Here is a 262,877-nt window from a genome sequence, read left to right on the forward strand (position 1 = left end):
ATGTCCATTTGTCAAAATCAAAGTAGCAGGCGGAGCACATTTGTATGTGAATACAACCTGGTTGGAAGCCGTGAACGTCCGTTCACCTTGGCCCCTCCCAGAAGGCGTCTTCTTCTATCAGTGTGCATGAAATGTTGCATGAAAGCGGACCTGAGAAAGAGTGTGTGAAGAAGTTGGGCTCTGCTGGGGCGTTGTCCCTCTCTTGAATCTCACTGTCCATTGTTCCTTTCTTATCTTCTCTAAAGATGGCGGCCTGTTCCTTGTGGCGCAGTTAAGTCAGTAATCTCCCTCCTTCTTCTTCCTGGCCCTTGTGTATGCTGTGGGCACTGTATGAGTGGCTAATAGAGCTGCATAAGCTAATGGTTATTAAAACTACAAATATGCTAGTGATTAATTAAACTGTATATAAGCTAGTTGCTGATTAAAGCTGCATATAAGCTAGCTGCTGATTAAAGCTGTATATAAGCTAATTGCTGATTAAAGCTGTATATAAGCTAATTGCTGATTAAAGCTGTATATAAGCTAATTTTATCAACAAAGAGATGATGGAATGTATGATTGGAGAGAGAGAAGTGAAAAAGTTGGACGTGATCCCGGTGTCCAACAACACTGTCGCGTGCATCGATGCTTTGTCCGAAGACATCCTGGCTACATTGGTCGGTCGCGTGAAGAAGAGTGAGTTTTACTCTCTGCAAGTAGACGAGCCTACAGATGTGGCCAATCTGGCCAATCGTCCGTTACCTCCGTAACGTTACCTCCGTAAAGTTACGTCCGTTACCTTTTCGAAGGCACGAAAACAAACGCCACGCGCGAGCAAACTGTTCTCTCATTCGTCCGATTTTTATGCGGCTCTGTTGCTTTTTTTTTTTAAGGTGTGTGTGTGTGTGTGTGGGGGGGGGGGGGGGTTGGGGGTGCGTGAAGCCGGTCGGGATGTAGAAGGGGGTGCGTGGCCTAAAAAGTTTGGGAACCGCTGACTTACGGTATTACCGTTTTTTACATTTTTTTTGTTTTTTTTACAGTTCTACAAAACTTGTTCCAAGAGTTTTTTTGTGTGCGTGTTTTTGAGTGAGAAATAAATCATCTTGGTTTGCAATAGAACTCTGCTGTCCTGCATCTGCATTTGGGTCCTTCAACACACCACATCATGAAACTGTAGGTACCGTACATGTCCGACTTGCTAGCTTCTAAGCTAATTTTAACATTACGGCCAATGGGGAAATGCTAACCGCGATTAGCATTAGCGAATATAATATATCTTCGTACATCTTTTCATGCAGACATACTTACAGACTAAGGTCTCTCAAGGCTACCAAACAGAAGAAGTGAAACGAAGCAGCGTGTCTTCTCATTAGAATCTAAAAGCAACGAGGCAATAACTTGTTGCTCGTAGCAGTCTGCAGTTAGCCGTAAATGCTATTCAGAGCTATGAGCAACGTAGACACGCACTCTGCATGAGAAGATCAGCTTTTTCTCAAGTCTGCCAGTGGATCCTAACAGCTCGGAACAGTGTGACAGAATCCACCATCACCAAGGGCTTCCGAAAGTCTGGGATAGTACTAGATTAAGGGGACAGCGTAATGCGTGTTTTTGTGTGCGTGTTTTTGAGGTTTGCAATATAACTCTGCTGTCCGGAGTCTGCATTGAGGGAAATAAGTAATCACCCTTACAGGTTCCATGCCTGCAATCATAGAAATACAATTACCAAATCTACAGACTAAAGTGGAAATATGTCTTTCCCACATGTTTCTGCAGAACTGATCATGTCTAAAACTTGCCAAAACACTATGGGTTTCAGCCAGGTACAATAACCCTCCATCAAGCAGACACTGTGCAAGGGAGGATGTATTATTTCACCAAATGTCTTGGTATGCTGCTACCATCCAATGGACATACACATCCATATGCACATCCATGGGACATACCCCGGGCTTATTTGAGCATTTATTGAGTTTAATTTGGTTTGCTTGTCACGGACAAATTTGGGATTATACTGATTATATGTGTAAAGTTGCTCTTCCCATACTGTATATGCATTAAACTACAGCGTGAACCCTGTATTTTACAACAAGATGTTTTCCTAGAAGGTGAAACAGTCTCTACGTTATATGCAACCTGATATACATATCAAACTCAATTGACATTCAAACAAACCAATAAACACACAATATGCCTCAATACAAAATCAATCTCAAATGAAATGCAATTTAGGCCCTGCCCTTACTTTTGCGTATGCCCTGGTGGGTGGTGTGTAAGATTAAACAATACTGCAAGTGAATAAAAGGGCTTGGTGATGGACCAGTCAAGGGGTAAACAGGGGGAAAGTCATGTGGGCATTTTTGGATATCAACCTGCTCTTGTTCGTATACTTCCTGTTGTTGTATTCCTACTTTTCTTCTTCTGTGCCCTCCCATCTTTATTTCACCTCCTGCCAGCTACAGGGACAATTTCATCTAAATGGGATGCACAAGGCTGGAGATGTGGTTCTGGGTGGGCTATTTGAGATACACTTCTTTTCTATCTTTCCTGACCTGTCTTTTACCTCAGAGCCACAACAGCCTACCTGCCACAGGTTAGTCTGTCAGGGAAACATTGAAAAGCAAAAAAGTGGGGGAGGTCAATCTCATGAGAGCAATGTATTTTATATAATAAGAATTTACTCTGAAAGGAAAAAAAAGGCATTTTGTATTTGTGCCATTTTGGACACATCACTTTTTTGCACAGCCTCCTTTAGTATTGTAAAAACTGTTGCTATTCAACTGGCTTAATTGTTTTCAAAATATGTAATTGTGCAACCTGTATTTCTACACAATTGCTAATTGATGTTGTTTTTTCAACGGTGGTATTTTTGTGTTAGTTTTGATATTCTAGGATTCAGGCAGGCCCAGAGCATGGCCTTTGCTATTGATGAGATCAACAGAAACACCAACCTGCTACCTAACGTGACTTTGGGATATAGTCTTTATGATAACTGCGTCAAACTAGGAATTGGATTCCGTGCAGCGTTGTCATTAGCCAGTGGTCGAGAAGAGCAGTTTATATTAGACGATACCTGTGTAGGAACCCCTCCGGTCCTCGGAATTGTGGGTGATTCTTCCTCTACACGTTCTATTGCCATCTCCACTGTCCTAGGTTTGTACAGAGTACCTATGGTAAGTTTTCTGCCGTAAATCTTTCGAATTATTTTGATTTGGTTTCAAATGTAATGTAAATTGTAAACATGGACTAATCCACTTGAAAAGTTTAAAGGGCTGGTAAAGGCTTTGAATGTTTTTAGGCTGTATAGTCTGTTTTTTTTAACAGGTGAGTTACTTTGCCACATGTTCGTGCCTGAGTGACCGGCAAAAGTTTCCATCCTTCTTTAGGACGATCCCAAGTGATGCTTTCCAGGTGAACGTCTATCAGTAAAATAAAAAAGCAGAAAAAAGCTGTTGCACCTAAACATTCCTCAGAAAGAATATCCCTCTGCTGCAATGAAAAATGTATTCCTTTAGTGTAATACCTGTCACATTCCTTGTGCCATTGACGGAGCTGTTTTGTCTGAGCTAACAATGCTGAAAGGCAACGGTTAAACATGGACCATTGTAGAACCTGTTTATCAGGTTCCCAACTGAAAGATTATTCCAGCCTCTGCACTAATCCCACCACTCTGCATTTACTTAGGTGCATGCTATGATTCAGATTCTCCGGCACTTTGGCTGGACTTGGACAGGTCTGCTGGTCAGTGATGATGATTATGGACTCCATGCTGCCCATTCCTTCCAATCTGACATGGCTCAGTCTGGTGCAGGGTGTCTGGCCTACCTTGAGGTTTTGCCCTGGGGCAATGACCCAGCAGGACTAAGGAGAATTGTGGATGTGATGAGGAAATCTACAGCTCGTGTGGTCATTGTGTTTGCACATGAGAGTCACATGATTAACCTCATGGAAGAGGTTGGGCTTGAAATACTTTAATCATAACTTAATATAATTATACACCTTAATGTTTTATTCATCAAACCGAAAAATGTAAGTGTCAATAAAACTGTCTGTAAAAAATAGATTTAATTGAATAAATAACGTCTTATTGTTCAAGGCGCTGTAAGCAGGGTATTATACTGAGATCACTAAATGAGACAAATTACATTGCCCTCTAATTGTAATGACATGTATTACTTTGCTCATAATACTGTGTAAAACACATATTTGAATGACTAAGGCAAGACACCAACCGTGTCCTGACAGTATGAATTTACATATTTGTAATGCAATGCACAGGTGGTGAGGCAGAATGTGACAGGCCTGCAGTGGATGGCCAGCGAAGCCTGGATTGCAGCTACTGTGCTTCAGACCCCCCAACTCATGCCGTACATAGGTGGCACTCTGGGCATTGCCATCCGTCGAGGAGAAATACCAGGTTTCAGGGACTTCCTGTTACAAATACGACCTGACCTACAACACAACAACAGCTATGGAAATAGCATGGTGAGTTTAACCTTGCAATCTGATCTGGTATTTTGCAATACTAATACAGTATATTGTCATAATTTAGGACACTCTGTTTTGAATACATTTCAGGTAAATCAGTTTTGGGAATACACATTTCAGTGTCGATTTGCGCCACCTCATGCAGGTTGGGTGGAAGCTGGGGGATCACTATGCACTGGACAGGAAGATCTAGAGAATGTGGAGACTGAGTTCTTGGACATTTCAAACCTCAGGCCAGAGTACAACGTGTACAAGGCGGTGTATGCCCTGGCGTATGCTCTTGATGACATGCTGCAGTGTGAGCCGGGGGGAGGGCCTTTCAGTGGGAACAGCTGTGGAACTTTGCAAAGACTGGAGTCATGGCAGGTGGGATATCAGTTTACACTCCACCTGTTTAGGTAACTAAATCCTGTGCTTTAGCATTTATTGTGGAGTAGCGTTTAGGGTATAGAATTAAATACAAAGCTGTGTGTTTCCTAATCTTAAAGCAAATAGCTGAAAGGATGTTCCATACATGGGTAACAGCAGTGGATAACAATATCAGGTCAGAGCCAACAACTGTTTTCACTGGGTATACGGTATTATCAGTGATGTGACTTCTCTTTGAAGAAAATGCTATGTTGGAATTGTTGGAAGCATGTCTTCAAATGTTCATAAGTGTAGTATCCAGTTGAAAGATTGAATACTAAGCACTGATGTGTCCCCATGGTTATTTTTTATCTGTCCTTTTTTATTTTCCTCTGTCCCTTTTTTTTGATAATTATAGCTTGTGCATTACCTGGAAAAGGTCAACTTTACCACACCATTTGGTGATCAAGTGTCATTTGATGAGAATGGTGATGCCAGACCAATATATGATGTCATGAACTGGCTGTGGCTCCCTGACGGAAGAACTAAAATTCAGAATGTGGGTGAGGTTAAAGAGTCAGCCAAAGGTGAAGAACTCAGACTTTATGAAGACAAAATCTTCTGGAACTCTGAATCCAAAAAGGTTATTCCTGATTATTCAGACAACTATTTTGTATCCCATGGATGACTCATTATAGCAGTGTAGAGTAGTGTAGGGTAACAGATATTTATTTTTCTACGTACAGGCACCCAAGTCAGTGTGCAGTGAGAGCTGTCCTCCAGGTACCCGGATGGCCAGAAAGAAGGGGGAATCTGAGTGCTGTTTTGATTGCATCTCTTGTTCTGAGGGAAAGATCAGCAATAAGACTGGTTGGTATTCAGTTTTAAACAGAGCAGTTTGGAGATACAATTTAAGCATGTATCTCAACACTTTCCCTGTCTTCTTAGACTCCATGGAGTGCACCAGTTGTCCGGAGGATTTCTGGTCCAGCCCCCAGCGTGACCACTGTGTTTCTAAGAAAACTGAGTTTCTCTCCTACCATGAGCCTCTGGGTATCTGCTTGACAACCATCTCGTTGTTGGGCACATTCACCTGTGCTGTTGTCCTGTGGATCTTCATATATTATCACAACACCCCTATAGTACGCGCCAACAATCCAGAACTTAGTTTCCAGCTCTTGCTGTCACTTAAATTATGTTTCCTTTGTTCACTGCTGTTTATCGGCCGGCCCAGGCTGTGGACATGCCAACTGAGACATGCAGCATTTGGGATCAGCTTTGTGCTTTGTGTCTCATGTATTCTGGTAAAAACCATGGTGGTTCTGGCTGTGTTCAAGGCCTCCAAGGCAGGAGGTGGTGCCAGTCTAAAGTGGTTTGGTACTGTGCAGCAGCGAGGGACAGTTATGGTTCTTACTTCTATTCAGGCAACAATCTGCACTGCTTGGATTGTCTCTGCCTCACCAGCTCCCCATAAAAACACTCAATACCACAACGACAAGATAGTTTATGAGTGTGTAGTTGGGTCCACCGTTGGTTTTGCAGTGTTACTGGGCTATATTGGCTTACTGGCTGTCCTCAGCTTCCTGTTAGCATTTCTGGCAAGGAATCTTCCAGATAGTTTCAATGAGGCCAAGCTCATCACTTTCAGCATGCTGATCTTCTGTGCTGTGTGGGTGGCCTTTGTCCCTGCTTATGTCAACTCTCCAGGCAAATATGCAGATGCAGTGGAGGTTTTTGCCATCCTGGCATCTAGTTTTGGTCTCTTATTAGCACTATTTGGACCCAAATGTTATATAATCCTGTTGAGACCAGAGAGGAACACAAAGAAAGCAATCATGGGTCGGGTCATCCAGTCATAAAACATGCACTTAGATTACCAAGGCATAATTGATGCATTTTCTTTATTCAATACAAACGTTCTTTTGAGGAAAAAGGTTGATACTAACAGCGATGTTTAGTTATTGTGAAAGCTGGGCTGATGACTTGACTCATATATGAAAGAATCAGTGTTTCAAACAGGATTTAGTGAGACTATGAAGGAGGACATTGGACCCTCTAAGGGGTCCAGGGGGATGCATGTTAAGATTGTTTGTACATTTTAAAGTTAAATGAATCAATCTTGCGCACTTTGAGAACTAATTTAGGAGACTAGATCTATGAAGAACTTTGTGCTCTTGTAAACAATTTACAAAAAACATGAATCTTTCCATTATTTTAACAGTTCAGTATTGTATGCAAGATAACAGATATGTTTATTCATGGCAGCGGCACTAATAGGCCATCACTCATTTTACGTTTCCACATCTATGTTTAAAATAAAAACTTCAATTTGAATAGCTTGTATGCATGATTATCATGCAATTGACAGACAATGTTGATATTGGCATTGGTATCAGCTGACAAGGTATGTTTCTAAATAGCAGTGTCACGGCCACCCTACCTTGCACATGTTTAAAATAAAAACATGAATATATCAACCTGTGTATTATTTAATAGCTTAGTATTGAATGCATAATAACAAGGTATGTGCATGGCACTCCGCCCAGTTTAATACAAAACACAATTTTATACAATATATATAGTCGGGGGTCCCTGCTCCATCTCTCTATCAGTTTGGGGGTCCTTGGCCTGAAAAACGTTGAAGACCCCTGTTCTAGGCTATTGCAGTCCACTGAGCTCCCATTACCACTGTAGTTATTTGTCTTCCTGATATTGATCACAAGCACTTCACAACAATGTATGCAGGTATCGAGTATAGAAACCTTGAATGTACCTCCATAGTACAGTCTGTAAAATCAGAACCCAGTACGAGAAATATTTAACATAAGACGACAGGTACCTGCTTTCACTCTGTGATTGATCTTTTAACAGAGACTACAATAAAGACAATTTAAGATGAAATTTTTTTTTTAATAATGTCAAATATTATCTTCAGTAATTATAGATATGGCATTAGGCAATGACATTTAGAGATATGCTAAACACTAAAGCAACAATAGTTATAACATACAATATTTCTTATAATATTTCTTATCAGCCATGTCACACAGATGGTAATCTGTATTAAAATAAAATGTAATCAAATTTATGTAAAATATTGTATAAGTTTATGTACATATTAAAACAAATTAAAATAAAAAAAAATGTTTAGTACCTGTACACAAGTAAGAAGACAGACGCTTCCTCCCTGTTGGCCTCGACCAAACCACCGAATCAAGGCTTCAGCACCAGGCCGAGCTGAGCGGAAAGCTGCCAGAACAACTATAGTCTTTACTTGAAGGCAGGAAACACAAAGTACAAAGCTGATCCCAAAAGCTGCCTGTTGGAACCGACACGACCAGACTGATGGACGACCAATGAACACCAGTGAGCACAGGAAGCACAACTTCAGGGACAGGAGAAGCAGGAAGCTCAGTTCTGAATTGTTGGCTCGCACCTACAATTGAAAAGTAATATTTAAAAAAAAGTCAAGCACATTAACCATAAGCCAAACAGGACATGTTTAAGGTGAACCTAATGTTTTGTTCTCCAACTTACCTTGTAGAAAAAATGGCATGGTGGGATATTAAATGAAACAGATTGATCAGCTAAAGCTGCACAATTACAATTTGTTGAAAGTGTACAGTACGGTATTGTTTACATTATTTAAGGATCTCACCACAGGTGTTTGACGGTAACAGAGAAACAACACAAACACAGCTGTTGTCACCGCTGCACCAGACAGAGCTGCTGTAGTCAGGGTGATGCCCAAGGTTTCATTAAAGGAAAGGAAGTCCAGCTGACGAGGGATGCAGGCAGTTTGTTTAGCATTGGACCAAAACTCAGATGGACAACGCTCACAGTGAAGGGAATATGGGAGAGGAAGAGAGAGGAGTTAAAGAAAGTAAAACACAAAGAGGGTGTCTTATGGAGACATTTTCTCACCAGTTTGATTGCTAATCTCCCCTTCAGCACATTGGATACAGTCAAAGCAGCAGAGAGGTTCTCCTTTTTGTTTGCCTTTTGGGTACCTGGGGGACAGCTCTCAGTGCACACTGAAACAGGCACCTGCACAACAAATGAAAACAATATTCTTAAGACATAATGCCTTGTGAATCATATTTTAGTACTGGCCTGAATCAATATTGTTCATTTTAAATCACCTGGTTGGATCCTGTGCTCCACTGAATAGCTGATTCATTAAGGTGGAGGTCAAACCCGTCCACACGACCGATCAAAACAAGTTTGAGTGACCCCTCAGGGGTTTCTTGCCAGTTGACAAGGTCGTACTTTGCTGGAATGTCTGTGCCTTGGAAATAAAACATTTCCCCCTGTGGCGTGGTGAAATTCACGTTGTTCAAGTGCTGCATCAGCTGAAAGTATGAAGATATTGAATATAGTCATATTGACACACTGACAGCATGTACAAAAATAATGCCTATGACAAACCTATTTGGGGGTTTATTAACATCATTATTTGATATGGAATTTGAAAAACAAAGGGTAGAATATCATGCTAACCTCTTTGGGTTTTATGTGTTTTGGAGAAGAGCAGGTGGAGCTGTTGTTTCCAGATGAGCTTTCTCTATCAGGGCAGGAGAGAAGGCTGTGAAGAGCATGAGCTGCAGCATAAACAGCAAGGTAGACGTTATATGCCACCCTAACCTGGGAGACATCAGTGAAGGGATTCTTCACTCCCTCCAGGGACTCTGTCCCACTGCAGAGTGGCAAAGAAACTTTCTGAGAAAATCTATTGGCAGGAGATGATGTAGGAATATTTAATGGGGTTAAATATTTGAATGATGGAGAGGAATGTGAAAAGAGAGGTGAGGCCCCAGAACTGCACCCAAATTCCTCTTCCCAGAATTCTCTTAGGAACTCATCTTCAGGACGATGAATTGGGTGCAAACTTCTGATATAATTTTCAAATCCAGGTACAGCTGAACTTCTAATAGCAACACCAAAAACCCCTTTTGCTACTTTAGTTGAGACAACATTTTGGAGAAGATCACCACTGGTGCTCCAAGCCTCACTTGCCAGATATTGTCTGTCAGTCACCTGGACGAATTGCGACCTTAATGAGAGAGTGCAGTCGCTTTGCTGCTTGCTCTTGCCTCTGCTTGCCTCTGCTTGCATTTTCTTGCATTTTCTTTCTTCAATTTGCCAGATATATCACATATATCTTGCCAGATATATCACATATATCACTCTCTAACGTTTGAGTGAAGACAAATCCAGAAAGTCGTTGAGCTATTTGGATTGTTAGCTAATGCTAACTAGCAGCTAAGTTGAAGCTAAGTAGCAGCAAGATGCCTCCCTTCTCCACGGACAACTACTACAAACTCCGACAGAAGATTGCAGTCTTGGAAACAAAAATCCACCGACTAGAAGTAAACGTGGCGGTAAATGGACTGTGCGGGAATGATACCACTTTACCATGGACTCAAAACACTGGACAAACGCAAGCTAAGACACAGCTTACTAGCACAACCAGGCCTACCAAGAAGCAGGAGGAGAGAGCAGATAATGAATCTTCAAATGGTAGTCCTCCCTGGAACTCTCTCGGTGCAAAGCCGAAGAGAAAATATGTGGGAGGACGACTAACAGGCAGAGCCCAGCGCCCTGAGATTTGTGATGCGACAGGCTGGCCTGCATTAGCACACAGGCAGAACTCCTCCTCAACCCCTGCACCCAGACGGCCAAAGCCAAGGACAGCTGAGAAAAGTAAAACCTGCAAAACACCTCCACAACAACCAAGCCTACAACTTCAAAACAGATTTGCTCCATTGTTGCAGGATCCTAAATCTCCATCTGATGACCTGGATAAGCAGCTATCTCCTCAAAGCGGGGTAAGAACTGAGAGTCAATGTGAGAGTAAAAGGCCGCAGGCAAAGCTAATGACTGGGCCTGAGACTCTGATTGTTGGTGACTATGCTGTAAAAGATGTCAGAAAACTGTGCAGCAAGAACACCAAAATACTCTGCTTTCCGAAAGATATGGTTTCTGACATGAGAGACAAAATCCTGGACATCGTGGCTGACTATCCCACAGCGAAAAACATCATTGTGCATACAGGAAGCTGTGATATTGTGAAACAACAGTCTGAAGTTCTGAAGCGAGACTTTATTGATCTGTTAAACACAGTCAGCTCTGTCAAGGCTGAGGTGTTCATCAGTGGCCCCCTTCCAGCAGTCAGAGGAGGAGATGAAGGATTCAGCAGGCTGTTTGCACTGAACAAATGGCTGTCAACTGCATGCACTGACCATTCAGTACATTTTATCAACAATTTCTACCTTTTCTGGGAGCGCAGATATCTTTTTACAGTGCATGGAGTTTGCCTGAACAAGTCAGGGGTTAAACTGTTTACCTCTAACCTATTTTTCTCCCTGCGTCACCCGTCTGTCCCTACTGCCAAGGACAAGACACAAGAGGAGTCTAAACAAGATATAACCACACAGCATCGCCATGGAGACCTTACGGGAAGGATGCCCCCGCCTAACGACAGCCAAAAGGAAAGGAGGAGTCTCCAACCTCATTATCAGGGACCGCCTCCGATCTCCCACTTTCCCTACCCTTCCTAAACGAGGAGTCTTTACCTCCCTCCCCAGCACCTACTTCTATTTCAGGTCCATAATTTGGACTGCTGAGCTGTCAATCCTCTCTCACACTCTCCCCATCCTCCCCCCCCTGGAGTTCACTGACCACATGAAAGAGCTGGTCATTGCTGGAACCAAACACACTCCTCGCCCCACTCCTTGACGGTTCCACAACCATCCTCTGTCTCCCCTACCTGATATAGGAAATAATTGATATCTTCTGGGTCCAGGCTACAAGGCTAATGACACCAATGACTCTCTCCAGGAAAAGTCGGGGCCCTGTATGCAGCTAGCCATTTCAATTCCTGTCCTGCAAGTTTATAGAAAAAGAAAGGTGAGGCTGCGAAGAAACAATAGTAAATGTGGAAGTTTGAGTCTGTTCCACAGCGAGGAGGCCAGAGCACGTGTCCGGCTGCTTTGTACAGTCGACACGCTGCAACAATAAATCTACCAAAACTGGTTTACAATTAAAAGGAATTTAATCCCACTGATGCAAGTACGATTACAGTTACACAATGGAGTAAATTACTCCTAAGAAATATTACAATATTAACCCACTTTGGAAAAAACTACCTCTGGTCCCAGGACACAGCCGTCCCAGGCAACCACACGCTAAAAAGAGGCAGAAAAACACTTTCTATCTCCCGCCCTCATATCCGTTCGCAACTCCTCCCCTTCCGTTTATCCCAATGCCTATTAGCTAACTTCCCTGTGCACTTCTGTAAATGCCTGTCTTCATGACTCTCTTTCCCTGAGCTCCTAACACATTCAAAGACTGTCAGTTATTGCTTAATCCCTTCTATTATAATCCTTCAGTATAAATGTTAAACTTCTGCAACTTTGCAACTTTGGCAAAAGCTTCATGTCTCAAATTCTACTTCTAGCTGCTTATCCTAAAACACTTTATGCTTATCTTAATTATGCATTTCCAAAACACTTATGATTATGACTAATTATGAATTCTTAATTATGAATTATTAAACACTTTTATTATATCTACTGAACACAGTTCTTTGCTCAAATTTCTTACATAAACCTGCAAACTTATCAAACTTAGCATACATTCCTCGTCATCCTGTCCAAATAAATTGGGCAAAGAAAGCTTTAACCACATTAAACTTAGCTTTATTAAATGTCAGGTCTCTGTCAGGAAAAACATTTTTAATCAATGATTTTATTGTTAGGCACAAACTGGACATTTTGTTTTTAACTGAAACTTGGTTAAATCAAGATAACAGTGCAGCTGTTCTTATTGAATCAACACCTCACAACTTCAGTTTCATGAGTGAAACAAGAGCACATAAGAAAGGAGGTGGAGTTGCTATTTTATTTAATGATTCTCTTCAATGCAAGCAGATGTCCTTTGGTCATTTTAGTTCTTTTGAATATGTGGCTCTGAATTCCACTCAAGCTTTATTCCTAAACATTTACAGACCGCCTAAATACTGTGCAACCTTCTTTGATGAGTTTACTGAACTGCTGTCTGTAATCTGTATTGATTTTGACTGTGTTGTTATTGTTGGTGATTTTAATATCCATGTTGATAATACAGAGAGTCTGTAGAACTATGTGGTGTCCTTGATAACTATGATCTGACTCAGCATGTGACAGGACCCACCCACAACAGGGGGTACACTCTGGACCTAATCATCACCAAAGGTGTAAACATTTCCAAGGTTGCTGTGACTGATGTTGCACTCTCTGATCATTTCTATGTTTTCTTTGACGGTGCAATCTCCTTGCACACAAATGTCCAAACCAAGGTTGTGACAAAGCATTACATCTCTGAAAACACCAGTGAACTATTTATTCAGAAGTTCTCCTCCACACCAGCCCTCTCTTGCCTCTCAGTCAATGAGCTTGTAGATGGCTTCAATTTTAAAGTTAAAAATAGTATTGATGCCATTGCACCCACGACAGTGAAGGTTGTCTCGGGTAAGCAAAGATCTCCTTGGAGAAATGCTACGCTGGTCAAAATAGAGAAAGGAGAGTGTCGGAGAGCTGAGCGCAGGTGGCGAAAAACTAATCTCCAGGTTCACTGTGACATCTATAAAGAGAGACTTCGCAATTATAATTTGGAACTTAGAAATACAAGGCAGTCATTCTTCTCTGACATCATAACCAAAAACAAGAACAATACACGTGCCTTATTTGCTACCGTCGACAGGCTAACAAACCCTCCAGTGTCGGTAGCTGCTGAGCTCCAATCCACCTGGGCATGCAATCAATTTGCCTCCTTTTTTACTGACAAAATTCAGAAAATTAGACAAGCAGTCAGTGCCTCCACACCAACCACAGGATATGTGTTGTCCCGATCTCTGAATAACATCCATTCAAATATCATGACACAATTTCATTCAATCGACCGTAGAAGCCTAGAAGACATTATACAACATCTGAAGTCATCCTCCTGCTGCTTGGATATTCTACCGACACACTTTTTCAAAAATATTTCAAACTGCATGACCACTGATCTTTTACAAATTGTAAACACATCCCTTCTCTCAGGTGTCTTCCCACAAGCCCTAAAAACTGCAGTTATTAAACCACTCCTAAAGAAGGCTAGTTTAGGCTCCGCAACGATGAAAAATTATAGGCCAATATCAAACCTCCCATTTTTAAGTAAAATAATTTAAAAAGCGTTTTTCCAACAGCTGACCAACTTCTTGGCCGTAAATAACTGCTTTGATGTTTTCCAGTCAGGCTTTCGACAGCACCACAGTACTGAAACTGCTCTTGTTAAGGTTTTCAACAACATCCACTTAAACATAGACAATGGCAGAATTTCAGTCTCAGTGTTACTGGATCTCAGTGCTGCATTCGACACAGTCGACCATGCCATACTCCTAGAAAGACAAAAAATCTGGGTGGGACTCTCTGGCACAGCACTTACCTGGTTTGAATCCTACTTGAAGGACCGAGAATACTTTGTGTCTGTAGCTGATTACACATCAGAGCTGACTAAAATGACATGTGGTGTTCCCCAAGGTTCAATACTGGGGCCTCTTCTGTTCAACATCTACTTGTCCACGCATTCATCTTCAGCAGACTGGACTACTGTAACGGTGTGTTTACAGGTCTCCGTAAAAAGTCCGTCAGAAAGCTGCAGCTGATTCAGAACGCTGCAGCTCGAGTCCTCACTAAGACCAGGAGGGTGGATCACATCACCCCAGTTCTAATGTCTTTGCACTGGCTTCCTGTCCAACAAAGAATTGATTTTAAAATCCTGATGTTGGTTTCCAAAGCACTGAATGGTTCAGGGCCAAAATACATCTCTGATCTGCTGCTACCTTATGAACCATCCCGACCCCTTTGGTCGTCTGGGACCGGTCTACTTTCTGTTCCCAGAGTCAGAACTAAACATGGAGAAGCAGCGTTCAGTTTTTCTGCTCCACATATCTGGAACAAAGTCCCAGAAAGCTGCAGGTCTGCTGAGACCCTCAGTTCCTTTAAATCAAGATTGAAAACTTTTCTGTTTGCTGCTGCCTTTAATTGAACCACATTCAATTAATATATTAATCAATTTCCTGCATTTCTGCATTACTGTTGTTGGGAACGTAAAGGAGCGTGTTTGGGTTATCAGCATTTAAGAAACTGAATTCATGACATCAATAGGATTATTGATGTATGTAACAATTATTAATGATTATTAATAACAACGGGGCACCACCCTGCGAACAGGGACCAATAACCAAACGATAAAACTGAGTCTCATAATTAGTAGTCACTCATAATGTCAATAGTCTGCGTATACATTCAGTGACAGTGAAGGTTTTTAAGTTCGAGCACAGGCTACTACATACAGTCTTATCAAATACATATGCACAAGTAATAACAGACGACTGCTCCTTAAAGTATAACAGAGTTTATTAAATCAAAATAATAAATGATCAAATCAATTAATATTGCAACCAACAAACGTTATCATACAATTTTATATGCCTAAACTAAAGAATGAATAAAATGGATGAGGGTGTATGTCTGTGTGTGTGTGTGTATGTGTGTGTGGGTCTGTGGGTGAAAAGGAAGGGGAGTCTTACAGCTATTGCTAAAGACTACAAAGATGGCGGCGTTGGGTGACTCGGACAAAAGGGGAGGGGCGTTGTGAGGCGATCGTTTGAACGGGGTTTCCCCAGGGGCAGAGATAGGAGCTGTGTGTGTTACGTGACAAGAGGTAGAAAAGGAAAAGGAGCGAGAACTCGACGTGCATCACACTTCGGCATGCGATGTTGTAGGGAGCCTGAGTATCGCTTGCCTTACCATGCATAAGTATGCCGTTGTCGGGTTGAACTACCGGCAGCTTTATGCAAGGATAAGCACGACTCTCAGTTCACTCAGAGTCGATTTAATGAAGAGAGAAATAAACAGAACGAAATGAAATAAATCAAAATAAATCACAAAAGCAAACAGTCATAGCAGTTAATACACAAATACAGCGGAGCTTCTCTGCTCCATAATGATTGCGCAATACCTCCGTATCACGCGACAGTAACTTAAACACACAAAAACACGGGAATATCAACGTATAAATGAATGGCCAGAATTATACTTAAGTTAATTTAAGCTAAACTATGCCCAGATACCAAGAATCTTACTTGTCGATGCTTCGTTGCAACGTTGGAGTGTGTTCGTGGCAAAGTGGTCCGTTTTCCTCGTCAGGAAGGGGGAGCAGGGGGAGCTTTCAGCGCGGCCTTGTAGCGGGCGCTGTGTCTCGCACGGCTTTTGCTGGTGCGGCTTCGGTCCGTTGTGGCGTGTCTCGTGTGAGCTCACGCGGGTCCGATCTGTACTCGCTGCAGGGAGTACCGTTTTACTTCGGCTGAGACGACGTGGTCCGTACGTCTCCCGGTAATCATCGGTCAGGAGAGGATTAGACGTCTTCCTGCCGGAGTGTGCACAAAAAGAAAAAGAAGCGCAAAAAGCGGAGAACGGATCGCTGAAGCGGATTCGTTATCGCGGGCGGAGTGGGCCTTTACTCAGCGTGGAACACGGCTGATTCGTCCAGCGAAATGGCTTGTGACCTGACAGGGTTTGAGGAGGGGAGAAGGCCGTTGCTTCCTCGTGGCCAGCGTCGCGCTGGTGGGGAAAGCTGGATCTTCTGTGGCCTGGACGGGGGGTCCGAGCGAAGAGAGCGTTGTGTGCTCCCTGTCTCAACCGAGGTCGAAGGGAAAAAGCCTTGAGGTGTGAGTTACAGACAGTTTTGTAGAACAGTGGTTGAACCACAGGGGTCCTGGGGTCTCTTGGCCTTCGGCCAATGAGATTGCAGCGGTGTATTCAGGTGACTTCAGGAACCATAGTTTTTTTTGGGGGGGGGGGAATTCACACCCGAGTGTGAAATTCCTTTGCTCTTATCAAACTACAAATCAGGATGAAACCTTTGCTTGAAAAAGTGAAGGCCTGATTCTCTTTGTCCACAGCACATGTTGAAGCCATATGGTCAGACCCCAACACTATTTTATTTCTTACACTGTTTTTAAAATGTTTTTATGCAATGAATGTTCTTAATTGTTTTTAAATCTCCTTTTCTTTGCCTTATGTTTTGATGCTTTTAATGCTTTTATGTGAAGCACTTTGAATTACCTTGTTGTTGAAATGTGCTACACAAATAAATTTGACTTGCCTTGCCTTGCCTTGGCTAGTGATGGCAAGAAGACAAGATCACGATCAAGTTAAGAATTATTTTTAAAAAACGATATCGTTATAACATAAAATGTCTCAATTCTCTATTGCATTTACTATATTCAATACACAATTGTATTCAGTTTGCTCACATTTATCTTGGCTAGTTGCAGAAACAGTTCTCTCACATCTGTGTACCAGGTAAAGATCAGAATCACTTTTGCAGTCGAGGCCTGAATGTCAATAGCTGGAGGTTGGTAGTGAAGAGCAAAGAGCCCACCAATCACTACATCTCCATCCTGCAGCAGACCCTGGTTGCCGGGTGCCCCCCACCGAGAGCAAGTCGCCGTCTGAACACACTGCAGTCCCACCCTGAGCCCCAGCTGTCTGCCCACAAGCCAGACTAGGAGCAGAGATGGGGCCGAGGAGGGCCACCGAGTGAAGAGACAGGAGAACCAACACATGGATGCAGCTGTTCTGGACACTTAGAATATGTACAATATACTGAGTTAGATTTCTCAGTGGCAGTACATTCAACATACATAAACAGTTGTGCAATGAAAAAGTAAAATCCCTCACAATGCAGGAGGAAAAAGTTATATTTCTAGACATCCACCGAGAGCAAAAACACTTTGAAGTTCAGTTGCATAGCCAACTGACAGTATCCAAACTGTGACATATCCCCATCGTCTTCTGAACAGTTGAACCATTGATGTGGGTACTTATAATATATGTCAAGCCTTTTTGCAACCAAGTAAACAGGATGGCACACAATCCCAAATTACTCCTCTCAAGAGTGATAGTAAGACAATAACAGCATGATGGCAAATGATTAGTGTGTGTGTGTGTGTGTGTGTAGGTGGTGGAAGTGCAAAGTGTGTGTACATGAAAGCCAATGTATGAGTTTTTCCTTTATTAAATTGAGTTCTTCATTATTTTATTTTATATGCAGGAAATCTATGTTTTCTTGATACACTGTTGCTACGTATTTCCTGTGTTTTTTTAAGTGTTTTCGGGAGGAAGGGGGCAGACCGTGGGGGAAGGGAATTCACTTTCGGAAAATCCGTTTTTATACAGGGTGACGCACGGCGCGGTTTTGTTTTTTTCCGGCTAACGATTCTGTCAATCAGGCCCACGTGTCCCCCAATGCATTCCTGAGACTCTGACGCGTCGAACGAGTGATCATGGTCTGGAATTGACCAATCACAGGCTGAGAAAAGCCTCACATAGACACAGGCAGACGAGAATGGATCCATGGTTCACAGACACAGACAGGGTTTAGAGAGGATTATAGCTCTCGAGATGATGCCAAACTGCTGTATTTGGATAGATGGAATACCATTAGTGATAAAACAAGTGCAATATATAGTTATATAGTATATAAAAGTACAATGGAATAGCTAGAACAGCTGGTTCCAAAATGACAATTCTGCTTGACCTCGCATGACCTCTACTAAAACCTCTACCTCTTTTTTTGCTCCACTTTATCAAAGCAAACATTTGAAGAGAGACTGCTGACATGTTGTGCTGTGATATTAGGCTTTCAACTACATTATTTCAAAGAAATAATATCAATAAAAGTGCTTTTTTTTCAGGCGAACTTGAAATTTTTCTATTTGAGCTGTGTGCCATCTTCATTTACCATTAACCAGTAACATATACACAATATTTACACATCTGAACAAATCTCACAAGTGTTACCTGTATTATAACATCACAATTATTAAATTAGACCTTGTAGTTATCGAATTACAGTATTTTTAGTATGGGTATGCAATTTTCGAGCAGAGGCCTAAAAATAGGGCTAGGGCCCAGCAGTTGACCTCTACAGTGACATTAGTTGATGTAAGTAAAAATGATCTTATATTGCTTTGTTCTTGTTTATCTTTTACCTCCACTGTGCTTTCAGAGTTTACCCCTTGATGAGTATTTGAGGTAAAGAAAATCAATTTAAAAAAAAGTTAAAGATGAGCTTCAATAGCACAAAAATAATTAAGAACTCAAAAATGAAAGTGATAAACAGACAACACATCACATAATTGATGTTATCACGATGATATGAGTTTGTCCTGCCTCCCACATGACTGCCTTTGCCCTGATGGGTGGTGTCGAACTATGACCAAAACTACCAAAGGGGATGACACAGACCTGCATATAAAAGTAAATAATTGTTCATGAAGCTCAGAGGGTGAGGAGGGCAGATATGGGGGCATTTCTGGACCGATTTTTGTTTTTGTATGTCTACCTGATCTTGATCTTGTTATCTTCCTCCTCTTTCGTATCAGAGTCTTCCTCTCATTTCTCATCTTGTAAATTAAGGAGACAATTTTATCTTAATGGGATGCACAAGCCTGGTGATGTGGTTTTGGGTGGGCTGTTTAACATCCACTACACCTCTGTCTTCCCTGAGCTGTCGTTCACCTCAGAACCAAATCAGCCCACCTGCCAACGGTATGTTTCATACTCATATAGCAGACAACATGCGTGGGTAATTATAAATAATGAATTGCTTTTTAGTGGTTAACCGTGACATTTTATGTATTAGCTTTGTCACTGCAGGGTTCAGATATGCCATGACCATGGCCTTCGCCATTGATGAGATCAACAAAAACTCCCATCTTCTACCTAATGTGACTGTGGGATACAGTCTTTATGACAACTGTGGCACACTTGTAATTGGATTCCGTGCAGCGTTGTCATTAGCCAGTGGTCGAGAAGAGCAGTTTATATTAGACGATACCTGTGTAGGAACCCCTCCGGTCCTAGGAATTGTGGGTGATTCTTCTTCTACACGTTCTATTGCCAGCTCCACTGTCCTAGGTTTGTACAGAGTACCTATGGTAAGTTTTCTGCCGTAAATCTTTCGAATTATTTTGATTTGGTTTCAAATGTAATGTAAATTGTAAACATGGACTAATCCGCTTGAAAAGTTTAAAGGGCTGGTAAAGGCTTTGAATGTTTTTAGGCTGTATAGTCTGTTTTTTTTAACAGGTGAGTTACTTTGCCACATGTTCGTGCCTGAGTGACCGGCAAAAGTTTCCATCCTTCTTTAGGACGATCCCAAGTGACGCTTTCCAGGTGAACGTCTATCAGTAAAATAAAAAAGCAGAAAAAAAGCTGTTGCACCTAAACATTCCTCAGAAAGAATCTGCTGCAATGAAAAATGTATTCCTTTAGCGTAATACCTGTCACATTCCTTGTGCCATTGACGGAGCTGTTTTGTCTGAGCTAACAATGCTGAAAGGCAACGGTTAAACATGGTCCATTGTCGAACCTGTTTATCAGGTTCCCAACTGAAAGATTATTCCAGCCTGTGCACTAATCCCACCACTCTGCATTTACTTAGGTGCGTGCTATGATTCAGATTCTCCGGCACTTTGGCTGGACTTGGACAGGTCTGCTGGTCAGTGATGATGATTATGGACTCCATGCTGCCCATTCCTTCCAATCTGACATGGCTCAGTCTGGTGCAGGGTGTCTGGCCTACCTTGAGGTTTTGCCCTGGGGCAATGACCCAGCAGGACTAAGGAGAATTGTGGATGTGATGAGGAAATCTACAGCTCGTGTGGTCATTGTGTTTGCACATGAGAATCACATGATTAACCTCATGGAAGAGGTTGGGCTTGAAATACTTTAATCATAACTTAATATAATTATACACCTTAATGTTTTATTCATCAAACCGAAAAATGTAAGTGTCAATAAAACTGTCTGTAAAAAATAGATTTAATTGAATAAATCACGTCTTATTGTTCAAGGCGCTGTAAGCAGGGTATTATACTGAGATCACTAAATGAGACAAATTACATTGCCCTCTAATTGTAATGACATGTATTACTTTGCTCATACTACTGTGTAAAACACATATTTGAATGACTAAGGCAAGACACCAACCGTGTCCTGACAGTATGAATTTACATATTTGTAATGCAATGCACAGGTGGTGAGGCAGAATGTGACAGGCCTGCAGTGGATGGCCAGCGAAGCCTGGATTGGAACTACTGGGCTTCAGACCCCCCAACTCATGCCGTACATAGGTGGCACTCTGGGCATTGCCATCCGTCGAGGAGACTTACCAGGTTTCAGGAACTTCCTGTTACAAATACGACCTGACCTACAACACAACAGCTATGGAAATACCATGGTGAGTTTAACCTTGCAATCTGATCTGGTATTTTGCAATACTAATACAGTATATTGTCATAATTTATGACACTCTGTTTTGAATACATTTCAGGTAAATCAGTTTTGGGAATACACATTTCAGTGTAGATTTGCGCCAGCTCATGCAGGTTGGGTGGAAGCTGGGGGATCACTATGCACTGGACAGGAAGATCTAGAGAATGTGGAGACTGAGTTCTTGGACATTTCAAACCTGAGGCCAGAGTACAACGTGTACAAGGCGGTGTATGCCCTGGCGTATGCTCTTGATGACATGCTGCAGTGTGAGCCGGGGGGAGGGCCTTTCAGTGGGAACAGCTGTGGAACTTTGCAAAGACTGGAGTCATGGCAGGTGGGATATCAGTTTACACTCCACCTGTTTAGGTAACTAAATCCTGTGCTTTAGCATTTATTGTGGAGTAGCGTTTAGGGTATAGAATTAAATACAAAGCTGTGTGTTTCCTAATCTTAAAGCAAATAGCTGAAAGGATGTTCCCTACATGGGTAACAGCAGTGGATAACAATATCAGGTCAGAGCCAACAACTGTTTTCACTGGGTATACGGTATTATCAGTGATGTGACTTCTCTTTGAAGAAAATGCTATGTTGGAATTGTTGGAAGCATGTCTTCAAATGTTCATAAGTGTAGTATCCAGTTGAAATATTGAATACTAAGCACTGATGTGTCCCCATGGTTATTTTTTATCTGTCCTTTTTTATTTTCCTCTGTCCCTTTTTTTTGATAATTATAGCTTGTGCATTACCTGGAAAAGGTCAACTTTACCACACCATTTGGTGATCAAGTGTCATTTGAAGAGAACGGTGATGCCATACCAATATATGATGTCATGAACTGGCTGTGGCTCCCTGACGGAAGAACTAAAATTCAGAATGTGGGTGAGGTTAAAGAGTCAGCCAAAGGTGAAGAACTCACACTTTATGAAGACAAAATCTTCTGGAACTCTGAATCCAAAAAGGTTATTCCTGATTATTCAGACAACTATTTTGAATCCCATGGATGACTCATTATAGCAGTGTAGAGTAGTGTAGGGTAACAGATATTTATTTTTCTACATACAGGCACCCAAGTCAGTGTGCAGTGAGAGCTGTCCTCCAGGTACCCGGGTGGCCAGAAAGAAGGGGGAATCTGAGTGCTGTTTTGACTGCATCTCTTGTTCTGAGGGAAAGATCAGCAATAAGACTGGTTGGTATTCAGTTTTAAACAGAGCAGTTTGGAGATATAATTTAAGCATGTATCTCAACACTTTCCCTGTCTTCTTAGACTCCATGGAGTGCACCAATTGTCCGGAGGATTTCTGGTCCAGCCCCCAGCGTGACCACTGTGTTTCTAAGAAAACTGAGTTTCTCTCCTACCATGAGCCTCTGGGTATCTGCTTGACAACCATCTCGTTGTTGGGCACATTCACCTGTGCTGTTGTCCTGTGGATCTTCATATATTATCACAACACCCCTATAGTACGCGCCAACAATCCAGAACTTAGTTTCCAGCTCTTGCTGTCACTTAAATTATGTTTCCTTTGTTCACTGCTGTTTATCGGCCGGCCCAGGCTGTGGACATGCCAACTGAGACATGCAGCATTTGGGATCAGCTTTGTGCTTTGTGTCTCATGTATTCTGGTAAAAACCATGGTGGTTCTGGCTGTGTTCAAGGCCTCCAAGCCAGGAGGTGGAGCCAGTCTAAAGTGGTTTGGTGCTGTGCAGCAGCGAGGGACAGTTATGGTTCTTACTTCTATTCAGGCAGCAATCTGCACTGCTTGGATTGTCTGTGCCTCACCAGCTCCCCATAAAAACACTCAATACCACAACGACAAGATAACTTATGAGTGTGTAGTTGGGTCCACCATTGGTTTTGCAGTGTTACTGGGCTATATTGGCTTACTGGCTGTCCTCAGCTTCCTGTTAGCATTTCTGGCAAGGAATCTTCCAGACAACTTCAATGAGGCCAAGCTCATCACTTTCAGCATGTTGATCTTCTGTGCTGTGTGGGTGGCCTTTGTCCCTGCTTATGTCAACTCTCCAGGCAAATATGCAGATGCTGTGGAGGTTTTTGCCATCCTGGCATCTAGTTTTGGTATCTTATTAGCACTATTTGGACCCAAATGTTATATAATCCTGTTGCGACCAGAGAGGAACACAAAGAAAGCAATCATGGGTCGGGTCATCCAGTCATAAAACATGCACTTAGATTACCAAGGCATAATTGATGCATTTTCTTTATTCAATACAAACGTTCTTTTGAGCTAAAGGTTGATACTAATAGCGATGTTTAGTTATTGTGAAAGCTGGGCTGATGACTTGTCTCATATATGAAAGAATCAGTGTTTCAAACAGGATTTAGTGAGACTATGAAGGAGGACATTGGACCCTCTAAGGCAGGGGTGTCAAACTCATCTCCACTCTGGGCCACATCAGCATCACGGTCACCCTCAAAGGGCCGGTTGTAACTGTAAGACTGTACAACTAACTTCTCCTAACATATTGTTAAATAACTCTCTGCATTTGATTATTGTTTATTCAAGTGTAAAAATATTGTACATGCAGTTATATAAATGAAAAATGATATTTAAACACATTTCTGTTATTATAACATAAATCATTTTTAATTGAGGGTTAAGAAATCCACATGACTATCAAAGATCAAACTATTAAAGAAAATAAAGACAAATATCAAACACAAGTTAATACATTAACTTTGTTCAAAGCTGTTCGTGTCACCTCTCTGCATCACTAATGTTCCTCCCTGTCGTCGTCCTGTGCATGGCAGCTACATCCAAGAGCTCCTCACTGAGAGTCAGGTCTGATAAACATGGATAGATGCTCTGTATCCGTGTTGTCTGTGCTTTCATCAACAGTTCATTAGAAACACAAGTACCTGCTCGTCTCTTAGCTAGCTGTGTTGTTAGATTGCTGCTAGTTCATGAACTCGGTCTGCGATGGTGTTTCTTCACAAACTGACATTTGTAAAAGTCTGTATCAGGTCGGAGCTCTGCTCACATACCTTTAGCATGCACTGGGCTGTAGCTGTGTAAATAGATTCTGCTGTGACTGCAGTCTGCCTTTTAATTCTTGGACAATTTGATGTTTTTCTTGGAGGCTAAATTTAGCTCCGTGTTTGGTGTCAAAATGCCGACGTGAATTGTATCCTTCATCACCGACACGCCTCATAACACAGAAGACAGACACGTTTTTCTCCTTGAAGCACAAACATGTATTCGCTTTCCCATCTTTCATTACATTTTCTTCCCTCTGCATATATTTTTCTCTCCGTGGACATTTTGGGATTATTTGTCGATCTTTTTCAATCGTTGGAAAACCTCTTTTCGGGCTGTTGCCTCTCCTGTCCACTTGTTGTGATAGTTTTAATGTCGGTACACAGACAACATGCTATCACATAATTTCAACTTTCTATCTCATAATTTCGACCATGGGGATACTTTTATTTTCAAGTCTAACTTTTAATTATTTTTCCAAAAAAAAAAAAAAGAAATCATTTTTTGATTATAATTTTTTTTTTGCTGGCGGATTCGCGGGCCACATGAAATGACGTGGCGGGCCGGATTCGGCCCGCGGGCCTTGAATTTGACACATGTGCTCTAAGGGGTCCAGGGGGATGCATGTTAAGATTGTTTGTACATTTTAAAGTTAAATGAATCAATCTTGCGCACTTTGAGAACTAATTTAGGAGACTAGATCTATGAAGAACTTTGTGCTCTTGTAAACAATTTACAAAAAACATGAATCTTTCCATTATTTTAATAGTTCAGTATTGTATGCAAGATAACAGATATGTTTATGCATGGCAGCGGCACTAATAGGCCATCACTCATTTTACATTTCCACATCTATGTTTAAAATAAAAACTTCAATTTGAATAGCTTGTATGCATGATTATCATGCAATTGACAGACAATGTTGATATTGGCATTGGTATCAGCTGACAAGGTATGTTTCTAAATAGCAGTGTCACGGCCACCCTACCTTGCACATGTTTAAAATAAAAACATGAATATATCAACCTGTGTATTATTTAATAGCTTAGTATTGAATGCATAATAACAAGGTATGTGCATGGCACTCGGCCCAGTTTAATACAAAACACAATTTTATACAATATATATAGTCGGGAGTCCCTGCTCCATCTCTCTATCAGTTTGGGGGTCCTTGGCCTGAAAAACGTTGAAGACCCCTGTTCTAGGCTATTGCAGTCCACTGAGCTCCCATTACCACTGTAGTTATTTGTCTTCCTGATATTGAGCACAAGCACTTCACAACAATGTATTCAGGTATCGAGTATAGAAACCTTGAATGTACGTCCATAGTACAGTCTGTAAAATCAGAACCCAGTACGAGAAATATTTAACATAAGACGACATGTGCCTGCTTTCACTCTGTGATTGATCTTTTAACAGAGACTACAATAAAGACAATTTAATATGAAATTTTTTTTTTAATAATGTCAAATATTATCTTCAGTAATTATAGATATGGCATTAGGCAATGACATTTAGAGATATGCTAAACACTAAAGCAACAATAATTATTATAACATACAATATTTCTTATTTTTGGAAAATCAATCAACATTTTTTATGGTTTCATAACATTACACTTAAGGAATATGATAAATGCATAGAAATTGAAAAAACTAAAACTAAGAGGAGCTGAAGAATAGCTGTATGGGGAATATTGGTCATATTTGATTTACCCATATGTGTGTACTGTTAATTTATCCCTGTCATCGGGCCATCAGGTGTTTTTTTGTGTTTTTCTCAGGCCTCAAGAGAATGATGAAACATTTGGGGGTAAAAATGCAGAGCAGTAAACCATAGCTAGAGGCCAGGGTTGCAAAAATCTCCACAGCAACAGTGTATTTCCCAGGAGAGGTAATATAGGCAGGGACAAAGGCCACCCAGACAGCACAGAATATCAGCATGCTGAAGGTGATCAGTTTGGCCTCGTTGAAGTTGTCAGGGAGTTTCCGAGCAAGAAAGGCCAGGAGGAGACAGGTGCAGGCCAGCAGACCAATGTAACCCAGAACCAGAGAGAAGCCCACCACAGAGGCCATGGCACACTCCAAGGTGACCGTTGACCCTTGGAAACCCAGATCACGTTGAGGCACAGGGGGGCTGAGGGACAGCCATGTCACACAGATGGTAATCTGTATTAAAATAAAATGTAATCAAATGTATGTAAAATATTGTATAAGTTTATGTACATATTAAAACAAATTAAAATTAAAAAAAGTTTAGTACCTGTACACAAGTAAGAAGACAGACGCTTCCTCTCTGTTGGCCTCGACCAAACCACCTAATCAAGGCTTCAGCACCAGGCCGAGCTGAGCGGAAAGCTGCCAGAACAACTATAGTCTTTACTTGAAGGCAGGAAACAGAAAGTACAAAGCTGATCCCAAAAGCTGCCTGTTGGAACCGACACGACCAGACTGATGGACGACCAATGAACACCAGTGAGCACAGGAAGCACAACTTCAGGGACAGGAGAAGCAGGAAGCTCAGTTCTGAATTGTTGGCTCGCACCTACAATTGAAAAGTAATATTTAAAAAAAAGTCAAGCACATTAACCATAAGCCAAACAGGACATGTTTAAGGTGAACCTAATGTTTTGTTCTCCAACTTACCTTGTAGAAAAAATGGCATGGTGGGATATTAAATGAAACAGATTGATCAGCTAAAGCTGCACAATTACAATTTGTTGAAAGTGTACAGTACGGTATTGTTTACATTATTTAAGGATCTCACCACAGGTGTTTGACGGTAACAGAGAAACAACACAAACACAGCTGTTGTCACCGCTGCACCAGACAGAGCTGCTGTAGTCAGGGTGATGCCCAAGGTTTCATTAAAGGAAAGGAAGTCCAGCTGACGAGGGATGCAGGCAGTTTGTTTAGCATTGGACCAAAACTCAGATGGACAACGCTCACAGTGAAGGGAATATGGGAGAGGAAGAGAGAGGAGTTAAAGAAAGTAAAACACAAAGAGGGTGTCTTATGGAGACATTTTCTCACCAGTTTGATTGCTAATCTCCCCTTCAGCACATTGGATACAGTCAAAGCAGCAGAGAGGTCCTCCTTTTTTGTTTGCCTTTCGGGTACCTGGGGGACAGCTCTCAGTGCACACTGAAACAGGCACCTGCACAACAAATGAAAACAATATTCTTAAGACATAATGCCTTGTGAATCATATTTTAGTACTGGCCTGAATCAATATTGTTCATTTTTAACCACCTGGTTGGATCCTGTGCTCCACTGAATAGCTGATTCATTAAGGTGGAGGTCAAACCCGTCCACACGACCGATCAAAACAAGTTTGAGTGACCCCTCAGGGGTTTCTTGCCAGTTGACAAGGTCGTACTTTGCTGGAATGTCTGTGCCTTGGAAATAAAACATTTCCCCCTGTGGCGTGCTGAAATTCACGTTGTTCAAGTGCTGCATCAGCTGAAAGTATGAAGATATTAAATATAGTCATATTGACACACTGACAGCATGTACAAAAATAATGCCTATGACAAACCTATTTGGGGGTTTATTAACATCATTATTTGATATGGAATTTGAAAAACAAAGGGTAGAATATCATGCTAACCTCTTTGGGTTTTATGTGTTTTGGAGAAGAGCAGGTGGAGCTGTTGTTTCCAGATGAGCTTTCTCTATCAGGGCAGGAGAGAAGGCTGTGAAGAGCATGAGCTGCAGCATAAACAGCAAGGTAGACGTTATATGCCACCCTAACCTGGGAGACATCAGTGAAGGGATTCTTCACTCCCTCCAGGGACTCTGTCCCACTGCAGAGTGGCAAAGAAACTTTCTGAGAAAATCTATTGGCAGGAGATGATGTAGGAATATTTAATGGGGTTAAATATTTGAATGATGGAGAGGAATGTGAAAAGAGAGGTGAGGCCCCAGAACTGCACCCAAATTCCTCTTCCCAGAATTCTCTTAGGAACTCATCTTCAGGACGATGAATTGGGTGCAAACTTCTGATATAATTTTCAAATCCAGGTACAGCTGAACTTCTAATAGCAACACCAAAAACCCCTTTTGCTACTTTAGTTGAGACAACATTTTGGAGAAGATCACCACTGGTGCTCAGTCACCTGGACGAATTGCGACCTTGATGAGAGAGTGCAGTCGCTTTGCTGCTTGCTCTTGCCTCTGCTTGCATTTTCTTGCATTTTCTTTCTTCAATTTGCCAGATATATCACATATATCTTGCCAGATATATCACATATATCACTCTTCAACGTTTGAGTGAAGACAAATCCAGAAAGTCGTCGAGCTATTTGGATTGTTAGCTAATGCTAACTAGCAGCTAAGTTGAAGCTAAGTAGCAGCAAGATGCCTCCCTTCGCCACGGACAACTACTACAAACTCCGACAGAAGATTGCAGTCTTGGAAACAAAAATCCACCGACTAGAAGTAAACGTGGCGGTAAATGGACTGTGCGGGAATGATACCACTTTACCATGGACTCAAAACACTGGACAAACGCAAGCTAAGACACAGCTTACTAGCACAACCAGGCCTACCAAGAAGCAGGAGGAGAGAGCAGATAATGAATCTTCAAATGGTAGTCCTCCCTGGAACTCTCTCGGTGCAAAGCCGAAGAGAAAATATGTGGGAGGACGACTAACAGGCAGAGCCCAGCGCCCTGAGATTTGTGATGCGACTGGCTGGCCTGCATTAGCACACAGGCAGAACTCCTCCTCAACCCCTGCACCCAGACGGCCAAAGCCAAGGACAGCTGAGAAAAGTAAAACCTGCAAAACACCTCCACAACAACCAAGCCTACAACTTCAAAACAGATTTGCTCCATTGTCGCAGGATCCTAAATCTCCATCTGATGACCTGGATAAGCAGCTATCTCCTCAAAGCAGGGTAAGAACTGAGAGTCAATGTGAGAGTAAAAGGCCGGAGGCAAAGCTAATGACTGGGCCTGAGACTCTGATTGTTGGTGACTATGCTGTAAAAGATGTCAGAAAACTGTGCAGCAAGAACACCAAAATACTCTGCTTTCCGAAAGATATGGTTTCTGACATGAGAGACAAAATCCTGGACATCGTGGCTGACTATCCCACAGCGAAAAACATCATTGTGCATACAGGAATCTGTGATATTGTGAAACAACAGTCTGAAGTTCTGAAGCGAGACTTTATTGATCTGTTAAACACAGTCAGCTCTGTCAAGGTTGAGGTGTTCATCAGTGGCCCGCTTCCACCAGTCAGAGGAGGAGATGAAGGACTCAGCAGGCTGTTTGCACTGAACAAATGGCTGTCAACTGCATGTACTGACCATTCAGTACATTTTATCAACAATTTCTACCTTTTCTGGGAGCGCAGACATCTTTTTACAGCGCATGGAGTTTGCCTGAACAAGTTTACCTCTAACCTATTTTTCTCCCTGCGTCACCCGTCTGTCCCTACTGCCAAGGACAAGACACAAGAGGAGTCTAAACAAGAGATAACCACACAGCATCGCCATGGAGACCTTACGGGAAGGATGCCCCCGCCTAACGACAGCCAAAAGGAAAGGAGGAGTCTCCAACCTCATTATCAGGGACCGCCTCCGATCTCCCACTTTCCCTACCCTTCCTAGACGAGGAGTCTTTACCTCCCTCCCCAGCACCTACTTCTATTTCAGGTCCATACTTTTGACTGCTGAGCTGTCAATCCTCTCTCACACTCTCCCCATCCTCCCCCCACCTGGAGTTCACTGACCACATGAAAGAGCTGGTCATTGCTGGAACCAAACACACTCCTCGCCCAACTCCTCGACGGTTCCACAACCATCCTCTGTCTCCCCTACCTGATAAAGGAAATAATTGATATCTTCTGGGTCCAGGCTACAAGGCTAATGACACCAATGACTCTCCCCAGGAAAAGTCGGGGCCCTGTATGCAGCTAGCCGTTTCAATTCCTGTCCTGCAAGTTTATAGAAAAAGAAAGGTGAGGCTGCGAAGAAACAATAGTAAATGTGGAAGTTTGAGTCTGTTCCACAGCGAGGAGGCCAGAGCACGTGTCCGGCTGCTTTGTACAGTCGACACGCTGCAACAATAAATCTACCAAAACTGGTTTACAATTAAAAGGAATTTAATCCCACTGATGCAAGTACGATTACAGTTACACAATGGAGTAAATTACTCCTAAGAAATATTACAATATTAACCCACTTTGGAAAAAACTACCTCTGGTCCCAGGACACAGCCGTCCCAGGCAACCACACGCTAAAAAGAGGCAGAAAAACACTTTCTATCTCCCGCCCTCATATCCGTTCGCAACTCCTCCCCTTCCGTTTATCCCAATGCCTATTAGCTAACTTCCCTGTGCACTTCTGTAAATGCCTGTCTTCATGACTCTCTTTCCCTGAGCTCCTAACACATTCAAAGACTGTCAGTTATTGCTTAATCCCTTCTATTATAATCCTTCAGTATAAATGTTAAACTTCTGCAACTTTGCAACTTTGGCAAAAGCTTCATGTCTCAAATTCTACTTCTAGCTGCTTATCCTAAAACACTTTATGCTTATCTTAATTATGCATTTCCAAAACACTTATGATTATGACTAATTATGAATTCTTAATTATGAATTATTAAACACTTGTATTATATCTACTGAACACAGTTCTTTGCTCAAATTTCTTACATAAACCTGCAAACTTATCAAACTTAGCATACATTCCTCGTCAGCCTGTCCAAATAAATTGGGCAAAGAAAGCTTTAACCACATTAAACTTAGCTTTATTAAATGTCAGGTCTCTGTCAGGAAAAACATTTTTAATCAATGATTTTATTGTTAGGCACAAACTGGACATTTTGTTTTTAACTGAAACTTGGTTAAATCAAGATAACAGTGCAGCTGTTCTTATTGAATCAACACCTCACAACTTCAGTTTCATGAGTGAAACAAGAGCACATAAGAAAGGAGGTGGAGTTGCTATTTTATTTAATGATTCTCTTCAATGCAAGCAGATGTCCTTTGGTCATTTTAGTTATTTTGAATATGTGGCTCTGAATTCCACTCAAGCTTTATTCCTAAACATTTACAGACCGCCTAAATACTGTGCAACCTTCTTTGATGAGTTTACTGAACTGCTGTCTGTAATCTGTATTGATTTTGACTGTGTTGTTATTGTTGGTGATTTTAATATCCATGTTGATAATACAGAGAGTCTGTAGAACTATGTGGTGTCCTTGATAACTATGATCTGACTCAGCATGTGACAGGACCCACCCACAACAGGGGGTACACTCTGGACCTAATCATCACCAAAGGTGTAAACATTTCCAAGGTTGCTGTGACTGATGTTGCACTCTCTGATCATTTCTGTGTTTTCTTTGACAGTGCAATCTCCTTGCACACAAATGTCCAAACCAAGGTTGTGACAAAGCATTACATCTCTGAAAACACCAGTGAACTATTTATTCAGAAGTTCTCCTCCACACCAGCCCTCTCTTGCCTCTCAGTCAATGAGCTTGTAGATGGCTTCAATTTTAAAGTTAAAAATAGTATTGATGCCATTGCACCCACTACAGTGAAGGTTGTCTCGGGTAAGCAAAGATCTCCTTGGAGAAATGCTACGCTGGTCAAAATAGAGAAACGAGAGTGTCGGAAAGCTGAGCGCAGGTGGCGAAAAACTAATCTCCAGGTTCACTGTGACATCTATAAAGAGAGATTTCGCAATTATAATTTGGAATTTAGAAATACAAGGCAGACATTCTTCTCTGACATCATAACCAAAAACAAGAACAATACACGCGCCTTATTTGCTACCGTCGACAGGCTAACAAACCCTCCAGTGTCGGTAGCTGCTGAGCTCTAATCCACCTGGGCATGCAATCAATTTGCCTCCTTTTTTACTGACAAAATTCAGAAAATTAGACAAGCAGTCAGTGCCTCCACACCAACCACAGGATATGTGTTGTCCCGATCTCTGAATAACATCCATTCAAATATCATGACACAATTTCATTCAATCGACCGTAGAAGCCTAGAAGACATTATACAACATCTGAAGTCATCCTCCTGTTGCTTGGATATTCTACCAACACACTTTTTCAAAAATATTTCAAACTGCATGACCACTGATCTTTTACAAATTGTAAACACATCCCTTCTCTCAGTCCCACCCTGAGCCCCAGCTGTCTGCCCACAAGCCAGACTAGGAGCAGAGATGGGACCGAGGAGGGCCACCGAGTGAAGAGACAGGAGAACCAACACATGGATGCAGCTGTTCTGGACACTTAGAATATGTACAATATACTGAGTTAGATTTCTCAGTGGCAGTACATTCAACATACATAAACAGTTGTGCAATGAAAAAGTAAAATCCCTCACAATGCAGTAGGAAAAAGTTATATTTCTAGACATCCACCTAGAGCAAAAACACTTTGAAGTTCAGTTGCATAGCCAACTGACAGTATCCAAACTGTGACATATCCCCATCGTCTTCTGAACAGTTGAACCATTGATGTGGGTACTTATAATATATGTCAAGCCTTTTTGCAACCAAGTAAACAGGATGGCACACAATCCCAAATTACTCCTCTCAAGAGTGATAGTAAGACAATAACAGCATGATGGCAAATGATTAGTGTGTGTGTGTGTGTGTGTGTGTGTGTGTGTGTGTGATGGTGGTGGAAGTGCAAAGTGTGTGTACATGAAAGCCAATGTATGAGTTTTTCCTTTATTAAATTGAGTTCTTCATTATTTTATTTTATATGCAGGAAATCTATGTTTTCTTGATACACTGTTGCTACGTATTGCCTGTGTTTTTTTAAGTGTTTTCGGGAGGAAGGGGGCAGACAAGCCTGTGGGACCGTGGGGGAAGGGAATTCACTTTCGGAAAATCCGTTTTTATACAGGGTGACGCACGGCGCGGTTTTGTTTTTTTCCGGCTAACGATTCTGTCAATCAGGCCCACGTGTCCCCCAATGCATTCCTGAGACTCTGACGCGTCGAACGAGTGATCATGGTCTGGAATTGGCCAATCACAGGCTGAGAAAAGCCTCACATAGACACAGGCAGACGAGAACGGATCCATGGTTCACAGACACAGACAGGGTTTAGAGAGGATTATAGCTCTCGAGATGATGCCAAACTGCTGTATTTGGATAGATGGAATACTATCAGTGATAAAACAAGTGCAATATATAGTTATATAGTATATAAAAGTACAATGGAATAGCTAGAACAGCTGGTTCCAAAATGACAATTCTGCTTGACCTCGCATGACCTCTACTAAAACCTCTACCTTTTTTTTGCTCCACTTTATCAAAGCAAACATTTGAAGAGAGACTGCTGACATGTTGTGCTGTGATATTAGGCTTTCAACTACATTATTTCAAAGAAATAATATCAATAAAAGTGCTTTTTTTTCAGGCGAACTTGAAATTTTTCTATTTGAGCTGTGTGCCATCTTCATTTACCATTAACCAGTAACATATACACAATATTTACACATCTGAACAAATCTCACAAGTGTTACCTGTATTATAACATCAAAATTATTAAATTAGACCTTGTAGTTATCGAATTACAGTCTTTTTAGTATGGGTATGCAATTTTCAGAGGCCTAAAAATAGGGCTAGGGCCCAGCAGTTGACCTCTACAGTGACATTAGTTGATGTAAGTAAAAATTATCTTATATTGTTTTGTTCTTGTTTATCTTTTACCTCCACTGTGCTTTCAGAGTTTACCCCTTGATGAGTATTTGAGGTAAAGAAAATCAATAAAAAAAAAAGTTAAAGATGAGCTTCAATAGCACAAAAATAATTAAGAACTCAAAAATGAAAGTGATAAACAGACAACACATCACATAATTGATGTTATCACGATGATATGAGTTTGTCCTGCCTCCCACATGACTGCCTTTGCCCTGATGGGTGGTGTCGAACTATGACCAAAACCACCAAAGGGGATGACACAGACCTGCATATAAAAGTAAATAATTGTTCATGAAGCTCAGAGGGTGAGGAGGGCAGATATGGGGGCATTTCTGGACCGATTTTTGTTTTTGTATGTCTACCTGATCTTGATCTTGTTATCTTCCTCCTCTTTCGTATCAGAGTCTTCCTCTCATTTCTCATCTTGTAAATTAAGGAGACAATTTTATCTTAATGGGATGCACAAGCCTGGTGATGTGGTTTTGGGTGGGCTGTTTAACATCCACTACACCTCTGTCTTCCCTGAGCTGTCGTTCACCTCAGAACCAAATCAGCCCACCTGCCAACGGTATGTTTCATACTCATATAGCAGACAACATGCGTGGGTAATTATAAATAATGAATTGCTTTTTAGTAGTTAACTGTGACATTTTATGTATTAGCTTTGCCACTGTAGGGTTCAGATATGCCATGACCATGGCCTTCGCCATTGATGAGATCAACAAAAACTCCCATCTTCTACCTAATGTTACTGTGGGATACAGTCTTTATGACAACTGTGGCACACTTGTAATTGGATTCCGTGCAGCGTTGTCATTAGCCAGTGGTCGAGAGGAGCAGTTTATATTAGACGATACCTGTGTAGGAACCCCTCCGGTCCTAGGAATTGTGGGTGATTCTTCCTCTACACGTTCTATTGCCATCTCCACTGTCCTAGGTTTGTACAGAGTACCTATGGTAAGTTTTCTGCCGTAAATCTTTCGAATTATTTTGATTTGGTTTCAAATGTAATGTAAATTGTAAACATGGACTAATCCACCAGAAATGTTTAAAGGGCTGGTAAAGGCTTTGAATGTTTTTAGGCTGTATAGTCTGTTTTTTTTAACAGGTGAGTTACTTTGCCACATGTTCGTGCCTGAGTGACCGGCAAAAGTTTCCATCCTTCTTTAGGACGATCCCAAGTGACGCTTTCCAGGTGAACGTCTATCAGTAAAATAAAAAAGCAGATAAAAAGCTGTTGCACCTAAACATTCCTCAGAAAGAATATCCCTCTGCTGCAATGAAAAATGTATTCCTTTAGCGTAATACCTGTCACATTCCTTGTGCCATTGACGGAGCTGTTTTGTCTGAGCTAACAATGCTGAAAGGCAACGGTTAAACATGGTCCACTGTGGAACCTGTTTATCAGTTTCCCAACTGAAAGATTATTCCAGCCTCTGCACTAATCCCACCACTCTGCATTTACTTAGGTGCGTGCTATGATTCAGATTCTCCGGCACTTTGGCTGGACTTGGACAGGTCTGCTGGTCAGTGATGACGATTATGGACTCCATGCTGCCCATTCCTTCCAATCTGACATGGCTCAGTCTGGTGCAGGGTGTCTGGCCTACCTTGAGGTTTTGCCCTGGGGCAATGACCCAGCAGGACTAAGGAGAATTGTGGATGTGATGAGGAAATCTACAGCTCGTGTGGTCATTGTGTTTGCACATGAGAGACACATGATTAACCTCATGGAAGAGGTTGGGCTTGAAATACTTTAATCATAACTTAATATAATTATACACCTTAATGTTTTATTCATCAAACCGAAAAATGTAAGTGTCAATAAAACTGTCTGTAAAAAATAGATTTAATTGAATAAATAACGTCTTATTGTTCAAGGCGCTGTAAGCAGGGTATTATACTGAGATCACTAAATGAGACAAATTACATTGCCCTCTAATTGTAATGACATGTATTACTTTGCTCATACTACTGTGTAAAACACATATTTGAATGACTAAGGCAAGACACCAACCGTGTCCTGACAGTATGAATTTACATATTTGTAATGCAATGCACAGGTGGTGAGGCAGAATGTGACAGGCCTGCAGTGGATGGCCAGCGAAGCCTGGATTGGAACTACTGTGCTTCAGACCCCCCAACTCATGCCGTACATAGGTGGCACTCTGGGCATTACCATCCGTCGAGGAGACATACCAGGTTTCAGGGACTTCCTGTTACAAATACGACCTGACCTACAACACAACAACAGCTATGGAAATAGCATGGTGAGTTTAACCTTGCAATCTGATCTGGTATTTTGCAACACTAATACAGTATATTGTCATAATTTAGGACACTCTGTTTTGAATACATTTCAGGTAAATCAGTTTTGGGAATACACATTTCAGTGTCGATTTGAGCCACCTCATGCAGGTTGGGTGGAAGCTGGGGGATCACTATGCACTGGACAGGAAGATCTAGAGAATGTGGAGACTGAGTTCTTGGACATTTCAAACCTCAGGCCAGAGTACAATGTGTACAAGGCGGTGTATGCCCTGGCGTATGGTCTTGATGACATGCTGCAGTGCGAGCCGGGGGGAGGGCCTTTCAGTGGGAACAGCTGTGGAACTTTGCAAAGACTGGAGTCATGGCAGGTGGGATATCAGTTTACACTCAACCTGTTTAGGTAACTAAATCCTGTGCTTTAGCATTTATTGTGGAGTAGCGTTTAGGGTATAGAATTAAATACAAAGCTGTGTGTTTCCTAATCTTAAAGCAAATAGCTGAAAGGATGTTCCCTACATGGGTAACAGCAGTGGATAACAATATCAGGTCAGAGCCAACAACTGTTTTCACTGGGTATACGGTATTATCAGTGACGTGACTTCTCTTTGAAGAAAATGCTATGTTGGAATTGTTGGAAGCATGTCTTCAAATGTTCATAAGTGTAGTATCCAGTTGAAATATTGAATACTAAGCACTGATGTGTCCCCATGGTTATTTTTTATCTGTCCTTTTTTATTTTCCTCTGTCCCTTTTTTTTGATAATTATAGCTTGTGCATTACCTGGAAAAGGTCAACTTTACCACACCATTTGGTGATCAAGTGTCATTTGATGAGAACGGTGATGCCATACCAATATATGATGTCATGAACTGGCTGTGGCTCCCTGACGGAAGAACTAAAATTCAGAATGTGGGTGAGGTTAAAGAGTCAGCCAAAGGTGAAGAACTCAGACTTTATGAAGACAAAATCTTCTGGAACTCTGATTCCAAAAAGGTTTTTCCTGATTATTCAGACAACTATTTTGAATCCCATGGATGACTCATTATAGCAGTGTAGAGTAGTGTAGGGTAACAGATATTTATTTTTCTACATACAGGCACCCAAGTCAGTGTGCAGTGAGAGCTGTCCTCCAGGTACCCGGATGGCCAGAAAGAAGGGGGAATCTGAGTGCTGTTTTGACTGCATCTCTTGTTCTGAGGGAAAGATCAGCAATAAGACTCGTTGGTATTCAGTTTTAAACAGAGCAGTTTGGAGATATAATTTAAGCATGTATCTCAACACTTTCCCTGTCTTCTTAGACTCCATGGAGTGCACCAGTTGTCCGGAGGACTTCTGGTCCAATGCCCAGCGTGACCACTGTGTTCCTAAGAAAACAGAGTTTCTCTCCTACCATGAGCCTCTGGGTGTCTGTCTGACAATGACCTCATTGTTGGGAACATTTATCTGTGCTGTTGTCCTGGGAATCTTCACCTATCATCGCAGTACACCCATGGTACGCGCCAACAATTCAGAACTAAGTTTCTTGCTCTTGGTGTCACTTAAATTATGTTTCCTGTGTTCACTGCTGTTTATCGGCCGGCCCAGGCTGTGGACATGCCAACTGAGACATGCAGCATTTGGGATCAGCTTTGTGCTTTGTGTCTCATGTATTCTGGTAAAAACCATGGTGGTTCTGGCTGTGTTCAAGGCCTCCAAGCCAGGAGGTGGTGCCAGTCTAAAGTGGTTTGGTGCTGTGCAGCAGCGAGGGACAGTTATGGTTCTTACTTCTATTCAGGCAGCAATCTGCACTGCTTGGATTGTCTGTGCCTCACCAGCTCCCCATAAAAACACTCAATACCACAACGACAAGATATCGTATGAGTGTGTAGTTGGGTCCACCATTGGTTTTGCTGTTTTACTGGGCTATATTGGCTTACTGGCTGTCCTCAGCTTCCTGTTAGCATTTCTGGCAAGGAATCTTCCAGACAACTTCAATGAGGCCAAGCTCATCACTTTCAGCATGCTGATCTTCTGTGCTGTGTGGGTGGCCTTTGTCCCTGCTTATGTCAACTCTCCAGGCAAATATGCAGATGCTGTGGAGGTTTTTGCCATCCTGGCATCTAGTTTTGGTATCTTATTAGCACTATTTGGACCCAAATGTTATATAATCCTGTTGCGACCAGAGAGGAACACAAAGAAAGCAATCATGGGTCGGGTCATCCAGTCATAAAACATGCACTTAGATTACCAAGGCATAATTGATGCATTTTCTTTATACAATATATATCTATAATTACTGAAGATAATAAACCTTTCGGTGTGAATTCAGGGAATTCACACCCTAATGTGAAATTCCTTCAGAGGAGGTTTGATCTCATCAAACCACAATCAGGATCAAACCTTTGCTTGCAAAAGGGAAGGCCTGATTATCTTTGTTCACACCACATGTTGAAGCCATATGGTCAGACCCCAACGGTATTGTATGCAAGATAACAGATATGTTTATGCATGGCAGTGGCACTAACAGGCCATCACTCATTTTACGTTTCCACATCTATGTTTAAAATAAAAACTTCAATTTGAATAGCTTGTATGCATGATTATCATGCAATTGACAGACAATGTTGATATTGGCATTGGTATCAGCTGACAAGGTATGTTTCTAAATAGCAGTGTCACGGCCACCCTACCTTGCACATGTTTAAAATAAAAACATGAATATATCAACCTGTGTATTATTTAATAGCTTAGTATTGAATGCATAATAACAAGGTATGTGCATGGCACTCGGCCCAGTTTTATACAAAACACAATTTAATACAATATATATAGTCGGGGGTCCCTGCTCCATCTCTCTATCAGTTTGGGGGTCCTTGGCCTGAAAAACGTTGAAGACCCCTGTTCTAGGCTATTGCAGTCCACTGAGCTCCCATTACCACTGTAGTTATTTGTCTTCCTGATATTGATCACAAGCACTTCACAACAATGTATGCAGGTATCGAGTATAGAAACCTTGAATGTACGTCCATAGTACAGTCTGTAAAATCAGAACCCAGTACGAGAAATATTTAACATAAGACGACATGTGCCTGCTTTCACTCTGTGATTGATCTTTTAACAGAGACTATAATAAAGACAATTTAACATGAATTTTTTTTAAATAATGTCAAAGGTTTATTATCTTCAGTAATTATAGATATGGCATTAGGCAATGACATTTAGAGATATGCGAAACACTAACGCAACAATAGTTATTATAACATACTACATAACATACAATATTTCTTATTTTTGGAAAATCAATCAACATTTTTTATAGTTTCATGACATTACACTTAAGGAATATGATAAATGCATAGAAATTTAAAAAACTAAAACTAAGAGGAGCTGAAGAATAGCTGTATGGGGAATATTGGTCATATTTGATTTACCCATACGTGTGCACTGTTAATTTATCCCTGTCATCGGGCAATCAGGTGTTTTTTTGTGTTTTTCTCAGGCCTCAAGAGAATGATGAAACATTTGGGGGTAAAAATGCAGAGCAGTAAACCATAGCTAGAGGCCAGGATTGCAAAAATCTCCACAGCAACAGTGTATTTCCCAGGAGAGGTAATATAGGCAGGGACAAAGGCCACCCAGACAGCACAGAATATCAGCATGCTGAAGGTGATCAGTTTGGCCTCGTTGAATTTGTCAGGGAGTTTCCGAGCAAGAAAGGCCAGGAGGAGACAGGTGCAGGCCAGCAGACCAATGTAACCCAGAACCAGTGAGAAGCCCACCACAGAGGCCATGGCACACTCCAAGGTGAAACCCAGATCACGTTGAGGCACAGGGGGGCTGAGGGACAGCCATGTCACACAGATGGTAATCTGTATTAAAATAAAATGTAATCAAATTTATGTAAAATATTGTATAAGTTTATGTACATATTAAAACAAATTAAAATTAAAAAATGTTTAGTACCTGTACACAAGTAAGAAGACAGACGCTTCCTCTCTGTTGGCCTCGACCAAACCACCTAATCAAGGCTTCAGCACCAGGCCGAGCTGAGCGGAAAGCTGCCAGAACAACTATAGTCTTTACTTGAAGGCAGGAAACACAAAGTACAAAGCTGATCCCAAAAGCTGCCTGTTGGAACCGACAAGACCAGACTGATGGACGACCAATGAACACCAGTGAGCACAGGAAGCACAACTTCAGGGACAGGAGAAGCAGGAAGCTCAGTTCTGAATTGTTGGCTCGCACCTACAATTGAAAAGTAATATTTAAAAAAAAGTCAAGCACATTAACCATAAGCCAAACAGGACATGTTTAAGGTGAACCTAATGTTTTGTTCTCCAACTTACCTTGTAGAAAAAATGGCATGGTGGGATATTAAATGAAACAGATTGATCAGCTAAACCTGCACAATTACAATTTGTTGAAAGTGTGCAGTACGGTATTGTTTACATTATTTAAGGATCTCACCACAGGTGTTTGACGGAAACAGAGAAACAACACAAACACAGCTGTTGTCACCGCTGCACCAGACAGAGCTACTGTAGTCAGGGTGATGCCCAAGGTTTCATTAAAGGAAAGGAAGTCCAGCTGACGAGGGATGCAGGCAGTTTGTTTGGCATTGGACCAAAACTCAGATGGACAACGCTCACAGTGAAGGGAATATGGGAGAGGAAGAGAGAGGAGTTAAAGAAAGTAAAACACAAAGAGGGTGTCTTATGGAGACATTTTCTCACCAGTTTGATTGCTAATCTCCCCTTCAGCACATTGGATACAGTCAAAGCAGCAGAGAGGTCCTCCTTTTTTGTTTGCCTTTCGGGTACCTGGGGGACAGCTCTCAGTGCACACTGAAACAGGCACCTGCACAACAAATGAAAACAATATTCTTAAGACATAATGCCTTGTGAATCATATTTTAGTACTGGCCTGAATCAATATTGTTCATTTTTAACCACCTGGTTGGATCCTGTGCTCCACTGAATAGCTGATTCATTGAGGTGGAGGTCAAACCCGTCCACACGACCGATCAAAACAAGTTTGAGTGACCCCTCAGGGGTTTCTACTTCAAATACTGCCATTACCTTTACTACTACTACTGTGATATTAAATACTACGACCAATACTACAGCTATTACTATGACTACTGATACTACGTCTTCTACTACTTCTTCTAATTACTAATACTTCTACTACTAATAATACTTCTACTACAACTACAACTTCTACTACTACTACAAATATCACTACGACTACTACTAGTACTTATTCTAATGCTACTAATACTTCTACTAATAATACTTCTACTACAACTTATACTACTACAAATATCACCACTGATGAATTTTTTTAAGCCACAGAAACTGTTCAAATATCAAAATGTTCAGCTCTTTCAGGAGAGGGGTGATATGACTTTTCATATTTGTAATCTTTAAACTTTTTGAATGATTAAGCTTTTTGCAATTTGTTTTTGAATTGGATATCTATTTTCAGCAATGTTTTTGCGATTCATTTCAGTTTTCAGCATTCCAACGCATTTTCAGCAGGAAATGCTTTTTCTAGTTATTATTATTAGTCACATTAGTGTTACTATTATCGATAACATTCCTGCTTTTATTATCATTCTTATTCTACTATATCCACTGCTCCTGTTAGTTGTCGTAATTATTCAATCTTTATTCTGCTCACTACTCGTTATTTGAGTTATTTATGTTGTATGCATTGAATGTGTTCTAACTCTGTTATGTTGTTCATTCTGTACACATGACATCTATTGCACTTTGTCCATCCTGGGAGAGGGATCCCTCCTCTGTTCTCTAAGGTTTCTTCTTTTCTTTCTTGCCGTTAAAGGTTTTTTTGGGGGAGTTTTTCCTGTTCCGATGTGAGGGTCCTGGGACAGAGGATGTCGTAGGTGTACAGATTGTAAAGCCCTCTGAGGAAAATTTGTGATTGTGGGCTATAAAAAACAAATTGATCTGAATGGGATTTAAACTATTAATAATATTTAGTGGGATTTTGACCTTTGGTCATTCTTCAGATCTGGATCAAAGAGGTAAAAAGCTAAAGATCTGGATTTGTTTACTATGCCAACGGAGACATCACCGTAGTTTACTGCTTTAAAATGTTTGATTTATGTTACTGTGCATTTCAAACAAGACTACTGCAAATAAGGTTTGATGTTTTGATTCCAATCCCCTGCTGACTGACTGAAGAGGATATGGTTTAACTAATGAATGTTGAAGTCCTCAAAACCAGCTTTCTCTTTAGGTATTTTCTCAAATTTCCAAATTTCCAAAGAACTCCAAAATGAAATGATGAAATGATAAAGTTGGAATCTGTCGTGGTGTGACCACCATTGTATTTCTCTCGCGACAATACTTCACATGGACTCTCTCCTGTGATTCACACCTGATCTACTCAAAAATGGTAATTCAGTAAATCATTGTGAAGTGCAATCTGATGTAACTCCTTCTCACTTTGGTTCTCTGCTCACAATAAATGTGGATGGCACAACCTGTGATGCAAATAGTTGCATAACTGCAAAAAAACTTTAACACTACCTCGAAATCTTTTTTATTTATGTTTATTAATGTTGCTGTTTTTCTCAAGCGGTACAAGGTGTCTTACATTATTAATAGTTGTTAATGTCAAAGCAATAAAATAGGCCTTTTTTTTTACTTATTCTTTTTTTTATTTATAACACAAACTATTCTGTCAGACATTATTGGTCAATAACTAATAGTAGCCAGCAGAGAGTGGCAAAAATGAATAATTTCAGGATATGTCACATTTTATGAAAATCTGAAAAAAGAGCGTTTTCTTGAGTAGGCCTACTATATACATAAAACAAATGCCAGGACATATGGACTCAGGTGTATTGTTAATTTCTCTGCTACCTGGCCATCAGGTATTTCCTAGTATTTTTCTCTGGCCTCAAGAGAATAATGAAACACTTTGGAGCGAAGATGCAGAGCAGTAAACCATAACTAGAGGCGAGAATTGCAAAAATCTCCACAGCAACAGCATATTTTCCAGGAGAGCTAACATAAGCAGGAACAAAAGCTATCCAAACAGCACAGAATATCAGCATGCTGAAGGTGATCAGTTTAGCCTCGTTGAAGTTGTCAGGGAGTTTCCGAGCAAGAAAGGCCAGGAGGAGACAGGTGCAGGCCAGCAGACCAATGTAACCCAGAACCAGAGAGAAGCCCACCACAGAGGCCATGGCACACTCCAAGGTGACCTTTAACCCTGGGATATCCAAGTCAACTTGAGGCACAGGGGGGCTGAACAGTAGCCAGATAATACAGATGAAAACCTGGATGAAAAAAACATTGTACAATATCATGTTAATGTAAGACAAATATTGTAATAGGTATTCATTTTGTTATTAAAAAGCTTTTCCACACTTCTGACCTGTATAATGGAAAAGAGGCAGACACTTCCTCTCTGTTGGCCTGGACCAAACCACTTCATCAAGTTTCCAGCACCAGGCCGAGCTGAGCGGAAAGCTGCCAGAACAACTATCGTCTTAACTTGAAGGCAGGAAACACAAAGTACAAAGCTGATCCCAAAAGCTGCCTGTTGGAACCGACACGACCAGACTGATGGCCGACCAATGAACACCAGTGAGCACAGGAAGCACAACTTCAGGGACAGGAGAAGCAGGAAGCTCAGTTCTGAATTGTTGGCTCGCACCTTTAAATAAGAAGATAGATTCATTCTGATTATTTCAAACATATTCTAATATACAGTTATGCACAATTATATTTTCCAAATATGCTAACCTAACACATTCTCACAATTACAAACTGACAATCTCTGGATTCTGACCATAGGTGTTTGACGGTAGTAAAGAAAAACTACAAACACAGCTGTTGTCACCGCTGCACCAGACAAAGCTGCTGTAGTCAGGGTGATGCCCAAGGTTTCATTGAAGGAAAGGAAGTCCAGCTGACGAGTGATGCAGGCAGTTTGTTTAGCATTGGACCATAACTCAGATGGACAACGCTCACAGTGAAGGGAATCTGGGAGAGGAAGAGAGAGGAGTTAAGGAAAGTAAAACACAAAGAGGAAAATGGAGGGTGTCTTATGGAGACATTTCCTCACCAGTTTGATTGCTAATCTCCCCTTCAGCACATTGAATACAGTCAAAGCAGCAGAGAGGTTCTCCTTTCCTGTTGGCCTTTCGGGTACCTGGGGGACAGCTCTCAGTGCACACTGAAACAGGCACCTGCACAACAAGTGAAAACAATATTCTTAAGACATAATGCCATGTGAATCATATTTTAGTACTGGCCTGAATCAATATTGTTCTTTTTTTAACCACCTGGTTGGATCCTGTGCTCCACTGAATAGCTGATTCATTAAGGTGGAGGTCAAACCCGTCCACACGACCGATCAAAACAAGTTTGAGTGACCCCTCAGGGGTTTCTTGCCAGTTGATAAGGTCGTACTTTGCTGGAGTGTCACCGCCTTGGAAATAAAACATTTCCCCCTGTGGCGTGGTGAAATTCAGGTTGCTCAAGTGCTGCATCAGCTGAAAGTAACAAAATTGTAAGAAATATTTTTCTTTATTTAAAAGAAGATTAAGCAGCTGCATTGGTCACATACAAAATTGCAGTGGTATTGTTAATGTCCCCATTACAATATGTGACGTTGAAATAGACATATTAGTGTTTACCTCTATGGGTTTGATGTGTTTTGGGGAGAAACAGCTGAAGCTGTTGTTTCCGGATGAGCTGTCTCTATCAAGGCAGGAGAGAAGGCTGTGAAGAGCATGAGCTGCAGCATAAACAGCAAGGTAGACGTTATATGTCACTCTTAGCTGGGAGATATCAGTGAATTGATTTTGCACTCTCTCCAGTGACTCTGTCCCACTGCAGGGTGGCAGAGACTCCTTTTGAAGCAACCGGTCTTCTTGAGGCGGCGGTGAAGATGCATATGTAGAGAGTGGTGTGGCCCCAAGGCTACAACCAAACATCTTTTCCCAAAATTCTTTGAAGAACTTATTGTCAGGACGAACAGATGGCTTCAAACTTCTGATATAATTTTTAAATCCAGGTATAGCTGAACTTCGAATGGCCACACCAAGAACACCACTTGCCACTTTAGAAGTGACAGGATTTTGGAGAAGATCACCACTTGTGCTCCAAGCCTCACTTGCAAGAAACTGTCTGTCAGTCACCTAGAGATAGCAACACAATCAAAGATATTTAAAAAAAGCTATTATGTTTCTCAGAAGACATCAGTTGAATTCAGGTTTATTTCATTTGCTCACATTTATCTTGGCTAGTTGCAGAAACAGTTCTCTCACATCTGTGTACCAGGTAAAGATCAGAATCACTTTTGCAGTCGAGGCCTGAATTGTGAGGGCTGCTCGTCTGGCATCACTCACAATGTTTTCCCTTTGGAGAGTCTCTACAAATGCCAGACACACCCCTGCCTCCCGAGTCTCCTCCTGAAAGACCTGACATATTGAAAGACGCAAAAAGATTAGATTAATAAAAAGCATTCATGTGTTGTGTAGATCTCTTGTATAGATGCCAAATGGAAACACCTTTATTGCCACAAGGCCATAATCGTTGTTTGCTACAACTGCTCCGATCCAGGTCCAATTGAAGCGTATAGAAAGCTGGGCAATAGCCCGGGCTTGGTAAATATCACTGGGCATGGTCCTGAAGAAGTTAGGAAACTGGAGCCTGTCACTCAGACAGGGGCAGCTAGCCGTGTAGCTCATCTACAGTAAAGGACAAAAAACACATACATACATACATAGATATTCTTAAATCACATAGCAATTCTGAAATTGCATTCACATAAAGTCTGTGCTTACTGCAGTTCACAGTAAATAGGTTCCTTTTTTCTGTGAGGATAGCAAAATTAAGCTGAGAAAACATTTTACGCACTACAAATCAATATAATAAATCAAATCAATAAAAAAAGCTAAATTTAACTTGTTGAGGACTCACTAAAGGTACAGCAAGGGGCCCCAGGATTCTGGAGAGTATCTGGGCTGTTTTAGATGAGGAACCACCGATGATCAAAGGAACATTCTGATCACCTGATGAAATTATAAGATACAATGAAATAAAGTAATTTGTTAAGCTCTGGTTCTGTTTCAGACACAGAATTGTGGTGTTTATGCTTTCATCATTTTATTCGCTTGATGTAGAAGGATGTACATCAGTTCCATGGCAAGCTTGATTTACCTCTCCTTTCTCTGATTCCTTCTCCAGCAGAATAGTCTGTTGAATTACAACTGGCACTGTCTCCCCCAACCAGCGACAGAGCTGCCTGCATAGCCCAAAGGGGTAGGCCACAGCTATCACGAATATGGTAGCCAAGCTTCACACCTGGCAGCAAGGTTGTACTATGATTGATTTCCTCCACGGCAAACACCATAGCATATATGTACTGTAATGGAAGATTTTGCAAACTGAGACCACAGAAGAGAAGAAATTAGAGAAATATCAGTCAAAATGCTGAAGTGACTGTGAAAATCTGTAATGATTTGTAAATATTATATGTAATCAGCCATCATTGTATACTATTCTAACAACATGCTTTAACAAGAAAATGAACATGTGAATGTAAAGAAACCACCAATAGTTAACTGCCAATGGAATAGAAAAGACACAGCCAATAATGCTTCTTGTGTTTGTCAAACATGGATAGTTTTCACAGTAAATAATACAGTTCAGAGTTTTACCCAGTGCACGGTTTGTAGTATGGCAGCTGAGTGAAGTCGCTGTCTACAGCTGGAGGCTTGTAATAAAGACTAAAGAGCCCACCAATCACTACATCTCCCTCCTGGAACAGACCCTGATCGCTCAGTGCACCCAACCGGGAACAAGTCGCTGTCTGAACCACCTGCAACCCCACCCTGAGCCCCAGCTGTCTGCACACAAGCCCCACCAGGAGCAGGGATGAGCACAGCCTCAGAGCGAAGAACCAGGATAACCAAGACATGGACGGAGCCGTTCTGGGCACTTTAAATATGTACAATGTACTCAGTTAGATACTGTAGCCTCTCATTGGCAAAGCATAGGTAAATAAGAGGTGTAATAAACCGTCAACAGTTCCTGCAATTAAAAAGTGGAATTTGATTAAATCCCCCTTACGGCATCCATAAGACATCCACCTGAAAATCTAAATACAATTAAATTACAAACAGATACAACTGACAACTGACAAGGTATGACATGGACCCCCCCCCTTCCTACTCTGCACAACATAGATGTTGTTCTGTGTATTTATAACAGTTGTAAAGCCCAGGCGGAACGACCTGGAGGGCAGTAGCAAAGGGTATTTACCTGGAGGGCAGTGGCCATGGATATCCCAATAGAGTTGCATTTTCATCTTTAACATTTAGTTGATAAATTAATCCACAGTGACTGAAATACACGGCCACACCTCTCACACCAGAGCCCTGCCTAACCACATTGGGGGTTCTTTCAGTAAAGGTTCATTACGAAGTACTTTTGGAAAAGGTTTTTTAAAAGACTAGATCATTCATATTGTAAACGAAAGTTAATATGTGGTGGATCCAAATCCAAATAAGTTTAGAGATATCAAATCAACAGCAGAAAGTCTCTGAGACCTCACTGTGGGCTGTTTTCATGGGGATACAATGAAGGGCAGACACTTCTGTGTGGAGTTTGCATATTCTGCTTGTGTCAGCGTGAGTTTTCTGCAGGTTCTCCAGTTTCCTCACAGTCCAAAGACATGCAACTCAGATTAAATGAGGACTATGGTGTCAGCCCAATGACAGCCTGGCGACCTGTCTTTGATGTAAAACCTCCCCATCTAGGAGGAGACCACGGCCTTGCCAGTCATCACCACCATATGCTGTTCCAGCTAATAAACAAGGAAACCTACATCTGAAAAACTAGGTCTGAGCCCTCCTACCCCAACTCTTTTTTTAGAAGTCACTGATACAAGGCCATAGGAGAATCCCTGTAGGATTGCCACATTATATTCTAGTGAGCTTGGCATCCATCAGCCACTGCAACATAGACTTGGAGGGGAACACCAGTGGCAGTGGTTCACAGCCAATCGTCTCACAACCATGCACTCATGCTAGTTGTCTTAAACCTGCCAGCTACAGGCTTTGGATGGTTGACGCTGAAAACACACCAGGCAGTGGCAAAGTGCGGCTCGCAGCAATTATTACATTTTTCTGCGTCTAGGAGGCGTCTTCGTGTGTTATGTAATAAATTATTTGTGACAATGGTCTTTGCAACTAAAAGTTAACCAATCCCACACACATTCATGAAGGTATGACATTAAAATGATGGCAATAAAGGACTCAACAGAAAAAAAAACATAGAATTAAAAACAATGGTTTGCATGCTGTGAGTTTACATAATAAAAATGGGTTGGGGAAGCAAGGCTGACTTTGCTCATGCTCGTTAAGCCTGAGACAGCCCTCATTCAGGAGAGCAAAAGGTCATCAAGTCTCAGAGGACTAAGTTACATCACAATTAATTCAAGAGGGTTTAGTGAGGATGAGTCGCAGGTGTGCAATCGCTCACCTCCATCATTGTTAATTTTACAAACAATTATATCCCATTACACACTGACAGAGAGGAGGCTCAGGGGGAATGAAAGAGGCTGTGTGCATGTTTGTTGTTTTCATGATGTTGCAGATCATAGCTAACACACTGGCATAACTTTTTTTTAAATCTGCAATAGATATATTAGATATAGATTAGATTATAAATTAGATAATAAAAAGGTTAAAAGAAGAGGAAGAAAAGTTGCAATAACGTTCATTCTATTTCATTCAAGCTTTGCCTTCTCCCTCTGCACTCTGGTGGCATCATCGAACTGAATGCAAAGTAATATGTTAGCAAAGTAGGTAATTAATTCACAGCACTTTATATCCTTTGGAGGCTGAATTGAAAATAAATAATTATTGTTGAAAATAAAATAAAATAGTTTTATTGTGTAATTCCCCTGTCCCTCAAAGTCTGAACTAATCCCTTTCTCCACATCTTCCTTTCTGTGACTACCGGTACATGGTGGACAATTAATGTATGTGATGCCTCGACTTTAAAAAAAAAATCTTAACAAACATGCTCACTTTGCCTCATTCTAAAAAGTTCATCAAGACTTTTTAATATTACATTATTTTAAGCATAGGACAGTTACTGTATATAGAGCAAATACTTCAATTAACAGTAGAGAAAGAGAACGATGTTGCACAGCTAATGTAGATGTACATGAAAACAAGGAAGAAACATTGTGGAGTGACGATAGAGCATTAGAGCATAATTTAATGGTATAATACTTCCATCTAGTGGTCGTGATTCAGTACATGCAGCAAAAAACAATTATGCCAACGTTATCATTGCTTCAATTCACCCTCTGTATAACACTTTACTGCATCATTTTCAGCTATAACTTTTGTAAATATATTCTGCTGCGATTGCAGTCATTAATTCTTGGCCAATTTGATGCCGTGAGTGAATAATAGTAATAATAGTGGTGTAACGGATCCCCCCTCACGGTTCGGCACACATGTAAACCACGGATTCATGACACAGTTTACCTTCACCATCACAGTGTGAAATACAATTTATCAAAGTTGAATACCGATATGGAAAAACTGCTGTAGCAGCAGGATACCGTCATTACGCGGGACACAAAATCGCCATGCATTTTGGGAGATGTAGTTTATGGTCACTGTACACTGTAAAGCAACATAGACTTTAATTTTAAGACAATCATATGCCTTTCATATGGATGCCCATTTCCGGCAGCAAAAAAAAATTACAAAAAAAGATGAAAAGTTAGACTTGATAATAAAAATATCCCCATGGCACTTTTGGTGCATCCATCTGTAACCATGACACTGACCAGATGTTTCCAGTTGTTGCTCAATGAAGGTTTCCACCTCAGCCACATTGGTTTTATTCTTTCTACGCCAGAGCTGCTTCGATGACTGTATCTCATAATTTCGAAGATGGGGATATTTTTATTATCAAGTCAAACGTTTCTTTCTTTTCTTTTTTTTTTGCTGGCGGATTCGCGGGCCTTGAGTTTGACATATGTGACGTAGTGTATGGGAGGAGGGTTGACCCCCCCCCCCCCCCCCCACAAAAACAAGGCACACATCAGGAATCCCAACACAAAACAGAAATCGCCAATATTGGCAAACTATAAAGTCTATAGTTTTTACCATGCAATAATTGTAGGCTACAGCTTTATACCGTACTCACAAATGCTTAAACCCGACCCCAGTCAGTTTACCAATCTCCGTTCTTCATCCTGCAACCCAGCAACAACAGCATCTGTAGAAGTAACTTTAAGAGGAGCAGAGAGAAAAACAGGAGACCAGGAACTGCACAGAAAACAGTAAGCATCCAGATTTTCCAAGAGTGTGCCAACAGGAAGTTGACCAAAGTAACCAAACAAATGATGACAATGCCGAGCTCTGACCACTCTGAGTTCCCGCTGGAACTCCAGAGACAGTACTGAACCACAAAGGGCATGAAGCAAGATACCCCTCGCTCCGACACAAGTAACCATTTGTAACACTATAAATAAATATATATATCATGATGTGCAGTACTTTATTAATTTTATTTGTGTATTTTTGAACATTTTACATGATTGTCGGCTCATCACATTAACTCTTTGCACGTTTCTGTCAGCAGATCGTTTGATTGTAAAGAATCAGAGTTCAAGAGGTGAACTTCAGTTTCAGGGCCTCGTGAAACTTGAGAACGTCTTCCATGGAGTCAGTCCGCACCGTCTGCTCCACGACATAACGGACTCCGCTCTCTAAAGCACGATAGTACCGCTTCACCTCTTGCAGCTCACACTGTAGCTGCTCCTCCACCTTCTGTCGCTCCTGGTGAGCTTCGCTCAGCTTTTTCTCGTACTTTGACTCCACGGATTTGATTCCTTCCTCCAGCTTCTTCTCGTAGAACTCTCTGAGCTTTTCCTCTCTCTGTCGCAGCATCGCCACCACCTCCTCATAGGTGGGGTTGGAGTAACACTGTCCTCCGTTGGCACCGACCATCTCCTCAACCTTCTCCAGAAGATCCAAGACCTGTCCGCGATCGTTGGCTTTGACGTTGTTGAAGACGTGATATCTGTTTCCCACCTTCTCCAGGATCTGCTGCAGCTCTGGTCCCGCCTCCTCCAGCAGCTGCCTGAAGTCTGACTGGACTTCATCTCCGTGGGTGAAGAAGACGATGGTGTAGTACCAGGCATCCTGCCCAAAGATCTCCTCCACCTGCCTGACTGCGTCTCGTTCCTCGTCGGTGAAGGTCCCCACCTTGATGACCAGCAGGATGGCGTGAGGCCCCGGGGCCGACATGTTGATGCACTTTGAGATCTCTCTCTTCACCGTGTGCTCGGGTAACGAGGTGTCAAAGAGTCCAGGAGTGTCGACGACAGTCACCTGTCTGCCCAACACCTCACCTGTCCACTTCAAGCAGCATCTGGTGACTGAGGAGAGAAAACATCTCAGGATCCAGCAGCTGATCACCAGTTTAAACGTTCCCCACCTGTTTGTGTGTGTGTGTGTGCGTGTGTGTGTGTTACCTGAGGACTGACTGACTGCTGCACTCAAGGTGTCTGTTCCCAGTATGGTGTTTCCACTGGAGCTCTTTCCTGCTCCAGTTTTCCCAACAAGAGCAAGCCTCATGTCTGTCACACAAAACAGAACAAAGATGATGAGTTCAGAACTTTTAATGTGAACTTAATGTTGTTATATATGATAATTTTAACTGAGTAAAGTGTCAATAATAATAATATCCAGCATAGAAAATTACATCACACCTGGCTAGCATACTTTCCAAAGTATTAGAATGGTAAATGGACTGTACTTGTATATCACTCAAAGCTCATTAACACCACATGTCATCATTCACCCGTTCATACACTGAGGCTGTCCCATTTAAAAGACTCCTTCAAATGCAGCCTTCGTTTCCCAGATTCGGAGGACACAACTGATGGATCCTTCGCGGCCCAACATATCCCAAGATGCATTGCGTGCATCTTGGGATTCACTTTTAAATTTAGGTATTGGGTTTCAATTCACTCGAATATCATCGATACAAATGTTAAAACATAAAACAATGGACCTTATAACATCATATTTTTTTTAAAAGATCGGTTAAGTTACGTGACGTTCGTAACTGACAAGCTAGCTAATGTTCAGGCTCAGGTGTGTGTGTCCCATCCACTGATAAGCAACAACCTGAAAGACAGAAAGAGACAAACAGAGCAGGAGAGGTAAAGCTAAAGTACGGTAGCTAACGTTAGCAGAACTGAACAACGTGTTAACAACTGTTGGATTAAGCGAGAAGTTGCTTAATCCAACAATCCAACAACCATGTTATTAGCCGTATGTGTTCTTGCTCACTGACCAGTTTGTTTGGATAAACTCTGTTCTGTTGGTTAAAACCAACACAGAACAGGTTTGTACTGGTTGAGTTCCATGTTGAAAACTAAGGTACACAGAATTTTCCTGCACCACATGAACTACTTCCACCCAGCTGCTGCTCTGAAACTCCTATTGAACTTTTAAACTGTTAACCCCTCATGTCCACTGGATGTGTCTGTCTCTGGGTTAAAAGTGTTTCAGAAACATTTCTCTATTGTTTAGGAGATGTTTCACTGACATGTTCCCATGTTGCAGACTGTAGTAATGAGAAGGTAAACTCATCTGTTTTTAAATGTTTTCTTTCTTCCAGCTGAAGTCTCCAAACAAAGGAGGATCGTCCTGCTTGGTCTACCTGGAGCTGGAAAAAGTTCCTCAGGCAACACCATCCTGGGATCAGATCAATTTAAATCAGGCGGTGGCTTTAATTCAGTCAGTACTGAGAGTGTTTCTTAGTCAGCCATTGTGGAGGGTTGTAAGGTCACAGTGGTCGACACTCCAGGGTTCACTGATAAAGTTCTGACACCTAAACAGCTGTACCTGGAGATCATGAAGATGACGGTAACAGCCAGTCCTGGACCACATGCCTTCATCTTTGTGGTCAAAATAGACAGAATCACCAACGCTGACCAACTGTTTGAGCTGATTCCAAAACTGTTCAACAGTGAGGCTTTGAGGTACTCCATGGTCCTTTTCACTTATGGAGACGAGCTGCAAGACCAGAATGTGGAGGATTTGATCCAGTCCAACCCTCAGGTGTCAAAACTGGTCACCTTGTGTGGTGGTAGATACTGTGTGTTTGACAACAGAGCAAAAAGAAACAGAGAGCAGGTTAGAACCTTCCTGGATAAAGTAGATGAGATGGTCACAGCTAACGGTGGACAACACTTCACTGATGAGATATTCAAGATGGCTGAGACGTACTTAGATAAAGTAAGGAAACTGTTCTCCAATAAAGAAGGGAACCAGAAGGTCGACAATGATGACTTGAAAGACAAAGCATGGGAAGAATTTATACCTTATTTATTGAATGCACGAGGCTGAAAAGGAATAGGAGCAGTACTAGGAGCATTAACCGGAGCACTAATTGGAGGACTAGTAGGAGTTGCAGCAGGACGACGAGTAGGTGCAGCAGCAGTAGCAGGAATATTTGTAGGAGCAGTAGCAGGAGCAGTAGTAGGAGCAGAAGCAGGAGCTGCATTAGGACCAGAACCAGAACAAGGAACAGTGGGATCAGGAGCAGCAGCCCAAACAATAAAAGGCAAGAAACAAAAGAAACAGTGATACAGTTGAACTCACAATGAAGACCACTGACCTTTAGAACAACCTGATATGTTGAAACTCAAACCAGTTACTCATTGGTCATCTCTCTTATATCAAGCCCAGCAGGTGTCAGGTGTATTTTTAGATTTAAAATTTTTGATTTTAGATTTCAAAAATCTAAACATAACATTCAAAACATAACTATATTGTTCTCAAATGAAAACGTAGTCAGTCAGTGACCCGTCAGTCAGTCTATAGCCACGTGACCCGTTAGTCACTAGTCATGTGACTCCCATCGTTATCTCCCAGGATTGTTCTGCTCTCTTTAACATGTGATCAGTTGTATTGATCATCAGGACCCGTGTGTGTTAATAACTTGATCTTTATGAGTTTATTGTTTTTGTCCTTTGACTTCTGCTGTTTTTACAATCAGCTGCACTGTGAGACATTTAAAACTGTTCACATAAATTCATATTACTATGAATTTGTTTATCGTGTATTTACAAGTTGTTTATTTGAGCTTCTACTCACATTAATGATCCGTAATGAATCAATAAATTAATAAATGTTCAGTTTTTAGATGTTTGTTTCATCTAAAATCACTTTGGCTCATTTGTTAAAATGTTTAACATGAATAAAGTTTAACATGAACCTTTTATTTTCCTCATGTCAGTTTTAATAAATAATGATGTCATCACAATATAAACAATGTCAGATTTTGATTATTGATCATTAAATTGGATGCAATATGACATTTTCTCACTTTGACGACAAAGTTTCTGATTTAATATACTAATAATCCAATAACATATAAAACTGAAAATGTTCAACTTTTTATTCTGTTGCATGATTTGTTGAACATGATTCTGATATATTGATAATCTGCTGATCAGTTTGTTTGATTTAATATTTCTTTTACAAATAAACAGAAGTATGTACTTTGTTTTACTTTTCTTAATAAATTGTTTGATTTGAAGCACTGAGATTTTGATGATTATTTTAAGGTTTATTTATTAGTGCAACAAACTTTAACAGTTCAAAATGTTTAACATTATGACATAAAACTACAATAAATAATAAAACTACATGAAGTACTTGAAATTAAAGAAAACATTAAACACATTTTAAATGTTGTTTAAGCGTAAATAGAGAAGCAGTAGTTCAGGAGTGAATCTGAAACCATCTGTTTCCACTTCATGTGGACTTGGAGAGTCCTGTGTGGGGTACTGCAGGAATACGGAGTACCTGGTTCATTGCTACATTTAAACATCACAAACACGTCGACCCGTTTAAAAAGATCAAGTATGAATCAGGACAAATCAAACTTGATTTGAGAAAATATTTGAAACAAGTAGTTTTTAACTTTACTGTCAGATTTCTTCAAAGAACATGACTGATACATATCTGAGAGAGGACTTCAGGTTCTGGTTCAGGTTCTGCAGGGCTCATGAGGGTACAACTAAAAAGGTGAGTCTAGGGACACCTGGTGGACGAGTGAAGGATAACAACACAGAGACACACTGCTGTAATATTTATTCTGTGTTAGGAAGAGTTGAGGAAAATATCAGTGGGAAATATTTAAAAAATATTAGAAAAATTCCCAAAAAATATAGTTAAACTATAATAATATATTAGTTATATATCCAAAATAAATAATGAGTGAAAAATATCTGAAAAGTAAAAAAATAAATAAAATGAAGCGCAGAACATGTGAAAAGTGTAAAATGAATGGAAAAATTATATGACAACGTACAAAAAATAATTTAAAATATCTGAATAGTCATTGATAAAATATGGCCGAAGAGCAAAACCTATCTGAAAAATGCCTGGATCATTTTGCAGATAGAATCTACTGCATTTGGTGCAAGTTGGAAGAGGTTCTACAAAATGATGCTCTAAATTAAGTTTCAACAAAGGGCGGGATTATTTTAAAACATCCTTCCTTGTTCTCGTCATCCAAAATGAAATCCGGCAGCTATCATGCTGCTGTTATTTTTGGTGGTAATACTTTTCTTTTATTTCTGCTATTATTATTATTATTATTGTCATATGGACATCACATGACATCTATTGCATTTCTATCCATCCTGGGTGAGAGATCCCTCATCAGTTGCTTTTCCTGAGGTTCCTTCATTTTTCCCCCAGAGTCTTTTGTCCTGTTCTTGAAAGGGTGCAAGAACAGGATGTCATAATATGTTGCATGGATTGGAAAACCCTCCCAAGGCACATTCATGATTTGTGATGTTAGGCTGTATAAATAAATGGAATTGAACAGATTATATATTAATGTTGTGTAGTAAAAAGAGGTCGAGAGCTTAATTCAGTTGAGGTACAGTATATTTATTTAAAACACAGAAAAAGAGAACAACCAACCACGTTCATGCAAAATATATCAATAACATAGCGAGCAGATTTTAATTTAAAAGTGTATTTTCTTTAATGGTTGACGATGGATGTTTACATTTAATGATGCCTATGAACAGTATGAACAATATTTAGTGACCAACGAAAGCCATAATTACATGTAGCTGCAAGAGGTTTGCTGATTTCATACTAGCACATTCACACAAAGCATTATTTATATGAAAGGAATTGACATAATGCATACATGAACAATTGCATGATACCGGGGCTACTGCCTCCACCAGACAAAGTTATATGCTCATGTTCAAGCCAGAAAAACTACCTTGCCATCAGGTGTTTCTTAGTGTTTTTCTCAGGCCTAAAGAGAATGATGAAACATTTGGGGGCAAACATGCAGAGCAGTAAACCATAGCTAGAGGCCAGGATTGCAAAAATCTCCACAGCAACAGTGTATTTCCCAGGAGAGGTAATATAGGCAGGGACAAAGGCCACCCAGACAGCACAGAATATCAGCATGCTGAAGGTGATCAGTTTGGCCTCGTTGAAGTTGTCAGGGAGTTTCCGAGCAAGAAAGGCCAGGAGGAGACAGGTGCAGGCCAGCAGACCAATGTAACCCAGAACCAGTGAGAAGCCCACCACAGAGGCCATGGCGCACTCCAAGGTGACCGTTGACCCTTGGAAACCCAGATCACGTTGAGGCACAGGGGGGCTGAGGGACAGCCATGTCACACAGATGATAATCTGAGAGAAGTTCAAAGTTCAAGTTCAAAGTAGCTTTTATTGTCAATTCTTGCATGTCAGGACATATAAGGAATCGAAATACCGTTTCCCACTCTCCCACGGTGGAACATAAAGTGCAGCACAACACATAAAACATAAAACACTTCCTAGGCTAAGTGACGACAGATATCCTAGTTAAAACATATACTATACTACAATAAAACATTCAATACACATAAAAACGGGAAAAGTGGGCAATTGATATAATAAATAATTAATAATGTAGGGGCAGGTGGGCAATTGATATAATAATGATGGGAAAATGGGCAATTAATATAATACTGTGTGTGTATGTGTGTGTGTGAAAAGTGGGCAATAAATATAATATAAATATAAATATGAGTACATATTTACAGTACTTCTGTACTTTCAGCTTCAGCTTCCCTCAGGCTAGAGGATATGATTGGGGGGAGTGAGGGGAGAGAGTTCAGTGTCCTGACAGCTTGGTGGGTAAAACTGTTCTTTAGTCTGGTGGTGCGGCAGCGGAGGCTCCTGTACCTTCTTCCAGAGGGTAGGAGGCTGAACAGACTATGTGCAGGGTGACTGGTGTCGCTTGCAATTTGAATGGCTTTCCGGGTGAGGCGGGTGGTGTATATTTCCTGTAACGAGGAGAGTGGGGCACCGATGATCTGTCCGGCTGTCTTTACAATGCGTTGGAGTGCTTTCCTGCTGTGTTGGGTGCAGCTACCACCCCACACAGTGATGCAGCTGGATAGGATGCTTTCAATGGTGCCCCTGTAAAATGATTTCAGCACTGATGTGGGGGCTTTTACTCTCTTCAGTTTGCGAAGGAAGTAGAGGCGCCGCTGGGCTGTCTTTGCCAGTGATGCGCAGTTGGTGGCCCAGGAGAGGTCGTCAGTGATGTGCACCCCCAGGAATTTGGTGCTTTCTACTTGCTCCACAGCAGCACCATCGATGGTCAGTGGCAGGTGTACAGTGTGGCGTCTCCTGAAGTCAACAAGTAAACATATGTCAGTGTTATCATTTTTTATATCAAGTGAAGAAATGTTCTCATCATTGAATCAACAAAACAATATTCACACCTGTATAGATGTAAAGAGGCAGACACTTCCTCTCTGTTGGCCTGGACCAAACCACTTCATCAAGGCTCCAGCACCAGGCCGAGCCGAGCGGAAAACAGCAAGAACTACTACGGTTTTGACCAGCAGGCAGGAAACACAAAGTACAAAGCTGATCCCAAAAGCTGCCTGTTGGAACCGACACGACCAGACTGATGGACGACCAATGAAGACCAGTGAGCACAGGAAGCACAACTTCAGGGACAGGAGAAGCAGGAAGCTCAGTTCTGAATTGTTGGCTCGCACCTTGAGAGGAATCAGATTACCAGACAAATATGTGACCACTTAAACAATACAATACCTTTACATGGACAAAAACAAATTAAAGAGAGGAATGTGGAAGAATTTCAAATGCATACAACACACTCATGTGTTATATTAGTATAGGTTCTTACCACAGGTGTTTGACGGTAACAGAGAAACAACACAAACACAGCTGTTGTCACCGCTGCACCAGACAGAGCTACTGTAGTCAGGGTGATGCCCAAGGTTTCATTGAAGGAAAGGAAGTCCAGCTGACGAGGGATGCAGGCAGTTTGTTTAGCATTGGACCAAAACTCAGATGGACAACGCTCACAGTGAAGGGAATCTGGGAGAGGAAGAGAGAGGAGGTAACAAAAATGAAACACAAAGAGCTACATTAAGGTTGTCTTGTAATTTCCTCACCAGTTTGATTGCTAATCTCCCCTTCAGCACATTGGATACAGTCAAAGCAGCAGAGAGGTCCTCCTTTCCTGTTGGCCTTTCGGGTACCTGGGGGACAGCTCTCAGTGCACACTGAAACAGGCACCTGCACAAAAATCTCAATGTTCAACATTCTCAATGACATAGTCTGGCGAATCGACAAATCAACAGCAACTTTGTTCGTAGACATGAGACAACTTGTTGATCTGACTACCTGGTTGGATCCTGTGCTCCACTGAATAGCTGATTCATTAAGGTGGAGGTCAAACCCATCCACACGACCAATCAAAACAAGTTTGAGTGACCCCTCAGGGGTTTCTTGCCAGTTGACAAGGTCGTACTTTGCTGGAATGTCGGCACCTTGGAAATAAAACATATCTCCCTGTGGTGTGGTGAAATTCAATTTGTTCAAGTGCTGCAACAGCTGAAAGTACAAAATGTTGAAAAGTCTGTTCACATTTAAAATTCTGTATACTGTTTACAAAAGATGCATTGATGATATTAAAAGACCCTTGTGAATAAGATGACTCAGGGACAATACTGTTTACCTCTTTGGGTTTTATGTGTTTTGGAGAAGAGCAGGTGGAGCTGTTGTTTCCAGATGAGCTTTCTCTATCAGGGCAGGAGAGAAGGCTGTGAAGGGCATGAGCTGCAGCATAAACAGCAAGGTAGACGTTATATGCCACCCTAAGCTGGGAGACATCAGTGAAGGGATTCTTCACTGCCTCCAGGGACTCTGTCCCACTGCAGAGTGGCAGAGAACCTTTCTGAGAGGACCCTTTAGCAGGAAAGAGAGAAGCTGCATGTGATTGTGTAGCTCCAAGACTGCATCCAAACTCCTTTTCCCAGAATTCCCATAATAATTTATCATCAGGATGACGCATTGGGTGCAAACTTCTGAGGTAATTTTCAAATCCGGGTATTGTTGAACTTCGAATGGCCACACCAACAACACCACTTGCCACTTTAGAGATGTCAAGAGCTTGAAGAATATCATCACTGGTGCTCCAAGCCTCACTGGCCAGAAACTGTCTGTCAGTCACCTACAGTAAAAGGACACTGAGATGAATTACGACAAGAAAAATACATGTCTTTGTTCAGTGATGAATCCCTGAGTCTATACAAATTTTCACGGCGCTTGCTCACATTTATCTTGGCAAGTTCCAGAAACACTTCCTTAATCTCTGTATACCAGCAAAAGACCAGGATCACCCTGGCAGTCGAAGCTTGAATTGTGAGGGCTACACGACTGGCATCACTCACAATAGTTTCTTTAAGGACAGTCTCTATGAATTCGAAACACACCCCTTTCCCCCGGGTCTCTTCCTGAAATGCCTGGTGACCAAAACAACAAACATGTTCATGCATATATTGTTACTTATATATAAAGGATATCCTACTTTTTTTAAGGCGATTCACTGTAAAATATCAAAGACATACACCTGTATTGCTAGATGGCCATAATCCTTATTTACAATCACAGCTCCTATCCAAGTCCAGTGGAAGCGAATGGCCATTCGTGCCATGGCCCGGGCTTGGTAAATATCACTGGGGATTGTTCTGAAGACATTAGGAAAGTTAAGCCTGTCACTCAGACAAGGGCAGCTTGCCATGTAGCTGATCTGAAAGAAAGATGCAGAAATATATTTGACACTGCTTTTACAGCAATAGCACCATTGTATCTTTAATCAAAATGTTTTCAAATAGTATCAGCCTCTTGATGTATCAAACTAAAGGTTTATTTCTTTAGGTAATGAAACTCACTAGCGGCACAGAGAGAGGCCCCAGGACCCTGGACACAACTATGGTTGATGTTGACGAGGCAGGTCCAATGAGCAAAGCTGCGGAACGAGGCGTAGAGGGTGTTAAGTTGCAGCTCGGTGCGTCTCCTCCGACCAGTGACAGTGCAACTTGCTGAGCCCAGTAGGAGCTGGCACAGCTATCAAGTATACGGTAGCCCAGCTTCACTCCTGGTAGCAGGGTGCTGTTTCGATTGATTTCCTCCACCGCAAACATCATAGTATATGCATTTTTTAATGACTCTAGATCTAAACTGAGACCACAGGAGATGAAATTAATTAAATAAACTACAATATCAGTGAAATACATATTCACCATGGATATGTATATAAAAACAGCAAATATCAAAAAATGGCATTGAGACCAACAGAAAGGTATTACAGCAACATTTGTTGAAATCATTCTATTATACTTCTAAATTCTACAAAAATTTGCTCATCTCAAATATATGCAACTTTAACATTTTTGTTATTAATGAAATAATTATAAAACACAATGCATATTATAAAAATGATATAACATCATAGCTCAACATTTCTGTATTTTAACAGAAATATATGAGCATGACAATACATATATATATTAATTACAACATAATAACAATAATACATGTTGGGTTTACCCTGTGCAAGGTTCATAATGAGGCAGCTTGGTGAATCCATGCTCTACAGCTGAACTTTTGTAATAAAGATTAAAAAGTCCACCAATAATCACATCTCCATCCTGGGAGAGGCTCTTGTTGATCGGCACTCCCCACCTGGAGCACACTATCGCCTGAACCACCTCCAGCCCTCTGTGTCGGCCCATTGCACTGAGAAGCAGCAGGGAAAGAGCTGAGGGCGACCACAGAGTGAAGAGCCAGGGGAACCAAGACATCGATGCAGCTGTTCAGAACATTTAACACATATAGGTTATCTGAAAGTCAGAATATGCATCAATACATTCAGTCAGTGTAAAACACCATTCACATCCAACCTACACCATGAAACCTGACAAGAGTGAATTAAATTCAGAACAAATACCTCAGAGACAAAATTCAACAGCTCCTGTTACCGAAGACAAATCCCATTAAATGTCACAATCCAACATCATAGCCTTATGTCAAAAACAGAGAACAGAAACATGTTTAACCTGGTTAAAAAGCTCAGATCACAAGGTAAACAGATAGCTCTGAATATGACCTGACCATAACCACCCCCCTACTCTGCACAAGTGAAGTGTTGTTGTGAGTATTTATAAAAGGTGTAAAGCCTTTTGCAAGGAAGTAAAACTGATGACACACAAGCCCAAATTACTCCTCTCTAGAGTGATGGTGGAAAAACAATTGAATGCTTGCAAGTGATTGGCATGTAAGGTGTGTGTGTGTGTGTGTGTGGTGTATATTATGTTTCCTATAGATAAACTACTGTATGATCTCATTCAAAAGACCCCAGGTAACTGAGATACTGTACCTCAGGATAAACAAGTGAAAGTGCCAGAAGGCTGATTATCTTTAACCTAAATGAGCTGAAAAGTGGAGATAAAACATGAAAGAAAACATCCAACTTCATGGGTCCTTTTCTCTTCGATTTCGAAGGAATATTGTACTGTGATTGATCCAAACAACTTAACAAAGTGCGGCAGTCTGGTATGGGGAATTGTATGCCCAGAGCAACAGGTGTGCTGTTTGTTAGCTCTATTATACAGTAATTTCATGAGCAACTACAACTCATTATGGTTTAGGTGGCATATGGGCAAGGATTAGGCAGTTTTTGAGCTTGAGTGGAATTCGTTGAAATCAAATATTTCAATATTTTATTGCATTGGTAGGAAAATGCTCAGAGTTCGCCGATGAGCAACAATACAAAGAAAATAAGATGGCGTAACACTGTAACAATAACAAACAAACTGCTGCTTTGGCCACCCTCCCCTCCTCAGCCTGGCCCACTGTAGTTGTCACTCTGTTTTTTCATTTCATTAAGTTATACAAAATAAAATAACCATAACCAACAAGAGATTATTTTTGCAGTCTGTATCAAAGCAATTATAAAAATAAAACCTTTAAACTCCAAATCTTTCAAATTTGCAATCATGTTTTCAAATTCTACAAATCATAGACACCAACAAGTCCAAGCAAGGAAGTTAACGTACTGTATTGCACCTAATGCAAAACAAGCCTACATCCTCGGTTGTTTCCAATGCAGCTACTTGTTCTGTGCAAGTGTTGTTAGGCGATGCAACATATATTGAATGAATTGGTGTATAGTCATGCTTGACATGTTCACAGGTAACATGCACAAACAAAAATGTACAGCTAGAATTGGTTCTCAACTAAAACCCATCTCACATTTAGACTTACATCTTTGAAAATATCAACCCCATCTATTATATACACATTCAAATGATACAAAGAAAGACATTCCCTCTCTGCTTAAAACCCAACTCTTCTTTTTGTTTTGTTTCTTCATAGTCAATGTTCGCAGTTTGAAAAGTACATCACAGGGAGAAAGATAACAAGTATCTGTACAATCAGTATAGGAAGCCATTTGGAGGGAATCAAAGTTCCCATGAACATTTACACATTAAGCAGAATACAGACAATACACTGCCAGACTAGACCATTCACTTGAATAGAGGATATTTCATACAAGAAATTCATGCTGTCAGATCCAGCTATGGATGACATGTGATGTTTCACATACATTGTACAGACTATATCTTTCTCGAGAAATTGCCCAGAATAAGATTTATTTAACTGTCATGATGGAAACCTACTGGTCTTTGAACATGGGAACAAACAATGGCTGGTATTTATTTCCTTGATCTTCTGGCTTTTGGTGTAATTGAACATCATCAAGGATCACAGCTTGATCATTAATCTCATTTTAGGTTATGGTCAGATCTAGAGTCTGAGCAGAAAGTAGACCTCAGGCTCTGACTCAGAGTGGTTGGAGTCAGCAGATGGAAGAGAGTCATCTGTGTAGAAGTGATCTCCATAATGATCCCCATTTCCATTACGCAATGATGTACAAGCTCCCTCAGGAAGTCCCCTGTCTTCCAGCTGACCAAGGTAGCCTGCTATCTAAGAACCAGTCGAGTGTCTGTTTGCTGGTGGATTTTGTGAGGCTGGTTTATTCCTCAATACCACCCCACCAATGCTGGCAGTACTATTGATCGCCTCACCTGCCCGAGGCTTTAGAGCCTCTTGCAGTCTTTCACGAGCGCGGATGTTGATGTGACGCACTCGGCTTTGGCTCCGAGAAGATAGGCGCCGGGTAAGGAGTGGAGGGGAATCATCTACATCCCTGACGCTACAACAACAGACGCTACACTTGCTACCTGTGGCTGAGGCAGTGGGGTTGTTGCTTCCTGATGCAACTGAGGAGGCTGGGGTCCATCTCTGTCACTGTCATCACCCTCTAGACCAGGGATTCCCAAAGTGGGGTGCCTCTAGAGGGTGCGCGAGAGGAAAAACGTAATGGTGGTCTAATGGTGCAGTCCTGTCTCCTAAAAAGTACGTTCCCCCAAAACTAAAATGCATTCTCAATTCCGTTTGACTAAAAACGTATTTTCTCCCTGATTACGTTTGTGTTTGACGTATTACAAATACTCCCGGATTTTACACGCGGGCCTTTGTGGAGGTATTGTAGCCGCGTAATGTTCCTCGTTGCTCGGCCTGGATGAGCGCGTTTCTGCTGGAGACAGGCGGCGTGTTGTGGTAGTATTCTGACCGTGTAATAGGGAGAAGGTGGTGGAGAGGGAAAAAAAGGTTAAAATGTTGATTAGAAACGTATTTGTAATACGTCAGTGTAATAAGTCAAACACAAACGTAATCAGGGAGAAAATACATTTTTTGTCAAACGGAATTGAGAATGCATTTTAGTTTTGGGGGAACGTAATTTTTAGGAGACAGTCGGTGCAGTGAGGTTCTGGCTAACAGTTGTCTGAAGCCCTCTTATTTACGTCGCCACCTGAACACCAAGCATGCCAGTGCAAGTCAAAAGCCCCTTACATTTTTTATATCGAAATCGGAGGAGTTACAAAACAGCCCAAAACAACTGCAGTCTCATTCACGTGTTGGGTCTACAAAAAACGCACTACGGGCTTCATATCTGGATACAGAATAGCAAGAAAGGGGCTACCGCACACAATCGCCAAAGACGTGTGCTTGCCAGCTGCCAAAGCGATGGTGGAATGTATGATTTGAGAGAGAGAAGCAAACAAGTTGAACATGACCCCGGTGTCCAACAACACTGTGTCGCGCCGCATCGATGCTTTGTCCGAAGACATCCTGGCTACATTCGTCGGTCGCGTGAAGAAGAGTGAGTTTTACTCTCTGCAAGTAGACGAGCCTACAGATGTGGCCAATCTGGCCACTCTTCTGGTGTACGTCCATTACCTTTTCGAATGCACGATGCAGGAAGAGTTTGTCTTTTTTATGTTTTTTATCTTGTAAACAAACGCCACGTGCGAGCAAACTGTTCTCTCATTGGTCCGATTTTTAGGCTCTGTTCCTTTTTATTTTTTAAGGTGTGTGTGGGGGGTGGGGGTGGATTGGGGGTGCGTGAACCCGGTCGGGATGCAGAAGGGGGTGTGTGGCCTAAAATGTTTGGGAACCGCTGCCCTAGCCTATCTTGATGGGACCTGTTTATGATCTGGCTTCCGCTATAGCTCCTCTGTTGTGTGTAGGAACTCCTGAAGTCTCTGCTGTTGTTAAAGGCATCAGAATTGCTCTGAGGAACAGGGTAGCTGTTCAGACGCAGTGGACTAGGGTTGGAAGGTCTAGAGCTGATGGGTCTGTGGAAGGAAGAAGCCTGGGAGAGGTTCTGGTGTTGGTGGTGATTGGCCAGCTGATAGGAAGGTTGATTCATTGGAGTGGGATGCTGTGAAAATGCATGTGGCGGGTAGTGCTGTTGAGGATCACGGTATGACAAAGGCTGTTTTTGTTGGGAGTAGTTGGGAGTGGACTCATGGTTTTGGTAAATAGCATGCCGTTTGGTTGGACTTAGGGGTCCCTCCCATTGGTTGCTATGTTTCGGCGAGGTCATCATCATATCATCAGATCCTCATCAACATTTATCTTTACTTCTGCAAAAGCATTTCCAGCTGAGTCATGGATAAACTGGAAACAGTTACTGTTTACAGAGGAGCCTGTATACCTTTTAGAAGTACTTTGCTCTTTGCATGGTACTGATGCTAGTGCTGGTGGATCATACACTTCCTCGTACACACTCCTCTGCCTCCTCACTTTCTTCCCTCCCACCCCTCTTTCTGTTCACGTTATCCCAGCCCAGATTGTGCCCTTTGCCTAAACCCTGGACCACCTTGGCCAGAGAGGACCCCAAGCTATTTAAAGGTGTGCTCTCCCTCTTGTCTGCCTGAACATGGACCATCTGCTTTCTCAGGTTGTACACTGATACAGGCAACAGTACCTCCTCATCCAGAATGGTGTAGACCTCCTCAAGCTCCGCGGTTTCTGGGCTGGAGAGGAGAGCTGGAGAAGGTGCTCCTGCCTGGGAAATCTTGCGCAGTGATCGGATTTCATGATTTGTTTTTTCAGCTACTTTTTGGGGACTTAAGTGGTTCGTGTTAGTATATGCAGTGATGGTCTTCATAGGTGACCTTAAATCCTGTAGTGTGGTAGGGGTGGTAGGCCTGTAGTTTGAATGACGGCAAGGGGTATGATCATGAGGTAAGGTGTGTGATTCGTTTTGTTCAACAGTTCTTTCAAACTGACCAATCAGAGCAGATATAGAGCCACATGTGTCTTGCTCATTGCCCAAAAACACAGCAGCAATGAGTCTGGAGACACTGCTGTCATGCAAAGACCTTGGACTCTTCAGATCACAGTCGCTACTGATAGGGGAAAGAGGGGGCAAAGAGGAGGGGGCAGAGGATGAGGAGATTGAAGGTGCAACTGTGAATGTGCTGCCCTGAGTATATGTTGTGATACACCTTGGCAGTTAGACAAACTCCTTCCTGACATCACGACTCTGAAGACAGTGCCCGTTGTCCACAGGTTTAATGACGTAAGAAAGACTAAAACTAAAACACACAAAAGGCATAATGAATACAAATAAAATGATTTCTCTTTAACCTTACACATACACACAATGTACATATACTGATTCTTCAATGAAATACATTGCTTTGTTTTTAATCGCTGCTTTTTATGTATTTACTGCTGATATGACCTTTAACAACAGTCATAGCGGAGTTATTAATGACTCGATGGAGTTTGTGCATAAAACTTCCCAAAACTAAACATTGTCACAAAAATAATCATCTGCGATCATAAGTAACAATAAAACAAATCAATACATACCAATGATGCTGTCAAAAGGCATAAGATGCAGGCAGACTCAACTGGATTGTAAAACTACCGAAAACAGCGGCTCTGAGCCACGCTCTCTTCCTTCACTTCCTGATTATAAGTCACCTGACAAGTTACAGGACATTTCCTGTTTCAAAATAAAACGTATAACATACTGAAAACACTTTTTCTCTGCTTCTGTGGCGATGGTTTTTGATTTGACTCTGTTGTCTTCTGACTGGTAATTGGCGTAATCCTCTTCCTTTCTTACATTGCCTCCACCAATAACCAGATAAGAAGCCTCCCCTGATTGGTCAAAGTTTCTTTTTCTATTGATGTATGTCTTAGAAGGGGAAGAGATGTTTGGTTCAATAGAAAATGAGGATTCGATGAAGGGGTCCAAAGAGGAAGACCTGGGTCTGTTGAAGGGGCAAGCTCCTGTGGACACAGATAATTGAACAAAGAGATTAATAAAGATAGACTTATATATATACATCATTTGATGTACACCAAGCCAACCAACAATTAAATTACAACAATTAACAGTCCAGCCAATACATATAGCCAATACAACTTTTATTTTCCTCATGTCAGTTTTAATAAATAATGATGTAATCACAATGTAAACAATGTCAGATTTTGATTATTGATCATTAAATTGGATGCAATATGACATTTTATCACTTTGACGACAAAGTTTCTGATTTAATATAATAATGATTCAAAAACGTACACAACTGAAAATGTTCAACTTTTTATTCTGTTGCATGATTTGTTTAACATGATTCTGATATATTGATAATCTGCTGATCAGTTTGTTTGATTTAATATTTCTTTTACAAATAAACAGAAGTATGTACTTTGTTTTACTTTTCTTAATAAATTGTTTGATTTTAAGCACTGAGATTTTGATGATTATTTTAAGGTTTATTTATTAGTGCAACAAACTTTAACAGTTCAAAATGTTTAACATTATGATATAAAACTACAATAAATAATAAAACTACATGAAGTACTTAAAATGAAAGAAAACAAACACATTTTAAATGTTGTTTAAGCGAGAGTCCTGTGTGGGGTACTGCAGGAATACGGAGTACCTGGTTCGTTGCTACATTTAAACATCACAAACACGTCGACCCGTTTAAAAAGATCAAGTATGAATCAGGACAAATCAAACTTGATTTGAGAAAATATTTGAAACACGTAGTTTTTAACTTTACTGTCAGATTTCTTCAAAGAACATGACTGATACATATCTGGGAGAGGACTTTAGGTTCTGTTTCTGGTTCTGGTTCAGGTTCAGGTTCTGCAGGGCTCATGAGGGTACAACTAAACAGGTGAGTCTGAGGACACCTGGTGGACGAGTGAAGGATAACAACACAGAGACACAGTGCTGTAATATTACTGCTGTGTTAGTCAGAGTTGAGGAAAATATCAGTGGGAAATATTAAAAAATGATTAGAAAAATATACAAAAATATTATTAAACTATAATAATACATTAGTAACATATCCAAAACGAAATAATGAGTGAAAATATCTGAAAAATAAAAAAAGAAGAAAAAAATGAATAGCAAAACATGTGAAAAGTATAAAATGAACGGAAAATGACATGACAACGTACAAAAAATAAATAAAAATACAAAAATATCTGAATAGTTATGGATAAATATGTGAAATTAAATATATCCCATGCTGCTGTTATTGTTGGTGGTAATACTTTTATTTTATTTCTGCTATTAGTATTATTATTATTGTCATATGGACATCACATGACATCTATTGCACTTCTATCCATCCTGGGTGAGAGATCCCTCATCAGTTGCTTTTCCTGAGGTTCCTTCCATTTTTCCCCCAGTCTTTTGTCCTGTTCTTGAAAGGGTGCAAGAACAGGATGTCATAATATGTTGCATGGATTGGAAAGCCCTCCTAAGGCACATGTATTATTTGTGATGTTAGGCTGTATAAATAAATTGAATTGAATTGAATAGATTATATATTAATGTTGTGTAGTAAAAACAGGTCGAGAGCTTAATTCAGTTGAGGTACAGTATATTTATTTAAAACACAGAAAAAGAGAACAACCAACCACGTTAATGCAAAATATATCAAGAACATAGTGAGCTGATTTTAATTTAAAAGTGTTTTTTCTTCAATGGTTGACGATGGATGTTTACATTTAATGATGCCTATGAACAGTATGAACAATATTTAGTGACCAACGAAAGCCATAATTATGTGTAGCTGCAAGAGGTTTGCTGATTTCATTCTAGCACATTCACACAAAGCATTATTTATATGAAAGGAATTGACATAATGCATACATGAACAATTGCATGATACCGGGGCTACTGCCTCCACCAGACAAAGTTATATGCTCATGTTCAAGCCAGAAAAACTACCTTGCCATCAGGTGTTTCTTAGTGTTTTTCTCAGGCCTAAAGAGAATGATGAAACATTTGGGGGCAAACATGCAGAGCAGTAAACCATAGCTAGAGGCCAGGATTGCAAAAATCTCCACAGCAACAGTGTATTTCCCAGGAGAGGTAATATAGGCAGGGACAAAGGCCACCCAGACAGCACAGAATATCAGCATGCTGAAGGTGATCAGTTTGGCCTCGTTGAAGTTGTCAGGGAGTTTCCGAGCAAGAAAGGCCAGGAGGAGACAGGTGCAGGCCAGCAGACCAATGTAACCCAGAACCAGTGAGAAGCCCACCACAGAGGCCATGGCGCACTCCAAGGTGACCGTTGACCCTTGGAAACCCAGATCACGTTGAGGCACAGGGGGGCTGAGGGACAGCCATGTCACACAGATGATAATCTGAGAGAAGTAAACATATGTCAGTGTTATCATTTTTTACATCAAGTGAAGAAATGTTCTCATCATTGAATCAACAAAACAATATTCACACCTGTATAGATGTAAAGAGGCAGACACTTCCTCTCTGTTGGCCTGGACCAAACCACTTCATCAAGGCTCCAGCACCAGGCCGAGCCGAGCGGAAAACAGCAAGAACTACTACGGTTTTGACCAGCAGGCAGGAAACACAAAGTACAAAGCTGATCCCAAAAGCTGCCTGTTGGAACCGACACGACCAGACTGATGGACGACCAATGAAGACCAGTGAGCACAGGAAGCACAACTTCAGGGACAGGAGAAGCAGGAAGCTCAGTTCTGAATTGTTGGCTCGCACCTTGAGAGGAATCAGATTACCAGACAAATATGTGACCACTTAAACAATACAATACCTTTGCACGGACAAAAACAAATTAAAGAAAGGAATGTGGAAGAATTTCAAATGCATACAACACACTCATGTGTTATATTAGTATAGGTTCTTACCATAGGTGTTTGACGGAAACAGAGAAACAACACAAACACAGCTGTTGTCACCGCTGCACCAGACAGAGCTACTGTAGTCAGGGTGATGCCCAAGGTTTCATTAAAGGAAAGGAAGTCCAGCTGACGAGGGATGCAGGCAGTTTGTTTAGCATTGGACCAAAACTCAGATGGACAACGCTCACAGTGAAGGGAATCTGGGAGAGGAAGAGAGAGGAGGTAACAAAAATAAAACACAAAGAGCTACATTAAGGTTGTCTTGTAATTTTCTCACCAGTTTGATTGCTAATCTCCCCTTCAGCACATTGGATACAGTCAAAGCAGCAGAGAGGTCCTCCTTTCCTGTTGGCCTTTCGGGTACCTGGGGGACAGCTCTCAGTGCACACTGAAACAGGCACCTGCACAAAAATCTCAATGTTCAACATTCTCAATGACATAGTCTGGTGAATCGACAAATCAACAGCAACTTTGTTCGTAGACATGAGACAACTTGTTGATCTGACTACCTGGTTGGATCCTGTGCTCCACTGAATAGCTGATTCATTAAGGTGGAGGTCAAACCCATCCACACGACCAATCAAAACAAGTTTGAGTGACCCCTCAGGGGTTTCTTGCCAGTTGACAAGGTCGTACTTTGCTGGAATGTCGGCACCTTGGAAATAAAACATATCTCCCTGTGGTGTGGTGAAATTCAATTTGTTCAAGTGCTGCAACAGCTGAAAGTACAAAATGTTGAAAAGTCTGTTCACATTTAAAATTCTGTATACTGTTTACAAAAGATGCATTGATGATATTAAAAGACCCTTGTGAATAAGATGACTCAGGGACAATACTGTTTACCTCTTTGGGTTTTATGTGTTTTGGAGAAGAGCAGGTGGAGCTGTTGTTTCCAGATGAGCTTTCTCTATCAGGGCAGGAGAGAAGGCTGTGAAGAGCATGAGCTGCAGCATAAACAGCAAGGTAGACGTTATATGCCACCCTAAGCTGGGAGACATCAGTGAAGGGATTCTTCACTGCCTCCAGGGACTCTGTCCCACTGCAGAGTGGCAGAGAACCTTTCTGAGAGGACCCTTTAGCAGGAAAGAGAGAAGCTGCATGTGATTGTGTAGCTCCAAGACTGCATCCAAACTCCTTTTCCCAGAATTCCCATAAGAATTTATCATCAGGATGACGCATTGGGTGCAAACTTCTGAGGTAATTTTCAAATCCGGGTATTGTTGAACTTCGAATGGCCACACCAACAACACCACTTGCCACTTTAGAGATGTCAAGATCTTGAAGAATATCATCACTGGTGCTCCAAGCCTCACTGGCCAGAAACTGTCTGTCAGTCACCTACAGTAAAAGGACACTGAGATGAATTACGACAAGAAAAATACATGTCTTTGTTTGTTGATGAATACCTTAGTCTATACAAATTTTCACGGCGCTTGCTCACATTTATCTTGGCAAGTTCCAGAAACACTTCCTTAATCTCTGTATACCAGCAGAAGACCAGAATCACCCTGGCAGTCGAAGCTTGAATTGTGAGGGCTACACGACTGGCATCACTCACAATAGTTTCTTTAAAGACAGTCTCTATGAATTCGAAACACACCCCTTTCCCCCGGGTCTCTTCCTGAAATGCCTGGAGACCAAAACAACAAACATGTTCATGCATATATTGTTACTAATTATATATAAAGGACATCCATGCAATACTTTTTTAAAGATGATTCACTGTAAAATATCAAAGACATACACCTGTATTGCCAGATGACCATAATCGTTATTTACAATCACAGCTCCCATCCAAGTCCAGTGGAAGCGAATGGCCATTCGTGCCATGGCCCGGGCTTGGTAAATATCACTGGGGATTGTTCTGAAGACATTAGGAAAGTTAAGCCTGTCACTCAGACAAGGGCAGCTTGCCAAGTAGCTGATCTGAAAGAAAGATGCAGAAATATCATTTTGACACTGCTTTTACAGCAATAGCACCATTGTATCTTTAATCAAAATGTTTTCAAATAGTATCAGCCTCTTGATGTATCAAAATAAAGGTTTATTTCCTGAGGAAATGAAACTCACCAGCGGCACAGAGAGAGGCCCCAGGACCCTGGACACAACTATGGTTGATGTTGACGAGGCAGTACCAATGAGCAAAGGAACAGGCTGACCAGCTGCTTATAGCATTAGACATATAATTGCATGACGTTAACCTTTTTATACTTTAATCATATGAGTTGTTGTTGTCATCGACATGGTACATGTTCACTGCATACTTCATTTTATCAAGTCATACCTGCTGTCTCTCCAGGTTGTCTATAAGCTGCGGAACGAGGCGTAGAGGGTGTTAAGTTGCAGCTCGGTGCGTCTCCTCCGACCAGTGACAGTGCAACTTGCTGAGCCCAGTAGGAGCTGGCACAGCTATCAAGTATACGGTAGCCCAGCTTCACTCCTGGTAGCAGGGTGCTGTTTTGATTGATTTCCTCCACCGCAAACGTCATAGTATATGTATTTTTTAATGACTCTAGCTCTAAACTGAGACCACAGGAGATGCAATTAATTAAATGAACCACAATATCAGTGAAATATATATTCACCATGGATATGTATATAAAAACAGCAAATATCAAAAACTGTCATTGAGACCAACAGAAAGGTATTACAGCAACATTTGTTGAAATCATTCTACTATACTTCTAAATTATACTAAAATGTGCTTATCTCAAATAAATTCAACTTTAACATTTTTGTTGTTCATCAAACAATTATAAAACACAATGCATATTATAAACATGATATAACATCATAGCTCAACATTTCTGTATTTTCACAACAATATATGAGCATGAAAATACATATATATATATATATATATATATATATATATATATATATTAATTACAACATAATAACAATAATACATGTTGGGTTTACCCTGTGCAAGGTTCATAATGAGGCAGCTTGGTGAATCCATGCTCTACAGCTGAACGTTTGTAATAAAGATTAAAAAGTCCACCAATAATCACATCTCCATCCTGGGAGAGGCTCTTGTTGATCGGCACTCCCCACCTGGAGCACACTATCGCCTGAACCACCTCCAGCCCTCTGTGTCGGCCCATTGCACTGAGAAGCAGCAGGGAAAGAGCTGAGGGCGACCACAGAGTGAAGAGCCAGGGGAACCAAGACATCGATGCAGCTGTTCAGAACATTTAACACATATAGGTTATCTGAAAGTCAGAATATGCATCAATACATTCAGTCTGTGTAAAACACCATTCACATCCAACCTACACCATGAAACCTGACAAGAGTGAATTAAATTCAGAACAAATACCTCAGAGACAAAATTCAACAGCTCCTGTTACCGAAGACAAATCCCATTAAATGTCACAATCCAACATCATAGCCTCATGTCAAAAACAGAGAACAGAAACATGTTTAACCTGGTTAAAAAGCTCCGATCACAAGGTAAATAGATAGCTCTGAATATGACCTGACCATAACCACCCCCCTACTCTGCACAAGTGAAGTGTTGTTGTGAGTATTTATAAAAGGTGTAAAGCCTTTTGCAAGGAAGTAAAACTGATGACACACAAGCCCAAATTACTCCTCTCTAGAGTGATGGTGGAAAAACAATTGAATGCTTGCAAGTGATTGGCATGTAAGGTGTGTGTGTGTGTGTGTGTGTGTGTGTGTGTGGTGTATATTATGTTTCCTATAGATAAACTACTGTATGATCTCATTCAAAAGACCCCAGGTAACTGAGATACTGTACCTCAGGATAAACAAGTGAAAGTGCCAGAAGGCTGATTATCTTTAACCTAAATGAGCTGAAAAGTGGAGATAAAACATGAAAGAAAACATCCAACTTCATGGGTCCTTTTCTCTTAGATTTCGAAGGAATATTGTACTGTGATTGATCCAAACAACTTAACAAAGTGCGGCAGTCTGGTATGGGGAATTGTATGCCCAGAGCAACAGGTGTGCTGGATTAGGCAGTTTTTGAGCTTGAGCTTCATTCTTGATGAATTATCTGTTGAATGTTCTGTGTAGCATTTTGAGTGAAACAGAAAATAAACGTGGAATTTGTTGAAATCAAATATTTCAATATTTTATTGCATTGGTAGGAAAATGCTCAGAGTTCGCCAATGAGCAACAATACAAAGAAAATAGGATGGCGTAACACTGTAACAATAAAAAACAAACTGCTGCTTTGGCCACCCTCCCCTCCTCAGCCTGGCCCACTGTAGTTGTCACTCTGTTTTTTCATGTCATTAAGTTATACAAAATAAAATAACCATAACCAACAAGAGATTATTTTTGCAGTCTGTATCAAAGCAATTATAAAAATAAAACCTTTAAACTCCAAATCTTTCAAATTTGCAATCATGTTTTCAAATTCTACAAATCATAGACACCAACAAGTCCAAGCAAGGAAGTTAACGTACTGTATTGCACCTAATGCAAAACAAGCCTACATCCTCGGTTGTTTCCAATGCAGCTACTTGTTCTGTGCAAGTGTTGTTAGGCGATGCAACATCTATTGTATGAATTGGTGCATAGTCATGCTTGACATGTTCACAGGTAACATGCACAAACAAAAATGTACAGTTATAATTGGTTCTCAACTAAAACCCATCTCACATTTAAAACAATGACACATTTACACATCACACATAAAGGAATACCACTGAAAAGAGAAGGAAGACTTACATCTTTGAAAAGATCAACCCCATCTATTATATACACATTCAAATGATACAAAGAAAGACATTCCCTCTCTGCTTAAAACCCAACTCTCCTTTTTGTTTTGTTTCTTCATAGTCAATGTTCGCAGTTTGAAAAGTACATCACAGGGAGAAAGATAACAAGTATCTGTACAATCAGTATAGGAAGCCATTTGGAGGGAATCAAAGTTCCCATGAACATTTACACATTAAGCAGAATACAGACAATACACTGCCAGACTAGACCATTCACTTGAATAGAGGACATTTCATACAAGAAATTCATGCTGTCAGTTCCAGCTATGGATGACATGTGATGTTTCACATACATTGTACAGACTATATCTTTCTCGAGAAATTGCCCAGAATAAGATTTATTTAACTGTCATGATGGAAACCTACTGGTCTTTGAACATGGGAACAAACAATGGCTGGTATTTATTTCCTTGATCTTCTGGCTTTTGGTGTAATTGAACATCATCAAGGATCACGGCTTGATCATTAATCTCATTTTAGGTTATGGTCAGATCTAGAGTCTGAGCAGAAAGTAGACCTCAGGCTCTGACTCAGAGTGGTTGGAGTCAGCAGATGGAAGAGAGTCATCTGTGTAGAAGTGATCTCCATAATGATCCCCATTTCCATTACGCAATGATGTACAAGCTCCCTCAGGAAGTCCCCTGTCTTCCAGCTGACCAAGGTAGCCTGCTATGTAAGAACCAGTCGAGTGTCTGTTTGCTGGTGGATTTTGTGAGGCTGGTTTATTCCTCAATACCACCCCACCAATGCTGGCAGTGCTATTGATCACCTCACCTGCCCGAGGCTTTAGAGCCTCTTGCAGTCTTTCACGAGCGCGGATGTTGATGTGACGTACTCTGCTTTGGCTCCGAGAAGATAGGCGCCGGGTAAGGAGTGGAGGGGAATCATCGACATCCCTGTGAACAACAGAAGCTACACTTGCTACCTGTGGCTGAGGCAGTGGGGTTGTTGCTTCCTGATGCAACTGAGGAGGCTGGGGTCCATCTCTGTCACTGTCATCACCCTCTAGACTGACCAGCTTACGAAGCTGTTCTGTAAGTGGATCACAAGACTGTGATTGGAAAGTTACTTCCCCCATGGTGCCCATCCTCTTTTGCTTCCTCATATGGGGAGTGATGAAACTGCGACTTATAATGTGGTATTTGCTCTGGAAGTTGCATGATATATCTTCAGAGGTCAGATCTCCCAGGGACTTGGACTTACATGGGCTGGGGGCTGTGGGGTCTATGGTACCGGACTGGGGTCGAGTAGATATAGGGCCTACGTTTGAGTGGAGAGAATCTGTGGATTTAGGGTGTGATTGGTGTTTTGTAGTGATGGGGGAAACATTTTGGTTCCATGTATGAGGGGTGTGTGATTGTGTTTGACTTTGACAGTGTGAGTGGGTGTTTTGAGGAGCTAAAGCCTCTGATGGGGGCGTAATGCAGTCATGGTCCAGGTGGCTGTACACTGCATCGCAGTCTGAAGAAGGGGGATATAGGCCTCTCTCTCTACCAATGTGTCTGGACACAGCAGATTGGCCAAGGAGGCTTTCAGAAGAGGCGATACTATTATAAAAGCACTTTACTTGCTCCATGTCCATCTGTTTATACCCTAGCCTATCTTGATGGGACCTGTTTATGATCTGGCTTCCACTATAGCTCCTCTGTTGTGTGTAGGAACTCCTGAAGTCTCTGCTGTTGTTAAAGGCATCAGAATTGCTCTGAGGAACAGGGTAGCTGTTCAGACGCAGTGGACTAGGGTTGGAAGGTCTAGAGCTGATGGGTCTGTGGAAGGAAGAAGCCTGGGAGAGGTTCTGGTGTTGGTGGTGATTGGCCAGCTGATAGGAAGGTTGATTCATTGGAGTGGGATGCTGTGAAAATGCATGTGGCGGGTAGTGCTGTTGAGGATCACGGTATGACAAAGGCTGTTTTTGTTGGGAGTAGTTGGGAGTGGACTCATGGTTTTGGTAAATAGCATGCCGTTTGGTTGGACTTAGGGGTCCCTCCCATTGGTTGCTATGTTTCGGCGAGGTCATCATCATATCCAATGGATCCTCATCAACATTTACCTCTACTTCTGCAAAAGCATTTCCAGCTGAGTCATGGATAAACTGGAAACAGTTACTGTTTACAGAGGAGCCTGTATACCTTTTAGAAGTACTTTGCTCTTTGCATGGTACTGATGCTAGTGCTGGTGGATCATACACTTCTTCGTACACACTCTCCTCTGCCTCCTCACTTTCTTCCCTCCCACCCCTCTTTCTGTTCACGTCATCCCAGCCCAGATTGTGCCCTTTGCCTAAACCCTGGACCACCTTGGCCAGAGAGGACCCCAAGCTATTTAAAGGTGTGCTCTCCCTCTTGTCTGCCTGAACATGGACCATCTGCTTTCTCAGGTTGTACACTGATACAGACAACAGCACCTCCTCATCCAGAATGGTGTAGACCTCCTCAAGCTCCGCGGTTTCTGGGCTGGAGAGGAGAGCTGGAGAAGGTGCTCCTGCCTGGGAAATCTTGCGCGGAGATCGGATTTCATGATTTGTTTTTTCAGCTACTTTTTGGGGACTTAAGTGGTTCTTGTTAGTGGATGCAGTGATGGTCTTCATAGGTGACCTTAAATCTTGTAGTGTGGTAGGGGTGGTAGGTCTGTAGTTTGAATGACGGCAAGGGGTATGATCATGAGGTAATGTGTGTGATTCGTTTTGTTCAACAGGGATTTCAAACTGACCAATCAGAGCAGATATAGAGCCACATGTGTCTTGCTCATTGCCCAAAGACACAGCATCAATGAGTCTGGAGATACTGCTGTCATGCAAAGAGCTTGGACTCTTCAGATCACAGTCCCTACTGATGGGGGAAAGAGGGGGCAAAGAGGAGGGGGCAGAGGATGAGGAGATTGAAGGTGCAACTGTGAATGTCATGCTGTTAGATGATGGTTTATGGGATCTCATCTGGCTGTTCCTGGAAGGCGAGACAAAACACTTTTTATCTGCTCCTGTGGCGATGATTTTTGATTTGACTCTGTTGTCTTCTGACTGGTAATTGGCGTAATCCTCTTCCTTTCTTACATTGCCTCCACCAATAACCAGATAAGAAGCCTCCCCTGATTGGTCAAAGTCTTTTTTTCTATTGATGTATGTCTTAGAAGGGGAAGAGATGTTTGGTTCAATAGAAAATGAGGAGTCGATGAAGGGGTCCAAAGAGGAAGACCTGGGTCTGTTGAAGGGGCAAGCTCCTGTGGACACAGATAATTGAACAAATAGATTAATAAAGATAGGCTTATATATACACCATTTGATGTAGAACACCAAGCCAACCAACAATTAAATGACAACAATTAACAGTTCAGCCAATACAAAGCAATAGCAATACACAGACGAATGGATCACCAAGTACAACTGTGAAGGGGAAGCTGGAAAATGAGGCTCAGGAGGTTAAAACAAAAGGAAAAATCCATGTTTGAGGACATCAGATGAGGAAAGAGATGGTCAAATGGGATTGGTTTGGTCAAATGGGATCAAAAGACACAGCAATATATTTCTCATACCACTTTCGGACAAAATACACTGGGTGGACGCAATACTGGTATGTTTTTGGACGATGCAACCTTCAGACAATACGTATTTTAGATTACCTGCTGGAATATCCTAGTCAGTTCTCGACTATAAAAAAAGCACAACAAATGAAGATGGGACAGAAAAGGCATGTTAAGGTATCATGGATAGTAGGCTGTAGTATGTCAGTTCACATGGTTATTGTACATGGATTTGAGATAGCTGTAGTAGAATAAGTAAAGCAAAGGAGTGAAATATGAAAAGGTACATTAATTAATGTGAAAAACAAGTCAATGCAAAATGCTGCTTTAAGACACTCCAAGCGTATCATCACAAAGAAAGTAGCACTTAAAGAAATTACTTGAATAAAACCGCACAACGGTTTCCAAAGCCAATAGTTATTGCATCAGATTGCTGTGGCTTGGTTTGTATCAGTATCATGAATTGTATAAATTCCTGATGCTTATTAAATGGACGTAATTTGGGTGTATTTGCATAATTCCAAAAGTACTTAATTCTTTGACTGTGATGATGAAAGGAAAATACCCACCGATGACCGTGTCTGAGCCCATATCACGTTGTTCCTTGTCTGGGGAGCAGAGGGATAGCTGCCCTTGCAGAAGCCTGTCTAAAGGCATGGAGATAGGTCTGTGGATGAGGGGGCCTCGTGGCTCGTAACGTTTCTCCACACCTACTTCCTTCCCTGACATGCCCTCTAATCTTGCTCCTGCCCCCGTGCCGTTCTTTTGGTCTGATACTGAAGCCACTGACTCTGACAGCCCCATCTTGGTCTTCTTCCGACCCTTTGCTGGGGCACTGTTTGTGCGTCGCAGGAGGTGATCACTGATTGAGCGTTTCCGAAGGCCACCGGAGTTGGTATCCACAGAGGACTTGGAAGAACGGCTAAACAAACCCCGGATACCTCGCAGCTGATGACCCTGAGGGCAGTAGGAACGGAACAGGAAATAAATAAGAAGTGGAAAAAAAGACAACAAGAAAGAGGCGAGACATGCTCAGAAACACATTATCAATCAAGGTGCACTTCAGACAAAGACTGATCAAAACCTTTTCACACATTACAGTTTCAAATTAAAGTGTCAATTTTCATGAAAACATCAAAAAGACATCAAGTACTTAACTTAACTCACAGCTAACAATAACAATTGCATGCTTTTAAATGCATTGCCTATAGATGGCACCCTTACTCCTTAAGGTAACACAACGAACAATCTGCAAGAAGCCGTTGAGGATTATGAATGCATGCTTACATTGCAAATTATTCTGTCTTTGTTGAAAATGAGACAACCTCGGTTTATTTTTTTATTTTTTTGTATTTTTATAATGAGCTTAATAGCAAACTGTATTCCTCAGTGGTTCAATGTAACACACAAAAAAGTCATTTGAGATACGGCTGAACACAATCTGCACTTTAGCATCATGCATTGCTGTTTCATGCAGCACCACACAGAGCCTTAGGGCATCAGGATACCTTGTTAGATCCTAGAAAGTGCATTATGGTAAAGCTGGGGTTCAGGACTAGAGGACTCCACTAGAAAGACAAAGGATGGGGCTTAAATGGCTTCATGTGTTGAGGGACACACATTTCTTTCTGTTTGACAAAAGTGGGTCACAGGGGGAATGCTACAATAAAGACCAGAATACAGCACTTACCTTTCCATAGACATCATGCACTGACACATGCACAAAGATGGAAGCCTCAGTCAGCCCCTCCAAGTAAACATGTCTGTAACCTGTTGTTGGAGATGAAGAGAGAAAGCATGTGAGTGAGAGAGTGAGCGATAGAGTGAGTCAAAGAAAGATGTGGGTGTTTGTCAGACTGGTGTTTGCGTGGTAGTTGCCTACGGAGAGGGCATTGGGAGTTCAGGGACTACTCTGATGGATGTAAACAACAAAAATAACCCACCCACCCAAAGGTCTTTTACTTTACAAATCATGGTTCACTAGATAACTTGCCCCACAGTCAAAGCAATGCCAAAACCCTGAAGTGAAATCATGTGTTTAATTGAGAGTGAGTCTATCTGTCTATTTGTGTTAAACAGCAGAACTATAAAGATTGTTACTTGCAGTGACAAATTGTACCCCCTCTTAAGTTCAGGTCATTTCCACACAAACCACTGAGGCATTCTGCACATACCAGGCATCAGGCTGCTGAAGGCAACAGTCCGTTGACCAATAAAGTCCCTTCCAATTGGGTCATGGTCCCAGACAAGAAAACGCACCAAAACCACCTCAGCCATGTGAAGTGTAAAGGACAGAGTCTCCTCCCATACTGGATTAAAACCTGAGGAAAACACACATATAGCCTTGTTTCATTATAATTTGGATGTGATTCATCAGTATCTCATCAAAACATATATAGAGTATACAAGATAAAAAGAATAAGAAAGACTGAGATAGTGGTAGTGATGTGTAAAATGATGTATTTCATGAATCAATGCCCTGCACACTAATCGTATAAAACTGTTGAGCTCCGAGGGCTCTATCACCTTTCCCCAGAGGAAGCTTCACCTCTTGCCTGCCGGGTTCCCTCTGAGAGGTGACAACAGCAGACTCCTTCGTCCTGCTTCTTTTGTGCCTCTAATTAAATAATCTGACTTTTCCTCCCAACATTGCTCTACAGCCGAAAAGTCAAAACAAATTTGAAGTTTGCAGAGACCATATTTAGAATAGACTATGTTCTGTACAGTATGTAAAGTGTAAGTTACTATTAAAATATTATGTGCCACTTTTCACAGGTATAAAGTGTGGCTGACCCGATTATCCAATACTTAGTTAGGTCATTGGTCAATTATCAGAGCCCTAGATTAGATTGAACTGGGTTATTTTCGTCTATATTGTAAAACTGCCAACATGGCATTAGGTTATGATCTGTGCTTTATGGGTAAAATGTCTACAATATAGTTTGTTGCCGTTCCTTGAATGTGATCAATAAAATGTTTCATCAACAGACCATTTTCACACGAGACATGTTGACTTGTCAATAGTAGCAACAGCTCAAGTGTCACTAATGGCTCAGCTTTATTCAGAGGCAGCAAATTGAAGTTCTGTTGATTCATCACCACAAGTGACCCCTTTCACATTGTCACATTGTTTTCACATTGTTATCTGACACATTGTTTTTATAGTATCCATTATAGCTGCTTTAAGGCTATTTCAATAGGATATGCTTGAGATTCTGCAGTGGTTCAGTGAGTGCACAGTGTTGTGATGTAGTTCAAGTCTGTGTGTGTCTAACCGTTGTCATCAACAACTCGTGTCTGTTCCTTGCAGCAATCAACTGGCAGGCCGATGATCTCCACTTCGACGAATGGATCAATAATCTGATGAGGATAAACAGCGATTAAAAAACATTAGTTATATATTATTTTATGATGCTGCATATATTTGCAGCTGAAAAGCAAGTTGAACATTGATGAGTAGTCAAGCATGTGGGTGTGTGTGTGTATGTGTGTGTGTGTGTGACAAATACAGATGGCGAATGTGTGCTTTGGTGTGTTTATACCTCTCCACGGTCCCCCAGCATGGAGTCTGGTGGTTTGGGCAACTGCTGTCCACTAATGATCTTGAGAATGAGTTGTTTCTTGGGATAAGCTGGAAGCGGGTCATCACTGAATGGGTTGAAGGAGCCTGGAAGGAATAAAAGACATCACTTTGATTTATGTCATCACTCACTGCCAAAGTCTGATCCTCTCACATTGTTCCTGTTACCGGTATATGCAATATTCATACACAAAAAAAGGTGAAAATAACATAAACACACATTTCTGTAACTGATCAGGTGACTGACTACAGTTGTGCTCAATAAGCATGGCATCATAAAGTGCAGTATTATAAACTACATGTGCAGCAAGCCCATGGAAACATGCATGCCTCTCTTTTGTTGTGTAGCTCTCTTTTAGATGGATATCTAATATTAACACAATCAACAGTGTAACAGTACTATACAGTAATGCGGATGAGATCACCTTCATAAACTCATGTAGTGCAGAAAACATCCCTCGAAGACAGCAAATATCTCACATTGATTTACAGGAAAATGTATAAAACTTGATGCAAATGATCAGTTATATCTATTTCATGCAATTGTGTACCAATATAAGTCTACTGTCTTCTTGCATTTGAAAATACCACATACTGTAGTTTCAATAGAGCGCGCAGATACAAAATATACTGTATATGCAATAGTGTAAAAGGTTTTAATTCAAATGGAAAATTAAGAGTGATATATATATAAATATATTTCTACATACAAAGTTTTATCCATTTACAGTTCCTTTAAACCACATATGTATTTGTGTGAACAGTTGTAAATCAGTCACCCAATATAGTTACATTCCTAAATTCTAACCTGCTATAATTTTATACATCCAATCGCAACAAATGCACACTGATTTTCTCATCAGTTTTTAATTGTATGAACAATGATTTGTATGCATGTATGGGTGCTTGTTTGTGTGCATGCGGTCTGTAGGTTGCCGTACCTTTACACATGGGAGGAGGTTTGAGGACGTAACCATTACCGCCGTTCACCATGAACTTGGCTCTGTTGAGCTGCATCATCCTGCCCTCTGTCTGGTAGTTCAGAGCGACTGCAAGAGAAACACTTAGTTAGATACAAAGATTCACTAAACCTCTACCATCTTTAATTATTATCCCGGTATTGTTGCAGTACACACAAACTATGAAAATCACTGAGGATGCTCAGTAGTCTGTAGCAAAACTGATTTGACTCATTAATTTATTCATGAAGACAACCTTGAAATCTTAATTAGAAAAAACAGATGAGGAAGGAAACCAGCAAAAAGCAAATGGAAATAAAGGACAATTCACAGTTGCTTCAATGATGATCTTCTGGGTTTGGCTTTTATTTATCAGTTTTACTTCCTCCTTACTTTCTCCTTTGTAACTGTTTCTATTTTTGTACACCTAACGGAGATTTCCTAGAAATTCAGGGACCAACACTGCTCTCTGAATTTAATAGATTTTTCTTTAATTGGCAGGGACAGGCAGGGATTCCTTGGATGTTGGATTTCCTGACGCTGCTCATTTTAGCAGAGATTAAAAAAAGAATCAGTTCTGATTCTTTTTTCATCATCTTATCTCCTTTTTATGTATTTATGTATTTCTCCCAAATCCTCACAATGTCCTGTTCCAACTGTAGCCATACAAATAAACATGCACATACTCTATTATACACAACATGCAAATATATACAGTACACACACATACTTTGCACAACTGAGTGAGTGGTCACACGCATACCAATTACCCTCTGTACATATGACCACTGGCAACCTACACAATGTGATTTGTGTAAATGAAGTGGGTGGTGTGCAGGCCACAGATAGAATCTGAGTGTGTGTGTGCGTGCATGTGGTATGCAGTGTCAGTTAGTGTGTAATGACAGGTATGTGGCTAAAGGGAAGGCACCTGGTGTTCTCATTAAAAGTGAAACTGCAAACAGGTCAAAAGCTTAGAGCCAGCTGTCTTACCCAACTGACAACCCACGTTCCAGTAGAACTGGGGGTTGAAATTGGACGAGTCGATCCGATAGGCTGAGGGATAAATCCGTGACAGCTGCCTCTGGTTAAAAGCCAGGAATTGTTCGGCTCTGTGATTGACCAGAGACTGGGCTCTGGTCTCGCTGAATGAAAGAACGTCACCTGGAGTACCTGAAGAGAAACAAGGGTTAGGCATGCAAAAATGTCTTCGAGGTAAAGATTGCAATGTGACTATTTGTTTGTGTGTGTGTGAAGGTGCCAGAGCTTTGTTTTGGTGTTTCACCTTCATTCAGGCACTCCTGTGAGGCAACAGAGTTGGTGAATACCACCAGATTTGACAGATCTCTACTCAGTTTCATCGTCTTCCTCTTCCTTCCACCCCTATAGCGATTGCCAGATGACAGAAGACAATTGCAAGAGAGGACGGAGGAGAGTTAATGAGATCATTTAAGAAAATATGGGACAGGTAAAGCAAGAAGACCTGCACACACTCATACCTGCATAAAGATTTTACAGCATGCTTGCAAACCAGAAATCCACACATATATACGACACACACAGAGTTGTGCACACGCAGTCTAGCAATCAGTAAGTCAGTCACATAGCCACAAAGACACATGCTTGCAATAATCTGCACTGTGACATATTGATATGCAACCATAACAAAGACAGACAAAGGCTAAGAGAGACTAAAGGAAGGAAAAGACAGCTGCATTTCCATACTTCTTGCCCAATGCTTACTCACAAAGAAAGAGGGGGAAAACATGACAGAGGTGTACAAATAATGTGTGTGAAAGAGAACTGGGAGATATTCAGTTTTTAGTTGTTTTTCCTTTGTTTGTTTGTTAATAACCATGAGAATGGGAGGAGAAAATATGATGTGATCTGACATGTTGAATTCTGATTGTGGGTCTCTTCCATGTGTTAATATCCAATTTGTGATTACACAGCAAGGCTTGCAGAATGAACACTTCCTAGCATTCCTGATGTGTTCATTTAATGTAAATATATCAAATATGATACATAAGCGGAGAAGGAATCAAAACCAACCAGTCTCCCCTTTCTTTGCTGTCTGTGCTAGCACTTGGCTTGAAATCCATCTTTCTTTCCCTCAAACATAAATGAATGCTGAAGTGGCTTTGGCGCTTTGCATGGCACTACGTATGTCCTGAACTGTTCAATGCTTCCAGCAATCAGCAACTATCAAACCTCCCAGTTGTCAGAGTTGTGGTGAAGCAGGTCAAATGTTACCTGTTGAACTGTCCTCCGGCCTCCCTCCCAGACGTCTCCTGAATGTCCTCCTCCTTGTCCATGCTTTGGCATGACAGCCTGGATTTAGAGTGCCTCTGGACAATGGACACACACAGGAATATATTAAAACACACACACACACTACAATAAAAGGTACTGGTTGAAAAGCAGAAAGACATGGCGTATATCCTTGTCTTCAGTTGCCATCCTGATAAATGTGTTAAATACACAAACATGATACTGCCTGCAGCACATGAACTCACAGTAAAGAGTTCTGAAGTGGACACGGTTGATAATGTGTCTTTAGCAAATTGTATGTGTTTCTGTGTGATTCATGGAGAGTGTTATTATTGTAGTAGCAGTTTGAGTGTGTGGTTGTGCATGTTGGTGGTTGTTTTAGATAAAACGTATGTAATTATATTTATGCGTATTTGTTGAAGTGTGCATTTTTAACATTTCTATTAGGTCTAAAGTGGAGTTGAGGAGCGGATGAGGGTCACAGTAATTACAGGGTTTAGGCCGGTTGCCAACCGATTACATGCACCCATGCATGCACGCATATATACACACACACACACGCACGCGTGGGAGGATGCATAATATGCAAAGAGGGAGGCATAAAAGAATGAGGAGGAGATGTGAGTGGGTAAACTGCACATGAAGTAGAGGAAGATAAAATGAAGCAAATGGATGGAGGAAAAAATTCAGAGTGGGAAATAATCAGGATGAGAAATCAGGGAGTGTAGAGGAAATGTCTTTAACACAACACCCACTGTCGTCCAAACCTATATTATACTATAAAATGAACGATAAAATGAATCGATGCTAACTGCATCTTCATGAAAACCCTGAAGGAATAGAAAAGATCTTAATCAATTTCACGATGCGAGAAAAACACATACCGTAGCGAGGATGTAAATCATATAGGCTACATGCTTTAGCTCTGCATCTCTAATTTACAGATACGCATAGCGCACATTCAATGCATCGATCCGTAGCGTGAAATTGTAAGATACGTATGGTAATCTCAATTTTGATCTATGGTCATGCTTTGTATAGGCATTTTATCATGTATGAGTTTATGGAAGATGTACTGTATCTACAGAAGAACAGTGAAGCTTCTTTTCTGCTTCCCATAAGTGAAGATCAGTTGAAGAGGCGTGTCACACTCGTAATGTTTGAACTACACACTCCGTGGACAGTTTAATGGGAACTCATAGCAACAAACTAGAAAAACCACCTTGTGGTTGTATGCCTCAGCCAACCAGTCAAGTTACAGTTCACATCTATGTCTGTACGAAATATCAGAAGCAGTGAAGCACATGAAGTATTTTATTACCAACTAACCTAAATTTGCCATTTGAGACCTCACACAAAAAGATCATGGATTAATCACAAAAAGAGAAACCTCTCTGTTGCCTCACCTTTTGTTTAAGCGCCGTGATGAAGGATTTGCTTTGGGATTTCTTCAGAACCCCTTTGGAGCTCTAGAGACAAGAAAACACGTTTATATGTGTGTCTGTGTGCGTGCTTGTTTACATTCATGTGTGTGGATCATTTGATGTGAATCTAATCCCAACTACATTAGCACCCAGCAAGACACTTAAACCCTGAAGCTCAGTAGCTGGAGGGGTTGCATCAGACATCAGCCAAAAAAGCACAGCACAGCTGAAGAAGAGAGTGGGTGAGAAATAAGAAAAAGAGAGACACTGATAAAAGGAAAATTACGGTAGAGAAGACGGGGAGGAAAAAGGCGTCAGAGACAGAAAGAGGGGAAAGAGAGCACCAACAAAGAAGGATAGAATGAAGAGCATATGAAACCCCGATGCACACCCACTGCATTAAAATGGCTGTCAGGAAACTGAACCTTCTAAAAATAGCACAGGAGGCAAGCAGAGAAATTAAATATTCAGTAACACTGCAGACATCTATTTTCTCATCACTTTCGGTCTATTTTGACATGCTTTGGATGAAACACCGCTGAGGTGGGAAAGCAGTAGTCCCTTCAGACCGGCCTGAGGAGGTCCTGCTTTACTCTCTTTCTATTTGTGTTGTTCAGTGAGTGTGTTTGACCTGTGAGTGGTGCAGTAACTAGTCCACTCTTTTATTTTCTCCATTTCCCTCTGTGACTAATACCATGGCCTAGTTTTACCCCCCCCTCCCTTTGCTTTCTTCTCCTAATCTGTTGACGAGTATTACTCTACTCCATTTGCAGCTCTACACAACGCCTCGGGGTGGTACCTGCCGCAGGTTCTTCTGAAGGCCCTGGTGAGTAGCCCTGAGCAGAGCTCGGATGCTGAAACTGTCTGTATCTTCCTTGTCCCCGATCCGAGACTCCTTCAGCAGAGAGTCCAGTTTCTTTCTGATGTGCGATTCCACCTGGTGATGACCATTGTCCTGAGTGAAAGAAGAAGAGAGTCATGAAGAAAGGGAAGGAGAAAGAGAGCTGGGCAAGTAAGTGAGACACACGAAGGTGGTCATTTCAATACAGATGCAAGGACACATGTATTGTAAAGAGATGATGGAGAGGAGTGTCATCTTGGTGCAACAGCACACATTGTGACTGAGGCAGGTTCAACCCAAATCCACCAACTGAAGATCCACAGTAACATCAGCACCGCCCTGAGGCAATAAAAATAACTACAGCAGCAGTTTAGCATTGCGGGATAGAAAAAAATGCTGGTGCAATTTTGACTCCTGCTCCACTTGCAGGCAAAAACTGTGATCAGTCATTTTTCACAGCTGCGAAAGACGGTGTGTGTTTGATATTTTAAATCTATATTTTAAATGTGTAAAAGTTAACTGGAGTATATTTAGACTACTCTTGAGCTGTTGTATGTGCTGAAGAAGCTTTGTTTATGCTCTATTTCATTTTAAATTTAGAAACCATATAATATCAATAATAATAATAATGTGAATAATAAACTCGTTACAAACATCTGTTTGGTGTTTTACTGACACAAGCTGAATTGTACTTCAGTGGTACCAGTCTAAAATGAAAAACATCTATACAACTATACAGATTCATAAGCTGTGTCCAAAATCACTCACTTGTCTCTCTATACAACAGACACCAAGTAGTTTAGTCTGTAGTGAGCTGTAAATTGACGTTTTAGACAGATTTTATTTGGCATCAGTAAGAGAACACAACACTATACAAGGCTCTCTTTTTCCGCAGCCAGTGTTTCATTGTTAGACTAAAGCTATATCACACTGTTAATGCAATGCTCGTGGTGACTGCTGTGAAAGCATGTCGGTTAACGAGCTCAATACAAAACCTCTCATCAGTGAAAACCTGCCACCACCCTTTTAAAATGGCAATGATCATCCAAAGTGGCATCTGCAGCCTCATGCCTCCAGCTAAATGTGGAGGAATGATGCCATATTCTGTTACACAACTGAACCATCTGGAAAATAACCGAGTGTTTTCCTGCTTTAAATGTGGTGAGGAGGACCATGGCACTATAAAGGAATGAATAAACAGGATTAAGAATGATTCGAAAAGTGGCACAAGGCAAGTCCAGGAGTGACTTGCACACAGCAAGCAGCGATAATATTCACTGACACGTTTTACATGTTTCTGAGCTGCTTATCTGTTAAAAGAAACGTAAGTATTCATAACCGCACCATTAAGCAATGATTATTCCCAAACATTAATGCAGTGATGATCAATAAAACGTTACAAGTACCGACATTACTACCCAATTACTGAGGTCATTACTTCGAGCACAACAATGCCATTAAGATCCCATTACCTAACTTCTGTGTGTGGGGGACTGGTTGTATTCTCCAACATTACTGATCAAGCAGCTCACACAACTAAAAGAGCCGCATAAAGGAAAGCTACATAGACAGAGAGACAGACAGCAGCTGGAGTAAAAGTTAAATTGAGTTACTTTTATGTCTTTGTTGTTTAAAAGTTATTGTAACGTAAAAGTAAAAAAAACAAAAAAAAAGCAAAAGTTCAAAAAGCAAAGTTGTGTTTCAATCATATTATCTGTTTTAGCGATCGAAATGTTGCTCTAATTTGTTAGAGGATACATTTTTAATCAAATAATTTCAGTGCTGTTCTGGTTTCAATTGCATGTAGAAAAAACAGGAATGATGGCTCTCTGACAGGTGAATGAAAGCACAGCTGTTTTACAATACAGTAGCATAACTGTCTTACTATGATAATAGTGAATAAATGAATGCCAAAAATAAAGACAGAAACTTGACTCCATCAACTGGCTTGAGAATGACTTGAGTAATGTGAGGTAACGTCTGTTTGGGGGTGGTAACTTGGTTCTTCATGCATCATTGTGTGCATATCATGTTTATAGCTACAATCCTCTATCTTACATTGCTGCTCTTAAGCTTGAAGTCGTCCTCAATTTCATCGGCGCTGTCATCATCAGACACTTCGCCTTCCTCGGCGTCCGCAGACAGATAGGCAGGCAGACTCTTGCCCTGGGTAGAGAGAGGACAGACAACGAGCTGAGAGGAGAGCGGACAAACATACATTTAAACCATGCACATGTCTTGAAAATCCTCGCTTGTCTCTAGAAAGCCCACACAGGTTGCACCTCTGCGATAGTCCGAGCATAACACAGAAGGATGCAGCATGTTTTAATAATTTACGTAACTGCACACATACACACAAAAATGCACCTTGAAGTTGTCTCTGTTATGCAGCTCCTTTCTCAGTATGTATAGGCAAAGTGAAAGCCAATACTGCCACATACAAGCACACAAGAGGGCACAAAACACACTTGTGCACACACAAACACACGCACAAATTATACAATCAGCTGCAGATTCTCCTCGAAGCTCCCTGAGCAGCTCTTCCTGCAGAGCAGAAAGCCCATTCGTGAGCCATTCTGAAGGTATGAGTGGGAGTCAAGATTTTCTAAGGTTCTTCCAACAAAATCGATGGCAGACTCCGAGCTTCCCGCAGTACATCGAGTGTCTCACTGGCTGACATGACCGCCCTTGTTGTCTCTTGCTCCACTGGGGGATGGAGAGCGGTTAAAGGTTCTCAAACGAGCTCATAAAGTGTGTGTGGGGGGGGGGGGGGGGGGGAAGAGTAATACAACGTGTTAGAGGAGTAAAGGGCTTTATATAAAATCAATCATGCTCTTTCACTTTCCAGACATAGACAGTGATACTTTTTTTCCTGCGGACAATGCAGGCTTTTTTTATATGACAGATAAAGTCAATTTAATCAGTTTCTTTGTATGAACAACTCTACCCGTGCTGGTGGATAAGGATCTTCTGGCTCTGAGGCAGTTAAAGTGAAAGCTGGTATTAAAACAAGGAAGATGTTGGGTTTTCGGTCCTTTTGAGGATGATCATATCAACTATGTTTCACAGATCATCTTTTGCTTGGCACCCGTCTTCCTTGGGATTACAACAATAGGTAAAGAGATAAGCTTGTGAGGCTGGACATGATAACTTGCATACTGTAAAATGATCAGATAGCTGAAAGAATAAAAGCAATGATATACATCGCCTTCGTGCAAGTCTCTTGGAAAAATGACAAAATATGTTCTTTGCCATACATATGTCCTCAACACTCACCCCACCTAGCAAAGCCACCGACACTACTAATCTGTGCGTAGAGTGTGCGCGGCAGTGGGATGCTCTCTTCCCACCTACCTTTAGACTTGGGAGATTTGGTCTGACTGTCACCACGGAGCAGCACGCAACTGGGGCTCCGACAGGGTGTTATTTCAAACACTCTCTGAACTGAGGTCAGTGAAAGCGACAAAGCTGTCTTGAACGACAACGCCTTCGTTCAGAGGCTTAAAGGGACCCTTCAATGAGGCCTCGAGCCCCCATTTCTGCATAATACAGCACAAAGCGGCAACCTGGAATGACTAAAAGCTGCTCCTGCCTCACTTTCTGAGGGGAGGGATGAGGAGGAGCGGCAGAAAGCAGCTTTCTAAGCCACGACACGCGACCTGCAGCATCGCCATGCTGGGACGGGCAGTGGGTGTTGCGGCGGTTGATGGATCTAAACTTTGCTGGGTAATAGTGTGTTTCATGGAATACAATGTCTTTAAATATTTATCTGTTCATCACGGTTAATTGCAGAATTGCTGCGGCTAGTAGCAATTTTAACAAATAATAGTTTGACAGCCCCAACTGACTCTCCTTGCAGGTTGTGTTTGTTGTAAGAAAAATAAAAAACATCAATCTTTTTCTCAATTATCATATGCCAGCATCTCGTCCTTCTCTCCATTCCCCACTATGGTGAGTACAATGACCTAGTTTTGTCCTCCCTTTTTCCTCTTCCTTCTCTTCATCTGTTTAGGGGCAATAATTAGCTGCCTTGCAGTGCCTCTCCCACTCCCCAACGTCAGTACAGTAACGCACATTAAGTAAAATGTGGTTCTCCGCTTTCTTCACTGAAATAAGAGGAAGGAAATGGAGACGTGCAATGCAGATGGTTTGATTTACAAGCAAATGATCATTTCATTTGAAAACATGAACTGTCAGTCCACCATCGCATCAGCAGTATCCACAGATTTGTTCTTACTTTGATGAGTATCTTGCCCTGGAGCCTTTGAGGACTGGGTAGTGTTTTTGAATCTCTGCTCAGTGCATCTCTCACATCCAGTTTGTCCCCAAAGATTTCTCGCAGGTACTGAGCAATTTTCTTCTGCTGCTGGATGCTACAGTGGTTCTCTATGGACAGAATAACTGGGTACCTGTAAGAGAGACAAAATACCAATATAAATATTCAGATTTCTATAAATTACATAAAAATCTGGTAACACAGAAAATTTGTCTTGAATGCAGCCATTGGACTGAAGTGCGACTGATCTGATATGAGTGTGAGCCACATCTCTAACTGTACTTCCATGTCTCAGCTCCAACCAACAGAACAGCGAGGAGGTAAATTATGAAAGAAATACAGCTGCATAAACACCTCTCCACCTATGTGACATGGTATGTCAAAGTGGTTTATTACGGTAGCGCAGCTCAAATGTCAGGTTTGTCAGACTGACGGCTCTCCCTCAGGGGAAGCAGCCCTGCTCTCAAACCCCACCTTTGATCCACAAAACACACAATCACACACACACTTACACATACACACACACGCACACACACACGAACGAGTCCACTGCCAAAGAAAAAAAAGAGACAACAGAGAATAGAGCATCCAGTCATTTCACTTCAACACTGAGACATTGACATCCAGGAGCTTCTCTCAACTGAAACACTGAGGCGGCTCAATGAGCTGTGTAGTGTGTGTGAGAGAGAGAGAGAGAGAGAGAGAGAGAGAGAGAGAGAGAGAGAGAGAGAGAGAGAGAGAGAGAGAGAGAGAGAGAGAGAGAGAGAGAGAGAGAGAGAGATGTGGGCTCCATTGCAATACAGCCAAGGGGCCATTAATCATGTTCACGGGTGGCACTGGTGATAAAATATCAGCTGTATTGTAAAAGGTGATAATAGCAGAGAGGAGGAGAGATAAAGCATGGGATGTTTAATTTATTCTGCTGGTCTTGCTGTCAGAATTAACGATTACTAATTTAGTTAACTAGTTTATGAGACGATACACATATTTCCGGTTTTGGAAAGTGTGAAGGTTTTCTTTAATGGGGAACATTGAGCATGTGGTATTTGACTTAATTTACAGAGGAATACAAAGAAGTTACCCTGAGGAGTGGTGCAACTCAGTCTTGTTGGGAATTTGCTGAGAAGCTCAATACTGTCATTTGTTAAATATGAATATACAGCAAGCATATTAGCATAGCTTAGCATAAAGACTGGAAAGAGGAGGCGGCTAGCCTTGCTCTGTCCACAGGTTGCTAAATCCAACTCAGCTCACTTACTAACACATTTGTGTCACCTGCTGAAAAACCAAAGAGTAAAAAATGACTTTATGGAGTTTATGCTAAGCTAAGAAGCTGCTAGCTTGAGCTTCTGAGTGTTGTATCAATCTTATCATCTAACGCTTGGTAAGAAAGCCAATAAGCATTTTACTCAAAAATCATATCATATATAACCTGCGATATTGAAATAATTACCGTCTAGAAGTTGACGACTAGAAAATAAGATTAAAAAAAACAGATGTACAGCCTTATTCATTTTAGTGAAACTGCCAACAAGCTATTGCCAAATGTACTCATCTTTCTAGTTTAATTACATAGATTTAATCTGCTCCAACACTGTCTGTGCCTTTGTATTGAATAAAGGGTTTTATAACACAAGCATGGCACTCATAAGTAGTTGCAATAGATGTAAAAACGAGCCAATGTAGCAGCAGGAAGCTTCATCATTCATCACTTTGTTTGGGTATTGTTGGACCCAACAGAGATAAACAGCGTTTCCTCTGGGAGCCAGAGGAAACGCTGCTGAGCAGATGGTTCAGTAATAGGTGCTAATTACTGCCAGGAATCACAACGTTCTCCGAAAAACACCAACCTGGCTGTCTAAATGTTGCAACTTTCTTGTTAAACCTTGTAAGGGAATCTTACATCAAATTCTAAAATATTTCATTACATCTGTGGGAGAAATTCTAGTTTGAGACTAGTTTTATGAAGAAAAATACAGAAGTTCTGCAGCTTTTTTTTTAAGAGCGAGCTGATGCAATTATATCTCATCCCATAGAACATAAAGCAACACAATTGAACAGAAGAGAACAATATTCAATCAATACTATAATCTGTGTGTGTGTGTGTGTGTGTGTGTGTGTGTGTGTGTGTGTGTGTGTGTGTGTGTGTGTGTGTGTGTACACTTGGAGAAAGGTTCTGCTGTTTGTCCTGGTGCAAAGGACATCATTTGCTCTCCTGAATGTCAACCAGAAATTATGTTTCAGTCATATTTATATGAATAAGTAAAATTATATTTGGCATTCCGGGCCATTTTCTCCCAGTACAATATGAGATATTGTCCAGTTTCCATAAAGTGTCACAAACACGCTCATGCTATCACACACAACAATAGGGTTGTTGACTCACTGGTTATTTATGAAGGCATATTTATTGATGGTCCCGATGACAGACTTGAACGGTATCTTGGAGGTCAGAGTGTAGCCGTGTTGGACAATCGGCTCTCCATCAGGACCATCCCAACAGTCCACTACAGGGAAAAACAGAAGAAATGATGCATGAATAACACTCTTTGCTTTGAATATTGAAAAGACAGTCTATTTCAATTGTGCTTGACATCTGAGCTATTTCTTATTATCTTAAAAACACGAGCGTAAAATTATTCTGTGACACAAAAAATTCTTCCATAAACAGCAGTATTTGTTTTATTACACTTTTTAACACATACCATTTAAGGGTGAAACAGAGTTTGTAGCAATTATAAACCAGCTTGAAATTTTTTCCACAGTTGCCATTTTAACATGCCATATTAGGAAAAGCGCAACATTAACGATGACCCTGTTGTATGGAAGTGTCCCATTAAATCATGACAGTGTGACAGTAATGCATGTTACCACGATGCAGGAACTGAAACGGCTAAATAGAGCACAGCCAAGCTTTATCTCATCATTTACACCTGTGCTTTTCCTACTGTGACATGTCAAATGTCTTCCGAGGAATAGGCTTAATGTATGCACAGTCATGATTCGATTTGCACAGGATCCATACGCATACCTTCTACACAGCGGCAGCCCGACTGCAACACCCAGGCATACATGTCGGTCTTAGAGTTGGAGAGTAGCTGGTCCCCAGTCAGGTATGTGTTATGAGAGGAGGCGATGAAGTAGTTGCACAGAGGCTGCTCCATGTCTTGATTCACCTCGCGGTGCAAAGGGTTGAAAACATCACATGTTGGACTGCGCATGAAGCTTGTGAAACCTGAAGGAAAATACAAAATGATTGGGAATAAAAATGACTTGGGTCTAAAACAGAATGTTGCTTTGTTTCAATTATGTTTTACTGCTTTGAATATTTAATTAAAAATACCAGACAATCGTCATGTGGATGGCAATGCTGTCTGACAGTTACTCAGTGTAGGTGCATAATTTCGATCCAGACTAAACTATAGGGTGGATTGCCATGAAATGTACATTCACTCCTGCAAAAAGATTTACATTTAGATTTAAACACCGCAACAAAAACTTTTTATTCTTAAACTACCAGCTTCCAGATCATATCATGCACCTTTTAACAGCTTCTAACAGTGACATCTACAATATCTCTCTTCTATTTCCAGGAAAATACCAAGGGATGACAGACAAGCACATTCAAACCTGAGCGCTGTGGTTTCAAACTCGAGAAGTGGGGTTTGAAACCATGCTACGGTGGATAGCTTTTTTAGGTGGTAAAGCATGAGGAGGAGTGAGAGGGAAGAAAGCCCCCTTCATCCAGAGAGGAGGGATAAAAAATGAGACAAGAATACCAAGAGCGGAAAAAAACGGAGAAAAAAAGCCAGAGCGCAAAGCAGGCACAGGAAAAGAAGCAGACAGTTGATGTGGAAACGGAGGCGGGAGGAGACACAAAAAAAATGTGAACATGTGTGAAGGTTTTTGACATGGGAAGTCAGTGATCAGGAGACAGGATCTCGTCATAGTGCCATCATGGCTAAATCCAATACACAGTAAATGACATAAAATACTGGAGGTAACAGCTTGTCACACTGTAACAAAGATGTTAATGTGGATTTGTTTGTACATTGCTGTCACATCTGTGCACAATGCATGTTTAAACACACATTTCTGGCCTGCAGGCACACTGGTCTGATCAGTCAGACACACAGTTTTAGCCGTCATGCCTCCAACAACAAGATTAGTCTCACCCTTCCTCCTACACCTCTCATCTCCTCTCCCCATGCTCCCTCCCTCTCTTTTCTGTCACACTCTCATTTTCTCTCTCCCACGCCCTCATTCTTACTTCCCAATTTTCTCACTCCAACTACCCTCCTCGATCCTCCTCACTCCTTCTTCTCCCTTAAGCTCACCCTTCAGTTGCATGTGGCATTACTTACAATGACACTCAGAGATGAACACTTGTCAAAGACAAAGTCCCAAATCATTCATGGCCATTCTTTTTTCTATTCAGCAAGTCAGGATTTAAAACACCGTAGGTGACTCATAAATCACGATGAGTGGAACGCACAGTAAATTACAAAAGTGGGGTTAATATAAATGTAAAAAATGGTAAAGTACTATTAAATTGCCCTTAAATATCAATTTTATTTTAAAAGGACACCAGTGTTTTTACCAGCTGTGACAGCGACGCTGGTGTTGTTTTCACTTTATGAGTCTGTGTGTGTGTATCATCTTGCCAAAATGTGGTCCTGGACACACCTACTGTAGCAGGAACTACCACGGAGAGGTATTTATATATCTCTCTCTCTGTGTTTGTCGACAGATTTTGTCGCCGCGATAACGTGGCAACCATGCAAGAATTACAGGTGTGTAATTGACATCAAAATTAAAGTCCAGTTCGAAGTCAGAGCAAGGTGGGAACTTTAGGCCCCTGAACTGATTTAGCGACACAAAACTTTGCAGGTGTGTAGTTGAGATCAAAATGAATGGTCCCATCGCAAGTTGGTCTCTGGATGGTTGTTAAACCCAAAGTTAAGGAAATATATGCATATCAAGGAAAAATTGGGGGAGCGAAAATAAAGTGGTAAAATAACAGTGAAAGTTACCGTCAATCCCCAAGACTCCACTTTGTTTATTCTCATCCGACGCCTCAAACTTCTCCATGATTTCTGCAACATACTCTGGAGTCACATTGGCCATCTAGAGAAAAAAAGATGAACAAAATAGTTTAGACTCTTTGAGATGTAGTACATAACAAAGATTAAACCCCTTTACGAATGCTAAATGGAGTCAGACTGATTTATCTATCTTTATAACATATTTGTGTTGCTATAAATGGATTACCAGCCATGTCAAGCAAGCAGCACAGTCTGAGAACAGTATTAATGCTGAGATTCATAGGCAGGACGCGGTAAATACAGAAAAAAATGACAACATTGCAGTGTAAGAAAGAATTGATCAGACACACAAGGAAAAACACCGATAGAGAAAATGTGTGAAGAACAAGAGAAGGGCTCCCATGAGACACAATTTTAAGCGCGATAGATTGGCTTAGTGGAGCAGATTCCTCTGGGCAGACAGCTGAGACAGAGGGAGTTAACTTACATGTACGACTAAGGGAGGAAGAAAGGGAACTGATTATTTTCTTTTGAATGGCTGGATCTCAAATTGAAACGGCTTATTGGGGAGAAAGTAGTTTGGACACTTAATCGTAAAAATGTGTTGGGTTTAACTTCACTGTCTGAGTCTTTTATTGCCTCTAACCTGAGACAAGCGTGACCTCTCACCTTCTGCTCGTTGTGCAGGAAGTTGGCCAGCTCGTCCGCTGTCAGGTGATCCTTCCTGTCACTGTACGCCATCATCAGCAGGAACAGGTCCCGTCTCAGAGACATCATCTTGTAGAAGACGGAGAACTCCTCGTATGTCAGCGTGCCCTGCTGATCGTCCGTGTCTGCTTCCTGTGAGGACGAGGAAGTGATATGCCATCGGTGACACATCTCAGTTATTATATTTTGATGGTAAGTGAAACTATACACATTAATGCATTGCGGTGTGATTCCAAGTGAAACAACAAAGGCCGCTTGTGATACAATTTGTTTATGTGAAAAATATTATATATGGATGTGAATTTGAACTTAATCTCACTACATTTTGGAGGCCATAACAGATATCCATATTTGAGAATCTAAATAATATATAAGTAAATGAACTATCTACAACACATGAACAACTATTTTTACCAAGGAAACCTACATTCTAATTTGCTTTAAAAAAATGCATTATACATGATTGCAGTAACAATTAACATACAGTAATAATAATCTCCCTAAGGATACCATTTAAAACCATTGATGTGTCATCTTTGTCACAGAGCATCTTTGCAACAGCTTCCGTGTCTGCCCGATGGCCGGATAGATACGTCACTTGTTATATATTTCAATAAAGGCAAAATGACCTTCGTCCTGACAAGAAATCAGCCACCATGAACACAATGTCAGGCTGAATAGATGAGAGTGAAATAAAAAGGCAATTCAGTCTTATTATTGGGCTATGATATACGCCCAAAAAACAATAATTACTGTAAGTGATAAGCCAATATCAGCCCTGCCTATATATCGGTCAATGCACAGTCAGCTATGCACAGGGGAACAGCTGCGCGAACTGTCTCATCTTTCTTTGTTTTTTCCCGTCTCTTATCATGTTTCTCTATTTCACACTGATACAAACACAAATTCACAGTATACCAGTTTTTATGAGACAAACACATTACTTGTTCAACCAATGCCTCACCTCATATCTCACTACATGCTGCACAACCACAACCACAGCCGGGCTCGCCGCTCATTCTCTCGTGCCGCCTCGCTCTGCCTGCTCGCTGGGCAGCGTCTCATTTTACCTGGATCTCACGCAGGGGGCCCATCGACTCCACACCAAATCTAATAATACCAGCTAATGCTTCCATCACGCTTCCATAATGAGCTCGCTGTGTGCATTAGGGATTCGATCACAGGAAGAATCTACACACAACCAGCAGGATAAATTGCTGTGATGGACTTCATCAGAAATGGATGGATTGAAAACAAAGAGATCCAGGGTATATTAAGCAGCTGCACAAGCTGTTCCCGTTTGCTACGCTGTAATCTGCCAATGCTTCAATATGAAAGAGACAAATTAATGAAATTTCCCATCGAATCTCAACCCAAAGAGTGAATTTTTTACAGAGCAAAATGATAGTTTAGCCAATTATGAAGAGATACAAAACTTTTTTAAATCCGCTGTATCAAGTCTAAACTGCTGGGGGTTGAGAAGGCTTTAAAATACATACTGCAAGGCATTTCAATTAGAAGGTTTAAGATCTTTATGAGCTGAATTACAGATATTTAGTGTTCTGTCTTCTTTCATTAGGCCTGTATAAATTAACATTCGGATTCTGTTAGAGAGCAAGAATGGGGAGTTCTAATCTATTTAGGAATATGCACGAGCACTATATGTCAGCTAAAAACCTTGACGTCTTAAACACAGGGTCACTCGTAAAATGACCAAAACTCAAGTCACATGCAGTAAACCTGGGGATTGGGGGGGGCCACTGGAGTCTCCAGGGCTCCATGAATAATTTGCCCATGGTAGACTAGCTTTCCTTATCATGGTTTCATCTGATTAATCAACATCTGACTTTAACTGCCCTGGTCACTCTCATACAGGACTAACCTCTCCTGTTGTTCCACACCTGCCCAGCTGAATGTCGGCCTGTCACCTGACCAGTCACCTGTCTGCTTCCCATTAGCCTTCAGAGACAGCATACTGTCCTGCTAGCATTTACCGTACCCTTTCCCACAGACTGTCTTTGTGCCCTTGTTGGCTAATCTTTGCAGTCCTGTTTTTGCTCTGCCTGCCGGGCATTCCTTGGTCCCTTGAGTACCGGGTGGTGACTTCCTTGCAGGTATTGATCATATTTTTGATCCGTTTAACCCCTAAACCTCTACCTTGTGAGTCTGCACTTCAGTCATCACTCCTGTGACAGTTTCCTGAGCCCTCAAACACCTGCTTCTGAGGGTGGTCAGTTGTGATGGACAAAAAAGTTTCCTCGTCAAAATTGACCCAATTGACCCAGGTCCAAATTTAAAGATCAAAGGAAATATTCTCATCTCATGATAAACTAGATTGCTGTTGAAAGTCAACCATTTTAAGTTTTAAAAAAGTGTTTCTGCAAACTCTAACCCCATTAGAAAAGCCAGCAGACACTGTTTGGATTTCTGACATTGCTCAATGTGACATCAGTTTTAAAAATTAAATCAGCCCTCTCCACACACGTCTTCATCTATTTCCTCTTAAAGTGTCTCTCCAGCACATGAACATATGAAATATTTCTCGGACATGTATTTGAGTTTCACAAATGCACATGAAAATTTTAAACTGTAATGTGACGTCACTGATCTTAAATATTTATACAGAAGGAATTTAATGTATTCGGTTGAAAGCAAACCTAATTTTTGTTGAATAAGAGGGCTTCACATATGCATGTACATGTTTTGATATTTAATTTCTATTCACTGATATAGTGATGCCCCAAAAATGAATGGAAGAGCAATTTATTGGATTTGAGATAATAAATGAAAAATACAATGGCTTCATATTCTGACCTGAAACATTTGTTTGATCTTCCTGCGTGGCAGATTGACGTTCAGCTTGTGGAGAAGTTGGTAGATCTCATCGATGTTCAGGAAACCGTCTCCGTTCTTATCGGCCTCCTCAAATGTCTGCTTCAGCCACGTCAAGCACACACATTAAGGAAAACGAGGTGTGTACAAGCTGAAGGCCTACATACATAACATCGGTGTGCATGCATCATTTCAAGTTTGTCAACTCCAATTGATATTATTTTCGGGATTGTGCTCGCCCTTACGCCACTGAGTTAGCACAAACACCCCAGACTCTGAACCACTGAAAACTCGAACAAAGAGCACTGGGCTAAAGGATATTGGTCGTGCGTACGCTGTCGTTTCGCCAGCGAGTCCTCATCGCTGATGCCGGCCATCAGGTAGCGGAGGCCAGTTATCCAGGTTCTGGCCTCTTCTGAGTTTGACGTCACCAGATCAAGGGACTCCATGTGGTTTCCGTGGTACACTGTGAAACAGCAGGCCGAGTCAAAGCTGCCGTCTGCATGCCGGTGGAAGATGTCTGATTGAATGCCCTCTGTCACTTTGTAGAGTGAATCAATGGTGACTGAGGAAGAGGGGAGCAAAAGAAAAGAGACGTTTGATTATTGGTAAAAAAAAAAGACTGTAATGATTTCTGTGTTGCGTTAACTTGAATTGCGACTTAAATGATAAGGCTGGTGATGTCCTACGTTTCTATATACAACATGTATTCACAGACCTCCATTGTTATCCAAAGAATATTAAAAACATATTTACTAGCCACACTGTTGCACTACATGGCAAGTTGCTTTATTACCATGAACGTGGCCAGCAGTAGTTTATTTTGACTAAAGCGTACATACACCGTCCACTTGCTGTAAATACTCACGAGAGCACCCAATGTGTATTAATGCAGTATACTCCTGTTTGCATATGTTTTTCTAAAAACTACAATGCACAGGTGCTATAGGAAAAGATTGGGTCTTTTAAAAAAGTTGATATATATATATACCTGTATTTAAAGATTTACTGTTCAGTAGGAACGAATGAGTCGTAAAGTATTGAGAGGCAGACTAAAACATTGTTGGCTTTCCTACAATTTGCTGACAATAGGAAAAAGATAGAATAACACCAGTCTTATCCTTTGCTACTGTGACCAAGTTCTTGACAATTTCCCATTACAGTATATTGACAGAGTAATTGAGCAGGCAGAATAATGACATATTATTAAAATAGAATAGCAGCAAAAACTGCTTATCTTTGTGAAAAACAACAATGACCGAAATTAGTTGAGTTACGTAGGCTTCAGAGTGTATCACAGTCTAATGAGATTGGAGTATAAACTTAGCTATTTTTGATTCTGTGTCTTTGTTAGGAAAAAGCCACAGCCTGCAGTAAACTACGTCCTGTTCTGCACACCAGTCTCTTCAACTTGTTTTCTCCTCACGGTACGTCTCTCAGATGTGTCTCATTCAATTCAATTGATTCATTAATATCCCTCATCAATGCTCTAATGTGTTTTCCTCAGAATAATGCATCTTAATGATTTTGGAAACATCATTATGTTTGAATAATTGATTAAAGAATGAATTATATAATGAGTCAATTCAACTAATTGCCTTCTTATCCACCCCAAAAATACTTCCGTCATAATCCATTCCAAAATCATCCCTTTCCCCATTACACTCTCATTCCGTTACATAATCTCATCTCTGAAATTCTGATATGATTGAAAGTAACAACATGGCAGCCTTATTTTGATCCTGCTCAGATAGATAGCACACATACACACACACACACACACACACACACACCTACACACACACACACACACACACACACACACACACACACACACACACACACACACTGTTATTTGAACACATGTAAGGACAGGTCCACAGATGTATGTTTCGGTAAGTGGAAACATAAAACCAGTTACCGGTAAGTAAAAAAGTGATGGTGATGCTTTGAGGAGGCCATGAAATAACTGATGATAATCCCCTCAGTGCCAGAGCCCTTTGTGACATGATACCTGCCCACTTTTTAGAGGTTCAATCGAATGCAAAGGATTTTATTTGAATTCCTCTCGTAACTGTAAACCGCTCAAATATTCTGTTTCACAAAGGAATACTCACTGTGCAGAAGCTAAAGCTGCTCTAACTTCTGCTTCACTGGGACTCCAAAAATGAATTCCAGTTCACCAATACAAAGTCCAACATGTTAGTTGAATGTAAATAAACACGTCTCGCATGCTTCAAGACACTGCTAGTATCTTAACATAACCATTGAAAATGTGTAATAATGTTGGAGTTCTTGTGAACGGACAACAAAACCGACGTCATTACAGATGAGTTCAGAATATTTTTTGAATACCGCAAAATAAGAAAACACAGGCATGCTGACTGCTCAATTTGTGTTGCCCCTTTAGGCTTTCTAGCAAAGTAGATACTCCAGTGATTTTGAATTGCACTTTCATAAAGTCGAGGGACAAATGTAGAAAACAATGGTCAAAATGAAAGCAGCAAACGCTGAGATATGCTGGGGTTTTTCACAAGTAAAGGTCAATCTGCAAAAATGCAGGAACCTACAGTTCCCATGATTCAACTCCATAACGTATTTCGAAGCATGTCTTTCAACGTGTATGCACGTGTGCCCATGCATACTCACTCTTGGCCTTCTCACTCTTACGTGAGGGCTTCCAGCGAATGCAGGAGCGATGATCATCCAGGTAGAAAAGTCTCACCAGCCCTTTGGATCCTGCCTTCAGCTTCACCATCTGTGTACCCGACTGCATCACACCCATGCATCGCTCCACTGCGGAAGAAAATGCACAAACACAAACACTGGGGTCAGTGGAGCACTATATTAAGACACAAAGGGAACAGGTGTCTGGCTCGTCTTTTTCTTAGACGGAAGTAAGGCAAAGTGTCACAGTGTTGCACAATTAGCGTAGCAGCCAGCGGCTGATATGGGTCAGAGTCAAAACTGCAACAGAGATGCTACTGTGTGGACACACAGGGCTGCCTTTCTGTTCCCCACTGACCTGCTACTGAAAGCAACAGAGAGAAGGAAGAAAGAGAGAGCTCTCATAGAGAGAGAGAGAGACAGAGCCGCTGTGTGTCTCTCTGTTCTAAGTTTCACAGAGAGCCTGAAGGCTGTTCAAGAAGAAATATATCGACACATCATGCTGAGGCAGGTGGGAGCTGGGGCTGCATAAAACATAGTGAAATTGTTTTAATCTTGCAACGCCGATTCAAGATATCGGTTTACCCAAACAAAAACAAAAGAAACATCATACTTTGCTACTTGCCTCTGCAGATCATTTGGGTTTTATGTGATTGGATTTTCAACAGAGGTCATTGGGATTTAGTTTGCATCGAAAAAAGAAATTCTAAAATTCTAAAGAAAAATATCGATCTTTCCAGAATCATTGTCCCAGTTACGCTGGGTTATCCTCAAACCACCGTTTGCATTGGAACTATTTCTTTGGAAGAAACTAGTCCCAATTAAATCTGTCCAGTAGAGGTTTGTTTTGTAATTTGAGTAAATTCCCCCTCGAATTGAATGTTGGGTAGCACGTTGCATCCTGACTGTTTTAAATACTGTGGTAATTATACAAGTCTCTGCCCCATCAGCTTCAACACCATCACATCCACGTGCTGATTGCAAACCGGTGCTTAACATTTTCCCATTGTGTGCAAGCTGATGGCTGACGGCTCACTTCCTGTCCCTGCAATGCATTGTTGTGCAACAGCAGGTCAATTTAATACACTCTGAAAAGTAAATGGAATTTCTAGCAGTCATCTCCAGGCGATGGTTCAATTAAGGACACTTGAATTGAGAAGGAGAAAGAAAATAATGATGGAGTGTTGTGAAGTGTTGTGAAGAGGAGAACACAGCGACTGAAATGATGGTGAGAAGTAACTTTGTGTTTGTTTGTTTGCTTGCTTGACTCCAGTATGAAGAAAGAATAAAAGACAAAACTTCAAACTTTGTACTTTCTGTGACAGCTTGTGGCAGAGATACAGACAGGGATGACAACAGAGAGATGGTGGGATCCTCATTAGTAGGGTATGTGCATGCAAGCCTGTGTGTGTGTGTGTGTGTGTCTGTGTGTGTGTGTGTGTGTGTGTGTGTGTATGCATGTGTTTGGCTATGAAAGTGTGCACGTACTGTAGCACGTGTTTCAGTGTATGCATGCAATATGTCTTCATGTCCACGATATGTTTACATGCATCAGTACACACATCTAGCCCATAATTTGTCTTTACAGTAAATAAAGAGGTTGACTGACATTGTTACCAGATGCAGATGATGTAAGATAGTGAGTACAAAGTGAGGAGCAAATTCATGACGAGTAGGGATGAAATCACGTTGCAGCTTGCACGTGGCCACAGACACAAAGCTTTTATTTTACAAGACTTTGTCTTCGCTCTCTTAAACATCAGTTTAGCTTGATTTTCACTCCTGTCTGTAGTGAAAGAACATAAACACATGTAGTCGAGGCGAAAACTGCCTGATACTGTAAACAATATTAGTTACACGACTCACTTCAGTTAAATCTGATGAGCCACTGTTATCTATCAAAATTGTTTCCAGTCACAACAGAGAAAATACATTGATGCGAAGTAAGATCCAATATATACTCGCTAATGTGCAACATATGAATATGATAGACATTTTGAAATCTCATTGTGTAAATATTTTATCAAAGCACCAATTCTCAACCCTACAATGTCGTCGCAATATTGACACTGAGGTACTTGTTCAAAAACATCAGGATATTTGATGTTTTTTCCATATCGCCCAGCAGTTCTAACAGTAAAAAAGTGCCTCAATAGAGCTGTCGGCTTTACAGCCCCCACATTGGAGCTGCTGAGAGTTCAAGGGCTTTCTTCAGCACTTCCGTTGGTCAAATGCTTGTCAAGGACAGGCTCTCCTTGTACAACGCGGTACGTACGAGACACACGCACACCCTTAAATTCCTTGCTGGTGCTGAATAATAATAATTGGTACTGAGAGATGAAGAAATGCCTGCTTGGTTGTTCCTAATTATTTTTATCCTACATAGAAATGACAGACAGAGGTGGTCTTCCATCGGTAAAGACATTTAAACATTAAATGCGAACACAAAATAAACCATTTAGATAGATTTCAGATCTGTTACATAACACCGGGCCCCACCACTGCTTGCAACTTATAAGGTTGAAGATAGTCGTCCCCTGCCATCAGTGTATGAATGGGTGAATGACATGTAGTGCTAAAGCGCTTTGAGTGGTTGGAAGACTAGGAAAGCACTGTACAAGTACAAGTCTATTTCCCATAACTGCCAAAACCGGAGATGAGAACTACAAGGTATTACCCGCTTCTTTGAGCACCAGCAATTGCAAATGCAGACACACACACACACAAACATTAACTGGTAGCATAATGTATACCATAACTCCAATCTGAATCCTAAACCCAATATTGTAGCATTTAGCTCTGCTCAGGGTTCCCGTGGCACATTTCCAATGTTTTGGATCAATTAAGATAATAACCTCTGCAGCAAACACCACATGTATTAGTTTCGCTGCGTAAATCAAGACACTTTTTTTTATCATATTGGAACCACACATCAAGGATATATATAAAAACAATTGCATTTCCTGTTAAGATGTTAGCTATCCTACGACTAAATGTAAAGAATGCCTATAATCCCAGGTGTTATTTTCTGCATGAAATCGAAACCATGTTAGCAAACAGGCATGGAAAGTGTGACAAGGGAGCCCAATGCCTCAATGTCTTCAGGGTTTAAAACGACAAACGATAAAAGACTATTCGCCCCTTGGAAATATGAGTAATTACAAAATGTTCTAAAGTTTAAAGGATTTCTAATCCTGCGGAAAGTACTCACATAAAACACACACGATTAGACAAAAACATTAAAATGCAAAATTATTGATTATCTTCAAAGTACTGTAAAATCTCCAGATCCAATACACATATTTAAGAATACTCAACAGAATACACGCTGAGCAAAGTACTTGTTAGCAGCTTTCTGTCCTGAGGATCGGCTTAGCAGTGACACCATTTTTTTCTTGATACTAGATGACTTCTTTGAGTTTCCAGGGACAATATTAAACACACACAAGCATAAGCACATGGCCCTGAGCCCTGTGTGTTATCTCACAAGGTGCATGGCAAATGCATCATAATCGTCACGCAATATGTTGATAACACAGTGGAGGATGTGGGAAGAGAAACAACCAGCCACGTAAACAAGAGATTAGGTTTAAGCCAAGAAATTTGATCGAGAAATAACACCACTATGGGCAAATAAAATTAACTCAAAACTTTTTTTTCTGAACCACTTGAGCAAATGTATTGCTTTGTATAATGGTTTGAAGCCACATTCATTCATTTTTTTACACATCAAGCAGACACATTCATTATGTCCAACACTCACTCTTGTTTTAACTCTGTCTGTGGTCTCCACCAACTCATCAGGGAAATATGTGGCTCAATAGCTGCAAACTTCTGCATTATGTTCACTAGCTTGTAACTGTCTCTGCTGAGTTGGGTGATATTTCTCCGTGTGCTCGACCCCGTTCACCTTATGCATTGGCATTTGATCCATTTCTCTAAGTAAAAGTCAATTTTATTCATATATTACAGTTAGGGCTGGGCGATATGGCCTAAAAAAAAAATCTCCGATTTTTTTACAAAAAATCCGATTCACGATTTAAATCGATTTTTTTCCCCCAAAATTTTTTGCAGATGACAGAAGCTGTTGAAAACAATTTTTTTTTTATTTTGTGATGATTTTCCCAAGTAGGTTGATAAAAATAAAGTGCAAACAAAACCTGAACATTGTAGAAAGGTGCCTGTAGTATACAAAAAGTATTTGGTCACTCTTTTGTTTGCCTGAATCATTTAAATATAAAATTAAATTAAACATAACATTAAATGGCATTAAATAGTAGCCTTCCATTGTAAACAACTGTGCAAATGTAACTTTTTACAGTAAGCTTTTCTAACTGAATACACTGATACAAACACAGCATGAAATAAAATGTATATGACCCTTTAACATTCACATTTTCAAAAGTGCAACATCTGATCTAACATCAACATAACATATTTTGCACAGTAAATAAGTGCATGTAAACAAAATCAAGTGCATTCACAACATAACCAACAGTATTAAACAGTAGTGCATGTTTTTTCTAAATATTTTTTGCCAGGAAGACAAGCCTGTCTACTACCTCTGGCTTCAGGCATGCACGGTGGCATGTAACAATGCCCCCCCACACACTGAAAAGCCTCTCAGAGGGGGCACTTGTAGCTGGCACAGAGAGGTATTTCTTTGCTAAAGTACTTAGCCTTGGAAAGTTAAGTTGGTGACGCTTCCACCAGTCAAGTGGATCGGTGTCTGGGTCAACCTGCTGGACCACAGGTCAGTTGTTGCGGAGTAGAATGACATCCCCTCCAGCTCCGCAGAGATCCTTTGGCGTGTACTATTGTACAGCCGAGGCAAGGCAACGTCAGAAAAATGTTTACGGCTTGGTAGCACGTACCTGGGGTCCAAAGCTTTGAGACGGTGAATAAACCCCGGCTTTTCCACGGTGTATATGGGCACCATATCTTTTGCGATATACATCGCGACTGCATCCGTGATGGCTTTCCACCGTGTGGAAAGCAGTGAAGCTGCTGGCCGCCATTGTTTTAGTTTGTAAACAATGCGCGCGCACTCTACTACGGGAAAAAGGGGTGGGGGCGATTTTCTCGATTTTCAATAAAACACATCGCCTTAAAGCACACATTCGAATTAATCGATTAAATCGATTTATCGCCCAGCCCTAATTACAGTATATATTCTATGTTGAGATTAAAGATAACTTTTGCTTTTAATCATAGAAATGATTTGATCATTTATCACATTGTAGGAATCAATGTGAACTCCTCTCTGCTCATAATGTTTTGGCAAGTATCGTGTAGCATTGTGACAACTCTTCAGAGCTGCAGAAAATAACGGGACACTGAAGACTCGGGGAAAGAGAATTAAAGATAGGTCGTTTTGAATTATTGATCTCACATAGCACCTTCTGAAATTCACAGCTTCATTAACGATGGAATTCAATGGAGGTCACTGTTAAATATGGGTTTACTGTAGTATTGATCACGTCCACAGTCTCTGCTCCAGTGAACAGGCATGTTCTTCTGGGATCTTTGATCTCACACCGTTTCAAGCTCAAAAAAAAAGAATTCCATGACTAAAACAAGCCTACAACACTTTTCCAGTGCTTACATATGTCACGACATAAATCAGGCCCAAAGTGAATACCTGCTGTTCGCCATCACTGGAGTACATGCACATTCTCTCACAATTCCCACGGAGTAAAAATATGTAAGAGTGTTTCTGCCAACAGGCAGTCAGATATACTATTTCACAAGAAAAGCTAAAAGGGAATACAGAAGTCTGCTTTATTTGCATCAAGCTCAACAGCCAACATGAACAGCTCTCCAAACGTGCACAAGGATCAATTCATCGTATGTTAGTCTGTATCGAAGGATACTCCTTATTGTTGGTTCTTTTTTCTTCTCCAGTGGTGTCCTATCTGTCTTTACTCCTTGACATTTCTGCAGGCACTCTACAGCCACTTTACTCTCCATCAGCTATGATAACGACCACGAAGAGTCAAACCTCAGACCTACTGAGGCCGACGATGGCTAAGCAAGAGACCCAAGGAGAAGCGATTAATATCCGGCCTGGAGAGGGGAGCTGCCTCGTAATCAAAGATGAGAACTGATGTAAGTGGCTCTCAAAAGAGCAACGACGGCTGAATCAAAGGATCAGTGAGTGCCCTTCACATCTTCACTCCCATCTCTTGTCCCATTTTCCCTCAAGCATCAACGCTCAAACTATCTGAGCGTGAGGATTGAAATGTACAGTTTAGTTTGAACTTGCAATTCCGCTCTCTTTTTTGGACATCTGAAAAAAAATGAATTGAATGTCTTCTTAACCCCACCTGGCATTTATATGCAGGTTATCCTTCGTCGTGCGTTGCTGTCGGTGGCTACAGTAGCTCTGCTTTGCCGGTTCTCTCCTTGCAGCCTCACAGAAAAGACGAACTCAACCAAAGTATTAAAAGAATAGGATTTTCAGCAAGGTAAGAGAATCAAAAAAATATATGTAAAACATCTTTTTTTTCTCTGTCCCACCTCCACCTTTTGGTTCCCATTTCTTTTGAGTGATAGAGTACGTGCGTGTGCATTCACTGTGTGTTTGTCTTGATGTGCACGTGCCGAAACTCATCATCTCTGTCGGTGCAGAGCAGAGAGAGCACATCAAAGCTTTGTCTTGCCACAGTGCCCCAGGCAATTCAAATATATTTTAATGGGGTAGGTGATAGAGACGACTCTGTGATAACCTGATGAACAAAGCCGTCCTCACTCAGGTCCATACAACGACGCTGAGGCCGGGACAGCAAACAACAGCATCCACAGCAGTTTCCACTCATTTTCAATCCAAACTGTCATTTTTTTTTTGTATCTCAACATGATGAGAGATTCCTCTCAGCAATCTCTGTAGCCTTCTTACTATGAGTTCATTATCAGTCAGGAGTAATATTTCAATCCTTAAACAGCTCTGTGTGAGATCTCTCTTAAGATTTGGTCAGAGGGTGATGACTCGAATGGACCACCAAAGATTTATCATAAATTATTCACAACTACATACATTCATATTCAGCAGCATCTGCCTGATCCCCCATGCACTATTCATGTGTCATGAGGCGCCACCACCCGAACTATCCAAGCCTGTCCGACTGTTGACGAAACACAAACACGGCAACCAAACCAAAATGAAACTGTCTGAATGGAGGCACGGCATGCTCTGTTAGCTCTCATTACCTGCAGGTTTGTTTTGTGTGCTGAAGTTTAATCAAGATGTGATTCAGTTTTGGTTGACGAACTGTCCACAGGACAAAAATGTTTTACATTTACACATGATTATTGCGCTGGTGGTAAAACGCACAGAAATATTCTCCTGCATGAGCAACATCTCATAAAGACAAGCTTCACAGGTTCAAAGTTACGGAGGCCGAAAGTGAGCAGTTTTATCATCCGGGGGATATTCTGATACATAAACATGAGCTCTTCTCCTGTGCTATAAATAGCACCAACAAGCAGTGTGTTCATTATGCAGTATGTTTGTCCACACACACATTTAGTCCGTAGACGACAGCCTGCAAAATAATAAAAACACAAGATCTATCAATTTAAGTGCTGAGCGGTGGAAAATGTTTGTTATTTTCAATGGGTTTCCTTCTGTAAGGCACACTGAGTTATAGCGTTTAGACTCACAAGCAAACACAAACACACAGAGACTTACCAGTTTGTGTAAGCCTGTATTTCTGTGGTACAGCCACGGTGCCACTAATATGGTAGACGTTACGCGCCAGGAGAGTCGCGACTCTTAGCGCAGACGATTTTTCAGCAGGACCATGAATAAAAGTGGATCGAACTTTATTTGCAGGTAATGCAGTGGGATCAAAACAAATTTCCTCCATTTTCGGCAGTAAATAAGGAGCCAGGAGGAGTCCTCCTTTGCTCAGTCCCAGTGTGCAATCCACTCCACCTGTAGCTAAAACCTCTTTAAAAATAAAAAGATTTTGGTTATCCTCACATCGGACTTGACTCCAGAGTGGCTTCAGACAGAAAACCTTCACGCTCCAGACAACAAGCAATCACAGCAACACTCCTGCTGTTCATCGTCCTCTGTACCGTCCTGTGATCTGTGGCGGCACCGTCAACTGACAGTCTTCTCTGTGCAAACACACACACACACACACACACGTTTCCACCTTTCTCCTGGTCATCTGTTCTCCACTCCCCCTTCCTGCACTTCCCAGCTACCTCCCCTCTCTCTGATGTTTGCAGTCTCTCGGAAGATGTGCTGCTGTTTCAGTCTGCTGCCGACATGCTACCCTGCACGGACAAATATTCAGCAGCTCCAACATTGTTGTGTCGTTTACGGCGCGATTATGAAGAGTGGAGTGCAGCAGATGTGTGTCTCTGCATATCAGCTCGGTTCACTGAGGTCAACCGGTGGAACATGGGGATAAGAACGATGACATAACATTCATGATAATGCCTTACTAAAAGTAAGATTTAATGGGTTGACCTGTGGGATGTGTGTGTGCTGTCCATCTGTCCATCGTGAACTAAATGCTCTTCTATTTCACACAGGCTTTGCCCTCCTGAGGGGGAAGTCCTCTTTGCTCACTTTTCCCTATGTGGAGCTTACTGATATGTCCAGGTACTGGATCACCAAACCAGGGAGAGCCTGGTCATTTGACTTTGACAGAAAACTCATGGAGCTTTATCTTCTGGGAAAAGGGCTCAATGGCTAGCTATATCCAGACGCAAATACAAATGGGCATGATAAAGAAAATGAGCAATTCTGGCAACCAGGCACAGCCTGGCGCATCATGGAAGAAGTGAATATATTGCCAGTGGGAAAGTCGTGTGGGGCTATATTTATTTTTTTGTATTGTTTTTTTCAGATTAGTTTAGCAGGCTGCTCGATTTCTGATATCAGTGCAGGAGTGTAAATCAAAGATGGTAAACCCGAAAATACACCTAAAGCAGTCTAATACATGTTGTTTCTCCCAACTCGTCAAATACAGTAGCTTGGTCATTGGCCCTGCGCTTGAAACTATGACGCTCTAGCTTCAGTTTTGGATGTTTCAGGGACGGCATGTCATTTTCCGGTTGTTTCATCACATCTTCTTCTTAAATACAGTTCTGAATTTGGGGTTACGTCATCAGATCTTGGCCCTGTTTTGCTGATCCTCTCGGGACATTCAACAGCTTGTGAAATGAAAGTAGTCAGGCGCGCACAGCTTCAGCTTGATGACTTGGGGATAAATGTGAGGGGAAATCAGGCTGCAGGATGGATGGACAAAAGCTGGTAGCACATTTGTGACAGTACTGAGCTCGAGCATTGGGCAAAATCAGAACTCCATCACCTGCTCCACCAGTGATGTGACTACTGGGTGGTCTTATTTCTGTTTGTATCTGTTCAGCGGGGCAAACACAGATAGACAGACACTCATACCAGTGGGACAGCTGGAGTCTCATGTGTGTCGTTGGAAGGAAACAAAGAGGAAACCTGCATGAAGGCAGAGATAACATGCAGACCGAAGGGAGTAGAGATAAACACTAAGCCACAATGTCATTCACTGGCTGATTTTTTTTTTAGTCAATGAAAACAAACAGGGAGAGCACACGTCCAAAAAATGGAAACAGGCAAAGAATGCAACCACTGTGATTCTGATACGTGATAAATTCTGATTGGTGCATCGAAAAGCCTGAAATTTCACTGTCAAAATGTCATTATTTGGTTTTGAACTAAAGAATAACACCAGCCTTAGCTGTACTTTCTGTGCAGTGCAAATGAATGGTAACATATTAAACAAACACGGTGAACATGGTCAACATTGTACCTGCTAAACAGCAACATGGTAGCACATTATCATTGCTGATGTCAGCTCAATTTGGTTTTCAGGTTGTTGTTGTTTTTACCATATTTTCATGTAATTCCTGACTACCTACTAATACACTGTATAAATCATGAATAACATGAAGTTCTTCGGGACTCTGATAAACAGCTGCTATGACTAGCAGTAATAACAGTTAATCCATGATGATGATGCATGAAAATGGCAGCTTATCACGGGAAATGTTTCCTCACTACTTCAACACTTCACATTCTACAGCAGCATAATGCTGGTGATTCTTAAATATTCACACCCATAGGGGGACAAATTCAAATGTAAATACCTTTTTAAGCCAACTAATTACACAATACCTGCATGAAAGCAGTTAAAACTATGTGTGGTGTGCCCTCTTATTAGCAACATAAAAGGTTAGGATACAAAGGGAAATGATGAGCGAAAAAGCGGGAAAACACACACTATTATCTCACAGTCGCTCACGTCGTCTAATTAAGAGCACCCAAGGCAGCGCCCAAGGCAGCGCTCAAACCAGCCAATGCTACAAATGGGTTTCCAGGTCCCCCCGGGGTGCAGAGGGTTGCGCGACACCGGAATGAAAATAAACACATGACAACTGCAGCATGATAATGCATTCACGAAAGATGCTACCCGGGGCTCCCTGAGTGGCAGAGTTCAGCACTGACATCAAAGGAGGGAACTGAAGCGGAGTGTGTTTTGTGTGTGACAGAGCATGAGTATGTGTGTGTGTGTGGGGGGGGGGGAGGTTATGTATTGATGTTCACACAATGTCCAAGCTTCTTTTTTTCCCCCTATCTAAACCAGCCAGGATGACTGTGAGTAGTTTGAGACACAGAATATTTGGCAGCAGAGCTAGACGGACATGCAAACTGATACACATGTTGGAGGGAAGCTGTGCTGTAGCTGCTTTTCTGCTGCTTTTTTTTTCGGGATACAGGAGAAGCCTGAAAGTGAACCAAGCTTCTGGGTGTCATATTGATTGCTGATGGAATGGATGCACATGAAATAAAAGCCAGTGGTTCTGTATGATTTGCTTTTCATTTCTCACATATACACCGGAGACACGCAGCCTTATGAAGACGACAGCCTCCCAGTAGGTTTTAGAAGTTGACGTTTCACATTCACGGCCATACTTGATGCAAAAACAAATGTGAGGTGCCAGTGGCTAAGTCAAGATGCAGCTAGATAGTAACTTGTTGTCCGTGAAATTAAATGCAAAATATGATGCTTCAGCATCAAAGTGTAAAACACAAAGATGTGTGTTAGTGGCTCCCTGGATATCAGAGATGTGAAGCTAGTTGATGAACAAATGTGACAAATATTTTTAATAAATTGGATTCAACTGGCGAAAAGGAGAAAGGGGGGTAGAGGTAGGGCTGGGTATTTTCTAAAATGATTCAACAAAACCTGAGTTTCAGCACCATTTTCATAATATTACTTATTTTGATATCTTACGTTGAGCAATTTGTTTTCAGAAAAAAATCGAAAATTGGCAAATTTGTTCAACTAATTGGAACTACCAGATCGGATATTCAACATAAGCTTTTGGCACTTGACAGTTTATTACTCTGTGCTACAGATGCATTTCAGTCGCTAAAAGAATTAAGGTTTGATACCTTTCCATAAGTAGAGGAGAGGAGAAGTATTCATTGAAATGTTCTGGTGCTACCTCACTTACTTTGAGAAATGTGCCTAAATCTGACATGAGCAAATCACAAATCTATTGACATTCAGTCTCTGCCTTTTGGTACATTACGGCTTTCAATACCCATACTCAACACATTTCCGTCAGTACCAATAAAGTATTTAGGAGAGGAAAGGAAAGGAGATTGAAAATAACAAAAAAAAGAGGAGAATAGCTGAAGGGATGAGAGTGTGTTCCTCCCCTGGTGTCTGTTAGCTGTTTATCTGCCCTGGAGCGACAGAAAGGAAGAGGCAGAGACAAAAGGGGGTGCATGCTGAGATTCATCATCATCATCAGTACAGGAGAGACACATGAGGAAAAACACATTTTACATGGAAAAGCAATTTCCTCCATGTGGAGGAGATTAGCAGCCATGCATGTGCCTCCAAACATTCCTCCCTCCATCATTTTCTCTCCTTTTCTCTCTCAGCAAGGGCTCGTCTTCTAAGCACAAGTGTTGCCAAAATGAATTAAAAGGCAGCCCTCTTGGCCATTGAAGAAAGCTGGAACCTCCCTCTCACACCCCAACGCTCACATAGATAAAGAAAGGCAGGCGCTGTAGGGGGTGAAGACTGACAGCTTGACACATCCTGCTTTTTAAGTGCCAGGCATGCGTCATATTTTTTGACAGCGTACAGGGGAGAGCAAAGGGGTCACGCTAATAGCCAGGGGACAGTTTGGACTTACATTTTGTCATCAAAGCTCGCCCAAAGCTCTGTCAAAGTGTGTGGTACTCAACATGCTCTGTCTGGGTTTCAAGGGGTTCCTTCTGCTAATGCTGATGACAAAAACAATCCACTGCTGTTACTGAGTTTTGGCATGCGGTAATGCTGTGTGATCTGTAAATCCCTTAGGCAGCTTCTCTGCCAGGCGCTGCAGTGACAGAACCCATACACATTTTTGTGACCAGTGCAGAGGATGCAGGATGGTAAAGAACGTCCACACCTATGTGATGCATGATGCTATGTGGTCTGAGGGCAGAGCAAGTCTTGTCAAATCAACTAATTAAAAGGCTTGTCTGCCCCCTAGTGACAAGAACAAAGGGGGCATTTTGAGGGACAGTTCCCCGCTACTCCAATGATGCTCTTCATCATGAGCTTTCATATCAACTGACAAAAACAGTTTATAAATCAAATGCACTTAAAAAAACATAATTCGGATGTGTTGTACCCCAAATGTCAATAAACATTAATTATTACACAATAAAGCCTTCATGCTAATTGGCAATCCTCAATTAAGATGAATTACTCTGCTGTTTGTAACAGCTTGGGGGATGACATTTCTGCACAAAAACAAGCGCAGTGGAATACTCGGCATCCAAAGGAATGCATCCACCACACAGTATTTCTCTCCATATGTGACTGAAAGTTGAAATAACCAAACGGGAAAAAGCTTGACAATTACAACTTACCCTTCTCCAAACTGAGATTTCTGCAAAATTCAAGTTCTGCCATTTAGGACTCGATGTGTTGATCTCACAAGCGCCCTCCATGCGTTTTGGACATCATTTTTATCTCCTAAGTGCAGCAGCTCAAAAAACCATCAAACCGTGCCTGACTAGTCCATTCCTCCATGATGATTGGACGTTCACATGAAATGCGCCATGATAATGAAGTGTCACTTTTTTTAACAAGCTGCTCCTCGACATCTGCCTCCCCTGTACGATCTGTATCGTGGGTTCTCAAACCTCTGACATCCACAGCCGCTGCGCGCACATCCGCTCCTCTCACCAGCCGCAACACACAGCCGCAAAACGAGAAGCGGATTCCTCACACGCTCGTTGGAGCGAAGGAGAGTGGTTGTTAACAAGCAAGAGATTACTCAATGCATGGACTGAGCATGGACACTGCTCTGTGTTAAGCGCACAGAGCAGTGGCTTAACCGCAAGAGTTGGACATTTCGGTTAATTTCATCAGCTTTGCCCGACAGTCTGGTTCAGCTGTGTGGCGACAGTTTGAATACCCACCAAACCGAACTCGTGTCACATACGTTTGTTTGTTTGTTTGCATTTGGTCAGCCATCCCAGTGTCTATCCCAAAGAGTCCCCATTGCGCAGGGATGCCAGCGCTATGACCTACTTTACGCTCTCGGTATGTCTCTCGTTTTGAGCAGCAGGAAAAATTGAATATGAGGGTAGTGTGCACACTGGGGCCCGTTTCCCGAGAGAGAGAGAGAGAGAGAGAGAGAGAGAGAGAGAGAGAGAGAGAGAGAGAGAGAGAGAGAGAGAGAGAGAGAGAGAGAGAGAGAGAGTTCTGTCATGTATTTATAGTTTAGCTTGTGTAAGTGTGTGTGTGTGTGTCCAGCCTCAGATGTATGCTAGTCAGTCCTTTAATGAAAGTGTTGGTCAATCGGGAGCTCCCAGATTACCTCTAGACTAGATTACTGCAATTCCTTATTTTCAGGCTGCTCTAATAAATCTCTTAAATCTCTCCAGCTGATCCAGAATGCTGCAGCTCGTGTACTAACAAGAACTAAGAGGAGAGATCATATTACTCCTGTATTCGCTTCTCTGCACTGGCTCCCTGTAAAATCTAGAATAGAATTTAAAATCCTTTTACTTACCTACAAAGCCCGAACTGGTCAGGCTCCATCATATCTTAAAGAGCTTATAGTACCATACTGCCCTACTAGAGAGCTGCGATCCAGTGATTCAGGGTTACTAGAGTCTTAAAAAGTAGGACGGGAGCCAGAGCCTTCAGTTATCAGGTTCCTCTTCTGTGGAACCAGCTTCCCGTTTCAGTCCGGGGGGCAGACACACTCACCACATTTAAGAGTCGGCTTAAGACTTTCCTCTTTGATAGTGCTTATAGTTAGGGCTGGCTCTGGCTTGCCTTGGACCGGCCCATGGACAAACTGGTAAAGGCAAAAACTACAGGGGGACTTCCTACACTGAGCACCGCTCTCCTCCTCTTCTTCACCTCCGTCTGTATGCATTGATGTCCCATTAATGCTCATTACTAACTTTACTTCTTCCCCGGAGTATTTGTGCTTTCTCGCCTCACAGGATGACCGCAGTTTTATCTGGACACTGGTTCTTCAACCAGCCATGGCCCTGCTGACACCTACTACCATCTTCATTGTTAACATTATTAATCCTATTACCGATACCATTAATGCACAGCACTGATTTTGTCTCTTCCCCGGAGTCCTTGTGCTTCCTCTCCTCACAGGTTTCCATGGAGCATGGTTTCATCTGGACCCTGGTCCTTCCTCCTACCATGGCCCTGCTGACTCCAACTGCTAATATCACTTTTATTATTACTCACATTACTATTTCATACTACCGATACCATTAATGCACATTATTGACCTGCTTCTTCACCAGAGTCTCTGTGCTTTCTCGCCTCACAGGTTCCTGTGTATCCGGGTTTACCTGGACCAGGTGTTGCCTCCTGTCGTGGCTGTGTCATACATTGAATGTGCTGTAATTACATTGAATGTGTTGTAATTCACTATCCTGTTCTACACATGACATCATTGCACGTCTGTCCATCCTGGGAGAGGGATCCCTCCTCTATTGCTCTCCCACAGGTTTCTTCCTCTTTCCTCCCCGTTAAAGGGGTTTTTGGGGAGTTTTTCCTGTTCTGATGTGAGGGTTCCGGGACAAGAGGATGTCAAACGTGTACATATTGTAAAGCCCTCTGAGGCAAATTTGTAATTTGTGATTTTGGGCTATACAAAAATAAATTGAATTGAATTGAATTGAATTCGTCTTCCTCATTGGTCCACATTAAAGTAATTTCATTTAGGATTGCAGGAGACAATTATGGAGTGCCCAAGCACACTCAGCCACACACACACTTGCACGCACACACACTCGTGTTCAGACACTGAGAGCCAGAGGTAGAGGTTACCAAATCGATAAGTGCTGTCTGGAGGAATAAAAAGACATGTCTAACCACCAGTGTCACCCTCAGTCCAATGCTGCAACACTGTGTGTGTGTGTGTGTGTGTGTGTGTGTGTGTGTGTGTGTGTGTGTGTGTGTGTGTGTGTGTGTGTGTGTGTGTGTGTGTGTGTGTGTGGCGTACACTGTGTATTTGCAACTAGGCTACATGGGGCTTTCCAGTGATTGCTCACTTTTGATTTAAGTTGTAAACCTCTTTTCATCCACACCTGCTTCACAGACAGCCCCCCCTCCCCTCAAGCCCCCTTCTTACACTGATTTATGTACCATGTCCAAACAAAAACCATCAGCCAATCTGTCATTCACAAAAGAGTGGAAACAACTGGAAGGAAGGGAAAGAGGCGGCGTGAAGCAATTACATGCGGAAAATTGACAGGGAAAGCGGCAAGAGGCAGATGTTTACAAAATGGTTCTGTGTGACAATTAAGCACAAACTGTGAGGGACACATGCGGGGAATACAGACAGAGATCAGGATCTTAAGTCTGGTAAAGACACATACAATGTATTCACTATGTTCTGTTTCTGTTTCCTTCATCCCTTTTAGCAGCCTGGATATAATAAATGTGACTATGTGACTAGATTAGCATCAGAATATGTTTTCTTGTCAGAAAATGGATTGGAGGGGGTAAAGGGTAGTGCAGCTTATTTTTGTGGCAATTTATAAAAATGTCTCCCATTTCATGCTCTGTATTCACTGTAAAATAATCACAGATTCTCAAGGAAAAATGTACTTTGACTTGGAAAAACATATTTGCAAAGGGACAAAATCAATCAATATTTCTACGCATGAACGAAGGAAGGGGAAGCAGACCCTTGTGTTTAATCTCTGCATAAATCAGGTCAATCCATCATCCACAGCAGAGTGAAGCAGGCCTGGTTTCTGTGTGGTTCGCAGACCAGCTAAAAGTACACACTTGTACACAGTCTGCAGGGGTGGGATGTGGACGCTGGCTATAGTAAGTCAAGGTGAGGCGGTCTCTTCTGCTGAATGTGTGACAGCCACAAAGGCAGACCGAGATCAGAGATTTATTCTGGATTTGTGTGGCGGATCTGTCAGTGTGTGCAGCCTGACTGCCTCGAAACTCATCAATCATGATCAAATTGATGTCTGGATTAATGTCAGCTTCATGGAGAATGACAAATACACTATTTGCTGCTGTTCATTGAATCATATAACATACCGGTATAAAGATCTTTGCATAAATGTGTCAGGTTATTCAAGCCAATGCATGCAAATATTTAGTAGAAAAACAGGACGCAAATCCTCTTCTATGCCGGTTTGTCTTTTTCCTTTAACTGTCCACTGTATGAGTACTAATATGCAGGAATCACACATGAGAAGAAAGATATAGCAATACAACTCAGGTGTTGTAGCCCGCTAGGACACGTGTTTTCATATGAGCAAAAACACATCATGTCTGAATGAAGTGCTGGGGACAGATTTTCATTCATGACACAGTGATTGGGGTTGTGGTTTTGTGTACCAGTAATACGGTTTTATAAAGAACTGTATGACAAATGCCAACACGAAAGCATGGAGACCATCCTAATGAGAAGAAGATGGGGATGGATCGGACATGTGTTGAGAAAAGATCCTGCTGATATCACAAGAACAGCTTTACATTGGACACCAGAAGGGAAAACAAAAAGAGGCCGACCAAGAAACACACGGAGAAGAACTGTGGAGAAGGAGATGCAGAGCCTAAACCACTCATGGGGCACCATCCAGCGACTCGCCCAGGACAGACAGGAGTGGAAGACTGTTGTTGCTGCCCTACATGCCAAGAGGCATAAAGGGAAATGATGATGATGATGAATAAGGTTTTATTGAGGTCACAAAACTGAATCTTGGCTGTGATGTCTGCAATATAAAAGCCTGAGCGTTTGAGGCACAATAATGGAGACGAGTCTCCCTCTGCTGTTCATTCCCATGATGTACAGTTATCAGAGAATATGTACAGTCTGCCCATTATTCTGTTGCAAGAGAGAGAGAGACTGAGAGAGAAACTGATTCTGTGTGAACTTTCATTAATAGGTTTAGTTATTAAATTGTGTGTATATGTGTGTGTGTGTGTGTGTGTCATACTGTATTTACCATGAACGGTGCTGTTGTCTGTCAGGAAGTGCCGGCGGTACTGTGGCTCTCCTTTCCTGTTCACAACCCAGGAGCTCATGGTGGGAGAAGGAGGGACGGGGGAGGATGAACAATTGGATGACCTGTAGAGGAGAAGAGAGTTTTAATTATTTTATATATATATATATACATATAATTTGCTCCCTTTCTGGACAGGGAGACTTTGAGGGGGAAAGGCAAACATTTCAAATTACATTTTCATAAATTGTGGATTCTTGAGAGAGTTAGAAGAAAGTTTAATATTTTAGAACTGAGTGACCATTACAATTACAGAAAATGTTGTGTGCAAAGAAGACCATTTATGCAACTTGGAAGTAAACAGAGGGAATTACAACAAAACTGTCCCTTTTACTGCAGTTAAACTTCATCCTGTGATTCCACCATTTGTGAAATTATCATACGCTTTTGTCCAGTTTTACTTTGTTAGGCTTTTATTTTGAAATGTTTTTTTAAATTATTTTGTTAGTGTCACCACCTCTTCCATGCCTTAACATGTAGTATGTGTTTCGGGTCTCTTCAAAAATGTTATTGTTATTGTAATCAAAATCAGCATGTAATTGAATGAATTGAATTACAGTGACAGCTTATAGCTGCTTAACCTACCAATGGGCCAGGCTCTTTGCTGTCTTTACAAAAGTCAATCAGAGCTCGAGTCCTCACTAAGACCAGGAGGGTGGATCACATCACTCCAGTTCTGAGGTCTTTGCACTGGCTTCCTGTCCAACAAAGAATTGACTTTAAAATGCTGCTGTTGGTTTACAAAGCACTGAATGGTTTAGGGCCAAAATACATCTCTGATCTGCTGCTACCTTATGAACCATCCCGACCCCTCAGGTCGTCTGGGACCGGTCTACTTTCTGTTCCCAGAGTCAGAACTAAACATGGAGAAGCAGCGTTCAGTTTTTCTGCTCCACATATCTGAAACAAAGTTCCAGAAAGCTGCAGGTCTGCTGAGACCCTCAGCTCATTTAAATCAAGATTGAAGACCTTTCTGTTTGCTGCTGCCTTTAATTGAACCACATTCAAGGATGTTAATCAATTTCCTGCATTTTACTATACCACTGTATTTTATTTCTTACACTGCTTTTTAGTGTTTTAATGACTGTTTTTAATGTTTCAATCAATGTTCTTAATTGTTTTTAAATCTCCTTTTCTTTTGCCTCGTGTTTTGATGCTTTTAATGGTTTTATGTGAAGCACTTTGAATTGCCTTGTTCTTGAAATGTGCTATACAAATAAACTTGCCTTGCCTTCTACCATGAAAACATTATCCGATCCTCCTCTTTACCGAACTGTCATCCTACAATTTCCCAACCCGCTATCTAGTTCCTCTTGTCCAACTTGTTGTACACTTTGAATTCCTACTTCTTTCTCGATGTGTTCTTATTCATCCTACTTTTGTTTCTCCTGGCCGTTATTCCCGGATTCCCAATTTTCCACTATTTCCTCTTGATCACTTTTCATTCCTGCCAGTTTGACCGCTTCGTGTTTCCTCACCTGTTGCTCATCTGTCTTCCTCTGATTTACTGCATCCCACTACAAACACACACACACACACACACACACACACACACACACACACACACACACAGGAGATGTATAGATCCGGAAAGGCTCGGAGCCTCTGAGACAGTTATTGGCGTCTGGTGCCGGCTGACCCGAGACGAGGTGACTGTCTGGTGGAACACGTAGAGCTCACGGGTTAAGTATCTTTTAGGTGAAAGTACTTTCCTGTGACCCCAACGCCACCTCACTTTAGAACACAGAAGCATGCTGTGTCTGTGATGTTTATGACATGGTTTATGATATGGGACAAAGACCCACTCATTCTGTGAATATGACACCCATGTCATGGCAAATTAGTGTGTGCGTACAGTGCAGAACTCCGCCAAAAGCTGGATAATTGTATAGCATAAATGTATTGTCGTACCAGTTTGTTGTATAATGCAATGAATCTCTGCTCTCTTACTATAGTTGTAGATTAGATCAGCAACGTTTAATATCTGTTCCTTTGAATATTGTAAGACCTTTTTATCATCAGTAATATTTTATCATTAGTTATTAAATGTTAAGTTGGCCTCAGCTGATTCAAAGTCAGTGCAGGAAGTTGAGTTGGAAGCCAAAAGATTCACTTATACAACAAGACATGGATAAAAACACAAAGGGGAAGTGTTCAAAGAAAAACAGCAAAAAGAAAAGTAGAAAAGACCTCTATGACGGTCTCTAAGAGCAAATATTTGTGATCGTCCTATAATCTGGTGGTACTTTGGTAGAGAACCAAATAGAGCTTTGATCACGTTGGTGTTTCCTTCATGTTATGAGCATAACAAGTCATCAGAGGCTTTTCTTCATAGTCATTAAATGCGGCTTCACCTCACGCCTGCAACGCCTCTCTGTTGCTGTGAACTCACCGTAGAGCACGGCCCCTTGTGGCTTACTGCTTGATTGTAGAATAATGTTTCTAAATGACTGTTTGTTTTCATAACAGAGCCCATATTTGAGATAGGAGTCGAGGGAGATGAAAGACACTGTTTGAGCAGCTTTAATGGCATGTCAGGTCCCGATACAGCTGGATTATATGAATCCACCATAAACATTGAAGTCACATGGCATAAAGAAGTTACCAGAATGTGCAAGTTAGTAAACTTTACAAATACTGCATGTAACTGCAAGTTACACCGAAAATATCACCAGAGATCCTACAGTGTCTATAATAGTGGTTCAAATAAATTCAGCATCTCATTCCACGGTTAATTATTTTTGTGATACTGTCGCAAACATAACAAGCAAAAATGCTAATACTCGAACCAAAGGAAATTACTACATATATGCATAGTGGATTGGTATTCACCAGGGAAGGCCAAATACGATCATTCGAATGATACCAAATTAAAAGGACAGTTCGACATTTTAGAAAATGCACAATCTTGCCGAGAGTTAGATGGGTCTGTCGATCAAATATGAAGCTACGCAGTCAGCAGCTTATTAGCCTAGCTTAGCATCAGGGTAAGAAGGGGAAACAGCTAGAATCATAGTCAAAAAGGTAACAAAATACTACTACCAGCCTCCAAAAATGCAACTAATTAACATGTTGAATCTCCTTTGTTTAATTAGTTCACAATGTTTTCGAAAAATGGCGCGTTGTGGTTTTGCGGGGTGTAATGCGCGGGACTACTTCTTGGCTGGGAGCAGTGACTGCCTTGAGTCTTGTCATCAACGAGAGTTTGCCAAGCAGCCAGGATACAAACAGGATTTTTTTGTACAAATCAAACAAACAAGACAGAAGCGAAGCTGATATGAGCTGAAGAGGTGCTGATTGGTGGATAGAGCCATGCTAACTATTTCCCTGTTTCCAATCTTTATGCTAAGCTAAGCTAACCTGGCTGAGGCTGCTTTGTGTGTGTCAGTGCATGATCAAGGTGAGATCGTAAAACGACTTTGCTCTTCTGACTTTGTGTAACAGTAACCAAGGGGGCCCGAACCTCAGGGGAATGCAGTCTGCTCTTTCCAGACTATCAGGCTACTGGGAGAGAAAGCAGCTTATAAATAAAAGTTTCACTGCCAGACTGCCTGATGAGCAACTCTTTGTGAGGCCCTGATAGGAAGTAGGCCGAGGATGCTACCAAGTTAAAAGTTTTGTTGTCGTAGATATTTAAATGAAACATAACTAAAACAATCTGAAATATGTGGATGCAGCATTTTAGAACTTCCGCTTTTCCTTTTCCTTTCTGGATGTAAAACACAGATTTGATCTGACAGGATAGCAATCCATTTCTATTTCACACAGGCTGTAAGTCCATGCAGGCAAATATAGAATAAAAAATGATAACGTGAATAAAGGGCAATATAGCCAAAACATATAATGATTTTAATCAGATTTATCACCTGTAATTATCATATCTGTGGGTCTTTATGCGTGAGACAGTTGAATAGAAATAATAAAAGAACTACAGCACCTGCAAAGTTGTTACCATTAAGCATACCTATGAACATAAAACTCAGGTTTAAACCATAATTCTTTTTTTCAGGAGCTGTTTAATATTCATGGCACATGTAACAAATAACCCCTCATATACCGGTAAGCATTTGTTTGTAACAATGGCCCTCTCATGGCACACAGACAGCAGCATCTGTCAACCCATATTGACACATGCCAAAGAGCACTCTATTAAGACATGAATAAAGAGATATATACGATGGGTATTCTTTTTTATGTGACCAGCTGCCATAAATGCTGAGTGATTAATAACCAGTATTCAATATAATAATACGAATTATTTATTTTTAAACCTGTGCTTGTGAAGCACAAGCACAGGTTTATAGCCAACACAGTTATTTTGCTTCCCGCATCTCCCTTCTCTAGAAATCACCGGATGGATGAGAAACCACCTTGCTGCTCTACAGAGTCAATGAGTAGCTTGAAATTGCTTGTTAAGCAGTTATCAGAAGAGAGAGAGTCAACAGTCTTGGTATGTTGATGGCTAGACAGGTTTCCAAAACCACTTCACTCATTCTGTCAGGATCCAGGATCCCTGTCTGACCTGACGCCTCCCATGGCCACACCCTTGAGTGTGCACAGCTGAGGACACTCCAGCTGATCACCTCCTGCTGCCTGACACACCAGACTCAGGGCCCACCAATGAGTCTCCTGGCACTACATAAGCTCTGGCCCTGCAGTCTGGGGTTGTCAGGTCGTACCGTCTTTCACCCGCGTCAACCCCGTGGCGTCCTCTGCCCTCCTTGTGTGTATGGATTACACTCCGCCGCTCTGCCCTCCTTGTGTGACACGGACTACTCTCGCCGTCAAGCTGCCAGCCCTCCGGTGTCGAGCCACGGGCCTCACACCGTCGCTCTGCCACTCTGGTGTCGGACCACGGGCTCCACACCTTCACACATTCGAAATAAAACCTGTTCATAGTAACTTCTGTCTCCTGTGGTCTTGCGTTTGGGTCCTACCTGCGAACTCCCACATAACACATTCATTGCTATATGAAAGTAAAGGGTGTTTAGGGGTCTAGTGGTAAAAGGCATTTAAAGTCGTGTGAATATATTGTCATTGTTGAACATTGTTACAAACATGGAAATGCTTTCTGTAAAATAAAGTTCCTGTTTCATGTATTAGGGGTTTGGGGTGCTCAAAAGTTATTTACTCTCACAGGGCCATGTAAAATATCTGTATCACTACAGTTTGTATTTCTTCTAACAAAAAATCGAAACTTAATTATTTGCTAATTGTCAATTTCGAGACTGTAGAATATTATATTTCTTATACTTCAAAGCTCACATTTCTACCTCAGGTTCAAGAAAATCTACATGGAACACCATCCTGTTCAAATCTCTAGAGATGCAACTGAATCATTTTCATTCTTGATTCATTTTCATATTATTTTCTTGATCAATCGATTTATTGTTTGGTCGATGAAATATCTGAAAATAGGAAGAAGTCCACAGTAACATCTTCAAATAGGTTGTTTTTATCTGACCAACAATTCAAAACCCAAATCGATTCAATTCATAATTATGCATGCTGACATTTGAGAAGAGAACAAGAGATTATTTGTCAATTTCGCTTGAAAAGGTCTAAACAATTAAGCGATAATCAAAATTGTTGCAGATAGATTTACTGATCATTTGAGCTCTACAAAACAGCCTTAAAGTGTTTTCACCGGGCTAAGAGGAAGCAAGAGGAAGTTGTAGCATCTAAATTGTTCAGTGCTGTTTCATAGAGCCGTTGACCTGATAAGGAAACAGAGCGAACCTCGAGGCAGCGAGGTTACTGAGGGGTCAGAGTTGTTACGAGGGGGCACTGAGGCTATCTGAGGTTGCCTACAGACGCTGTAACATTATGGAGTCGTAAAAGCGGCGCAAACTAAGAAATCTCCTCTGCAAAAGTGCTGTGTGACCAAACTGTACTGTCAAATTTAGCGTCTAGATTTAAAGCTGAAATAGATACCTGGAGAGCACTTATGTTAAAAAATGAAACACTTATAAGATAAGAAGTTTATAGAAGAGAATCATTAAGTGTCTGAACATTTTCTAGTACATCCTGAAATTATTAATAAATTCAAAATATGCTCTTGATTAAACATTCATCCATTTTAGGGGAAAATCGTGTCTCCATAGCCAGAATATCAAGTGTACGGCATGTTTAGGAGCGCAATCTTATCTTAACTTTCATGTGAGCTGCTCTGTGCATGTGTGTGGTAAAACGTGTACATGTGTCTGGGTCGTCTTGCTTTACTGTGAAATTGAGGGGTGGGTAAGGTCACGAGCCAAACCGTCGGATCTATTTCATGTAGAGCGATCTCTTAATCTCTCCCTCCTGTCCCTATCCTTTACTTTTACTCTCAGGTTTTAGACTGTATCAAACTGTCTGCTAAATACCCTCATTGACTGAAGAGAGCTGTTCATTTTATTGGTAAATAGACATGAGTAAGTGCGTGATTGGCCTATGACATACAGTAGCACAAAGTGACAGCGCTATCATTGCTTGCTTTTATATTTGTGTCTTTTACTCATACATTGTCACACACACACACACATACAATACATATACACAAATCACACACAATTTGGTTCATTCAATCCCAAAGTGTTCACCCTCAGTCTTCCCTTCCTTTCATCTCTTAAATTATTCATGAGGGTATCACAGGTCCCACAACGAATCATGTTCCCACTCCAACAACCCTACACCAGCGAGCCGATACACTGTTCACAATACTTCTAGTCACATAATAACAAGGGAGTCACTTTACGGCTGATGCATTCTTGCACACACACACACACACACACACATCCTCTACAGTGCATGTGGGTGTGTGATGTAGAAGCTACTCAGTGTTGTAGTTGTTTGACGTTAAGTGTTTATGGTGACAGCAGGTGAAATCAAGAAATGGCCTCATCTCATGAGAAAGTTCAATCAACAAACTGCACATGCACATCACAACAGTGAGTTTGGACCTGAGGCCTTTTATCAATTTGCAAATAAGCTTCACCAACTCCGGCTGACAAAGACCCTCCTTGTATGAGATGTTGACAACACTCTGTAAGGTTTATCAGGCAGGAGCAAAGATGGAGGGTCACCTTTGTGTTTTTTGGGGGGCAGTCAGTGTCACACCAGCTCTCTGTCTCTTTAAATCTCTTTGTCTTTCACACCCGGGCAGCTACACACAACCACTCAAATCAAATCAAAAAATCCCCAAGGACCCTGCTCTGGGACGGGGGATTGCCCCATCTCTTTCTCTCTTCAATGGCTGCCGGCTGAGTTTAATAAAGGCCTTTGTTATGCTGCCCTGCTGCAAATCTCTGTTGTTAAGTTAAGGCACAATGGGAAGGAGCACCACAAAATGTGAAACGCATGCAGCAGAAAATGCTTTATCAATCACACAGATGAATTATTGCTTCGAGTAGAACACAAGCCAATGTACATGACAAATATATATACCTGATCACATCAGCTCAGGCAGTTTGTGGTTGTCAAAATGATCCAAGATTAAGAAAATGCTTTTGAACCTGATTGTCTGTGGCTTTCCTTAGAGGGGTACAATAAAGATAAGGACTGAAAAGTCTTGAGTTTCTATATTACAGAGCTGTGTCCAGGCACACAGGTTTAACAGGTGCACATTTGCTTGGATACTGTACACAGTATCCTGACAACAATACATTTAAAGTGACAGTTAACTGTGCTGTCGTCAGAAAAGTGCACAGTTAAGTGTCAGGAAAGTGTCTTTTTAAGTTAGAAAAATGCACCATGTGAGATACAATGTCACTGTTTTCCTCAAAGAAATGTCTTTATGAATCACAGCAAGCATCACAGGGTTTACTTACTTCTGCCAGTTCAGTTTCAGATTTTCAAACCACGTTGTCAGCTTCCTCACAAAATATTGCCACTGTCACCAGAACAGTAATCCTCCAGGCACTGCATGCCCATGGCATCAAGCACAGATGTAATGTAAGCCAGTGATAGTCCCAGCAGTGTGGTTTCAAGCACAGAGAATGTCCCAACAACTTCACTAGTGTGGGCAAGTACCCCACCACTACATCAAGCACTGTGCCTTTTCAAATTAGTACTACCAGTGTGGGACGAGTGGAGTAAGGAAAAACCTGGAATGGATTTCGGAGTGGACAGTTGTTCCACGAGGGACCAAAGAGATAATGGAAGGAATGATTGAATGAGTAATCTAGATTCAACACTAGGAACAGAAATAAAGGGAAGACGAATTCAATTCTTGTATATCAAAATGTGAGAACACTGACATAGACCGTATTAACCCTTTTTACCAGTATGTGACAGTACTTCACTTACTTTGTGTTAATAGAATGGAATGTTATGATTCATTTTAACATTATTTTTGCCCAGTAGTATTTAAAATATGATGAAGAAACAAGTGCTCCTAAATCCTACCTTGACGTTCCAAATTCTTTTTTAAATAATCTTGTTCCTTTGAAACTTCAAGCTCCAATTTGGACAAATGGTGAGTAAAAGTTACAATATACAGTATGGCAGGTAACCATGCAGCACATTGATGACCACATGATTCCAATAAAATATGAACCGTTGATTTCACACAAAGACATTCCTATCTGCACAAATATTCGACAATCATCTGCGAAAAAAGACGCGCGCTTTCAGCTTCAGAAGGTTTTTGCCCGTCCTTCCCCCTGGTCCTCCGTCTCGTGGTTTCCCTTCCACTCCTCCCTCTGTCTGAGTTCAAAGTCTGGCAGCAACAGCCATCAGCCTGAAATGCACCTTACAATTTAAACCAGCCCACCAATCACAAGCCTCTTTGGCCAGTAACAGTCGCTAGTGACATTTGCACAACAAAAGAGAGCTGATTCATCAACCCCCCCCCCCCCCCTTTCCTTCACTCCCTTCCCCTGTGACTCCTCCTCTGCTGTCTTTGTGCCTGGACCCAAAATCCCTTCTACCACTGTGACCCTCCTCCCCTTTGCACTAATCTCCTTCAGCCCATTGGATTGACTGGCCGGTGCTCCCACTCACTGCATCTAGACCCCCTCACCCTGCACCCCACGGGACACACATTACAGTCTGGCTTCATTAGCAGGCCCTCCTCCTCCTCCTCCTCCTCCTCCTCCTCTGCCATGCTTGGATGAAGCATGGATAGCAACCACAGCACAAGGTGCAATTTTGGCAGTGGACTTGTATTGCAAACATTAAAGACAAGCACATGAGCACAATCCGAGAAATACATGGCATTTGATTTGGTGCTTATTCTTCAATAGGGTTCTTCATTCATTGCTATAATGACACCACGTGAAATCAGGGCAGTTTACAGGCTGGGTCTCGTTTCTGTTCCATTTAAGGAGTCAAATGTCTTGATCACGTTACGGCTAAAAGGGCCCTCTTTGTAGGTACCTCAAGATCCCCACAACATGTAAGGCTCCCGTGGGGTTTGAGGGCGGCCATATCGAGTTTAGCCTTTGCTTTGTATTTCACATTTGGTGTTTCTATAGCAACAGTGAGAGGGACCCTCCCTCTGCATTTTGAACACCATTAACATACCCCGCCTTCGTTTAGTGATTAGTAGGGAGTCCCACACACACACACACACACACACACACTGCTACAGAGGAGGCTGTGCTAAGCTGTGGTCTAATGGGGTAAGTGAAAGCCAAATGATTAGTTGGGTTTGAAATGTGTTTTTAATAATTTCAAACTTATGTGAAACATAGTAGAAATAAAAACACAAAACTATTGTTTTTTTTTGTAAGATCAGGGGAATCCAGCTGTTTTCATTGACTTGATAGGCACATCTATCATACATGAGAGATTAGTGATGGATGGCACTTTTTAACGCCTGTGATAAGATTGTTAAACTCCTTTTGTGTCAAGATATCACAGGTATACAGAATAAATGAGGCAGATCATGTGCTGTCACATCTTAATTAGATAACTCTGTCTTGGAACGATCAGTCTCAGGTCTTCTTAAAGATCCTCCTCATCAGTCTGAATAAAGCGTTGTCTCTGACAACCTTTGAGGCTCTCTCCCATAGGCTGTCCTGCTTCCACAGTCCCCGCCCCTTCCTCTCAGCCTTGACCTCTGCCCTGTGCAGCCGTTTGAGGAGACGCCAGTAGAGGCGAGAGTCAGGCAGGACCCCGACCACGGGCGCAGCGTGAGCCAGACCGAGCCTGAGGACCTCTTCGTTGATACAGTAGCTCCACATCGACCCCTGCTGGAGAGACAAAGAAATTACTTTATAGAACATAAACTCCTGACAGTCTCACATCAGGTATACGTCTACTATACATGTATACAAGTACTTTGTCAGCCACTGGCTGTGAGACTGACTCCACTGACCCCCTCCCTTTGTCTCACTTACTCACCCTGCTTTGAGACACCAAACAGTGTAGCATGTCATCTTCTCGGCTGATAAGTTTCAGCCAGACTGTTTGGGCAGGAGCCAAGTTCTTCTGCAGCCATACCGTGCCCTCTGGAGTCAACTCCACTCCTGCAAGATGCACCAGCATTGGAGACTTGCACCCACCTAAAGAGGACATGAAAGAGCCATTTACCATGCGTGTTACAGTAAAGCATAGGATATAGCTGATCTGTAGTTATGTACACTGTAACACTGAATATCACCAGGGCTGGGTTTTCTTTAATGATTTTTTTATAGACCCAATATGATGAGTTTTGGTACCAATAAAAAATATGATACCTTTGTTTTCTTTACCTTATTTTGAAAAATATAAATATGTTCAATTTTTGTGAATTTAACAAACGAAAATAAACTCTTCTAATGTTAAATGTGGTCTAAACAAAGCAGCTGTACAATAACTTTTCCTATACATAATAGTCTAATATTGGAAAATGTGATGCCTGCTTCCATTACAAACCAATTTTCAATACTGTTAGTGGTGACTCATTTTGGTGGTTTGGTTTTTAAGACTCCATTTTTTAGCCCTAACTGTGATTGGCCGAGACTTAATTTGAAAAATAGCACACGCAGACCAACCACATCTATGAAGGACATGTAAGTAAATCCTCTTTGTGTATAGCCACAGTCCCAAACAATGGGTCTAACCAGCTTTAAAACACAGGAGGTGAAGTAGGACAAAGGTAATATTTGCAATAACTCGACAGGAGCCAATCTGTTCATGTGAGTCCTTCACACTGAAGATGCTGATCTCTGACTCTCTATAAAGCATCAGCTGCTTGATGTTATTGGTCAGTGAATACCATAATTTGATAACACAGATAACAAGCTTACCGGTCACTCTCACTCATGAAAAGATGATGAAATGAAACCGTCTGACATTTACAAAGTAAAGATGTCACAATGACATTTTAGGGTAGAAAAAGACAAAAAGGTGCCCCTTCAGTAACGCATCATGCTGTTGAACCAATGAGGCAAGCTGTGTGCTGATTGGACCATTTTAATTGTTCACTCTTGATGGGTTATTCATGTGTAAGATGGCAAGCTGTAATATTTGTGTGTGTGTGTGTGTTCACCTTCATGATTGCACTCAAAGGATACTCTTACCTTTGTGCTTAGAAAGAAACGGAGAGACGACTGGCAGATAAATTGGGACATGTTCCACTTCAAGTCCTCTCTCTGTGATTGAATGAACTTTCCCACGAAGGCTGACGTTCCTCTCAATAAAACGAGCAGGGATCTCAGACGCGGCTTGAAATGTGGTGACCTGAAGAGGTGGAATGAGACAGCTGAGTGGCCACGCTAAATGACTCATTTGTCTGAAAATGGAATTTCATTAACATACTACAAGTCTAACATTATTAGACGCAATGAGATTTGGAATTAAGTGAGAGAACAGAAGCTGATGGACTGCAATAATCTATAGTTTCCACTTTACTGAGGAGTATTAGTGTCAAATTTGAACCTGAAACAAAGGTTATTACTGTGCAACAGCAAATGCTCATTGAATCCAAAATGCAACCGTGAGCTGAGTCTGTGATGTGAGGGTCCCTTTGCCAGTGTGTGCCTTAATTCTCTTACCAGTTTGATACTCCTTGCAATTACAATGATGCCAGCAACTGCCAGTCCTGTGCTTATGTTCTGTGTGAGAGACAAAAGAGCAATGAAGGGTTTAGAGTAGACAGGATAACAGTGGTACCATCAATCCAGTTGAACATGTCTAGGATAATGACAACGAAAAAAGATCATCAAAAAAACCCACTGGGAACAACTGGTGAAGCCTGACAGGATCTGGTCAGTGTGGTGACACTATTTCGTACGGAGGAATAGTTTGGGAGGAACTTGGAGGATCCTGAATGGTTTTTTTTAATATATATATATACCGTCCAGATTTGTGTCATGTTTCCACCCACTGACAGGTTAAACGTAGATGCACGTGGCTCACGCACATCATGGCAATGAAGTGACTACATTGCACGCTCATGTTCAGTCAAATTCAGGTCACACAAAAGAGACTCCTACCCGCACAAGTGTTAAATGATCATCTGCAAACTGAGATATTACAGACACGATGTTACGAGCCGACAGACTTCCTCGATCTCTTTGTTGTCTGACAGTTAGTCCCTCGTCAGTTTCTGTTTCTCCGGAAGACGCCGGCATGTTGTTGACATTTTCGATGCATCCGACGCTCCGCCCACATGGGAGGGACGTACAACAGTATTGCTTGAGTGAAGTCTCCGCCCTGTGGTTTGGTTTGGATATGACAGGATGGCGTTAACGTGCCAGGCGCACGTTATGTATATGTAATAAAAACAGAAATTGCAATCATTTTCACTTGGCACTGTAAATATCAAAGTTACTCTGCCAAAAGCAAATCTAAATTTATATATATATACATAAATATACAAATATAAATATAAATGTATATATAAGTAAGTAGTCCATGCCTATAAATGTGTTTGTGTTTATATAAATATATATTTGTATACATAAATATAAATGTATATAAGTAAGTAGTTCATGCCCATTGCAAATGATCGACCTATTAGCCTACCGGTGGAATCAGGTCCCCATCTTTGTCTGCACAACTTGACCTAGATAACTTCGTACCTGCTGTACCCTGTTTCAATGCACAAAGCAAAAGGCTCAGACAGAAAATGTTATGTTATTCTTATTGTTATGCATATTTATAACAATTCATATTTTGTGCAAAAATGAACATATGTCCCCATTAATGAAAAATAAAAAATAAAAAGTCTGTTCTTTATAGCAGTCACATGCAGCAGATGCTGCAAAGTGAGACATGTTTAGTAACAGACATCACTGAGGAGTGACCACTGACTGTATGACAGATGCACCGGAGCTCTCATCTTGTAAACTGTGAAGTCATGGAGCTACTTGAAGACGGATGACGCCCCCATTACCACAAATTGGCCAATAGGAGTTGAGAGGCAGAGTTGTCCTCCTGGCCGCCATTAAAGAATTCAATCCATGAACTGAAATAATGGAAATCTGCAGGACCCATGGATCTGGCAGAGAAAAGTAGCCGATGAGTAGTCTCGCTAAATTGGCATTTTGTCTGTTCTAGGAGTAGTTTTACTATGACGGAGCACTGTGATGGTTTTAGCGAAAAGGAGGGCGGTGTAGCTAATTGTTTTATTTAGCTAGCAAGCTAGCGCTGGAGCTCTGGTATGTTAGCTTTTGTGCTAGCAGGCTAGCAGAGATCAGGGGGAGGGGAGAGTTCCTTTGCTTTGAAATTGTTTCAGATCAGCTAGCTAGCATTAGCGTTAGCATTAGCACTAGCACACCAGGGACTAAGCTTTTGGGGTGAAGTTTTTTTTAGTTTTCGAGCTCTTATTTTTATTGCGCATCTAACTTTTCTGGTGTTTGATTCAACGTTGGTCTTTTCGGGTGATGTTAACGTTGACTATTTAGCGTTAAGGTAACGTAGCTGCAAGCTTGCGTCTAACCAGATCAGACAATACATTGCAAATAGGATTGATGAGTCGAATAGCTAAAAGCTTACAGTTGACGCTATCTGGCTGCCTGTCTAACGTTAGCTTAGCGCTGCCGGGCTAGCGGTGGCTAGCGCCGGTTACAAGTTGTCTGGTTGACTAGCGGTAGCTAACTGTAGCTAGCAAGTTGGTCAGCGCTTTAACGGGATAATTACGAGAGAACACCGCTCCGCCAGAGACTTAACTACATCAGCTATTGCCCCCGATGGTGATTGAGACAATGGACTTTAACGTTACAACCACACAGTGAAAGGATGAGTTCGTGCTTTGTACCAAACGGGGCCAGTTTGGAGGACTGCCACTCCAATCTCTTCTGCCTGGTAAGTCACACACTGTTCTCTGCGCTAGCTAGCGTTAGCTATGATACTGAGAGGCCAGAAAGCCATTTTGGCTAATCAGGCAACAAGCTTTGTAGCGTCAGTTGCAGACTGGCCTGAAGGCATCGGGCCTGCAAATCGTGATCTAACTAACTTTCACAATATAGCACATACTGCAAATTATCTATATTAAAGCGTTGCCCATGAAAATGTCATGATAGTGTGTTTACACTGCTTTGGTTACAGAAATAACCAACAAGCATTCATGTTAGTAACATGATGGTAACAGGTCAAGCCAACAGGCGAATTATTGAGAACCTGTCAAAAACATCATGTTTGACACTGTAATATTAAATGACACACATTATGGAAGGTAAGTCAAATAGTTAGTGTTTTAAATTAGAAAAACTAATCTCATTTTAGAGAGTGTTGTGTCACCAATAGTAATTAATAACTGCTGACTAAATTTCCACATGAGTTATGTTTTAGGCGTGATTGTAGAGTCACATGTACAAAGTATTGCAAAACTTTCCAAGATGCCAGCAAGTCTGTTTTTAGCTTTTTTTTCATTCAACGTGATTTTCTGTATGACAGCAGTCTTCAGCTTCCCACTTGTGTGTACAGGACAGGAAACACACACTCTCACTGAGTTATGCAGTCAACAACAGATGATTGGCTCAATGCTGTGCAGCTATGCTGTGTTCATTCTCACTTTGTTTTGCTCTTTCTCTTTAGGCCGATTTGACTGGAATAAAATGGCGGCGTTTTGTGTGGCAAGGACCCACCTCTTCGCCGATCCTTTTCCCTGTGACCGAGGAGGACCCTATCTTGTGTAGTTTCAGCCGATGCCTGACGGCAGATGTGCTGAGTGTGTGGAGAAGGCACCAAACCCCGGGTCGCAGAGAGCTCTGGCTCTTCTGGTGGGGGGACGACCCCAGTTTTGCCGAACTAATCCATAATGAGCTCTCTAGTAAGTGCATGCAACATCTCCATGTTCATCAGAATCAGTTACACTCAAAATATGTTCCATTCCCCTGTGTAAATGGCAACAATATTTTGACATCTACTCTAAATGATCTTCATATTCACATATAATCTTAGCAGTTATTCTAGGGTTTTGGAATTGGTGCCTCAATGTTAAAAACAAAGACTCAAGTGTGTATAAGTTATTAAAAGCTGCAGGAAAAATTGGTCCATTTGTGAAGAACTGCTGTTCATCTTTAAACATGTTTAGTGTTTGAAGACACTGCCAACCATTCTAACCTGCAGCAAATATTTTGAATGCAGTTTTAATAACTGACTTGTTTCTGTCAGGTCTTCTGAAGTTGAAAGCCTTGTGGAAGCCGTTGGCTCTCAGCCACGGAGGTGCAAGTTTGTGTGGTAGCATAATAGCAAGGTGTTGTGCATCAGAGTCACCGAACACAGTCTTGATTTTGGATGACGGTTTAGGTCTAGCTTTGATAGTCTTCATATTTGTGAAGCAATTCCCCGTAGGGGCTGCCACACTGACCAGGTAGTCTGTCTCCTGTCTTCAGGAGTGTCAAGTGTAACTTCAATACAGCACTGATTGGCCATTACAGAGACAGACAGAGCAGCAACACATATTCACCAATCTCAGATGAAATGCAATAACATGAGTAGGGTTTATTATGTAGTGTGGACTTTGCATTCAGTCTTTATGATGTGTGTTTTTTAATGAAACATCATTGAACAGAGCAGCATTCAAAAATTTCATGGGTAGGCTTCATCTGTGGAACAGATTTAAATCTTTTCACAATAATGTTTCACTTTATATAAGCAAAATGTTTATTTTTTTGTCTCATAAGCCATTCATGGTAACATCTAAGGGGCTGACGGATTTTATTTTGGATGATATTATTGTATAACGAATCAGATGAATGTTGAAACAATGTTTTTTTTTTTTTGTGTTTTTTTTTTAAATGTTCAAATGGGTCACTTCAGTTACTACTGTGGTCAGTTGTTTACCATTTAAACGCTGTCCCCTACAGGTCAGAAGCATTTAGCACACCACGGTTTACAGTTGACATGAGGCAGTTCCTCAGGAAAGAGAGAGGTCAGTTTGTTATTATCTGGTCTAATGTATCTGCCTTGTTTCAGGTGAGGAGGATGGCGAGTGGGAGAGTGGCCTGTCCTACGAGTGTCGAACGCTCCTGTTCAAAGCCATCCACAACTTGTTGGAGCGGTGTCTCATGAACCGCGGCTTTGTTCGCATCGGCAAGTGGTTCGTTAAGCCATACCAGAAGGAGGAGAAGACCATTAATAAAAGGTATGCTCCGCTTCCGAACAGCCAACAACAAAGTTTCATGACTTACCATCGTTTGAAAAATTGCAGCCAAGACTCAACTAGTTGTCAAGACAAGTTATAGCTGGGCTGCTTTCCGTTTAGATCGTTGGGAATAACTTGTATTGGTGTTCAACATGGTTTATGATTTACTCCGCTGTCTGCTGACAGAAAAACTGTTCTCACTCACTGATGGACTTTAACTGATTCTACTTTTGACATTGTTAAGCTATTTTTAATGAGTCAACATTTCCTGCAGATGTTTTCACAATAATATCCGTCCAGTAAAAAGGAGAGTATGCCTGAAAGGTTTTCATATAAACATGCTGCTGACGACATTATTTTAAAGTGTCAAAAAAGTTAACTTCAAAAACAAAAAACTGAACTAGTGACAACAAGGTTGTATCGATGCCGATGGTCCTTTCCACCTGCATCATAGCAGTCAAGCTTACATGTACCTCACGGTAGTTAGTTTATAACAGAAAAGAAGCTGCACACTTACTGCAGGTTGATGTGGCAGAAGAGCAGGATGTCTACTTGTGCTGAAGGACTGAACATTAGTCAGTATTTGGTCTGTAGGTACTTGTCAAGAAGCTTTGCTGCAGTACAGTTGTCTTTATAAAGAGGTGGATTTACTATCAAGCGTGACATATTTGTTGGGTGTTTGAAGCACGCATGCAGTATTTATAAGACATGTTTAAGACCGATGCCTGTGAGTATTTACTGCCGTCTGTAAAGCCTCACTGGGCAGAGGTCCTCATTGTTCTGAACGTTGTGCTTTAAACGTCCCATAACAATTCCTGTTAAAATTCCGATTTCCCCAGAGACGGTGCTTGCAACTGTATCGTTTTAGACTATCTTGTCATAAGCTGATGGCTGTTTAAGGGAACGAGACAGAATTTCTTTCAAAAAATAGCTTAAACAAATGCACACAAAGCTTTCCTTAAGCAGTGTAACCATGACACTAGACTGCATATCTGCTGCTCTGTTTGAACTCGCACAGTTTTATAATCTGAGGTCAGTTCTAACTCGTATTCATTTTAAAAAACATTTATAACAAGATCCATGTTGCTTTACATCACCAGAATCCTGCAACTTTCAGAGAAACGCTGTATTCTCAGAGTTAAATCTTATATAAAATTGTGATAGAGTATGACAGGATCATTACAATTTCATAATTACATCTTCAGCGTGACACATTTTCAAGCAGAAGTCATCCTGCCTGTTTCATTGCTTTCTCTTTCATTTTAGACTTGTCTAAGGTAATAGCAGAACACTGTCCAGAGTAATGTTTCATGTACACACCTCCACTTTTAGGAACTGGTCTGTGTAGTAGAAATACAAGCTTGAGGTGAACCAGCAGCAGCACATAAATAGCTGTGTTTCCTCACCTCTTGTACACTCGGGTGGTGACATCGTGTTAGCGTTCCCTTGCTCTTGGATGAGGGGGCTGGTGTATCCTGGAGTTCCCTGACAAGCTCATTTGAGCCAGTGCATTTTGGCTCTGTTGATACAAGCTGACTTGTGTTTGATGCACAGCCCCTTTGGCTCAGTTCCCTCTGGCAGCTTTGTCAATGAGAGTTTCAGCGGCTATATAAAAGAGTTGTTGGTATAGAACAGGAGGTGATTTCTTGCTCGCTGGTGTTTAGCTTATATATTTTTTTCTACATAAAGATGTCTACAAGTTGTGGTGTTGAGGCAGCAGCGCAGGACAACGAACATAAAAGTCCGTCAGTCTCGCTGTCGCCTGCTCTCTCTGGCTGGTGAGCGGGGCAGTCTTTGGAAAATGCTGAGTGTGCACTGTGGTTTTACAGCAACCATGTCAACAAGTACTATTTTAGTGCATTTAGCCACCTGGACCTCCAGAAGTAAGAAAAGAACTATGAATATTATTATAACATTTCAGGACTATAAAAATCTCCCGTGTTTATTTTTGACTCTCATTTTAGCCTGCGAGTAGCAAGAAGGTTTGATAAAGGTTCAGAGTGTGTTGAATCGGAGTGCGCAGCCCTCATGTTCTCTCACCTGAAAGTATGATTTCGGCCAAAGCCAGATGTGCGAGGATTTGTACTTCTCACATCATCTCAACTCTTTTCAGTCCCCCCCCCCCCCTTGTGTCATTCCTTCACAATACGTGATTGAGACTTCAAGGGGTGTAAGGTTTCAGTTCATAGCCCGTGATAGGAGTCACCGTTCAGTGCAAGTTCAGTGACAGCGGGTAAAAAAAACCAAACAAAATGCATAAGGATATGTTTATTTTCGCCTATTTGGAACAGACTGTAGTGCAAGTGTCAAAGACAGACAAAATCCTCTTGCTCGAGGCTGAGATCATATTTTTCCCACTGGCAACTTTGATAAACTATAAATGTTATTTTCATTCTAAAAATGACAAATGCTTCTGTATTACACTGAACAAACCCTTTCCCAAAAAGGCAACAGGTGACAGCAGGCTATAAACTGAAACGCATCATGCTATAAAATACTAAAACAACACCGACGCATCGCCCTCGACGAGTACACAACTCTTCTCCCGTTGCTGCTTTAGCTGACCGGGAAGCTGCCGGTGGGTCTTCCAGCTCCACAGTTTCATTCACGCTAAACATAGTGGGACTGACTCATGCGCCAATCTGCTTCTTGGGCTAACCTCCGCTTAAGTTGCCAGCAGGTACATGGCTAAAGGTTTCTGGTCAGACCTCGCGCTTGGGGAATTTTGGTTCAACACGACTTTGGTTCCACATTACGTGCATCAATCTAGATCCCATGTAATCTGTGACGTCCGGACCATGACGGCATAATATGAATGATTTACATTAGCTATTTGGTGCAGACTGCAAAGTGAAGTGTTTTTTAAATGTATGAATTGGTTATGCTTTGGGACAAATCTCTCTAAACTTTACATTGTCTCTTTTTATCTTTGACCCACCCTACAGCGAGCACTTGTCTTGTGCGTTCACCTTCTTCGTACACGGTGACAGCAATGTGTGCACGAGTGTGGAGATCGCTCAACATCAGTCTCTTCAGCGGCTGAACGAGGAGCATATCAGCCTCGCCCAGCAGAGCTCCAGCCCCTTACAAGGTAGGACGACACCAGCTGTGCACAATGTTAAAAAATGTTTTCTATGTCTTTTCTTTTTCAATACATTTTCCATTTGGTTTGTTAGTTATCTTATGTAATTATTGTGATTCCTCTCTGCCCTCTAGTCATCCTCAGCCCGTATGGCTTGAATGGGACCCTCACCGGTCAGGCGTTTAAGATGTCAGACCACCCGACTCAGAAGCTCATAGAAGAGTGGAGGCAGTTCTATCCCATCAGCCCCAATCCCAAGCAGGCCCAGGAAGACAAAATGGAGGAAACTGACTGGGAGGACGACTCCCTGGCAGCTGTGGAGGTCCTTGTCGGTAAGATATCATAATGCTGGACTTCATGTTGATGCTATATTTGTCCTGGGTCTGAGTGGTACAGACAAGGTAGAGAGTCGGAAAGGTTTGAGAAACTGCCTTTATTGTTGGTCATGTCATGGGATTCATTGCCAAAGGATTTAGTTAGTATTACACAAACCTCTTTATAAGAATGGGTGATGTGGAGATCAACACATAGCTTCAACTGAGCCCAAAATGGTTTAAAATATGTAAGAAAGTCTCACTGTTGCCTACTCCAGGTATCTATGCCTGTTTGATTCTTCTGCAGACATTTTTGAAATCTGTGTTTGTTTGTTTGGTTGCAGCGGGAGTAAGGATGGTTTACCCTTCCTGTCTGGTACTTCTCCCCCTGTCGGACCTCCCTGCTGTGGTCCCTCAGGGCTCTGTCAACACCTCGGGAAGCCTGTGTGGTGCTCAGCAGGGCCCGGCTGCTCACAGAGATCCTGCCATGTCCTCCGTCACTCTGACTCCTCCAACGTCACCAGAGGAGGCTCAGACTGGTAAGACTCGAAGCTGCATATTGACCAGAATTAAACCAACACATTTCTCAGCCTTTATTTCCGAGAGATTCTGCATACTAAGTTTTTTTTAAAGTTTTTTTTTTTAATTTTTAAAGTTTTTTTTTAATTTTCTTCTCTTCCCGCTTAGATTATCAGCCTTCCCAGAGGTGGCTCAAGTTGTCGTCTGCGACGGATGGCTACAGCTCTAACAACACTCTTCATGGGGGTAAAATCCCTCGGGGGCTGGCCACCCAGATGGTTGAGTCTGTGTGGCAGGAGTATAACATTAACCGTACAGGCAACAAGTATGTTTAGTGACATCTCTTCCTCAAAATTATCATTGCCAGTCAAAGTAGTCTCTCCGCGCTGACTGATTATTTGTCAATCTGCCCCTTTTTAATAGGAGGAAGTTTACTACCTTGACCAATGGGACCTGTGAGGAGGAGTCGGACAACACTGGACTTTGGGATTTTGTGGAGTGTACGCACAGGCCACATTGCAACTGCTCACGGTATGTTGAATGGAATGCAATCACAAGTGATTCTAGATTTACTGTATGTTTACAATTATAAGAGAGACTCTTGAAAGCATTCTTTGTTCTTTTCCACACAGACATAAGAGTCAGAAACAGCGGTCCAGCAGCACCTCAGGACACCCGCCTTCATCAGGCCAGCCTGCCCAGCCGGCCCCGAAGCACAAGCTGGGCGAGAAGCTAGAAAAAGGGGAGAAGCAGCAGAAGAGGCCGCAGACGCCTTTTCACCACCGCAACTCTGTGAGCGAAGAGCAGTCCCTGGAGCCACAGAACCAGAGGCTTTGTTTAAGATCACAGGAGGAGGGCTCGTATCCCAGCCTGCACCACGTGGACACGGTGCCCTCCAAAGCCCCGACGCTGCACACACACGGCCCCTCCGCAGACCTCGTCGGATCCCCGCCTCCCCCTCCACTCAGCCCACATCCCTGCGATCACGTAGAAGGTGACATGACTCCAGGTGAGATGAAGAACTCATCCACGCCCATTCACCAACAGTTCTACCCGCCGTCAGTGGAGCCCTGTCTGCTGCCACAGAAGGGCACATCTGAGGAACCTCAGCTGGAGAACATGCCTATGCCTCCTCTGCCCTTCCCCCCAGCCTACAGTGAAACCTTAGAACCCACCGTCTTTGTGGGTTCCGCCATCAACCCCAATGAAGACTCCACCCACAACCCTTGGAAGTATTTCAACTTGCCCAGGAAGAAGGCGTCCAACTTCCTGACTCCCCAGCTACCTGTGGATAAAATACGAGATGACTCGGGGAGAAGCGGCGGAATAGAAAGCGTAGTGTCGGTCACTGAGTAAGTGTTTAATTTCTCATCGTTGGCTGCATTAGAACAAACGTAGTTGTTAGTTTAAACAGAATACCTGCATCTGTCTGAGCCTCTCTGCACATTTTTTTTCCACTCAGGTTGATGTCGGGCACCACGCAGAACCTGAAGGTGTCCCAGGAGCTGGTCAGGACCTACGCCCAGCGGAGAAACAGCCATCTTGCCTCAGCCACAGGAGACGGAGAACACAGTGAGGAGCCAGACCCTTACGCCTTTGAAGAGGGAGACGATGAGTTCAGCTTCTCCGACAAAAAGGACAAGTCTGGAGCTGAGAGAGAGGGCAACAAGAAACACAAGGTGGGTTCCTGACTAGGGTTGAAATACCAGGTTGAGATCCCAGTATTGGGGGGTGTAACAATACACGTATTCGTAGTGAACCGTTCGGTACGAGGCTCACAGTTCGGTACGCGTTACGAGCGAATACATTTGAATCATACCAGTGCATTTGGAAAATGCAGAAGCTTAAATTGTGGGAAATATAACCACCACGGAAGAACAACATTCTACACGCTATGCTAAACTAGCTTAGCAGGAAAACCAACAGCAGCACACGCACTACAAACTCACCTCGGCAATTGCTATATTTATTTATTAAATTTTTTTATTTTTTTTGCTGTATTGAAAACGTACCGAACCGTGGCACCACTGTATCGTATTGAATCGAACCCGAGAATTTTGTGAAGCGTTACACCCCTACCTAGTGCTATGATCTGCTCCTATCTGCTGGTAAAGTACCGACCTGAACCTGAGATGTTCAGCATCCGGCTTGTATGAAAACGTTAGTTGAACCACAATATTTGCATTGACCAAAAAACATCTCGTACCAAAAGTCCTCATCGAATGTCTGTCACATTCTGGTCTTGTTTACCCAGAGCCTTCCACTTAGCACGTACTGTATTTTATTCACACTTATTGTGTTCGTATTAGTTTGTTTCTGCACTGTACCTTTGCTCTGGTTTTTGCTCTTAGATGCTTGTGTAAACAAGGAGATGCACTTATGACTTCTGGTGACTAGTAGTTCTCTTGAATACCGATGTTGAACACACTTATTGTCAGTCGCTTTGGATAAAAGCGTCTGCTAAATGACTGTAATGTTTACTTATTCCTGCCTCGGATATTTACTGAAATTCTAGTTTGGCCAGTTTCAGACCATGTTTTTCTTCAGCTACAGCTCTTGTATACGGCTGGTATCAGTGTTACCACAATAATCTTGATTGTTCTCTCTTTTTTTTTTTTGATCCAGTCGGATGAAGACACTGGAACAGCAGACGGTGAGAATGCCTTCCCTTTGTCCATTTGGCCCCGAGGATTGACATTTAATCATAATTAATGTTTGCAGGTCGGTGTCTTATTCAAGGTCTCCTCTTCGATTGCTTTGCGTTGCAGATGGTCAGGGCGCAGCAGGCAGTAAACCTTCAGCCTCCACCAGCCTCATCCACGAGAACGACTTGGCCGTGTCCTACAGTGACCTGGATAAAATTTTCAATTCGGATGAAGATGAGCTCGTGGTGAGAGCATCTATATGGCTAACGGAATTGTTTGTTGAAATGTTTACATCTTACTCTTCAGAGTTGTGACATACTGTAAAGCCTGTTGAAACTGATATGGATGATTTATTCGGTTTATGTTTGTGCTGTCTGCACAGCCTGGATCCAAAAGAGCTGGTGCTGGAACCGACGACAAGTTTGGCTGTAAGGACAATAAAGCCTCGACGGATCCCCTGTCTTGCATAAGTAAGGGGACCGGGCATCATTTAATCACTGCGCACCGGAGCCATTTATCATATGGTTCAAGAGAAGTCATAATGTCTTTAATCTCCAGGCTCAGCAGACCTGCACCAGATGTTTCCCACTCCGCCTTCCCTGGAGCAACAGGGTTACTCGCCCATGAACTCCGGGAGCAAGGATAGCCTGGAAGCAGGGACGGGCCTCACGCTTTTGGACGGCAGCCACCTCAACAACCACTACAAGATGGAGGTGGAGGAGGGATTCTGTAGCCCGAAGCCATCTGAAATAAAGGTATGAGATGTCGCACACCTGCCACGTATGAGGTTTAAAATGTTGCTACATCAGTCTGCTTCACCATTTCAACCTTTTTTTTTTGCTTTTAGGACTTCTCCTTCGTATACAAGCCGGAGACGTGCCAGTTGTTGATCGGCTGTTCCATGTACGCACCGCTGAAGATGCTACCCAGCCAGTGTATGTTGCCTATCAAACTGCCAGAAGACTGTGTGTACACGCCCAGCTGGACCCTGGGCAAAATGGAACTAATACCCCCAGTGACGAATGTCAATCTCCTCACCAAAGACAGGTTAGTGCCTGTAGTGTTCACAGTGGGGAAGGGACCATTTAGGGATGAGCGCACTAACTAAATTAGTCTGTCACCTTTTTAATGGATGCAGTCTATTACAGATGTTCATTAACATGTTCATTGTTTAAAAACAACATATCACTGACTGTATATATTCCTACAACAGCAACTAGGTTTGAAGCTTGTGGACTCGTCCTATAATGGTACAGAAAATGCAAAAGTATTAACATGGCATTCAGTTGAACGTGCTACTGTCATCTACAGCGATGCATTCAATCATGTCAAATGCCTGATGCTTTTGAGTTGCCAAGAAAAAGTACTTTCATCAGTATTTATTTTGATGTCATTTTAACCAATTAACAAACTGAAAAAAAACAATTGCAGTTTATTGCTGACCTTTTAAAAATAGGGATTTAAGATAGTTTTAAGTTTGGAGGATACAACTTTACTAAAAGTATTTTAGTGGTGCAAATGGTTAAGATGTTTAATATAAATGCAATAGATTTTAATTAAGTAATTAGTTTGAACATTTTGAGACTAATTATTACACTGTATAGAAGAATACCTGTAGAAAGTGTGGCGCTCACTTGATGTATTGTTATCGTGACTGAAATGTACGTTAACAAGCCACGGCACATACTACTGACGAATATCTTCAAATGCAAAACATCTATTCTGGAAATAGCATTTGTGTTTGTTTTTTTCTAACAGAAAATCTATCACAACCACAATATGAAATGCATGTGAATCTGTTTCTCTCTGTAACAGCAACGTCCCCAGTGTGGAGCCGGACTACAGCCAGACCTACACGCCTCAGACCCACACGCCCTTCATGTCCAGCAGTGCCCCTCCAAGCAACAGCGGCACAGGCATCCTGCCCTCCCCAGCCACGCCAAGGTTCTCCGTGCCCACGCCTCGCACACCACGGACTCCCCGCGGCCCGTCAAGTGTCCAGGGTTCACTCAAGTATGACAACTCTGACCTTTACTCCCCTGCCTCTACTGCCTCCACTTGCCGACCGCTCAGCTCCGTTGAGCCGGCCACAGTACCTTCTATCCCCGAGGCTCACAGTCTCTACGTCACCCTTATTCTCTCCGAGTCGGTGATGAACCTCTTCAAGGACTGCAACTTTGACAGTTGCTGCGTATGCGTCTGCAACATGAACATCAGGGGAGCAGACGTGGGCGTGTACCTCAAGGACAATGGCGAGGCCCAGTACCCCTGCACTTGTGGCTTCAGCGCCGTCACCAATCGGCGTTTCGGCCAAACGGCCGGGCTGTTTCTGGAGGACGAGCTGGACGTTGTGGTACGAGGCTCGGACGCTAGTCGGGACACCGAGCGGCGTTTCGAAGAGCTGCGATCTTCCACAGCGCACAAGGCCGGAAGCCTGACGGAGAAACCTCCGGATGAGCTGATTCTGCTGCTGCAGGACCAGTGCACCAACCCGTTTGCTCCGATGGCGGGCGTGGAGTACCCGAAGCAAGGCTCAGTCCCTAGCTCATTTCTGAGGGTGGAAGAGAGAGACTGTTATAACGACTGCTACATGGCCCTGGAGCACGGCCGGCAATTCATGGACAATATGTCAGGAGGCAAAGTAGATGAAACACTAGTGAAAAGCACCTGTCTTCATCAGTGGCCAAAATGCAAAGGTATGTATTTTTGTATCACCAGTTCTTTGTACTGCAAGCGTACCCTATTACTAACTTCAAACCTGGTAAGTTGAGACATTTTTCTCTTTGCTTTTCCTTTTTTTTTTTGTAGCGGCAGACATGAGCAAGCTATTCTCTCAGGACGTCCTGCGGGTGTTGTTGTCCCTCCAGCCTGTGCTGCAGGACACCATTCAGAAGAAAAGGAGTGTGCGCTCTTGGGGCGTTCAGGGACCGCTCACTTGGCAACAGTTCCACAAGATGGCTGGAAGGGGATCATATGGTACGTGGGAAGTGTATCCAGTCAGTCTTATCTCTAACGAAGTGGGAGATCTATTTTGGAATATGGTGTTTTTTTGAAAGAAAGATGAACATTTTGTCTTCTTTTCACGACAGGTACAGACGAGTCTCCTGAGCCTCTTCCCATCCCCACTTTTCTGGTCGGTTATGAGTATGATTTTGTGGTGCTGTCGCCGTTTGGGTTGCCCTATTGGGAGAAGCTTCTTCTGGATCCTTTTGGTTCCCAGAGAGATGTTGGATATGTTGTCGTCTGCCCGGAAAATGAAGCTCTGCTCCGCGGAGCAAAGACCTTCTTCAAAGATCTGAGTGCAATGTATGAGGTACGCACCTGGCAGGAAACAGAATCTTCTTGTACCGACATGCCCACAAACGCAGTTTGTGCTCTCGTGAAGTGACTCACGCGGTTTCATTCGCATTATCTCCCTTTCTGTCCTCAGGCGTGCCAGCTTGGCCAACACAGGCCCATCTGCAAGAGCCACCCAGAGGGCGTATTGCAGGTCGGCTCCACAGAAGGCAGGAGCATGACGGAGCAGCCCCTTAGTGACTGGTTCCTCAAGATGGCTGCCAAAGACGGAAACAATGAAGCCTTTAATAAGCTCAAACTATTTGCTCAAGTGTGTCGCTATGATCTAGGTAACATCTTGACTCATAACTCTTAAAATCCCAATTTTTGAAAGGCCACAACGGTTGTAGAAATGATAACTAATTTTGTTTTTGCCGTGTCATTTTGTCAGCTCCGTACCTGTCGGAGCAGTCTTTGGATAGCTCCCTACTGTCCCAGCGCAGCCCCGTTGTGGCCTCTTCCTCCTCCCAGACCTCCAGCTCTTCCAGCACCTCCTCAGGACCCCAGAGCACCAACACTACCAGCTCCAACACCAGCTCTGCCCAGCCTGCCCAGATCAACAGCACCCCTCCCTCTTCCACCTCAGGCTCCCAGACTGTCGGGGGAATGGCTTCAGCCAAGCCGAGCTCTTACTCGCCGTTTGGGACGGCAGGCTTGCAGGGCAGCGCGTCTCAGAACGGACCCCAGTCCAACCCACAGGGTGCCGGGGGGCTGGCAGAAAATGGTCCCTCTGCCAACCAGCCTCAAGGGCCTCTGCCAACCACCGAGGCGCCAGAGAGGTAGGCTACCACTACCAAAGTCAATGAACCATCCAGACGGAGAGATTACATTTTGTTGTTGCTGATGGGTTTTTTTACCACTCCTTGCAAACATTTTTAGTTGTTTTGTTTCATACTTAATACCACTACTGACAAAGCCCTTACTCTTTACACTATGAGAGCAACTTAAATCAGTAAAGTAACTCATTCTGTTCTAGTTTAGTCAAAACACTGTCACAGTTTGTGTTATTTGAAGCTGTGACCGTCCCTGCAGTCTACAGCTGTTTGACAGAGCGATAAACGTCATGCATGAATGTCATCCGGTGTCGCATTATGTAAATACAGGGCACGACTTATCGCAGCCAGACTTTGTGTCTTGCTGTCAGAGATTCAGCGGCGCTGTTAGACAGCGAGTGAACAGAAAGGATGTAAATTATGATCTTTTTCAAAACTATGGAAACTTTTCAACATATGGATTTATGACGCTGTAAAAATCTGGCGTATCCCGAGTTGTTTACATTTATCAGGGTGCACTTATTTTTTGGCCCATAAACAACACTCTATTTATTTTAAATGAACTGTTTATCAATATGTTTTATATATTATTGTAAACTTTATCCTGTAACAAAGTTGCTTCATTTGGCTTGTTTTTAGTAACACATTTGTTTGGTAATTTTCCAAAATGACTTCCCAAATAAAACTGCTCCAATATTTCTTAGCTGGCAATGTCTCCCTTCCAACAGTTGGGGAACTTTGTGTTTTCTGCACAGTACTTTTGTACTGAATACTGCACCCTGTTAAGGAATACTACTAAGTATTTAAAATGATATAATCACGTTGTACTGTGTAATCAAGACTGTGACATAGAATCTAGTCGCTTTGTAATTTAGGACCTTTGACATACAAAGAATCTATTTCATCAGTAAACTGCTGCTCACGTTTAAGTTTTTATTTTACACACACTCCTCCTCCTTCCCACTTGTTCTGTTAGCCATGTTGTTGAGAAGATATTTCCTGTGGTTGTTTCTTTCTAAATCATGATGTGCCTTCTTTATCAACAGCACATTGGAGAGAGACAAAGTGGGGAAGCCAACGGACGGAGAATCCCACGCTGTGTCTTACCCGCCTGCCATCGTGGTGTATATCGTCGACCCCTTCAGCTACGAGGACGCCGACAGAGAGGTCCACTCCAGCGCCTACACGCTGGGGCTGCTGCGCTGCTACATGGAGATGCTCCAGTTCCTGCCGGCTGGCATCAGAAACGCTGTCTCAGTGCAGGTACAGGCCAACAACACAGGTCTCAGTGTGTGTTTTAGGGTTTGGGAAGTCTTATGTTAGTATTACTGGATAGACGCGTTAAGATCACTCGCTTTGACTCTCACAGGAATCTGCTGATGAGCTGTGGTTGAGGGCATCTTAATTTGCTTCATTTTGCCAGTTGAGTCACAATAGAGCAGGTTATACCAGCAGACACGAGGGGAGGTGAGGAGGAGTAGGGGACTCATTAGCAGACACTAATCAAGGTGCTAACTGCAACACCTGTGATAAAGTGAAACAACATGCCAGAGGGGATTTGAAAGTATTATTCTTCAGTACAGCAATGGTGGAATAGAGCTGGTTTAATAATCTTCTACTTACCGGTATGGCACCACATGTTGCGTTCACAGAGGCCCACTGAGACATAGTTTTGCCTTTTTTTGGGGGGGGGGGGGGGGGGGGGGTGCTAGGGCTCTTTAGGGGGGAACACAGCAGATCAACAGTTTATGCTACGTAAAAGTGGTTTACATCATCTGAAGATTAGCGCAGCATCGTGTGTCCAGTTGTTCTAGTCATGATTCAAAATAAAATTGTGAAAGTGTATAGAGGCATTTATTATGGATGTACGTAGTGGCCATCCCCGTGCTTTATTATGTCTCATAAGTTGTTGCAGCAATTTTTGTGTTGATACCGGATCAACACATTATCTGTGATCACACAGATTTGGTGCAAAATTTACCGGTAAGTATTAAAATATAATACAGCTTAAATGTTTGATTTTATTTCATCCAAACTGGCCGAAGATCCATACAATGCTTATAATAACCTATTAATAACAGCATAAATACAACTGACTTGGTCTTTTATTTAAAGCAATGCTGAAAATGTTACATATTCAACAGTTGGTTGCTCGACAACATGTGTTTTCACAGCCCTGTTTAAAGTGCTTCTGTTGTTTCTTTCTCGTCAGATTGTTCCCTGCCAGTACCTGCTGCAGCCAGTGCGTAGTGGGGAGCGCCATCTCTACGGCCAGCACCTCAAGTCGCTGGCCTTCTCTGTGTTCACGCAGTGTCGACGGCCTCTGCCCAATTCCACCAACTTCAAGGCGCTGACAGGTTTTGGTCCCGGTCTTGCCATCGATATGGCCCTCAGGAACCCAGAGGTAACCGCCACTCTGGCATTGCAATATAGCGGCCTCTGTTGTTTTTTTGTTTTTTTTAACTAACATGTTTTCCTTTCTGTGCAGAGACCCGAGTGTCTGCGTCTGTATACGCCACCCTTCATTTTGGCTCCTGTGAAAGACAAGCAGACTGAGCTCGGGGAGACGTTTGGCGAGGCCTCCCAGAAGTACAACGTCCTGTTTGTCGGCTACTGTCTGTCACATGACCAGCGCTGGTTGCTGGCCTCCTGCACTGACCAACATGGAGAGCTGCTGGAGACCTGCATCATTAGTATCGATGTACCCAATAGGTATGTCCCACAGCTTATCGCTGGTTTGGTTATTGATAAAACTGTGTCTGTATACGTGTTAATTAAACATGTGTCTGACACAGGGCCCGCAGGAAAAAGGGCTCAGCCAGGCGAGTGGGTTTGCAGAAGCTGTGGGAGTGGTGCCTTGGCTTGGTACAGGTGACATCGCTGCCATGGAGGGTGGTGATTGGCCGGCTCGGTAGAATGGGCCACGGCGAGCTGAGAGGTACGAACACATCGGCAGTGTTTGTAGAACATGTGGTTTGTTTTACATGCATGTAGACATACTAATGAGCTCTTCTCTCGTCCCCATTCCAGACTGGAGTATTCTGCTGAGCAGGAGGAACTTGCAGTCTCTCAGTAAGCGTCTGAAGGAGACGTGTAGGCTGTGTGGCATCTCTGCGGCGGACACTCCCAGCATCCTTAGCGCCTGTCTGGTGGCCATGGAGCCCCAGGGTTCCTTTGTCATCATGCCAGGTAAGAGGAAATAGTAATATGTTTATTGAGTCTTTGTAACAGAGAGACCAGTTAAGTTTGTATGTTCTCATTTCCCGATTTTGTGCCTCCTCGACTCCTTGCCTCGCGTCTTCGTCCTGCCCATGAAGGATGCGAGGAGGAGACACGAGGAGAGAGGAGTCCAGGCAGCAGGCATTTAATAAAATGAGACGTCCTCTCCTCAGAGCCGACATGAATTACATATGACGTGTGTCACAGCTGGATCAGCAGTCCATTGTTTTGTTATAAATATGTATTTTATGACATCTGTCAGATCAGTCTTCATTCTATTAATTAAATTCACAATGTTGCATAATTTGACAAAAATGATCGGATGTCACACATTTTTATTTACATTTGTAGAGTCCAGCTGTGGTTTGCGATCATCACGGCTGTGTGTCACGCCTCTTTATTTGTTTACATGTGCCGACAACACTTCCACAAAGGATACACCGGTGTTTCCTCGCTCATAGCTCCTCCGGCAAGCCTCCTCGATGGAGGAGTCGAGGAGGCACAAAGCCGGGTAAAGAAGAGAGACCCAATGTTCGTCGAAATCTGACGGTCCATCTTTGTCTCCGCAGATTCTGTCTCGACGGGTTCGGTGTTTGGTCGCAGCACCACTCTCAACATGCAGACGTCGCAGCTGAGCACTCCTCAGGACACATCCTGCACGCACATTCTGGTGTTCCCCACCTCAGCCATGGTGCAGGTCAACACTAACACTTCAGAGCCCATTGACATCAACTTCAATCCTATAAATCCCGGTACGATCTGCAGCTCAAGGGAATGCATCACTTTTAATGTCTGCTGAGTCATGAGTGTTGCATACTGCTGAAGGTGAGTCACAGACAAACCCTGAGCTCTCTGCATGTTTTGTTTTTGTGTCCCTGCAGATGGATCTGATGGAATGGGCATCTTTGACCTGTTTGACAACGACATGGTGGATCCAGACCTCATAAACATCTTGCCCAACTCCCCCACAACCTCGCCTGTTCACTCGCCCGGCTCCCACTTCCACCAGGAAGGAGGCAAGGTCGGCACCTTTTTTATTTCTCGATGATGGAACAAAAAACAATATTAACAAAAAACAATATTAAATGTCTATTACAGATCATAAAGTTCATTTACCTGCACGGTTGCTGTGATGAGGAACCGAGAGACGGTTTCAGGGTTTATACGGTTGACCCTAAAACGGTTGTTTTCGTATTTATTTTTGGTTTTCACGCTTAAATTGGTAAAGGAGTACAATTTGGTGTGAAAATGTCGTATTGTCTTTTATTCCTCCATGGTCTACTGAGATACAGCAGCTTCAAAGTTTGAATGTGACCCGTGAGCCTCAGGTAGAGCAGAATGTAATGACGTTCTGCTTCTAGGTGAAGCCTCGTGTTTGGAAATTACTTATTTGAACGACGAATATGTGCGGATGTACTTAAACAATGAGGTAACTGCTCCTGGGTAAAGGCAAAATGATTACTATATTAGCCCTGATCGAACTATATAATGACCTTACAGTGACTCGCACAGTTTGTGGTGCCATGAACAGGATCCAAATAGCATGTAATAAACCCGGTGACGAGGAAAAGACCATTTATTTTTATAGTGTAGTTCATTCATTTTCTCCATGTTGTCTTTCAGGGACAGAGTGCCGATCGTATGGAGTCCCATGAGGAGGCTCTGAACATCCTACAGCAGCCGATGGCTCTGGGCTACTTTGTCTCAACAGCCAAGGCTGGACCACTGCCTGACTGGTTCTGGTCGGCCTGCCCTCAAGCCCAGAACCAGTGCCCACTCTTCCTCAAGGTACGTTAGTCACATTCATGTTGGGCTACAACTAATGCTAATTGTTTTATCATACATTCATTCATTCTTCACAAGCAGCAAACAGAGAATTGTTGGTATTTTTGCTTGACTGGTGACCTCAGGTCTGTATCTCTGAAAAGCATGAATCTAAAGACTTAATTTGGGTCTTGATCTTTCTTTTTTTTCTTCCCAGGCCTCTCTGCACCTGCACGTGTCTTCTGTCCAATCAGACGAGCTCTTGCACAGTAAACACTCCCACCCCCTGGACTCCAACCACACCTCTGATGTGCTCAGGTAAAGTGCTCAGATTAGAAGAGTCTGTTTACTCTAAGCTGTATTAAAAAGAGACGAATGATGCAAGATGTGCGTGATCTAAACTGCTGTTGCTGCGTTCTGCATTACAGATTTGTTCTGGAGCAATACAACGCCCTCTCCTGGCTGACGTGCGACCCTGCAACCCAGGACCGACGCTCCTGTCTGCCTGTTCACTTTGTGGTGCTCACCCAGATGTACAACTTCATCCAGAACATGCTCTGAACTCTAACGGGATCAAACTGCTGAGATATGATTGGATGGCTCGCTCAGTCGAAAACCTTGGATTGCCTGCTGCGAAGGATCCCCAACTCCATCAGGGCAAATGTGGAGGAAGCATTACAGTGCTCACTCCACATCTACATACTCCTCCCCGGTGTGTCTCACTCAACACTGACTGACTGACTACAAGTTTCCAATCAATCTATCAATCAGATGCCAAGAATCCATTTTAGCATTTTGGAAGATCAAGGGACATTTCATAAAAGGAGAATAAACTGTCTTTTTATTGACTGTAGATTGCAATCTATGAAATTTTATCTTAATGAAATGCCTGCATATATTATTTATTGTAAGTTTTTAAATGTGGAATTTTTAATGCTTAATATCTTTTATATATTACAAATCCTAGAGGGTGTGTACATCTCACTGTAAAGGAATCTGTTTCAAAAGTGTAATTGTCTCAATTACAACACGGAAAAACCTGTTCGAGTGAATTTGCTGTAGATTGCTTTTAGAATATTATTTTTTCAAAGGGTACAGACCTTTTTATTGCCATGCTGTAAAAATGAAGTAAAAGCTGGCCCGGGCATTTGTGTCCCACCCGATGAGCGGATGAGACTTACCTCTCTCTCTGCTTTGGCTCCAGAGTCTCTCGCACAGTAACTCAATGAGCTCTGAAGAGGAATTAAAAGGTACATTGTCAGATTATATATTTTATATAACAGATTTAGGTAATTGTGTGTGTATATGTGTACATATAATTGTGTGCCGCTACTGATGGTGCAGCTTCTGTTTTAGGAATAAAGTGCGTCTACATTATGCTCTTGGTTCTTGTTGAGTCGTTTGACACGTTTGAACAGCTTTAGGTACGATTCACCACCAGAGAGAGAATATTCCCAACAATTTACTATTGGACATCTATCTATATTTTAAACTAGTCAAAATCAACAAAGGTAAGAATGAGATATACTGAGTCCTTAAAGTATATATCTGAAAGCTTCATGTAAGACACTCCATCCATTCAGCTGGATGGACTGAGCCGCTTATCCTCTTCGGGGTCGTGGAGGGCTGGAGCCAACCACAGCTGATGTTGGGCGAATGTATCACAGGGCTGATGCATAGACAGACAACCATTTATGCACACAGTCACACCTCAGGGCAATTTAGAGTAATTCGTTAACCTAGGATGCATGTCTTTGGACTGTGGGAGGAAGCAGGAGCGCTGACACGGGGAGAACATGCACACGCTGTAGAGAAGGACAGTCGAGCCCGGGAACCGAAAGGCCCCTCTTGCTGTGAGGTGACACCCATGGAGGACTATGTTCAAGACAATATTAAAAGTCACAGCAAAGTATTTCTCATAGCCTTATTGGAGTAATGCAATTTAATATGTTTAAAAATCTCAAAGTATATTATGTCATGGAAGAGTCCTAAGAAAAATGAATAGTATAGTTTGTCATCAAATGTATAACGTTAGCACAGCACAAGTATAATATGCCATAAAAATATTTCATTAAAAAGTCACGAAAAATAAATATAATTCATCCAAAATTCATAGTATGTCAAAAAGTCAAAAGTTACACTTTAGTATGTCGAAAAAAGTCACGCGACAGTCATAGTATAATATGTCGAAAAAGTTGTTTGAAGTCAAAGCAAATTATGTCAAAAAAGTCATAAAAATCATAGAATAACAGGTCAAAAAAAGTCAAAGTATAGCATTTCGAAAAAGAGTCATTGTATAATATTTCAGAAAAAGTTAGTCATAGTATAGTATGTTGACAATTTCATTAAAAAGTCACAGAAGAGCATGTGGAAAAGTGATAGTGTAACATTTCAAAAAAAATTCTAATAAAAGTCACGGTATAGAATGAAAATAAGTGATAAAGTCATAGTATAGTATGGCAAAAAAGTCAGAGTAAAATATGTTGAAAAATGTGTTAAAAAGGCATGTCGGAAAATTCATAAAAAAGTCATCGTATGTCGACAATTTCATTAAAATGTCACAGAAGAGCATGTGGAAAAAATGTGAATAAAAATTCAAATAAAAGTCACAAAACATTTTATGAAGTAGACAAAGTTGAGTTTGCCATTATTATGTCTGAAATAGAGAAAACACCGCCCTATAATGCAAAACCTTTTGAGATTCACTAAATTAATTGAAAGTATAACTAAACTAATTGAACATTGTACATACACATCACAAGGTATATTAACTAGAAAATGAACTAATTACCTGTGGATTATTCTCCAATAATGCACAGGTGTTTCCCACCTTTACTCAAAGAATCCAGACTCTATTCCAAGAACACTTCCGATGACTAAAGCCTTGCTAGCAGTTTCAGAATACTCTTGGCAATAGAAATTTCAACAGTTTCTGACTTCACATTGTATTCAACCATTAAATGAACTGACTTCTTAGCACAGCCCCTTATCACAGCAGAACCACAGGTGCACAGAATCAGCAGCATCACTAACTAAACACAATGATGAAATGGATGCTGGCCAAACACTCCCACTCAGTCACCTATTGGATCAAATCCATGCACTTTGTATCACTCAGCTATGCCCTGTACAGTGTCCTGTGGTCAGACACAACATGTACCTTTTGTAGCAGAAATATTGACACGTGAGGTTTGACAGATGAATCTGTGCCACTATAAACTCAACAGCTTCCCTCTCTGAATCTGGGAAAAGGAAGTGAGGGATGACCAGGACAATCCTCAAATGTATCTTTGCCATTTCCGTACTCGTGAGTCCACCGACACTTGAGTATTTGCAATAAGCTCATTTCGAATGATAATAACGGGCCGACTGATTTATCAGCAATCATTGGTCGTTTGCAAATGTGTTGAATTAGGAATGTAAGATACTAGAACAACAATTTACCAGCTGTACATCAAGTCTACACAGTGACCACCGCTGTAACTCCTTGTTGAAGACGTTGCTTTAAGTCATCGAACAGGCCTTGGCACATGCGGGTTATAAAGGGGAATAGACTGTGGCGAGGTGAACGCTGTCCCTAGACGGAGCAGCAGCTTTAACCCTGTCCAATACTAACATGATTTAGATGGTTAGTGAGAATGGAATTAGCTAATCAAGGAGAACATGTCTTCTCAAAGCCTCATCCAATCACTGTCTTATGTTCTGCCTCATTGGACCCAATTGAAGGGCAGCCCAATTTGTCTGGGGTGATTCGGGACAAGCTTGAGCCAGCTGCCGAATTCAAAGAATCTGTTTCAAAGCATTTACTCAGGAGACCCATAGTGAAGCTATGTTGGGAGTTGATATGTTTGAAAACTAAAGGAATAACTAACTTTAAATGATTTCAAAAAAAAAAACTTCTTTCTCATGTTATCCATTTGAAACACCAACACGTGGAGGTTGTGAAAACGAAATTTAGCAACAAAGCCCATCTGTCCTGCCTTTGGATTCATGATTTCAGAAATGACTTATGAAGGTGCTGAAATGCTGAAGGGATAGTGAGGCATTCAATTCACAGATTGACGGTAAGTGTTCTGTAGTTTATAACAAGGCTGTGTGCATTCGGTGAGCAATGACAGTTGAACTGTATTGCCATTATATTTATGCACAACAAAAAATCCCAGTCAAAAAATGCTTGGTAGACACTATTATGCCTCACGATGCGATGCAGTACATACAGTTAGATATACGGACATAGCATTGCCACACACACTATTTAGGCACGCGGGGGTCTGCTCATCTATTTATTTCTATGTCAGATTGTGTCTAAAGCATCTCCGCTTGAAAACTCCCAAGTCCCAAACTGAATCAGAAGGGTTAAGGGTGCTGATGCGATTAGTTTAAGCCATGAGGAGTAGTTAATGCTGTTTCCTGGTGTCGTTAAGTAGCACAGAGTGATTGACCAAGGGGGCAGCCGACAGCTGACACCGGCTCACAACTACCTGTGGTCCCAGCTGAAGAGAAGTTCAGGGTCCGCAAAAGAACAACAAGCAGGATTCATTGTCCTGTTAATGTGGCTGATATGTAGATATAGGACCGGACGTACACAAAGTCTTCATCTCTTCGCTTGTGTTTTGGCTGATGAACAGGCTGGAGCGGCTGGTTGTTATTCACTGCATAATAACCCTCAAACACCAGCAAGTTGAGATTTCATATTCACCTCGCTTCACCACAAAGGTAAGAAACACATTTCAAGAATGCTGACGCAAACTATGACTGTGCTTTAGTCTTTGTAACTTTGCTTTGTCTGTCAAGCAAGGACATCTGATATACCTTTGTCCCTCTGATATTATGTTCAATGTGCAACAATTGATCAATTCATGACTTTTTGTTGTTGTTTTAGGGCTGCAAGCGACAATTATTTAATCATTTATCTCCCAAATGATCTATCAAGCCACTTGCTTTAAATAGTAAAACAAAAAACACATTTCCAGAGCATGAAGCGGTGGAACTTCACCATTCCATACAGGTGAAGTTTTTATAATGATATCGTTCTGTCAAACCAGCAGTCTAATACCCAAATATATTTCGTTTCAGATTTATAAAAGAGAAAGAAAACTGTAAAATATTCACCTTTGAGAAGCTGGATCCAGTGTTACTAATGTTACTAAAGAATTGCTGAAGATTAGTTTTCTAATGAATTAAATGCCGAAGCTTCATCTTATTTAGAAAGTGTTTAGATCAGTAGTGTGTTGAATATGAATTATTCTGTGAACTTCTGATGTCCGGAAACTATTGAGACTGGAAAAAGGCCTCCGTGTATCTCAGGAAGTTCAAGCGCATTGAGACTGTTTTGTGTTGGAGGTGTTGCAGTGCGCTCAGATGACAGCGAGCTGCCTCTGATGCCTCGTTCACTCTGTGTGCGCTCCTAACAAAGAGCTCCTTTATGAGATTAAGAGATTTCTATGGCACGCTGACATGGACGAAATTTAAAGAACATAGGATGTGTAACCTCCAGCTAATCTTGTCTTTATGAGAAAGGAGGGATCAGGCTGTTGGATTAGGAGTGTTGGGGCTAGGGCAGTACACAACACAATCATATCGCAGCCTCCTCCAGCTCATATTAAACACAGATGTACAGCATATCACAGTGCTCACTGACAGCATTACTAATAACGCGTCCTTGGAACGCATGGATCTTACATTCATTAAATGGATAGGCACACCGGGTTGCTCAATTGGATTACTGTCTTTAATGCAATCTAACAAGATACCGTCATTGTGCAAAGCAAATTGCTAGAAAAGTGGATTAAATGTTTTACAATTTGTATTCTTAAAATGTTTATGTACTGGTGTTAAGCTGCAGAAATTATTGTGTTTATAATTCTACGTTCATGTTAATTGATTCATGCTGTTTGTATCTGGCCTATAAAGGTGGTCGGGAATCAGGAAAGAGAAAGAAGCTGGAGTCTGAACCTGCTGGGGTTCGGCTGCTCTCTTGACTTCTTCCTGAACAAGAAAAGCTCCACCTTTCCCGTGAACTGGGACACACGTTACTTCATTTACCCCAGGAGCAAACCAACCGATTCCAGTTCCATAAGCAGTTCCATAAACACCCCACAGTCAGGTATGACCAGCTACTCTCAGTTACATAAAAACATCACTTTTTATACTATTTTACAGCAAAACGTTGATTATTTCCTTTAGAGCAGAGGTTTTTAAATTGCAAAGGCAGCTGCGATGTGCACGGCTGTGTAACATACTGTTAGTCTGTCCGGCTGATTTGGCCTCAAGCTGTGTCAAAAATGACACTCATCCCGTATTCATAACTCTGTGAACACACAGATGCGATACACTATGTAGCTATTTTTTCGATTCACTGTGACTCACAACAAACATCCATAAATCAGCTTACAAATCACAGGAACAAAAAGCTCCTCATGACTCCAAACGTTGTCTGAGAATCATCACGTCTTTAGGTTTTCATCAAGATCAAAGTAATCCAGTGATAGTTGTCTGTACGTTCATGGGTACAGTGCAAACGTGAGCTGCTAATAGGTCATTTGGGCATACATTCAATTGTATTCAATGCAAATTTGCCCGAATGTAAACACATGTAGGCTATGCGGGGCTCAAGTTGTGTCCCAGACTTTGAAAATCTCTGGCCTAGAGTTTATCATCCTTCCTGCTCAGGAACTGACAGCATCACTTTCTCCTGTCTCAGCAGTCCACTTTACACGTGCACGGCCTGGTCCATCAACATCTTCACGTGCATCAGCACACTCACCTGCATGCCTTCATTCCCATCCTTGACCAATCCTTGACCATCCTACCTGCTCCAATGGCAGCTCAGGACAGTAACGTAAGGAGATGCATCACTGTACTGTGTTTGTTAACATCTACATGATTTCAATCACAACTTTACCAATTCCCACCCGAAGCCACTTTACCTTACCGCCACTCAGCCACCAGGAATGACGTCAAGTCGTTGTCTTTCACCTCTTGCTGCAGTTCAACACGCACCTTCCCTCCTTTGCTCCCGTCACTGCCTTTCACAGAGCAACACAGAAGCCCTTCAGGTCAACAGTGAGTCCAACACGAAACCAATCAAAACTGTCAATACAGCTAAAGATGAAAACTACAGTCTCACTTCTGCTTCGTTTTTAAACATTCAAACATCAATTATGATATTTCGCGACAGTCAACTGTTTGTTGCAAAAATGTTTTCACTATTTCTTCAGAAACGAGGGAGATGGGGCGCACTGCATGTCTGCATTGCATGGAAGATATATTACAACGAACAACTCAAAGTAATAACTAAATGCATCCACATTCCAGTTACATAAAAGAATGAAGTCTGAGTACTTACATTTTAGGCATTTTGTGTCCGTTAAACTGGATTACATTTTTTTTTTAATCATTATAGTATCCTTCATGTTTGGACATAAGTTAGTTGACAGAAAACATGAACAAAATCAGTTTCAATTTGCTAAAAATTAAGAAAAACTGTTCAGAAGTTCAGAATACTCCGGCATCTTTTAGTTAGGACATGTTGTCATTGTGACTTGAATACTTTTCGATCTCATTCCGCAACTTGTGTTGTGCTTCACAAACTCTTTTTCACAGAAAATGCAGCAAAAACCCAACAGTCTCCATCGAGACCTGACACCGGAGTATCTTGCAACCCGTCTCCCTGGCACGGTGCAACACAAGGAATCAGACAAGTCCTCCTGCATACACCCACATATCGGTGTGTTTAGAGCCAGCGATGGAGGAAACACCTTCAGCAACAGTACCTATATGTGCTAAATGATCAAAGCTGACCTGCTTCTCTCTTCTTTTTTAGACTCTCCATGTGGACACTCTGCATATGTAGATACTGCTGACGGGAGAGAAACAGGACAAACAGCCGAACATTCAAGCCACGTCAACAGCAGTTATCCCTCTGACCTTTACACATCTCCACCTGCGTCTGTCCACAGCCACCTGAGCAGCAGGGAGAAACAGCCCCCGAACCTGCACTGGAAGGAGAAGCTTGAGGAAAAGGAGAAAGATGGGGGCCAACAAGTCGAAACAACTAAGGACTTCCCTCTCAGAGACCACGCGCTGGATCCAACGACGACTCCTGAACTTGACGGCAGACACGGCGTCTCGCTTGACAGGAAAAGGAAGTGCGAGTGCGACAGCTCCATCAAAGTGAAGATGGTGAAGCATGAAGTTGTAGATGAGCAGTTTGATTCCTCGACTACTTTGTACACTGATCCGTCTCCGTTCGGTCCAGCTCACACACGTCCAGATTCACACAGCATGCCAGTGCAAGATACAAACAGAAGAGATGTGTCGGCCATGTACCCCAACAGCAGTAGATGTAAAATGATCAGAACTCCTGGGGGACTCGTGCCTTATCCAGGAGCTGAACTGCATCCCTACCAAAGTGCTTCATGGGAGCCAATATGGGACGCTCACAAGAGAACGGATCTCCACTCCAGACAAATCGTCCTGAAAGACTATTCATTGAATACCTGCAAAGCAATCAGGACGCCTCTGGCAGCAATGAGGCAAAAAGAGGCTTTTCACGGTTTCCTTACTCCACCTCTTTATTTCCCTCTTGCATTGAGGCAGCAGGAGACGGTGGACCTTAGAGGGAGGGAGTTTCTACACTCAAGGCACGAGAACTGTCACTTCCAGCGTGCTGGCTATGTGGCAGCATCCTACCTGGAGCCCTGAGTCTCCAGCGCCTGTCTGAAGGAACAGAGGAGCAGCTACTCCCTCATTTAGAGCACGTCTGTTAACGGCGCTCCGCACAAGTATTGAGAGAATATAATGTATGGAGTGGTACAGCTGCAATTAGACAAAATGATTCTTAATAAAACACGGTTGTCTTGATATTTTACATCGATTTCTTGGATGATTTTTTGGCATCTGTACAGTCAAACTTGCATTTTAATGATTCCCTTTGTTAAATCGTTTTTAAAAATAAATATATTAAAAACACACATGCTTGCTGATAACAATGTTCATGTCTGGAAGAAGAAGAAAACATATTTGTCAATCTGCAAACTCAACATTTGCTGCAGCTGGTTCAGAGTTGATGGGGTGATTGCTCTCTTGTAATATTAAGTCTGCAGCCAACCCGGTGTCTCTGTGAGCCCATGCTTTGAACCACAGCGGTGGATCCACAGACCAATCAACATTACCAAAATAAAAGCTTACTTGTCGATCTAAATTGTATTTAAAGTTTGTAACAATAAAATGAAGCGATATTCCAAGACTACTAAAAATGATGTCTTCTGAATTCTTCTGGAAATATAAAATAAACAATGGGATGTGGGTTGTAAAGAACAACATTACGAAGCTTTGTAGTGCTTTTAAGTCATCTTATTCATGTAAACTGCATCAGAAACATTAACGGGATTAACAGGCAATCCCATAGACGGGAGACGTCACAAAGCCAAGCGGAGGCATTCGAGTTAATAAGAGCTGCTATATTAAAAGTATGGTCTCCAAAACCAGTGCAAACATCAGCATTTCAATGTCACACCACTCTAAAAACACTGGAGACCATAACAAAGCTTTAAAAAAAAGAAAAAGTTCCAGTCTCCACTGGCAGCTTCACAGCAAAAATAAACTACAAGAGGCAAATGTCATTGCATAACAGCTACAAGAGTGGCTATGATGGATGCGTGATGCAGGGCAGCGTGCAGCAGTCAGACTACGTCCATGCCCAGGCCCCTCGCCACCTCCGTCAGGGCCTGGACCGCTCCAGATGTCCCACTGCCATCGCAGTCCTCCTGAGATAAGCCTCCAGGCTCCTCCTCAATGTGGGGGATGGTGTTCATGACGCAGTAGACGGGAGAGTCACTGCCTCTCGGGCTGGGCTGAGACGAAGCGTCCTCGCCTCCGGAGAGCTCCGAGGAGTACGAGGAGGAGGAGCTGGAGGAGGGCGAGGAGGATCCCGCAGGGGAGCTTCGGCCGCTCTCCGGCGTCACCGCGGCCCTCTTGTTCCGGATGCTGGTTCTCTGACTTTTCCGGAGGCTCTGTGGCTTTTTGGCCATGTTCTTCATGATCTCCTTTGTCACTTCCACGGTCTCAAACCGCACCATGTTGACTTTCAGAAAGCCGTCTACGTCCTTTCTGTATCTGTGAAGAAGGCACATGGAACAACCACATGTTAAACATTTCTTATTCCAGTCTTTACTCGTGATTACTTGAACAACATTTGATGCAAAGAGTGGTTGTTTCAGAGGCGATCAGCTGTGGTGGATTACCTGAAGCGGGAATGTCCAGAGGGCCATTTCAGCTCATGCTTCTTGCGAAGGTGAAGCGTGAGAGTGTAACACCACGAGAAGACCTTATCACAGATATGGCATTTATATTTGGATATCCCCCCGACCTGTTGGTTAATATGATGCAACGATGTTAACCACTAAGCATTGTAACCGTCGCCGAGATTACAGCAGGTTGACGATGTGACGAACCTCGTGCACTCTCTTGTAGTGGTGGCTCATGGTTTGGAATGTCTGACAGGAATAGTCGCAGCCTTCCACTGTGCAGTGATACACAGCGCCCTCATTGTGAATCTCAGTGTGCTTTTGTAGATCAGGCTGGTTCTTAAATCTGTAAAAAGATCAAATAAATCATCATCATTTAGAGGCGGTTGTTCTCCACGTCTGACAAACTATTCCTAAGCCCTGATTTTGCAAAAGAACAGCTGTACAACTGGAGCTAATTAGCTGTTTGGAAGGTTCTACCTCTTGTCGCAGAAGTCACATGGGAAGGGCCGCTCATCACAGTGGCGGAACCTGATGTGGATCTTCAAAGCTGCCAAAGTGGTGCAGGTCATGTCACAGAAGGGACACTTCACCTGATTCACTGAGAGCAAAAGAAAAAGTAATAATTAAACATAAAAATTGGCTCGTCAACTAACCAGCCCCCACTTAGATCTGCCCGAAGCATTCCTGAAAACAACAATTTAAGATTCGAATGGTAGAAGATTGTTACCGTGCTGACGAACATGATCCCTCAAAAGCCTCTCGTTGGAAAAAGCTTTGCCACAATGTTCACACACCAGCGACTCTGCTCGAAGGAGAGAAGTAAATGCACAGAAGTCAGCATTCGAGCCGACACATTTAGCAGCATCAGCATCCGAGAAAACGAAGAGTCCTTCTCACCTACTGGCTCGGCCTGTCTGTGTAGGTGGTCGAACAGCTTTGTGTTGCTGGAGAACATGCTGCCACACGTAGGACAGGCTACAAGTCTCTCCTGAGTGTGGCTCCGCATGTGTTCTCTTAAACGGTACTTGATTTTAAAGAAAGCATCGCAGCCTGTAATAGAAACATGGCGTATAGATGAGGTCAGACATGAAGTTAGACATCCCAGGAACATCTGTTTGCCCTCCTCTCACTCGGTCGTACCTGTCCAGTGGCAGAAGAGAGCCTGCAGCTGCAGCTGTTGCGGGAGAGACTGCGGCTCAGCACTTTCAACATGATTGTCCACATGTCGGTAGAACCACTCAGGATTGTTAAATGTACTCTACATGAAGACAAAAAATATAAATTCTGTAATAAGGGTGCTATTAGTCATTTGATGACCGATGAATAAGTTTATCTAAAAATACCTACATCACAGTGCTCCCACTGGCAAACGTATCCATCTGATCCTTCAGGAACCAGGTTGTTGCTGTGCAGGCCTTGGTTGCAGCTGGGCAGATCCGGACGGGACTTGAGCAGCTGTGACCCGACAAACTTGAGCTTACCGTGGTAGTTGTGGAAGTAAGCATGGACCTCCAGCTCCGCAGGGCTACCCATGGACAGAAATAGACATCCATTCCAGAGACAAGCATACTCCTCTACACAGAGAGAGGGGACGAGTAATTACTGCACTGAAGAAAGGAGAGTTTACACAGAATGCACAGGGAGTTTATTTGACTGTAAGGCTGAGCAAACAACAGAAGATTGAAACGGAATATCTTAACCGACCTAATATAAGTGAAGTCGGTATGCTCAGTAAATTCCTTCAGACTAGCTGTTGTCTAATGCACCTGAAAGTCAAACAACCTGTCACCTAAATTAACGATGACTCGCTGTCAATCAGTGTGCACTCATGTCCTTTGCGTTGCTTCAATCATAACAGAGAAATTGAGTCAGAATGTTTCCACCGAGCAACAACAGTGAGAGTTCCATCTAACGCCAACAGAGAAATTCACACAAATGTTGGAGAAACTGCTGTGAGCCGGGGTGCAGATGAGGAAGATTTGGGTACAAATACAACATTTAAAAAGATGCAAAGGCAGTTGTGTGGGCAGGACATGGCTGTTGCTTCCATAGGAAACCATGGAATCAGTTTGTTTCTTCAGTGTAACGTCACTTATCTGTTAGATTTTGCTAAGTTTTCTTGTGCAAAACAGATCTTGATCTCAATTAGATGTCCTGACTACATGAGGGTTAGAATGACTGACTTAGTCATATTGATTTCAGGTAATATCTCTCCCCCTTACAGGTGGCATATAGCTTGACTCCTTGTGTATCCTCCTCACTCACCCAGCTCCTCTAAGGCATCATTGTCTCCCAGGTAGTCCTTCAAATGCAAAGACATATGATCGCTCAGCTCCTCCATGGTGCGGCCCTTGAAGTTGCATGAAGCCCACTCACACACCACCTCAAAATTGTCTAGTCTCTTGGTTGTCATCATGATGGTGATCACTGTGTGCTCAGCTGCTGCTGCACACAACCACCAAATAACGGACCACCTGAACAGAAACACATAGAACTGACATTTTAAGCTGGAATATTAAAAACATGCTAACTGACTGTGAAACTGTGAAATGTATTCGCCGACGTTAGCTGGAGTTAGCTGAGACGTGATAATCTATATTTCTGGACGATGATTATGTTAACCAAAACACACAAGCAATCGTTTTATTCCCGACTGTGCTCATAAACAAAACAAGTACGTAGCTAACATCTTATTTATATCTTAGTATGTTGTGTTCATATAAGTAAGAGTTAGTATTTTGGCTGACAGTCTAGCTAGCGCTGACGGTTTGAACACTGACAGTTACTTTCTCGGACTATTCATTAACTGCTAGCTAACGTTTTTCACGTTTTAATCTTTTGACGTGAAAAATAACGACATCTAAATGTGGAAGTTGTAAACACACACAGACGTTTCCGACACTTGCGATACACGGAGTGCTGTCAATGCTTCTTACGAGTATTAGTGTCAGTAGCTTCAGCAGCTCTGTTATCTTTCTCCTTCCCTCCACTGAGCTTGTCTGGTTTTGTTTATTTCCGGTCAGTGCGAGCCTCAAAACGGAAGTTGGTCTTCTTCGCCTGTTATTGAAAACAGACGAAGAAGAATACTGCCTATTCCTGTCGTGGAGTCATCCAACAACTGACTTTATCTCAAAAACAGAAAAATCCAAACAATGTCATTTTTGAGGGAAATATTAGAACATGTATGTAAATGTGTGCAGAGACGTAAACATTGATAATTGAGAGCCTGTTCCTCCTTTGCTTTGCTGTATGTTTGAATTGTTAAATCCTTCAATCATTCAATTCAATAATTTGTTAATTACTAGTTTTCTTATTTGTAACATTCTCTTTGTTTTATTTAATTTGTCCAATCCATTGGTCAAAATATGTATGAACCCTGCCTGGTGAAAGAATGCTGTGGTGTTAAAACCACACACACAAAAAAGGGAATTTTGGGTACGCTTTGGATAAAAGCGTCTGCTAAATGACTGTAATGTAATGTGTCCTCGTTCACCGCAGGGACAAGTTTGCTGGAGAGAAGATCCCAACTCTGGAGCAGGCGGTGGAGGAGTGCATCAAACTGCAGCTCACCATCTACTTTGATGTCAAAGGTCATCCAGATGAGGTGCAGCCAACAAAACAAAAAACAACTGTCGTACAAGTTGATTCAATTGATGTGCCTAGTCAGCATTGCATAATGACGAGAACATGATTATCGTGTTCCAAAGATAGTTTTTAGCTCGAGTACACGATGATCTTAAAGCAAATATTGAATAAATGTGCTTTCATTACTCAGCACATTTTAGGGGATTAAGGAAGGCAGAGCTGCATTTGTCGAGGTCCGCAGCTGCTAGTTACCACCAACACACACACACAGGAACACACAATGTGCACAGGAACACACACACACACACACACACACAATTATCTAAAGCCTCACACACAACTCTAAACAGTCGACTGTCCTACAATAACCGTGTGTTTCTCTTCACCTCCCAGGCCGCTGCAGCCCTAAAAGAACTGTATTAAAAGTACCCAGTCAGAGATGAATGGGGGGTGAGTGGGAGATGTAAGTGTTGGATATATCACCCTGGATAAGCATGTCTGAGCCGCGTCTTGTCTCGGCTGATCTTCAGTCACTAAACACAGACTGTCAGCTCGCACTGTAGAGTCAGGCTCTTCGCCTGAACCACAAAGGATACCTGTGGTGACTTTTAGGCCTTAGATATATATGTAAAATATGACCATGTATATCAGTCCTTAGAAATATGAGTTTAATGGTACATTTTTGTCGGTCTCTATTAGTTATTGTTAAATATATATATTTCAGTTCGTCTATCTCAGGTCTGTAGGTGAAAGGTAATCGCTCCAGCTCGAGGGTCGCGCAGTGACGTCATTGCCCCGCTCCGTAAAGCAGTCCGACTAAACGAACAACGATGAGAGCGGAATTTAAGAGATTCTAACTTCAGAATAAAATCTAAATTCGACCCTCTCAATACAGTATTATAATCTATGTAGGTGAGAGTCTAACCAGCCAGACAAGTCTGTTAGAGAGGGGACAAAGCATATCAGCGCTAGTGCCATCGCTGATCTGTTATTCAATATTTCATGGGCCCATAATAACTGAATTATTCATAGTTTTATGTCAGGATGACTGATTCACAGGAAAATGAACACCAGCATCTTAAAGCCAGCTAGTGAATTAACTGAAACATTATCGAATCATTTTCCCATTTTACATTTTGAACTTTGAATCTTTTGCTTTAAGATAAGACCATTTTGCATCTCCTAATTATTTAATCCCTGAACTGTAAGCAACATGGAAAAAACAATGTGCCCATTACATCTCAGAAAAATACTTTACATGGTTCTAAATGTTGGCTGAGTTTTGCAGGGAACAACATGCCTTCTCTTTAAAAATAAAACATACTGTTACTTACATACTGTGCTTACTAGGAGTGCTGTGGAAATACAACCCAGGCCTAGGAACGTTTTCTTTAGGTTCATTTTGTATTCTCTGCAATATAACTACCGTCTCTATTTTACTGTGCTATCAATTTAATGCCTTGATATTTTTGTAAATATTCAGAAAAGATATATAGAATAATACACAGAATATGTCAAGATGGTGAATTACTCCTCATTACTGAAGTGTTCAAAGGCTGCTGCAGCAAATGCAAACAAAATATGAACTACAACTATTCGTTAAAACCCATATTGTCATATTTGTTTTCTCCAATTCAAAATCACTATTTTAAAGAATTGATTTGATATCATATCAAAGTAAAATACCAAAGCAAAATACTATTTTTTAACTATTTTTAACAATGAGTCACAGCACAGGATTCTCTATCATCATTTTAATCAGAGTTCATTCAGAGCAAGATGAGAGTACAAGCACAATATCACAACATGTTTGCAGCGGTATGACGTTGTCACAGCATCATCTCTCTCCGGTATGACTCCACACAAAAGCCCAAACCAGACAGCATACACAATGAGAGATATAGCACCAGGGTGTTGGAGTGAACAGCAGCACGTCTAGTGGTTGGGTCAGACTTGATACTAGCAGGCAGCAGGAGGTCATACACAGAAAAGTCTCTCACACTCGCACACACACACACACACACACACTGAAGCCAAAACTGGAAGCAGACACACTGCGGTGGTGTTCGAATGGGCTCTCACACACTGCAGCCAAGTTGGCCGCTATGGGTTTAAGTACAAACACTTCATGTCGTGTTTATAATGAACAGTTTTTTTTGCACATTTTCACAGAGCAGCATTTGAAAGAGCTGAACTTCAAGTCCTGGCCCATTCCCTGTCCTTCAACACCTGGAGAGATCAGCCCATTTAGAATGTGTTGAGTAAATACAATAGGTTCTCCCTTTTCAGACCTATAATGCATAATTCGTTTCTTATTTAGCACAATTACAGCGTCACAGCTCAAAGGAGAGGATGGAGTACAACGTCACAAAATACTAAGTCATCAATAAAAACTCCAGTATGCCCATTAAATCGAAGGAGCGGATCTTCATTTCGATTGCAAGAAACATGTTTTTGTGGGTGAAACCATTTTGCTGGTGTGTTTAGTTTATAGCTTTAACAGCCACTAGACTATGATTTTACTAGGTGGATGCACTTTTGTTTCTATGGAGTGGCCAGGATCTATTACTACACATGCATTATATTTGAAAATGTCTTGCCCCTATATACTTATCTTTAAAAGGCTCAATTTACAAGCTAAAATGTGACTGTGACATAAAGTCTACTCAACCAAAAAACGGGGTCCTGCATGCAAGCTGTAGTAATTCTATTACAGTTCATTTGGTTTCTTAGCAACCAAACTGATGAAACCAGATATCGTCCAGAACAACGAAATGAAAACCAGGACCGTACAGCAGAGGCACGGTAACTAGGAAACGCAACTATAAAACAGATTTCGTACTTTCACAAAACCTTGTATGTGATACAGCCTGAGAGAAAAAAAAGCATCCCGTTCACAATTTATACAATCATTATATTTATCTCAATTGTCATTCAGAGAAAGGTAAAAATGTCCTTTCATACACACGTACACGTGTACTGATGGCTCTTTTTTATCGTTCAATGTCAAACAGAACTCATATAAATAATGTGCAAATGATGTACTCAACAATATCAAGCGGTTCTGTGCAGCAAAAAACAAGGAATCACACACTTTCACACATTTACACACACGCTCACACACACACATACACATTTTAAAGTGAAATAATTTGCATTGTTCTAAAAGCTTAACACCAGTGCCCATTCGAAGGTGAACAATGTATGAGAGGACAACAAAAAGAACAGGTAGGGAAATAAACCAAACGGAAGAAATTTGCCCAATTCGTCAAGTCGCCTTTGATCACACAGTGTGGAGATGAACTGCTTTTACTGCTTCGCTTCAGCCAGTCTATTGCTGATCTCTTTGCTCTTCTTTGTGACAGCTCCATCTGGGCTGGCCTCTGGGGCGACCAAAGACGGCTTCTTCTTGGCTGACTGGGAACTAGCAAGCTGCTTCTCTTTTGATTTTTTCACCATTTTCCCTGTTGTTGTTGGTGTCTTTTTTGGTTTGGTGCGAGACACTGGTTTATCCACCTGAAACAGAGGAGAGGTGAAAATCCTGAGCGTAAAGACGAAAACAGTCAATTCAACTTAAACCGATGTTACGGCAATAGTTTGATATTTTGGGAAATTCACTTAATCGCTGTCTTGCCAAGAGTTAGATGAGAAAATCGATGTTTTTCTCATGTCTGTCTATTAAATTAGAAGCTACAGCCAGCAGCCAATAACAGCTTGGCAAAAAAAAATGGAAATGGGGAAACAGCTAGCTTGGTTCAATCCAAAGGTTATGGGTGTATTTATTATGTGCTGGACTATTTCTTCGGGCAATAACGTCTTGGAGTCTTCCCATGACAGCAAGACGGGTAGAAGAGAGCAGCATCGATCTTCTCATCTAACTCCTGGTTAGAAAGCAAATAAGCGCATTTCCCAAAACGTCAAAACTATTCCTTAAAACGATTGCTTGAATCTAAATGATGTCACAGTCATATTTTAGCATGCAATACGTACCTTCTTTACCCCGTTACTTAATATAAAGACAGGCAAATGACACCAGATGGTAGAGGTGATGTTTGCATTGTGTGGTTAGTGCAATGAGGATAAAGGAAAAAAGAAACGCAGCACAAAAGGTGTATTTGTGTCTTTCCTTTTATAAAACACTAGTTCGTGCAGTTTTCCATTTAAGTTTTAAAGCAACCATAACATACAATGTTAATGGTTTGTATTAGCATATGATGTTAGTTTTACGCCTTAAAGAAAGGATATTTTGTGAACATTCAACCATTCATAGTGGTGGCAAAACCGTGTGACTGGAGGATCGTCGGTTCCAATTCCCTTACCAACTGGGAAAATTGAGCAAGGCACTTAGCTTCTCTCTGCTCTTGTTGAATAAAAGACTCATGGATAAGCTCCCAGATCAATTTGTATCAATGAGTTGGTGGACAGCAAAAAAGTTGCATGCTCAACTTTTGCTGAATAAATAAAACTTTAAAAAACGTGTACGAGATGACAAATGTTTGTAAAAGGCTTTTTTTCTCTCTCCTGACAGTTATAATGAAGGGCTCTGTTTGTGAATTAAAAGGATCTGGTGCACAGGTGCCACAGACACATCAAAGTGGAATACAGTATGTTATCGGGTGTGGTAGGGAATGTGCCTTTCATGGCCAAAAAACTCTTAAAGTGCACTCTGCACCATGGTGCTTTTAACAATACAGTCCAAATTAGATCAGACACATTTACAGCACACATTCTTGATGCTGTGTGGACCTTGAAGAATAAAGTTAGATCTTCATGGCTGCATCATACTGAACTGCAAACTGCTACGATGCCAATCAGACAGCAAAAGCCAAAAGGATGACATCATCTGCAAGTTTCCAAATGTAAAAACTAAAATACCATTTTGCCAAATGAAATGTGCACCATACACTGTCACCAAAATAGAGCCATAAAGAGCAAAGATCTGTTTAAATGTATACTGATGAAATGTGATGAAATGTTTGTCTTATTGGCCTCCACTGATGCAATACATCCATCTCTTTTGTTTTGATTCTCATCTGTCACTTGGAAAATATCATCTCAGCTCCTTTGTTTCTTCCATTTATCCATGAATCCACCCTCTTTCATAAACCTCCTTATTTTCATAAAGGCTGGTGGGTGGTGCGGGCTGAGAGGTGGGCAAACGGTGAAGATGTGGCCGATAGTGTTTGCAGGGTTGCGTCTTGCACACGTGTGACTGTGGCTCGTACCAGCCAAGGCGCATACTGGGCGTGTATGTGTGTCCAGTATGTACAATTGCGTCTGATCAATTTGAGGTCAGCCTCCATGCCTTCTGGAAGAAACAGTGAACACACCTGACTACAGCAGATTTAGAACAGAGCTGCTCTCAGTCTCTGAGACGTCCTACAAGAATGAGAGAGGGAGTGGCCATATGAACACACGACTACAGACACATTTTTTAACCAATTGTCATCTAAACTGGCGATAACATGCACCAAGATACCACTCTATGTCACTTGCTGCTGTAATACAAAGATCGGATATTATTTAAATGTCAAACTGATGCAATACATATGTTTGTTTTGTTCAAAAGTCACAGACTGGCTATTTCAATTATTTACTGATTTATATGTATGATGGAGTAATATAACAATAAAAATGACTTATTTTGTTCACTAAAATGTCTTAAAATTGAAATATGAAGCGGTTTTGTTCGTGTATAATAAGTCTGAGAGCCAATCACCTGCCATCGGACCACAGAGTGACATTTAAGTAGCAGTGCTTCCAGTGAGTAAGAACTCATGCTCAAAAGAAAGTCAAACTTAATCCCAAAGTACGAAACCAAGTTTTAGACATGACTACAATTCAGTACTCTCAGAGGAAACTCTTGGAACAGTAAATGGCTCTGGTATTTTACAGACCTAGACCAACATCAGTGGATCTGTGTGCGGGCATGCTCTCACCTTGGCAGCTTCCTTGCCAGGCTGACTGTACAGGCTGCGTATCCTCCTGCGGTCGATCAGCTTGTTGTCAGCGGGGTGAGCCTTCACCTGCTCCCCCTTGTACGTGGCGCTGTAGCTGGTTTCCCGACTGGTCTCCTCCACTGGGGGTTTATACTGAGATGGAGCTTTAATGGCCTTCACTGGTTTCACATCCTTGTATGCCTTGAACTCAGTCCTACAAACAGTGGGGGGGGGGGGGGGGGAGCAAGCAGAGAGTTTCTACGGCCGCAATGTATGATGACTTATTATTAATTAATTTAACAATGAGTTTCCAGATTAACGGATGGGCTTTTCGGCCAGTTATTGAAACCTTTTCAAAAGAAGCACACAACCAGACAATGAGTGCTGGAGAGAAAAAACATGTCCGCACGCCAGATAACGCTCACATGAACATTTCATTGTTTACCACTGGTGACGTTTTGAGCGTCTAGCTCTGATCCCACTGTCTGAAGAATTAGAAAAATATGCACGATTGGCAATTTTAGACAGGAAACAGGTTTTCATCAACTCATAAGACATTCTAGTTCAAAGATGAACAAGGGTTTCATCATGTCATCTTTGTTGATGTTTGATTTATGTGTCTGTGTTCTTCTTCTTCTTCTATGCAACCGCCAATTATTAACCAGTCATTCATGTAATCAGATGAAGTTTTGTTTTATTGCTCACATCGTAACTCTGCTTTAATAACTGGCACATACATTGGTCAGTTTGAGTTCATTTCAAGTAATCCTCTGGAATAACTGTATCTTAACAAACTCAGCACAAAATCGAAGGCACTGGTGTATGTTCACTTCATACATCTGTGGGGCAGACTGAAGCCATCAAGTCTCGTTTGCTCACACTTATCATGCATCCCTAAATCAATTCAGAGGCAGCCTGCAGAAACCACGTTAAGACACATGATTACATTCAGACCCTTTCACTGGCTCTTCTCATTCATTGCTACTCACTGCATTGATTCGGTAGTACTCTTGGGGGGGGGGGGGGGGGGGGGGGGTAGAGCAGGAACAAATCAATGATGCAACCTTTGTCTGTGGCGGTACGGTTTGCTTTGGAAATCGCTGGAGATTGTAACAAGAGACCATGCAATACCAAATCCACCTAAGTGTGTTATCACTGGACAGGGCAGTGTGGCATGCAGCAGCTGTGCAGCCCTGTTGAAAGCTGAAAGAAAACGTCTTTAGAAAGGCACAAGCAAAAGGCTTTCATTTCAATGCTCTGAGAATAAACACCCTTCATACTACACCTTACCTATAGCTGCTAGAAGTCGACATGACCTGCTTGATCTGTCTGTTCAGAGCGTCTGCAGCTGCTCTGCCTTTCCTCTCCTCGGCGCTCACGTCTGCGGGCACCTGATCTTCCGTCTTCTCAGCCGTCTGTCTCTCTGCTGACTTTTCCCTCTTCACGCTTCTCTTGGCCGGCTCCTTGGACTCTTTCTCCTGCGTTTTCTCCTCGATCTCGCTCTTCTCCACGCCGCTCTCGGCCTCGGCGGCCGCATGATCCAGTTTAGCGCTCCCTGCGCTCCGCTCCGGCCCACCGGAGGTCGCGGCGGCGGCGGCGGGGCTGGGTTTGGGTATCCAAGGGTGGTCGTGCTTCTTCGGTATAGGCCAGGGCTTGTAATCCTTCTGGTACTGAGTTTTGGTATTGAACGGGGCCTCCGAGCGTTGGAACTCATCCCTGGGCTTGCAGCTGGGCTCGGGGCGCACATTCCACGCCTTGTAGTCTTGGCGCATGACGGACGCTGCAGAGCCATCTTTGCCCGCTGCGGCACCCGTCGCGGGCGGTGCCTTCCCGGGCTCATGCTCGTCGGGATGGGGCTGGGTTTCTATGGCAATGCCTCCGGCCCTCTTCTGTCTCGGCTGCGGGTGATGGGGAAGACGCTGCACGCCGGCCACATCCGAATATTTGGTGAAAACCAAAGGCACCGCCATGTCCGCTTTGTCCAGCTCCGTCCAAAAGCGGTTGATGCAGCAAGCACGCGTGATGCACGGCCATGCCATGATGATGATAAAAAAAACTATGAGGCTGGCGAGAAAAAGACGCGCAGAAAAAAAAAGCTCTCGATGGGGGATAAACGTGTAAACAAAAGTCCTACTCACGTCTCGAAGACTTGCAAATGCTCGGTCACTCCCCCTGTACACTCAGTTTGTCCAGTCAGGGTGATTCCTCCTTATAGCTTTATATAACTATGCTCTTACCGATCTTCACCCTTCTCTCTCCTCCTGCAGCCCAGCTGTTCTTCGCCAAGTTTAAATGGACTTTGGAGTGTTTTCCACGTTGCTGTCTGGTTGCGCATCAAAGCGACCCCACCCACATTTGTGTGATGCTTCCGAGATGCCCGGGGTCTGAGTTTGCACGGTGAACTATCACCTGAGCTTGTCACCGTCTGGCCAGCGGAGAGGGAGGAGACACGTTTAACCACATGGGCTGCCATGTCAGGAAATGCCAACTTCATACTACAGAGGATGTACCAGCAGCGTGTTGTTGTTCCACCTCGAGGAAATGGCCGATTACTACAAAAAAAATAAAGGTTTACTTTATAAAATATCGAACTGTAGGGCTTTGCCTTTATGCTTCAGGCAGTAACTAGATGGATACAATCATTAAGTATGCATATAACTGAGGAAAGAGGAAACATTTACATAAAGCTCACTCAAAGCGCCTTCATTTTGCTTTCTATGCATTCTTTTTTATTGAACCAAACAGAAAACACATTGTGGAAGTTATGTAAAAAATGTAAAGGACTACTTTGTGTAAAAACAAAACAAAAAGAGTCTTCCAATTGAGCATGCTGATGTTGGTGTAACTGCTCCCTCTTGTGCTCTTCCTGCCTCGTAGTCAGTGGAAAGGCATAGATGTGCTGTGTGTCAACAAAGCGACTTGTGGATTAAAAGCACATATAATAAAGAAACGCCAACAGTAAATGAGCCCTTTATGGCAGATTTGCTTACAATTTTTTTTTTTTTTACTACATACAATAAGAACTCGGGTCATTTCTTTTTTTTCTGTGAAACATCAGGCCCGAACAAATGGGATCCATCATCTCTTAACAAAATCATTATCCATGTGAACATACATCAAAACATAAACGAGCGACCAAATGAGGATGTGTTTATGACCGACAGCATATCTGTTTCCTTCACTTTTGTCCCAGAACAGCTGAGCGAGCTCGGTGTTTGTGTCAAATCATTTTGTCGCAGCTTCTTCCTCAGCTACTTCCCCGGCATCAGCCACTCCCCCGGCATCAGCCACTTCCCCAGCCTCAGCCTCAGCCTCAGCCTCAGGATCGTCCTCCGGATAGAGTCTGCAATATTTGTCTACCATGACATCCAAGTCATGTTTGACATGAGTGTTGACATTCAGCATCGCCAGACTTTTGTTCCACTGCTTAGCGGGCACGCTGTCGAGATAAGCCTGCAGCCTGACGCTCGCCTTGACGCTTTTGTTGTCCTCCAGTTTCAGCACCGGCAAGGCGGAAAGTACCTTGAGGAAAGAGTTCACGTTGGGAAAGAACTTGACGTCTGGCAGCTGAAGGGTTTCGTGGATGGTGGTGGGCAGGCGCACCTCTTTGCCCCGGTGCTTCCACTTGATTCTCCAGCAGTGGAGCTCTGCAGGAAGCGTGTCCGGGCTGGGGAGGTCGTTGCGGTACACGTCTGCGTAGTTCTCCTCGGTGGTGTTGAACTTCATTTGCCCCATGACGGCTGGGACCAGCGACAGGCACTTGAGAGCTTTGAGGTTGGTCTCGGAGAACATGTCCTCCACCTCCTGCATGATGCCGTGGATAACGGGGACGGTCACATACTCCTTAAAATACGCCTCCGCTTGGATTTCACCCACATCGGCAGCACGCTGTTTCCTTAGAAACAACCTCGGCACCGTCACGGGAATCTCCATGACGTTGGCCACGCTCACCGCCTCCTCGTACCAGAACTCATGGTAGACATCGATGTTATCGTTGACCTCGTTTAGTGAATGGAGGACAGCAGTGAGGCTGTTGGCGGCAAAAAACACATCGAGTGTTTCCCCCTGGAGATTCCTCCCGAAGGCTCTGGTGAATGTGAGGACATTCTTTAAGATGACGATGGTGACGATGATCTCAAAGTCGGACAGCGTTTCCGTGACTGTATACGCATTCGCTACAACGGTGTCGGCAAACTTCCCCTCATCATTGTCCCGAATGCCGTCCATGCACAGCAGCAGGGGCGGCAGCATATCCAGCAGCACATCGAAGACGTCGTGCTGCACGGTCCATCCTGAGCCACAGGCTTGTTTCAGCGAAGCTCCTTTCTCTTCGTTCTTCTGGTAGTGAGTAGCGACGGCTTTTTCAAGTTCCTCGTGTGTGAACGGGGTTCTGAAGAAAGTGCCAATCCTTCTCAGAGTCTCCATGACCACCTGGACATTGGGAAAAGGCAGACTGTTGGCCAGGTGGATGTTCAGTGCCATGTGAGAGCAAGGCATGTGCAACACCAGAGGGTACTTATCCATCAGTAACACCGCCACCGCTTTCATCTTGGTGGTAGACGTCCCGGTGGCCTTGTGGGCCTGCCCACGGCAGTCCTCCATGCTGAGCCCCCAGCGGTCGGTCAGCTGGGCCTCCAGCCTCTCCACCAGCGCCGACTCATCGCCATCAAAAGACATGAAGTCCAAAAACTCTTCTCTGAGGACGTTGTGCTGATTCACAAAGTGTACAAACAAAGGCAGGTGCTTCTCGTTGGCAAACTCAACAAGGTCCCCCGACACTAGGGAGAAGAAGCGGCTCTCTCTCACCTCCATCAGCATCTCCTCTCTCACCGTGTTCTCGCAGATGTCCAACAGCTGGTTCTGCTGGGTTGCAGAGACGTATTCCGTGTTCACAGCCGTCGCCTGAAATCTCTTTTTCAGCGCTTCGTCACCAGCGTTCATGCGGTAATCGAGAAGGGCCTGGAAGTTGTTCGACATGTATTCAGCTTCAGATGCTTTGCCGGCCGCTAACGGGATACTCTGCTTTCCTAACATGACCACGACCTCAAACAGCGACCGCAGGTATTCACGACACTCCTTTTCCTCTGTGGACAGTTGAGGCTCATCCTCAGTGGTGCTTGTGCTGTCCTCAACTGCATCTTTTTTGGAAGCAAGCTGTTCAATAGAAGACGCCACTGGGGGGGGGGGGAAAGAAACAAACAATAAAAGGACACCGATTTCAGTAAATACTGAATAAAATGAACATGTGATTATTTAACTTTACTGGCAACAAATAAGTTCCACATCGACTTACATCTCCTTTCTTTAATCTTCCTCAGATCTTCTTCAGTCTGAAATGGCAAACTTATGTTCATTTACAAATCTCAAACAACAATTGCTCAAACTACCAAGGTTAAGCTGTGCATTTAAAACAGAACTAATAAATATTGTTCTTACAAGTTCTTTAATCCGCTTGCGATGTCTGGTATGAGGATTTTTTAGATGGCTTGTCAGATCAAATATGGTTGGAATGGCTGTATCCTTCAACACAGTCCTGTAGGGACTCTGAAAAGCAACACACTCAAATAAGTCATTTTCTGGGACACTTGTAGTTTTTTGAGAAACAAGTGGAAACATGCTGGCAGGCACTTTAGAATTGTGTTAGATACTCACTGTTTTGCACACCATCGCTGGGTCGAAGTGTTTGGCACATAATCTGTAGTGCTTGTTCAACTGGTCCGATGTTTTCGCGTCGAGGTCTGCTCTGCGGCAGTTCTCTACCCAGATTCGGCATCTAAAAAAGACAAGACACAGACAAGCTTTATGGGACATTTGAAAAACAGGAGTGAACTGAGACAGTAGCTGCGTTACACTTCTTCTAACAACTTCATTTGGGATAAGTGCATTAAAAATGACAACATGCAAACTAAACTTTTTGAGGAGATGCACTTATGACTTCTGGTGACTAGTAGTTCAGTTGAACACACTTATTGTAAGTCGCTTTGGATAAAAGCGTCTGCTAAATGACTGTAATGTAATATAATGTAATATAATGAGTGTGGTGTTGACAGACATCGAAAAAAAACTTTTTTGCCACAACTCATAATGTGAAAAAATTTAATTATTTGTGTGCAGTTTGCATGCTGGAGCCTCAAGTTACTCTTGGGTCACTTAACGTTACCAAATATCGTTAAACAGCATCAATATGTACCTCGAAGTATCAGTGAACATGGTGGTTTTCTGTAAAACATGTTAACATGAACCGTGGAGAGATATTGTAAAGTTGAGACGTCAACATAAAAAACATATTGAGGCACTGCGTTGGTTAGCTCCCGTTAACTTCGCACATGTTATGATTTATCAGTCATTATAAACTATGAAAGCGCACAATGCTACCGGTTGTTACATGAATATTTAGGGGTAACGTTAGAGATTACGTCTTACCTCTCTGGGTCACGTGGAAACCGAAAAAAAGCCAAATCGGACTGTGTACTCTTCCGTGTACAGTTTGGGGCCGCGCAAAAATTCGGCATGCTTCAAGCTAGGTGGCTAGCTTAGCTAACTTAGCTGACTACTATCATCTGCTAACTTTAGCGCTTTTGTAGAGAGACTCGCGTGGAGTCTAACGCAAACGGAGACGAAATATGACCCCAAATAGTGTCCAACAGGGGTTTCCATAAACAACTATCGCTCAGCTCCAACTAGATTCACGATCACAACAGTCACAAAGGTTCAATTTGGAGCAGATAGTTTTGCAAGACGATGACCCGCCCACAAGGCACCTGATTGGCCATAGCAAAAGTCTGGGCTAAAGCTATTGGTTTCTATCGACCAATTAAAAGACGACTTCATCCTTGACGACTATGACAGCTCCTACTGGCGCACTGCTGCCTTCCACTGGGTGGCTCAGGCCACTACAACACAGGAGCTAACGTTAGCTAAAAACAGGAGCTAACGTTAGCTAGCTAAAGGGTAACGTTAGGCCCATCGTTTATTGTCCTGTATCCAGGCTATCAGCTATCGTGCGAGGGCCGGTGTCGATGAAGGCAATTTAACTGACCGTGTCGAGTGCAAACAGAGAGATAGCTAGCTATTCTGGAATAAATATAAATTAATTCAGCAATTAATATATTCACGTTAGCAATCGGTAGCTATGTATTAGCTTTTACCAATACCATTGATACCTCTTACTCATTTCCTCCCAGTCGGTCTTAGCTGTCTACTTAGCGAGCTTAATTATGTAGCTAGATTGCCTCTAAATCTTAAAAATGCGCACAGTTAAATATGATGAAGAACGTATAGCAATATAAATAGATGATAATTGAATTATAAAATGATATGTATTTCCGTATTCCAACGCGGCTCGTTGGTCTAGGGGTATGATTCTCGCTTAGGGTGCGAGAGGTCCCGGGTTCAAATCCCGGACGAGCCCTCGCTCCCTTTTCTATTAAGAAAAACATAACATTTGTATTACCGAGAACCACTTTTGACACGCCCAACATCTAAAATCGCGGGAAATAATAAAATAGTCAATATCCCAGAATTACATAACCGCATAATTTGAAAGTAGTGTGTTAATTGTTTTTGCCATTTCCTTCGAAATTACGTTGCAATACGACCAAACGTCAGCAAAGTATTAGTCATCCATCGCATAAAATGCTAAGGGCTCGTCCGGGATTTGAACCCGGGACCTCTCGCACCCGAAGCGAGAATCATACCCCTAGACCAACGAGCCAGAACGTCATAATATGGCATCTGTTCTTTTATAAAATCCGTAAACGATAAGCGTTCTGTCATTTTTATTATAGCACCTTGGTGATAATGTCATTTTGTGGGCAAGAAGATTTCCATGAAGACTCAGCTCTTCTTGGAAATAAAGAGTGAGCTCTTCTTGGAAATAAAGAGTGAGCTCTTCTTGGAAATCAGCTAATACAGATAGAGAACAATAAAGACACACAGAAGAATTCAATTAACTTCTTTTTATATATCATACATAAGACTGTCTTAATATAATACAAAGGGCATTGTCATAAACACAGCAAAGTCTTGACTAGATCTTACAATCTGTGGATACATGGACTTATCCTTTCCCCCATGCTGTTCAATTCTATAGTGCATGTTGCATGTACAAAAAAAGTGAAAAAATGTGAAATCAAAAATGACAAGGATAAATCCAAATTAAATAAGAGGATTTCAACTTCTGTTGGGTGTTCAGATATGTCGACAAGTATACGTGTTTGTGTATAACCCACAAACTGACCAGGCTTATGAAAGATGGAACCTTATTTTCAACCATGTGCTTCTCATATAACCAAAAAGTAAGGTTTGTGTACATGCACTTACAATATACCCTGTGAAAATTATTAAGGTTTGAAGATCTAGCTTTCCCTGTTTGATTCAAACCCTACCTCATAGTGTTGTCCTGATGTAGTCAAGTACCTTTGCCAAAAGGCAAGGTTTTGCCACTAAGAAAACAGGATTTCCTGCCCACTGAATGGTCACCAAATTGACAAACATAATCAACATACCAGCAGGAGCAAGGTAGTGAGTTCTATACTTCCTTTATTAAAAAAATATAAATATATACATAAATTCTATTTCAACTATTAAAAAGGGGCTGCATTTCATGACAACTGCTCTAAATAAGAGGTCAATCAGCATGATCTGAAATAGGCGCACACTTACGAGTCACTGCAGTCAATTTTTTTTCTTTTTCAGTCTTTATTTTTGGAATGTTTAGTACCAGTATGAGAGCCAGTAATAAAACCACTGGCAATTTCTAAATGTCTCAAATTCTGCGGGGTATGAAAAAATGATTGCAAATTTGCAATTAACCTTGACATCCAGATAAAACCCCAATCTCAATATAGGTAGCTTTACATTTGTGTTTGTGGAAATACCAAGCACGGTGTCTTATGATGGTTTCTCCTTTAAAATGGCAACAGCATGACCTGTGGCCTGCCCTTAAATTTGAATGGTGGCTGTGGGCAGGTTTTTCTGTTTAATTTCAAAGCTGGTAAAATGAGCAACAGAAGAAAGAAAGCACTTCAAAATCCCTGATATAAAAAAAAAAAAGAAGAAGAAAAAAAAAAAAAAAGATCTGGTTATTGACTTATGTTTTGAGGACATGTCTGCCGAGGCAGAGCATGTGATTGTGGGCTTACGGACACCCTTTCCCTTTGAATAGGACAACAATCATGGGGGGATCTGCCCTACCAAATCAGAGAAATACCAGTCAACACAAACTGATTTGCCACAATTATCCTTACCCTGCCAAAGACGATGACGTTAAGTCATGCTTCACAGCAGAAACTAGCCAAGTTGACCAAATGATGTATGAAAGGCAGCAAAACCCTTTGAAATAGTATGATGGGGGCAAAAGAAAAACGACGACACAGAAATAGAACGCATTAGTCTCCTTTTTTTTTTTTTCTTTTCTTTTTTTTTAAACCATCAGCTTCTATCTTGCTACTCCGGAGCCTGCAGAGTAACTACCAAATTTTCTAAACATACCAAAGTTTTTAAAAGACTCCCAAAATAATCTACCAATTAATATGGAAACAGTTTTGGTAAAACGTTGCAAACAAATCTGGCCAGAATACACAATAGCCAACGGTCTCAACAACGGTCTCCAGTTTTGCTAAAGTAATATATTGCAGCTGTTTGTATTGACGTTAAAATAAGATCTTGATAAACTTTGCGTCAAAGTGGTGAACTGCTACATTATTGGTTACAGACACCTATATGCTATAAAACAACTGCTTTGGTATAAAAACATATCCAAAGGGAAAATAAATTCTTGTAAAATTCACAGCATAATTTGAGGAGAAAAAAGGCAGTCACTTAACTCGTTTTTTTTCTTCAGTTTCCATGTTTTGGATGGAGAGACTTGTGCAGGTGGTTCTGATGAGGAACTACATGCAAAAGGGAAAAATAACAAAACATAAAAGGGTAGACTCTGGAATAGATAGTTCTTTCCACTGCAAAATCCTTAACCAGTGAATAAGATTTTCAAGGAAGTAATGTTTAGGAGGTTGTTGTGTACAATAAGACCCTGTTATGTGGGGCCCTGCTGAAGAAGAAATCTTTGTCGAGAAAGGCCTCAAATTACCATTCTTATTTACCTTTTCTAAGTTGTTTTTAATTTCCTTAAAGAATTAAGGGCTGTCTAGAGAGAAAAATAGAGAAAAGCCATCTTAATTCAAATGATAATGTCCAGCTCCATCCCATCCCAAGTCCATGAGTCATAAGGCCAAAGGGTTATCTAGAACCAGCCGCTGACTGTCTTCCTTTACCGGGGCTGGATCCTTTCGTCTCCGGCGCCCATCGCTGCTCTCATCTGTGCCGGGGCCTACGGGGGCCTCTAGGCCTGAGGGGTGGTGCTCCCCCCTCTCTCCTTTGACCCAGTTGGTGTCAGTATCCACCCGCGGGGTCTCCTCTCTCTGCCCGGGCCAGCACACGCTATAGGGACTCCACTGCTATGTGCTCCCCTTCAACAGAGTTACACAATACCGACCAACAACAAGAAATATCACCGCAAACACTTCCCCCTCATTGTCAAGCTACAGGATTTACAAGCAGCTTTTTACGAGAAATTTCACTTAAAAAAGGGCAAAATAATTAAGAACCAGTGGAACAATAATGTCAGGCAGTCCACAGTTTGAACCGAAAGAGGACGCCAAGCATTTCATCACCAACAGCTACCTGCAAAACAGCTTCAAACTTTGCTCTGAAATGCTCCTTAGAAGATTTTTGCCACATAATACCATATGGTGATTACTTGGTGGTTACATGAAACTGGTGAAATGGCAAGATGGATGTCTCAATCTCACTATGGTTATTCCGCAGTATTATTTTGTGCCTAATGATTGCAAAAGAAAAAAATCGGATGACAATTACATATATACTTTTTAACAAAGCTTTATCTCTGTAGTAGCGGTTCAGTGATATCTCCCTTCTGACGTGAGCAGCTTTTGTTCTCAACACACCTTGTAGTAAAAAACACCACCTTAAAAATGACGCACAGGGGGGAACACACAGCCAAATGTCAGTGCAGTCACGAGCTGGCCATAGAACTCTGCTGCACACACACTCCAGTCATTGGAGACTCCTCCCGGTCCATGCCCTGCCTCATGCCCAGGTGGCCCTCCGCTAGGTAGTGGGCAGGCCCCGTGTTCGTGCCCATGGAGAATGCGGGGTGCGCCGCCATGCCCGTCTCCTGCCGTGGGTTCGAGAAGGCACCTAGCCCCATGCTCAGCCCACCGTTCTGACCAAAGTCAAGGGCTCCGGCGGGCAAATGGCGGAGCTGGTAGGCCTGGTTGCCATGGTTCCCAGTGGAAGAGGACGATGTAGAGGAAGAGGAGGCAGAGGAAGACAGGGAGGTCATGGACAGGTGGCCGTGAACCACCTCCATGGAGTCCTGTGTTGAGGAGCTGTGTGTCGGGGAGGTGTAGTGGCGTGGGCGTGGTCGTGTCGCCATCATCTGCCCGTGGTGGGGATGAGCATGTGAGTGGGGATGCAGGGCCTTAGGGTGCTGAGGGGGGACATGGAAGGTGGTCTCCTGGACTGGGTGAGTCTCTCCAGTGACTGCCTCTGGTCCAACACCACCTCCCCACACCAGCGGGGGTGGGTAAGGCTGTCTTGCCTGAACAAAGTCAAAAAGAAAAGTTTGTTATGGCCATGACATAATACCTCCCAATTTAGGAAGTATACATGTTACATTCATAAGATTGTATTTCAAGACCACAGTTTATGAATTTCATTTAGTTAACTCAGCCAAAATCAAGGGATTTTTATATTAGTATTAACCTCTTTAAACTGTTCTGAAAATATCTTTATTAGGAAAGCTTAAAATACAAAGGGGCAGCCTCCATGCACATGCTAGATGAGCAAAAATGTACTCAGATTTTGGAAATACAAAAAAATAATATCACACTCTAATGATAATTTACCACCATCACACTATCTCCCCTCAGTATCAGGTGAACATACAGATGTTTCCGGGCTTCTCACTGACCTGTGGGCAGAGGCTGTCACCGTCGATGGTAGGCAAGGCCGCGCCAAAGTGTCCTCCACTGTGCAAGTGGTGATGGGTCGGGTCTGACCTGGCTCTGCCACTGGTACTAGTCCCAGATGATCCGCCTAAGGGTGAAACAAAAGTGTCACAACAACTGATAAACAATTTCTTTCACTACTTTACGTGACGGACAGCCGAGCAGCGGGGTTCTCAGGTGGACAGTTACCTGAACTAGAGGAGGTGCTGGAGGTGGTTCCTGAAGACTGGGACTGCTCTAATGCGGGGCTCGTGGACACGCTGCTGCTCGTATTGGTCCCCTCGTCCGCAGTCTTCTTGAAGAAGCTGTGCTGCAGGGCATAGTAGGGCTGGATGCGGCTCTTCGGGTCATAGTCCAACATCCGGAGGATCAGGTCCTTGAACTTCAAGTAGTCAGCAACAGCGTGGCCAGACTCCCCCGCCCGCCGGCCACCTGGACCCCCTGTCTCCACACCCAGGATGGAGTGGAGCTTCCGAGAGGCTGGAGGCTTATACTGTTTAACGGCAGAGTACACAAAGATTAAGAGATTTACTCAGCCATGACTGCTGTACATCATCACTCACACATCTTTCAGTCAGTGTACCTGCAGCAATAAAAACAAAAAGAAATGAGCTCACCCTTTTGCCATCTTTGGTCTTCTTAACACTCCATGTACCATCTGAAAGCTTCTCAAAGAACTTCCTGGCTTTTGGGGCTAGGTCCATTATGTGATTCGGTGGGATACCAAGAACCTCGACTATTTTGTTCATCTGGTCCACCTGGGGAACAAGTTATTGATCAGGTTACTGTAACATTTACACCGGACATGTTAAGCTGACGTAACAAAAAGTATATCAGGTTCTTTTACCTCATTAGCTCCGCTAAAGAGAGGTTCTCCAGTGTGCATCTCTACCAAGATGCAACCCAAGGACCACATGTCGATGGCCAGGTCATAGGGCATTCCCAGCAGCACCTCTGGGGAACGGTAGAAGCGACTCTGGATATATTGGTATATCTACAAAAAGAAAGCACGGACAATCAGACGCCCTGCATGTAATCTCTGAATGACCTTTTCATTACACCAAACGTCTCAAAGCAACAACCATCGCACACTTCTCAGAGACATTCTTGCATACATTCATTTAATTGCTGATAAGAAGAAATAAAACTGCAGATACCCTTTGTCCCAGTTGGCATGAGCTGCCAAAGTCCACTATTTTGATGGCACTCCTCTTGGGGTTACAGAGGAGAATGTTTTCAGGCTTCAGGTCACAGTGGATGATGCTGAGCTCAGGCGTGGCCAGGAAGAGCAGCGCCGTGCATAGCTGCTGGGCAAACTTCCGGGTGAGGTTGAGGGAGACGCCGCGGAAGTTGGTATTTCGGAGTAGGTCGTACAGGTTGTAAGAAAGCATCTCAAACACGAGGCAGAGGTGGTTCCGGAACATGAAGTGACGCTTCAGGTGAACTGCAGAAAAAAACCAAATTGCCCCCATGTTAGTCAAATACAAGAAAGGCCTTTTGCATTTCTTTTATACGTCTCATCAGATCTCAGGCTGGTGGATTACCGATGTAGTATTTCATCTCGGTGTCATGTTTGTTCATGAGCTCTAGGAGGCGCACTTCAATCTGGGCTTGATTGAGGAAAGCTTTCTTGTTCTTGATGATCTTAATGGCAACCCATTCCTGCTCAGCACGGTCGTACGCTTTCACAACCTGAAGACGCCGACAAGAGCACATTTGAATCATCCCCGACAGATAAATAGGAACTGCTCCTTTGATAACAAACATCTACATTTGAAAACTTAACTGCACATGAAAACTCTTCAGTAAGTAGCTAACATCTTGCTGTTATTTATAGAGAGGAAAATTAAACCATGATTTGTTTCTCCAAGTTCAAGACAATTGTCTCTGTCACATGCTCAAACTAAGAATATATGTGTGTGTGTTTGATTTATAATTAAGCACCTGTCCAAATGATCCTTTTCCTATCAAGGAATCAATCTCATAGCGGTCCATCCACTTCTCCCCATTCTTGACGATGTAGTCATAGTTATCATCGTCATAGCCATCATTGAAGACTTTCCTCTCTTTTTTGTGACTGGAGTCTTCACCCTGACCCTGTTGGTGCCGTCGCTTCTTTTTTGCATAATACACCTATAAATTAAACAAGTAAACAATTCCCATGATCACATTTGAAGACGTTTCATATTACTCTTGCATTTTCAGCATTTTGCAAATCGTTACAATGAAACATACAGATGATTTAGAGCAAGGCATTTAATCGGGAAAACAAACCTCATTGATGTGTTTGTATGTTTTGATAAGGTCAATGGAGAGCTTCCTCAGGGGAGCTGAAGTTGGGTCACGAAAGCACTGGGGCATGTGCCTCTGAAGTATCAGATGGGAAAGTCATAACATTTCAGAAACAAACAATATGCACAGTACATTTGTAAGTAGCAGGGCTTATTAAAATTGCTTATGGAAAAAATCTTAGAGGCCATTTATTAAAATGTACAAAATATATATTGCACAAGTTTGAAATGGCTAGACTGAAAGAACATGTACAAGCAGCTACTCTGCCTGGTGACAGCAGCACAGAGGGAAGTATACTTTTATATCACATTGATTATTGCAATTCCTGTAACACTAGACATGAAGACGAACAGAAGTAAGAGAGCTAGGGGTAGGGTTAGTGTACCTGATTGGCAGTGAGCTGTGGTGTCTGGTCGCTGTACGGTAAGACCGTAACAGATTGGTCAGTGCTTGGCTGGTAGCGGTCACTGTACTGCTGGTGCGTATGGGGCATTGGAGCAGCCATCTGAAGACCAGCAGTGTGTAAAGAAAAAGAGGGCGCAAGCCGGACGGACGAAGGTTTGCATGCTGAAGTCTCTCCTCCTAGAAGACATGAACACTGCTATGAGCTGCACATTACCTTAGTTCAACATTAAATGGAACAAAACACACAAGAGGAAAAAGGCTAATGATCTTAATGTAAAACGGCAGTATTTCCTCTTCCATACAGGCAGTTAACGGCCTAAAAATAAAACGGATAAATATAGTTGCTTCTTATTGTACAGATTTAATATAAAAGTGCATTATTATAATATATACATTTATATGCGTGTATGCAAAAATGCAAAGTATGCATTTGTAATATTTGAATGCATGTTGAAATGATCACTAAAACAGACAAAATGATCATAAGATGTTGAGAACAATAAAAAGGATTAATTTATTGCTCAGAGAAATCTCAGATAAATAAGAAGTTTCTTTTGTTAAACATGTAAGGTCAGAAAAATGCATCAAAGGATAACATACAATAAATTATAGCAGTAATATATCAACCTTTGTGAAGAAAAAGGAGCAAAACAGCAGGTTTAACAGTGAAAAGGGGTGAAAATAAAGCATCTCCACACTACACAGTGAATCATCCTTCATTTTAAGCCAGAGGAATCAAAAAAATATCAAATAGCATGTGCAGCTATCAGCATCTCTCACCAGACAACACAATTCACCAGTGCTACACAGTAACCACTATTCAGAATCCCAGCAACAGCACCTAATTAGCATAGCCTATCACCACAGAGATACAGCGTGATTTGGCAAGCCCATCAATGCACAGACCAATCACAACGCAGTATGCAAATAGCCTACTTTTGTTGCCAGGGCAGAGCTGCTCCCATTTTCCAATGAGAAAACAAGAAATAAACAAGAAATAAAATTGAACTTTGGCACACTTAGACGCTGCTTTCAGCACAAGAGCCTGACAGCAAAATAGCTGCACAGCCCAAAACCTGCACTCCATCTGAGAGCATTAGAAAGCTGACCCAGCTCTGGAAAAGGAAAATATACAGATCCACTGACGGAAATAAGAGGAACTGTAGGGTGGTAGAGCACAGTCAATGCCCGTATTTAAAAAAAGAAAAATATATTTATTTATTTTTATATATATATATATATATATATATATTTTATTATTATTATTATTTTAAAATAAAAGTAAAACTTTTTAATATAAGATCTTGTGTTGCAAGGATGGTACAAGTGATACTTTAAAAGTAAAACTAATTTAGTTTAATTAGATAGGCCTAATATCCAATATTATTTACTTTTATCTTTTTATAGACAAATATATTTAAAGCACTAAAATGATAGGACTGATATTTCATTATGACAAGTGTGTCTATTTTCAGCTTGTTCAGCTGAGACCTGAAAACAATCATTTGAGCTCTGTCATTAAATGTAAAGTTAAACTGTATTAAATTGATATTTAAATACTGCATTGACCAATGCTAATAATGACTAAACATTGTTTGATTGTTTCCCACTAAAGAATGTCCTAAAATGTGTAAGTCTGGATAGCTGATTCAAAACAGCCAAATAACTATAAGAGAAGATCTTAGGTGCACCACTTCCCACCAAAGGGTTAAGGCTTAATATATAGCATGTAAAATGTAATGTAAGATTTCATATAATCCTGGGAGAAGAGTCCAGCAGCAAACCACTACCCACTACAAAGCATAAAAACAGATCATCATTGTGCATCTTTGGTGGGGATTTAACTTCATAGTGGTTAAACTTTTGTTGAGAAGGGACAGAGGACCCCTGAAGAATAGAGGACACCCCAAAACTTTGAAAAGTGTGCACGGGGTAAATGGTGGAACTTTTGGGGATTTTTAAAAATAATTTTGAAATTCTGCTGCTTGTAGATCAACTGTCAAAAGCAGTTAATGCCGAAGACAGTGACATTTTTTAAAAACACAAAAGATCTGAAGCTCTTATGAAACAGTTAAAAGAGGAATAGTTCACTCAGAGTGGCACAGAGTACAATTAACAAAACAAATGAGGATTAATATTGTTGTGGACTTGGATGTGGTTCTCCTCTTTACATGCCTATAATTAATATACCTATGTAATTATCGTGGATTTTATGACATGAAATATACTTAAAAAAATAGGGAGCCCAAAGTTAAGTTACCGTGCAAACGTCATAATATAGTATGATACGTTGCTGTATCATTCAAATTAACAAATAACTGAAAATATTTGGTTTGAGCTCATTTAACAAACAGAATACCTGATATCAGACTAACTGTGGAGTGAATTTGGCTTTTTTAAAATCACTAACCCTAATGGGAAAAAAATTCCAAGCTGTATTTGACAATAAAGCCATTTTGCACGCGCACTTGTAGCTCTTTAATCTCTGCAAAACGTTTGATTATTCTTCATTTTCAGTACTGACATATGAACAGTTCCTCTCCTGGCTCCACTCACCACGGCATCAACGGGCCTATTTAGGTGTAAATATAACGACAGCTAGCATGCTATTAGTAGCTGTATCACAAGTGATAGCTGAAGACCTCTGTAACGAGCCTGTGTGTCATCTTCTCACGCCCAACCGATACGATCCAAAAGATGAATCAAATGCAACCCGTCCAGAACAATTAAACGCCTAACGTCCGTGCATGAAGACGGTGTAACTCTGTACTTACAGATGATGGGGTAGATCTCGTCATGGTTGGAATTTAGAAAGCATATTCAGTGTTAATTCGCGTCCTCTCTTCCTACATACTGTTCGTGTATGCCTCCAATTCCAAACGTATTCACGCTCACGTTACCGTTAGCGGTCTAACTAGCTAACGCTGTCGTCGTTATAACGTTACCGTGAAAACTGCGGGACAAGCGAGCACATCGCTCACCAATCCAACGTTAGCTAGTGACGCTGCTGGGCCCACTCAGCTGGTTCGTCAACAAGCCGTTAACCATTAGCCAGGTTAGCAGAACGAGCTATCAGGCGTTAGCCAGGTTAACGTTAGCTAGGTGAGCAACTCTAAAACACAAACTACACTGAACGTTGATATTTACACAATAAGACATTGCATCTGTGGTAAATCAAACAGGGCTGTAAGCTAACACACAACAGCTTAAATGGTACCTGGCAATGACAGTGTGTTATATCGCAGGGTGAACGTTAGCTGTACCGTTCGATTCGTCCGTTGGACCCTCCAACTGACAACAAGCTACAGAACTGTTCTGGATTCCGATTTAAATTAGTTCGTTGACTTACTGACTGGACTAGAATGTTAACGCTGGCTTCACCGCCACAAAATGTAAGCTAGCCGCCATACCATAAGCTACTATTCTCAACTTCACTGTCGCGTCCATCATTGTTAACCATTCACGTTACATATATATATTTATATATATACACAACTGCAAAAGCGTTAACGTGACATTTTAAACTGATGAAGGCTAGGGTTAAACGTAGGATTTAACAAATGCTCACCTCTGATGGCACGATCTTCATTTAAAGTCCAATAACCTGTATGATGAGGAAACTTATCCAGCTTGAGATTCTCCCCTCCCTGCACGGTTAGCGATATTAACGTTAAATGCAATCCGCGTCCTCTGATCGGCAAAACTCTAGAATAATTCGCCAGCCAGATTTAATACGCTTTTCATATCCCAAGCTTTGGTGAACAACATTGGAGATTGAAGCAACTTTGACTAACAGCTGATGACTAGCAACATGCTAACGTTAACTAGCACGCATAACTCACTAGCTAACCTTAGCGAACTGGCTAGCTAGTTGACAAAATGAAGCTAACATTAGCTACCTGCCCTGGCTAGCAGTAGCTTCTTTGGCTAGCCTCGAGCTAACGATTCTAGCTACCGCTAAATAAACGTTATGCCAAATTCCGATTTTACCGTGTCTTTGCAAATTTTGCGTCAGTCACTTCGATGGTTACGACAGTACAGTTAAATCCAGAGTGTTTCAAACATGAAACAGAAACCGTGTCCTCTGATAATTTTGGTTAAGAATTTTGTGTCAATTTTCACAAAATGGCGCGCGGTCCAAACCTGCGCAGTGAACCGGCCCGGTGGACCAGAGACACGGACAACTGAGTTAGTGCGGCGCCGCCTAATTATTTCAGCTATGTTAAAACGTCGGCCTCTTGAGCTTCTTAATCCGGTCCACTAGACGCATTTCGATATCCAAAAACGTCAAATATATATCCACTGGCAGCATTATTCCGGCGGGAAGGGAGAACATTTGAAAAGACTGAGCTGGGAAAAAAAACCCTCCTGACAAAATGGCGATGCTCTAGCTTGTTGCCATGGCAACTGTCAATCAAAAAATGAAGTCCCCGGATGTACCAATGACGAATAAAATCTAACTGGCCAGAGTTACAGGGCACACATAAGTCTTGTGGTCTCCCTGTGTGTCTTGTTAACCGTGTCTGGCCTGTTGCTACCATCCAGAAGAGATGTTTATTGACAGACTGAGTTTATTTTTACAAAATGAAACTACCGTAGCCTTTTAAGATCGTAGCCTTATTATGCCTTACTTCTCTCACACTTAGTCAGTCTGTGTTCTCCTATTTTCTTTCTGTAGCGTTGTTGATTTAGAAAAATAATATAGCTCCATTGTTGATAATATGGAGCTATGTTAATAATATTAATCATGTATACTAACATGTATTGTTGTCGATCATTTTTTTGTAAAACAGCTATATTTCCTCTTCTACTTTACAGTATTTTTCAAATAAAATTCCCTCTTTCTGCAGGGTGACAGTGTCACCCTGCGGAACTGCAGTGGAACAAAAGTAACAAAACAGGGAATATTTTACTAAAAAAGCACAATAACTTTGGAAGGTATCCACTATGCTTGTGTACATCTGAAGCCCTTGATAAACCTCAGATAAACTTTGTAATATGTTTTTGCAAAGATATACTTACAGATATACTTACTTATTTTGTCCAGGAGGGGATCTGTTAATGGCCAGAATGGACAAGAATGATAACAGCAAGACCATTGTGTTTCAAAAAAACATATGGACATCTGACTATTGATTTAAGACCTACATTAAGAATTGTGAACCCATCCTTTAATAGCCTTGACACATCTTAATTCTAAAGATGTGCTAAACGTTTTTAAACGTTAACCTATATTTATCCCAGATTCGCTTGTTACCTGTAATAAACTCACTGTATTTCTTCTGAAAAGAAAAATAGGAAAAACTATTTTGCCGAGAAAAACGGTGAAACTTTAAGGCTTTAAATATGAGGTTTAGAGCTGGTTAAGAATAACCACACAGAATAACCATTGAAGGTTAAACATTTTGGCTATACCTACAATTACAAAAAAATATGTCAGTGCAGCAGAATAAATAAGGATGCTTTAATTATGAGTGAAAATGAATTTATTAGGGCAGCTTCTCTGCTGCAGGCCTACATTTCTCTCAAATTGATAGCTATTTATGACAAGCATTCTTCACATAAACTTTGTTGCTTCCCCAAAACACTTGTTATTCCATCTGAGACTGTCATGGCAGTTAACTACTGCACAGCAATTATTTTCATGTGTCCTCCAGGCACAAGAGATATCTGTGATCTGAGTGAAATTGTCAACTTATGACATCTGCTGGCTGTGTGCAAACCCCATAGGGTTTTTTGTGTAGCTACCATTCGAACCAAAGGGGGCAACATGATGACTTTCCATCCCCACAGCAGTTACATGGGAATGTCTGCCACTGACAGACAGATAAAGGAATGGACATAGCTGCTTTCCACGCTTTAATAACATTTTAAGACTGTATTTATTTGCTCAAGAAGTGGAGTTGTCATATGTAGTTTTGGTTTTAGTCCTATGTGCTGTTGTTTGAAAGAGCTGTCCACCCTGATTTATTTGTAATCAAAGGATGTATGTTGCTTTATTGATGACTTTATAGGTTTCTAAGATATAATATAAAGAAAATATAAGATAAAACGCTGTCTTACCAAAAGTTTTGTCCAGCATTTTGGAACAGTTAAAAGACTTGTGCATGAGGAGTTGAGGGGCCGTCCTGGTTCATACATTGCAAGCATGTCAGACAAATAGAGCGATGCAAAACCATGAAGTGCATTAAAGACAAGTTAAATAATTATAGAATCAATACGAAAACTGACAAGCAACCATTGTGAGGACTTAAAAAAATAGTTGTATTGTGTTCTCTCCTTCTGGTCCTATCAGTACTCAGGCAGCAGAGTTCAGAATCAATTCTAACTGATTTATGACATTTTGTGTACAGACCAGATAGGAGAGCATTGGCCTGCTCGATATTAAAGCTTGCATTAGGTTCTCTGCACCTATAGAAATGACTACACTTTAGTCATATGTTTGACAGGATAAAAAGCAGATTTCATGACATACCGATACAAACCCTAAAGTTTAGTTCTGAGTTAAAGACCACACAAAGGTTTCTTGCTGTTGGCTTCAGGTAAGATAATTGGATTGTGTGGCCAGTATCTCCAAATAACATACATCCATACATTCTCTGAACAAAAGAAACGTAGTCGGTTGACAGCGCTCTTTGGGCAAGTGGTTGGGTACACCCTGGATAGGTTGCCAGTCTGTCACAAGGCAATGTGAGAAACACGCTCACACTTATGGACAATTCACTTTTTAGTAAATGTATTTGGGGTGGGGGCCGATTGTCATACCTGCATTGGAGAAATATCTCACTGCTTATGTAAAAAGAATGCACAAATAAAACACTTCCTTTTTTTTTTACCCATCCTTCCTTCTGTTTACCACCGTTGGACCAAACAACAAGCAGCACACCCCACGAAGCCCAGTTTTCAACATTTGCAGGTCAATTAGACAATCAATTAGCAGTGTCCTAACTCATGGTGGAAAAATTTGATTTTTAGTGTCTTACAATAAATATTGTTTAAATTGTCATTTCCATGACTATATTTCAACATACAGCAGGTTCTTTATATCCCCAGCAGTGTTGTAACACAGGTGGAGATGCCACTAATAATGTTTTGGTGTTTACCTGCCTTTTCCCCCCACATTAGTCAGTAGCAGTCATCAAGTTAATCACACCTGCTTCTTGGCCAAGACATTAGCTGAAAGGAATACTTCATCCCAGATCTCTCAAATTAATTAAACTTTTTTCAAAAACAATACATAAACAATACTAAAGCTCATCAAATTGCAAGTGTAGCACAAGCGTTGTAAGACTTTTTGCATGCATGCATGTATTTTCCCTACAATTTTGCCACTTCTATGTAATTTACTTGCTCAAAATTATAGTCAAAGGGTATATCCAATGCAGAGTGTTGGGTGAGTGCTATCAGTGAGTGACTGACCATTAATTGTTACTTGCAGCCCACAACAGCCGTCTGCATCACTTGCAACGACAACACACAAACCCCAGCAGCCACCGCAGAGACCCGAATGCACATCAAGCCACAGGAAACAATGTTTCACAAGATGAATACATGACCACTGTCAAACCACACCTAATGGTCAAAGTCTACAGAAGAAAAGCTTACAGTTTACCCCTGTTTCTGACAGAGCTTTCCCACCTGCCATCCTGGGAATTCGGAAAGAAACATGACATTTCCCTACATCTGTGTGAGATAAGGCGATTAGGATGAGAATCAACAAATGATGAAAATGCTTTTGTAATTAAAATAATGGTAAAGATTTCACCAATGACGTGGATGGGTGATTAAGACACATTTGCTATATCAGCACATGGTGTAAAGTACAGATGTGACAGCATTACAAATATGGGTTTAGTGACGTTATTGTCCATTGCTTATGTCAGTTAGTATTGTACTCGCTTGGCTGCTGGTCCCTGTTGGGTTTCACTGAATTAGTCGATATTAGACGATATTATTCAATCCAAGACTACGTTAAACCTAAGACCGCTGTTAACCTCGTCTGAGAAAGATGATTGTTCAACAAATACCGTGAGCATTGATTTGCTACATATTTTCAGACCATCGCATTACATGTTCCTCCAGCTCCATCTGAAGTCTTTAGGGCACAAATTCTCTTTGTCACCTTTCTGTTTTGTTTGACTGTCAGAGGACTGAAGGCCACAGAGGTCAGTGTAGTTTGATGTTTTGTTGTAACATGATCACAATATAATTATCCATGAAATTCTGTTGTCAATGTGAAGGAATTATCTCAAAATGTAGACGCACATTTGAACGTACAACCAGCACGTCTAGCTTCTCCTGTGGTGATCTGCTGTAATCAAGAATCACAAGTGACCCAAATAGTATCTTAAAAGCTGGAACAAATGCTTCAAATGTGTGAAATAATTTAAAGTTTCCTTTCTATTTCTATGAAGGAGACAGCAGAGAAAAGCGTCACCATGAACCCTCTCAACCTTTAGTGTAAATACCCAGAGAGAAATGAATCAATTCATATATTTAATGAATATATTGGATCTTCTTTATGTTCTCTGTCTTTCTGTAAAGGTGTTCATGTTCAACTTGGTTCTCATGAAGCAACATATGTATGACTTTGCCATACATTGTTGTTCTATTAGGCAGTGGAGTTGGTATTACTTATCATACACTGTTACTCTTGTTCTTATTCTCATGTTGTTGTAATTTACTTTTCTACTTGACTTATCTATCCTATTTCATCTCAGCTCATGTTCTCAGACTTCAGCTGCATGAACAAGGTTTTTATTCCCAGAAGGAAACACATCACACAGATATGTTTCCTTGACTCCAACACCGGTTGTCACAGTCATTTCTTTGAGCACAGGGTGGCAGTAGAAGCTTATTTTGTTTTCGTATTATGCAGACCATCTGGTGATGACGTCCATGCTTAAATTTCTTAGTCTACACTTTATTTGGAGATGGTGCATCAGCTCCTAACTGACTGAGTAGAAGCTGGTTAAAGGTAATGACTCATGATATGCAGAGCTATCAAGGCCGCAGTCAAGGGACTGAACCTACTGGTGACATTGGCCTTTAAATTACCTTAAAATAAGATCATCTGTTAACATTTCATGTGATTGCTAAACAAATAGTGTTTATAGACTGTATGAAAAAGTACATCTATATCTCCAGCTGAAGTAGTTTTAATCAAATCAGGGTGTCTTTGTCCTTGTTGGCCTTCATGTCTCAAATCCAGAATCAGTCAGATTTAACATACCTCTTCTCTTTAGTGTCCTTATAAGTCTGTTCTGCTCCCGTCAGTGAATTTAATGGTTTCCAAGGATGTTGTCCACTTTGACATAATGTTGAAGCCCCTGCAAAGACACTACTGAATCAAAATAGATTCCAAAGATATTGTTTTGCCATTCTAAGTTAATGGCAGTGAAGGAAAGAGTATTCAGATCCTTTATTTAGTGGTAATATCATATTGTAAAAACACTGCATTCAACATGTTTACTTCAGTAAACGTATTTGCAAAACATACTTAAGTAAAAGTATTAAATAAAAAGCATGATATGAAGTACAGTATTTCCCTCAGAATTGTGGTGGAGCAGAGGGATATCGCAGCAAAACATGGAAAGTAAAGTACAAGTACCTTAAAGTGTGTAAAGTAAATGTACTTTCCTCAAATGTTTGGTGGTGAAAGGGTTTTGAATCTGATATGGACGCAATTCACATTTCATACCTATCCGTCCATCTATTTGTTTTCCAGTTGTTTGTGGTCACACTGACAACAGGATCAAGGCTATTTTGGTTTCTATTTCCTGAAGCCTCACCTCCTTGAAATGAGGTTTGACCTGATATCGTTGACAAAACAAATCATGTTGCAGTAACAATGCAAAATCCCATATCAGTTTTGATAATTCATTTTGGATCAAATCCAAAATCCTGATCAGTTTTGTGCCGAGATTATAATTGGGACAAAAATATTTCATTGTTGAAACATAACACGTTAACATATTTACAATCGTTTCTACCACAAATGAATTTGAACACAGCAGCATGTCACGTTCTCTTCGTTTGATATTTCTGTACCTCTGATGCAGAAACATTTTCATCACATTCCAAGATTGATTCAAACACATTTCCCCCTGCAGAATACATTACTTATATATATATATATACATATATATATATATATATATGTATATATACTGAAATTACATTCGTTTCCACTCTGTTCGTCTATTTTCTACAATATTCATGGCCTTGTAAAACTAGTCATCAGTCATCATACAGTCATTTGACGGCAAAGCTTTTTCTTCCCAGAAGTGAAAACATTTGGAAACCGTGTTGCTCTTTATTTCAAAAGATGAAAAATGTGAAAACTGCAATAACAACATAATTAATATTCAGTGGACATAACTTTTCCAAATGTACACTTTATTTTAAACAAAAGTACAAAAACAAACATCGGGTATTTACAATACGTGCATGGCAATGTTCACTTTCTTTGGTCATTCTTCCAATTTGATGGTTTTACAAACAGCAGCTTGGCGGTCTGAGATCATCACATGCTGAATCTAGTATTCAACCAGACGCCGAGCAGCTGACTGATGACTTGTAACTTAATTACATTTTTGTAACGCCTGCAAGCAATTTACCAACTGTTTCAATCAAAGTTATGAATTCTACGGATATTATTGAATTTGCCTATACCTGGACATTTTTTACAATATAAATAGCAAAAAGAAAATTAAATTCACACACTTCACAATTACATCCTGTTCTTGATACATTGTCAAATTGAGTGAATGCTCTTAAAAAGGACCACATGTGTGACATGTACAGCTGCGCGTACTCCATCGTATTCTACACAAATCTGACATGAAGCCTAGTGCACATCACAAACTGAAGCAATTACAGGTAGATTTTCAAAAGAAGGCTAATTTATCATGACGGCTACGTTGAGATAAACACCTTATCCTCTGTGTGCTCCGTCACAGAATTATGCCACAGCTACACAACAACACTGGCTTTATGTAAAACAATCTGTACAGCCAAATTAAAGCCAATAGTGTGAGCTGAGTTACCCAAAACTTTCTCTCAATAATCTACCTGCCTGTGTTACACAGTGGTGATGTCGAATGTACAGTACATTTGAAAAAAAAGAAACAGGCAAAATGAACTGAGTTTCTGTTGTTTTCTGTCAAAGAACAATGAAAAAAAAAATCATGTAATGCCAAAGAACTCTGTGCCACATCGCCTACTTCCTGCAATGTAAATCATATCACCTTCTATAACTAATGCAGAGTATAACCCCAATAACCCATAGCCCTTTCAGGAATTTCATCTCTATTTCAACTTTTTTTTTTACGCATAAATGAACAAACTGAAACAAATGCACAAATAAACAGATTTAGTACACTGATGTTGAAGGCAGGTTGTTTTGACTGTGATGACGTGAAGCTAAAAAGCGATGGCGGTGATGTCCCCTCGGCCCCTTGCTATGTCTCCGAGGGCCAAAGAGTCAGACTAATGCAGGCCAACACATCCTTACATCAAAGGCAACTGGTCAAGTAGTAATTCTACTTGCATCAACTAACAAAACCAAAAGGATCTGCATTTTCTCAGTTTCCCAAATTCCATTCTAACAAACATGAGTCCTAATAGTAGACAAGTTTACACGTGTATCAGTAGTGCAGACAAGTTATGTATATCACATACAGGTATCCATTCTTTGTTTTGTGTTTTTTAGGAATGGAGGGGTGATGTTTGAGGGGTGAGGGGTGAGGGGGGGGGGGGGGGTGTTTGGATATGCTTTTTAGTCAAATTTTCCCTGAAACCAAATCCAAAGCGTCTTCATCCCAATGTACACTTGTTTTTTTTCCCCCAAAGACAAAGGTGAAGAGAAATGTGCAAAAGTTCCATGTTCCCACTGTAAGGAAGAGAATGAAATTGATGTTTAAAAAGAGAATGACTTTGCTCATCCTTATTTCTGAGGCATACGATGGAAATGTTTTCTACCTTTCACATTTCCAAAGCACGGTTGCCGTTTCTTTACACCTCAGCTTTTTGGCTGTTCTCCTCCACTTTCTCCTCCAGTTTTTTCTCCTCCTCAGAGGACCCGTCCTCATTTTCACCGGTCTTCCAGCTTCCTTGCCTGTTTAGAATGGAAACATTGTTACCCAACATGCTGATATTTCTTCCCTCTACAGTCACTTGTATGAAAAACACACTTTATATGGTAGGACGGCATGTGGACGAGACGTGCTACATAATATCTAATATTCACTGTCCATTTGCACTTGATGGGAACTTGGTATACTCAAGAGGAAAACTACGATCTGTATACTTCACAAAAATATCTGTACATGGATTTGCATATTTGTTTTCTGCTGTAATACTGCTCTTAGGTACGTATCAGTTTCGATGCCAAAATATACAAAAAAAGTGGAACAATATTTAAACCTTGTACCTATATCACATAATAATGCACGTCTAATAAATGCCATAGTCATACAACTGTATTAGGATTTGTAGAAAGGTCAGTGTTCACTTCTTACTTGGATTTCTTCATGTAGACCCAGTATGCCAGGCCAATAACCACCGTGGCGAGGAGGAGACCGACCACAACTCCAACCACCACCTTGGTTTGGTCGTTATCATCCGATTGGTCTGCAAGACAAAACAGAAACATGAGCGACCCGGGAGACACATTTCAGTATGACACCCCAGTCTCGCTGCATACTAATACAGGGAAGCAACAAAAAGTCATGATGTGCAATAAATGCATTGATGAATGGACACATCCGCACTGCACATGGTTATGACTCATTGAGTTAAATGTTAATGACAGATATTCATTAACCGACGGGGTTATGGACAATGTTGACATTTTGTCAGGATGCTGGTAGCTCCACTCCTCTGTCCTTAATATCTGTGTTTTATGAACGACAACACACTGTCCAAAGATTGATTTTTCCAGTTGAAGAGTCCAAGGTGATGTTAAAGGTAAATGTTGAATCAAGAGCCTTCCTTCAGTGAGCAACATTTGATTCCCCCAAAGACTTTACTCCCCCCACCCCCCTACCCATTCTTACAAGCAAGAAGACCGCTACAACTTACCTGGTTTATCCATTCTCACCTCCTCAATTACTGAAATCAGATATAAAATAAAATTAACTTCCAACAAAAAAGAAAAAAATCAAGCGTGACGTCCAGCAAAAAATACCACTCTAACTCTATTCTACTGCTGCATGCAAGAAGTTCAACAGAGGGAACAGATTAAATCCAGCATCCCAACATACACACCACTGAGTGAAGGGGGGGGGGGGGGGAGAAAAAGATGAAATGTTGTCCCAAACGCGCAGGAATGAGTAAGCAAGGGAGAGCAATGATGTTAACACTGTCTACAAAGTGCTAAGAGCATGCGATGATGACATTTGGACACTGGTGAGATGTTAGAAGTTAAATCATCAAAAGGCAAACAACTACGTATGTGATGAAACAAAAGTCTGTTCACACTTTAAAAGAGGCGAAAATAATTGTATTAAATTATTAAAGTAAACTGATTGGGTTGGTGATACAAAGCAGTTCTTGTTTCATAAAGGTTTGTGTCAGCCCAAAATTCTGCGATTTCTTTATCCACCGATAAAAAAAATCCTTAACGATGTGTGTTTACTCTCAAGCACATACCTGCTGACTTGAGGCAGTTTTATTCAAAACGTTTTTTTTGCATTATGTAAAGTCAACATGCAGACAGAAAGAGTTAGTGAGCAGAGTAGAAGGAAAACATCTACAAAGGCAGGTTAAGAGTTAGTCTTGAGGAAAAACACGAAGCGGAGAGAGCCGAGAGGACCGTACTGCCGCTGTGTACTTACGGGATGACACATTTATAGTCCTACTGTCCGCGCCAAACTCATTGGACACCGAACAAGACACGGTCAGATTTGCAGCAGGCACAACTGTGATCTTGTGCGTTATCTTTCCGTTGACGAAGGGACTCTCATCAAGCTGAACGACAGGAGAAGAAAGCACAGATGTTAGTATTCACATATCTAACTTTATTGTTTCTGATCCTGCCACACACACACGTAAGAAGTGTATGTTTCGTACCACTAGGGGGCGGCATTGGATCGATATGAGCCTTTCCACGGCAAAGACGCAGCTTGTGCCTCTGGGATATAGACACTTAAATCCCACAGGAAAACCCCAGACACAAAGACGAACTGCCAACACCCTTTTCTATGTCCTCGTCATATACAAGAGGACGTGGCAATTTTGTAAATACCCATTACCGAGCCTGTATTCAAGCCTTACATTATGGTCTCTGTGAACAGGCTTTAAAGGACGGGATGAGAGGATTTAAAATAAACTTGGACTGAAATGTAGAAATGTGTGTTATCTCCATAAATGCATTATCCATAAGTGAATGACTGCTGTGCACCTTTGGAGTTGATTAATTATGACACACACGTTTTGGTTTGGAGGATAGAAACTGAGTGAAAGGGTTGAATCGAATTGGTACCATCCCACACCCCCCTCAGGTTAACGTGAAATTCAAACTGCTTCAATGAGTGGTTCTGCTATCAGCGTGCACACAGGTACACCACGAGAACAAAAGAGGGGGAAAAAAGGGTCCATTTAATAAAAAAAAGAAAAATGGTCTTTATGACTGGTGCAAAACACTGTGTTTGAGCCTCAGAGAAAATGAAGAAATGTACTCTTTCGAACCACTGAGCACAACCGCCTAGAAATGTTTGGACTAGATAAGTGTGGTAGCTGGGGAAAACACTAACAGTGCGAACTGCTATGCACATAACAGGGAGTAGTCACTTGATGGCAAAAGCAAAGCATAACCTGTCTCAGGAACAAGGCACTGGCAAACCTCGGGCTTTTTAGCTTCCTCACAATGGACGCAGGCTTAAACAGATGGGTTTGTTTTGAGGGGAAAAATAAACGCCATCTCACTTTAACAACCACACGAGCATCTCAGTAGTTTGTCAAGCATTACCTGCTGCACATAGACATCATCTACAAACGCAGTTGATACTTTACTGATAATATTTTGATGCTGTTGCCTGAAGATCTCATTGCAGACACTGTACTGCAGGACAAACAAGTTGCCATTTTACACCAGAAGACCACTGTCACAACATGGATTTATAGGACAACCAGTATTAAACAGTGAAGGGGGGACTGAGAGAAACATTCAAAGCATTCTGAATGAAAACTTTGTTTCAAATATGATTCTAGGTGGTCAGGAGGACCTGAGGAACAACTGCTGGTATCCATCCTGTCTCATCAATAAACCGTTAAATCCAAATGTGGCGGAACACACAAGTTAACAAGCACACAAGGGAAACGCTTTCTCCATAATCTAGGATTGAGAAATTGGGTTGTTTTGGTTGCATAAATTCTGAGGTTCAGTTATTGAAGTTATGCTTTGGCCAATTTAGGACATTTTACAATAGCTGATTCTAATGAAGCAACACAGATTTCATTCCAGTTTAAAAGTAAAAAACCTTGAGATTTTAATGAAAACAAACCCCTTTTCTATGTTATTTAATGTCAGCATTTTTTTTTTCAGCAACAGCCCTCCAGTGTATTAATATTCATTAATATTTTGAGAGTGGAAGGGTACACCTAACATAGACTTACATTCACAGCTCCCCAACAAGTTAACATCCAAAACTGGTCAAAATACCACGTGCCTGCAGTTTGCTACAGGCTGTCAGTTTACTCTTTGTTTCATCCCCCACTAAAACTCTGAGTCATCACTCTGGCATAGACATCATAAAAAAATGCTCGAGTACCAGCGAGCACATTAAACGGTTCACATTCAACCTCACACCAAATCTAATTCTGACCGTGTCTGTCCATCTAGAAAGTCCTTCGTGTAACTGTTTTGGGAATCTCACAGAATCTTGCGAGGCACGGACGATGTCTGATACCTTCAACCGTAAAAAAAACACGAGTGTGCATACCGAGGTGCCGTTGATGCTCCAGGAAACAGCTGGCTTTGGAGATCCTTCAACCTCACAGATCAGGACTTTGTGTGCGCCGTCTTCGCCGCGTTTTTTAGACAGCTGTCTGATAACGGGAACACCTGCAACAGGACGTAACTCTTCAGATACATCTGAATGAGTGCACGTGTGGCGTGAATGGTAGCATTTCATTCATGCACGCACACGAAATGACGGAAGACAGTCTTATTTAATTCCTACTGAAAAGAGTAGTTTGACATTTTGGAAAAAAAAAGGCTTCCTCTCGTTCTTGCAGAGAGGCAGATGAGAAGATTGATACCGTTCTCAGTGTCTGTAAGGAAAGTATGTGGCAACAGCCAGCAGGCAGTTAGCTTCGCTTAGCATAAAGACGGGAAAACCTTGAAACTAGCCCGGCTCTCACCAAAGGCAACAAAAGGTGCCTATTAGCACCTCTAAAGCTCACTAATTACACATTTTTGAACATAACTTGTTTTCTGTTCCCTCGTGTTTCCCGTATCTAAGCTGAACTAATCTGACCTGCCGCTGGTTGGAGCTTGTTAAGCAAATAACATTTCCCAAAAATCTCTGAGTTTCCTTTAAGCCCTTACCTTCGACAACCAGCTCAAGAAAATCTTTTTGGGTGAGGAGCCCCATCGTCACCTCACACTCATAGCGGCCGGAGTCAGCGTAAGTCAGCTTGGTGAACTTGGGCTCTTTGTCCAGTTTAACATTGTCCTGAAATAAATGCAACGGATATCAGCACGGTCAACAACAACCAGAAATGTTTCTTCGCTGATTCAGACTTTGTTGTCTAAACGATTGCTTTTACCTTTGTCCAGGTGACACTGAAGTCTCCAGAGGCATTAATCTGGAGAGTTAGATCCAAAGCCTGACCGGCCTTCTCGACGATGTTTCCAGAGGGGCTTAAATTGATGTCTAGGTCTAACAAGAGAGGAGACGATGGTCAGGAGATCGCTCAGAGGCAAGACAAGGGTCGAAGCATTCCTGTTGTTAACCACACAATCCTGCACTTGGCTCACGGCCCTGCAGATGCAGCTTATTCGAGGCGGAGCGGTTAAAACAACATCTCTCACATAAGACGGGTAGGCTGGCAGGAAGGGACATTAGGATGTTCTTTTCACGAGCAAATTAGCTTTTATAGGAACAAAAAAGATTACAGGTAGAAAAGGAAATTACGCTGACAATTACTCTGGCGTGTGGCAAAATTGTAGTAATTTCTACTTTTAAAATAAATACAACATGGTGTGGTCTCTTACAGATGACTGTGATGTCCTTAGATGCTTCCATCGTTGGGTCGTCCACAAGAGAGCATTTGTATTCACCGGTGGAGTCGCGGGACACATTGGTGATGGTGTAAGTGTCTGTGTTTTCCACTTTCACCAACTCTCCCTTCAAAGACATACAATCAAACAATGGTGGGTATTTGGTTTTCAATGACTCATTGAAGAGAGACAACACAATACATGCAATGAGCATGAATGGAATACATTTGTGAGCGTCTCGATGAGATATCGATGAGCATGTGTACCTTGAGGTGGAAGTTAAAGGCGGTAGGAGCCGGGTTACCATCTGCCAGACACTTCAGAGTCACGTTGCCTCCTTCGACAAGAGGCTCCTGAGCAGTTACCTGAAGGACGATGTTCTCCGTGGAGTCTGTGCAGAGGATAGGAGACGGAGAGTCAGAGAGGTGATGTATGTGAGGGTGGAGGGCGTGTTAAGTAAGGCTCGTGGCCCCAACAGCCGGCTGCGGGGACTGCAGAGATCGGCTGTGTCAGCACGCTACAGAGAGCGCTCAGTATTTGTTATGACTGATGTAAAAACGCAGCTGAAAAGACGGTTGAATTGTGGTCATATTCTAAGGCATCAGACCAAACAATCAATGTTTATGCTCCATCTGATACAAACTCCTCACATTTCTTATAAGAAAGTGGCACAGATAGGTTTTACTTTAAAAGGCCAGGTTGAGCAGATAACGTCAATATGTAATGCTGCGTTCGGTATAAATCCCACGACAGAGCTACAGAATCCACAGCTCATTTTTCAACCGTCACTATTAAAGGTGCTGCTACTGTTGTCTTTCTTGGCTGGAAGCAAAAGAACGACATAAAACACTGAATATATCCTGGAAAAGGCAGTCTGTCTCCACTGGCTACAGCTACAGCTATGTTAATATGTGTGTGGGGGGGGGGGGGGGGGGGGGCATGGAGATCAACCTGGTATAAAATGATTGTGAGTGATTTCCTGCAAGTGGAGGAACCCCCTGCTGCACTGTTGTTTTCCTAACCTTCCAACAGCAAGACTGGACAGAAACCACCTGCCTGTCAATTGTTTTTCTGTTTTTAAAAATAGGAAATATTCATAAGATTCTAGTCTGCGTCTGGATCTCGACCAAAATACCCAAGCCGATTTACAATTGTTGTAGTTTATATGGACATACCAAAGCAAGTGAGGAGAATGTGCGAAGATACTGCGTATTCACTTTCTTGCAGAGAGTTTGAGGAGAGGATCGATGCCACTCTCTTAAAGGTCTGTTCAATATGAAGCTACTGCAGGAGACGGCCATCTTAACTCAGCATAACGACTGGAAACGGGGAAATATCCAGCCTGGCTCTGTGCAAGGGTAAACAATCCTTCTACCAGCACCTCTAAAGCTAATTAACACGTGGTATGTCATTTGTTTTATTTGTACAAACATGTTTTTTTTACCTATGAACCTTGCCAGGCTAGTTGTTTCCCCCTTTTTCCCTGTCTCCAGTCTTCATCCTCAGCTAAATGAACCAGCTGCTGGCTGTAGCTTCATATTTACAGTGCTGCCACGAGAGCGGTATCGATCGTCTCATCCAACTCTCGGCAAGAAAAGTACTCAAAATGTTGCACGCATCCTTTAAGAAATCCTGGAAAATGTGTGGATCCTGATCTGTAAAAAATAATAATAACCCAATGCACCGTGGCACATGATGTAACTTCAGATTAAACATTACTTTAAGTCTGTGAGCTGATTTTTGACAACATGCTTACAATTCAATAAATATATTTCCTTTGGAGAGGTAAATAAAAAAACTGACAAAAATATCATCAACTAGCATTATTTTAGTCTTTCATTTTGTGCAGAAGTTAGTCTGACAACAGCTCGTCTTCGCTCGGCTTCGCTCGTGCAGAGTGAAGCGGTGTGCAGTGAAGGTTGTTAGCGGGGTGAGAGGACTCACAGGTGACAGTGAAGGCTGCTGGAGAGGACACCAGCTCTGTGCCCACAGTGGGCTGAGTGCTGCAGGTGAACTCAGCGTCCGTGTCTTCCTTCTCGGCCGAGAACTCCAGTGTGGAAGAAGTAGTTGAAAGGCCAGTAACGCGGTCCACCAGCACTGAAGCTTGGATGGAAATCCCTAGACAGGAAACAAACAATTCTGTTTGAAAACTCTAAAAAGTAGAGAATGGTGTCCTGACCGCAACACTGCATTCTCGCAGTCAGCGAGTTCAATTCATATCACTGAAGGATGGTTTGCTGTCACAGAGAATAAATACATCTGTGTGGGTAACATTTAAAAATGTCAGCCCTCCAAAGAGCTGATTTGTTGGCATTTATAAATCACCCAACTGAATGAAGAAAACACACCTTTCCCATCAGCCACCAGAGGTGTGTTGTTCTTGAGCCATGTGATATTTGCAGCTGGATTGGAGTCTTTTGCAACACATGTCCCAAGCTGTGGAACAAAAACAAAACAAAAAAAGAACACAACTTGAGAAAAATAGCAATAAAACTACACCTGGAAACAGAAATATTGAAGAAGAAAAGCATTTTATGAATTTAGAATAAATCTGCATCATTTTAAATGACCAAACATCTGTGCAAATTGGCATTTTCAGAGTCTTTCCGACCATGAAATGCCCTAAGCACTTCTAAAGCCCCTCGGATCCTTTGGGTATTTTAATTGCAGTCGAGGAGATTCTGCTCTTTAGTAATTCATGAGAATCACTTCAAAGAACTCATTACCGTAGTAACACGGTCTCTGCAATGCCTCAAGTTACCTTCGCTCAAGTGAGGGATTCCCCTTGATGTTTTACTGCGTAAAATAATGTAGATATAAGCAATGTTCATCATGAAAAACCCACCTTAGTAAGTTTGCCAATCTCGAGCTCGTCCGCTTTGTCAGAAATCTCCAGGCCTGCCGGCGTCTCTGCAATACATCAATAAATGTCTCAATTAATGAACAGAGTGCTAGTGTGGCTGATTTGCGTGCTGCACGTCAGTCATCACAGCACTTTAACTGAAGTAATCCTAGTTACTTCAGACGCATGCCAGCTTGCACTCACTGTAGATCACCACATTGACTGGATATTCTCCGATGTCTGCATTAAACACCACCATGCAGGTGAAAGTGTGCTGGTCGGTCAGCTTGGCTGCAGAAAGCAGCAGGCTGGAGTTTGCGCCCATGCTGACGCGACCCTTGTATTCATCAGTGGCGCTGATTGAGACGCCCTGGTCTCTCTGCTTGACCAGCAGGTCTCCCGAAAGTCCCGGTCCTTTGTCCTAGAGAGCAGAGCAGAGTGCACTTGATACATGTCTGTCACACATGGCATTGCCTTCCAGTTCCAATTAGAAGCGCGCAGCCTTTTTGTTCCACTCTGTTCATACGGTGTCATGCGGAGGGACAGATGGGCGGCCTAATGGACACGGGCACTCAGACTGGGCGTGGTTCAGATAAGCGGGTGTCAGACGGAGATCACCATGTTGAATCTATTGACCTTCAGTATGACTTACATATTTCCATTTGGTTATCGTGATGTCTTCTGCTTTCATGGCTCCGATGTTGCAGGGGATCTCGAGTGTTTCCCCATACAGGCCGATAACGGTCTCCAAACCGCTGACTGCGAAAGAGAAGAAAAGAGAAACAATGTTCAATTACTTCCTCAGAAGGGCCGCTCCGGTCAGCTCCAACACAGCGTGATATTCTTGGAGGGAAAATTGAAATCCATTATTCTTCTGAATGCTTAAGTCGTCCCGTCCACTCTTTCTGTACATATTTGACTGCCATTTATCAAAACCACTTCGTGTTCACTAAGAACAGCAGTTTCTATGGAGTTCTGATTATTTTACAGCCCCCGTGGTAAAAAAAAAAAAAAAAACGCGCCGCTGCTCAGTTTTTGGTATTCAGATTCACATTTCAGACCTCTCTGAGTTCAGGCTGAGTTAATTAACGAGTGGGCGTGTGGAGACAAAAAACATCTGACAGCTAAAAATCCAAAACAGCTCATCAGCTGCTCAGCAAAGTGTAAGAGCACAAAGCAGCGGCCAAACCCTATTCCATCTGTTGAATCGGGGACAAATAATGTTCGTCGATTTTACGGGACAAGTGCAAAACAATGTGTGCATTCAACCCTGAAATTGTGCGATTGTATTCACGCACAACAAAACTGCTGCACACTAATGTCCTTTCTGCACTGCAACTAAAGTTTTAGTCTCACGTTCCCTCCGAGCTCCACGGACATTTAAAGGTTTCCTCAGAAGTGGTGCAAAGATGGGGCGGCAAATAAATTTGCTGTGTGAGTGATACTCATTTGAATCCCGTTTGAATGAAAGTAAATACTTCTACTGTGGTTACCATTGTCTACATCAGGGCGGGGTAACAACTGGGACCATTAAGGCGAAATGGCAGAGCGGCTTGTGATGCCAGGATGAGCACAAATGTTCTGCTTCCTACTCCGTCTGTTTTGTTTTCCCACAAGTTAAACCCTGCCTGTCAAGTGTCACTTTCACATCAAGACAATAAGACACGTTCCTAAACGTCTGGTACTCTTATAATGTCACAACTCACAACAATATCAAACAGTCAGCCTCAACTAAACACAGTCTGCCGTCCTCCTGACACCGAACAACTTCCCACTCCCGACACATGTCACTCATCTTTATGAGGCGTCGGCTCTGAAACAACATCGAGCCCGGCGCTGAACGAACCAGAGCCAGTAACGCCTGTCAGGAAAGCCAATACAGCGAGCGGATGACAAACAACAGACAATTTAATAATGTCATTTTCTACAGAGCATGTCCTGCTGCATGTTCAGCTCTGATGCAGTTTCTTTTGACATTGTTTCCTGCCAGTTTTGTTACTAATGCGACTGCCCTGCCCTGTGGCCACGAGTCTCATATTAAAGTGAGAGTTCCACATTTATTTTGGGGAGAGTAAGATCAGAAGAACGATATCACTCGAGTGTCTGTTAGATTTGAAGCCGGATAGCTTAGCCTATAGCTTAAAGACAGCTAGCCTGACTCTGTGCAAAGGTTACACAATTCACCAGCCAGCACCTCCAACGCTCCCTCATACATTGTGTGATATCCCATGTGTTTGATCTGTACAAAACATGTAAAACATCAGAAAAAAAGGGTTTGCAGGACCAGGCTGGTTGTTTCATTGTATCCAATATTCATGCTAAACTAAGCTAGCAGTCTACAGTCTGACAGTACTAAACATAGTCGAGTGTGGTATCGATCTTCTCATGCAACACTCGACTAAAAAAGCAAGACGGTGTCTGTCCAAAAATGTCTTTCCCCTTAATATCCACAATAACGTAACCAATCACGGGCTGCTTCATGCACATTCATTCACAAGTAGAATGCCCCATTTTACAATCGGTGTATATTTTGTTCAAAACAGGAAAAGTGGATATAATCAAACAAAAAGACTGAACTAAATAACCGTTTTTAGTGTTTGCTAATTCACTATGACATCCATTTAAAGACAGATTGATGTATGCAAAAACATGAGGAATTACCCATACAGAGACCAGGAAACAAACATATACATAGAGAACAACAGGGCTTTAAAGCTGCATTAGATAAAGCTGTGGTGATGACTGTAATCAGGTTTTTTTAAAGCTTTATCTGTGAGCATCGAAGCAGTGTAACACACACTAAAAACCTATTAAACACTGATCGTGCTGCACGTCACCCACATAGATACAATTCCTGCATTTAAATAAGGCTCAGCGACATTTAATAGTGACAGCAAGGGATGAAAACAAACCTCACCACATTTCAACTGCTGACAGTTTTACCAGGAATTCTTCACCAAACACAGGGATAGGCTGTCACTTGTCAACTGCAGCACAATTAAAACCATCTCCTGCATTGATTCCTCTTATTATCCATGATTTGACACACCTACAGCCGGCTCCTTTCACATCATGAAGTCAATTCAAAGGATGACAAGCTTCTTTAGAATCAAGTCAAGATTTGATCGGCCTCAATAAGTCATTTTGCTTACATTACATTCCAGTATTCACGAGTATGCCATAATAGCTGTTTACTTAATCGTTTGATGAAATCTATATAATTGTCTACGGGCAGCAAATGTGCTGTAAATGTGCGCCTGCATTTCACAGAGTCTTCGTCACATCGAGACATTGGCAACTGGGTGTGCATCAGTCCCAGCCACCTGAAATGGTGATGCAGATTACTGGTGCAAACACAGTATGCTAATGTGGCCGTCCAACACTCCCTTGTTCCGTCTTTCTGATGTAAATCTAATGAAACTGACTCTCATGCTTGAGTGCGCTTTAGCTACACGAGCAGGTTTGTGGTCGAGGCATAAAAGATTGCACACGCTGGGGCGGAAAATGGAGACTTTGTGAATCTATTAGGAGGTTGAGTTAATGAGCTCTCTGTGCAGGACATGGACACATGTTTTGCATATGTGTCAAATCCAATGATAGCCCGCTACATTTCATATTTGGAGTTACTTTACAGTGCCAAAAATAATCTGTCAGTGTAGATTATGTGTCACACCTGGGTACGTCGGTGCCAGAATGCTCTAATGGTCGAGGAACCGTCCAAACTGTTAGAAAGTAGCTGGCATCGGAGTCCACGCGTTCCCCCAGTGTTGAGCCTCACACTTCTCAGGAAAGTCCTGCACAACCTGCTCTGCTGAATCTTACAATTGTTAAGTAACCAGAGTCAAATATATGCGGGTTACATTGCAAGCACCGCAGGGCTGGAAAGGTTATCGCACTTCCTGTATAATGGACTCCTCAGATTTCAAATTCAAATCGGCAGTTTTGAATATTTAAATAAAGCTGTGTTCAGCCTCTCTGAGAACTTCATAAGAGTCTGTATGAAGGAAAAGGCTCTATCGGTGCAGATTACACTCTTACACAATGAGAATAAATTGCACATGTTGAGTTACAGAAGACAAAGCTCCGGCTGCTTACTGAGATAAGGTAATCCTTCGCCACACAAGTAGGTGAACAGTGTGACTTTACATTGACAAACACACACGCACACTATGCATACAAAAAAATCATCACTTCTACAAGTTGTCTGTATGATGAGGGAGCAATGGACACAAACAGTCTGACCCTTGTGATTTGTTGCGATTGGCTTTACTTCCAGATCCTGTGCAAAATATTAATAGTAATCATAATTGTTGGAATGCTGTTAAGCATTCCAACAATGCAGCTATGACTACGACTACTGACACGACTACTTCTACTACTTCTTCTAATTACTAATACTTCGACTCCAACTTCTACTACTACTGCTGGCATTATTTTAAGCTACAGAAACCGTTCTTATATCAAAATGTTCAGCTCTTTCAGGAGAGGGGTGATATAACTTCATATTTGTAATCTTTCAACTTTTTGAATTATTAAGCTTTTTGCAATTTTTTAAAAATTGGATATCTATTTTCAGCAATGTTTTTGAGATTAATTTCAGCTTTCAGCATTCCAACGCATTTTCAGCAGGAAATGCATTTTCTAGTTGTAATTTGTTTCCTTTTTTAAAAACTATTAATGCTAATCACATAGACAGATCACAGATCACATGAAAACAGATCACATGAAAACCCATTGTATTCAACCATGTTTTAAAGCTGGGCTTTCTGAAACTGCAATCTGACGTTTTTCTTTGCAGACTTCTGAAACAGGTTTAGATACAATTCTAATAAAACTATTAAAAGTAATGAAAAATCAAGCTTAACGATGTTAATTAAGATGAAGACGACTCTGGGTCTCCAATCAGCAGATCAGGTTTGATGTGAATTTATCTATACTAGAAAAAAGAATGAAGAGTTCTCATACTGGACAGAAATAATTGCTAATATTTTGGTGCGGGTAAATCAAGTAAGAGGCGAGTGACAGAGACAGGAGGCAGCGCCACAGGAGACACTTTCATGTTCCTGATTAAGGCGCCTCTGTCCCTGAGAAGAGACAGCTCAGATATAAGCCCGCCAGGGAAATCAGCTACCGCCCCACACTAGTCTCTATATCCCTGTTTTGCAACCTTACCCTTCCCGTTTGTGTGTGTGTGTGTGTGTGTGTGTGTGTGTGTGTGCGCAAGTCAACATCCAAAAGAAAACGGAGGCACAAACGTATTAAGAGCTGAAAATGAGGATTGTGCAGTGAATGGAGATCCCATGGTGCATGTCCACAAAGACTTGATGGCAAATAGTCTCACCTCAGAAGCGGTTCAGCGGTGAGGGAGCAGACAGAACCACTTCAACTAGATCGATAATACTTGAGGAAAGGTGAGATTCTTATAGTGAACGGCGCTTGCATAAAGAGTGAGAAATCAAAGAAAAGCTAACCCTCCGTGACATTCTTCTCCTCGTCCTTGTCTTTTCTTAAATAATTAAACAAGTGCTGAAAAGAGGAGAGATCAGAGATTCGATGAGGCCAAATTTCTCATTATTTGCCGTCAAGAAAAATAGAAGGACTGCTGTCAAATGGAAAGCTGCGGAATGTTTCGGAAAAATTGCTCCGTCTACCAGCGGGTTCCCCGAAGCGTCCTTGTAGCCATTTAATAGGCTGATATATGAGCTCTATAGGCTGCTGTTTAGTCAGCTCACACCCGTAGTTCATATTTCACTATGAAAAGCACACGACTGTATTTGATTTGTGACAGTAGTTCATGCTGCCGACGTGTTCCAGACCAGCTTGCTGAACAGGGTGTTTACTTAAAAAATATTGAACAACATCCTCACTACCTCCGTCCATCTCTGTCTCGAGGGAAGGGGTGCACTCATGTCAATGATGGATAACTGACAGCACACTTGCACAACATTCCTTTCACACACTCTTCATGTTGCAGGCTGAACCATGGAGGCCTCCATTGCAAAAGTCAACATTGTGTGCTCTATAATTTAGCTTTTCCCCGACGACTGTAATTGCCTGTCAGTGTTTTTATGGCGTAAAACGATGGGCATCAGCTCGTATTTTTTACCCGACTGTCGAGAGCTGTTCGGCAAAAAACACTATAGCCCATAGCTGAGTGACTCTATCTTTGACGTATGTAATGAGGACGCATGCGCGGCAAAGTGGTCCTGTATGTTCTGTTCTGTATGTTGCGGTGAATGAAGGGTGGTGGTAGTATTTCCCCCAAACCATTAGGCCTCTGTCGCTTTTATGTGCAGCCTGTGAACTTGTTTCGTGATGATAGCAGCATGGCTCTTGTGACGACAACATTGGTCTGTCAGTAAATTGGTTGTTTAATGGGTCGCCTTCAAATTTGGTGTTTTGAGTGCAAAACTATGCACAGACAGTCACGGTTCCTACATGATGAACCCTGATCACTTTGATGATCCCTTAGCTTTTCATCTAAGGGTAGCATTGAGCTCAAAGCAAAGCCTTGCCACGGTATAACCTGAAGGAGCTCGTCGAGTCTTTTAATCCTAGTCAGTCGTCCTTCAAATTGCTGCTGATTTGAGCTGCAACAAGCAGTACTTACTCATACATCTGCCGTTGTTTTTCTCAATTAATCGTTTTGTCTATGAAATACCAGAAATCGCACATTCATAGAGCCAAAGGTGACGTCTTCACCCTTCAGCAATTAACAGTCCAAAACCCAGAGGAATTCAGTTTATTATCACCTATGACAAAAATAAACAGCAAACCGGAGAATATTTGGTATGATTATTAAAATAGTTGCTGAATAATTGTTGGAGCTCTGGTGTTGATGTTGATGAAGCGGCCTAAATGCAGCAGGCACGAGTTTGTGGAAGTACTTTGGGGTCGACAAGAGCCGCATTGTGTGAAATGAGTCGGCGACGTGGAGATTTCAAGCCATTTTACAAGCCTCGTTTTTTTTGCTGCACCATCTGTTCCAGGGCACAGAAAGCTTTCCAGCACCCTAAAGATGCCTGCCTGCACCTCTTTGACCTTCAGAAGGGCGAGAATCAATCAGAAAAGAGGGTCCCTTTATGGACGGAAACACTCGGGACAAAGGTTTCATTTTGTGCAACGTTACCCACAGGCTCCATCTGCAGTGCAGCTCAGCCACTCTTTGTTTTGAGTGTTTTTAAGTTCCTTCAGATTCTTATCATGAAGTTTCATAAGAAACATTGTTATGAGTACAACCTATTTATTAGTTTTATGGCGTAGAAGAGTGTGTGATATTTTCTGACATTAATAAAAGTGAAAATCTGATCATCAGTCCAAGACCAAATATCTTGTGTTAATGAGCAGAAAATATAGAGAATGTTTGGAGTTTTTGCTTGAAAATCACGACAGAAATAGTTATTGTTAATTAATAAATCTACTTCTCTATGATTGGCTTGTTTTTTGTGTGTCAAAAACAGGACAACCAGAGTAGAATAAAATAAAAAAGCTCTCATATTTTCCCAGTTTACACTGAGCAGAGCCATGTTCGTCACCTCAGGGCAAAGCGAGCCTGTGTGCTGCTGAGGAGAATGGACAGCAAATGGAGAATGATGTACAACACACGAATATGATTAGTCTGAGTATATTAAGCACAATGGCTCCACTCCTTCAACCCGGCAGTATCGGCACATTTTTAGAGCACTGCGCGACCAAACCAACAATAGTATTCATGCTCTGCAAACTCATGCTCATGCTGCGTGTTACTCGGGAAAATAAGGCAAAAACTGTAATGTGTATGTAGGTGGTTTTGCGAAGAATGCAAAAGTGCAGAGGAGTAATGCTCACCGAAATAGCCCTCATGAGTGCTCTCCATGCATCTTTTTTACTTCAACATACCTGAGCAATGAATAGCCTAAGCTGCTTTACACTCTCCCTTCCCGAGATATAAAATGTGGTTTCCAGTGTGAAGTGTCTCGAGAGACTGAGGGGGAGAGAGCTATCTCTCCCCCTCAGGCTAAAGACAACAATGTTCATTTGCCGCATCATGTGTGGTCAACAGACACCTACAGACGACATCAGGCGGGAACAGGGCTAATGCATTGCCTGTGGTCCCACCTGTCGGGTTCCCATTGTTGCCTCGTAACTAGAAAAACAACAACACGCTGGCTTCATTTTCTCTGGTTTCAGACTCGTCTGGAGAAGGGCCTTCAGTACCTGTGCAGACCTGCCTCTGAGGGATCAGGTTGCTGCTTCCGCCTCTCGTCGGGGATTGAGACGAAGAAGGAGAGGAGGGCTCAAGGAGGAGGAAAATATTTATTTTGCCTTCAGGTGTTTCAAGCCACTTGTGTACTCGACGGCTGCTTCCCTAAAGAAATGCCACGTTGTTACAGATAAATCTTTCATGTCATAAATCCTTGATTCTCAATGCAGGTTTTAAAAAGCCTCAAAACATATTTTTTAATCAGCTTCTTTCTGCGACTGATAGCGTCTTACATGAAAACAATATTTTCTGGCAAAGTTAATCCAGCTTTGCTTATTTCACGCGTTTTGTTTTGCTCTATAATTTGTTGGCTGATTTGAAGAGGGTGAGGCTTAGTTGGAAAATGAGATGTCACATACCTCTGTGCACCAATCCAAATTCAGCGATATTTGAATCAAAATGTGATGACAGAGGCAGATAAGCTGAGTTGACTGTTAAATCCTTCTTCTTTTTTTTGCCGGATTGCATAGCAGGAGATAATTCAAGCGAGAGACCTGAGTGCACAATACATCATATCTTGTTTGGTTCCATCTCTTCGATTTCCTACAATTCCCAGAATACCTGCTGACAATCCCCAGACAACAGGTGGAAACTATTTTGCATCACCTGTGGGTTATTCGTGTGTAGGTGGAGACAATAAAAGCGCTGGAATAATAAGCCCAAAGGGAGCAGTGAGTCCTCAAAACACAGGATGTCTTGTGACCAAATTGTATTCTGGTCCTTTAAGGACACTGTCCGAGTAACTCACCGCTTTATTGTCTGCGTTGGTTTCAGTAATGGAGAAAGGATGTGATTCTGAGGGACTGGTATCAAAATGCTGATGTATTAGAAAGTGTTCCGCTTCATTTAGGCTCCAGTGGAAAAATATCTCAACGTGATGACACGTCTGTGTTTGACTCGCTATGCAAGGTAATGAGAAAAAAATACAGTGCCAAGCCACAAAATAGACCTCAGACTGCCAGGTAGATTGCCAAACCCTTGTCCCATTAGCGTCTCCCTGGAGAGACTGCTCTCATACGTTCCAACAACACGCAGAAAATATGTGCAATCTCAATTTATGCACTTTTCCGTGCCTACTCTGACTGACTAACATCAAATGGCATTTAAGCCTTGAAGCTGGATAAAAGACACAACATAAAGATTTACAGAATACAGGGAAAAATCTGAAAAAAGAAAATTCCAGAACCTCTTGCATTTTTCCCTTTGATTAGTGAGATTTTAAAAGGGAACCATTGTCAAGAGTATTTAATAAATGATGTTCGTTTAAATAACTGTCTCACTCTAAAGACGCAGACGGCACAATCAAAGCAGACAATGAGGCTTTGATTTGGCTTAAAGTGGTCTGCAAAACTTCAGCAAATCACTGAAGAGAGCTAACATCTAGAGGGGAAGGTTTCTGTTGGTACTGGAAGCAGAAGTAAATATTACCACAAGGCTTAAAGACGGATGTATACACAATTATACACATATTTATACAGTGTATCCACCGGAAAGTATCTAATGTTTTGCCTCTGCACATTATTGGCAGTATCACAGAGTCATTTTGTTAATTCTTTCTCTGAGCGAGACAGATGGCAAAGATAAAAGCACATTACAAGAAGGGTGATTATCACTCTAAATGACTTGCCATAAGGTTTCCTAGAAATTGATCTTGTGGCACGATCATTAGTCTTTCAAATGTTCTCCTCTTTACACTCGACCACACGAGCCTTCGTAAAAAACCCTCTTAAAAACCGTCATAAATTGCGTAAGCATGCGAGCCCAAGTGCGGGGACTGCTCTTAAGACAGCAGCCTGCTGCCGGAGTGATCGGGTGCTAAGTGCACTCAGACATCACGTCCATTATATCGTGAATTATGTATTTGAAGGGCGCAGGCCAGGGGACCGGAGGGGAGAAGTGCTTGTGAGGTGCCTGTGGGTAGACTTGGGGCAGATCACAGGAGAGCTCACAGTCCTGACTCCAAGCGTCCGCCAACAACTCCCATTAACGACGTGCCATTAAAGGCAACATTAGGCCATTAACAAAGCGCAACCACACCGCTTACTACTTATCCATTAACCCGTCCTAATGCAGCGCGGTGCCTAACATTTTGGCAATTAGTTCATTTTCCTGTTTCAGGAAGAGCGGTCATTAACCCCACCATAGGCTCGAGGCTATGAATGAACAAGATTGATTTTCAAATTCCCTGTCAGTACCTGAGACTATAGGGGGAAGCTAATGGATTCCAATGTCTCGACTGTGTGCCATGATGGCCGTGTTTCTCAGGTAAGAATAAAAAAAAACTCCACCTCTCCAAGGACAAAGCAGAATCAAGTATATACTGTGCCTTTGTGTTAATATATAAACAAAGACATGTAATTCTCTTTCTGCTGTGAAAATAAACTGAGTTCAACTGACATTCAACACTCTTTTCACTTCCATACCTAAAAGCACCAAAGAAAGGACGCCTATCAAATTTGCTTATGAGTTCATATCAAATGCTAATCTTGTGTATATCAAACCTGGGACCTATTAACTTTGAATCCAGTCAGTTTAGACGCCTGATTAGAAACCACTCATTCATTCTTAATTATTGCTGAGTCATTTCAACGTGATAACTTTCTCATATGCCAAAGAGGCTTCAAACTATATTATGCTGGAGGATCCCACAAGCGTTATTGAATGTGTCCTGCTCGCCCATGCCTAATGAAGAGCTTGCATCCACACGCAACAACTCTGCCTGCAATCGTAGAGGCTTTGAATCAAAGTTTACTTCGATAGCGCACACTCCTGTCAAGAAAATATCACATTCCATCAACTGCAGCTCGGATTCATGTCTGTAGTGTGGGACTTTAGTGTATCCAACTGCACTCGCAGCATTTTAGATGCATGCATCTGAGTTCAGCCTTAAAGCAGGTATACGATCACATGGTTCAATGGTTTCCAAATGTTAATACTGAGTTTGAGATTATGAGGCACAGATCAATGCACAGAGAGGGTGGGACTTGCTGTTTGAAAACTCTATTTACAGCCTATGTAATTACAATCACATACCCGTTTCCTCCAGCAATCACTGGGATGTATAATCAAGCCAATTAAGGCTGAAAAAAATGCAGTCACACTGATAATGAAATAAATGTTTACAGCCTAATAAAATAAATGTAAGGGTTACAGAGGTGCAGCAGATGGTGTGATGCTCCAGACGGGAGCCTCTAAAAGTGAGAAACGCTTCTCACTAATGAATATAGTGCCCTTTGAATTACTGACGAGTTTGAACTGATACTCGTAAATCGAAGTCCATGAGGTGAATCTTCAAGTTCTTATAACCTTTTCCGTTATTATTTTTTTTCCCACCCTGCGCAGCTACATGCGTTAATAGGCCGCTTTAAAATATTCCTGACACATTCAAAACAACCTTCTTGACATCAAAGTGCTCGTCGTTTCGGCAAGTCTCTTCAAGAGGTATCACACCAGACGGGAGGTTTCAGTTTTATGCATACACTCCGTAAAACCTGCGAGCCTCGCTTGCCTGAAGCAACTGGGGCCACTAGAGCGGGACTGACTTCCAGGATGTCCGATTATAGATCGGACATCGTTTGTAATCAGTTATAGTTATAGCCTCAAGGGTCCTCGGCACTAACGTGCAAAAGAGCGAGAAAGAGGGAGTCTGGTACTGTGACGATTAACAGATTAAAAAATGAATCCATTAGCAGAAAGTAGTCAAAAAAATGTTGATATGTTTCTGTCAATTATCAAGCAAAAATGTCAAACATAACGATGAATCCAACTTTTAAAGCTGAATGATTTCTCTCTGTTGTATCGCTGTAAATTTATATTTTTGGGCTCTTTGTCAGACAAACCGAGCAATTTAAGGAATTTAATTCAATTTTAATATCCCTAAAGATTAATTGGTTAAGAGAAAAAAGGATAATCAACAGCTCGTTTTGTATTCAATTGATCACTTACAGTCCTAGCTCATTACAGACCCTCTTGCTCAACATTGGTGACTAATGAAGATTTTGCACTGATTCATGAAATATAATCAAATCATAATTGTTTGAATAATTGTTCGGTCTTGGAAATGTCAGACCCTCTTGCTACTTTTCTCTGTTTTATATCATTTGGACTGTTGGCCAGATTTGCACACGTCACTTTGGGCTCTAGCAACATGTGAAGGGTATTTCTTCTATATTTTCTGACAGAAATGACAGCTGAATCTGTAATGATAATGATAGTTAGTCGCAGCCAAGACCCATGCCACACCCTCCTGCTCCACATATTATATATGCGAACAGACAAAGCACTACAGCAGGGTAGGTTGAAACAGCCACTGCACCATCAGACTAAAAGCATCATCATACTGGCAGAATATTCTGTCGTATTAGATTATGTTTTTTATTTTTAAACATTACCCCAGCTAGCAGCTATACACATCCCACTATTTACCCCGCCTGTAATAAGCTCTTTGTTCAAGTACTTGCATGTCTGTCTCCACCGCAAGTGCTCCCTTTCCTGGAAACGTGGCCCCGCCCTGTCCTTGCCCCCTGCGCCCCCATAAATAGGAAATCCTTTGAACATATGCGGCACATTGGCCCTGGGGGAGCACTTGTGTTTACTATTATACTATCTGTATGAACATATTACGGTTGCAGGTGCCTGAGGATACCAATCAAACCTGCTGCCACAACAAAGCCCCCTGTTGAAGATAAAAGGCTTGTCCACACAGCAGAGCTGGCTCCAGAGCCACACACAGCCCTGACCGGAGCGGTGGAGAACGAGTGGGATGAACTCGTCCAGAGCCCATCACTTCCCTACCAGTGATGGGCAAGAAAACAAGATAAACAAGAAATAAACAAGAAAGCATCGACTCATCGATCTTAAAGTGCTTCGTTAGACACCGCATGAGCCGCGGACCACTATTTCCCCCCCGACACAAAATGGATGATGAGTGGAAATATGTGCAATAGTTGTAGTATTGTCTCAATGTAATGCACAGCACCTACTTTTCCGTATCAATAATGCATGCCTTGTGACGCTGTAAACAACAGAAAATATTAACAGGTAGATATTTCCATTTGTTCAGCAGATGGCTTTGTGTAGCTTTCATCACTGGTAATTGCCGCGGCAAGGCTGGTACTTTCGCATCCGTTGAGCAAGGAGTCATGTATGCTGTTGTGTGCACTCATAATGACAGGCCTGACCTTCTAACCCTTCACTGTGAAACAGAGCAGGCAATGCTCCCCATTCTAAATAAGCCAAACAGCCTGGTTGGTCTTAAGAGGGCATGACGGTTTCAAATTGTGTCCTGCTTTAGCTTCTGGCTCCGGGGGGGTCCTAAAGCCTCTGCTGGCTAAACAGAGCAGAGAGCGATGGGAGGAATACATGGAATGCAGATAATACATACAAAGGATTATGTACCTGCTTGCACATCAAATCTGTGTGGTTTCACATTTAATACTCATGAACCAACGTCTGCTTTGATGGCAGTGCTGTGAAAGGTTGGAGATTAACGCGCGCTGTCCGACCACTGAGTCTTTCTGTGACTTTAGGACGTTCAGATTTACGTGGCGGGATAACCGCCGACATTATTCGGCTGAAAGGCTTTACCAGTGTAAACTCCACTGGCGCCAGGCTGGTTTTTCTGTATGATGAATTTGTGCATTCTATAAACTGTTTGTTTTTGTGAAATAAATGAACTTGTGTCCGAAAGACAATTTATCTTTCAAAGAAAGGTCACTTTAAGTGATATCCTACTTTCTCTAAAGACACATAACAGATGGAAATGTCAATCTTGCGCTTTTGTTTGTGTCTTTTGTTTCTGTAAAATGAGACAACCCCTCTCAGTTTATGTCATTCCACATATGTCACCGTCGTCTTGGGTAGGCGAGTAAGGCATGATAATTTCATTACTGGTGGCTATTGCATTTTCTTCTTCCTCTATGACATGAGGAGCAGCCATAAATCAGGGTAAGTGCTTTTAACCATCCACCCTGGCGTAGCACATCTCCCACTCTGTGGCCCAGCCAGAACAAAAGCACAAGAAGCCCTGCAGATCCAACTGATAGTGAGCAGCACACAAACACCACACTTCACACAAAATCTGCCAATGAGCACCTCCGAGAGATGTCTACAAAATATCTACAATATGGCCTCGTGAGCTCGGGGGGTAAAACATCTCCATGGGACTGCTCTGCACAGACTATCCCCCCCCTCCAAGCAAACCGAGTCAACACGCTGTTCAGAAAGTTCCCCGGAGCAACGAGCCGCTTCGACTGCGGGGTCAGACAAAAATGCAGGAGCTCGGGGCAATGGCTCCTCTGAAAGTACAGAAAGGGCTTTAAATTATAACAAAAGGATCACTGATAAATAAGGGCATTTGCTGTGATGTTAAACAACAAAAAACAACAACATAGTGGTAGAAACTACACACGTATTTGGAAATACGTCATGCAAATGTGTTCCTAGCCACGCTGGCAGCATGGCGCTACAGATGGCAAATGTCGGTGGTTTGGGCAACCGCTTTGTTCCAGACTGAATATCTCGACAACTGTTGGATGGATTGCGTTGAAGTTCGGCACAGACTAGAGCTGTGCAGTCACTTGTTCGATGAATAGATCAACAGAAAATTAATAAGTAATTCCTTTTGATATTTAATGAATCATCACTTTCAGTACAGACATTCATGGTCTCCTCAGGTCACAATTTAAATTTGTGCGAGACGTTAATGACCAAATAACTGCAAAAATAATGGCTTTCTCGTCATACTCGTCTGCACTCAAGTTAGCATGCTAAATGGTTAAACCACGAAGATGATAAACATCATACCTGCTAAACATCAGCGTGATGGCACTATCACCGTGAGCATGTTAGCATGCTGTGCATCTAGTCTTGTTTTATAGCTCATTAGAACTTCTCAGCAGAAGGAGGGAAAAAAAAGACTAAAAACAAACTTCTTCACTGCCTTCTCTTACGTGTTCAGTTATTAATATTAAGAACATGAATATTCGCAGATGTAATGACCTGAGATATGGAAATGCAATGAACACAAGACATTACCGAGGACGATAAGACATATATTCATTCAAGCATGGCATCAGAGGAAATGGCAGCCTGAGCAAGAAAGGTGACAATTATTAGAACCCCCAGTGGGAGATGGGTGAACAAATGACAAGCGGTGGCTGTGACATCCTCTTGGTTTGGTGTGTCCGTTGGCGTTGGCTCTGTTTATACATGAGCGTGCTGTGGCAGAGAGACAGGTAATCCTCAGATTTCCTCAGAAAAGAGCACCGACACTCACTAAAAAAAGTCTCTTTTCAGTGTCAGTTTTTTTGCTGTGTGACCAGACCCTGCGCGAAATGAAATGAAATCACTATCATTACATGAGGAAATGATGTGTCATCTCTTCCTCTATCCACCACTTGCATGTGGGGGGAAATGAATGAAAGTATAATGGGTTATGGCATCTTCATTTCTCAAAATTAAACCCTGCAAAGTTCATTTTACAATGTCCTCACTCTAGACAAGACAGGCACTGTAATAAAGCAACTTTATATGGCAAGAGGCTGCTTTTGAGTGTACTATTAAACGCTCATGCTTTTTATTTTGCGACCACCATGCCGTCGAGACACAGTGATATGAGAGTCGTTGTTTTCCTGTGCCGAGAGTATAAGTCAGTGCAAAATCCTGTGTCTAAAATGCACCAGTGGGATGTGTAATGCATAGAGATTCTCCCCGGGAACACGGGGCTACTTGACCTCTTAAGACGCCCCATTAGAAAATGAAGTAATGCATCTAATTAACAGACAAGCATCTCTTCACCTTGCTTGTAAGGTCTGGCAGGAGAACAGCTGAATACTTAAGAGCAAAGAAGAGTGTCTTATCATAAAACATCCAACACCTCCACAAGTCATTTGACTCGTTAGTACGAAATCTGATGTTGAATCCGAGGACGAACTGCTGCTCTTTCTGATGATTTTTTGCACACAAGATCGTTTAGATGCAAGGATTACCTTTCTTCTCACTTCATCGTGGTTTTTCCAAGAAGTTGCACACAAGAACGTGGCCCTGGGGCCAGAGTGGAAGTCTAAAGTTTTCAAGGTGTGGAATGTGAAAAGGTCTTTCATCCAAAGGGGAGTAGGGGGGGGGGGGATTACTGACTGATGTACAGTTTAGAGCGAGCAACGCTCCCAAACAGGGTCCAATAACAACCTACATTTTAATGAATATATGGAGTAAACGTGTTCTCTGGAGCATCAGTGGGTTGTTACAACAACATCCAAAGAATACTACAATACTGCTGTTTGTCTTTTACTTTTAGGTTCGTATTTCAACTGTTTAGCTAACGGAGCTTAGCTAACTTCTGTTGACATAATTAGCTAAAAGTATTATATAATTGTTTTATCTGGTTGCTAATGTGCTAATTTTGGCTAATCATTTAATAAATGGCCTATCCATTATTTTTGGCAATATGACCTGTACATTCATTTTAGGTAAATATTTTAGGTAAATATAATGTGAATCTCTTAAAGGGCCAATGTGTAGGATTTGAAAGCATCTAGTGGTGAGTCTACAACCATTCCTATACAACAGCAGCTTGACATCCAGTAAGAGTAAAGCAAATTATTTTTGTTTTAAAGATAACTACCATTGTAAGAAAAACACGATGATTTAAAATTTCAAGGGCGGCATCCAGCATGTGAGAATAGACGTGGGTTTTCCTCCCCATCCCATGAGCCTATTGTAGACCTCCATAAAAGGTTCAAGGGTAGTCCCAAGTGTATTGATATACGGCTGACCTGGAGCAGACGAGCCAACCACTTAATCTTCTATCTTTTTCACACTTAGGCCCTAACAGAATGCCAGGCGTTTAATTCCAATCAGAGATATACTCTTGCTATCCCCGGTAAAGGGAATCTCCCTGAATGAGAACTCCTGTCTCCGGCAACTTCAGCCGAAGCGGTATGTAATCAAAGATAGCTCTGGGCACTATGAGTCTATGAGGGAAGAATGGTGGACATCAACACAACACAAAGAAACAGCTTTTAAAATGGCGAGAATGTGAATACCGAGGTCAAATGGAGACACAAGACTGTTCTGTTGAATCCTGAAGGCAGTGCGTAACGGGGATTCATCAATGAAACACTGCTAAACAGCGTCTGAATGAATAGAGAGAATTCTCAGTATTGCGGACGAGCTTTTGGCCCAACAGAGGATGATTCAGAAAGGAATGGAAGACAAAACTCCATGTCATTTTATGAGTTGGCCCCAGGCTCCAAATGGATGTTTCACCTTTTGTACAGAAGCTGTGTCAACCCGCCTGACTTCCATGATACTCAGACAAAGTCAGAAGAAAGGCCTGACGCACTGGCAATCTCCTGTCTTACCACTTGAGCCCCATAAATAGGCAGAGATCATGATTTTATGGCCGCGGGGGCATAAATATCAGAGGTTCACTACGAACCCCCCTCATGGGTCAGTAGGAGCCCCTGCTGCTGGCGCTCTGCTGTCAGTGGTGGGAAAAGTGTCTTTGTCTTCGCCTAATCTAGAAGACACATTTTAATGAGAAAAAGAAGTTCATTAAATGTAATTTACAAAAACAAAAGCAACATAAGCACCCACCCTCTACACTTTTCACAGGCCCCTTCACGGTATTCCTTAAATATTCTCTGAGGTCGAAGGATTAACATCACAGTTAATGGAGAGCGCTCAAAGAATTCATTAAAACAGAGCAATGATCTAATGGAGAATTTGAACAAAGATCCAGGCCCTGCTAAAGATGGGTGTGGCCCCGGGGCTTTTCATATGGAGGAGAAACCCCCACCCCCACCCCCACCCGCCCCACCCAGTCAGGTTGCACGTGTGAAGTGCAGGGAGAGGCAGCAGCTACTCCGTGCCCTCTCCGAGGGGTGTGTGCTGTTCCATATTAATGACAAAGAGAGGAGCGGGAGCAAGAAGTCGCTATCATACACTCATTTGTTAAAAAAAGAGCCAGCATCACAATACAGTCGGCGGGAGTCCACAGGAAATCCAGTGAAAGCGGGGGGGCTGCGTCAATGACAAAAGAGAGAAACAACCTCACTTTTTGTCCCAGAGACAAGAGCTGCCCAATCTCAGAGTGCTGTTGGGCTTTCACCAAAACCAAGGATACCTTCATGCATTTCAATAGGGGTATTCCTGCATAAAGAACGAAGCACTACTGCATAGCACAGTCATCCCTCTCCTGTTGTTAAGCCTTTCTTTACAGCTGAAACAATAGAACTCTGGTCCCTCCCCTTGGATAACAAATAAACCATTATTTTGCACGGCAGAGTGAGAAACCTGTGTGCACAATGAGGAAATGGTGAGAAAATGGCGAAGCGTAAACTGAGATGTTAGTCTGTTTGGTAAAACACTGCGATGCTTTCACTCACTTTACAATAATCACGCCTCAGTTTAACCATGTAAAGTGTGAAACGGCACGTATGAAAAGTCAACAAAGGGCCCAATTCAACCGGCCTTTCTTAACCTGGCTGGGCTGAACAGGCCATTTTAGTCGAGATTATGATAATTAAATATATCTCACACTCGGGCTCTAAAAGTGGGGCAAACAGTCACCAAAGTGTAATTAAGATTCACTTGCTGCTGTTTTACAGATAATTGTGTGCGTAAAACTGTCACAGGCGAACAAAAGGCCCCTTTCTCATTGAGTCATTGCCTCGAAGTGATTGCTTTTGCCACACAAGTCCTTTCATTTTCTCAAGACAAAAGCGCTCGTACATCTCCATGCTCGGTGAGTCCGGCAGAGAGGGAATTGCTCCCTCTGACGTGTAGGAAACTCAGCATGTTCATGTGGTAGCCCATATTTCTCACTACATCTAATCTAAAGGAGAAGTTGGATTTAGTGATGAGACTTTTGGAGCAAATCTAAAAAGTCTATGCAACATTTTCAGAGCTTTAGCCATAAAAGGACTCCTTCTAAAAGTTATAATCGAGTGAACAATGAGGCGAAAACTGCCACAGTTTAGCTCAATGTGAGTGACGGGAACAAACTGGTTTTTCAACAACATGCAAGAATCATAATGAGACAGTCGGCCTCTTCGCGGCCCTAAAAACCTCCCCCAACTCCTCCACCTGTTCAGTGTCCTGGTGGGACAACCCACTGTGTGATGGCGGACAGACCTAGAGAAATCACTGTTACATATTCAACTGTGTTACCTCAGAATTACAGTTGTGTCCAATTGTACTCATGGTTTGCACAATCTAGGACCATTTGTTTGTCTGTTCAATTCACGGTCTAAAGTCTCTGAGCAGCTAGCACACCATATGGTCCAGATGCATATGTTATAAGCATCATTTCTCTGGGGACGAGCTGATGCAGCGGCCTAATTTCTTGTGAATTCTGGTATCCACAGATTTGTCCGGTTAAATGATCGACGCTTGTATCGAATTTCTGAGTTGCGCTAAAAACCTGCTCTTGTGCAGCATTGATGATTATGCAACCGCCATGTTTTAATTTCATCGTAACTTCAGGTTATTTTTAGTTGTAGGTCACCCATAGCTTCCTCTTTATCTTTATTCATCAGTGATTTAAAGCTGAAGTTACCATCTCGTTAATTAAGCTTGAGCCCCACATCCCGGCTATAAAGCGCTGCTGCCAGGGGCGATAGTAGGAATCCTGCTACCCCCCGCTGGGAAGTGACACTGGGCTCCCCACCCTAATGCTGCTTTAATTTACAGTACAACCTCGCCCATGAAAGTGTCCCCCCCCCCTCCCTATTTTCTCCATCAACAGCACATGTGCTCCGATTTTCGCCGATTTCATATTCCGATCAAGGCTTGAGGAAGAAATAATGCACATACAGAAGACACCTGTGTCTTTCATTCAATCTCACTCGCGTTGTGATTCTTGGGTGAGTAAAGGCATATGTCTCACTTCCTACTCAATACTAAGGTCTTTTTTTATATCAGAAACACAAGTACACTAACTGTGTGATGGCAGAATCCTCTTCACACTTTTGTTCCACACACAGGACTGAGAGTCCTCACAGGGCTTTTAAAGAGACATTACGAGCTACCACATTTGGGTTAAGCATCCATCAGTGAGACGAGTTGTGTGTGGATATTACATTTGGGGCTATTTTAGGCGTTCTAATTCTAAAAAGTGTGAGGAACTATGGATTAATAGGAGCTCTGTTCGCTTTGTTAGTTGAAGATCTTTTGCACCCGATAATCAAATCTTTAAATGCTGCAGATTTTTATACGACCTCATGTTTTTCCTCAATTACTCAGACAGTTAAACTTGATTACATGATTTGATTGTGTTCTGGAGCTAGCCATTTGCAAAATCGGATCAGGAAACAACTAAACTATTTTAAGAGAGTAAGCATTAAAGCGATAGCACCAAGGAAAGACGCAGCATTTTTATTCAAAGCCATGATCCGGCTGAGTTGCCATACTTCTCATGAATGTATCTGAATTTTGCATGAAGGGGATACAATACAAGTCAAAGAAATCTCTTTTCAAAGAAGAAACAACCACAAGCCGTCTTCAAACATCAAACGGAAAGCGCTGAGAAACAAGACGGGACGTGCACACGCACGCAAATACATAGTTGTACACAATCTCCCGTCTGACTCAAGTGTACAATTAAAGCCGTTCTTTCCTGTTGCTGTGCATTAACATCAGGAGGCAGGTCTGAACATAACCTAGTTAAAGATGAAAGAAGGGAGACAGAATCTATCTCAGGTGAAATTGGGTGACCCCCGCAAGAGATTAGTCCATTAGCAAAAAGGAGAGCCCCACTCGCTTGACAAGTAATACCAGCTGTGACACCGAGCAATGCCTGTCTGTTCAGGGGGGGGGGTGAGGGAGGGAGGGGGCTGGTGGTGGTGATGGGGGAAGGGTGGAGACAAGGTAGTGAACAAAAAAAAACAGATGCATCTTTCTGACTGTTTGTTCTAAGAGTTATTCAGAGCTCTGGTTTTCTATTCTAGCCATTGCTCGGCCTTCACCAACGAAGCCCCGGTTTCTATCAGTTCGAAGATAATAAACACACGCCTGCTTTTTTTTTTTTTTATTACAAGCGTCGATGCAGTTTTTTTGGCAAATCCCAAACTCAATAAAGCCTTTCAGTCCGATTTTTTTAGCCGGTATTGAGCAAATTGAAGAATCGCAAACATCTGTGTTTTGTAACAGCCCAAGAGAAACCTTCAGGTTTTGCGAGAGTGACCATCTGTTGTGTAGGCAAACACACACACACACACACACACACATGTTTCGACCATCACTTCAGGCAGCATGCCAACTAAACACACTGCTGTGTTGGACGACCATGAAGTCTAACCTCATTACCAACTCAGTGCACTCTCCTCCTGTCTCAAGCACACAGCACTGCAGCGGCACAGCGGTGTAAAAACACCTTAAAAGGGCCATTCATTTCCTCTCAAATAAACCACCTGAGCCTGACTGATAGGTGCTGCATGTTGTTAATTTTCAACAACAGGCGCCACCGGGGTGTGATAAGGGAGTACAGTGAGATCAACCTCTCCACCCCTCTCCTTTCCAAGGGAGTACTTTGAGCTGCTCTGCAGCTTTGCTTTATGGCCTGGCTGAGTGATGTGAGCACATGGTGCTGCTACCTGTTGGCCTGACAGAGCAGACAACAAGGAAGCCCGCAGAAAGGCAGTCACGCCTTGTGCACATGAAACACCGAGCATAAAAGTAGGACTAAGAATTGTTCAATAAAAGAAGCATACATTGTCCAAATCACCACTTCATGGCAGGGTTGCTGCATTCACATCGCACACAATGAACCTTATTGATTTGCTATACCTTGGACAAACCATTACAACACATTCACAATGAATCCAATCCTGCATGTAATTACTAGTGGGAGACTGTCAGGAGCACTCTCTCCCCCCCCCCCCCCCCCCAGCCAACAGGCAGCCCATAATTACAATAATTCAGACAGAATGTAAACACAGCATCATTCTGCTCAACAGCCTGGTTAACAGAAATAAATCACATACGAATGAGGCATCATGATGACATCATGGCATGAGCACATGTGAGGACTGGGTGAGGATGACTAACTCACTGCCTGCCTCTCCCATCATGTGGGGGGGGGGGGGGGGGGGGCAAACAAATAAAGGGTGGCACAATGGACAAAATGTCATCTCACATAAGCCGTTTATACACACACAACTTTTATAGATATGACCAGAAATGTAATAAAACATGTACTGAGGTGAATTAAGTTAAAATAAACTGCTTGGTCTTATTTATCTGGACTTTATTTCATGCATTATAATTAGATGTAGATTTTCTTTTTATATAATCTAACACAATTGCCATGGACACTAATGACCACTGAATTATATGTGGCATATGGTGGTTTATAGCAATAAACAATAAGATAATCATTTTTCGTAATACAAAATACAGAAAGGACTATGCTCGCATAAATTCATACGCAAAACATATCCACATAAATTGAGCATCCATGACTAGATACTTGATACGAGTAACATGAACTATATTACAGCTCACGAACTTAAAACCGAAAAAAAAACACGAGGGTCACTGCTCCACTTCTCCCCGGGAAATGTGATCGATAACCCAGGCTGAAGTTTCGGTAGCACCTGCGTGTGACTGCTGGGACTTTCCCCCTCTCATGTAGGCTGATCTGCGGCTACAGTGCAGGGGCGAACCCCGCGTGAGCGCCACCGCTGCCCGGATATTGGGACAAAAGCTTACCTTGGCGGAGGAGCGTGGCGAAGAGGAGGGCACGCACGCAGCTGGCGGACAACAAGTGCATCCTTGCGGGTCTCTCAGATCCTCAGTCGGCTTCTTGTTTCGGAGGTTTGTTAAACCACTTGGTGGAGTTTTCTTTTTCTTTCTTTTTAAGGTGGATTAAACTCAAATGGTCCTCGCGAGCCCCTGTTGCTGGTGTTCAGTTCGGATGTTCTTCTCTCAACGTGGCATGTGCTCGCCAATTCGCGCTCACATCAGTGCAGTAGGAACAGGTAATTGCGAGGAGCGCACAGACGAGCACGAGGGCGGGGGATACTGTCTGCAGCTCCGCCCCCCTTCTCTCCCCCTCTCCTCCCTCGCCTCCCTCTCCCCCTCCAGCTGCACCCCCGCCACACACAAGTTCACCCACCCCTTTTCTTAGACCCCCCCTCCTCCCTTTCATACCCTTTACTCTCATCTTCAACTCCTCTTCCTTCCCCCCACCCTTCTCTCTTTCCAACATGCACCCTCACTCTGCATTCAAGCACACGCACACACGCACACACACACACACACACACACACAAGCACACACAGGAAGAAACATTCAATCAAGCAGCACCTCAGACTGTTTCATGCAGAATACCCAGAGGTGCAATAAATATTCTAATCCTAAAGCTGCATTTAAAACTTAACTGACATAAAAGTACATCTTAGTACTTAGGGTCCAGAAAAGCACTTTACAAAAAATTATTCTTGTTATTATTGTTATTATTCTCCTTCTTCTTTGTATTAGTAGTATAGTGTAGTAGTTGTACATATTTGCATTTACATGTATTTAGCAGTAACCTGAAAATCATTTTCTCAATGAATCAATGGGAAGATCAGTTGATCAGTTGATCTGTTAAAAAACAGCAAACTCTCATATTTGAGAAGCTGGATCCAAAGGATGTATAATTTCAGCTTTTAAACAATTAATCAATTCTCTCTAAAGTTGCAGATTGCTTGTTCCAGGTGAGCTGAACGATTGCGTTCCTCCTCAATTCAATGTCAGTTCAATGTCAAAAAGCTACACGAGAGAGAAGTTGACATTTCGATTTCTAGATTTTTTTTCATTCGCTATTTTTACCTGACGACAGTGACATTTGATGAGCTTATCAGAGTGAGAAATCTGCATTTGGCAAAGTAACTTGTAGTACCCACATCCATCACATAAAGGCAGTGAAGTATACCAAGTACAGCGTCTACATCTGAAGTGCAGAAAAAGTAGATGGCTGCCAAGATTGAGAGTGACAGAAGCTCAAAATTGTACTTAACTGCTGTAACTGAGTAAATGTAAATGCTACTTTCCACCTCTGCTGTCTCCAACATGCACACACACACACACAGACATTTCCAGATGCATGGCCGTACACACACACACACGCACACACACACACACACACACACACACACACACACACACACACACACACACTGAGGTATACTTTCAATCAGCCCCCGCTCCAGACTTGAGGCAACAAATGTCTTTGTGCTTCACAGGCAGAGGACAGAAGGTTCATGGTAAAGCAGGCTATAGGATGTGGGTCCAAGGTTAATTATAATGAGGAAAGTTCCACATCAATAATTTAGCGGGAATTAATTATTCAAATCCTTTCTCACATCTTCTTTCTTTTCAATTATTTCACAGAGCACATTCAAGAGCAGTGCCACACTAATTAATGTCCATACAATAACTGTTAATAATTGGGATTGATGTGAGTGCTTTGGCACTGACTTCTCTCCACGTGCACTCGTTTACGGCTCTGTGTAATCTCATAGGCGTCTGTATTTACGTGCATGTCGTGGTTTCAAGTCGTGGTTTGCCGTGTGACGACAATTAGATCGTGACGATAGATGAGGGCTGTTTTCTGTTCCACTGTCATAACAGTGACAGTCTCATCGAGTCTATTTCAGAAGTTGGTCAAAATAACACCAGAGCAAGTAAAATGTAATTTAAACCACACTCGCTGCAAGTAAAATGATTTGCTCCTGTGCTGTAACTGCATGATCATGCTTGTCTGATCACAAAATGTGTGCGTCTGCGCACAATGTGTGTTGGGCAGGGGGAGGAAATCTATCGGTGGTGAAGAAGTAAGTATTCCTCACCCTGGGTGCGAAATGCATGTAGGGCCGTGATGGTTTGTGCAAATGGAGTGAGAGCACAGGCTGTGAAAAGCTAATGCAATTTGATTAGAAGTTAACCGCAAAGCAATATTTGTCCTGCCTCGGCGCACCGAGTGCAAAAGAGAACTACTTTGCTTTTTTATTTTATTTTCCATGTCAGTGAAAGTGAATGAGGCTGAGTGATGACCGAGTCTGGAGCGTGGCGTGCAATGACCAAACAATAACTTCTGGGTCATAATTGGGAGTTCAGGTTGAGGCTGGTCAAGGAGTACATATTGAAAATACACCAAAAACCAAAAAAAACAGAACCTCAAAACCATGTCACCAACACATCTAAACCTGTGAAAAAGCTGTGCTACTACTTCAGTGGAATGAACGCAGCTGAAGCTCAGGTTTACTTTGTATTCTCAGGAGACCATTTTCCGTCAGCCCCCATGACTGGAGAAAGAGATTACACACAGACTAATGAATTACAATTTATCATGTCATATTGGAGGAACTGTAGCGGCTCCAGCTTTATTTATTTGATGAAAGAATGAGCGCTCCTATTTTGACATCGTGTGAGACATCTTGTGACACTGCTCCTGCTACGAGGATGGAAACAAACAACCTCACATTGCCATGGACTCAGGCAGTGAAAGCATATCTTTTTCACATTCGGGAGATGCTGCAGACAGGAAATCTTTCTTTTCCTCCCCCACCCCAACTGGCTCATGTTGCAGGTCTACGCTGATTATCATAGCTGTGTTTCAAGTATAAAAATAATGAAATTCAGCTTTGTCAGAATGAATGGAAGAACAGTAGTAACCAGAAATGGCGGTACAGCGGAGGTCACTGAACAGGATACTACTCTTTTCCCGTGTGTCCATTTCACCCAGTTGACGCAGCAAATATGGCACATGTTCATTTTGCTCTTCTTCAGGTGTTGTGAAAATCAAATTCCTCCCCTATCCCTTGGAGGCGTTGGCCACTTCACAACAGCTCCTGGGAGGCAGACAAGTGATTAGTCTCCTACAGATTGGGCTTCAGTAAACTCTGTCAAGCAGCGAACACAGTGACCCTGACATTTTCAGCATGGCCAAGGGAGGGGAAGATCCACTTAATGGCCAGTCCTGTGCCGGCCAGCAGACACAATTTGGATCGATAATTGCTTCATTAGTTAATCTGATTGAGTGAGTGAGCAGCCTGTAGTCGATGCAGAGTTACCTTCTCTTTCTGCGAGGACTCTGTGCTTTATTGATTTCATTCTTCTCTGCAGAGCCTAACTTTTCCCCCCCAAATGATCCTCACATTTACACGAAGAAAAGGAGAATGGATCTCTTTGTGTGAGCTCCTCATGCCATCCATACTTCACTTATATTAAAGCCGATCAATGGTAACTGCTTCTTGATAGCAACAGTAAAACAAACGAGGAGACCAAAAGGCATGTCTTATGTTGCTAGGTTGTTATGTTTCTGGTGGTTTAAAAGGGCAACTGTGTAAACAGTGTTCAGCATGCACAGAATGTCCTGTATATTTCTAAGCCGTAAACCATGGTATCATTTGAGTGGGAGCTCATGATGGATGTTGTGCGTGCATCACTTTACTAACTGGTGTCATTCAGACCACATAGTTTCAGTGCAGGACCTTTAAAGCTGCATGAACTGATATTCTACGGCCACTTGAGGGCAACTGAAGTAAGCTGACATTCACGAGACACACATTGTAGTGAACAGCCTATTTCACAAGTACAACCAGTAACATTAGTGCTCATTAGAAGTTGTGTTTTTGGCCACCTGATGAATGGAAATCCAAAATTCCATTTGAGTTAGCTCCATTTTGGTCTCCACCATATCGGGCTTTTTAGACGGTCGGCTGGCATTGGCTTTTATATATAATGTACTCGTTCTCTGTCTATCACGGTTCTTCAACAGTGTATTGTCAAATGTAGTTTGAATAGTGAAAAGTGCTGTTGCATAACAATACGATAATTGTAAAAACAAATATATGAGGTTTTGTGACACTGGTCTCCTTTTAGATTACAAGGAAAGTGTTTTGGAGCGCATTAAGGCATTAAGGCGTTGAAAATGAGCGTGTAATATCTTTCAAATCACAAACATGATGAACTACATTATTTACTACACCATATCATCGCATTAGTGCTTTGATGTGTTGTTGGTGCATATTTAGCCTCTAAACCTGATGTCACACTGGTACAGTTTCTTAGTTTTGAATTTAATTTCATACTGTATGTTTGTTCACCATGTGTGGGTTTTTTTAGTTTTTTGTCTTGCGTGTCAGTTAATCCTGTGCTGTGGAACCGTGTTGCAGCATGTCAGCGCAAATTCACCGAGACAAATTCCTTGTGAAACCATTGTGTTGTGGTGAAAGAAAGCGATTCCTGCAGGCCCTGAATGGAAAGATGCTCCAGAGAAACTACCGCAAGTATTAGGAGCAAATGTTAGTAAAAAAACAACAACTCTGAGACTACTTTGCTGTCTTTAATTGTATTTCATGATCGTATATAGTTTTTCTGAAGAGGAAATTGCACACATTTATACTGGGAGTAAACAAAAGACTTGCATGAGACATTTGCTTTATCCTGACATTCAGATCAAGGCACACAAGCGAGACTTCAAAGACTGCAAAGTCTTGCTCAACAGTGATGATTTGGATGAAAACATATTCATTTTTGTCGTGTTTGTTGAACCAGTTTCTGTGTTTCAACACTTTCCTACCGAACCCCAAAAATATCAACTGACAACATTAAATCACAGCACATGGATTATTTTAGGAATTAATATAAAGGGCAAGGAAACCAACGGGGCTGATTGTGGATGAAATCTGGGAGGCAGAATCAATGACACCGAGGGCTGTGGGGGAAGAAATAGAGTTCAGATGTATTACAGGTGGAACGATCACAGTCTGTCTCTGCCTGCATCCTGCGTTGGATGCAGCTGTGGGTGTGCGATATATTCAACAAAGTGGCAGGCTTGGTTGATATAGTTGTGTCTTTTTCTGCCCAATCACCTGGTTGTAAATGCATAAATGTAATTTACTGGCAACATGAAAGGCAGAGAAATTATTCATGAAGATGTAGAGACCATTCTGCTACAACTCAGGCATCTGTCACCTGTCAGTATTGTTTATTTCTCACCTAAGCCTGAAACTATTTGTTGGTTTGTCAGTGAATGGCAGCTCATTGCCGGTGGAATCGGCGGTACTTAAATGCCGCCTGCTGCAGGCTGATGCTTTGAGCAACAACCCAGAATAAACACAAATTCTTGTTATCCCTCTTTAATATGGCAGCAAATGTTTCGGGAATTTGCCACTTGCTCATAATGGCGCACCCAAATGTTCCATGAAATTAACTCTTAAACAAAAGATAAGTCATGTTATGGCAATTCTGTTATTAGAATTGAAAAAGTTAGAACTCCTCGCATGCGTAGGGATTTCAAAGGCAAAGTTAATAATTAGTAATTTGCTTGTGATTTTTTTCTTTCTCTCTCTTTTTTTTTTTTTACAATAAAGTAGTGACAGCAGGTTGACATTCTGTCGCTGGTTAATCTTTAAAGCAGAATGGCTAGATACCAGAGATACTGAGATACAATCTAGATATATTGGAGTGAAAAGGGCATGTCAAAGATATCAAAAAGATGACAAAGAAATCAAATATCAAAGATTGGGGGGAAAAATTCTCCACCAGCAAATGAATCAGGTGGTGCCATTTATGGTCCGGTAGTAAAGACTGCTGGGATTTCATCGAAATGTAGTTTGTACAGAATAGAAGAAGAGTTACTCCTGCTTTCTGACACAGTAAGTTCTGTTTTGAGCTTTGCATACATCACAATAATCCTGCTCTCATTCAGCCGTTGGAAAATGTGTCAGCAGACGACGTTTTGAGTTTGGAAGGTTATTTGTTGTGAAGTAGCGAACAATTGATTGTTGTCACTTTTAGAAATGAGTTCATTTAGCTTAGACAAATTCCCCATACCACAGCCTTTACAGCCTAAGCTAGTTGGGACTTCATACAAATACCCACAAGACAGTAATACAAGAAAGATTGAAAGCCCTCTATCATCTATGACTATATATCTAATCCTGATGAATTGCTTCAATTTAAATTCCAACATGCAAACGGTTAAAAAACGTCGAAGAATATGATAGCACAATTCCCCTGAGATGCCTCTGAGGGACAGCACCAGGAAGCCCAAGAGGTTTCTCCGTGTCACTGAGTGCCCGAGGAGCCTGGTTATGTTTACATTTACATATTTGAATAGTTTAATATTAGCACATTTCAAATGATGATGTGAGATCTTGATCTATGCCAAATTTTAAGAAGGGTCATGCACAAGTTGCATCATAACTTAAAGCTGTTTTGCGAGACTTTTCCATATAAATGAACGTCCGTTTCATGAAAGCCCTTCCCCAAACAAGTTCACACTTTCTGATCAGGCCGATCGCCACCAGGCAAAGCTCTCTGGATTTCGCAGTACGCCAGAGTTGTTTTGTCTGGTGTCTGTGGCGACTTTCTCGTGCTGGCGTGCCAGAAGGGATGCGTTCTATGCCAGCCAGACAGAACTAAAAGGGGCAGGGAGCAGGAGGCGGGAGAGATGACAGCGTCGAAGCAGCAGCTATGGAGTATGGCGGTAAATCCTAAGAAGAGTACAAGAAAATGTTGTGGGGTGTATGCTTCAAATACAAATAGAAAGAGGAAGGATTAAAGCCTATTCCTGTTTTATTGGTATACATCTCCACCTTTACAGGGACATTGATGCTTTTATAGCACCCATTCTTGATTTATTCCAGTTTGGCATGAAATAAATATGGAGCTGTGTCCAAAATCGCCTGCATTCATCTCCAGTGAAGCTGGTTTGCAGTGAAAGAAAAACACATGTAGCTCCCCAAACTTCTCTAAATTCGTGTTTGTCTCCAACTGAGAATAGGACATGTCTTTTTATTCTGAGAGGGTGTCAGAATTCTGAATGCACCACTGCTCACAATCCTTGTGAAGGTCCCAATTGGCGACAGTCACACACAAATACAAACACATTGCATTCACTGACTACACTCTTGCATTTTTCTTCTCTCTGAATTAATTAGTTGCGTGTTCCTTAGTGGCGAAGCAGTTTCACTATTCATTGTGCCTGTTTTTAACTTGAGTTTACAGTTTCCTGATTTCTGTGATTCCAAAGCATCTCTGCTATCAGATGCTGTCTGATTTCTCCCCAGACTTTTCTGATCGCTAGATGTTTGCCGGATGTCTGAGGTGAATCCCTCGCAAAACAATTACAAATGAAGCATCTTCCGCATCCTGCAGTGATCAAACCAGTCAGTTTGAAATGCCAGGGACAGAAACAAAACAAGCAACCGATCATTTTACAGACAGAGCTGACTTGAAGTATGGCGCATTACCTAAGGCTTTCTAACTATAAGAATGGCAACAAATTAAACTTAATGAGGGATTATACTGAGCGAATTAAAAATTAAAAAGTGTTTTACTGAAATCACATCAGCTTTTAGCTGAGATGATAACTTTTATTTTTTCTGGTTTTAATGTCTCTGTGTCTTTGCATGTTGTCTTATCTGTCCATCTCGATGTCCTTTCGTTGGCCTCGGTCTGGAGAGCACTTTGTAACTCCTGTTTAGAAAAGCACCACATCTATAAAGTTTGCGCGCTGACTTCCTAATACCTTGTTTGCAGAGTGTGAAAAAAGAACCTTACAGGTGTCACATTACACCGCTGCTGTAAAGCCGGTCATTGTCTACAGCAACAATGCAGATCCAGCCCTACCATCAGCAGTCCAACACATAGATCTGATTAAACACTGTTTAAACACAGGCGGTTGCACTGCAGAAGAGAGACTAAAGCCCCCTGACTCTGGAATGTGGAGGGATCGGAGCCTCTTTGCCCTGAAGGTCTGGGGCAGGGGCAGTGGTCTGTTTGTCGGCCCACACCGGGCTGACATTATCACTTCAACGCCCTCGGGCTCTGAATAACAAGCCATAGTGTTTATGCTCACAAGCGGTGACCTACAAGAACATTAGTACAATTAGCCACACCTACATTTACAACACACCTCCAAACAAACGGATGTTAACATAACAATCGGCTCTGCTTCTGAAACGTTTTCCCTTTGCCTCATGCCGTGCCCATGACAATGCAGCTTCAGCTGCACAGAGAGAGACAGCTGGGTGGTGCAGAGCTGGCGTTGTAGCGTAGTAGAGCGTTGTAGAGTTCCAGCTCGCAGTAGAGGACAGCACGGTGTTTGGGATTGTTTTATTCTTGAACTATTTCAAAGAATGCAAATGACCCTGAAATCTGCTCCAGGGCAAAGGACAGCACATATCTAAAGTCTGGCCTTGCATACATTCCCTCTGTCTCTGTTTACTGTTCACATGTGTTTGCTGTGTTGGGTCATGTTTACATTGAAATAACTGTTACGTGCCTCAGGTAAAACTTCTTTGATTTGTGTTGGCTTTTGTGTGTACCTTTGATGACATCATGTTGTTTTGGCTTGTCTCTCTCTGAATGTATTCACTGTTATGGGATGAAGATATGAAGGTCAAATTACTCCAATGACTAAAAATGGTTCGACATGAAAGACTTTAATGATCTTTTCAATTGAAATACTCCAGGCTCGATTCTGCATTCTCAAATCTCAATCTGATCCTATATATGAAATTAACATGGAACTCATCTTGCTAAACTTGTACTGTGGATTTGAAAAAAAAGGACATATATTAGGCCACTTTGGGCCAAAACAGCATCTCTGTGTGAACTCGTGGGACGTTTACAGTGTAGTTCACCATTGACACAAGCTGGCGTGTCCCTGCCCTGTTGCCCTTCCTCTCTCCGGCTTATTTTCTCCATGCCTTACTCTAAACAATCACTCTTTGCAGCTGATTTTCCCCTTTGTTGTATGCATCGCATATGTATATTAGCTAGCTGTGCCATTCAATCCAAACCTGCTCTGGCAGGACAGCTCTGCATTTCATAACTTCTTATTATTGAGGCTGGCTTGCTCTACATAACCTTTTAGAAAGTAAAGCAATTGGCAGCAAAATGTGATCATCCTATAGACACAGAATGTGTTTATTTGAAACACTTTGTGATGCATGCCTGTCATTGATAAGCAGCTCCTGTAGCCAGTAGTTCAACTTTCACAATATAGCAACGATTTGATCGGAATACAAATATACTGATGTATGCAGCTTTAAGCCTATTTAAAATGTTTTTGTATATGTGCTATCATATCTGCAGTGTAAAGCTATCTTTACATTCATTAAAAAACATTTCCGACTGATGCATTCTGCACTTGCACTTCAAAAACAAGTCTTGAATTCCTGAAGTGGAAAACATTTAAGGACACCTGAGTGTCTAAAGGCTTGTCGAGCTGCTGTCAGGCTGAATCAGGAGGTGCAGCTTATCGTGCACTGCAGAGAAAGTTTCTGCGTCTGAGTCAGCCATGCAAATGTCAGTAATCGAAAGCAAACCATTTGTCTCGAAGAAAAGATTCAACAGTCCTATTTTTAAAGGTCCTTGACAAGAAGGATTCAATTTTGAGATATCCATTCATTAAAAGCTCTGCTTTTAATGTGCCCGTTACAACTGCTAAATGTAAACCTGCATCGGCTTTGTCCCTGACTTATTTCTGTGATAACCACATTTTCTAAATTTAATTAGTCAGGAATTCAAACAGCTTAACCCTAAATGTTTGAAAGGTCTAAAACAGGCCAAACAATCGCTCAAATTTGTATTTTGATCCACTCACAGGCAGCTTACTGCTGCAATTAAGTGCAAGCAAATGCATTTGCAAAGTAAAACAAGATTAGCCATCTCTGGTGAGGCTGGGTTGCTCTCATGGATAATGGGTTGCTTACACCTCCTGTGAACCTGCCACGCATACACTGCAAAATATTTAACATCAGGACTAATTTCACTGCTGCTGAATGAGATTCTCCTTTAAAGGATCATAATGGCTGTTTTGTATCCTCTGTCTAATGAGCCACAAATCATATATACCGGCTATTTTCCAGAACAAACATGCAGATTGATTTTCTATCCAGCCAGCCATTATTTTCCATTCATTTCAGTGGACTATTAAAATCAAATTGCAGAGATTTGAAACTTGCTTGAGACCGGTAATCCATCACTGTGAACAGCTTGCTGCTTCTGATTTAGCTTGAGGTGCTGAAAGATTATTTAAAAAAATGGCCATTTGTACGATCAAAGACACTCTGATGTCTGACATTTAACATGTTGGTTGGTGAACTAGAGCTGAAACAGTTTTGATAATCGAATAATTGTTTCATGAAGTAATTTTTCAAATAGAAAAGACAAACGTGCTGGTTTCAAGTTTTCTAATGTGAAATGTCTTGACAACTATTAGACGGATTGCCTTTTAAATTTGTGATAGACATTAAAGTCCATGGCCCCGTCTGGATGAATTGTGATTTTACCACCACTTTGCCTAAATACAGCTTTAAAGAGATGCTAGCGTGGCTGCAGACTTATAGTCTTGTGTAAGTGTAAATTTAATATTTTGGACTAAAGGGAGCAATTTTAGAACATCCTCTTTGGCTTCAGTAAACTAATCAATATTGAAAGTTATCATTTGTTGCACCCCTATGCTGAGTATTTCTATAAAAAAACAAACAAGGAACCAATTCACATCGTCATATTCTGGTTTGATCAACTGTCAGACTGTTCGTCAGACTCTTTAGGCAATTAGGTCCCATTTCATGATAAATGGAAACCAAAGATTGCCTGATGAGTACACGTTTAAATATCCAAAACACTGCTTTGGAGAATGGTAATGCAAACTATATGGTACAACGAGGGGCCGAATACAATAAAAGCCATCAGTATTTTCATTGGCTTGTCACACTGCGGTGGTCCATCTTACGTCCTGCTCACACCTATTGTACATTGCTACAATACATATGGGAGATACGGCTGAGGGGTAATCCAATTACTCACCACTGTCAACTCTGTTTTCATGTCGGGTGTCTGTACGGATTGATAATGACGAGGACTGCATATCTCTGTCTCTAATTAGACAACCTCTTCAAGCCCTTCTTTGTGCATTCCAGTGTCCATTTTCTACAAGCACGAGTCACATTTCATTCATCCTCCAGCAGCCTTGGCAACTGCCACAAGGACAACAAACCATTAATCTGGTGTGATACGTGAGCAGCATAAAGGCCTGTTTACATTCTTGAGAACACCTACAAATGCCTCTGCTCTCGATAATTTCTAATGTCTGATATTAACCAGAATAGCAAACCTTGGTCTGTGTTTGTCCTTCAACTTATTTCAGTGAAAACTGTCTGAATATATTTGAAATGTATATTTGTCCGAAATACAATTCCTGTGTATGCGGAACCTGCTGCAGGTATGAACATCGAACATTACTTTGAGCAATTGTTTTGATCTTTCTACTTTGAGCTTGAGTTGATTCAAAACACATATCTTTTTTTATGAGTCATACTTTTACAGTTTTTCTCATCAATGATGTTGGTTGTGAAACATTTTACTAACCAGCTGCTACATATAAGGGCCTGAAATTTCCCCGTAGATGATCAGACAAATTGTAAACCCATCCCCAGTTTTATCTTATGGTTAAAGGGACATTTCATAAATTTTACACCTTGAGATTGGTTTATTTCTCACGGGGTGTTCACAGCATGTGAAAACAACTATAGGCTACAATGTTTTCTGTGGTATTCAAGGGATCTTTGAAAAGCTTTCTAAGAGTCGAATGAAAGATGCCACCATCTTGGGGATCAGATATCTGGTTATCTCAACCTTTGTTGCACCAGTTTTCACTATTCACGTGCGTACTAGCAACCCTCTTCCATGGTTAGTTGGGAAAATATAAAATATTATAATAATAAATTACCTGAAAACAATGTCACCAGTGAACGTAATTCATGCGGTGATTATGTTTCCTTCACAACATGTTTGGCAAAATAACATTGTAAACAATGTCAGAGCTGTCTGGCCACAATAATGTTATTGAGTAAAATGTTTTTGTAACCTTGAAGGAATCACGACCGAAACTACAAAAATGAGAAAGGTCGCAACAAGATGCAATTTCCTTGAACGTCACGATATATATTATCTCCAGTAAACGATCCCCAGGGTATCTCTGCTTCCAGGAGCGGTTTAACTACTGAGGCCCCTGCATGGCCTCCTGGCACTTTCTTTTCCCTCTAGACAAGGTGGCCTCCTTGCCGACATTGCCGCATTCCTTTTAAAAGGGGTCAGAGGTCGGCTCTCCAGCCTTCCCTGAATCCTGACAGCCGAGAACCCTCTCTAATTCAGAGAGGAGACCTCGTATTTCTAAAGGCTTTAGTGCAACAATGATGTGCTTGTGAGCAAGTCCATCAAGTGTGCTGAGTAGTGAATCACCGTCCACCATTTCCACATTCATCTCTCACTTACTCACAACTGCAAACAGCACATATTATAAAAACAAAATGAACTTAGCCTTAGGCTAACCCTCAAGCTTGTTCGCTGTATTTAATATTGTATCTGACATATTACTTTTTGCTGAGATGAGCTGATTGGGGCTGTGTTGCTCTTTGAGGAAATACTGCTGGACAAATAAAGAAACCAAATTAATTAAAGAGCTCGGTCAGCCTGATGCCTGCCGATGCTCAGCAAAACATCCCCAAACCAATTTTACATCTAAGTAGGAAATGTTTGCGTTGACATATTCCTCTTGTACTTGCTCATTTATATCTTGTGAAAAAAACAGTGGAACTTCCTAAAGCTTTTACTCCTGCAAACCAGCTGATAATTAAAGGGGTGAGAGGAGGATTTGCATTTTGATTCTCTGACGGCTAGAGACCAATTAAAAGTCACAGTGTTGTCCAAGGCTGCAGGGCACAGACAGACTGACACCCTCAGGTGGTTATGAACCAATATCCTTTCAAGCAAAAGGACTCCTCTCATGCATCATCAGGGTGTGATATTTAATGATTTTGAGGAGGTAATTTGTGTCTTTTATATTTAATTGCTGTTGTACTTTTTACCTCATTATGCCTTTCTTATTTCAACCTCAGTTAATGTTTTCCAGAAATACTTTCAACATTCCCCACAGGATTTGCCTGGACATGTAGATTTAGAGACAACTGTAGTTCTTCCAGTTAAGAAACAAATGAAAGTAACACATCATGCTTGTGGCTGCAGTGCATGCAGTGACACTAGATTACAACCCCCGAATTACTGTGTAGTTATTTTGTACATACTACAAACATTTTTTATGACAAATCATAAAAGTAGAAGGAAAGTATTCAACAGAATAAATAATACAGATCAAATATTCTACAAATATGATTTACCAGGTACAATAAATTACACTGTAAGTATTTTTAAAAATAATTGCTCAGTACTTACTTTATAATTACAGATCACGCTGATCTTGCTGCCGGGTAGAAGACAGAAGACGCTTTACAGTTTATGACGGTTCAACTCTTTCAACTTGCCTCTGCGGTTCATTGTGTGACTATGGCAACAACCAAAACTACAGCAAGGAAAAGGTGCAGCAGCTGATTTAAGAGTTCACCAACAGAAAACAAACGGATCAGTGGAGAGAAACAATATTGGAGCCACGTCAGCGTCACAGTTCGACCATCCGGTCTAGGACAGTAAACAGCGCTGATACTTGTTTGCAAAGCTTGAGACTCAAACCACATTTCATGGCAATCCACCCAACGGTTGAGATATTTCCATCTGGACAAACGTGGTGGACTTACCGACCGACCAATATTGTGCGTCACAGTGTTGCTATTGTAATGAAATGAGTTATGGTATGTTATTCTAAGGTATACTTAGAAAAAGCTGTAAAATAGTTGTTTTTAAAATGATGATAAATTCTGGGGAACATAAGTGCCGATCGGGAGTTCAATGTAGGATCCATGTGGTGACCAAAACCGTAGTCTGAGTGTAAATTATGAAATCAATGATGGCTGAATTCCATTTAGCTGCTTCAGTTGTATGATGTTGTAATTGCTGACTCACTGTCAAACTGTCATGGCTTAGTAGGACACTTGAACATAGCAGAGCCATCGTTAATGTTATTAGTAACACCTGTGCTTTTCACACTATGACAAGTCTGAATGTATGCTCGGAAAAATGCCTTTTTTGAAAAGGACATGGCTAAACCTCTGTGTACACTGTATTTACTTAAGTGCTGGGTAATTAAAATAAGTACTTATGGTGTAATTTATTTTTGCAGGCCCCTTCTAAATGAAAAATAGTTACCCCCCCCCTACTGAATTTGTTACAACATATTCACAAAATTATTGACAGAATCAATTGCAGGATGTAATTTAAAGCGTAATTATGTACCTTTGTTATTAGGGGGAACGCCTGTTCTCTTAAATTCTGAAGGACCGGCTAAAACATTTGACATTTACCATGTTGTCCAATGTAAGAACATTGTATGAAAGCTATAATGAACCATAGATGTTAACATCAATTGGCCATCCGTATGTCTGTTATCTGAGGTAACTAGAAAAAACAACAACAAAATGAATCAAGGAATGCCAGGTGCATCCTCAAATGCACCTTTAACGTTTGGGATTCTGCTCCTTACAGGTCATATTTTATTCACCTTTCTTAAATGTGTCTAGATGCACTGCCATTTCTCAGATTATGATATTGTGCTTCAGGGTGTTTTTCACATAAATATGGCTTGATTAAAAGTATCTAGTTTATTGAATGAATTTGAGGGGGAAAATCCACACGTACAACAATAGTGGACTGTGGTTTACAGACAGTGCTGAGCCATTTCCAATTCAAATGCAAATTTGCTGAATGGAGGCTTTTAAACATTTGTTTACAATAGAGAGTGAATGGAGTTCAACTCCGGCCCAATCATGCAATAAGTGGAGATTATCCAAACCTCAAAATCAATAGAATAATATAATAAAATAAAAAAATGTAATGATTTTTGCACTGTTTCAATATGTGAGAAAATGTAAATACCTCTATTGCCCTCCATTACATCCTTTATTACTGCATATTAAACTCTGCCAAACTGAATACATTTAGTGAAAATCCACAACTCTTTTGTTTGACATTCTAGATGCTGAAAAAAGTTGCAAAACAATGGAGACAAGAGCCACTCCCTCACTTTAAACAGCTCTCAGCAAAACGTAGGAGATATGGTTTGCTAAAAATGAGCGAAAACATGTCTGAAAGGGTATAAATCTTTAATCAAATGGTGGTGATGTGCCTTGCCTCCAGCACTCACAGCGCCAAGCTGGAGAGCAGATGCTGAGATCTCAGATCTTGCTTCCCCCAAAACAGGATAAATCCCCTTCTCCAGTACAAATGCATCATGGGAGCAGCTCTCTGTGCACTGAAGCTGCTGTGTTTCGGGTTCCCTCCTCAAAAACTCCCACAGGGACCCTGCACTATTTCAGCATTTGTAAAAGGGTAAAGAACAGGAGGTAGCGAAGCACATACTTAATCATTTTGCCTCCAGTTACAAATATAAAAGAGTCCTCAAAATAAAATCGTAAAAGTGACATTGTACAATAAGTTTACAGCAGATTAAGCATGGGCTGAATATGGAAATTATACCGGAAATGTATGTAGGATTCATGAAAATACATTTTACTGAGTCGAGTCATGTTTTGCAAACAGATATAATACTTCTAAACTGAGCTTTTATTTCATACAGAGCTGTCATTTTAAAAGACAATTTTCACCCTTTTTATTATGTGGGAATATACATTTTTCATTTATTACTTCCTGGAGTGCTGACCACAAGAGTGTCTCTCTTCTCAGTCGTTTAGATTACCGGCGTCTTGACAGTATATCGATTTTATGATAAGTGCTGCTTGCAAACATGCATTACAGCCGCAGTACAAAGAGGAAGTGATTATTTATGAATGAAACACCTTAATGGCAGCAAGAGATGGAAGTTCCAGCAAGATAACCATGTGGTTAATTCGACTGTAGACATGGTTTCATACGGTGATGCTGGCACCAATGCATCAGTGAGTGCTGTTTTGTATTACCGCATTCACGCAAAGTGTTATGATGCACTGACGATACATTTATCACGGTAAAGTATTTTTGCAAAGCAGAGGCACTTAGTCACATTATGGCGGTTTCATGGAGCTCTAAAGCACAAAAAAAAATGCAAACTACACACTGAAAGGCAACATTTATTTTTCCTTGTTGATGTGCAGGTGCCATTCAAAAACAACGAACTTACTAAAAGTACATCTTTGTGAATAATCTGCTTCACACTAATTCGTTCAAACACACAATATAACATGTCATCATTTACCTCAGTGAAGTGAACAATGACTTCAAAGAGGCTGCGTTCTACTCAGTCAGAGTGCTTGCTTTTGCAAAAATCATATGCACATGCACCCACAGGAGCAAACGTTTACATATAAGAAAGATGAAAAGGGAACATGCATAGCAAACACAGACGTTTGGATTTCCCTATACTTATGCAAATAAATGTGTGCACAATTTCAATCCACATGTATATCGTATTAAAAATGGGACTTGGGGGGAGAAGGGACATACAGTGGTCTAATCAGCAAGCAAAACAACTCAAAAGAAGCTGTATCAGAATTAGTATGCAAAACATTTAAAATATACAGAAAGTATTCAAAGCTGAACAGAAAGGGACAATCAGAGACAGATGTTGCAGGTGGAACAAGGAAAATAAAAAAGGAAGTGAGAAATCCCTCTTTCACACTCCATCAGAGAGAAAAATGAGAGGATGTTTAAAAAAATGCTGATGAAGACAGAAGAGACAAATGAGGAGCATAATACGCAATTCATCATTCTGCTCGACTAAAGGTGGAATCAAATATTTTAATGTGCGAGAGAGTTATGGAGTGTGTGATCGCCAGAAAAGCAAACGTTCCTCCTTTGTCAATCTACGGTAATGGAAATGTGTTATTCGCTGTTATGTCCGCTGGTTATTGTTCGCAGTGATAGACACAAGACATTAACGTCTTCTTTGTGTCTGTCCTTCCCAATAAAGCACACGAATCAGACAAAATCATCAAATGAAATACATCAATTGACTCGATTGAAAGCTTGGAGGAAATGCCAACCAGACACAAAGAGCTTTACATTACAATAAATGATTGAAAACAGTGCAATAATAATGCCGTATTTCATTCACAGTGACCACCAGACTATAGCGCTGGCAGAGTCAGTGCCTTGCTCAAAAACACTGCAGCAGGTCCTCATGGTTGTGAGGTTGATCTTGCTTGAGTTCTGCACAGCACGAAGAAAATCTGTCGTAAAATCTGCAATCACTGATTTTTGATCACTTTGAGGCAGTGCAACAAGCTGTAGGTGTTATATAATCACATAAAGTGAAATATGATCACCTTTTAAGTTGATTCAATTCTGCTTCTTAAAAAAAAGAGATCGCTAATCAGCTGATTGCATTCAGGAATAAAACCTTTTTTCAGAGGTTTCAGTCTCGCTTTCAAACTCAGTGTTACGGAAGTGGTAAATGGTCGCCTTTTATAAGCAGACGGAAGAAAAACATCTGTTTTGATCTTTTTAGACCTTTTGACACCACTGATCATGTGATTCTCCTTGACAGCCTCAAACATTGCGTGAAACAGCTTTGGAGGAGTTTGACTTTTTCTTTTAGTTGTGAGGCTGATCTTTTCTGGAGTTCTCCACAGCACTAAAACTGAACTGTCATAAAAACTGCAATACCAGATTTTATATCGCTTGGAGGCAGTGCAACAAGCTGTAGTAATATAATCACATGAATTGAAATCTGATCACCTTTAAAGATGATGTTAAGAGAACAGTGACTTGTTTATTTTCACATCCAGCAGATATAGACCAACAATATCATTCATTTGGATTTGCATTTCTGGCCACCTGATGAATGTAACTTCAACCGTGACTTTTGTTTTAGTTCTGGTTTTGGTCTCTACCAACTCCTGAGAAAATATATAGTTCAGCTGCTAAATGCACAGCTAGTCGCTACCTGCAGGTACAGTAGAACTAAATTCATTATGAGGGACCACTTTCACATCATACAAAATCATTATTTGATCCATTGTTAACATAAAAGTATTGATTAGAGCAGCTTTAAGACCTGCACCATGGCTGCCAAATTTGAGACGTAAAGCTATACTTTGCTTAATTTCATCCATGACTGATGGTTAGCTCACGCATTGACTGTACGCTCTGTATATTTTCCTGTTCCCACACAACATCCAACACATAATAGACAGACATTTGGACAGTCAGAGAAGAAAAGACAGACATTTTTAAATTAATTAGATTTGAAAATGACCAAACCCAAAACCCGAGCCGTTAATTAACCTTGTCAGGTTCTGGTTGGGTTGCAGAGCTCTTGCTCACCTGCTTTGCTTTTCTACCACCCAAACTATACTGGTTAAGATAACAAATATAAATTCAATACAATACAACTGTATTGTCCACTGTAGTGGATATTTGTCTTTGATTATACCTACGACATGGGGTATTAGAGACAACATGTACAACAACAATGTTCGACATGACTTAGGAGAAAATATAATGTGATTTAATTCTGGACTCAGCCTCCAAATGACTTCCCATCTCACTTAACTCCTGAGAATGAAGCTCTGCAGGATATAAGAAGCGGGAGTCTGACTTCACTAATGGGGTTTATCAAAACCTTAAGTGCAGTTCTGTTTGTGACTGCTTTGCATCCTGGGAGTTCTCGAGCTCATTCGGCTTAATCACTGACCTATGCATACACCAAGTGGAGTCTACTTCACCTATAGGAGTTTCTGCAATTACTGTCTATTCTGCATATCCTGCCTGCCCAGAGAGTGTGACTGTGTGCACATCTAACGCAGCTGATAACCCACATTCACGGATCTCAAAAAAATCACAGAGCATCCAGCTTTTGCTTTCTGAGTCTTGGTGTCAGAGATCCAATGCATAATGAAAAAGGGCCTGCCTGGGGTTGTCTCTCTCAATATGTAAGGCTCCCTTTATGAATTATGAACCATGAGCCCCACATGCTCCCCTGTGGCCACAGACGGATTGGGGGCAAAGCTGCCCATCTCAGCCGGCGGTGTCGAAGGGCATTTGTCTTGTATGAGTGGATGCTGTTGTTTGTGCAAAGGGCTGCATTGCCCATGTGCACCGCGTTGATGTCGGGTTATAAGAACGGTGAAATGGGCTCGAGAGTCCTTCATGGGAACAGGTGTGACTACTGTTTGCCCCTGGCTTGCACTGGTAAAAGTGTGGGTAAAAATATTTCCTGGCTTTGTGATAGTGAGCTGTCGGCCACCATGGATGCCTGATATTAGGTTTATTCCAGGTCACTACCCAAATGTCTGACCAGTGTGAGTGAAGCTCTTCATCCAGCCTGAAGTGAGCCAGAGAGTCAACTTCAATTATGCTCCTTAAAAAAAAGAAGAGAGAGATCGCTAATCAGCTGATTGCATTCAGGAATAAAAACAATCTTTTTTTAGAGGTTTCAGTCTCGCTTTCAAACTCACTGTTACGGAAGTCGTAAATGGTCGTGATTTATAAGCCGACAGAGGAAAAACATATTTTCTGATCTTTTTAGACCTTTTGGTTCACCACTTAGGTGAAGGATTGCCATGCAATTTGGCATATCCATGGTGCTCAGAGGATGGATTGTAATCATTTTGGTTCAAGACTAAATACCTGCAAAAGTAGCCTCAGCTGCAGATCGTGCTTCGTGCTAATTAGCTGTGTTTGCTGTTGTCCCAGCTTCTCCTTGCTTTGTTTGCATAGCCCATCTGTGCATGCTTTTAGTGCATGTGTTTGTGCATGTGAGCATGCCCCACTGGTTAGCCGATGGCCATTGCTCTCTCCTGCTCTCATAAGGCGATTACAGCTGATAATGCCGTTCCTAGTAGGTAGCAGGCTCTTTAGCACCTACTACCCTTTGCCGTAGTTGCACTGTGAGCGCTGTTAGCACTTTTAGCCATGTTGGGAGCCGCTGAGAGGCATTCAAAATGCTCCCAATCTCAGATCTAGCACCTTTAAAGCATCTCTATCTGGTAAAAACTCAGAAAGTGTTCGTCCTGCTTCCATTACATCCCATTTATATCAGGGCAGCTTTCTGTTGTGCAAAATGTTTGTGCAAGTGGTTTTGCTGGTACAAAACAGATAACATCATCCACAGCCAGTAAATCCTTGACACTGTTTCTCTTTCCATTCTCTTTCCATTTTGATTACTTTTAAAGTCCAAAGCCCATCTGAGTTTCTCCACGAGCTATGAGCATGACATCTAAAATACCCATTCGATATTGTGTTTGGAGATTCTTAAATTAGGTGTCCTGAAGTCAAAATCTTGTTTTTCCATCTAAGTATTATTTTAAACTCTGAAAAATGTCAGATTGTACACACAGTTCTGCTTCAGTTCGACTTCTACTCAAAGCAAAAACATTTTTTATAGACAGTGTGTGTAAATGTATGACATGGGTGATAAATAAACAAAAAAAACTATGGCATTCTTCTTATCTTGCTTTTGGCATATTCTGCAGCACCAGAGCTGCAGATCCAGAGAACAAAACAGCTCAGCAGGGCTCTCAGACTTCACAATGACGCTGCCATGCGATAATGAATACAAGGATGACACCATACATGACTCAGTGTAAAGATCCAGAGATAATAAACCAATAGAAAGACCATTTCAATACCGCAACAATGCCCCGGCTTTACAAGGCTCTCTTAGCAAAAGGCCTCCTCAGCTGTACATTATTGATGGGGCTTAAATTGAACGCGCCTTTGTTCCTCCATCGATGGACACAAGGCGTGTGTCTCCCCTACATGGAGAGCAGTGGTGAGTGGTGGGGGAGGGGAGCAGGGGTGTGTGACTCACCCCCGTCCCATCATGCAGCAGGAGATTCATCCATCACATTAAGAGGTGCTGCATCAATCATTAACAAGTAGCCCCCTGTTGAAAGGATGATGGACAGCTTGACAAATAAGTTAAGATGAAGTGGGACATGGTGATGCTGGCCTTTTTCACTTTTCAGGCAATTTATTCGAGCCACAACAATAAAAATATCCAAATGCAGGCAATGAAATGATCCCGAATATAAATTTCCATGATTCTAAGCGGAGGGAAAAAATGGATAATGGGTCCTCTCTCAGAGAGCTTTAAATTCCTCTAAACTGAACTGTTAAAGCGAATTTGCAGATGTTTTCAGAGAGAGAGAGAGAGAGAGAGAGAGAGAGAGAGAGAGTCTGAAGTGGTCTGGCACAGACGGAACTTAATACTTTTGTCATGGGTGGCCAGCTCTTCTTAGAGAAATTCCAGTGATTTTTTTTGTACTCACCCAGGTAAGGGATGCATAATCTGATAATCTAGCAGTCCTGAAGAAACCTTTGAGAGGATTTTAACTGAAGGTACAGACAAGGGCTGGAGTCGTTCATCCAGAGGAGGATTATTCCCCCTTTTGGAGGGATTTGACATTTAGCTGTCTTTATTCTGACTTAAGTTTGCACGAAGACCAAATCCTCAAATGTGTTTGTCCTCAGTTAACACACATAAAACCTGCACCTACTTGTAATGTTACCTGATGAGTTGTGTAATCAGGTGCGAAATAGACATAAAACATTTGTATTTAAAGTGCAATGTATCAAATGACTGTGTATAATGTGAAAGGAGTCGGATAATTATTACCCAACTTTGCAGTTTCCATGTGCTCTGCACAGCCTTTTGGCATCCTTCAGTTAATTGGTTTCTACTGCGTTATACTTCATTGGTTTGTTTCACTCTCAATGCTCTCATCAGCATTGTTATCATTTGCCACAGGCGGCTCTTTTCAGAGAAAGTTCTGATAAACCCACCGAGCATTAACTGACCAGCACTAAACGGCAGACAAATTAGTGACGAGCTGGTTAACTTCGTGAAGCAGTCAAATATTTCACTCAGGAGTTGGTTGAGACCAAAAACAGAGCTGAGAGAGAGTGTTTATTAGACTTACATTCATCAGGTTTACAGAAATGACTTCAATGAATAATAACGTTGCTCATGTTATTAAATAATGATGAGCAACATTTTAACTCCAATAGGTGATTATATGTTAATGTGGTGTGTTGCAGGGCCTCCAAGTGGCCAAAAACGTAAAGGTTATAATTCCTTCAACAACAGTGAGTTAGTCCGTCTCTCAATACTTTCCAAAATATACTTTAATTAAAAAAAATAAAAAAAGCTAAATAATTTCCTATCTGGTTTTGGCTACACCGACAATCCTTGGATCAATTTATTGTTGTTGGGGATTAGTTTACAATTCTCAAAAAATAGTAATGACAGCAGGCTTACCATTTCAGGGTTTTATGTACAATTGTTGTCATTTCACAATATAGTTCACTTTATTGTGCCCATTTATAATCAGAAGATGAACACGTCTAATCAGTTTGTATATGTATGACACTTGGTGTCTCGTGTAAAAAACAAAGTTGTCAAAATGTATTTCAGGGGCATGGAATATAACTAAAGTTGAATAAGTTGACTAAATTCTAAATGCACTGCTCAATTGAACAATCGTCAGCGCTTTGCATCACTGCCAAATTTCCCTGCTCATTTCGGCAATCAGAGGTCCTGATTTAGAGCCAAGAAGCTTGTGAAATCCACAAATTGAAACACTTTTCGAAAAAAAGTATTTTGTCAGTGATTTTAAATATAATGACTCAAACTTTTCTTGCTTACGTAAGAATGTACTTTCACAACTGATTCCAGTATTTGCATTTAAACTGAACTGAACTCACTGGAATCTCATTGGCTCTAAGTTTACTCTATATCCCTAAAATCATACAAATCAAGATTTACTCCACAGCAACTGATTTCTTTTTCAAGACGAACGCTAATCAGAGGCTCAAGCTCTCATATTCACACATCACACATTACACTTCAAGCTACATGCTAATCAAACTGTCTTCACGGTCGACTCAGACGTTCTTCCCTTGCTTGGATTACTATTGTTGTCTTACGTTTTGCAGTCATCAATGATCGGAAATAATCTTCTCTGGTGAGACTTTTACGGTCAAGCGAGCACCAGCATTGGCTTTTTTTGTTGAATTTATCCCACAACACCCCCTGAAGGCTCGCCAGTATGTTCTGGTGTTATACATTCACCTTGTTTTACACTAACGGTGGCTCCAGCTCAGCAAATTGTTCAGCGAACAAACTGATATGACGGTATCTTCTCATCCACATAACTCAGCAAGAAAGCAAATAATAGTATTTCCCCTTAAAGACGTACAGGATGTAGCACAGAAATGGTGTCCTGTTCGCTCTTCTTCTGCTTCGTCTGATATGATTTGTACGTGACATTACATTTTGCCCACAGTTCCACTGTCTTATTACAAAAGGTTAATGGAACAGCTGGACCTTCCAGCGTGACTTTGCCTGCTCAGCAGTCTAGCAGAGTCTACCTTTGTTAAGTTCTCCCCATTTACCTGCCTTGAACCCATCCCAGCTTTATTCATGTTTTTTGGCACATTAGCACATCATCAGCCCTATGGCACCACCCTGACACTGTTTATTCAAAGTCATCATATTCCAAGAGTCTTCGTGTTCATATGCCAGCCCAAAATTAAAAGCGATCCTTCATTTTTTCATGATTGTACTGTCTACTAAACCTAATGTATAGCCCACAGACAGACTCATATGCATATTAATTGGAATGGAAATTACAGAACAATTATTCTTTCAGCTGAGGACAAAACCGGCCAAAATGTGGAGCCCTCACAGGCAGAGATTTCATGTTTTTTGCAGATAATAGTCTGAAATAAATAGAGTTTTGATTGCAGCGTCACACAGGCTGACAACAAAGATGTATCACAACATGAGTAGACTTTAAATATGGTAATATACAAGAAAATATGCACTGTCCGGAGCAACAAACTGCAATAATGAGCATAACAAATTTCTAGTAGCTCTTCACTCCGGTTCCCCCAAGGCTATTACCGTTATAGAGAGCAAAGCAGCTGGATGCAAAGGTTAATGTCCACACCATTAGAGAGCGTCAGAGCATGCATTTATCCCTGTTGGTTTAATTAAATTACAGCGAACTCATAAAGGGGGGCTTTATCCCGAACATACAGTTACTGCAGTCCTAATGGAGCACTACCTTCCAGCTCAGCTGATTTATCCCAAACACATTTCAAAGTGGGTCGTCTTGTCATGGAGTTTGTCATGGCCTACTTAACAATACAGGAACTCATTATGAGATAATTTGTCAAGCCAGCTGATTGCTTTGCTCGTTATTTTCATGATGTACAGGAGGACACATCTCGCTTATTGCTGGGTTACATGGAAAGTCATCAATCTTACCTTCCCATGACCACATAAACTGGATATGTAGGCAGCTTGTGAACTTTCCGGCCCTTCAGAAAGCTGACATTATAGGATAAATAACCGCGTGTTGTAACTTGTTAGCAATGAAACTAATCTCATCCTGGTTGACTGAAAGGTTGTAAGGTAGTATTTGGAATATTTGTGGGTGGTACACTTTCCACAAAATGTATTAATACATGGAACTGTAGACAGAGTTACTTGAAAATCACAAGCCTTCAAAAATATAAGATGAAAAAAATGGTGATTAGACACCCTCTAGTGGAGGGTGATTACAAAAACATCACTCCATAGACATCGACAGAAACCTTCTTTTATCCTCTGTGCTTCCAAAGCCGAGCACATCAAACCTCCAACTGAAGGAAACTCCTGAAAGTATGCATTTGAAAGACAATATTCATATGGAACAGCTCCACTTTTTATACGATCTACATTCCTCCAGTTATAAAACAGCACAGTGCGCTTGTGTGCCAGTTATACTCAGTCTGATGAATTAATCCGTTTCATTTCCTTTAAATTCCAAGACTGCACAGAAGACAACCAAAGCCGTGTTGTATGTCAGGAATTGCTTCATGTGGACTGTGAAATGCACTCTAACATAGGATAGTATACTGTGGACTGAAGTTGAGGTGGCTGTTGGAAGACACAACCTCTTGTTTCATATGTTGCAAGCTTTAATAGTAATAATAATACATGCGGGACATGGGAATATATACAGCAGCAGTCTTTCACTTTGTGGAAATATACAAACGTTCTAAGAACAGTTGCCACAGTGGATTATACATTATTACAAGTATTACAACTAAGTAAATTCCCCTGATATAATGCAGGCTTGAATGCATCATTTAAACAATCAAATAAATAACTCAATTTACTCACTCATTCCCTTGGTATGGTTGCCTTTCATGTGATTGCACATGTGCTGCTACATACAACATGTCAGCTCTGGCTTGCACAACAATAAATAATCTACGCTGCTTGTAAAACCATCAAAAGTAGATGAGAGATTGTTACGAGGCGTGCATTCCACTGTTTGTGTCATTAATGTTCATGATTCATACACAGATTCATTTATCAACAAGACGTCTGAGTACTTGAATCAAAGAATATTTACGCACTGACAATAAACCACATTTAATGTGAGACAAAAGACTGATAATTATAATTTAACGTTTTTCTTTCTTTGACCCCGTAAGTTAAAGGAAGAGTTCGACATTCTGGATAGTATGCATATTCACTGTCTTGTCGGGAGTTAGATGAGAAGATCTCTGGCACTCTCATGTATGCACTTCCTAGAGGTAAGCGAAAAAGTGTATTTTCCAAAATGTTCCTTTAATTCCTTTAAGATGACAAGTGAATGTCTTTCTTTCTTTCCTTTTTTACCATCGTGACAGGTGCATTATTCAGACTTCAACCTCCATAACGGCTAACAGTCTGAGAAGGATTGGAAGGAAACATAAAGTGCTCCAATCAATAGTTTGATTCAGTACAGAGTCCTACATACATACATTATGCACCTCCACCAGTATGTGAATGTCAGCCTGTCAAACCCATCATGTCATTTAGCCTGTGCTGACCTCTGTGCATCAACAGTAAGGGCCGCTGCGAGCTTAAACGTTTCAGTTTTCGAGAAAAAAAGATGCCGCCATCTAAATGGCTCCCACACCTATCACAAGGAGGACGGCCACAGCAAATCCCAGGCCAGCAGACGTGCCCTTGCCATCAGTCTGGCCACCAGACAGCACTGTGCACAAATGAGAGGGACATTATGGGATGCACTATTCCAGCGTACAACAGAATACATTATTGACTTGCTGCCAAAAAGGTTTTCTTTTCTGGAGGAATGTAATTAGTAAAACTTTGTGAAAGGCTCTTCTCATGGCAGTCAAGTTAATAAATAACATACTTACCCTCTTCTTTGGATGGAATGGCTGCAATAATGACAAGGAGAGTCAGTGTCTTATTATATTTGACAAAATATTGGAAAAGTTAATTAAATTACAGAGGGAACGAGAGCTAAAGCAGGAAAGAAACGTCAGAATGTTAAAATGTGCCGAAAAAACAAAAACCTTTACAGGGACCGGACTGGAGTCAAACTATTTGTTTCTATGCTGACCTTTTTGGAAGTGATTTATGTATTACCTACATTTCGGTTAATGTTTGTGATGTAGCCTAGACGCAGCATGTTCTTAATATATAATTATATATTAAGAACATGCTGCGTTATAATATTATAATATTATAATATTATTATAATATTATTATATTATAATATAATAATATTATAATATTCTATATTATATTTCTCTACATTAGCTTTTTTTCTAGAGGCATACTTTGTCAGCTAGTATCTGACAATGTGGCTCATTATGAGGAACAATGTGGCTCAATAGGAAGCTCCAGCCAGCAGCCGCTTAGTTTAGCTTAGCATACGATCTGGAAAGAAGGTGAAAGAGCTAGACTGTCTCTGTCCAAAGTAGAACAAATATCCATCCATCAGCGCCTCTATAGCACACTACCTGACATTTAAAATCTTGTTTGTTTCATCCATAAAGAACAGAAAATAATCAGCATTGTGGTGTCTACGCAGGATGTGCTGCGAGCAGTAACGTCCTGCCAACCTTGGGGTGAAAACAAAAGTAGAAACGTCAGCAGGAATACATTTTTCGCTTTGTTTCTTTGCTTCAGACGTAGATGGATTTGGTTAGAGCCTGTTTCCAGTCTAAGCTATCTGGCTGCAGGCTGTAGCTTTAGTCTCCACTCGTGAGACTGGTATCGATCTTCTCATTCATGTCTCAGCAAGAAGGCTCATTAGTGCATTTCCCCAAACTATTTTCAAACTATTCCTTAGATTGTGCATATCACAATGTCTCTACATTTGACTTGTTTACTTGACAATAATTTCTGTTACAGAAACATTGCTTTCTAAAAATCTAGTGGGTGCTAATACTACAGTGTCTGACTCCTTTAACTGCTCATATGTACACACACAAAAGATGCTTGTGGGACATACAGTTGTCTGTGTTGGTCGTTATGGCCACTGTGAGCACAGACGGCTCGGTGATGCTCTGCTGGACAACCGCGGTCTCCACACTCCTCTTCTTCCTGTTGCATTGCTGTGGATCAAACCAAACGGAGAGACATGAGCTTGAGATGTCCAGCTGGAATTGGAGATGTCTGCTTGAAATGCATGCAGTGCCTTCCCACCTTGAAGGTGCTGCAGGTGCTGCGTTGGCAGAGTCGAGTTATGCAGTGCAGATAGCAGGTGGAGATGGTCTCATTCTGCTGCTCGATGAAGCGGAAAGCCGGGAAGTAGAAGCGGGCCTTTTGGCTATCCCCGTTCTCCAGCATGGTGGTGAGCTGATCTATAGAGCACCTTTCAATAAAAGGCATATCTCACAAGGGCCCCATTTGCACAGCACGCAGATGCATACGGGCAGTGTGATAGAAATACGGGGAGGCGAAATCAAAACAAGGGCCCCCTTTGGATATAGAGATAGCTGTGGTGGACTTATTTCATGGAAGAGAGGAAAACCTGTAGATACGTGTAAAAGTTTGAATTTAAACTGCTGGACCGAGAGATAGAACCTATTATAAAGCCTTGAAAGACTGGAAGAAATTAACTAATTACAAAAAGTGGGAAGCTTACACTTTTTCTTTAAGAGAATATGTTTAAAAGTTTTTTTCGGACTTTCTGACAAAGAGATTAAAGATGGTGGCGTCGGACGGCTGTGGAGTCACCGAGGCGTAGCACCGGTCCAGAAGAACAAAGAACCTGTGGAGACACAATGAGGTCCCCATCACCGACTCAGAGACTCCAGGTCACAGGTGGAATCCTCAAATTTACAATCTATCAAGACAAGGTCACATGGTTGGAGACAAGGAGCTGGAAAATGTCTTTAAATTTAGACATCCACCCGGGTTTCTATGAATGCAGCCATCCATGACCGACATCTAGGACTTGTATTGATCGACCTGCTAAAAGTGAAACTTTGGAAATATGAAAGTATCACTTCTTCACTTTAACTCATATTCGCAAACTTGAGAGTGAAAGCTGTTTACCAAATTTCCTACAGCTGAAATATATTTTTAAATTTAAGTTCGAGGTCCAGGTCTGAACCAGACAATGAAAAGGCTGCAGGTGTCATATAATGTTAATGGTTCTTACTGTGATGTCAAGTTTGATGCAACCACCTGCACGTAGATGTTTGTTCTCAGCTCAATGCCCAGAGGTGGCAAGACAAGGGGCGTGGTGTAATTTATATCCTGGCAAAGGAAGGGAATATAAAAACATGATACACTCTCTTACATAAGATTGACGACTTTGTGTCGGTGCCAGGCATTAATGAAGACATGAGTAGTATGTGGGAAAGGTGTAAGTTGGCACCTGGTACAAAGCCATGCTGAGGGTACTGATGAAGCTTCCATTGTTGTCCTTCAACGCAATGTAGGAGGATGACCTACGAGGAAGAAAAGAATGAGATCACACTTGGCACACAAGTGAAATGTTAGAAGCCTTCATGTATTTTTGAACCCACATACTATAACTGTACACTCACATTTCCACCTCGGTGTTGTTGATGACATTCTCCAGTGGATAAGCACATGAATAGTAGTACTTGAGCTCTGCGTTGTAGGTGATCATCCCGGTGGTGGGGTCAAAGGATCGGACCACCCCGCTCACGTTGACCGTCTGGATGTTGGAGAAGTCGGAGAATATTCCCGTTCCTGGCGCGCTTGTGGTCTGAGGAATTATTTAACGGAAGCATGATTATTTCAGAAATGCTTAAAAATAAATGTTGGCCAACGTCTCAGGCACAGCAGGCGGCAGTGATGAAATCACGGTTAAAGGAAGTGGAACAACTCTTTCATTCTCTTCAGATAAGGAGAGTTGTGGGATTGCATGTGTCTGTGTTTTAAGTCACAAAGCAGTCTGAAATTCTCTTATTTCAACCCTCTTTTCATATCTTCTTATCTGGCTCAAAACACAGAACTCAGATACCCTTTCAGCTTCCTAGATCTCCTCTCGCTCTCCTCAGCTAAAGGTTAACATGTCTCACAACCACCACCATAACAGGAAATCAGGACACTTTATTGATGCAATACTCACCAAGACGTTACTCCCACAGGCATTTCCCTCTCTGACGGGGAAGCTGAATCTCACCACAGGAGGGTTCACTGAGGTGTCCAGCGTCCCCTGACAGTCCACATTGTCCCGGATGCTGTTGAGGATCAGTAAGCTTGAGTTGTATCCGCTGTAGACAACCGGGCAGATTTGAATGGCCAGGTCGATGGCAGATGTGCCACACACCACAGTAACATCAGTGTATTCTGATGGTGATAAGATGGCATCGTTATCTAAAGGTACCGATTTGAAAAGAATCGTGCCAATCCAAACTACTGTTCAGCACCAAAAGTCAGACAGAGGATTTGTTCTGAAAAATGATTGTGTTACAGGTAGACCAATTTCATATCAAATCTATTTCATATTAAAAATTAAGTATACATTTCCTCTGGGAACACATTTACCAGCGCAATTCAAGTGTGTTAGTTAAATACAAGGCGTGAAATAAAGTCAATATGGCCTCCCTATCTGAACTAAAATCAATTTGACCCCTTCAGTCCAAAACAAGTAATTAAGATTGAAGGTCACGCTAATCTTACCTGGTCGTCTGGCATACGCTCCGCACTCAGATATGTTGAGTGCCTCGCGGCCCGCGATACACAGGGTGGTCAGGATGAGGAAGCTGAATAAAGCCATCTCACTGCTCTGCCCTCTGTGAAAAAAGCTGAAGCAAACGCACAGTTGTCAAACACAGAAACTCCGAATAAATCCAGCACAATGCAGAAGTCCAGTGAGGCCATCTTAACAATATGGGTCCACATTAAGATGCTTAATCCTGTCAATGAAGGATACTTTGTTTGCCTCTTGGATCTTACCTCCTCAGTCTCTTTGCTGGTTTAGGATAAGAGAACAGTGGGCTGGTTTATATGAGCATCACCGTCGTTTGGTCACAACGCTGGTTTAGGATTGGATGGAAACAGGGTCAATGGTACATTTGGTGGGGCTGCCTCAGTTTGCGTAAACAATTCACTTTTTTTCGTCCTCTCCTTGAGGCAAATGATGAAACCCAACACAGTCCCCTTCAAAGTTACATGCTTCAACAATGTCCATATATAGCTTTGTGACTTTGCGTGGGAAATGCAGCCCCCTTTGTCTGCTAATATGAAACATAATAAAGTAAGTATGTATGGTTTCTATTCACCTGGAAAGAGGACCTGTTGTCCTCCACAGTGTATGGTGGTTCAATGTCACGATCTCACACAATAGACCTTTTATATGATGGCTTTTGGTGCTCATAATCTCGTGACATATTTTCATAAACAAACATGTTATGGTAGTCAGACTGACGATGTGACTCACATTTATCATGCTTAAGCCTTGTGAATGTCTTGTACATTTACATTTAATTAAAATTAGATTCATGTTGAGGTTTAACTGAAAGGAAATGATTGAAGGACAGTTGGAAACCTGATCTTGTCATGTGAGCCACCTGGGAAGAGAAAGCTCTGATCGGGGTCAAGGTGGAGGATGGGCATCCTCGTCAATGTTTTGTCAAACGTATGAAACCACAATATCAAATACAAGACACGTCATTATTGTCACGAGTTGACACTTAAAGGATTCAATGAGTCCTTCTGTCCTCTCGCCCACGCACACACACACACACACACACACCCTCATATACATATAGAATATGTTTTCTCTGTTCTTGACTCTCCTGAGCTTGGCTTCGGCATTCAAAGCCAAATCCCAGCCTCATTTCCATTTTGGGAGGTGGAATCAATTATCGCTGGCAGTAAATTGAGAGGGGAGGAATGATAGCGATTATTCCTCTCCTTTCAGTTATCTGTGGCCATTGTGGACGCTGAATACATCACAAAATGGCTGTTGAAATGAAGGATTAGAGTGATAAAGAAACAGTGAAAGCAGCGGAGCTGTGTGGGTCACAAAAACAGCCGCAGAGTCAGACACATGAGATGCAACTGCCGCCAACAGACATTTATATAGGTCATCGGAAAAGAAAATCAATACGGCAAAAAATTGAAAGACTGATTCCGGCAGTCATCAAAGGAGCTCTGGCATTGTTTGGTATTTTGTTCATTTTCCTGGAGATTGGACATCAATGAAGTCGTGACATTTGAAAAACTTTCACAAATATGTACAATACAAATGTGTGTCATTAAGCAGCCATTAGGGGACGGTAGGTTGTGTTTACTGATATTGTAAAGACTGGTCAAAGTCAGGTTGTGCGTACAAGTGTACAAATGAAATGTATTCTTTTAAGCATTACATGTGGTTGCTGTCATGTGAAATCTCCAAAATGTCAGATTTGTATGTTTTAAGTTTTATAATTTTTGTATCTGTAAAGTACATGTTTTTATTGTTTGAATACAAACAGGTTTTTTTTACACACGTAAATAACATCATGGTCAGATATGAGCACACTGTATATACTGTCATAATCACCTACCTCATGAATATAAAGCAGTTTTTACATTAATCATCCCATATCTAGTCCAGTACCCTTTGCACTCTGGAGTTTATCTGTAGGATGTAAATGTTAATATGTAACTCTTGTCCAGTTTTGTTGTACTTGTTTTTAGCTGCTTGTCTATTTCTGTTGTTTTAGATGTATGTATTGGGATAAAACCCCTTGAAATGCACCATCTCATGTTGAGGGGGTTCCAACATATGTCACAATCACTACATGACAGAGGGTTGACTCAATAAATAAAAAATAGAAATACAACTATCAATCCGGCAATGTACAGACGAAAGGACAGACAGAAAAACAACAACAAAAAATACATTAATTTCTATGAAACAAAACAAAACTTGTATGAGTACATTATATTCTCACTGAAGGCAAAAGTGGGCCAAATCAGATTTTTTTCAAAATTGTATTTAACAGTGTGAACAGTACAAATCACATGGAATCTGATATTTGTTTGCAATGTGACCTCAGTCTAAACAGTCAAATCGGAATTCACACGACTTTTACGTCTCTCTCCGTGTTTTCTTTCGTGCGACAGCGTGCTGCTGTGGCATCTTTGCTTTTGTTCTTTTGCGGAGTCATGCAGGTCAGTTCAGGACCGTGTCCAGTTCACACTGGAATC

The 262,877-nt window shown here is 41.7% G+C and overlaps 18 protein-coding genes across 21 annotated transcripts; 4 read left to right on the top strand and 14 right to left on the bottom strand.

Moving 5' to 3' along the window:
• Window positions 1–2,324: 2,324 nt before the first annotated feature.
• Window positions 2,325–6,671, top strand: LOC306779650 (extracellular calcium-sensing receptor-like; the record flags this gene model as incomplete). The annotated part of the gene is made up of 8 exons (XM_079271626.1): window positions 2,325–2,569; window positions 2,855–3,149; window positions 3,301–3,387; window positions 3,661–3,930; window positions 4,255–4,461; window positions 4,555–4,830; window positions 5,231–5,455; window positions 5,559–6,671. 8 exons carry the CDS (start codon window positions 2,325–2,327, stop codon window positions 6,669–6,671), a joined length of 2,718 nt encoding a protein of 905 aa, XP_079127752.1.
• Window positions 6,672–19,311: 12,640 nt separating this feature from the next.
• Window positions 19,312–23,357, top strand: LOC306780019 (extracellular calcium-sensing receptor-like; the record flags this gene model as incomplete). Its single annotated transcript, XM_079272184.1, has 9 exons — window positions 19,312–19,454; window positions 19,549–19,843; window positions 19,995–20,081; window positions 20,350–20,619; window positions 20,944–21,147; window positions 21,241–21,516; window positions 21,917–22,141; window positions 22,245–22,368; window positions 22,447–23,357. Exons 1-9 carry the CDS (start codon window positions 19,345–19,347, stop codon window positions 23,355–23,357), a joined length of 2,502 nt encoding a protein of 833 aa, XP_079128310.1. The 5' UTR covers window positions 19,312–19,344.
• Window positions 23,358–25,920: 2,563 nt separating this feature from the next.
• Window positions 25,921–34,279, bottom strand: LOC306779651 (extracellular calcium-sensing receptor-like; the record flags this gene model as incomplete). Its single annotated transcript, XM_079271627.1, has 7 exons — window positions 25,921–26,343; window positions 26,438–26,719; window positions 26,942–27,135; window positions 27,208–27,331; window positions 27,427–27,636; window positions 27,785–28,242; window positions 34,219–34,279. 7 exons carry the CDS (start codon window positions 34,277–34,279, stop codon window positions 25,921–25,923), a joined length of 1,752 nt encoding a protein of 583 aa, XP_079127753.1.
• A 2-nt stretch (window positions 34,280–34,281) lies between these two features.
• Window positions 34,282–38,336, top strand: LOC306780021 (extracellular calcium-sensing receptor-like; the record flags this gene model as incomplete). Its single annotated transcript, XM_079272186.1, has 9 exons — window positions 34,282–34,424; window positions 34,519–34,813; window positions 34,965–35,051; window positions 35,326–35,595; window positions 35,920–36,126; window positions 36,220–36,495; window positions 36,896–37,120; window positions 37,224–37,347; window positions 37,426–38,336. The coding sequence occupies exons 1-9, from the start codon at window positions 34,315–34,317 to the stop codon at window positions 38,334–38,336; spliced, it is 2,505 nt and encodes an 834-aa protein (XP_079128312.1). The 5' UTR covers window positions 34,282–34,314.
• Window positions 38,337–39,567: 1,231 nt separating this feature from the next.
• Window positions 39,568–41,181, bottom strand: LOC306779652 (vomeronasal type-2 receptor 26-like; the record flags this gene model as incomplete). Its single annotated transcript, XM_079271628.1, has 5 exons — window positions 39,568–39,975; window positions 40,070–40,351; window positions 40,574–40,767; window positions 40,840–40,963; window positions 41,059–41,181. The coding sequence occupies 5 exons, from the start codon at window positions 41,179–41,181 to the stop codon at window positions 39,568–39,570; spliced, it is 1,131 nt and encodes a 376-aa protein (XP_079127754.1).
• A 1,811-nt stretch (window positions 41,182–42,992) lies between these two features.
• Window positions 42,993–46,957, bottom strand: LOC306780022 (extracellular calcium-sensing receptor-like; the record flags this gene model as incomplete). Its single annotated transcript, XM_079272187.1, has 11 exons — window positions 46,809–46,957; window positions 46,309–46,535; window positions 46,069–46,160; window positions 45,657–45,836; window positions 45,378–45,566; window positions 44,781–45,284; window positions 44,427–44,636; window positions 44,207–44,330; window positions 43,931–44,124; window positions 43,514–43,795; window positions 42,993–43,415 (listed from the first exon to the last, which is right to left on the bottom strand). The coding sequence occupies exons 2-11, from the start codon at window positions 46,499–46,501 to the stop codon at window positions 42,993–42,995; spliced, it is 2,391 nt and encodes a 796-aa protein (XP_079128313.1). The 5' UTR covers window positions 46,502–46,535; window positions 46,809–46,957.
• Window positions 46,958–50,786: 3,829 nt separating this feature from the next.
• Window positions 50,787–51,758, bottom strand: LOC306779653 (GTPase IMAP family member 7-like; the record flags this gene model as incomplete). The annotated part of the gene is made up of 2 exons (XM_079271629.1): window positions 50,787–51,559; window positions 51,656–51,758. The coding sequence occupies 2 exons, from the start codon at window positions 51,756–51,758 to the stop codon at window positions 50,787–50,789; spliced, it is 876 nt and encodes a 291-aa protein (XP_079127755.1).
• A 4,683-nt stretch (window positions 51,759–56,441) lies between these two features.
• LOC306780023 (extracellular calcium-sensing receptor-like) lies at window positions 56,442–61,243 on the bottom strand (the record flags this gene model as incomplete). Its single annotated transcript, XM_079272188.1, has 10 exons — window positions 61,089–61,243; window positions 60,431–60,719; window positions 60,109–60,288; window positions 59,813–60,001; window positions 59,215–59,709; window positions 58,881–59,090; window positions 58,649–58,772; window positions 58,378–58,571; window positions 57,947–58,228; window positions 56,442–56,864 (listed from the first exon to the last, which is right to left on the bottom strand). The coding sequence occupies exons 2-10, from the start codon at window positions 60,683–60,685 to the stop codon at window positions 56,442–56,444; spliced, it is 2,352 nt and encodes a 783-aa protein (XP_079128314.1). The 5' UTR covers window positions 60,686–60,719; window positions 61,089–61,243.
• A 7,912-nt stretch (window positions 61,244–69,155) lies between these two features.
• On the bottom strand, window positions 69,156–73,171 carry LOC306780131 (extracellular calcium-sensing receptor-like; the record flags this gene model as incomplete). The annotated part of the gene is made up of 11 exons (XM_079272349.1): window positions 73,017–73,171; window positions 72,379–72,617; window positions 72,165–72,256; window positions 71,841–72,020; window positions 71,602–71,724; window positions 70,938–71,432; window positions 70,604–70,813; window positions 70,372–70,495; window positions 70,101–70,294; window positions 69,670–69,951; window positions 69,156–69,578 (listed from the first exon to the last, which is right to left on the bottom strand). Exons 2-11 carry the CDS (start codon window positions 72,581–72,583, stop codon window positions 69,156–69,158), a joined length of 2,328 nt encoding a protein of 775 aa, XP_079128475.1. The 5' UTR covers window positions 72,584–72,617; window positions 73,017–73,171.
• Window positions 73,172–74,311: 1,140 nt separating this feature from the next.
• plch1 (phospholipase C, eta 1) lies at window positions 74,312–115,938 on the bottom strand (the record flags this gene model as incomplete). Its single annotated transcript, XM_079272454.1, has 23 exons — window positions 74,312–78,061; window positions 78,931–79,318; window positions 79,870–79,929; window positions 80,052–80,131; window positions 80,536–80,682; window positions 81,637–81,721; window positions 81,904–82,028; window positions 82,883–82,990; window positions 83,894–84,073; window positions 84,186–84,283; window positions 85,154–85,248; window positions 86,578–86,640; window positions 87,395–87,550; window positions 89,495–89,602; window positions 91,674–91,845; window positions 94,099–94,219; window positions 94,744–94,947; window positions 96,746–96,839; window positions 97,427–97,597; window positions 100,280–100,409; window positions 100,604–100,862; window positions 102,947–103,093; window positions 115,896–115,938. 23 exons carry the CDS (start codon window positions 115,936–115,938, stop codon window positions 75,339–75,341), a joined length of 5,757 nt encoding a protein of 1,918 aa, XP_079128580.1. The 3' UTR covers window positions 74,312–75,338.
• A 14,243-nt stretch (window positions 115,939–130,181) lies between these two features.
• Window positions 130,182–133,098, bottom strand: c18h3orf33 (c18h3orf33 homolog (H. sapiens)). 2 transcript variants are annotated; one of them, XM_079272726.1, is made up of 5 exons: window positions 132,944–133,098; window positions 132,503–132,562; window positions 132,029–132,188; window positions 130,869–131,029; window positions 130,182–130,714 (listed from the first exon to the last, which is right to left on the bottom strand). In XM_079272726.1, the coding sequence occupies exons 1-5, from the start codon at window positions 133,079–133,081 to the stop codon at window positions 130,460–130,462; spliced, it is 774 nt and encodes a 257-aa protein (XP_079128852.1). In that variant the 5' UTR covers window positions 133,082–133,098; the 3' UTR covers window positions 130,182–130,459. The 2 variants fall into 2 exon arrangements, with proteins under 2 accessions (XP_079128852.1, XP_079128851.1); XM_079272725.1 differs by having other exon boundaries at window positions 130,182–130,717.
• An 833-nt stretch (window positions 133,099–133,931) lies between these two features.
• Window positions 133,932–154,071, top strand: LOC306780029 (mediator of RNA polymerase II transcription subunit 13-like). Its single transcript, XM_079272204.1, has 30 exons — window positions 133,932–134,756; window positions 135,489–135,723; window positions 136,872–137,040; window positions 139,986–140,131; window positions 140,257–140,454; window positions 140,781–140,975; window positions 141,124–141,280; window positions 141,379–141,486; window positions 141,588–142,307; window positions 142,418–142,634; window positions 143,581–143,608; window positions 143,724–143,845; window positions 143,983–144,070; window positions 144,159–144,355; window positions 144,448–144,647; window positions 145,416–146,296; window positions 146,409–146,576; window positions 146,690–146,913; window positions 147,031–147,226; window positions 147,328–147,715; window positions 148,756–148,972; window positions 149,922–150,113; window positions 150,198–150,421; window positions 150,505–150,647; window positions 150,740–150,898; window positions 151,498–151,680; window positions 151,810–151,949; window positions 152,552–152,716; window positions 152,910–153,010; window positions 153,121–154,071. Exons 1-30 carry the CDS (start codon window positions 134,691–134,693, stop codon window positions 153,251–153,253), a joined length of 6,360 nt encoding a protein of 2,119 aa, XP_079128330.1. The 5' UTR covers window positions 133,932–134,690; the 3' UTR covers window positions 153,254–154,071.
• A 7,598-nt stretch (window positions 154,072–161,669) lies between these two features.
• On the bottom strand, window positions 161,670–165,948 carry LOC306779488 (histone H4 transcription factor). Its single transcript, XM_079271429.1, has 10 exons — window positions 165,882–165,948; window positions 165,211–165,419; window positions 164,293–164,519; window positions 164,086–164,203; window positions 163,843–163,995; window positions 163,673–163,747; window positions 163,423–163,543; window positions 163,150–163,288; window positions 162,940–163,064; window positions 161,670–162,811 (listed from the first exon to the last, which is right to left on the bottom strand). Exons 2-10 carry the CDS (start codon window positions 165,359–165,361, stop codon window positions 162,379–162,381), a joined length of 1,542 nt encoding a protein of 513 aa, XP_079127555.1. The 5' UTR covers window positions 165,362–165,419; window positions 165,882–165,948; the 3' UTR covers window positions 161,670–162,378.
• A 2,406-nt stretch (window positions 165,949–168,354) lies between these two features.
• Window positions 168,355–174,787, bottom strand: map6b (microtubule-associated protein 6b). The gene is made up of 3 exons (XM_079272524.1): window positions 173,760–174,787; window positions 172,470–172,683; window positions 168,355–170,046 (listed from the first exon to the last, which is right to left on the bottom strand). The coding sequence occupies exons 1-3, from the start codon at window positions 174,506–174,508 to the stop codon at window positions 169,840–169,842; spliced, it is 1,170 nt and encodes a 389-aa protein (XP_079128650.1). The 5' UTR covers window positions 174,509–174,787; the 3' UTR covers window positions 168,355–169,839.
• A 401-nt stretch (window positions 174,788–175,188) lies between these two features.
• thap12b (THAP domain containing 12b) lies at window positions 175,189–179,183 on the bottom strand. Its single transcript, XM_079272422.1, has 5 exons — window positions 178,893–179,183; window positions 178,122–178,242; window positions 177,906–178,013; window positions 177,763–177,799; window positions 175,189–177,643 (listed from the first exon to the last, which is right to left on the bottom strand). Exons 1-5 carry the CDS (start codon window positions 178,979–178,981, stop codon window positions 175,695–175,697), a joined length of 2,304 nt encoding a protein of 767 aa, XP_079128548.1. The 5' UTR covers window positions 178,982–179,183; the 3' UTR covers window positions 175,189–175,694.
• Window positions 179,184–180,427: 1,244 nt separating this feature from the next.
• dyrk1ab (dual-specificity tyrosine-(Y)-phosphorylation regulated kinase 1A, b) lies at window positions 180,428–191,553 on the bottom strand. 2 transcript variants are annotated; one of them, XM_079272285.1, is made up of 11 exons: window positions 190,767–191,553; window positions 187,179–187,375; window positions 186,776–186,868; window positions 186,446–186,634; window positions 186,046–186,193; window positions 185,659–185,945; window positions 185,349–185,495; window positions 185,119–185,259; window positions 184,691–184,994; window positions 184,465–184,589; window positions 180,428–184,092 (listed from the first exon to the last, which is right to left on the bottom strand). In XM_079272285.1, exons 2-11 carry the CDS (start codon window positions 187,296–187,298, stop codon window positions 183,505–183,507), a joined length of 2,142 nt encoding a protein of 713 aa, XP_079128411.1. In that variant the 5' UTR covers window positions 187,299–187,375; window positions 190,767–191,553; the 3' UTR covers window positions 180,428–183,504. The 2 variants fall into 2 exon arrangements, with proteins under 2 accessions (XP_079128411.1, XP_079128412.1); XM_079272286.1 differs by lacking the exon at window positions 190,767–191,553 and adding an exon at window positions 189,973–190,099.
• Window positions 191,554–197,427: 5,874 nt separating this feature from the next.
• LOC306779446 (CD166 antigen homolog) lies at window positions 197,428–230,452 on the bottom strand. 2 transcript variants are annotated; one of them, XM_079271369.1, is made up of 16 exons: window positions 230,222–230,452; window positions 207,920–208,026; window positions 207,472–207,688; window positions 207,271–207,335; window positions 206,774–206,861; window positions 206,370–206,543; window positions 204,692–204,816; window positions 204,420–204,552; window positions 203,972–204,084; window positions 203,751–203,877; window positions 203,143–203,264; window positions 201,037–201,169; window positions 200,282–200,311; window positions 199,720–199,831; window positions 199,181–199,316; window positions 197,428–199,091 (listed from the first exon to the last, which is right to left on the bottom strand). In XM_079271369.1, exons 1-15 carry the CDS (start codon window positions 230,280–230,282, stop codon window positions 199,214–199,216), a joined length of 1,710 nt encoding a protein of 569 aa, XP_079127495.1. In that variant the 5' UTR covers window positions 230,283–230,452; the 3' UTR covers window positions 197,428–199,091; window positions 199,181–199,213. The 2 variants fall into 2 exon arrangements, with proteins under 2 accessions (XP_079127495.1, XP_079127496.1); XM_079271370.1 differs by lacking the exon at window positions 200,282–200,311.
• Window positions 230,453–256,345: 25,893 nt separating this feature from the next.
• On the bottom strand, window positions 256,346–260,457 carry LOC306779656 (zona pellucida-like domain-containing protein 1; the record flags this gene model as incomplete). The annotated part of the gene is made up of 10 exons (XM_079271633.1): window positions 256,346–256,440; window positions 256,607–256,627; window positions 257,710–257,812; window positions 257,904–258,072; window positions 258,388–258,471; window positions 258,865–258,962; window positions 259,084–259,156; window positions 259,256–259,440; window positions 259,807–260,027; window positions 260,361–260,457. 10 exons carry the CDS (start codon window positions 260,455–260,457, stop codon window positions 256,346–256,348), a joined length of 1,146 nt encoding a protein of 381 aa, XP_079127759.1.
• Between the last annotated feature and the right edge of the window lie 2,420 nt (window positions 260,458–262,877).

The sequence above is a fragment of the Melanostigma gelatinosum genome (assembly GCF_949748355.1).
Source record: "Melanostigma gelatinosum genome assembly, chromosome: 7".
NCBI lineage: Eukaryota > Metazoa > Chordata > Actinopteri > Perciformes > Zoarcidae > Melanostigma > Melanostigma gelatinosum.

Excerpts from the sequence above, each read along its gene's own strand:
- c18h3orf33 (XM_079272725.1), bottom strand. The coding sequence starts at position 133,081 with ATGCCGGCGTCTTCCGGAGAAACAGAAACTGACGAGGGACTAACTGTC. Across the intron at positions 132,563-132,943 it reads ATCATTTAACACTTGTGCGG|AACATAAGCACAGGACTGGC; the intron begins GTAGGAGTCTCT and ends TCTCTCACACAG. Across the intron at positions 130,718-130,868 it reads GTTTGGTGTCTCAAAGCAGG|CAGGGGTCGATGTGGAGCTA; the intron begins GTGAGTAAGTGA and ends TTGTCTCTCCAG.
- LOC306780029 (XM_079272204.1), top strand. The coding sequence starts at position 134,691 with ATGAGTTCGTGCTTTGTACCAAACGGGGCCAGTTTGGAGGACTGCCAC. Across the intron at positions 140,132-140,256 it reads GAGCTCCAGCCCCTTACAAG|TCATCCTCAGCCCGTATGGC; the intron begins GTAGGACGACAC and ends TCTGCCCTCTAG. Across the intron at positions 142,308-142,417 it reads AGCGTAGTGTCGGTCACTGA|GTTGATGTCGGGCACCACGC; the intron begins GTAAGTGTTTAA and ends TTTTCCACTCAG.
- LOC306779488 (XM_079271429.1), bottom strand. The coding sequence starts at position 165,361 with ATGATGACAACCAAGAGACTAGACAATTTTGAGGTGGTGTGTGAGTGG. Across the intron at positions 164,204-164,292 it reads GCCAGTGGGAGCACTGTGAT|AGTACATTTAACAATCCTGA; the intron begins GTAGGTATTTTT and ends GTCTTCATGTAG. Across the intron at positions 163,065-163,149 it reads ACTACAAGAGAGTGCACGAG|GTCGGGGGGATATCCAAATA; the intron begins GTTCGTCACATC and ends ATTAACCAACAG.
- map6b (XM_079272524.1), bottom strand. The coding sequence starts at position 174,508 with ATGGCATGGCCGTGCATCACGCGTGCTTGCTGCATCAACCGCTTTTGG. Across the intron at positions 172,684-173,759 it reads TCGACTTCTAGCAGCTATAG|GACTGAGTTCAAGGCATACA; the intron begins GTAAGGTGTAGT and ends CACTGTTTGTAG. Across the intron at positions 170,047-172,469 it reads CTGGCAAGGAAGCTGCCAAG|GTGGATAAACCAGTGTCTCG; the intron begins GTGAGAGCATGC and ends CCTCTGTTTCAG.
- thap12b (XM_079272422.1), bottom strand. The coding sequence starts at position 178,981 with ATGCCGAATTTTTGCGCGGCCCCAAACTGTACACGGAAGAGTACACAG. Across the intron at positions 178,014-178,121 it reads CAGCGATGGTGTGCAAAACA|AGTCCCTACAGGACTGTGTT; the intron begins GTGAGTATCTAA and ends GTTGCTTTTCAG. Across the intron at positions 177,644-177,762 it reads GAAGATTAAAGAAAGGAGAT|TGGCGTCTTCTATTGAACAG; the intron begins GTAAGTCGATGT and ends CCCCCCCCCCAG.
- dyrk1ab (XM_079272285.1), bottom strand. The coding sequence starts at position 187,298 with ATGGCTGCTCCAATGCCCCATACGCACCAGCAGTACAGTGACCGCTAC. Across the intron at positions 186,194-186,445 it reads GAAAAGGATCATTTGGACAG|GTTGTGAAAGCGTACGACCG; the intron begins GTGCTTAATTAT and ends CGGCGTCTTCAG. Across the intron at positions 185,496-185,658 it reads CATGCCAACTGGGACAAAGG|ATATACCAATATATCCAGAG; the intron begins GTATCTGCAGTT and ends TTCTTTTTGTAG.
- LOC306779446 (XM_079271369.1), bottom strand. The coding sequence starts at position 230,282 with ATGCACTTGTTGTCCGCCAGCTGCGTGCGTGCCCTCCTCTTCGCCACG. Across the intron at positions 208,027-230,221 it reads CGCCACGCTCCTCCGCCAAG|TCAGCGGTTTGGAGACCGTT; the intron begins GTAAGCTTTTGT and ends TCTCTTTCGCAG. Across the intron at positions 203,878-203,971 it reads TCAGTGTCACCTGGACAAAG|GACAATGTTAAACTGGACAA; the intron begins GTAAAAGCAATC and ends CATTTATTTCAG.